Below are 249,672 nucleotides of genomic sequence, written 5' to 3' on the forward strand. Positions count from 1 at the left end.
GGCGGAGGAACCTTGCGCTCTGCCTGCAGCGGCTGCCGGACGAAGGTAGGACGCGGCCGCTGCCCAGGCCGGTGACCACCGGCGCGGCGCGAGGCAAGGAGGGCGGGCCGAGCGCCAAGCTGGCCGGGGGCGGAGGGGCGCCGGCTGAGGGTCTCCGCGGGAGGCGAAGGGCAGGCGGCCGCGTTCGAGGCGCCGAGCTTGCGGGGTCACCGCAGGACACGAGGTGCGGAGCGGAGCCCGGCCGGGGAAACCTGCGGGGCCGCTCCGCAGGGCGCGCGGAGGTGGGACCCGGGGCAGGGCGGCCGCTTGAGACTGGAGCGCAGACTCTGAACCCTCGAGGGCGCAGCCCCGGACCCACTCGCGAGTCCGGTTTCCGGAGCGAGCCCTGACTGGCGCGGCCACCACGTGCCTTCCTGCGCCCGGCGAGTTTGCCGGGGTCGGAATGTGCGGGTGCTCTCGGCGGGGGACACTTCGGATCCCATCGCTGCAGTCGCCGGGACCCAACTTTCCTTCACACCCCCGGCAGGACCCCCGCGCCGACCCCATGGTCTGCAGTTCGTCAAAGTTGCAAAGAGGCGAGAGGCTGGAAAGGGTGCGGGGGTTGGGGGTAGATCTGGCCTCACTGACCCGAACCCCGGCCCCGGCCTGGCCCTGCCGCAGCGCTGCGGCGCAGCCCCCTCCGCCAGGGCGCCTCCGGGGCTGCTCCAACCCTGTACCTGTTGTCGGAACCGCGGTGGTGGAGCGAGGAGGAAGGACTCGCGCCCAAGCCCTGGCACTGCTGAGGAAAGTTCGGATTCGGTGCTAGTTAGGAATTGCTAGTACTGTGAGTCAGGGTTAGAGTGAGGTGGGAACGGCAGCCGCCCACCCTCTGCTCACTTAGGGGGGCATAATGGCGGATCTGCTGGCACCCTGGAGCGCATCTGCTCCCGTGTTTAACCTTCACAGCCACCCCCTCAGGAGGGCGCTGTCATTCTTTCCACTTTCCAGGTGAGGACACTGAGCCTCAGAGGGACGAAGCCTCCTGCCCAAGGTCACAGGGCCAGTAGGTGGTGAAGCTGGGATATGAACCTAGGTCTTTGTTACCAACAAGATTTTGGTGGTGTCCGATACGCCCCTCCCCCCAAATCGCTTTCTGTCTGCCCCCTAAGTTGGGCCCTGCTCAGTTCATAGGAAAGGATCCATTTCCAGCCCAGGTCAGAAGCTCCTGTGTGGGGTCTGGGGGAGGGGAAGAGGAGGGTGACAGCAATGTCATGTTCACAGAGTTAAGTCAGGTCTGTAACCTCTACTCCACGTGGCCCTAGGTTCAGAGGACTTGAAAGCAGAGCCGGTGGAGTCTTGTTTAGACCCTCCTCAGGCCTTAGCTGGTGCCCGCAAGACCCTGGCAGGCTGCTACCTCTGCCCAGCAAAGGGGCAGACCTTCCTCTCCTCCTCCAACCTGAGTCAGTACTGATGGGACAGCTGTAGGGCACAGAGGGTTCCCGGGTTTCCTTCCCTGGGGCTGAGGGAAGAGGAAGATGGAAAAGGCTACCTTGCAAAGCCAGATGCCCATGACCAATGTTTAGTCTGAGCTTGGCCCTTCAGAAAACCACAGGCATGGTCTGTGATCTTGGACAAGTCATTCTTTCTCTCTGTATCTGTAAGGGGAGAGCCTAACACTTGTCCTGTGGGGTTCCTAGGGGGATGAAACGAGGTCTTGGGCCTGGCCTTGCTCATAGCCCAGAGTAGGCTCTGAAGTGGGAGCTGTGATGTCCTGGGACAGAGGATGTTCCTTTTTTGCTCCTGGTTCACACTCCCCACCCCCACCACATGTGTATATGTTGTGTGGGGGGGCATGGGTGAGGCGTGTGGGTGGTATGTGTGTGTGAGGGAGGTGGGTGTCATGTTTGAGATGCATTCGGGTATCCATGAGGCTCACATAGGACATGTGAGAGGCATGTGGGTCTTGGGATATCTACAATCATTTTGCCTGTTACTGACCACATCTTATGAGAGGAGGCTACTTCTCCCTTCGTCAGTGCCAGAAGGTACCCAGCATTTGAGTTTTCCTTGGAAAATCTTAATGAGATTGATCCTTGAGCTCAGCACTAAATCAAAGGGTGGCTGGTGCACCCACCCGCGCTGGCAGGAAATTACTATTTTAAAAAGACAAAATCCCTGGCTTTCTCTGGGCCACAGGAACACTGGTTCCTGTGGGCTGGATCTCAAATGAGAAGCTTTGATATGTGTGTCCAGCTTGATAAGAGGCTCATGGTGGGAGGTCAGTAAAGCCTAAGTGTGACAGAGAGAGAGAGACTCAGAGACAGGGATACGGACTTGGTATCCTCAGCGAAGAGTCAGCGGGAGGGACATTTCAGATAAAAGCCGCTTACCTGCTTATTCTGTGGTATCATTTAAGGCCCTGGGTAAAGAAGACCAGACTCCTATCCTGGACTTAGGCCTCTCCACTTGCCAGCTTTGTGACCTTAGGCATACTACTTAATTCTTCTGGGCTTCAGTCCTCCCCACCCCCATCCAGTCCATAAAGTGGGAAGCATAACCTTGCAGGGAGGTCTTAAGGAATCAGTGTTAACAGATTTTAGTATAAAGCCTAGTACATAGTAGATACTCAAGAAACGGGAATCCTGCTGTTCCTTTCTTGATCTTTACATCTGCTTTAACTTTATATTTGAGGAAATGAGCTGGTGCATTGGTCATTGGAGTAACTCTGGACTCAGGGTGGATTTCTGGGTTATGAGCAGCCACCTTCAGGATCTCCCAAGCTAGGGTTGGGGGATCCAATCGGGTATGTGGCTTCTTGAATCCACCATCCGGCCTTCCCCAAGGAGGCTGACCCCAAGTGTGGTTTTGCTCCCCATTGTGCTCCCTGCACACTTGCACAGCACACGTGTCCAGATCACTCTGCAGTTTTTGGAACCTGAAGTAGTCATGTCCATTGAAGAGTGACTCAGGCAGCCAGTGGGATTGGGGAACTCTGATTCTAGCTTCATGATGTTTCTGAGTTCGTGTGTGTGTACATGTGCAACTTGTGTTCTAATGACATTCCACCTTGATGTTTGTGGTCCTGTAGACAGTGACACATTTTTTCCCTCTCTTCACTGCAGTAAATGCTTCCAGAGGACTCCCCCGCACCCCCCCCCCAATTCCCAGGCTCTTGCTGGTTCCTGTGTGGGATCCAAAAAATGAAATCCAGTCCTCAGCTTTGAGTTGCCCCCAGTCCCTCAGATAGCAGAAGTTCAAGGTGCCCAGTGCTTGAAGAATGTGAAGTCAAAGGCACCGACAATTCTGAGTGGGCAGGCTGCTCAGAGGAGGGGGCTGTGGCAGCACGGGGCAGGTCAGCTCTCCACTGGCAGATCCTTCCCGTGGTGTGGCCTGATTAATTTTCCTCCTTATGCCAGTCCTTTCTGCTCTCTAATGGACTCTTGGAATGTGAGCCAGGAGGGTTAATAGAAGTCATTTCGTCTTATTAGAGAGATGGGGAAATACAGGAGCAGTGAGGAGGAAATCACTTTTTATTCATTCAACAAATATTTATTGGGCCCTGTTCTGGGGCCTGGGGATATGGCCATGAACAAGACAAAGACAGTGCTGTAACAGACTACACATTCTAGGGAGGGGAGTCAGAGGACAAGAAAATATAAATAGGAATGGGACAGTTCTAGAGTCTCAGGTGAGATGAGGGTTACAGAAGAGCAAAGGGTAGTGTTGTGGAGAGTCCTGGGGAGGGGACTTCTCTAGATAGGGTAGCCAAGGGTGGTCAGGGAAAGCCTCTCTGAAAGGTGACTTTTGAGCTGAGACTAAGAGGAGGAAGGTGCAGGCATGCCAAGAGCAGAAGGCAGAACTAGTACTAGTACTAGTACTACTAGTACTAGTACTAGAACTAGAGGGAACGGCAAATACCAGGAAAAGCCCTGGTCTGTAGGACGTCGTACAGAGAGGACCAATCTGACCCGTTGGAGGAAGAGCAAAGAGCGAGGGAGAGGGAGAGTGATGAGCAGTGAGGCTAGGGGCAGATCATGAAAGGCCTGATCTCTGTAGGGGAAGGAGTGTAGATTTTATTCTGTGTTGGGAACCTTTGGAATTCTTGACCAAGGACTTGGGCTGGCTCTGAAGAAGAGCAAGGTTTTGACTGATGGAGATGGCAGTGGGGAGAGGCACGCCAGGCAGAGGAATGGCACGAGTAAAGGAGCGGAGGTGGGAAAGCTGTAGGGGCTGAGGCTGCCAGACAGGCAGGGACCAAAGGCATTGAATGCCGTTCTGGGGAGCTGTCTAGGGTTCTGACAGGCACATCCGGTGTCCCTGCAATTATGGACTTGTGCGTGCGTGTGTGTGTGTGTGTGTGTGTGTGTGTGTGTGTGTCTGTGGTACCCAGCTAGCTAATGTGTCCCTGTGCCGGTTACCTAGGAGACAACGGAAAGACGATGGGGCAGGATCTGATTGGCTACTCACTCCCGCTGCTCCTCTCTCTGTCAGAACTGCAGGCAGAGGTTACAAATGGTCCATGCGGGCATGCCAAGTGCTGGAAGGGGAGCTTGTGAATGTTTGTTGCCCTGAGTACTATGTGTGTGTGTGCACGCGTGCGTGTGTGTGTGTGTGTTTGTTTGCCAGTGCATTTGTGTGCCCGTCTTGAACAAAGCGGCGGCATCTGGAGCTAATGGACTTCCTGCTGTGAAACATCTGCTCATTGCCTTAAATCAGGTAGTGAGGGCCCGGATAAATTTAAGAAGAACCAGCCAGACTTGGGAAAGTCTCTTTTGTTTGGTTTTAATAACTGCAATGTCAACCTTGGAGCCGATTGCCAACGTTTCCCTGTATCTCTAAAAATGCAAATAAAGCTTTGAGTGGCGGAAGTTCTGTCCCTTGACATGGGCTGTGATGTCGGTTGGCAGAATTGCCTCCCCCACCCCAGTCCAGAAGGTTGGTAGAAGACTGTAGGTCTGTTTTTCCCTCGCCTTTCCTTCTTTAGAGCAATAATGCCCTCCTTTTCTTCTACTCTGTGGGTAAAGAGACAAGGAATCGACACTTTAATTTTGCTTAGGAAGGGGACAACAAGGAAAACCCACCAAAGTGTTTCCTTTGCAGTTGACTTTCTAAAGCAGCAGCCCAGGTTGGCTTGGGAAAAAAAACAAAATACGGCAGTAACAACAACAACAACAACCAGCTTCAGGATTGTGGAAGCTTGAGCATTCTTATTCTTTCTCCCCCAACTCTGGCCTCTCATTGTGCGGGACTTGGCCGATGAGGCAGCTGGTGAAGAAGGAAATGAGGATTTCCCTGCTCCTACCCTTGGTTTCTCTGTCCTGTGCTCAGGTTTTAATGTTTCATGTATGAAGCAAATTGCCTTCCTATTGGAGACAAATCAAACCATGTCTTCCATTCATTGTCTCTATTTCCTCTGTCTCTCTCACCACTGGTCAGAGGTATTTTATCTGAAACGTGTATTGGGGGTAGTTGCCATTTGTTTATACATTTCTCATGTGCTCCATTGCTTACAGGAGGGGTCTTACACTTACATGCCCAAAGGGGCAAGGCAAGTAACCCGAAGGATGAGTGAAGAAGGCCCCAGGGCCTTTGCCCTTGCTGTTCCTTCTGCTGGATCTTGCCTGTGCACGACTCACTCACTTCATTTAGATCTATGCAATGGTCTCCTCCTCAGAGAGGCCTTCCCTGACCCTCCCATCTGAAATGGCAGTTTTTTAGCCCCATAACTTTCTTTTCCTTTCTAGCATTTTGCACTGCCTGATCTTATGTTCTATCCTTGTGTGTTGCCCTTCTCTCTCACTACTATGCAAGTGCCATGAGGGCTGTGGCTGTGTCTTTCTTATTCTCCATTTTATCCCCAGTAACCAGTACATTGCCTAACACATAGTAGTTGCTCAGTAAATATTTATGGATGAAGGGAGTGAAATGAGTCTGGGGAACAGAGAATGTAGACTTTATAGGCGCTCTGGCTCAGCATCCCAGATCTGATTTTTCTAGAGAAGCTAAAAACCCAGAGTTTTACATGCTACCTCCCAACTCCAGAATGTTAAACACTGATCCAAACAAAGATCCCAAGGGTCAAGCAGTGTTTCTTTTGGAGTTGGAAGCCTCTGGTATTCAAGGCCTTTTGCCATCTGGTTCTAATAACCTTTCTTCCCTCCTTAGTCATTTGCTCAGGGTGCCACTCTGCCTGGGGTGCCTCTCCTCCACCCTCCCCTCCATCTGGCAAAATATTGTTTCCTTTTGTTCCAACCCCAGGCCAGGCCAAGGGCCAGCTTCCTCTTGTCTCCCTCCCCTCAACATAGCAGAATTAGGATCTCCCACCATGTTTCTGTCCTGGCCCCTTCCCTTCTAGAGCACAACTATGTCCACTCATCTGTCTCCTCTGCTACACACAGAACTCCAAGGGCAAGAGCCTTGTCTAGGCCATCTGTCGGTCAGCAACACCCAGCTTATGGGCCAGTATACAGTAGGTGCCCACTAAGTGAGTGGTGCATGAAATAGAGAAAGGAAGGGGAAGGAAGAACACAACTTTCTGAGCATCTCCTGTGAACGGGCTCTGGGCTGACCGTGTTCACAGCCTTCACTCACAGTGGCCTAGTGGCGAGGATGTTGGGGCTCAGAGGGCTGTGACTTGGCCTGAGATCTTGGTGTGCACAGGGTTCCCCGTGGAGTGGAACAGCATCTCCCTGCCTACTGGGCAGTCCCCACTTCATTCCATTCTTTTTTTCTTAAAGATTTTATTTATTTATTCGAGGGAGAGAGAAAGGCTGAGCTGGGTGTCTGTGACATGGACCCCAGGACCCCAAGATCACGACCTGAGCTGAAGGCAGATGCTTAGCTGACTGAGCCACCCAGGAGTCCTCATTCTATTCTCTAAACAAACCTCTATGCTTTGCCCTTCTGAGCTTCACTTTTCTTCTCTATCAAATGGGAGTATTACCTTTCTCCAGGAGAGCTGTCATGAGGCTCCAGAGATGACAGATGGGGAAGGGCTTTGCCAGCTGTGCAGTAGGGTGTGCTTGTGGGACGGCGACGGGCATGGTGGGGGCAGTGCCTCATTACTCACTGAGCAGGACCATGCCTCGCCGGTGTGTTCAAGCATTCTGAGGAAATATTTATACTTTTCATTCATTCCTTCATCCTTCAATTTCATTATTAAGCCCCATACTACATGCTAGCTACTTCTCTTATACCCTTTCAGTTTATATTCCTGGAAACCTGATCTGCATGTAGGTCTTGTTATCTCCATCTCACATTTGGGAACCTGAGGCACAGAGGTTAAGTCACTTGCCCAAGGATGCACTCCTAGGAAGTGGCAAAGCAGGATTTTTTACCCCAGGAGTGCCTTTCTCCCAAACTAGGGTTCCTTCTGTGACGCCTGGCTGCTTCTTTTGGAATTCTGATTCCAGGAGTCATAGGCAATGGGGCACTCAGGGAAGGGGTGTGGAATTCTGCCTGGGGTTGGGGAATTGGTGATAACCTGTGACCTGAGTTTAAAAGAGCAAGTGTGAGTGGCCAGGAAGAGAAGGGCACTTAAGGCCAAGACATCAGTGTGTGCAAAAGCGCAGAGTCGGGAAGAACCTGGTATGGACACAGTTGTACAGTGTGGCTGGCATGTCGGCTGCATGCTCTGTGTGTGGGGGGGGGGGGGGGGGGGGGGGGGATGGGCACGATTCAGGCTGCAGACACATTGTGAGGGGAGAGATGGCCACACCCTGGTCACACATGGGTCTTGCTTGACGTGACAGTGGCATAAAGAAATTGGTTGTCTTTAAATTTTGAGTGTCTGTGTGTGGGGTGGTGTTGGGGGGGTGGGATTTGATATTAAAAAAATGAATAGATCTGCAGCTTTCTTCAGAGGATCTGGTAACCCTGGACTTGTATTTTTGCTATCGCCTGCAGGCTGGGGGTATGTTTGTGGCTCTCCCTGTTTAGCCACTGATGCCTTCACTCACTTGCTCAACCTTAGTGGTGTTTGTGTTTACGACCTTGAACTCAGCCCCTACAGGAGTCTGAACTTCGTCCTCTTTAGGAAGCTGAAGTGTTTTTAAGCAGGAGCGGGGCGTGTTCTGTAAGCTACTTCTGGTTGTTAGGGTATGGAAGGCAAGGTGAGGCAGGGAGACCCCCAAAGTGACCAGATTAGGAGGGTCTGCTCCATACTGTGGGGTACCTTATTCACACTGTCTCCACTCCCCCTAACAATCCTGCAAGGTTGGGTTATCAGCCTTATCAGAGGACCTTGAAACTATAAAAGTAGATACTATGAAAGAAAGGATTGAAAAATTGAACTACATAAAAATGTAGAAGTTATATATGACCAAAGGCACTGTTCCTAAGATTCCAAGCCAAGCCACAGTCAGGAGGGAAAGTATTTACAGCATACATCACAGGTAAAGATTAATGTTGAGTGTATATATCAGGATCTCCTGCAAGTCAGTAAGAAAAGATAACACAGTCTAGGAGGAATGTCATGGATTCAAGCAGGAAGTTACTAGAAGATACACAAATGGCCAGAAAGTGAATGGAAAGATAGCCAACCTCGACATTTTAGGGGATTATTCTGTTAGCATGAGGAAAATCCTCAGAGAAACAACAGCACAGTATCCATTTTAAGAGGGAGTTAAAAAATCCATAGCGTCTAGTGTTGGTGAGATCACGGGGGACGGAGAAACTGACCTTCAGGAAGGGGAGGCGAATAGGAGGACAGTTTGACAAATTATCTAGCAATTTGAAAAGCACTTACCCCCTTTGACCCAGCTATTCCTTTTCTAAGTGTGATGAGTATTTTCTAGTCTAGAGAAACAAATCTAGCACAGATGCATAAAGCATCATGGACAGGGACATTTTGCTGTGGTGGTCATGGAGGGAAAAGGAAATAAAACCAACTGTCCATCAGGGGCAGACTGGCATGAGGACTCAGGGTCACGTGGCTCAGATGAAAAACTTATGACCACATCAGTGGTCTTTCTCAAACCTCTGCTCCCATTTGCTGAGCCCCCACCCCTTCGGCCAAAGGGAACTCGGTCACCTGTTCCTAGCACTTTGCCTACATACCCTTTTCCTTCTTTATGCACAAATAGCGGCATACCATCACATACTTCTGCACCTTGCTCTTTTATCATGAGATCTGCTGTCCCTAACGAGGAGGGATTAAAACATTCGTAATTATTTTTTTTAGATTTTATTTATTTATTTGACACAGAGAGAGATCACAAGTAGGCAGAGAGGCGGGCAGAGAGAGGGGGAAGCAGGCTCCCTGCAGAGCAGAGCCTGATGTGGGGCTTGAACCCAGGATCCCAGGATCATGACCTGAGCCGAAGGCAGAGGCTTTAACTCACTGAGCCATCCAGGCGCCCCCAAAACATTTGTACTTTTTGAAGAGGAACTTAAGGCCCCAAGACCCCGGGGTTGAGAAACAAACGGTTCTCAGCACCCGGTGCCACCCAGCTCTCCAAAATGGCTGTTCAGATTTGTACTGCCCTTTGGGATTCGTGTAATTTTGCAAAAGAGGAAAACAAAATTTGAGGTGGGTTGGCATTCTCAAGGTCCCAGGGCTAGATGGTGGCTTTCGTTTGGCCTGTGGCCTGCTGCTCCACAGAGGGGAGACTGCAAGCCCAGAGCAGAGGGACATATGTGGCAGAATGGATGTGGCAGTGGACAGATGTGGAAGCCTGGGCCTCAATGGCACTCAGAGTTTGCTGGCTGGGGTTCTGCCTGGCCTGGGGGGTTATGCTGGTGCCCTTCCCTGAGCTAGGGAGCTGGCAGGGGTGGATTGTAGGGGGATGAGTATGAGAGATCTGCTGAGAGGTGTCTGTGCTGGAGACCCCTGGATGGATAGCCCTGGGAGCTGGCAGCCCAGCTGGGGAACCCATATAGGGGTGCTCTTCAAACAACCATTTTTCAACTGTATGAACAAAATGCTTCCCCTCTCTAGTCCAGCAAGGATAATTTATCCTAGGGTGAAAGATGTATTCTCCCAGGAAGCTTCGCTGTCAGAGACCGGGGGCCTCAAATTTACTGCTTGCCTTTTGTGCTGATGGAACTGGGCCTTAAGGTTTATGTGTGGGGGTTCATGGGCAGCTGGCTGTGGTTGGCAGGAGTCCTAGGGGACAAGCAGGGTGGGGACAGCTGTATTTTATAGTGAGGCTTGGCCCTGGGAGGGTATAAATCACTGTGGCCTCCCAGCCTCCTGGGAGAGGCTGCCTCCCTCACGTGGGTGGGAAGGGGCTCTAGGGGCTAATGCCTAAGGACAGCAGAGAGAAGCCTCCCTGAGCAGCCAGTTGGTCCAGCTCCCTCAGATTCTAGGTGGGGAGACTGTCCAGAGAGAGGGAGAGTGCAGAGTCCCACAGGAGGTCAGGGTTCCTCAGACCCGAGGGGTCAGACTCTGGTTTGAGTGGTTTTCCTTTGACTGTTTTGTTTCTTGAGGAGTTAAACCAGCCTGAACCACAGACGTCCCTCAGAAACTCTTGACTAAGTGCTGGCGGTTTGTGGACACTATATGCTAACAGAGACCTCAAGGGTCTCTGCCATCCAGGGGCTCAGCTGGTGGTCTCCAGAGTGGGCTGGGGGTTCCTCACCCAGGACGGTCTCTTGGGGAAAGAGATGGAAAAAATTAATAAGAGCTTCAGTTTACATTTGTTTTCTAACACATTTTAGTTTTTTTCTAGTTTTGTCTGTGTTTATAATGTGAGTGATACATAGACATGGTAACACATGGGTAAGTCATAAATAATGTGTATTTTATTGCAGAAGAATGCACAGGCATTTTGATACACATAGGATACGAGATCAAAAGGATTTGAGGACTAGTCTCTGCCCACCTGTTAAGCTAAAGTAGTTGGAAGGACCCTGGGACCCTGGGTTGGGATCTCCCTTACTTGGAGGGCAGAAGGCAGCATTTACTGAGCATCTACTAAGTGCTGGGCACAGGTGCACCCTTTTCTATCGAGGCTTGGGTTCTACAACAACAATGGGGTAGTTGATGCCATCTTACAGTCTGGGAGACCTAGGCCCAGAGAGAAGAGCTTTGCCCCACTCAGTGCCTGAGCTAGCACTCATTTCTTAGCCCTCCTGTTGACCAGTTTCAGGGTTCATCCTTCTTCTGTCTCCAGTTAAAAGAGATAACACTTATAAAATGTTCACTGGGTGTTTGAACTAGTTTAAATAATTAAACACAGCAATATCAGTTAAAAAACAATTTTGCAAAGCCCCTCCTTCTCCATACAGCACTAATATGTACACATTTCTCTAGCTTCTTGCTATCATTAAAAAGAGTATCTTTTCTTTTTTAAGGTTTTATTTTATTTATTTGAGAGAGAAAGAGAGCTAGCACAAGCAGGGGGAGGGGCAGAGGGAGAGGGAGAGGGACTCTCGAGTACATTCCATATCCAGCGTAGAGCCTGATAGGGGGCTAGATCTCACTGCCCCGAAGTCATGACCTGAGCTGAAATCAAGAGTCAGACACCTAACCTACTGAGCCACCCAGGCACACACCGAGAGTATCCTTTTAGAGTAAGTTATTTTCTCTCTGATTAAATATGCAATTATTTTTAAATGTAAGCTATTTTGGAAAGAAAAACCAAGAAGAAAATGAAAATCATCCTCCATCGGCCCGCTGTCCAGGGATAACTTGGGTGTATTTCCTTCCAGTCTTTTTTCCCACTATTTTTGTTGAGATCATCTGACATACACCATTTTATGGTTGTTTGTTTGGTTGGTTTTTGCTTTGCTTAGTTTTATAGGATCAGTTGCAGGATGTCCCCTGGGATGTCTGTACCAGGCAGTTTATTTACCTGCTCCCCATGGCTGGGTAGCCAGGTTGTTTCTACTGTTGTATCAGTGAGGCTGCGGTAAGACTCCGCTTTCCTGTGGTTGTCATCAGCCTTGATGTAATTCTGCGTGGGCTTTTCCCCCCTGCAGATGTTGTTTCTTACACTTGTCATTTTTAATGGCTGTGTAGTCTCCTGGAGGGTTGCTGTTCCTTCCGTTCCAGGCCATTTCTCCCTTTCCGTATCCCACCAGGCTTCCCCACTCCCTCTGGGAATCCACCTCCTCCCGTAACCCCTCTCCCCCAGCACTTTCCATGGAGGAAACCAACTTCTGGTGGGGAGGGGAGGGCTGTCATCCTCTTGCCCAAACCACAGGCACTTGCTGCCTCCCTCCTGCCCTTATCTTGGCCCTGGCATTCAGACCCCGTGTAGTGTGATTCCTTCCTTTCTCCTTTCATTCTGTGGTTGTTTAACTATGACCTACCATGTGCCAGCCAGTGTTCTGAGTGTCGGGATACAGTAGTAAATAAGACAGGTTTTGTCCTAATGGAACAGGGGAGAAAGCTGTGAACTTGTAGAGAAATAAATAAGAGATAAATCAGAGTCCCTGGGGAAAAGAGCTACCCCTGTGACAAGAAGAGGGACTGAGATGAAAGAGGGTGATGGGTGGTCACGGAGGGCCTTCTGGAGGAGATAACCTGTGTTGGGACCAGTTAAGGGAGGAGCTGGGAGAGGAAGATTCCAGGTGGAAGGAACAGTGAGGGCAAAGGCCTTGGGCACGCTCTGCATGTTTGAGGGCTGGAGGCCAGTGTGGCGGCATTGCAGGGGGAGAGCGGGAGAGTGGAATGGGGTGAGGCCAGCAGTCCTGGCACGTGGAGGGGAGATGTTTGGATTTCTTGAGAGTCATGGGAAGCCTTTGCAGTGCCTGGCACACAGTAGGTGCCTGGTTGAACTAGCTGCTCTGACTGCTGCTCCCCCTTATGAAGAAAGTCAAAAGGTGAGATTTGCTTGTTCTAGAATGCCCCGGAGCTGCTGCCTGGCAACCTGTCTCCTTTCTGGGGCTCCCACCTGTTCCCTCTGACAGCAGCCCTAGGACAGGCTGAGTCCACACATCACCAGTTCCCCCCACCACACTCGGCTCCAGATTTGGGGTTTTGATGGGCCCGTGTTTGCTCTGAACTATCCTTCTGTGTGACGTGGGCTGATTCTGCCTCCTGGGGCTATTTGGAGGTTTTGCTGGCATCTAGTAGGGGCTTACTAGTCAGCTCTGAAGATAGAAAATCAGCTTAAAAAATAGTATTTTATCTAGAAATCTCTATGACGTTTGTATGGGGGTGTGTGCGAGCACCCTGCAGCGGCTCTGGCCCCATAGGCTCCCTGGAGGGAGGTGGCCAGTGGCCCCTCAGGGAAAATCAAAAGCAATTGTGTCGGATTCTGCACTTAATTTAATGAAAAGTCCCTGCAGGGAGGCAGAGGCAGTGAGGCAGGGCGTGTGGGCTTGGGCAGGAGCGATTCCGGGAGATTTATGAGGCTTCATAAAAGATTCAGATCTAGGCTGAGCTTGGGAGATGCAGGGCTCAGTGCTCTGGGCTCTGTCTCCGTGACGTGGGAGACGGATGGTCTGAGGCTCATGAGGGCCATGACTGCTGTGCTGTGACCCTGGGCAACAACCCCTCTCTGGGCTTTGTAGCACCATTTGGCATTCTGGGTTCCTTCCTCCCCAGGGTCCCTGACCCTAGCCCACTGCCTACCTCCCACCAGACCTGCATTTTACAAGCCTTTCCACACCTGTCAGATCCTCTTCCTCACAGCCTGCACCCTTCCCTGCCCAGTGGTTTTTCCATTTTGCGGAGGAGAAGGCCAAGGCTCTGAGAGTTCCTTGGTGTTCCCAGAGTCACATGGCAGACTGGGGCAGGGGTAGGGTCTGTCTGAGCCCCTCAGCAGGGGAGTCGGAGCTTCCATGGTGGGCACGAAGGCCCCTCAGGTTGGGTGGCAATTTGATCTTCCACACAGCCCTGTGTTTTACTTTCTGTTTATCCTATTGTGTTTTACTTTCCCATCTGACAGAGAAGGGTCAGGAAAGTGAAGGGACCAGTGTGAGTCCTGGGGCAACTGTCTCCAGAGCCGGGAACGTAGTCATCTCCTGCTCTGGCCTTTCTCCCCTGCACACTGTGGAACTCTTTGGAGCTCCCTGGCTTGAGCTCAGCCTCTCCACTCACTTGCTCTGTAACCCTAGGCAAGTGACCTAATGTCTCTGAGTTTCCTTGTCTTCATCTATAAAACGAGGATGAAAATATGCCCACCTCCCAGGCTTGCTGGGATCAGGGGGTGTGTGGAGATCAGCTATTGGGAAATGGCCTACAGTAGTACCCTGTGTCCATTTTCTCAGAAAAATTGTAATTCCAGGGCGGCTCCAACCCTGGAGAAAATCATTCTGAGAAAGGAGCCCATTTTTTGCCAGGACCAGGGCTTTGCTGGTATGGCCCCTCCCAAGGTGGCAGAGGAGGGAAGAAACTTAGCGTAGGCTGGTGGTTGCAGATGGCAGGGTGCTAATTTATTTACCTCTCCTTAATAAATATGCACGACATATAAATAAAATATTGCCCTTGTACTGTTCCACCTGGATCCAGGCAGGCAGTGACAGTCGGCTATGTAGCTCTGAAGCAGGCTGTGTGTGTGTGTGTGGAGTCTGGTGAGCAGGTTCATGAGCTGACGATTCCTTCTTGAACCTAATTTCTTGTCCCAGATCCAGCAACACTGAGTTCCCTGTTCTGGAGGTGCTGGGCTTCCCCCTTTAGACCTACCAGCCAGGCCCTAGGATCTTTGTCTTCCCTTGAAGCCAGGCAAGACTGGACTGAACTGGACTGTCCCAGGAGGTATTGAGCTCCCCATCAAGGCTGCTGTCAAAAGGGTTCCTGCTCAAAAAAAAAAAAAGAAAAGAAAAGGGTTCCTGCTCTGCAGGAGTGTTTGGACTTGGGGACTCTCAGGACATCTCTGAAGATGGGCTGACCATGGTGGGGGGCCATGGTGGGGGGCCTCGTGTTTTCCGGTTTGTGCGCTGGCAACTTGGCAAGGGTCCCAGCCTCCACACCATCCCTTCCGCAGTCCGTTCTCCCCAGCGCCTCTGACCTGGCTCATCTGGTTCTAAGACAGAATTCCGATTCATGGAACTACCACACCCCCCAAGCTGCAGGAAAACCTAGAGTGGGGCAGGAGGGCAGGGCCAGCCTTCCGTGCAGTGAGAAGCACCAGGTTCCACTCCTGCTCTGCCACGTTTTTGAAGCCCGTGGCCAAGTTACCTCACTTCTTTGAGTCTTATCTGTGAAATGGAAAAGTGTTGATGTTTACTTGTTGGGGTTATTGTGAGGCTCATTCATTCATTCATTTGATAAATGTTTACTGAGCCACTGCTAGGTGACAGGCACTGCCTTGGGCCCTGGGGATATGGTGGTGAACAAGACAGACTGGTACATTGTCCTGACAGATGTTATATTCTATGTGCGGTTCAGCAAAGCACCATGCCAGCAGGTAGATGTGCGCTCTAACACAGTCCATTGGAAGAAAATCAGTGACGCAGAGTCGGGTCACAGAGATGGTGGAGATGCTTTCTCAGTTGCAGTGCTCAGGGAAGCCTTCTCTAGGGAGGTGACATTTGAGCATGCACTTGAATGAAAAGAAGGAGGCAGTTCTGCAAAGAACTGCACAGGCAGAGGGGATGGCACACACAATGGCCCTGAGGTGCCGACAAGTCTGGCATGTTCCAGGAAGGCCAGGACAGCAGGAGGAGTGAGATGAAGCAAGTGACGCATCTGGCACAGGTCTTGGTGTATGGCAAATCCTTGTTGGCTCTGTCATCCTCCTTCCCACTTCCTTCTTGCTTCTTTGCTGTCGCCGGCTTGCGCTTGAATACTCCATGTAATCTAGAAGTGAGGGTCAGAGATTCCTAGAGCATCCAAGCCGGAAAAACTTCATGACCTGTCCAAAGATCTCTTTTAGACCCATCCCAGATAAACCTAAGTCCCACGAGTACCCTATGGTCTCTGTGTCCAACCTGTAGCCAGATTTAGCATATATGTCCTATCAGCAAAGGGTTTATATCCTAAATATATAAAGAGCTCCTATAAATCAATAAAAAAAAAACCCAGACAACCCAATAGCAAATTGAACAAGAGACTTGAATAGGTGATTTACAAAGGAGATCTCAATGACCAGTAAACATGTGAAAAGGTACTCAACAGCATTTCACAAAGGGAAATGGAAGTTAAAACCACAGGAAGATACCCACCAGAAGGGCTGACATTAAAAAGACTGACAATACTGAGTGTTCGTGTGGAGGTGGAATAGCAGGACTTTCATGCACTGAGAGTGGGAGTGTAAATGTCACTTTACTAAAGATTCCCTGGAGGGACAAGGAGCAGCTTACATGACACCCCATAGAGCAACATGACGTCACATTCACCCGACCATCCTTTCTTCTCTCTTCCAGCCTGTGCCCTGGCAGCCCTGGTGCTCAGTCCCTTCTCCCACTCTTTCTCCCTCCCTTTCACAGCCTTTCCTCTGTTGCCCTGCTCATCAACTTTGCTTCTAAGCTTGCACACGAGTGTCCAAAACAGAAGCTAGGTTCAAGCTTGCTGCAGGAGGTGGTACCAGGTTTTAAAGTTCAGAAACCCAATCCCAACAGGCCCAAGCCAGGGAGAAACCTTAAATACTCACATCAACTTCAAGGAGGGTTGAATCCAGGGACTCAAAGGATGACCTCACGGCTTGATCTTTCCATTCCTTGCCTCTCTTTCTCTGTTCTGCTGGCTTTGCTCCAGATACTGTCATTTTACATTCCTTTTTTTTTTTTTTAAGATTTTATTTATTTATTTGTCAGAGAGAGAGAGAGCACAAGCAGGCAGAGTGTCAGGCGAGGAAGAGAGAGAAGCAGGCTCCCTGCTGAGCAAAGAACCCAATGCATGACTCGATCCCAGCACCTTGGAATCGACCTGAGCTGAAGGCAGCCACTTAACTGACTGAGCCACCCAGGTATCCCATCATTTTACATTCTGATGGGGGAAAGAATGCACAGAGAACTCCAACTAAAGTCCAGGGGCTGTGTCCCATTGAACAGTATTGGGTCATGTATTCTATTCCTTAGCGAGTCACTGTGGCTTAGAGAATGGACTGCTCTGATTGACTAAACCTGGCTATACCCACCTCAGAAGCAAGGTCAGCCCCATGAAGTATATGGACCGAGGGTGGAGGAGGGCTTCTCCCCACCCAGAGCAAAATCGAGGAGTTGTTACCGGAAGAAGGACACCTGGATTTTAGATGGGTAGAAAAACTGATGTCCACAATGGACACCTCCATTCACTTGGATGAGGAAAGTGGATTCAGAGTTTATCAGTCAGGGTTCTCTAGAGAAACAGAATCAGTAGGAGTTCTATATCTTTATGTATCTATCTAGTGAAGGAGATTTTATTTTAAAGAATTGGTTCATGTGATTGTTGAACTGGCAGACAGGAATCTGTAGTGCAGCTTAGGTAGGCCAGAAACTCAAGTAGGGTTTCCATTCTGAAGTCTTGAGGCAGAATTCTCTTTCTTCTTGGGGGAACCTGTCTTTGCTCTTAAGACCTTCAACTGATCAGATGAGGCCCACCCACAACATGGAGAATAATCTGTTTCACCCAAAGTCAACTGATGGTTAGTGTTAATCATATCTACAAAAATACCTTCACAGCAACTTCTAGAGTGGTATTTGACAAAACAACTGGGTCCCATAGTCTAACCAACTTGGCACATAAAATGAATAGTCACAGAGCAACGAAAGTGTGTATTTAAGTATTATAGGATAATGTAAAAGTGTGTTTGTCCCCTTCCCAGCTAAGGCTAGGAGAACCACTCAGGGAAGGACAAGAGAGGCCACATGGCCTCAGCACTGGGAGAGGGGAGGAGAACCTCTGGGGCTACCAGGACCTCGATGTGGTTTTCACTCACTATCATAGAGTGTTGGCTCAGCATCTGCTCTAGGAGCTGGACCTCAGGGGTGGCCAGAACAAGCCTCTGTCCTGCAAGGTCTTCAGGCTGTTGAGTTTGGCACTGGTCTCCCCATCAGTGGGATTCTGGAGAAGTCCACATTTGATGAGGGCCGATTGCATGCCTGGTGTTCAGCCCAGAGCTGGGAGTTTTGCTGACTTTGAATGAGAGGAATAATCTGAAAGCTGAGACTCTGGAAGGGAAACCATTCCTTTGCCCCAGGTTGCATAGTGGGTTACGGAAGGGGGGAGGCTGAGTTCCAGTCCTGGTCAGCCTGGCTCCAGAGCCATGATATTCTTACGTTTGTGGAGGAAGGAATCCCAATGGAAGGTGCATTGCTGGGCTCTTGTTTTTGGTACCACCCATAGAAATAACCACAATTTTGGTAGCACCCATAGAAATAACCACTTGTAAAGTACTCTCCAGTCTGATAGAGTTCCTGCATGTCTATTGCTGTGTGAGATCTCATCCCAGACCAGCTCTGGGAAGTTTGCAGCACCCCACCCCAGCCCAAAAAACTATCAAGGTGTAACTTATGCACAATAAAGTGCGTGCATTTTCAGTGTAGAGTCTGATCTGGTTTTGACAGAGATATATACCTGTGTAACCACTGCTACAATCCATGTATCATTAGAACATTCCCATCACCCCCCAGAGTTCTCCTGTGCCCTTCTCAAATAGTTCCTGCCACCCTCTGTTCCTGCCAGACCCAGGCAACTACTCATCTGCTTTTTGTCCATTTTTCTTAGATTTGTCTTTTTTGGAGTTTCATATAAATGGACTCCTGCAGCATTTAGTTTTTGTCTCTGCCAAGTTCAGCACATTCAGTGTGTTTTAAGATTGATCTAGGCTGTTGCATGTGTCAGCACCTTGTTCTTTTTCCTGCTGAGTGTATCCAGGGAGTGGGTACAGCTCAGTGTCTTTATCTGGTCTCTTGTTCCTGGACATTTGGGTGGATTCTAGTTTGGGGCCCCTGTGAGTAAAGCTGCTGTGAACACCCACATACAAGTGTTTACATGAACACATTTCCATTTCTCTGGGATAATTCCCCAGGAGCGGGACACTGCGTTTGCATGCTAAATATATGCTCAACATTTTGTAAGAAGTAGGCCCATTTTATGGATAAGGAAAATAAATCGAGATTAAGGGAAAGTAGCTGGCCTGGGTCACCTAATACAAAAAACAATCCAGTCCGGAGCTCTTTTACTTCACTTTTGACTCACCTAATAAGGAAGAATGGAAAAAACCTCATTCGTTCATAAAATGTTATCACTACCTACAAATACACCATTTCACTTCATCCTCACAACAGTCCTGTGAGACGAATCACAATATTCTCCCCATTTCTCCAGTGAAAGACTGAGGCTCAAGGAGTTAACTGGATTTGTCCAAGGTCACCAGTATGCAGTGGTGTAGCTGAATCTCAAACCCAGTCATTTGTGCCCTGTGTCTTTGCTCTGCACCAGCTAAAGATGAAGAAAACAAAAAGTCAGGCTCTCCAACCCAAGGCCGAGGCGGATATTACTAATTGATTGCCGCGCTCTCTCCTGCTGACTCAGCCTCAGAGGCTTTTTTAACACCTAGCCTCATGCAAGCAACCACTCGTGATGCACTAGAGACAGCAGGCAAGAGAAGAGCAGTCAACACCAGCACAGGGTCCAGCTCACCCTGCAGCAGGGCCGCTCACCAGCCTGAAGGTGCGCCTGAAGAGGGGGAGGGATCCCCCAAGCTCAGATCCTCTTCACCCCACAGGTCCAGGGGTGAGGATCGGGCCTTTGCTCTGTTGCAAGTAGTTAGCGCTGAGAGCCAGAGTGCCATCCTTAGCCTTAGCCAGCCCAGTGGCGTGGGGACCACAGATGCCATTGGGACACAGGGACCTGTTAGGTGCTTCTCACGTGGAACCCCAGCCTCACATGCACCCTTGCAAGTGGCTGTTTTCCCCCAGTTCTCAGATGAGGAAGCTGAGATCTGATGTGGACAAACTGACAGAGCTAGAACTTGAACCCAGCCTGCCCGGCCCCAGTCCCCACGCTCCCTCTGCTGCGTCGGCTGTTCTCCTTTCACTGGGATTTTCCTGGCTCTAGGCTGAGGGCTGGAACTGGTCTGACTGGGGCTTGGGATAGTGGTAGCTGGTCAGTATCTGTCCAGAGGCCCTGTCTCCCAGGACACAATCTGAGTGACTTTTTTTTTTCTTATTTTGGTAAACCTTTCCTGAGTAATGGAATGAGCAAACCCCCAGCTGAATGTCAAGAAGGGAAGGGGCTTCTGGGCCAGGAGGTGGGAACATTTAGACTTCCACTGGAGAGGAGGCAGGGCCCACCAGTTTGGACATTGATCTTTGACTCCTGAGTGGTTGGGAGTTCATGGGGCTCCTTCCTCCCCACCCATATGTCTCTTTGTCTCTGTTTCTGTGTTTTCCTATCTCTCCCTGTCAGTCTGTCTCTGTATCTCGCTAACTTATTTTTTTAAGATTTTATTTATTTATTTGAGAGACAGTGAGAGAGCATGAGAGGGGAGAAGGTCAGAGGGAGAAGCAGAGTCCCTGTGGAGCTGGGAGCCCGATGTGGGACTCCATCCCAGGAATCCGGGATCATGACCTGAGCTGAAGGCAGTCGCTCAACCAACTGAGCCACCAGGCGCCCTGGATCTCGCTATCTTTAGTAGTCTTTTATTTTTCTGCTCACAAACATGTTTCAATTTTTCATGGATTTCCTAAGAAAGAAACACAAACCATTTGTCTCTGATCCAATCTGTCATGAGCATCGCTGGTAGAAATAATCAACACAAAATAAAACTGACATTGGATAAAACTGTGCACAGTAAGAATAGTTATTGACCTAAAAATTGACAGGAGAAGCAAATCTCCATGCCGACAGGAAGCTCTGCAAGAATCTGACCCAAGAGAATTGGGGTTGACAGGAGTCCGGGCTGGAATGGGACATCCCTGGTGGAGGTTGTCCCCAGTTGGTAGTATGTGCGGTGTGCAAAGAAAGTGATTGATCAGTGAACTCTTCATTACACATTTTAATTAGGAAGGACTTGATCGCAATGAAATCGACCTCAATAAAGCAAAAATGGGAACGAAACAACGTGGAAGTGATTTGGCAGTCCTTTGCAGGGAAGTCATTCGTGGTTTAAGTGGGGGTCTTTGGGCACATGCCAGAAAGTGCTTTCTCCCGTTCATCAAAGTCAGTAGAGCTCTTGTGCTTATATTGGAGATGTCCTTGCCATCAACTGGGGAGTCCAAATGGACCTCACAGAATATTGTGGTGCTTGAGCTGCTCAGTAAAAGCTGAGTAACTGAGGGGGTGCTTGAGCTGCTCAGTAAAAGCTGAGTAACTTGAGGGGGTGCTTTTTTTTGGTAGTCCTGTATTGCTCGACTCCTCACCCAGGCCAGACAGCATCTTTAAAAGACCTATCTGATGATACAACTTCCCCCTACCAATTGGTCCTCCAGGACCAATTCATCATCCTCCTGGGTGGCCTGACGCTGCTGGCCCTCCGCTTCTTCCCTCTCGGGTCTCCCCTGTGCTGTTTGGGCTCCAGCCACACTGGCCTCCTTTCCTTCCTTGGGGGAAAACAAGCTGAATGAGAGGCAGTGTAGTGCGGTGGGTTCACATCCCATCTCTGCTACTTAGGAGCTGTGTGACCTTGTACAGGTTACTTAACCTCTCTAAAGCTTGGTTTCTTCATCTGTAAAATGGGAATAATAGCACCCGTGTCATCTGAGGATAAACTGAGTTAGTGCTGGAAAACCTGCTGTGTGGGAGCCCTCAGGGCTGTTCAGTCTTTTTCCTGCCTCAGGACCCTTGCCCATGCTGCTCTTTTAACCTTGGCTGGTTAACTCCCACTCATCCTGCAGACCTCGTCCCAAGCATTTTTCCTTCAGGGAAGCCTCTCAGAGCTCCCTGTTATATAGATCAGGGGTTGCTGGGGGGTAGCACCCTCCCTCCCATGATGACCTGTGGGTTCAAGATACTGTGCCAGCCTGTCCTGGCCATGACATCCACACAGCTCCCTGTCTTTTATGGCTTGTCACATACAGGGTGGTCCTGATGGCTCCCCAGTCCCGTTTCCCCCGCCTGGGCTGTGGGGAGACAGAACAGTCTTAGCAGATGCCTGAGCAGGTGCCAGCTGGCTCCCTGATGACAGACCCTTAATTGCTTCCTCAGATTCTTTTCGTTTTCCTTAAGGGGCTGTCGGCCTGGCCTGACATCCAGGGTGGGCACAGTGAGCCGCCCTCCCTGCTACGATGGGAATTCAGGGACCCAGGAACTCCAACTCCCCCTCCCTCCCAGTTTCCCTTGAGATGCAGGACCTGCGTCAGTTGGGGGCTGGCTGTCTGGGCTCCTTAGTCCAACGTGTACTAAGCTCCTGTGGCCCCAGAGCCTTAGAAATCAGAATCTCCTGGGAATGGATATGGGGGCATGTTTAAGATGCTCATTCCAAGACCTCAACCGAGGCTGGAGGTTCAGCATTGCTGGGAGTGACAGAGACCCCCTTTCCCCCCCTTTTATTTAAAATCATTAAATATACATGTGGGTATAACCTGGAGGTGTACTATAATGAATGATGAAAAGCGAACACCCTTTAGCCCCCCTGGTTAAGAAATAGAATGTTCCCCTTGGGTTCATCTCAAATTGTGTCCTCCTCCCTCCTCTACTGAGAGGGACCATCTTGACTACTTGATCCTTCTCTTTGTTGTCTTTATGGTGATACCACCTTGTATCTATCACTACACAATGAAGTTGGTTTTCATCTGTTCTTGAACTTAATGTAAATGAACTCTTATAGTGTTCATTTTTTCTGTCCAGCTTTTGTCACTCAGTGTCAAGTTTCTGAGTCCCATCCATTGTGTTGTGTGTAGTGACGGTTTATCCTTTTCCACTGCTGTGTGGTATTCCATTTCAGGAATATGCCACCATCTTTATTCATCTCTTCTATTGTGGATGGACTACCAGGTTGTTTCCAATTTTGACTCTTAGGGGGAATGCTGCTGTGGATATTTTGGAACGTGTCTTTTGGTAACCATGTGTACCTGTTCCTGTTGGGTACATACCTTCAAATGCAGTTGCTGGGCCATAGCACAGACATGTGTTTTTTTGCTAAGATTTTTTTTTTAAAGATTTTATTTATTTATTTGACAGACAGAGATCACAAGTAGGCAGAGAGGTAGGCAGAGCGAGAGGAGGAAGCAGGCTCCCTGCCGAACAGAGGCTCGATCCCAGGACCCTGGGATCATGACCTGAGAAGGCAGAGGCTTTAACCCACTCAGCCACCCAGGTGCCCCCCACCCTTTTAAAAGATTTTTTTTTTAAGATTTTATTTATTTATTTGACAGAGAGAAATCACAAGTAGATGGAGAGGCAGGTAGAGAGAGAGAGAGGGAAGCAGGCCCCCTGCCAAGCAGAGAGCCTGATGCGGGACTCGATCCCAGGACCCTGAGATCATGACCCGAGCCCAAGGCAGCAGCTTAACCCACCAAGCCACCCAGGCGCCCCTAAAAGATTTTTTTAAAAAGAGAAAGAGATCACAAGTAGGCAGAAAAGCAAGCAGAGAAAGTGGAGGAAGCAGGCTCCCCACTGAGCAAAGAGTTTGACCCTGGGCACTTGGGTGGCTTAGTTGTTAGGCGTCTGCCTTTGGCTCAAGTCGTGATTCTAGGGTCCTGGGGTCAAGCCCTGCATTGGGCTCCCTGCTCAGCGGGAAGCCTGCTTCTCCCTCTCCCACTCCCGCTGCTTGTGTTCCCTCTTTTGTTGTCCCACTGGCTGTCAAATAAATAAAATCTTAAGAAAAAAAAATCCAGACCCTGAGGCCCTGCCAGGTCATTCTGAATCAGCATCCTCCCAGCACTGGGGTGCAAATACCTGGTGGTTTGAACAAGCTCAGTGCCCCCTGGTGTCTCCTATTTGGAGCTTCAGCACCACCCTCCTCCTCACCAACTCTGTTGACCTGAGGTTCTCTGTCAGGCACTGAGCCCCTTTCTTCTGGCTGGCCACTGTGGTTTCTGTCCACCTGCTGATCTTGTCTACTGCTCCTGGTGCTCTGGGAGTTGGAGGTGGGAGGTAGGTAGGAGGCATTGAAGGCAGCTTCACCCCTGCATGGACTGCAGCTCTGAGAGCCCTGGTTCCCATGGCAACCTCCTTAGACTCATCCTTAGTGTTAGCTTTGCCCCTTCTCTGGGCCAGCTTTAGGGAGGGGAAATCCAGCAGGCACCCCTGAAGAGTAATGAATGACACCAGAGTTTTCAAACTACAGATGTCTGGCCATGTGAGTGAGAAAGGTGGGTAAGGGATAACACACACACACACACACACACACACACACACACACACACACACCTACCCACCCACCCACACCCACCCACCCACCCCCACACCCACACCCAGTCAGACCATCGAAGCCAGCAGTTCTCAACTGGGGGTGATTTCGCCCCCTAGAGGCAAATGGGGACACTTCTGGTTGTCACCACTGGGGAGGGGACCTACTGGCATCTAGTGGCAGAGTACAGGGGTGCTGTCAAATATCCCCCGTAGCAAAGTATTTTCCAAAGTCCAGAATGTCAGTAGTGCTGGAGGCCGAGAAACCGTCTGCTAAAAAAAAGTGACTTCCGCTTCCGCACACATAAAAATGTAGTGTCCTTTTGGAAGCTCAGCTTTTACATCCCAGCTTTTTTTTTTGTTTTGTTTTTTGTTTTTTAAAGATTTTATTTATTTACTGGACAGACAGAGGTCACAGTAGGCAAAGAGGCAGGCAGAGAGAGAGAGGAAGGGGAGCAGGCTCCCCGCTGAGCAGAGAGCCCGACGTGGGGCTTGATCTCAGGACCCTGAGATCGAGCAGAGAGCCCGACGTGGGGCTCGATCTCAGGACCCTGAGATTATGACCTGAGCTGAAGGCAGAGGCTTTTTTAATCCACTGAGCCACCCAGGTGCGTTCCAGCTTTATTTTACATTGACCTGCATATTGGGCCAGGTACAGCTTCCAGTCACCAGTTAGCTCCTCTAAAGCAGGGCTTCTCAGACTTTCTGGTGCGAGGCCAGTATTCTCTGTTTAGTTTCAGTCTCTTGTTGGAGACAGATACGTGTGGGAACTACACTGGCAATATTGCAAAATGAAATAAAATGACAGAGGCATGAAAAACAGAAGCCATGGGCTGGACGCTTGGATGCTGTAGCAAAGTAAAATTGCTGTACCCATTGCTAACCGTTTATTCTGAGTCTGAGTTTGCTGTCCATTGAAAAATGGCTCCAGAAAGGCACAGGTCCACAGGTTGCCACGTTGTGTAGCTCTGCTCTTCATATGGCTGAGGCTGTAATTGCCTCACACTCCCTAATCCAGGCCCCAAGCAGCTCAGGACCCCCACCCCCGCAATGTCAGCATTTCTTTGTACCCCAGGGGTGGCCCCCATACCCTCTGACTTTTTCAGCCAGCCCCCCCCCTCGCTGCCATCACATGCTCCCTGCAGGGGACGTCTGCTCCCTGTGGGGACATCTGGAGCCACCTGTTAGGCTGGGCTGATTTTGCTCCCCAAACATGTAGAGGAAGAGCCTGCCACCTGGGAGGCAGTGCTCTGGAGAGGGAGGCCCTAACGTAAAGGCTAGAGCAGCAAGAGGTCAGGCTTTGCTGTCAGACAGTCCTGGGCTCAGCTTTCAGCTCTGCCGCTTACCGGCTATGGACCTTGTGCAGGTCACTTCTCTGGGACTGAGGGTCATTTCCTTAATACTGTCTTCTTCCAACCTCACAGGGTAGTTGTGAGGATCTGGAGGGACTATGCATGTAAAGGTTGCATCTTGGAGCCAGATTCTAGGAAGGAACTTCACACATGGAGGAGGAGGAAGGGGGAGAGGAAGCCCCCTAGGCCTTGCCGGAGTATGGCTGGGTATGAAAATGATGAAGTATTTCCACATTGATCTGGGAACAGCTGCTTCCCCAAGCCCTCCTCCCTCAGGGTGTCTCAAGGCCTCTCCCCCAAGACCGCTGGTTCTTCCCTGATCATGCAAACAGACGGTGAATGCGTGGCCCCACAGGGTCCTGTCTGTCCTTACCAGCCACCACCATCACCCTGCCCAGACGGTGAATGCGTGGCCCCACAGGGTCCTGTCTGTCCTTACCAGCCACCACCATCACCCTGCCTGGGTCCCCTGTGTCTCTGGGAGTTTGGTGGCTCAGGAAACATCCCCTCCCTCCTAGGCCTCAGTCTTCCTTGTGTAAAATGGGTGGAGTGCAGTTTGGACCAGGAGTTCTCTCTGGCACAGGATGATGCCAAGAATCCGAACTTCGCCTATGTCATTTAGTCAATCTCCTCATTTCAGAAAAGGCGTTCATCTTTTTCTTCTCCAGAAGTCATAATCCTGGGCAAGCAGGCATGACACGGTCATGGCTGTCACTCCTGAGTTAGTGGCAGGGGATGGGCCTGAGTCACTCTAAAGGATGGAAGAAGGTGTGAGGCAAAGCTCCAAAGGAGGCAGCAGTGGGGACAGCCAGCGGTGGGATGAAGAGGCTCTTTTGTGTCCCCTCCCTGGGATCCTGAGGGCCTCTTTGCTGTCTGAGCACTTCCCATGTGTTTCCCCCACAGCAGCCCCATTTAGTAGGTGAGGCGCTGAGGCACAGAGAGGCTTAGTGATAGGCTGCAGGTCCCACAGCTAGTGAAGGCAGAGTTGGGATGGGAACCCAGGTCCTCTGATTGTACCCTGCCTCTCGGGAGGTGTTTCAGGAGTACTCCCCAGATGTCCCGTGCTGTGCTCCCCTTGTCCTTCACAAACAGACCTGGGGAGCTGGAGATTTATCCCAGGCTGCCTCTTTTCTTACTCACCTGTCTGATCTCCCCCCTCTCTCCCTCCCTCCCGCATAAATGTCCCTCTGATCCTCTTCCCAACTATGCTTTGCAGTGGACCTGGGAGCTAGTGATGATATAGGGATGCTTCTCTTCTGATCTCAGACCTGGGACCTCTTGCTGTGTGAGTCAACCATGGGCCCTGAGAAGAATCGTCAGTCATGATGGAAAAAGCACAGGCTTTGGAGCCAGAGGGCTGAGTTATAATCCCAGCTCTGACACTTCCTCACCGTACGACGCTGGGCAAGGGACTTAACCTCTCTGAGCCTTGGTTTACTTTCCTGTAAAGAGGATGTATGTCTCCTGGCTCAAGGATTATGTGTGTTTGTAATGAGTTAGCTGTTTTCTTTAAAAATACTGTGTTCTTAAAAAGTAAAAAAAAAAAAAAAATTTAATTTTAAAAATTAAAAAATAAAACAAACATACCTTGGGTTCCCCACATCTCACCGCCCCCCCAACCCCATCCCAAGCCCCAGCGTCTCTTCCCTGTCTGGTTGCAGTGGCCTCCTTACTGGTTTCCCTGCCTCCGTCCTCACCACCCAGCATCTATTCTTCCCCAGCAGCCAGAGGGCTCCTGTTAAAACCTGAGTCGGATCATAGTCCTCTGTTCGACATCCTCCCATAGTTCCCACCTCCCTCAGAGGGAAAGCCCAGGTCCTCACTGCACGCAGTCTGGTCCTCTGTCCTCTGCCTCTGTAAACCCCTTGACATTCTCTGAGACATCTACTCACTCAGCTCCAGCCACAATGGCTTCCTTGATCATCTCCAAATAGGCTAGGCATATTCCTGCCTCAGGGCCTTTGCTTTGGCTGCATCTTCTGCCTGGCTTGGAGCTTTGCAGGGCTGGATCCCCCAGTTCTTCCATTTGTCTAAAGACTTGCTCAAAGAAGTCTCCCCCACACACAATTCTCCCAGCCCACTTTATTTTTCTTCATTGTGCTTTATTTCAATGTATATTCTGTTGCATATTCTGTTTATTGTCTGTTTCTGCTAGTAGAATGTAAGTGTTACACGTTTTATTCTCTTCTGGAGCACAAAAGCTGCTCAGAAACTATTTGGTCGGGGAGTGAATGAATAATGGGGTATAGTTGAATGTGTGGGGTCTGGAAATAAATGGTACCAGACTGTCACTGCTCTCATCATTATTATATTTCTCTCAGTGCCTCTGCTGCCCAAGCCCCAGGCAGACTCTGGTTTGGGGACAAGAAGATCCCCTTCCCCTGACAAGCATAGTGACCCCACTCTGACCCCAAGTTTTCCTTTTTTCTGGAGTGGCATCAGCCTGAAACTCTTGGTGTCTCTCAATCCCTGGATGCCACGTGACACAGCAGCCCAGAGGCCTGCAGTGTCCCCAGGGAAGGTGGTGGCACTTAATAAACTCGTTTAATCTAGCCATGATGGATGGTTGGCCTTACTCCACGGGAGCACACGTGGTGGCCAGGACTTCAGATGACTTGTGGTCAGGAATCCTTATGGGGGCCTGCCGCCTTCTTCCCTGTAAATATTTTGTCAGGGTCCCGGAACAGATCAAAAGCGTACTTGGAACCAAAGGTCCTGGGTTCTAATCCCAGCCCTGTCTCGTTGCTGCGTGACTTTGAGCACATATCTGCCCCACGTGGAGGGGGCATCAAGAGGAATGAATCTCCCATCCTAAAGTGTGCAGCTGGCCTCAGGCGGGCCCAACAGCCAGCAAAGAGCAGGAGAATGCCTCACTGAACAAATCATTGTCGAGCACCTGCTCTGTGCTGGGACCGAGCCCACAATGGAGGTGGTCTCTGGTGTGGGAGAGAAAGGCAATAAATAAATACAAGGGAAAGAGGTTTGTCACATGAGAAATGCTAAGGCAAAAACAAACAAACAAATAAATAAATAAACAAAACAGGGAGGGGTGCTGAGGACTGGGGTCTGTACCTTTCCCTAGTCACAGAGAAGGAACTTTCTGGGGCCTCTTTTTTAAGGACACTAATCCCATTCATGGGGGCTCCACCCTTCTGACCTAATCACTGCCCAGAGGCCCCATCTCCTAATACCATCTCCTTGGGCCTTAGATTTTCAACACAGGAATTTTGGGAGGACCCAAACATTCCATCTATAGTCACTGCTGATAGCCAGCCATGTGCCCCCAGGTCCCCTCCTTTCTCTCCCTCTGCTTGAAGTCTGGCTTTGGAGCAGGAACTGCCTGGCATGATAAGGTTTGTGCTGGTGATGAGGTCAGGTGCGGGGGCTAGTTCCCCATCGTGTGTACACCCAGTCTTCTCTTCGCCAGGATGGGGGACATAGACCTGCTGACCTCTGGGGACATCACTCCCTCCCCGGGCCTCATACCTACCTGCTCTCTCTCCCAGGGCACTGCTATGATATCATCCTCTTATAGCCCAGGATATGAGGCCCAGAGCAGCTAAGCGTTACATGGCCCCTTCTGTGTGGGGGCCGTGACCTTGAAGTTGTTCCTTCCCCACTGTGGGCCTCAGTTTCCTCACATGCCAAATGGAGACAAGAGCCCCTCGTGTGGCACTGTGTATCCCCAAGGATGGACCCAATCTTTGCCCCCTTCCTTTGATTCTTGCCTCAGTTTCCCAGGTGTGTGTTTCACTGGCTGGTGCCAAGGAAAGAGAGTGGATGTTATACCAGCTCCCACATCTGACCCGGATGAACCTTAGCAACCCCCTGATATGCCAGGAGGATGCCGCCACAGAGGGAGAGCCGAGGGTCAGGGAGGGGTCCCGCCCCATCTGCCTCTAAGTCCAGGCACCTTGGCTGTTCGGCCCGCAGGGACAGCCACGCGGTAGGAAACAAGGTGGAGGGGCCCACAGGCCAGCATTGCCAGAAGCTTGCTGGAGCTCGGCCGTGGGCGGTGCTGTGCCCCCAGTGCTCATTTCGCCACATTTGCTGTATTTAATCACACCCACCCACAGGCTCGCGCGGAGACCGTAGCAGAGGCGTCTGTGTTTAGAAAGAACAGCAGAGTGGTTTGGAGGGTGGGCTTGGGGCCAGCCTGCCTGGGTTCAGGCTCTGAGCTGTGTGACCTTGGCCCTTTGTCCCACTCCATGCGCCTTGGTCTTCTCGGTCATAACATGAGGCTGATCACAGTCCCCACCTCGTGGGGTGACAGAGGGGGTTATTGTTGCAAAAGCTGGAACAGTGTCTACCACAGAGTAATACTTAATAAATGCTAGTTATTTTTATCCCCATTTTTCAGACAGGAAACTGTAATCTGAAAGCAAACACCCAGCACATAATTAGAAGATAGGTCTTGTGCACACAGAGCCCTCCCAGGCCTCAGATTTGCATTATAGCATGAAGCTGGCTCATCCACCAGGTGTACCCCCTTTCTGGACACACAAGCGCCGGGGCCAAGCAGTGCAGGATTAGAACCCAGTGCTGTTGGACTCTAAACCTCCCCACCAGGCCATCCTCTCCCTAGGACTTCGTGGGCAGGTGTGGGGAGTGAGGCCCAGGAATCAGGATGGGAAGGGGTAGCTGGTGCTGGCACAGCCTGACACAAGGACCCCCTATAGGGCCAAGATGGCGGCATTTCTGTAACCTCTGCCCGAGTGCCCCACGGCTTAATCTGTAGCCTTGTTAATGGTGCCTGCCCAAGCATTTGCTCCTAATTATTGTGCTGTGAAGGCAGAGCCAGGAATATTAACAGGCAAGCCACCTGTTTCCTGGCAGGTGGCCCTGTTTGTGCACCTGTCAGCCAGCCGCCCTGGCCCATGCCGAAAATGCTTGGTGGCGTTTTATGTCTTGGCTCGGGGATGTCTCAGAACTCTCAGACAGATGAACCACTTCCCCTGGCAAGCTTTGAGCCTCCTGTGGGGTTGCATTCTGGCTCTTGGCCTTGGAGGGGGGTCTGGTGAAAGTGAGGGGGTCTGGAGAAGAGAAGGGGAGCTGGGCTCTGTTGGAAATCTTTCCTCTGCCACTTGGAGAGGCTGTGTGACGCTGGAGCAGTCACTTTGCCTCTCTGAACGTCAGTGCCCCATCTGTTGCAGAGCAGCAAGGAAGCAGTGATTCCCCACCCTCATACCCGCAAAGCTTCTGATTCAGCCGTAGTTGTTTTAAGCTCCCCAGGGGATATCACCTGTGGTAGGGTAAGGCTTGATGCTCTGCACCTGAGCTAGGCAGCCGGTAAAGGCTGTTTCCCTCTTGTGACACAAGCCCAGCCCTTACCAGTTTGTGGGACATTCTCCTCTCTGTTGTCTCCACAGAGCAGCCTGATGATTGTCCGAGTTCTTAATCATTATCCTCATTTTACCAATGGGAAAATGAGGCCCAGAGTGGGGAAGGGACACACAGAGAGCAGGGGCCAGCATCTCAGCTAGCCTAGGCTTTCTCGATCCCAAGGCTCTTGCTCCTGACCAAAGAAAAGTCTGTCTGCCATTCTGCCAACATTTAACCTTGGCAGAGGAAGGGGGCTGGACCTTTAGGAGGAACTGGGTTCTGCCTGTGTCATCACTGCTTATTATCCCCCACCCCCCACCCTGGTCCAGTGGCCATTGTTGCTCCTGGGCCTCCAGTAGTGGTTTCCTCCCTGTCTCCCCGCCTCTCCCCTCCCCCGCCAGCAGCCAGAGTACTGTGCTAAATCACAGTTAGACGTCCTCCCCCTCTGCTCCAAATGCTGCATTGGCTCCCACCTCCCTCAGAGGAAAGCCAGAGACCTTAGGAGACCCTTCATTCTACCCCCTCTCCCACCCCTCACACCCCTCCCCTTACTCCAGGCCTGTTCTGCCCTCTCTGTCCTGGAGCAGTCCCTCCATGGCTCCCTCCTTTTCAGACTTTTTTCAAATGCCACCTTCTCAATGAGCCCTTTTATGCCCCCCCATTTATTTTTATTTGATTTGAAATAATTGACAATTTTACTTCATTTGTAAATGGCACGTATAACACAGGAATACTCCTGGGGCATTTTTAAGGCACAATCTCAGTCTTTTTTTGTTCCAACGGTATCTTCAGCAGATAGACTTTTCCCTAAATAAAATTACAAGAACAGGATCAAGCCAGCAGAATTAAGCAGGATTGGCCCCTATCAGTTGATACTCCATCCTTGCGCACTTTCCCCCCGTCGGCTCCCAAACGTCTTGTCAAACTTGCTATTCAGATCAGGGTCCAGCTAAGCTCCCCGGATTGTATTTGGTTGATGGATTTCTTAATTCTCCCTTAATCTGTAGCAACCACATCCACGCCCCACCACCTACTTTGTTGTTGTTGTTGTTATTGTTCTTGTAGTTGTTTTGTTTTTACCCTAATTACTTGTTAAGGAAACCGGGTTGTTTGTCTTGTAGAAAGGCCTCGTGGTGTCATTTCATACGTTCTTCTGTCCCCTGTACTCGCTTGTCAGCTGGTATTTGAGTCTAAAGCTGGATTTAATTCAGGTCTAATTTTGTAGGCAGGAATATGTCACGGATGGTTTTGTGGGCTTCCTTCCACATCCTATCAGGAGGCACATAATGCCAGAATGTTCCACTTTTGGTGATGCTAAGATTGGTCCAGGGGTTCAAGGGCTGTCTGTTTGGCTTTCTGTAATAGGATCTCTTTCAGCCTTCCACTGATGGTCAGTGCTACATCCTTTATCTCCTTCGGATTGCAAAGAGGCAGTTTTCTAATTCTCTTACTTCTTCTACACTTATTTGCTGTGGTTTTTCTGCAAAGAATGACTTTTCCTTAGTAGGTTCCCCCCTATACTCTTCATACAAGAGGACAGAATAAATGCTTCATTTTTTACCTTCATCTTTTGTGTTATAGAATAAGGATCTGGTGCCATCAATACCTCCAAAGGGGCAGATTGTTTTTTCCTTCTGAGAATCATGAGCACTTGGATTTTTACAGTTTTGCAGTCGTTATTTTTTCCGATGCTCAAAGTGACCCAGAGTTGACCAGTGGGAGCCCCTCAAGCTGGTTTCTGTGTCCTGTCAACCTTTCCCCATCAGTTTAAGCATTTCCTTACTTTCCTGGTGGTTCAAAGATGTTCCAGGATCATCTTGTCACTTTTCCTGCCCCAGTCCTGAATCAGCTGCTTCTCTGAGGAGTCCTGGGGGCCCTTTTAGTGGGACAAGGTGTTTAGAGACTACAGTCTGGGCTCTAGGGAGACCACCCCTTTATGATCAGCAGCATCTCCTCTCTACTCGGATACTCCCCCCCTTCTCTATTTATTTCTAGCATGTTTCAGCTCTAACATGTTGCAGCATTTACCTAATTATTACATTGGTCATTTCTTCTCTGCCTCCCTCACTAGAATATCCTTGATTTTGTTCATGGCTGTACCTCTCGGCCTGACACACGGAAGGTGCTTAATAGATGTCCATTGAATGAGTGAACGTGTGGATAGATGGCCCTCATCCTCTCCCTCCCCTAGCCTGGAGAAGTGATGAAGAGGGGTCTCCCCCACCACACACACCCCGTCCCCTGCATGCAGGACCTGGGGGCCTCTGTCTTACTTAGATCCGCAGAGCTGGGTGGCAGAAATGTCACCACTTGGCCCACAGGGTAGAAAGGGCCGGCCCTGAGAAGATTAAAGGCATGTCTGATGAGATGCTAATTTGTTTCTGGAAGCAGGGAGGGGTGGTAGCAACCCCAGCTTCTGGGGCTTTGTGAGGCTGAGGCAGGAATGGGTAAAGCAGAATCTGAGGACTAGAGGCTGATCTCCATCCCTCTGTGATGGGTGTCCTTCTCTTAGCCCATCCTTGGGTTTTGTCAGCTCATTTTTGAGAGGAGTCCAATGACCCTGTGTTTGAATCCCAACCTGGCTGGCTCAGCGGCAGCCATAGGAGGAACCTCTCTGGGCCTTGGGAATGAGGAAGCAAGATGGCACCTGTAGGGTGAGCACAGCAGGGGTTCTGGAGTATAACCCAGGGTGGGGCTAGAAGACAACAGAGACTTGCCCAGGGCCACAGTGTAGTCTAGGGCTGGGCTGGACCTGAACTCAGGCCTCCTGGCTCTTCCTCTGGGCTGAGCTGCTGTTCACCCCGGTCACATTTCCTTTAAGAGGTTCTGTGCTCTCCCACCCTCTCCCTGGGGCTGCCATTTTTGTAAAAGGAGCCCTGTGAAAATCTGGGGACCACGGAAGGGCGGCACGTGGCAGGCTGTGGCCAAGATAACAGACGAGCGGTATGTGCCTGGAAACCAGAACCCCACATCTCCATTCCTGTCTGCTGACTCTGTTGTCTGGCCGGGCCTGCCAGGCAGATCGCTCAGGGGCATCTAGGAATTCATCATCCAGCTGTGGCCTCTTTTGTCTGAGGTGCAGGGCCCAGAGGCTTCCGCAGAAGGCCACCTGGGGAGTGTGTCCATCTGTGTTCTGTTCATCATTCATTAATTCATTCATTGTGCACTTGCTGAAGCTCTGGTTTGTGCTGAAATCTGGGGCTCTGAGATGAGGAAGGCACTGGATGAGCCAGAACTCTTCGGGGTCCAAGTTACCAAAAATCCAACCCAAACTGGCTTAAGCACAGAAAGGAATTTATTGGCTAAAGCAGCTGGAAAGGAATGTTACCGACTTCAGGTGTGGTGGGTTCCAGGTGCCAGGAGGACCTGCTCATCAGGGCCCTTGATGAGGAGAGCCTCAATCCTCCCTCTCCTCTTTCTCCACCACGAGTGGCTCCAGATTGACACCGTTTCTCTGCATTTCTGCCCTCCCTCCCCCAGAGGAAGGAGTTTCCCCGAGTCTCAGAATAGCCTCTCATTGGATTGACTTGGGTCATGTGCTCATCCCTGAGCCAGTCACTGTGGGCGACGTGGGAGGCTTCTCTCAGCAAGCTCTGGGTCAAGGACTCGTCCTGGAGCTGGGGGGCAAGTTCTACCCAGACTGAGCACGGGAGGGGAGCAGCTCCCCAGGGATAACAGGAGGGAAGAGGAACAGAATGTCGAACAACAACCCCCTCCAGGGATCTGTGCAGAGGCCAGCTGTCAGAGAGCTCACCACCTGGAGAAGTTGGCCTGCACTGGGGAAGGAGGTACATATTGAGCACCTACTGCATACAGATGCTCTGACATGTGGGATCGTCTGTCTCCCTGCAGCCCCGTGAGGTGCAGAATGGGGAAAGAGACTCGGGGAGAAGCAGCATCTTCGGTTAGGAGCTCTTAGAGCCCAGGGATCATGTCCTCCAGGCATCCAGCCCAGTGCCAGGGAGCTGCTCAACAGGACCTGGGTCTTCTGGGCCCCATGGAGCCACCTTCCAAATTAGCTCCGAGGAGCTGGGCCTGCATGACTTCTCGGTGTCTCCTGTGCCTCTAGGCGGGGGCGACCCATTACGCCTCGAACTTGGGGAGAGAGCAGTAAACCTCCTCCTTTCCACAGTCCTCCCTCTAGAGCCCCCACCACGCGCAGGGGCCTACTCATTGGGACTCTGGGGTTGTGCCCATCTCCCTTGATTCCTTTGAAGGATCAGTTCTTTCCCGGGACACCTGGGCAGCTCAGTGGGCCTGCTCATTCGCCTGAGGCACCAAGGTCTGCCTGAATTCCACTAAACCAAAGTTGGAGACCCCCTGCCCCTCCCAACAGCCCTCTTAATAATAGCACCTACTGAGAGCCTGGTACTGTGCCAGGAGCTTTATCTTTGTGTTCGCCCATTTCATCCTCACGATGTGTAAGGTACGCGTCATAATTATCTCCATTTTATAGGTAAGGAAACTGAGGCTCAGAAAGGTTAAGTGACCTACCCAGTTATGCAGCCTGAAAGTGGGGGAGCTGGGATTTGAACCCGGGTGGGCTGGTTCCACAGTGCATGGCCTTCAGCACTCCCGTGACTGTGCTCTGTGGCATTTGCTGCCCTCAGGCCCTCTGTCTGTGCCAGGTGTCATGGATAGCCCCCATCGCCCTTTGAGGCTCCCTTTCTTCATTTGACCTAGGACAGTCCTGGGGGAGAGTGAAGCGAATTACTGTGTCCATTTCACTGCTGAGGAAACCAAAGGAAACTTCCCAAAGGCCACACGGTGGGGAGTGTCCGAGCTGGGTTCCATCCCCAGGTGTGTGTGTGTGTGTGTGACCCAAGTCTCAAGGCTCCAGCTGTGGGCCCTTCAGCCTGTGAGGGGGCTTTGGGGTGAGCAGAGTGGGACCTCTAGCTGGGCCGACCCACCTCTTTTTTTTTTTTTTCGACCCACCTCTTTATCCATGTGTGAATCTGGCCTGAGACATCCTCCCCTGTGGGGCCTGTGACATTTGCTAAGCATCCTTCAGGAGATACTGGGGACTGGAACCCCTCCCGGGCCAGGCCACTGGATCTCTCCCCACCCTGGGGCCCAGTGCCACCTCTCTGTACATCCTTATTTATTGCTATCCTTTCCTCGTGTCCATCTCAACTGGTCCCGGAGACTGCTGGGGCCATTTGCCTTCTCACCAAAGGCAGGGATGCAGGCGGGAAGCAGCCTTGTTCTTGGCTAGAGTTCTTGCTCTGGGCTCAGACCATGTGGGCTCCTGCCCTAGCTCCGCTGCTCAACAGTGTGCATGACTCCGGCCTGAGACCTCACTCCCTGGGCTGAGCTGGCAGGGGGCTCCACACAGAGCCTGGCACACAGCAGGGGCTTAACAAGAGATTTGTTATGGCCTGGAGGTAGAGGTGGCGTAGTCTGGTGTCTGGTCTCAGACCCTGCTTTGCCCCTTGCCTGCTGGGTGAGCCCAGGGCTATCTTGTACCTCTCTCAGCCTCAGTTTCCTCATCTGGAAAATGCAGACGACCCTAGGAGCACCCTGGTGCACTGTGATGTTCGTGGAAAGCACTGGATTCCTGACTTCCTTGTCTGACTTCAGCCAGGCCATCTCCTCCATGGATTTCCCATCTGTACTGGGGACTCCATGCAGAATTATTACAATATTAATAGCCGCTACTTATTATTTATTAAGCACCTACTGTGTGCCAGACTCAACTAAGTGCTCTTTGCACAGGATTTCATAAGGTCCCACCAGATCAGAGACGGACTGTTAGCCCCATTAGATGAGCAAACAGGCTTCGTGGGGCACATGGAGTCAGGATTCAAACTCGGGTGTGCCCATCTCCAAAAACTTGCGTTCTGTGAGGCTTCCCCTCACTCTCTGTTTGGTAGATTGGCACTTTTCTGTCCAGTAAGAGGAAGGGATGCCAGATGCATTTACAGTTCTCGCTGAATGCCTGGAGCACTCACCAGTCCTCCTGCCCTCTCCACGCAGTCAGCTGGGTGGATTTTCTCCTTATCCCATGTTTCCAACAAGAGTCCCTGGTGATTAAAGGAGTGAAGAGGCAGGGCCTCGGTCTCATCATTGTACACTGATGACCCCAGTAAATGTCTGTGCTGACTGTAGGGAAGACCGGAGAAGTGGACCCTGTCCTTGTTTCTGGGAGCTCCAGGTTTCAGGAGCGATGGACAACCTCCAGGGGGTCTGAAAAGCATTATCAAGACCCAGCAGGCTAGGGCTTCCAGCGAGGAGGGATCTCTGAAGGCAGAGCAGACATTCCCAGGCAGAGAATTCCAATGGAGCCAAGCCAGACAGGACAAGTGTCCCAGGTGGAGGGCCTTGCAAATGCAAAGGCGTGGGGGCATCAAATAGCACAGCCTGGGGAGGGCAGGATCGGGTATTGGCAGATTTGGGTGGAAGAAGGGGTGGACGGGGTGAGCGCTGGGAAGGAAGAGGCTGTGGCGGGTTGGGGGGGGTGCTGGGGAGTGGGGGGCGGTGGCGAGTGCCCCAGGAAGGTTTGTCGCAGTGTTTGGAACATCCTGGTGCTTCACTCCCCAGGCTGGGGCTGTGGTTGGAGGAAAGAACTTGCTGCCACAGATGCCACCGCCGATGCCACCGCTGCTGGCTCTGGGGAGGATTATCTATTTTAACAACTCAGGAGGGTGGAGGCTGGGAGCGCCCAGCTTCTGCCAGTTAGCACAGGCAGCTCACAAGCGAGCGCACAGAGGAGCGCGCAGAGGAGCGCTGGGCTCCCGGAGAGCAGCCCGCTTGGGCGGGTCACGTCCCTGGCCCTGGGCCCCAAGGGCCTGAGGGGGCAATGCTGGCTGTGTCGCTCAAGTGGCGGCTGGGCGTGGTGAGGCGGCGTCCCAAAGGTACGGGGGTGGGTGGGGCACGGAGCAGCCCTGCTGCCTGCCCAGGGGCTGGGTGGCTAGATCTGGATCTGGTTGGGAGGCAGAGGCTGGGCACCCCCCACCTGGGGATCTGGGGCTTCCTGCCCTGCCCTGTCTCTGCCTCCTGCCCCATCTCTTCTGGTGCCGTTTGGGTTTTGCTTCAGTTCTAGGGCTCTTACTGAATCTGTATGTGTGTCTGGCCTCTCTCTGCCACCTTCCACATCTCTCAATCTCTCTCTGCTTTGTGCTCTCTGCCCCCCACCATCTCTTTGTCTCCCTGAGTCTCTCTAACTCTCTGTCCATCTTTTTTTTTTCCCCCCAATCGTTCATCTAATTTAATGGACTCTTGTTTTCTGATTGTGCCCTCTGTCTCTCCATCTTTCTCTCTGCCTCTGTCTCTTTCTCCGTCTCTCTTTGTTTGGTTCTCTCTCTCATATCTGGTTCTCTCTGCCCCAACCTGTTTTTCCCTGTCTTTCTCTCCCGCTCTGTGTTGCTCTTGTCTGTCCCTCTCCCTCTTTGTCTCTGTCATGGTCCCTCTCTGCATCTGAGTGTCCCCTTCTCTCTTTGCCTTCCTGTGCCACAGTACCCTTCGTCGCCCCTCTCACATGGCATGTCCCTAATAGCCTCTCCTTTCCCCTCCGTTTGGGCCGTGAAGTTGTCCTGGTCAAGCTGGGCTGGCAGGGGTGCTCTGTGTATGCGTTTAGGGCCAACTGGCTGTGTGCAGGCATTCAGGATAGGAGGGTCATGGATAAAGGCAGGACATGACCCTGGGTGAGATGGAGTGTAGGCGGAGCCCCTTTGTATTCAAGATCCCACCCTGCACAGGCAGCCCTGGGAGGAGACTAAGGCTGGGGGAAAGGCTGGGGTGGGAGTCAGGGCAGGAGGAGCATCGAGCTGGGAATCAAGCTGCCCAGGCTGGAAGACCCTGTGTTTCATCGATGGGTTCCGTGGGCGGCCATTTCTCCATCTACAACAGGGAGGGGAGGTGGGAGATGGTGGGTTCACACTTCTATGCTGCAGCCTAGAGCTAAGAATAATCATGCTGTTCATATGAACAACAGTGACTGACTTTAATTCAGCGCCACTGTGTGCCAGGCAGTACGTTCACTTATTAAGTCCTTGCGGCAACTCTGCAAAGTTGGTGATTGTGCAGATGGGGAAACAGGTACAGGGAGGTTAAGTAACTTTCCCAAGGCTACACACACAGGTGACACACAGAGGCTCTCTCGAGCCGGCTCTCATAACTGCCATGAGCATTTTCTAGACTCAGGAACCTGCATAAGGAGGAGCTGCCCCAGGAATGGTCAAGGGGTAGCAGCATCCTTGGGGGCCACAGAAGCCCGTTAGGCTCCGCCCTGGTGGTCTGACACCCTAGAGGTCTTCGAAAGCCCCTTCCACACAATGGAGCAATTGAAACTTCGGGAGTATCAGGAACAGAGTTTGTCTTGGGGCTTCCCAGGGACTCCGGTGTTGGGATCACCTCCAGGGGACAAGCCCCTCCCGCTTTGAGGCTATTGTCCTCTTGAGGTCCACAGACCCTGAGAACCTGGTGGGATCCTCCCAGGCTGGAGGGATAGACAGATACATCAAGGGCTGCTCCAGATCTGAGCTTCCCCAGGATTATTATTTAGCCAACTGAATTCTGTGGCTCAGGTTCTGTGCCTTTGGAGAGGAACTATTGTATTGTCTCCAGCAGACCTGGATTCACATCCTACCCCGGCTCTTACTTCCTGTGTGGCCCACTCAGGACCTCCGTTTCCTCATCTGTATGCGTCACTGACCCCAGGGTGGTGGTGTCTGGGACCAGCGAACCTCTAACAAAACAGAGGGGAGTATACCCTGATGGGGGGGCACACCGTGCCTGGCGTGTGCCCGGCTCCTGTCTGGCATCTCCACTTCCTTATGGGGTAAAGGGGAGGGGCTCTGTTGGCGGCACAGGGAACTTGTTTGTCCTTGCAGTGAGGCTTTGCATCCATTTGTGAAAATATAAAAGCTTAAGGGAGAAGGATTTAAGAGATTGGGGGAAGGGGAGGTGTTTCTTCAGTCTTCATTTCCAAAATAGTGTTGTGTTGTGTTTTGTTTTTTTAAGATTTATTTATTTATTTCAGAGAGAGAGAGAGAGAGAGCACAAAAGCAGTGGGGAGAGACAGAGGGAGAGGGAGAGGGCGAAAGAGTCTCTAGCAGACTCCATCCTGAGTGCAGAGCCTGACATAGGGCTCAATCCCAGAACCCTGAGATCATGACTGAGCCGAAACCAAGAGTCTGACACTCAACCGACTGAGCCACCCAGGTGCCCCAAATATTGTTTTGGATGTCTGAGGACATAGCTTCCCATTTCCAGCCCATATTTTCAGCCCATATTTTCTAACAGGCCTTTCTGTTTCCCATTTTTTTCTGGGTAAGACCCTTATGTTCCTTTCCCTGTGATTGCTTAAGAGGGGGTCCCTGGGCCATCTGGCCAGATGAGACCCCTCCTGGGTCCCTCCAACTGGGATTTGAGGTTTTACTCAAACTTGGGAGCTGTACTCCCCACCCGGGCTGGGGTTGGGAGAAGGAGGTGTTCAGTCCTGACTCAGCTTCCCTGATTTCAGTCAGAGAGGAGGGGAAATAGCTACTGTGGATACGTGGATAGGAGCACACCCATGCATGGTCTTAGACACTCCCAATAGTGTCAGTGTGCCCACATCTGGACCATGAGGAAACTGAGGCCTGGGAAGGGTAGGGGCCTGTAGTGCTGGCCTGACTCTGATGTGCGTGTGCTGGACTTCAGTGCCCACAGAGAACACAGATATTCCTAGGCCATTGTGCCCTCCTTCCTAGCCTGGGCAGAATGACAGCCCCCACCCAGGAGAATTCTGGGAGATCAGATCAGCGAGATTTCCTTTGGGGCTCTGCTTGGGCCTCTGGGAGCATAAAATGGGCTGTTCAATTTCAAAGAATGAGGGATTTAATTTGATGTGTGTTGATGTGAGGGAGGCAGGATATACAGAGCACAGGCCTTGGGGCCAACTGCCAGGTATAAATCTAACTGCAGCTGGGACAAGTGCCTTCATCTTTCTGAGCCTCACTTTTCTCGTCTGTAAAATGGAGTTTATATTAGAACCTTCCTTGCTGGATGGCTGCAAGGACAACTGAGATGAAACTTTCAAAGTGCTAAGTGTTAGGGACCCAGAAGGGGATTACTTGCGGTTTCTGACCCAGGGGGCTTGTGAGGAGGGGGAAATGATATGTAGATGATGTCAGCACTTCCGGTGGTGGGGGTGTGGTTGGGTCCACTTGGTACGTGGAGAAGAAAACAATGCTTGTGCTTGAGGGAGGTCAAGGAAATCTCCCAGAAGGTTTTTGTTTTTGTTTTTGTTTTCTTTTGACAGAAAGAGATCACAAGGAGGCAGAGAGGCAGGCAGAGAAAGGGGGGGAAGCAGGCTCCCTGCTCAGCAGGGAACCCAATGCGGGGCTCCACCCCAGGACCCTGAGATCATGACCTGAGCAGAAGGCAGAGGCTTAACCCACTGAGCCACCCAGGTGCCCTCCAGAGTGGGGTTTTTTTTTTTTTTTTTTTTAAAGATTTTATTTATTTATTTGACACAGAGAGATTACAAGTAGGCAGAGAGAGAGAGGAGGAAGCAGGCTCCCTGCTGAGCAGAGAGCCCGATGTGGGACTCGATCCCAGGACCCTGAGATCATGACCCGAGCCGAAGGCAGCGGCTTAACTCACTGAGCCACCCAGAGTGGGGGTTTTTGAGGATGAGTAGGAGTTGGCTAGGCAAAGGGACTAGCTTGTACAATACCTCGAAACTTCAAAGATCTGCCTCAGGGAACTGAGAGCTTTAGTCAGTGTGAAAAGTATAAGGAGAGAAGAGAGGCAGGGCGGAGGAGGCAGGAGACTGTGGAGCTCAGACTCTGTCCTGAGGTCAGTGGGAGCCATGGGAGGTCCCTGAGCAGGAGAGAGGGGAGGACAGCTTTGAGTGTTAGCACAGGCTCTGGCTACTGTGCAGACTGCAAGGGAGGATGCAGGGAGGAGGCTGGGGTAGGGTCCAGGTGAGAGGCAAGGGGCTAGGGCTACAGAGGGCAGAATCAATGGATGTTGAGGCAGCAGAATATCCTTTGCCATTCTCTCATTCAGCAGATATCTATTAGCACCTGTAATGGGCTGGGTACTATTCTAGGCCCTGGGGTGACTGTAGGGAACAAAACTAACCAAGTCCCTGCCCTTGTGGAGCTAACATTCTAAGAGTGATAGCAGGGGAACAAGATAAATGTATGACAGTGATGCATGCTGTGGGGAAAAATAAAGCAGAAAGAGGGGATGGGGTGTGTGGATAGTAGCGTGCAGTTTTAAGTGGGGTATTCAGGGAAGGCCACACTGAGAAAGTGACATTAGAGCAAAGTCCTTATGGAATGAGGGAGACCATGTGGCTACCCAGTGGAAGAATGTGGCTGGCAGAAGCCACAGCCAGTGCAAAGGTCCTGAGGTATGAACATGTTGGGTGTTCATACCCAGGTGGGCAAAGCTAGAGCAGAAGGGCTGAAGGGGGAGGATGGAGGAGATGCACTCAGCGAAGTTCTGGGCAAGGCTGTGTCATCTGGCCTCCCAGGCCAGTGGATGTATTAGAGGAAAAATGGGCAATTTTAGGGATAATAAGGTTATCCCAAGGTTAAGGATAGTAGTCTGCTGACTAGAGGGCACCTCCTGGACAAAGGGCGGGGCTGTGCCATGCCCTCCTGAGCTTTGACTGCCTGTGCCCTCTCCATGGTGCACATCTGTGATTAATTATTTACCCCTTCCTTCCCCTCTGTGATGAGGCTCTCTAGCTTGCCTCCACATCTGGCTCCGGGCATTTCTCACAGCGCAGCAGCTGCACTGGGGTCTCACATCTGACTCCTGGAAATCAGCCCCCACCCCCCAGTGCCTGAATAGCAACCGGCTCCTAGGCCTCTGGCATTCTCCGTTTCTGGGTGGGAGAGGGCACCAGAGGTTCAGATCAACTACGCTGTCTCAGAGACCATGGGGTTTCTTTTTTTATCAGGAAGATAAGGGATAAACTTCTGGACCTGTTCTTTGTTCCCCAAGCATTTATTGAGCACTTACTGTACGCCATGCCACCTATTTCACATATGCTTTCTTATCCTCACAACAGCCCTGTGAGTAGTGAACTAGGTTGCCCCATTTTGCAGGTGAGGAAACTGAGGCCCAAAGAAGTGACTTTCCAAGGTTGCTTCGCTAGGAAGGAAATGGAATATGTGGCCTCCCGCCCCCTGCCTCCCCTTGTAGTCTGACTTCCAATCCCGTTTCTGGAGCATTTCTAAGTGGTCAGTTCTCTGGTGGCCCTGCTGGCATCAGGGGACCCTTCTGTTGCATGCCCAGCATGTGGCTGCTGGTCTGTCTTCCCCAGGCTCCCTCAGGGTTTCTCCACCCTCCCTCTGCTCCCCTCCCTCAAGACAGCCCTGCAGAGACAGCAGTGGAGCCCCCAAATTGCCTCTCCCAGCTGAGCAGACCCCTTTCTCAGGGTGTCACCAACTCTGTCCATGGGTCCCTCTCACAGGGCAGAGCCCAGAGTTGAGCCAAGGGTCTGGGGAAGTCTGAGTTGGCAGAATAGCTGGGCCCCTCCCTGACTCTGGGCAGTGGACAGTCCCGATGGCACATTCGCCTTGCCGTGTCACCCATCCGCCGGAACTAGTGCTGATCTTGTCAGCTAACGTCCCAGCATTGTCTCCGTTTGTCAGCTTGAATGTTCGGTCCAGCAGGACCATCTGCCTGTCTTAATTGCCTGGATAATTGTGAAAGCTGTGGGCCCTGCCTTCTTCCCTGAGGAAATGGCCCGATGGAGCAGAATGAACGTCCATTAGACAGGAGACTGAGGCCGCCCCCACTTTCTGTGTTCCTTGAGTGGGTGGCTGCTCCTTCTGGCCTCAGTTTCCCTTCTGCGCCCCCCACTGTGCTCCCCAGCAGCTGGAAGCCTCCCCTCATTCACCCATTTGCTCTCCTTGGGCTGACTTTCTCTCTGTAGCCCCCGCATTTTGCTGTCTTGGCCGAGGTGACGGTGACTCATAAGCAGATGTGTGGGCAGGTGGGCGGGCCGGGGAGGGGGCACATTCTCGGCAACCTCTCATTGCCACACAGCTGGGGCAGCTAAGGGTCCCTGGGGGTGACCTTGGGGAAGGTCCCTGCCTCTCTCTGTGGCTTGGTGCCCTGTTTGCAGAATGGATCTGTCAAGGAGGGTTTTTGGAAAAGGCTGAGGATCATTTAGAGCCTCAGTCAGAGACAAGGTGAGGGGCCGCAGATTAGTTGAGGTTGGAGCTGAATGGCCCCCCAGAGACCACAGGTCTGACTCTGGCTCCAGCCCACACGTGTACCCCTATTTTATATCAGAGAAGGTTGAGGCCCCTTTTGCTCAAGGTCACCCAACCAGTCGGAGGTAGAGTCAGGACTTGAACCCAGGGCTCCACTAAGGGTCCCATGGCATTGCTTACTGCAGGAGGAGGTGTTAACAGGCTGGAAGGGGACAGTCTAGAATGTTCCTCACCACTCTGGCGTCAGGCTTATCTGTAGGCAGATGGGCAAAGAAGAGGATAGGATGTCTGGTGAGTTGACATAACTGGGACTGAGAGGCGCCCAAAGATGTTGGGGACCAGATGAGGCATCAGCCAGCCAAAGGATCAGGGAAGGCTTCCTGGGGGAAGAGATAGTGGGGACTTGCTGGATTTGGCCAGGCAGGCAAGGGATGAGGGAGGGGTGTTCCTGTGGGACCATGAGGAGGTGGAAATGGCTCCAGAGTACCTGGTGCTGGGGATTGGGGTAGAGGAGGTGACACTGGAGAGGGGGGTAGCCAGTTCCGGACACGGGTTGGCAACTTCCCAATGGTTCTTCCCAAACAGTGCTGAGGGGCTGTGGGACATGGGAGGCCTCAGCTGGCAGGCAGCAGGCACTGGCCCAGAAATCTCAGGGTCAAATCTCATCCTCAAACAAGTGTCCTCTGCCAGGTCCCATCCCCAACCCTGCAGCCCCCCACCCCCACCCCACAGCTTCAGCTGTGGGAGACCCGCCCCCTGGCTTTCTTGGTATACCTCATGGGCTGTGCGGGACCCTTGGGTGGACCTTCCCAAATTACCACCCTTCCTGAGGTTCCACATCCGCCCCTGACTCTTGGGATTCTCCTCTAGTATTCAGGTCTCCCAGGAGGGCACGGAAGAGAATGAAGCTCTCACACAAAGCCCTTTTGAGAACATGTGTCTGTCTACTGGACTGTGATTAAGGCTTTGGAGCCAGACCCCTGAGTTCCTCTTTCTCTTGCCCCTCTGGACTCCAGTTTTCCTATCTGTAAAAAGACATGATTATCCCAGCCTCATGGGCCTGGTCTGGATACCCTGGAGGTGAAAGCATGCTGAAATCCACTGGGATTAAAGACACATGTGTGAGCATGGCCCCAGACTCCTGAGGTGCCTAGCCCCCCACCCCTTCTTCCAGCCATACTTCCAGGAGAGGCCCTCGGAATGAGAGGGGAACTGGCAGGACCCATGGTGGAGGCCACGTCCAGACTCTGGGCTCTTCTCCTGGGGCTCAGAGGCCATCACCTGGGTCCAGACATGGCATCTAACTCTAGGCAGGGCAGTCCTGGGGCAGGGGGTCCTGGGGCCCTGGGGCCCTGGGGTGGTGAGCTCCCCATTTGTGGAGGTATACTAGCCATGTCCGAAAGCAGCAAGGTTTTCTATGTTTGATTGAAGTGTTAGAGGGGATAAATTATGGGTTTCTTTCCAACATAGCAACCTAGAGATTATGTATATCTATTATCATTCATTTCCCATTCATTCATCCTCACATCTACTGTCTACAAGGCCGCCCCTGGATATAGGGTTGAAATCAATGAGCAAGATAGTCAAGGGTCCCCTGTTTAGTGGAAAAGAACAGGTGAGCAAATGCATTAACGGAAAGACAGGAAAGAGGTGTGGTCAGGGTGGGCTTCTTGGTAGAGACAGCATTTAGCTTGGGCTCTACGGATTTTTATCCGTAGATGGGGCAGGGTGGGGGAGAGTTCCAGAAGGAGGGAAAAGGACCCAAGGAGGGGTGCCTGTGTAGCTCAGTTGGTTAAGAGTCTGCCTTCGGCTCAGATCTTGGGGTCCTGAGTTCGAGTCCTGCATTGGCCTCCCTGCTCAGGGAGGAGCCTACTTCTCCCTCTGCCTGCTACTCCCCTTTCTTGTGCTCACGCTCTCTCTCCCTCTCTCTGACAAACCAATAAATAAAATCTTTAAAAAAAGAAAAAAAAAAAGGCCCAAGGAGGGAACACCTGATTCTGAAATCTGACCCTTGGCCAAGTTTCTTCTCCGCTCCAGACTGTCAGTTTCTCCTTGTGAAATGGGGAGCAGCAGGACTTGAAAGATCCAGGAGACACTAAACATCAAGTCCTAGGGACCCAGCAGGCACACGTGAGCCCTTTCTCTTTCTCTGGGACATATGTATTTGGACAAAGGTAATTCCTGACCTAGAGGCTAGAAGGTGGGGCTCCAGGCATAGTGTTTGCCCCAAGGCTGAACCTGGAACCCAAGGCCTGTCTCCTGTTCCACTGAGTCCCTTGAGGGCACAGCTTGAGGACTGTGCCTATCCTTCCCAAAACCTCATCCACTGCCAGCTGCACTGGGGCGTCGTTGTAATCAGGCTCCACTGTGCAGAGGCTCCAGCTGCCGCTCTTGACTGCTTGGTCCTGGGTGGCTGCCCTCTGTGTCCATCCCCTGAAGCATCTCGTTGAAGGGAGCTCAGGAGAGCCCACTCTAATCTCATGTCATGCACATGGTGGCCACAGTGCCAGAATTGCCCCCTTCTGTGCATTTCCTCCTCCAGAACAGGTCCTGACTCCTCCTCTGAGCAGCCCTGACTCTTTGGCCCCCTTTGTTGTGTTTGGGCTTACAGCAGATCCTCTTTGGGTATGGTTCCTTCTGCAATAGATGCTGATGTTCTGACATCATATGTGATGTTCTTGGCATGGAGGAGGTCCTGGGTAAGCAGTTGCTGGGCATTGAACCTGGTCTCTGGACACTCAGCCCAGGGTTCTCTCCCGGGGCAGGATAGGGAGGGGCTGCTGCCAGTGGGGGCACTGACATCCTGAGATTGGAATGCATAGTGCTGCTCTTTCCCAGGGCTGAGCCCTGACAACTTGCCCATTTATTTTCATGTTTTGCTCTTTTCGTTTGAAAGGCAGTGAGAAGGCAGGTGGGCAGAGCCTGAGCAGCAGACCCCCCCCCCGCCCCCTGCACACACCCCGGAGAAGCATGGCTAAGGGTTGACTGAGGTTTGCTGGGGCCCTTGCCCCCATGGAGGGACTCTCTTAGCACCCACTCAAGTTAATTTTCTAGAGCACTTATCCCTCTCTCCCTCTAATCTCTTCCATAGTTCCCCAGTGTCCTCAGGAGAGAGTTCCAACTGCTTAACGTGCCACTTGAGGTACCTGTTAAATTTTTTGTTTTTACGCGAGTCCAGCACCTACTCTGGCTCTGTTTTATCCAGTTTTTTTTTTCTCCTTCGTGTCCTGTCCCCATGCCCAATCACTCTGTGAGACAGGTTTTTACACACGTGTACACCCTCACAGTGCTTTCTGTGAGAAAAAGCTACAGAGATGAAGTGACAGGTTTCCCTCTCCCTCCCCACTTCTCCCCTTCCTCCTTCTTCCTCCCCCTTTTCCGCCTTCCTTCCTTTCTTTAACTGGACGGTTCACTTCCTAAATCCATCTTCTGTGTTCCTAACTGCTGTGTCATACTCTGCGGGGAGTGGCTGCCATGTGTTACCTGTCCCCTCCCGCCGGATGGAGACAGGGCAGCTTCACCAACAACATTCCCCTTCCCGTTCCTGTGAGCAGTGGCGGAGATGGGGTACTCTTGAATAACCACCAGGAGTGAAGGTGCTGGGTGACTGCATTCACCCACGCCTCATCTCTCTGTGGCTGCCTCAGCAGCTGCCTCTCATCCCTTTCCAGTCATAAGATTCCCAGAGACTCCCGAGGAGCAGCAGCTTGGCCCTCCCCCTCCCCCCATAGACCTTTTGTCCTTTCTGAATCTGCAGGTTTCTGAGAGGGCTTCTGAGTGTGCCTTTCTCAGGGGGTGTTAGTGTGGATGGTATTAGGAGGACCTGGGTTCAAATCGCAGTTCAATCCTCACCCCCTGTGTGGCTAAGAGCAAGTGGTTTCACCTCTCTGGGCTCTTGTTTTTTCATCTCTGAAATGGGGTTATTGTGGGATGAAATGAGGGAATAAGTATAAAATGTTGAACGTCAGGCCCAGGACACAGGCATTCTTCGCCTGGTTCTAAAGAACAGTCAGCTGAGGTTCCTCTCACATCCTAAAGCCTTCCTCCTTGGTCAGAGCACACAGCCTATCACCTGAGTCTCTTTGGATGGCATGCCCCTGTGCCCTCCAGGGCTGGAGGGGGGAAGGCTGCCATGGAGGGCTCTGGGAACTGGTAGGTGTCTGGGACCACAGCCCACTGACGTGGCACAGCCCGCCCTGAAGTCAGGTGAGGGACAATGGGGCGTGTGTGGAACAGCTTCACCAGAGAGGAGGCTGCAGCCAAACAGCACCCTAAGAGGGGGTCAGCTAGTGCCTCCCCTGTGGGTGCTGGAATCACAGACCGGGTCTCAGTTTCCTGATCTGTAAAATGGGGACCCACCTTGTGGAAATGTTTACCAACCAGGCAGGGGCAGCCATTGTCCTGGCCTGGCCTCTGGGGTGGTGTGAGGAGAGAAGGAGGAAGAAGCAATGGAACAGCAGTAACAAGTTCCTCTGTCTTGCCTTTAGATCACCATCTCTGCCTCCTTCCTACCCAGACTTCATTTCCGGCTGTCAGTCAGGAGCAGAGGGGCAGTGGTGGGGTGGGCAGCGGGCTCGCACAGCTCTCCTGGGCTTATGGTGGACTCAGCCCCTGGGTCTGAGAGAAAAGGTGGAGGCTGAGGTCCAGGACCCCCCTCTGCTTGGGTGGGGGCCCCCAGACACAGCCCCACCTGGATCTTGGTTTTCCTGTCTGTGTGGCGTGGGGTCAGTTCAGTTCCAGTTGCAGCCATCCCTGCCGCTGGGTAGGGTGGGGGGGGGTAGCAGGGATGTCAGGAGTCCTGTGGTGTGCCCTGTCAGGACAGCCTGGCACACCAGAACATGATGCCTATGGAGCTCCATTAAGAGACACCAAGAAGGGCCCCACAGGCCGGGCGCTGCGTAGGGAGGAAGTCACAGTCTGCAAAGCCCTTCCAGCAAAGTCAACAGTCTATGAAGGCCTTCCAAGTCTCTGCCCCTCATTCCTCATGGGTGGGAAGCAGAGGCTCGTGCAGAAGTGACTTGCCCAGAGTCACATAGTTCAAAGGGGGCCGAGCTGGGATTTGAACGCTAGTGCCCCTGACCTATGCATTCAGCCACCGTAAAGGTCTGCTTTCTGGTCTGTTTTACAGTTTTGGTTTTGGAGTCTTGACAGGAAGGTGGATGGAGAAGTGCTTTCTGACTTACGAGTATATAGTCTTCCCAACTCTAGGGTGCTTTTAATTATCCCATTGTACAGCGAGGAAGCTGAGGTCCAGAGAGGGCTGGACACATGCCGCCGGTCACACAGCAGTCCGTCCTCCAGATGTCTCAAAACCTGAAGATGTGCGGGTGTCAGGGCCTCTGCTGATCATGGAGGGTGTACCCGCCAGGCTGGCCTCCAGCCACCTTGCACACCCAGCAATCCGTCCCCCTCTTCCTCTGCTTCCCTGAAGTTTGGCAGTGTGCACTGGATGAGAGGGTCGTCTTTGGAGCAGGACCAAGCAGCTTCGCCTGCTCTCAGCTCCCAGAAGGGACCCTTGCAGCTCATTGCCAGGCCTTCCTCCCTTCTCCCTCAGGGGGTGCTGCAGTCTGTGGTCCTTACAGAGCCTTCTTAGGCTCTGGCTCTACAACCGTCCATTCCAGGACTCTTTCTTGTAGCCTGCAGGATGAAAACCAAACTCCAGACAGAGTACTTCTCCAACTTCTGTGTGTCCCCTGGGGAGCTTGTTCAAATGCAGATTCTGATTCTGTGGGCCTGGGTGGGGCTTGAGAGTCTGCAAGCTGAGGAGCTCCTGTGAGGCTACTGCTTGTCTGCTACTCCTCCAAGGAGTGAGACCTTACTAGACCCTTGGTGACCTGACTTTGTGTCCCACCTGGTGTCCTCACTGCTCACACAAGACGGCGTGCCTGAGTGCGCACCAACCACACGGTTTCCCTTCTTTGACTCATTCCTTCTCATTCTTCAAAGTCATGCTCAAAATCCCTCCACAGTGGACCCCTGACAGAGCTAACTGCTCCCCTTCGGCACTTCCAGACCCCTTTAAAGCCCCTGAAATCCTGAGAGGCACACAGCAGCGCCCTCTAAAAGAGACGCCTTAGGTGTGAACCTGGCTCCATCCCTGGGTGACCTTGGGCAAGTCGCTTAACCTTTGTACCTGATGTTTATTTAAACCCTGCCTTGTTCCAAAATGGACCAACAGTTGCTTCCAAATCTACTCTTGGATAAAAATCAAGTGAAAATGTGCTCCATGGGGGTGACAGGGATGCAGGGCAGGGGAAGACCCTGTTTCCCATGTGTCTCCTGGTCTCTTGGTCCCCAGGGCCTGGCACGGCAGGCATTCAGAGAAACACTGCCTGGAAGCTCTCCCATAACCCACAGCGTGACCTTTCCAGGAGCTTCTCATTCGCAAGAGTAAATTCCAAAGGAGCAGGAAGAGACAGATTATCTTAATCGCTCATTGAAATGCATCTGTAGGGCGAGCAAATATTTTCTTAGAAGAGGGGATGGTGTCGCTCTCAAGTCTTGTGCCTTGTGCAGCCGCCCACCCTGAGGGGGCTGTAAATATGGGGTGGAGGGCTGTGTGGCACTAAAGCCCTTAGGGGAAAAGGGTGAGGGTCTATTAAGAGCAGTTTACAGGCTGAGAATGGCCATGTCCCTTCCTGCGCAGTATGGAGCTGGGATTACCCCAGAGTGGCCCTTTGTGTCCTGCTGATACACAGGGTCCTCACTGAACGCCTTGTCCTGACTATTTCTGGGTACTATAGACCACGCGGAGAGCCTGTGCCTTCTTCCCTGCCTGCCCCCATTCTCCCAGCAAATTCCTCCCCATTCAGGGCTCCTTTCTCTGATTTAGTATTCACCACCCCTTCCGTGGCTGAGACCTTGACCTCACTGCTGGCCCAACAACTCTGCCTGGAACATGGAGCCTGCCCCCCCCCCCGGGACATACGTGAAGTCACCCAAAGAAGCAGGTGCCCTTTGGAAGTGGGCAATGGGAGGGGACCTTGAGGAAGCACCCAGTCCCTAACCACAGTGCTGTACATTTCCATTCGCTATAGGACACAGAACAAACTTGAGCCCCATTTGTTCCCACATAGCCATGGGGGCTAGGACGTCATCTCTTGCTCTTTGCTGCATCCAGCAGGAGGAGAAATGTCGTCAGACCTACAGGCTGTTGACCCTGTGTCGCTCTTAGCCCCCCTTTGTCCCAGCACCTATGTGGTGCCCAGCCCTTAGCTGGTGCCCACACACATTAGTGGGATGGGGAGCATGAGCAGCTGGAGGCGGGGCCCTGTGTGTCCATCGGGGTTGTCAGGGTCAGTCCTGAGCTGGTGTGGTGGAATCTAGGAGTGTGCAGGACTGAGGCCCAGCTGGGGCTGGAGTTGTGGACAGCTGCCCCTGCCGGTCAAGCCCAAGGCAGGCGGATTCTCTGCCCAGCTCACTCCGTGTTCCCCAAAGGCTGGGGGGTGGGGGTGTTCCACGTGGGAGGCTGCTAGGCTTATCCTCCCCACACCACGTCTGCCAGAAAAGGAAACTGAGGACCGGAAGAGGTAGTTGGAATGTCCGTGAAAGAGTACCAGGGGACTCTGAGCGCAGGGGTTTCTAACCTGAGACCTGCAGACACTCTGGCATATGGTTGCCCTTTATCTGGCCCAGGTTCTGGCATTCCGTGCAAGATTCTACTGGAATCTGCTACAAAAAAGTTTGGAAGGCACTGTTCCTCTTTTCTAGATGGGAAAACTGAGGCCTGGGAGAGCAGTCATTTATCAAAGTCCCAGGGCCAGTTCAGAACTAGCCACCCCCCCCGCCCCCCGGGGTCTGTCTAACTAGGGCCCTAGTGGGAGGACCCTGGTATGCCCTCTCCAGAGCTCCCCACCCAGACTCAGACTGTGGGCATAGCAGGGGTGGTGTGGGGGTGGGGTGTGGGAGGATTCCAACAGCCAGCCAGCCAGTGGCTGTGTCTCCTTTAAGCAGAGAGCCGCTCGCTGCTGTGGATGGACTGGTGCCCAGCCAGTGGGAGCTGTGAGCTTCTCTCCCACAGCCCCTCCCTGGGGGAGGGGGAGGAAGGGTGAGGGAGGGCTGAGCAGCGTGGCTCCCGAGGGGAGGGAGTTGGTGGGCAGCGGAGGAGACAATAGCGGACATGCTGTGTGGGCTCAGCCGGGAGACCCCTGGAGAGGCTGGTAAGTCTTGGGGACCAACAGGCAGAGTGATGGGGCTGAGCCCTCTGGAGCTCCCTGGGAGGAGACTGGGACTGCCACTCCCCAGAGACCCTGGAGAGAGTGCAAGGCAGGGACCCCTGGACCCCAGAGCGGGGGCAGCCCACCCAGGACTCTGTCTGACCCTGACTGCCATCCTGAGATTGGGGTCTGAGCTCACCAGGCTGTCCGCTGTCCACATGGCACGGGCAGCAGGTAGGTCTGGAGTTGTAGAGGGCAGCGCTTAGCCCCTCAGAGGTGCCTCAGGGAGGCATGTCCTGCCCTGGCATGGGCATGAGCTAGGGGGAGTGAGCTCCCTGCCCAGTGATGTGAGAGCAAAGGCCGAGCTCAGGGTGGTGTGGAGGGCGTTCCTGGAGCAGGCGGGAAGCTGGACCTGCTGGCGGCTGGCCGAAGCCCTGGCCCCGGGGTCTGGTTGGTGAGCCCTGGGACTCTGGGAGTACCGTGGGGCAGGTGTCATACAGCAGCCACATTTCTAGGTGGGGCCAGGATTGGCCCCATGGGAGGGGCTCTGGAGCAAACACCATTGCTCCATCCTTCTGTCTGGCTGCCTGTCTCTCCAGCCTCACCCGGCTGGGCTGCCTTCTTCCCCTGACCACCCCCTCCCCCAGCTTGTCAAGAGCCAGGAGCAGGTCATCCTTTCCTGTCAGTCCCTTCCCACACTTAACATACTTTTGATGGTACCCCCTTGAAATAGTTCCAAGGGCAAGGGCTGAGGTCCTAACGGAGAGATGAGGAAATAGTCTCAGGGTGGGGGAGGTGGCCCACCCAAGGCCCCACAGCTACCAGTGAAATGGCCAAGCCAGGACTGGCACCCAGATGACTTTTATAACCCAGATCCCTCTGCTCAGTGAACTTAGTCTCCCACCCCTAACCCAATGCAAGGAACAGAGACAGGATCACGCCCAGGTCTCCAGATAATAAAAAATAATAGTACCTGACAGCTCTTGAGATCTGACTTTGTGCCAGGCACTGTTCTAAGCTCTTTCTGTGTGTTTTCTCATTTAATTTTCACAAGATTGTGAGTTTGGTACTACTCTTCTCTCCATTTCATAGCTGGGGAAACTGAGGCATGGAGGTATTAAGTGACTTGTCCAAGGCCACACGGCCAGAAGTAGCAAAGCTGGAATTTGACCTCACCTATTCTGTCTCTGCTCCCTCCCAGGGACTACACTATAAACGGAGGCATTGCCTTCCTGGCCTGGGTATATCTGTCCTCCTGACCTAAGGCTCAGGTGAGTGGGATGGTCTTGTCCTGCAGTGGTCAGAGCCACAGGTCAGTAGTGCCCTGGAGACTTCCCATGGAAGACTACCGGGGAGGCATCTTCCCCTACCTCATGGGCTTATGGCCTCCACCTGGGCTTAGACCTCAGCATTGACTGCCTGGACCTTTGCGCCTGTCTCTTCCTCAGCCTTCTAGCCTCTATCCCACCTCTCCGTGCTGTCGTGGGAGGGAGTTTGCTAAAATTCAAATCTGATCACAACTCCTTATCCTGGTGTTTAAGGCCCTTCTTGATCTCCCTGGCTTTTTCTCTTTCTGTTGACTTAACTGACCCCCACCCTCACCACTGCCATCCTTACCCTCACCTCTTCTCCACAGAACTTCATAATTACCACATGAACTTCATGATTACCTGCCACGGCTGATGTCAGCACTGAGACTTTCTTTTTTTTTCTTCAGAAAGGTCCAAAGATGGAGCTTAAGCACAGTGGGATCCAGTTACTCAGTTAACATCGTTAGGACTCTGGGTCTCTGCTTCTTTTTAGGGAGGTACACAGAGGTCCCTATAACCTTTGAGTTTAAGGTCAACCAGGTCAGTCATCTCTAAGAAAAGAGAACCTGTTTCTAATAGTTCCAGCAAACCTCCCAGGGCCACCTTTTGTTGGCCCAACTTAGATCAAATGCTCCCTCCTGACCAATCTCTGGTCTGACTGACCTCTGACTGAGGCCTCTGACTGACCAGCTAGGCCTGGTCATGTGGTCTCCCCAGGAGCAGGGGGGACAGGGTATCCAACAAGTAGCTACTCCATATACCCCCCACATTTCGCAGGGCAGGCTGAGGCCCTGAGAAATCAGGCCATAATGCAGAGCTCTTCAGTGAGAGCCATGCTTAGGGTTGGGGTCTGTGGAACACACTGCTCAGTGCCCTTTCTCTGCCCCTGATGGACTCCTGCCTGCATATGTCCAGTCTTGCTTCTGGGAGCCTTGGTTCACCATACATCAACCCTAAGCCCCTGTGGAAAGGGATGTGCCCAGACTTGGGTGCACAGTAGGCCTAAATACAGATTTTGGCAGGAAGTTGTACCCCCCACGCCCTCAGTGTTCATTCTCTCACTCCCTGCCACAAAGTGGTCTTTGTTCCCAGGGCCTACTGGGCCTCAGTGAGCCCTGGCCACCCAGTGGGGCCTGGAAAGGCTCAGGCAGGATGTGTGTGTGTGTGTGTGTGTGTCATGGGGATAAGGGAGAGTAGTCCTTCTGCTGTGGCCTGGGCCGCGCATCCTCTGAGGGACTCTGACGATAACCATCTGGATGGTCAGGGGGGCCTGACCTCCTACTGCACAGGAGGGCCTGTGGCCATGGGGGGACCCCAGGCCCTTGACCGCAGAGGCCACAATGTAGAACCAGGAGGTCCAGCTTTGCATCTTGGCTCTGGCTCTTCCTGATTCCGTGACCTTGAACAACTCATTTCACCTCTTCAATCCCCATTCTCCTCTGTAAGTAGGAATTGAATTCCAGATTATTTACTGAGTACTTACCGTACGCCATACTTTCCATGCTGGACATGGTAGTGACAGACAGACATAACCCAGCCTTCCGGACCTGATATCCTAGTGGGCAGAGGCAGATAGTAAATGAGATCATGACTTTTTTTTTAAGTGGGGTCTGTTACATGGTGTTGAGTGCATGAAAAAGGTAAAGCAGGGAAGGAAGGTATGAGAGAAGACCTACCTTCCTGAGAAGGTGATATTTCCACAAATTCCTGAAGGATGTGACAGGGGTAGTTTGTGGAAGAATCTTCTGGGCAGAGGGAATAGCCAGTGCAAAGGCCCTGGGGTGGGCACAAGTTTGGTGTGGGCAACAGTGGGAAGACCAGGAAACTGGAGTGGAGCTGGTGAAGGGGAGAGTATTAGGAGGTAAAGTCAGGGAGGATGAGGGACTGTCAGTTGTGGTGAGAATTTTTTTTTTTTTAAAGATTTTGTTTATTTATTTGACAGAGGGAGAGAGATCACAAGTAGGCAGAGAAGCAGGCAGAGAGAGAGGAGGAAGCAGGCTCCCTGCTGAGCAGAGAGCCGGACGTGGGGCTCCATCCCAGGACCATGGGATCATGACCTGAGCTGAAGGCAGAGGCTTAACCCTCTGAGCCACCCAGGTGCCCCGTGGTGAGAAATTTTGCTTTTACTCTTCACAGAGTGAATTGAATCTTTTTACAGCCCCATGCAACCACAGTCAAGAAATTAAACAGTTCCACTGGTAGCCCAGGTTTAAGGTCATGCTACTTAATATTGCTGGTTCCAGGGTGAGGTGGGAGAGCCTAGGCCCAGAAGAGGCAGACGGAGGCCTGACTTGAGGCTGCACCCTCATCCCACGTGTTATCGGGGCCACTTCGGGCTCTAGAACCCCCTACGGGTCCCTTAGCCTTGTGTTTAGAGGGAGAAGACACAGTCGAGGAGTAAGGCTGTGGCCTGCTGGGAGGCCAGGAAGTTCTGGATTCCAGTCCTTCCTCTGCAGTTCACCAGCTGAGTGCCCTCTCTGGGCTTTAGTCTCTGCATTTGTAAACGAGGAAGTCCCGAAGCCTCCCTCCCCATGCTTTCAGCAGAGTTAAATGAGTTAGCACATGCAGAGTGTGGGCCTGGCACTCCTTTTCCGTGTTCTTTTTTTCCCAATCCTTGGCAGCAAGTGAATTGGGCATCTACTTTTAAAATCTCTTGGTATGTTTCCTGCTTCCCTTATAAACATGCATTGAATAGAAAGAGGGGTCATCCTGTTGCCAAGTTGATCTTTCCCTGCTACTCTGTCTGTGGGAGGCTGGCCTCTGGGGAGACTTGTCAGCTGTCGGGAGTCGGGATCGGGGTGTCACTCTGAGGTCAACCTGTACCCCATATATGCTCTGGTCCAGCCTGCGATGGCCAGAGGGGCATCCTTCTGTGGGCAGTGCCCAAAGGGGCTGGGCTGCTGCCTGGAGCAGAGGTGACTGCAGAACCATAGGCATTATCCGAGTCTCCCCAGGACTGTCATGGGGTGGGAGGAGGAGGCCAGAGGGGGCCCGTGGCTCTGCCACTTAGGAGCTGTGTGGCGCTGGAAGTTCCCTTGACTTCTCTGTGTCTCAGTTTCCTCCTCTGTAACATGGGGATGATAATGGCACCCACCACATAGGAGTCTTGTGAGGATAAAGTGGTAATCGTTTTAAAGGCCACAGAACATGGCTTGGGTTCAAATCTTGACCTTGCTCTTTACCATTGGAAGTTGGTTAACCTCTGTGCCTCAGTTTCCCCACACCATTGCAGAAGATAGGATGAAACGAGACAATGCTTATGAAGCACCCAGGACAACTCACAGGGCTTAATCGGAAAGAGTTGCCATTATTAATCGACGAAAACCTTTTTAACAGGGTCAGTGACAGGGGCAGGGAGACTACTACCAAGTTTCATGGCTTCTGTGTAAACTCCATCATCTCGCTGCTCACACTGCCCCTGGAGGTGAGCCCTCGCAATGCACAGAGGAGAAGCCTGAGGCTCAGAGAGAGGTGACTTGTCCCGGTTTCCTAGCCAGCAGGCAATGTTTAGAATCAGAATCTGAAGTTGGCCTAAGGCCAAAGTCCATCCTTCCTTTTGCAGCACTGCCTGCCCAGGTGGCAGCAGCCAAGCTGGAACTGGCAGAGCCCTCGGGGGTGTGCTGGAACGGCGAGCAGCCGCTGCCCGTGGGGGCAGCCATGGGCCACTGGGACAGTTAAGGTTGGACCCAGGAGTCCCCTTCTCCTCCTCAGGGGAGATGGGGCTGGGCTGGACCTGCTGGTGGCTGGTCCTCATTTCCTCTTCTGCTCAGGCTGAGCCCCTGGGTCTTGTTTTCTCAGTAAACGAGAAATGTGCTGAATGCTGCCTCCTGGAGGTCCGGAGAACCAGGCTCAGTCATGGCTGAGTCTGTGGCACTGCCTTCCGGTGCCCCTTTCTTGCTGAGGCTGGATCCTGGCAAAGGCATCCTGGCCAGGGGCTGACTTCCTTTTCCCTTTGTCAAAGCTCAATAGCTCCCTGGGGCCCCAGAGAAACGGGGATAATGAAGGCAAATTAGCAAAGCTTTCAAGAGAAATAAAATAAGAAAGAAAGGCACCCAACCACCCCTGGCTGTAGTGCGAGGCGCGGGACCAGGTGTACTTAAGCTCTGTTCTTAAGCACTGCCTCGCTCCCTTCTGCTCTCCCGATGGGGCCAGCCCGCATCCGGGCGGGACAGGCTGGCATTGCTGTGGAAATGCATTTCCCTCGGAAGCGAGTTCTTATAGGACGAATTGACTGAAGGCAAAAGCTCGTAATTGCCCATTGCTGGAAGGAGGAGACGGGGAAAAAAGAAACACGCGGATAAAAATATCTCTGTTTTTATGCACGTTTCCAGCTGAAAATTGGTGGGAAAGATGTTTTTGAAAAGCCTTCATCTCTAAGCATGTAATTACCAAGTCCCAGAACAAAAAAGAGAGCGGGAGAGAGCGAGCAGGTTCTGTGAGGGAGGAGGACTGGGGTCTGAACCCCCATGGGGTTTTCTATAAATAATATAATTCCTTCACATTCTCAAGCCTGGGCTGGCTGGAGCCAGCAATGGGTGGGGGGATACACTTCCATTTTATAGATAGAGAAATAGAGACTTAAGTCATACAGCTGATTGGAAATTCTGACTCTGCCTTGATTCTTGGTTTGAATGCTGCCTTAGTTTCCTCACACCATGGGATGCTTGTGAAAGTGGAGCAGTGTTGCTGAACAGGCATCAACATAAATATTGTGGCGTTCCTCCTGAGTGCCTTCCTGAATATAGAAGGGGGTCTTAGATATCCAGGAGCCTCTTAACTAGCAATTAGCTGTCCAGAGGGGCCTTAGTCTCCCAAGAGAGATCATCAGAGCCACAGACTAAAATGCATGTCCCTTCCCCAGAGAGCAGTCTCTCAAGTTCCCATATATTGCCCACCAACTCTGTCTGCACACACTTATATGAATTCTGGTTTGCAGCCCATAGTCATGCCTGCCTGATAGCCAGGATGAGAGATGCTCACAGCTGGCTCCCTCAAAGCCAGCAAAAAATTGTAGAAAGGAGGGAGTTGGGGTCACTCAGTTAAGATGAACAGACCGGACACCTCTGTCCCAAGGGAGTCACTGCAGCCCAACTTGGTACCGTGCACTTCAGTGGAGCAAAATCTGAATATTGGGGTGTAGAAAGGGAGGAGAGGCTGTCTGGAAGACAAATGTGGAGGACACTTCAGAGACACCCCAGAACATGGGCCCTCACTTTCAGAGCCAACATCTTGCAGCCTTTGGGGAACCACATTTGGGGATCCCACCGTTCCTCACTCTAGGTTTCTAGATTTTTTTGTTTTTAGTATCTGGGCTCAAAACACCACATTTAACCCACTGTTGTTTCATGCTCCATTCTTTGGGATCCTACTGCTCTGAATTTGGTGAACTTGACCCTCTGCTTTCTTGTCCTCTTCTTAGGAGCTAATCTTCCCAATCCCCCATCCCCAGACTCAAATCTGGAGCCAGCAAGCTTATCTCTGGTCTTCCCAGGACAGCCCAAGAGAGAGGGATTTTCCAGTGGCAGAATCTCATTTGCAGGGGATAAGACAGATTTTTAATTCCAGAATTGCCTGCATGAAATACCAGAGACCTTCGCTGTCACATAGTTGATAGAACCCAGTCTTTTTAATTTTATTAGCTCAGAAACATCTTGTTGAATCTAAATGAAGTGCAAATTAGGGAACCGTAATGGGAGGCATTATACTTAATGACGTGTTGCCTGAATTGGTGGTGGCTGGTGTGAATAATGGGCCTGGGGAGCGAGGTGGGGGTGGGGGCTAGTGAGGGAAGCTGCTGGGGGCCCAACTCCGGAGGCCCTGGAAATGATTCTGGGCTTAACTGCTGTCTGATTTGTTATTTACTACCTTCTGGCAAGCAAAGGGAGCCTAGGCTTGGTCTGTAGATGCAGAGTGCTGGGGAGCTGGGTGGTTTCTCAGCCGTTAGAGCTGCAGGTGTGAAGGGTCTCACTTTCTTGAGATCCTGGCTGGGCCATGACCCTGACCTCGTGCTGAACCTGTCCCAGTCCCAGCCTGAGCCCCACACAGACTCTAGAGCAGTGATTTTCAATGGGGGTTCAGGTGGGCTAATATTGTTTCCTTACAGGACGTTTGGCGATGTCTGGAGTTATTATTGGTTGTCATGATGGGGTGGGGTGCTATTGGCATCTAGCAATTAGAGGGCAGGGATGCTGCTGACCATTGTACGATGCAGAAGAGAGCCCCCCCCCCCCACCACATGGAATTATCTAGCAAAAAAAAGATGTTAGTAGTGCAGACATTGAGCAACGTGCTGTAGTTTGAACCCTGTCCCTGATTCCGACTGAGCCCTGACCCTGAACTCAAGCTGAGCCCTGACCTTGATCCAGACTGACCCCCACTGAACCCTAATGTCAGATTAGGGATGGGATGGGATGGGATACTCAGCTTCTGCCCCTTGCCAGGACTGATTCTTCTCTATAACCATGCTTCCTGAGTTAGGTCTCGCCATGGCCAGAGGCTTAGGGAAAAGGAGTGGCCTTCCACAGCTGGTGAATCACTGAGCCAGGGTCTGCCCTCAGGCAGGGCTGAACCCTGAGCCCAGCCTTAATACCTGGCCAAGCCAGGGTGGAGCTGCAGGGATGACGGCAGCTGGAGAGCTCTTCCTCCAGAGTGGAGGGTTGGCGGGAGGGCATGTGCAGTCTCAAGTGAGGCCCAAGGAATCTGTGGAAGCCCAAGGGGCATACCTGGTGCTGGGAGGGGTGGTCCCCTGGGGCAGCACGGGAGAGCCTGCCAGCTTGATGGGTTGTCAACTTGTCTTTGCCCAGCTCAATCTGGTGCTGAGAAAGGACCTGGAGAAGGAGTGTGAAAAAAATAACCTGGTCCAGGGAGCCTGCAACATGGGGTGGCATGGGCAAGGAGCCTGGGGTTAGGTCCTGGCTTTTTGCAGAAGCTGCCTTGGCTAAGGACTTTGGCCCTCTGTGTTGCAAGTTTTCTCCTCTGTCAAGTGGAAGTGATGATAGCATCTGCCTCCCACCAGGGCTGCTGTGACAAGTGCACGAGATAGAAGGGGATAGTGTGGATGGTTGGTGCATGACGCATTTAGCCCCCTTCCCCTCACCTATCAGGACATAGAAGAGAACCAGAGTATGAACAAGGCCTAAGACAAGGGGGTGCTGAGGGTTAGCATGGGCTCTGGGATTCTCCCGGAGCAGGTAACCTGAAACCTTCCAGCTTCAAACTCCTTTGAGATGCATAGATGAATTCACAGGAAATGAAGAGGACTAGCAGCAGAGGAGATAAGCATGGTCTGTATAACGACTTCTAATTTTGTACTGGGTGTCTGGCCAGTGCAAAAAGGCAAATAACATAAATAAAAAAGTATGAAGCTTAGAAAGTAAGAAATAAAATTGTCACTTTTCACAGATGACAGAAAAATCCTAAAGACCCTACAGATAAACTACTAGAATTAATATGGGGATTTTAAAGGTCAGAATACAACATCAACTGTATTATTATATGCCAGCAACAAATGATTAGAAAATTAAATTTGAAAAGTGATCCAATTTACAATAACATTAAAAAACACTAAAGATATCTAGGAATATATTTAAAGAAAGATGTACAAGATTTTTGCCCATGAGTGTATATAACATTCTTGGTAGAGATTAAAGAAGACAAAAATAAATCAAAGACTAGACCATGTTCATTGATTGGAAGACCCAGTATTATAAAGATGTCACTTGTCCACAGATTAATCTATAAATTCTATACATTCCTAATCAAAAACAAAGAGAAAACTGAAAAACAGTAGGATGAGTGCTGGCTGATGCTGAGACTTTTGGGGTGGTAGCAGGAATGAGGGTGTTAGCTGGTCTGCTAACCAAGGGCTTGGGTTTTGATAGCTTAAGGATACAGGAGATGATGCCCTCATCCCTTCCCTAGTTGGAATTCACACCCCAGCAGAAAGCCAAGACCTTTTCACCCTCAGTGAAAGTGGGGATTTAGAAAAAATCCACACATCTACCAAAGAGATAGCATGTCTGTCTCAACTAGGTCTTGGGTGGTCTCCTTTGAGAATTCGTGATCTGAGATGTGCCCCTTGTTTCTGTTGGGGGTTGCATTTCACAGTACATCCCTGATTCCAGAATCCTTGAGCCAGGGTGTGGGTAATGATGCCTTGGCAGGCACTGAGGGGAAGGAATTGCAAATTCTCTCTGGACCCTGGAGGGACTGGCTTGCAACCAGGCTTAATAAGAGTCCCGCAGATAAATCCCCACCAAAGATGAGCTCACAGTCCAACAATTACCAAACTCAGGAAGAAATAGTTCCCTGGGAGGGAGAGTCATCAAATGTCCCAAATAGCAGAAACAGCTCTTAAGGGTCTGAGAAATAGAATACTGAATAACAGATGAACACTGAAAAGATTTAAAATTATTAGAGACCTGTAAGACACAACGGAAAAAGACAGGACAACATATGAAAGCAGAATGAGGATATAAGCAAAAGGACCAAACAAAGCTTTCCAAAACCAAAAATGTACTTGTTGAAATTAAAAACTCATTGGAATTAGGAAAATTTGAATATGGAGTGGGTATTAAATTAATAATTAAGGAATCATTTTAATTTTATAAGGTGTGATAATGGTATTTTTGCTGGATAAGAAATATGTTCCTATTTTTTTAATGCATACTGAAATATTTAGAGGGGTAATTTCCTCATTTCTGGGGTTTGTTTTAAAATATTTCAATATAGAGGGAAGCCTGGGAGGCTCAGTGGGTCAAGCGACCAACTCTTGGTTTCTGCTCAGGTCATGATCTCAGGGTCATGAGATGGAGCCCTGCCTTGGGCTCTGTACTTACCCTAGAGTCTGCTTGAGATTCTCTCTCCTTCTCTGTCTGCCCCTCCCCTCTGCTCTCACACACACACACACACACACACACACACACTCTCTCTCTCTCACAAATAAATAAATAACCTTTAAAAAATAATAAATGTGGGGCACCTGGGTGGCTCAGTCATTAAGCAACTGCCTTCAGGTCAGGTCATGATCCCATAGTCCTGGGATCAAGCCCTGCATCAGACTCCCTGCTCTGCAAGAAGCCTGCTTCTCCCTCTCCCACTCCCCCTGCTTGGGTTCCCTCTCTCACTGTGTCTCTGTCAAGTGAATAAATAAAATCTTAAAAAAAAAAAAATTACCCTAACTAATGTTGCCAAATGTTGGCGAGAGTGTGAAACAGCCGGACCCGCTTGGTAGTTTTTAACAAAGTTAACCTCATTCTTACCATATGTCCCAGAATTCCACTCCTGGATATTTACCCAGGTGGGATGGAATGTGATGTTCAAATCAAAACTTGTATGTAGATATTTATTAACGCTTCCTGAGAGATCACCCCAAACTGGAAAGAGTGGAAATGTCTTTCAGCCGGTGTATGGCTAACCACACAGTACATCTTCCCTGCTATCGAGCACCAGTCAGCAATAAAAAGCAACAGACTACTGATCCATGAAAAAACATGTGTGAATCTCAAATGATGCTAAATAAAAGACACTAGACTCCGAAGCCCACACACTGTAGGATTCTATTTATATGGCATTCTAGGGAAGCCAGAATTATATATAGAGAAAACAGACCAGTGATAGTTGGGAGGTGAGGGGTGCAGGGGGAGGGTGCAGGGACTGGCTATAGAGGGGCAGCAACAGAGAATTTGGGGGGTGATGGAAATGTTCTAAATCCTGATTGCGGTGGTGGTCAAGACACATTTCCCAAAACCCAGAGAAAAGCATGCCACAAAGAATTAATTTGGATGTCTATAATAAATAGATGAAAATATAAATTGGGGTAATGCACTAAAACACACACCCAACCCATGCAGACTGCTGAACTCCACCGTCCGAGTTTCTAATTTACTCTGTGGTAGGTGGGGCCCGAGAATTTGCATTTCTGATGAGTGCCCAGGTGATACTGGTAGGGCTGGGCTAGGGACCCTCCTTTGAGAACCTCTGCGTTGTACTAGTCTATTTTCCTAGTGTTTGAAATCTATGAAGAACTTCTCCAAGCATTAAAAAGGCAGATGTTACTATAGATGAGACATCCCTGAGAGATACTAAAGTAGGAAATGTGATGGAGAGAGGTGATGGGTCATGGGAGAGAAAAACGCAGTCCCAAGGAATTTCCTTTAAGCATTTCCTAAGAGAGAGGGGAAGAAAACAACACTTGAAAAATAACAGGGGAGTGTTTTCTAGAATTAAAGGAGACAGACTTAACTCTGGCTGCCTAGAGTGTCTGACACTATGAATTGCAGACCCTCATGTGCGGTCCTCACGAAGACGTGTTAATTGGGTCCATTCAAGATTGAGTTTGCTCATGGTTGGCACTGTCTCTCCTGTGTGGAGGTGCCCGCGTGTGAGTGAGCTGCCAGTCCCAGCGGGTGTGCAAGCCCAGTCCTGGGTGGTGGAGTCTGCAGACCCACAATCTAATCCAAATCGCCCAGCTCCCCAGTCGTGTGCCTGGGGGCCTGCGTTGTCCTGCTGGGATCCTGAGCTCCTGTATCTGTATGGTGGAATAATCTTGTCCATAATTAATGTTTTGGGGATGGTTAACCACGGAACGACTGGGAAGCTCCCTGTATAGCATTGCTGTTCAGAAGGTTGTTCAGCCCAAGGGCAGAGATGGAGCCTCTGGGTTGGGGGGCACCATGAGGATGCCCCAGCAGAGACTTGGTGAGAGCAGAGAGCTAGTGGCAGGAAGGAACCCCCTCTTCCAGGCCACATCCATGAAGCAGAAGATTCCCAAGGCTGAAAGCGTTCTCCTGCACGGAAATGAAAGTGCAACTCGGGGCTTTTTCTCTTTCTTGCTTGTAGACGACGGGCCTTACTCCAAAGGAGGCAAGGATGCAGGAGGGACCGATGTGGCCCTGGCGTGCCGCAGACAGAGCATTCCAGGTAATGAGCCTCCTCCCTTTGTCCTGGAGGCATGGAGAGCTCAGAGTCAGGATCAGATGGCATTGGCTCTGCTGCTTACTCACTCTATGACCTTAGACCAGTCCCTCAACCTCTCTGATCCTTGATGTAAAAAGGAGATGATACCCAGAATTTTGTGGTCAGATGCCCCGTTTACCAAGTGTCGGTCTCACTTTTACTGGAGCTGGGGGTCTGGAATTGCCCTGTGCTGACTGCTCACCCCCTCATCTGTTGACAGAGGAGTTCCGTGGGGTCACCATGGTGGAGCTGATCAAGAAGGAAGGCAGTACACTGGGCCTGACCATCTCAGGTGGCACCGACAAGGATGGGAAGCCCAGGGTCTCCAACCTGAGACCCGGGGGGCTCGCTGCCAGGTGAGGACGGGGCTTGGCAGGGTAGTAGGAAGGGGCTAGAGGCCAGTGGAAAATGTACCAGAGTTACAGGCAAAGCGATCAGGCAGGTTTTTCTAGGAGCAGCCAAATGCTTCTCAGAGCAAAGCTTCCAAGGCAGGCTGTAATTCTAGACCCAGTTACTTCTCTTCTCTTTATAAGACCAGTGCTCTAACCCCTGAGCCATGGAGCCACTTCTCTTCTCTTTACACAAGGGGCTTATTCGGCCACAGAATCCCACTCTTACCAGGCCCTCTGGGCCTTTGCACATGCAGTTACCTTCTTGGAAGGCCTGTTCCTCACTGGCAGACTCCTGCTCACCCCTTGGTACTGCTTCTGGGAGGCCCCCCATCCCAGGGCAAGACAGCTGCCCTGATCTGCTCCATGGCCCTGGGTGCCACCTGTGGATACCTTGCTCTGGATTTTCCTGTCCTCTTACCTGTGTCGCTCCCTTGGATCATGAGCTCCATAGACCTAGGGCTTGGCCTTTCTGGGCCTGTCTGGGCCTCGTACAGAGCAGATGCTGGTAAGTGTCCAGTGGAACAGAATGTATTAGCCGTCAGAACCCAGGGTGAGTGCTTAAGAACTAGCAAAGAGGGAGATGATTCGGCCACTCTGCAGGCTCCTCAGGGTTGGTCAGAACCTTCCTCAGGAGGGCTGATTCCCACCAGCAGGGGACAATGCCAGGGCTGGGTATCAGACAGGTCTAGGTTAGAATTTGCGCTCTCTTACTAACGTGCTGTGTGACCCTGGACAAGGTCTGACCTCTTTGAGCCACAGCTTCAGATCATAAGGGATTCAGAGATCGTAAGGATTCAACAAAAGAGGGGCTGTGAGTGCTGGCACCTGTCACCATGCATGTGCTCTTGCCTCCTTGCTCCCAGGAGTGATCTGCTGAACGTGGGTGACTATATTCGGTCAGTGAATGGGATCCATCTGACCAGGCTCCGCCATGATGAGATCATCACCCTGCTCAAGAATGTGGGCGAGCGCGTGGTGCTGGAGGTGGAGTATGAGCTGCCCCCGCCCGGTGGGTGCCCTTGGACGGGGAACTTTCTCCACTGCCTCAGTCGTGGGTAGACACAGCTATCTCCCCACCAGCACCTGGGTGGTGGGGACCAAGCCAGCTAAGGACCTGAGTGGGTGGGACCTGAAGATTGGCCACAGACATCTAAGTCACATCTTGGGACTTTGCCTACCACTGCAGTATGCTGTCACCAGGAGGTGACAGGGCCCTGTTTATAAACCAGTGTCATTTTGTGTATTTAGTGTTCAGATGCTTTTCCTTAAAGGGGAAAGGTTTGGGGAATGTTGGCTAAAAAGATTGTTCCCTGTCCTACTGCACTCTCCATCCTACCAGCCTGCAGAGTACGGTGGCCGAGGGTTTAGCCTACCTCTGAATTTTCAAAGTTGGTCGAAAGTCTTAAGATTTGAATAATTAGAATTCAACCCTGGCCTGAGCCCATAGCCATGGATTCAAGTGTGAGTTCGGCAGAACTCTTGCAGTCTTACTTGTCCTACCTGTAAATGGGCAGAGGTGGGGGGGAGTTTACCCTCCCTGTAAAGCTCTCCTGAAATGAGTTTTGGGGATGTCTTTGGCTTGGCCATGTGACTGAGGGACTCAAAGGAGCCTTCCTTTTCTCTCCAGCCCCTGAGAACAGCCCAGGGATCATCACAAAGACCGTGGACGTCTCCCTGTACAAGGAGGGCAGTAGCTTTGGCTTTGTCCTCAGAGGTCAGTCTAAGAGTCACACTTGGGGGTCAAGGGGTGGGAAGGAGGCTAATGTTGATTCCATACGTGTTCTGTTTTGCTTTAGTAAGGTTATAGATTCAGATATATAGTACATGGATAGATAGATTAATAGATAGATGGTTTCTCACTTTAAAGAACCGAGGACCATTAAGTCAAATGTTAAATGGAAAAATTGTCAAACAATGATATGTGCATGATTGCTGGGAGTGAGATTGAGAACAAAGTTTGGAGCTGCCTTGAAACCAGGGCAGAGAGGGGAATAAGATGAGGTCATAGGAAGAGAAGCAAATAATTTAAGAGGGAGAGAGGATTTTGGTCATGTCACTACTTTCTGTCCTCCCCTGTGGGGATTTATAGTTGGAATCTTGAAAGAGGGCCTGTGAATTGCAAGGACAGGCCCTCAAACAGGTTTAATGAAGGGTGCCGGCTTAGGGGCTGAGTCTGGGCCTCTAGGTATTGAGGTAGGCAGATGACTGCCACCTCCTGTTGAATTCTGTCCAGGGGGTGCCCATGAAGACCTACACAAGACCCGTCCACTCGTTCTGACCTACGTCCGGCCCGGCGGCCCCGCTGACAGGTGAGCCTAAGCCGGAGGGAGCCTTTTCTTGCCCTGGCTATGCCCAGATCCCCCATGAAGAAGGCAGACTAGAAGCCATTGTGCCCATTCTCCAGATGAGCAAACTGAGGCCCAGAGAGACGCTGCCCCCTGCTGCAGAGTCACCCGGGATTGTTGGTGGAGCCAGGACTCCATCCCAAATGACAGAGACCAAGCTCTTTCCTTCCTGGTGTGCTACTGTCTCAGGGGTGGGGAGGGAAGCCTTGGCATTATGGTGTTCTTCCCTTTCCTGGCTTTTCATTTCCCCCATCTGTGGAATGGGGCTGGTACTACAGCTCCTGGGAGTTGCCTTGAGAGATTTTGGGGCACCTTGAGCAGCACCACTATGGCCTCTGTCATGCACCCTCTGGGTTGTGGCCATGTCATCCTGCCCGTGGTGCAGCCCAGAAGGGCCAGGCGGGCGGGGCCAGGAGGAGAGAACGTGGGAGAAGAACATGCCCAGTTTCCAGCACCCGACCCCCTGACCTCCCCAGTGGGAGATTCTTGGCCATTTTAAGAGAAGCCTGGAACAGCCTTGTCAGAAGTCTAAACCCGTTCTTGGGATGGGGCCTTGTGACGAGCTATTCATAGTACCTCCCAGAATAGCTTTGGCCACCTGTTGGGACAAGCATTCCAGGGTGGGGATTTGACCCAAACCGAGGTGAACCCCAACTTGGGCCCTTCTCCTGGGGGCCCCTGCCAAATTCGTTCCTAGGCGCATTTGTCCCCAGGCTAGAACCGCTGCTGAGAAACCAGAGTGGGGGCAGGGAGAAGGGACCTGAAGATGGGTACCTCGAAGCCTCCAGGCTGCCCCACCCCTGATGCTGTGGGGCCCTGGCAGGGCCAGTGTCCCTTCTGGGCCCTGGCAATCTCCTGTATCCCTGGGGCATCCCTGCACAGGGGTTGAGCCGGGGCTCTGGACGTATTAAGCACCAAGCAGGGTGGAACATGTCAGAGCTGGTCCCAGCTCTCTTTACCTCCCAGCTTCATGGGTGCAGCTGCTCCCTTAGAGCCTCCCCCATGCGTTCCCCCACTGTGCCGTCGCTTCCTCCTTCACCCGCTGCCTGGCCCCCGAGACCCCTCCTTTCCCAGCAGCCTCTCGGCTTGTTGGCGCTCGTACGGAGCTGGGCTGGCTGACCGGGCCCTTCCCTGCAGGGAGGGCTCCTTGAAGGTGGGGGACAGGCTGCTCAGCGTTGATGGGATCCCGCTGCACGGGGCCAGCCATGCTTCTGCCCTTGCCACACTGCGGCAATGCAGCCACGAGGCGCTCTTCCAGGTGGAGTATGATGTGGTCATCCCAGGTGAGTCCGGGGCCTGAGGACTTGGCTGGGGCAGGACGAGACCCAGGGGCTGAGGGGACTCAGGCATAGATCCTCCAAACAGCAAAGGCGGTGTGACCTTGGGCCAGTCACCCAGCCTCTCTGCACCTCTCTGGGCAATAAACGCTATGTGCCAGGCATTGTTGGAGGCCCCAGGGATTCAGGTGAGAGCGACACAGATGAGGTCTCAGTTCTCGCGGAGCTCATAGGGAGGGAGAGGGACAATAAACAGAATAAATCAAATACAGAGGGTGTCTGATGGCAGTAAGTTCTGTTGGAACAAAAAAATCAGGGAGGGATGGGAAAGGCTGTGGAAGAGAGAGGAGCTTGTGGCCCGACCAGGCTGGTTGCCGAGGAAGCATAGAAGGGTCACATTCAGGAAATATGAAAGTTGAATGGGTCTGATTTGCTGACGTTTGGACCCGGTGGCAGGGGTTGGGGTTAGGGGGCAGGTGAGAGCAAAAGGAGCTAGGATTTGCTTTCAAGCCACTGGGTGGGTTCCTGGGGGTGTCCTTTCTGAGTGCAGAAAAGTGGTTGTGAACACACAGCTTGGGGCCGGTGAACCGCAGGCCCTACATAACTGTGAGCACCTTAGTTAGTGTTGTCCGGCAGAGCCCTGGGGTCAAGAGTCCCTCAGAGCCGAATCCCTGTCCTGCCTCGGCTGCTGAGGGCTTGTGTGAACTTGGACAAGGCCTTTGCCTCCACATGCGTCCGTTTTCTGATCTGTGAAATGGATGCAGTAATCCCTACCCAGCAGTGAGGATTATACCGAGACTGCAGAGTAAGGCTGGGAAGGCAGGTGCTCAGTATTTGCATTTCAAACTCTTCTTTCCTTCCCGGTGCCAGATACTGTGGCCAATGCTTCGGGGCCCTTGATAGTGGAGATAACCAAGACGCCTGGGTCAGCCCTGGGGATCTCGCTTACCACTGGCTCCCACCGGAACAAGCCAGTCATCACCATTGACCGCATCAAGCCGGCCAGCGTGGTGGACAGGTGAGGCACATACTGGGGGCTGCCACCATAGGGGGCTGGGATGCAGGGGGAGAGACCGTGGTCCAGAGCGCCCTTGGGCCGGACCAGCCTCCCCCTTCCCTCTCCCGCCTGGCCAGGAGTGGGGCCCTGCATGCCGGAGACCACATCCTGTCCATCGACGGCACCAGCACGGAACACTGCTCGCTGCTTGAGGCCACCAAGCTCCTGGCCAGTGTGGTGGAGAGAGTGCGGCTGGAGATCCTGCCTGCACCCCAAAGTCGGCGGCCCCTGAAGCCCTCAGAGGCAGGTGGGTCCCTGTGGAGGGTCTCCAGACCCAAACCTGACAGCTGATGGGGAAGGGTGCATGAGGTCCCAGATGCCTGGGCAGGCTACAATGTACTGAAGCAAATGTCCATTCCTGTTGGGAAGCTCAGGTGGTCAAGGGCAGCAGCTGAGTGAGGGGGGAGAGGGGCAGAGGAACACCCTGAATGTTTGAGTTGACAGTCCACTGGCTTGGGTGGCCCTAAGCAAGTTCCATCACTCTTGCCTAAGTTAATAGGAGTATAAGGGCTAGCCTAAGGGAGAGGACGGTCCTTCTGTGCTCTGTGCTGCTCAGATCTTAAATCTGGGGCTCAACACTGGGGTCCTCGGCAGGCCCAGAGGAGATAGCTAGTGAGTCAGGAGGGTCTAGAGTTCCCCCCCAACTTTTGAGGAGTTGGGTCTCCAGACTGGAGCAGGGAGCTGGGGGCTAGGCACTCAAGGGCAGAGGAAGTGGGTGGTCTAAGAGATCAAAGGGCTGAGCCGAACCCGGGGCAGGATGGTCACAAGGAGGCAGCTTTGCACTCAGAGCCTGGAAGTGCCTCCACCATTCCAAACCTTGGGCTTTGGGTACCAGTGCCAGCACTGCTCCAGCGGAACAGGTGCTTTATATCTCTGAGCCTCAGTTGTCTCATCTGTAGGTGGGAGTGCAGGCTTAGGAGGGGTCAAACAAGGTAGAGGGGCACAACCCAGTACTGTGGTCTGGGGGGTCAGGCTGTGAATTCCAGGCCTGACACAGTGTATGGGCAAGGATGGAGTCAGCCCACCCCATCCCTCGCAAGCCTAATTGATCATCTGGGAGAGAAAGAAATCCCGCAAATAAAATGTGGGGAGATAGGCGGTGGGGAGGGTCCATTTCTGTGGCTCTGTGCAGACACATCTCTGCCAGGGTCTGCAAAGGCCCTGTGAAGCCACAGTGAGAGCCACTACTGGAGGCTTTGGGGCTTGAACCAGAGTGACTCATTCCCACTCCATTTACAATATACCTGCTGTGGCCTGGGCTCAGCACTGGGGCTTCCTGTGGGTCATCTTTTTTCCTCCTGTGACAAGTCTGTGAGGGCGGTAGTGCTGTTATCCCACTTTACAAAGGCGGCTGATGCTCAGAGAACCACAGGGCACAGGGCTGCTGACATCTCTCCTGGCCCTCATTAACTGGGCCTCGGCTACATGCCAGGCACTGCTGGAGGCACATCCTAGTCTTAACTCATTCAGATCCTTCCCATTATCGGGGGCGGGGAGGAGGGAAGGCGGGGGGGGGGGGCAGCCACTCTCTTAGTCCCATTATACAGATCATGACTATGAGGCACAGAGTTGCCAAAGTGACTTATCTCAGGGACCTGGCTGCTGGCCCGAGGGTTGGCCACGCCCCTGTGTGAGGATTGGAGACGCTGCACAGGGGGCGGAGTCAATTGGATACCCTGCACCAGGCTGGACCACAGCCCCCTCCAAGCCCTGAAGTGGAAGGAAGAGCTAAGAAAGACAGGACCTGGGGAGTCTGGGAGGAGGTGTTTCACAGCAGGTGGCTTGGAGGATCAGGTGGGGCAGGTGGGAGAGGCATGATCTCTGGGGTCCCCTGGGAAGTGGATGGAGAAGGAGCACGGAGACTTCATCTGGGGGGAAGCTGTGTGAAAGTTTGGAGAGGAGGAAGCCAGAGTAGCCTGTCTGAAGCATAGGTCTGAGCCAAACTTGGCCAACCCCACAGGGGCCCTGGGGCACATGTTGTCCCTGAGAGCCCAGCAGGGGGCAGAAATGGCCCAGCCCAGTGCCCACGGCTGCTCGGTCCCTGGCCCCTGTGGCCAAGACTGCCCAGGCCACAGCACCGCAGGAGATCCTGAAAGTGCGGGGGCCTGATGCCGTCTGCCAGCTGCACTGCTCAAAGCTGATGGGCCAGGTCTTGGGCTGGGACTGCTTTCCCTCCCATCCCTGCTGTTGCTTGGCTGGATGCTGAGCACGGTGACTGGCACATAGTGGGCATCCGGGACATGCGAGCAGCATCTGAATGCCTGGCTTGGCTTGGCTTGGGGGGAACTCAGGCTGTCTGGTCCTGCTTATCCTCACTTCATCTTGCAGATGGGAGTGTGGCTCCAGGGGGGCATGGTGAGTCCAGACTCAGTCTCTAATGCCTGTACCTCTCTCTCCTCTTCCTTGGGCCACAGTGAAGGTGCAGAGGAGTGAGCAGCCACACCGCTGGGACCCCTGCGTGTTCTCCTGTCACAGCCCCCGGCCCGGCCACTGCAGGACGCCCACCTGGGCCACACCTGCTGGCCAGGACCAGAGCCGATGTAATGTGCCCACCTCACTGGGGCTTGTGCATGTTTCATAGGGGAGGAAACCAAGACTCTGAGAAATTAGGAGGTCTGCCTGGCATCACGTAGCATATTAGTGATGAGATGGCCCCCTATCCCTGGCAGCTGGGTTTCACCCAGCTGTGAAAACCCTGTAGTCTTTGAGGCCCAGAGTGGGCGAGACCTGCCTGAGGTCACATAAGCAGTGTTTGAGGTGAAAGGGGAAAGGTGTCCCAGTGTCTCTCCGTGATGGGGTGGTTGCCTGGCACCTACTGTGTGGCAGGGCGGAGGGCCCTTCCAGGGTTCACAGGGATGTGCTCTCATCTCCTCAGCCTTGTCCTCGACTCCCTTTTCCTCGCCGACCATGAATCATGCCTTTCCCTGCACCAACCCCAGCACTCTTCCCCGTGGATCCCACCCCATGAGCCCTCGGACCACAATGGGAAGGAGGAGGCAGCGAAGAAGGGAACACAAGAGCTCGTGTAAGTAAGCCATGGTCTCCTCCCTCCACTTTGGGCTGCCTGTATAGCTGAGAGCTTTGCCAAACGATGGGGATATTTGGGATAGGGTCCCAGGTGTGTGTGTAGAGTCATTAAAAAGCATGAGTGGCCCACCAGGCTGCCATGGATGCTGTGCAGGTTGTACACAACACAAGGATGCACCTGAGGGATGTCAGTCACTTTGTATATTTTAGTTTTGTATTTTGATTTTAGAAAATTCCCAGATGGTGATGGCAGAGTGTCTCAAGGAAAGGATACCTTTTCAGATGTGCATAAAGCTCTCACAGTAACTCCATTTCATTTTCTTTTATTCCGTGATTCATTCATTCAAGGAGAAAGTCTGAGTGTGGTGTGGTTGTATCTATACCGCCCCTCTGACATTTTTTAATTTTCCCTAAGACAAAGACGTGTCGGCCTGAGACTAGCCATCCAGGATGTAATAGTTTGTAATAATTTTCATTTTTATTATATGTGTGTGTGTATACACATACACACATATGTATACACACAAACATATATTTCTACTTCCCTTTTGTATATATAAGGCATTTCTCTTTATTTACAATCACTATGTATACAGTTACCTTTTGAAATGAAGGTATTTAAGTATTTTAAAAAGTGAATAAATGGAAGACAAATAATAGTGAATGATAATGCAGGAGACCTGTGGAGGTAGCAAAAATCACAAAAATGCCAAGATTTTTGAAGTCTTTCCTGGGAAAAGTCCTTCCTTCGCTGATGTAGAAAGTTTATCCAGCCTCATGCCAGGTGAGCTGCGGAGACCCCCAGGAAGGATGAAAGGCCAAACTGGGCCATTTGGAAGCGAGCCAAAAGAAGGAAAAGAGGAGTATAAATCACCTGGCATCTGAAATATGGTTTTGAGCTTCCTGGAAGCCAGGGTGGAAAGGGAAACAGATTTCAGACTCAGATGAGAGGTAAAATATGCCTTTACTAACCACTTTTGTCAACCACCAAAGCTGGGAGTGTATAGGTGAAAAGATTCAGAAATGCTGTTCATAGGCAGGGGCATAGCGAGGCTGGGGGCTCTTGGGACCACTTATCTGTCCTTTTCCTAGGATAAATGAGTAATAAAATGTTATCATTATTATTATTGATGATAATTATTTAATTAAACAATCTGAACACCTCCTATGTACCAGGCACCATTCTTATTATTAGGGATGTAACAGTGAAAATATAATAAATACAAATATAATAATACAACATATGCAACAACCTATAGTATATTACACATATTGTAATGTGTAATATAAAGTATAACAAAATAGTAATAAAGATATAATAGTATAATATAATTAGAAGTAGAATTAATATGATAAATTATATTTAATAAATGATATCTAATGTCCATGTTAATAATACAAATGTATTTCATATACAGAATGTAAAACAATATACATTAAGTAACATAATATATCAAATAGAAAGTTTTCATACAACCCAGCAATTCCATATCTAGGTATATGCCCAGAAATGAAGACATATGTCATGTTCAACCAAAAACTTACACATGAATATTCATAGCAGCATTATTCATTTTCACCAAAAGGTGCAAACAACCCAGATGTCCATTAAGAGATGAATGCATAAACAAAATGTGGTGTATTCATTACAATGGGATATTATTGGGCCATAAAAAAAGCACGAATTCCAGATACATGCTACAATATGGATAAACCTTGAAAACATGCTTCATGAAAGAAGCCAGACACAAAAGGCCACAGATGATAGGATTCCATTTACGTGGAATGTCCAGAAGAGGCGAATCTATACAGGAGCAAATAGGTTAGTGGTTGCTTAGGGCTGGGAGAGATGGGAGGATTTGGGCCAGTAACCGACAGGGTTTCTTTTTGAGGTGATGCAAGTGTTCTCCAAATGTGCTGGTGGTGGCACAACATTGTTCATATACTTTAAAAAAAAAAACACTGAAGTGTACACTTTAAAATGGTGAATACTAGGCTGGGTGAATTATATCTCGATAAAGCTGTCTTCAAAATTAACGTACCATGGGCTGTGGTATTAGGAGAGCGTTACAATGAAGCTAACAGCACGAGCCAGTGCACCCCTCAGAAACTCTGTTTTACGACGTGGCAGTCCCAGGAGCTGGTGTCCTTCCTTCATCCTTGTCACGGGCCTGCTGGGTGGGACTGGCCCAGGGCAGAGCGTGCGTCAGGATACACTGTGACTCTGCTGGCCGAGGGAGACAGGGCCCGCACTCACTCGCCCCTCTGACTCCAGGTCCTTAAGCCTGGGCATGGGTTGGTGCTGGCAGGAGGCGCTCTCTCAGCAGTCTCAGGTGGGACTGCCCATCTGAGAGCCATGCCCGCCTGTCCCACAGTGTCACTGGCCTCCAGTACAGTAGGGCCTGGGGGACAGATCGTGCACACGGAGACCACGGAGGTCGTGCTCTGCGGAGACCCCCTCAGCGGCTTTGGCCTCCAGCTCCAGGGAGGCATCTTCGCCACCGAGACCCTGTCATCCCCTCCCCTTGTGCGCTTCATCGAGCCTGACAGCCCTGCAGAGAGGTGAGCCAGCGGCCCTTGCCCCGCTGGGCCTGCCACCCTCCGATTCAGGAGGCTCACAGACAGCCAGGGCAACTGAGTCCCATGGCAAGCCTGGCTTCACGGGGGTCCTCCACTTAATCATCCCACCCATTCCATCACCAGCCCCACTTTATAGCTGAGGAAACCGAGGTGCTGAGACGCTGATTCATTTGCCCAGGGTCACACAACTCGTGAGTGACCCAGGACTTGAACCCCTGTCTGTCTCTAGTCAGGATCCCCTATATACGTATCTCATAAGGCACATGTCCTCCCCCTTGGACAGACAACTGAGGCCCACCGATTTCACTCTCTTAGCCAGAGTCATCAGGTAGATTGCCTGGGGCTCTATAATGGGACCTCAGCGGAGCTGTGAGTCAGACCCCAGCCCCGCCCCCACATGGCATTCCCGTGCCCCAGGATTGGCAGTGATGGTAACAGAGTGGCTTCTCTCTGTGGGGCTGCCCGGGGTTCAGGTGTGGGCTGCTGCAGGTGGGGGATCGGGTCCTGTCCATCAACGGTATTGCCACCGAGGACGGGACAATGGAGGAAGCCAACCAGCTGCTGCGGAACGCGGCGCTGGCCCACAAGGTCGTGTTGGAGGTCGAGTTTGATGTGGCAGGTGAGTGAGGGCCCCTACCTTCCTCCTCACGCTTTGGGATCCTGTGCGCCCTCCTCCCTTTATCCTGCTCCTGCCTGGGGATGTCCATGCTCTTCCAGCCCCATCCCTCTCTGACCTGGTGACCTTCTCCAAGAGCATTTGTGGCATGTGCCTGAACACCAGTGGTGGCAGGGAAGAAGGGGAGGCAGGAATCCCACATGCCAGCCTGAGGGCTGGTGAGGGATTTTTGTGCCAAAACACGACCTGAGGGAGGGCAGAGAGGAGCTGAAAATATTCCATGTCCCTTGGCAGGCCTTAGGCAAAGAACCCCAAACACACTCAGGTTAGAACTCTGGTCTTGTGATATGGACATTTTGTGACTTTGGAGAGGACTCTCTTGCCCCCCCCCCCCTCAGTTTATCCAACTGTGAAACTGAGACTAGTCCTACTAGTCACTACAGTGAATATTGTTTGGGTTAGATGAGCTCAATCATGTAAAAACACCCTGCCTGGTACATGGTAGGTGCTCAGTAAATTGTTGGGGATGTGAACTGGGTTGGGTTTCACTCTGGGGAAACCCCTGGCTGGCATTCCTGGGGTCTAAGCGCCAGCCCCAAATCTGCTCTGATCGGATAGGTTGTCTGAGACAAAGGTCAGCTCACCATGCCTCAGTTCCCTCCACTGTCAGGTGGAAGAAGCAGGATGGGGTTGGGGCAGTGACTTTGCAGTCTCTCCCAGCTGGCCTAGAATGGGTGGGAAGCTGGGACTCCCTGCACCTCCTTCCTTGGGTCTCACACACATCCACATGTGTTTGCACGCAGAGTCCGTCATCCCGAGCAGTGGCACCTTCCACGTGAAGCTGCCCAAGAGGCGTGGTGTGGAGCTGGGCATCACCATTGGCTGTGAGTCCCTCCCCACCATTCAGTCCCTGCCCCAAGTGAGCCGTCTGCTGGGGGAAATTGCACATCTCCAGCTCAGAGGAGAAGGGGATGCTCCTGGTGGGAAGGCTGGCTTGAGTTCCCTCTGCCTGCAGTGTTCCACTCTGTGTTCTCAGGTGACACCCCCTAGTTGCTGGAAGCCTCAGTTTCCTATTCTGCACAATGGGAGTCTCCTGACCAGCTGGGACTTCTGGTGGGATTAAGTGGTTTATAAGGCACCAACCATGTGGGTCAGGTCTGTGAAATGATCCTCGGTCCCCACCATGGGCTTGACAGAGAGCAGCTATCTAAAAGGGCTGCTGCTGCAGCTCCTTCCTACCCCAAACTCCACTCGATGGAGATGGGAGTTTAAACTCTGGATAGGGCTGCCAGATACAGTTGCACAGGTTGTACATGACACAAGGGTACCCATTTGAGGTGGGCTTAACAATTTTATTACATTATTTCCTCAATGGATAATTAGAAGGGATGTGCTTGTCTCATCTGCAAAGATGCCACATGGTGGAGGCTTAAGTGGGTAGAAGAATAAATGAAACAAGATGGGATTGGGAGGGAGACAAACCATAAGTGACTCTTAATCTCACAACAAACTGAGGGTTGCCGGGGGGAGGGGGTTTGGGAGAAGGGGGTGGGATTATGGACATTGGGGAGGGTATGTGATTTGGTGAGTGCTGTGAAGTGTGTAAACCTGGTGATTCACAGACCTGTACCCCTGGGGATAAAAATATATGTTTATAAAAAATAAAAAATTAAAAAAAAAAAAATAAAAGCTATTTACATATTCTGGGGGAAAAAAAATAAATAAATAAATACAATCTTTAAAACTAAAAAAAAAAAAAAAAAGATGCCACATGGGCTAGAAGGGGCTCCTACCATCTGTTCACTAATGGGAAAATTAGCCCAGATGGATTTTTTTTTTTTTTTCTCAAGAAAACGTAGTTACTCATGTAAGAACCCATTGTCTTAGGTCACATTCCCCCAGAAAGAGCTTCTTAAAGAGTTTCATTCAGAGGGGTTATCAAGAAGGGCTCTTGGAATCAGCACCTGTGTGAGGTGAGGGATGGGGATTGGGCGGACGGAGATGGTGGTTGTAATGCCACCAGTCCCATGGAGAGCTCTAGGGCCAGGAAGGCTTTGGAGGTTGTCCTGAATGAGGCTGGGAGCCAGGCCTTTGCACCACCGTGTGGACCAGGCCACACCCAGGAGCTGTACAACCTTGGCTGAGGCCGCTCTCGGCCAAAGGCAATACCCGGAGAGGGAGCCCTGTGGGAGCCGTTCAACCAGCAATTCCTGCCGCTGGGAGAAGGGAAGACTCAACTGTGGATGGGTCACCCAGTTCTGGGGCCCACCCTGTGCTAGGTGGGAGTGCCAGCCACACATTGCCCCTAAAGGGGCTTACAGTTTGCTGGGAGATGGCCTGAACAGAAGGGAAAAGGGCTGATGTGGAACCAGCAGCTTCTATGTGGCGGGATCCACGTTAGGTTTTGCCTCTCTGGTTTAATCTCATGACATCTCCATGAGTTCTTTGGCATCATCCCCGTTTGTGGAGGGGGAACTGAGGCAGAAAGGGGGCTGATTAGCTCACGGTCACCAGGCAGGAAGCAGTGGGACATGGCACATGGTTTAGTATTCGGGCCCCAACTCCTGGGCCCTCCCAACTCCACTCCTCAAGGCTGAGGCCATCAAAGGTTGGATTCATGGCTTCTTTTACCCCCTGCCACTCCCCCGTCCCAGCGACCAGCAGGAAGCGAGGAGAGCCCCTGATCATCTCTGACATCAAGAAGGGCAGTGTGGCACACAGGTAGGAATGGCCCTGGGTACAGGGTAAGGGGAACAGTCCAGGGGAAGTGCCACGTGCCAGGCTCTTTGCGTCTCCCACTCCTGTTCCAACAGGACCGGCACCCTTGAGCCGGGTGACAAGCTGCTGGCCATCGACAACATCCGCTTGGACAACTGCCCCATGGAGGATGCTGTGCAAATCTTGCGGCAGTGCGAGGACCTGGTGAAACTGAAGATCCGGAAGGACGAGGACAACTCTGGTATGGCCACCACCTGGCCCTGCCACCTCTCTCGGTCCCTACACCAGAGCAGTGGGCTCCAGCTTTCAGTTCGGGGCTCCCTCTGGCCGAGGAGGTGGTTGCCAGGCTGCTGGGGGAGACTCCTTGAATGAGCAGATGCAAGGAGGGAGCCCCGCACCAACATCTCAGGGTCCCTGGGGCAGCCTGGACCCTCTGCAGCCAGCACAAAGCCTAGCAGAGGAGGCCCACAGGGGGGCAGCAGTGAGCCAAGGGGGTGGGTGGGGCAGGGATGGGGAGGGAGTGTGGGGGCCATGTGTGAGTGAAGAAGTAAAGGCTGTCGACTCTGACACCTCTGAGATCAGACAGTTGACAGGAGTGAGTGGCCTGGACAGGGGTAAGAAAAAAATGATGCAGTCTGGGCAGGCAGTAGGGAGGGATGAGGCTGTGGCCCCTGGAGAGCCAGTCCGTTATTCAGAGGTTCAGCTGCCAACTCCTGCCCTGGGAAGGATGGTCTTTTGTGGGCAGATTCTTCTTCTTCATCATCTTTTTTTAAAGAAAAGCCAAAGTCTGGTTTCTTCTTATTCTCATGATTATTATTTTGTGTCCGGGGTGAAGTCTATAGTTTAGAATGTTGGCTTCATGATCCTTTTCTTCTTTTTTCCATGGGGTTTGGGTGCAAGAAAACATCTGTGGAGGCAGAGGTGGCCTCAGGGTCCCTGGGCAGTGCCATCTGAAGTCATGGCACAAGTAGATAGATGAGTGAATGGATGAATTTGAGGGACTAATTTCACCAGGGCACTGGGGGCTGGGGGCGTCGAGCTCCAGTGTCCTGCCCCGCTGCACCCCACCTGATGGGTGCCGCCTTTGCAGATGAGCAAGAGACCACAGGTGCCATCAGCTACACAGTGGAGCTGAAACGCTACGGGGGTCCCCTGGGCATCACCATCTCGGGCACAGAGGAGCCTTTTGACCCCATTGTCATCTCAGGCCTCACCAAACGTGGTCTAGCTGAGAGGTGAGCTGGGGTCCTGTGGGATACATGCGGACCGTCACAGGGCAGGGGTTGGACTCTGGGAACAACCGAAGTGGATTCTGACGTCAGTTCCAAAGTCGAAGTCCTGGGTGGCATCAGGCCTGTCCCTTCTCTCTCTGAGCCTCAGTTCCACAGAGGCAGACCAGCCCCCCTCTGGCAGACCTGCCTCCCAATCTGGAGATTCAGCATTTCTGGAAAGTCAGCATGGTGAGCCTTTTTAGAGCCCCTGCTGTGTGCCTTCAGTCCTGGCACAGCCTGGAGCTTTTCTGGAGGCATTAGGGGCCTCCCTGCTGTCCTCTCCTCTGGGGAAGCTGTGAGAAGAGGGTGTCGCAGGCTGTCCAGACTGGGGGTAGCAGGTGAATCTGGGCCCCAGAGGTGGAACAGGGCCCCACAGGGATTATAGGGAGGCCAGACCTGGGGTGGGGAGACAGGCTGGGCCCCTGGAGAAGGACAGAAGGCTGGCTGCAGCAAGAGGATTGAGCAGGGCAGGGAGTGGGGAGGAACACTGAGCATCGGTGGAGGGCTCCCTGTTCCTCGAACGCCCCCTGCTGGTCCACTGCAGCGACCAGTGTGGTTGGTTCCTATCTCAAGTGCACTCATCCACTCCACCTTGCCTGGGTACTTCCCATGTGCCAACCGGTTCTGGGTCCCCAGGACGCGACAGACAGTCTCTCCTCGCCGGGCTGATCTAGCTCAGTGCTGACCAATTGCAATGTAATGCGATCCCCACATTTCAGTATAAACTTTCTGGTGGCCATATTAGAAAAATAAAAGGAAACAAATAAAATGAATCCTAAATACATATTTATTTCAACACGTGTAGTCAATATATAAATTATTAATGAGAGTTCTATATTCTTTTTTTTTTCATGTTTTGTCTTCAGAACCCATTGTGTATTTTATATAGTCAAGTCATCTCAGTTTGGGCTAGCCACGTTTCGGGACCCAGTAGCCACATGGGACAGACAGCTCTGACCTCCCTCACTCAGCCCACCATCGCCCCCAACTTACGCTCCCGGGCTCCTGGGGATCTGGGTGGGCAAAGCCAGGCACAGTTCCAGAACCTAAATTTAGAGTCAGGCAAATCATCCCCTCCCTCCCAAATTCTAGACTTAATTTTTTTTTAATTTTTTATTTTTTAGAGAGGGAGAGAGTGGGGAGAGGGGCAGAGGGAGAGAAAGAATCTTAAGCAGGCTGCCCAGCATGGAGCCCAATGCGGGGCTCAATCTCACAACCCTGAGATCATGAGCTGAGTTGAAATCGATAATCGAATGCTTTGCTGGCTGAGCCACCCCTACATCCCCCAAATTCTAGACTTTGTACCTCTATGAATGCTACCCTAGATGACACTTGCTTTTTGTTACAGCTGGGTTTAACTGAGGTCCATCAGGCTTGTGCCTGGGGGTTCCTGAGTTCCCCGAAGCCTTGAATGTCTCTCATTCTCTGTCCTGTGCCCCCCTCCCCAGGACTGGCGCTATCCACGTTGGGGATCGTATCCTGGCCATCAACAGTGTTAGCCTCAAGGGCCGGCCTCTTAGTGAGGCCATCCATCTCCTGCAGGTGGCTGGCGAGACTGTCACCCTGAAGATCAAGAAGCAGCTAGACCGTGAGCCTCCCCCTCCTGCCCCTGGGGCCATTGACCCTTTTAGGAAGGGAAATCTCTCTGTACCAGGTTCATGTGCCCAACCTCATGGCATCCTCACCAGATCCTATGGAGCTGGGAAGACACCTGGGACAGCTGAGGAGACCAGACTCAGAGAGGGGAGGGGTGGTCCCAAGGTCACAGCTTGTGTAGGGCAGAGTCTGGGTCTGAACCACCCTCTCCATCACTGCCTGCCTCTCAAGGCTGCTTGTTCTGCCTTAGGGTTGTAGTGTGTACATTCCTCAGTTTCCCCTGAATTTGAGCCCTGTGCCTTGGCAGGGAGGCCACCAGCTGCAGTGGAAGGAGCCTGAGATTTTGGGCCTGCCTTCTAATCTGGGCTTCACTGTTGTTCACCATGTGACCTTGGGTGTGTTGTGCAGACCCAGAGCCTCAGAGGTTCCCCAGGGCCAAGTGCAGAGAACTCAGCCTCAGTTTTCCTATCTGTGAAATGGGTTTGCCCATTAGAGTGCCCCTTCCCTTCTATCAGATTGCTCAGCAGTAGGCTCGGGGCTGGGGGTAGGGGGGCTCGGTGCCTGTGAGACAAACCAGACAGAAATGGGGAAACTGAAGCTCACGGAGTGTCTCTGTGTCTCTGAGGTCAGAGGCCAGTGGTGGTGACACCCCCTTTTTGTCCTAGGGCCCCTCCCACGACGCAAGTCAGGCAGCCTCAGCGAGGCCAGTGATGCAGATGAGGATCCACCCGAGGCACTCAAAGGAGGCCTGCTGGCAGCCCGGTTCTCACCCGCTGTCCCCAGCGTGGACAGCGCTGTGGAGTCCTGGGACAGCTCGGCCACAGAGGGTGGATTTGGGGGCCCAGGTAATGCCTTGGGGCCCCAGGACCAGTGACATGCTCTCTCTGGACACCCCAGCTGCCACACATTGGCAGGGGCTGTTCTCTCTGCCTCATTCTCTCTCCTCCTCTCCCTGCTTCATCCTTCAGGGCCACTTCCAGAAGGCAGACCCCACCCCCACCAAGACCCCATTGGCCATTCTCAGGGCCCCTCACTGCTCAGAGCATGGAACTCAGGCCTTTGCACATCTTTTGATTGATACCCATAGCCCCGTGGAGTTCCCCACCTTGAGGTTAAGGACCAAGTTGGCCTTACTTTCGTCTTTCTCATTCCTAGCCCCAGTGCTCTGTACACAGCAGGTGCCCAAGCAATATTTATTGCACCCAGTTGAAGATGGGAAGCTTGAAAGCCCCTTCCCACCCTGTCCCATAAGACCAGCCTTAAGATGGACACATCCAGGCTGCCCTGTGAGGCCATAAGCCCCTCCCCCATGCATGTGGAGACCCATGGGTGGCCTTAAGGTTTGGGGGGCATTTGACCCCAGCAGCTGGCCTTCTGGCCTCTCTAAGGCTCAGCTCAGAGAACTAGTGGAGCAAGGCCTCTAAGTGGCCTTGGGTGGCTCCCAGCACTGGGCCTCACTGGTAGTATATTTGCCTTCCCTGGGTCTCTGCTTCCCCATGTCTTGTCCTTGATCAGCATCTCTTAGCTTACTTCTGGGGCAGGGTCTTGAGAGCTCCCAAAGGCAGGCAGAGAGGAATGGTTTAAATAGTGAACCTCCTCCCCAGGCAGGAGGCAGCCAGGCTAAGCCCAGTGGAGCCGGGACAGGGACTTACTTGGAACCCTGGCCATTAACTCTTCTGCTGGGTAATCAGGAGTTCCAGGGGATTCTGGGGGTAGGGACTAGGTGGCAAGGCACTCAGGGGACTCTGGGTAGTCACGTCAGGCAAGAGTGGGCAAAGACCTATCCAGGGTCATCCAGCACAGCTGGAAAAGGGACGGGAAGGAAGGTAAGTTACAGACATCTCCCTCTCCACCTGGCAGGCTCCTACACTCCACAGACAGTGGCTCGGGGCATGACCCCCCAGGAGTGGCGGCCCAGCCGGCTAAGAAGCAGCCCCCCACCCACTGAACCCCGGAGGACGAGCTATACCCCGGCCCCCACGGATGAGAGCTTCCCCGAGGAGGAGGAAGAGGACTGGGAGCCACCAACTAGGTCTGTGGTGGGAAGGCCATGAGGGATGAGGCAGTCATGGTCTCCTGGCTCAGTTGGGTTGACGGTCCCTTTGCCACAGTGGTGGGGACAGCAGAGAGTCTTGTCTGGCTCCCGAGGAGGGGCACCTCTCAGGAGAGCAGAGGGGACATCAGGCAGTGTTGCCTTGGCCAGGCTGAGATGGGGATGAGGGTGCCCTAGGGAGAGGGCACAGCAGTGGCAAAGGCATGGAAGGTGTTTGCCTTTCCAGAGTCTGGTGATCTCCTATTCTCAGATGAGCAGCTCAGAACTTGAACCCGACCCTTTAGACTTAGCCCAGATGGCTTGATGGCCTCCTGCAAAGGCCCTTGGGTTCCAAACACTCGCCCTGGCCATGGATGTGGTTTGGTAGCATTGGCTTTGAAGGACACCGCATGACCCCCAGAGGTGACTCCTGCCAAGAGCAGGCCCTATGGAGAAACGTTGTTTCTCATCCAGCCCCAGCCACCTGTCCTGTGCCTGTGCTTTGGATCGGGTACTTCCTTCAGCCTCTAGTGCCTTTCCCTTTCTCTTCCTGGCCAAGGCCTCTGCAGCCTTGGAAACCCAGCTTATGTTCCCCTGCCTGCAGGAGGCTCCCTTCACTTTCCCAAGCACAAGGCATCCCTCCCTCCATTGGCCCCCAACCGCTCCTGTGAGCCTCCTCCTGGCACTGGCTGCCTTGTGTGCACCTGGTTAATGACCTGGCTGTTGTCCCTTCTGGGTAGGGCTCCTAGCTGGGTGCCTGGCCCCCAGTGGGTATGGCTGCACACCTTGTGACCGAATTGCCAGCATCTTGAAAACGGGAGAACAGGGGCTACACCTTATTCACCGCTGTAGCCCTGGGCCCTGCAGAACCCTGGCCCAGGGAATGTTTGTGGGATTGGTTTGAATGGAGAGAATAGCCTTCAGCCTTTGTCTTCTCATTTTTAAAATGGGAAGGACGGGAGGCAACCATGGCACCTCATCCTCCCTGAGTCCCCTTAGGAGAGAAAAGCTCACGGGCCTTAATAAGAAAGTGCTTTGCAGACCCATCCTTTATAAGTGGCTGGGACTTTGTAAGTGGCAAGTGGCTTTGTGAACTAGGAAGCATGCCAGTGTGACTTGTTACCATTCTAACAAGCCTCGATTTTAGAGCTGATGATGGGCTTGTAACAGTGGAGGCCGTGGGGTGGCCTGGACCCTTCCCCAAGCCCAGATACACCATCCTCTCCATCCATCTGTGTCCTCGCTGGTTCCAGCTCTGTCCCTGTCACTGTGCTATAATGCCGTGTGTCTGGGTGGGGCCAGGGCCCGTCCTCTGGGGCTACACCATGGATCTCCTCTCTGTCTGTCTGTCTGTCTGTCCGTCCGTCTGTCTCTCTTCCCAGGCGTCCTGTGTCACCGCTCTCCACCCCGTCTCATCTGCCCCTGTTCTAACTGGCCACCGACAGTCCTGGTCGCCCCTAACTGCGTCTTCTTCCCCCAATCCCGTGTCACCAACCACTGCCCTGGGGCCCCAGCACTGCCACCGAGGACGCCTGCCCGCCTGCCTGCCCGCCCGCCCGCCCGCCCGCCCACCCTAAGGCCCTTCGAGCCCAACGCTGGGCCCCGGGGCCCCGAAGACTCCTCAGGCCCCAACCCGCCTGCTCGCCCACCTGCCCACCGGGAGTTGACCCTCTCTGGTTCCTACGTTACAGCCCAGCCCCCGGCCCTGCCCGTGAGGAGGGCTTCTGGCGCATGTTTGGGGAAGCGCTCGAAGACCTGGAGTCATGTGGTCAGTCAGAGCTGCTGAGGGAACTGGAGGTAGGGCCACCCACCCCGCAGACGTTCCTGGGGAACCCCCGTGCATGGACACTACTGATGCGCATGCCTTTGGAAACAAGCATGTTGATGGGATCCTGCCCGTGCGTGGTGTGCACCACACACTCACTTGGCGCCCTCCGTGTACAGGTGTCTTTACACACATGCAGGCTGTGCATGGACACATACAGAGGTGTGATGGAGAGCACTGGCATGGCGCATGGAGGTGTGTGCACATGCAGACGCGTGTGCAGCAGGGGCATGCGTGTGTGCGTGCATGTGAGCATGCTCGTGTATGCACAGATGCGGAGGGTATTTTCACAGCAGATGTGTGTGAGCGCACGTTTGGATGCCGAGGGGCGGTTTTCGAGTCTGTGTGCAGGTACGGCCTGGAGATGTGGTGGTGGGCATGCCCTGTGGGAGCACGTGGATGTCAGCGTCAGGGACAGCATAGGGGATGAGGGCTTGGGGGAACTGAGAAGTGAATACAGCTTTGTGCGGGGTCAGCACGGCCCATGGTGGAACAGGCTGCCCGGGAAGGTCTAGGAAGGATCCCGCTGGGTCATTTCAGAAACTCCTTCATGCTCTGAGAACATTAATTTAAACTTTCACTTTATCTGTACTTTTGCCCCTTTAATCGTTGATTTTTTTCCTCCATTGGTCTTACAAATCACTATGCTCCTCGAAGAACTGATTTTGGGCTTTGTTAATTCTCTCATGAGTTTCGTAGTTTTCTGTCTTACTCATTTCTGTGTTTAGCTTCTTCTTCATTTGTGTTTACTATGTTTTCTACCATTGTGCATCCTAAGCTATGATTTTACCCACAGACACTGCTTTGGCTGGATTCCACAAATTTTGATTGTGATGCTTTTATGGATCATTCAATTCCAAATATTTCAAAAAAATTTTATTATGATTTTAGTTAAGCCCTTGAATGACACAGAAGTGGAGTGTTTTGTTTTTTATTTTTTATTTTATTTATTTTTTAAAAAAGATTTTATTTATTTATTTAACAGACAGATCACAAGTAGGCAGAGAGGCAGGCAGAGAGAGGAAGGGAAGCAGGCTCCCCGCTGATCAGAAAGCCCCATGCGGGGCTTGATCCCAGGACCCTAGGACCACGACCCGAGCCCAAAGGCAGAAGCTTTAACCCACTGAGCCACCCAGGCACCCCGAGTTTTGTTTTTTAAATCCAAATTTTAAAACCAATTCATACTGGGTTTTAGTTCATATGTACTATGGCCAGAGAATGTGTTCCATATTCTTTGAATTCTTTGGCATTTGTTGAGACTTATTTGTGGCCCAGTATGTGATCAGTTTTAGTAAACATTTCATGTATGCCTACAAAACAATGCAAATTCCCTTTTGTTGGGTGTAGGGTTTTCTGTAGATCAAGATTGTTCATAGACTTGTTCAAATCAGCATTCTTATGAAATGTTATATGGTTTATTTATCTTTTTTTATTGTTGTTGTTGATGGTATTATAAAATTATCATGAGTGGAGATTCAGCAAGTTCTTGACATTTTGTCATTTTTGTTTTCTGTCCTTTGAGGCTATATTGCTAGTTTCATATAAATTAATGCTTGCTGGAACTTTTTGGTGAATTTTTCTCTTTATTATTCATCAGTATCTCTATCCCTATGTACTTTCCACTTTAAATTCCATTTTCCCCCATAACAATATGGTTCCACCAGATTTATTTTATTAATGTTTCCTGTCTTTTTTCCAATTTGTTTTCAAAATTACTGTTACTAAGTATGTACATTTATCATTTTAAACATATCTATTTCATGCTGTATGTAGCTGATTTTTCCCCCAATCCAAGAACCTTTCTTTTTTTAAAGGTTAGTTCATTTATATTTATTATGATTACTAATATAATTAAACTTAATTCCAGCATCCAATTAATTCTTTCTATGTATCCCACTTTCTCTGTATTTCTAATCTACTATTTTTCCTTTTCTAGCATTGATAAATTTCTTATTCCTCTTTACTCTCTCCACCACCAAAACAGTCATTTTTATAATTTTTATTCTTTTAGTGATTATCCTTAATTCATTTATTTTAATAATCAATTTTTAAATTTAAAATATTTTATTATTACAGAAGCCATATATGTGGATGGTGCAAAATTAGATAAATGAGATAAAATCAAAACTAAAATAAGCAAAATAAAATATAAGAACACAATGTTCCCACCACACATAGATCGTGACTGTTAATGCTTCAGTGAGAGTCTGTGTATTTTTAGAATAGTGAAACCATGATGTACACACTACAGCTACTCCATTTCTTTCCATACAGAGAAATAACTATCTAATATGTTTTCATCTCTTTTAATACCAAGGTCATATGTAGATTTTCACAGTTGACCCCAAATTTCCCTTTATACCTGGTCTGGCTAAACCAGCGCCCAGTCCATGCTTGGCACCTTGTTATTATGCCTTTTCAGTCTCTCTTAATTTTAGTCCAGCACCTTCTTAATGATGCTAATTTGAAAATTTTGTTTATTAAGATAAAATTCACATAACTTAAAATTTACCATGTTAAAGTGTAAATTGAATATTAAAAGTAAAAAGAATGAATTAAGAAGAATCATGAATACCGGCTATTCACGATGTTGCATTTACACAACCAGAACATTTCTGACATCCCCAAAAGAAACCCCACATGTCCCAGCCACTGTCTGCTTTTTGTCTCTATGGATTTGCCTGTTCTGGATATTTCTTATAAATGAGGTCATGCAGTATGTGGCCTTTCATGTCTGACTTTTTTCATTTAGCTTGATGTTGTAGAACGTATAAGTTCTTCATGCTTTTTATGGCCAAATAATATTCCATTCTATGGACAGACTAACTTTTTGGAAAGATCAGGTGCATTTGACTTTTTCTAGCGAAGTCGAGTCAATGCCTTTGTGCCCTCTCCTTAACGAGACAGGGCCTGTAGAATGCTCTAAACTCTAAACTCTCTCCTCTTGTCTCCCTGCTTGTTTATAAATTGCTCACCTAGTTCATGTGGGGTTCTAGTCAGTACTCATTCCGGTTGAAGGCAATTAACTTCTTTGCTCACTGTTGCTTCTTGCATTCTTCTTGCTTCTGAGTTCATCCTTTAAGATCTTTAAATGAGACTCTTGGAGTGGTAAACTCTTTGCGGTTTCATATGTGATTTTATCTTATTTATTTTTGTGATGAGCAAGATAGCAGAGTGGTTAAGATCCTTGACTTTGAAACCAGATTCTGATTTCAAATCATAATATCTCTTAGCCTGGGTTTTCTTACCTATACAATGGACCCCCGCCCCCCTGCTACCGCCGCCAAAATGGTATTTGCCTGTCTGGTAGTATCGTAGAGAACAAAATGGGTTCTGTGTGTATAGTGAGTAGAACTGAGCTCAGAAGAGAGTAAGCATTACTCATTTAGGGCCAACAATTAGTATTCTGATTGTGGGTGTGATCGAGGATCCCCTCCCCCGCCCATGCTCAGACCAAGAGCCCAGGAGACCATAGACCCTGTCTATGCTGTGCACCGCTGGGACTTTGAAGGCCGACACAGAGTAGTTGTCCACAGATTCTGACTGCAAACAGCAGGCAAACAGGCATCGCCATGAAGGACTGTGTATCCGCAGGCATCCATCATGACGGGCACGGTGCAGAGTGTGGCCCTCGAGGGCAGACCCAGCCACCAGCCCTGGCGGAGGGGCCAGGAGGTACAAGCGTCCCCTGAAGAGATGCAGGAGCTGTTGCTGCCGACACCCTTAGAGATGCACAAGGTGGGCGCTGGGGCTGGGCACGGGGTGTACATATATACACCACTTCCTTAAAGGAGAAGCCGGCCTCCCTTGCCATCTGTAGGTTACTACATAGAAAAATGGAGAAGAAACCTCTCCACCGGTAGCCCTTAGAAGGCTCAGAGCTTCTTGGTAAATTTGAAAGATGAGCAAGTGTTAGAGGGGTGGAAACCTGTCAATACCCCACGGAGACATTCTCCTGAGGGAAGGGAGAGGACTGAAGAAGAACTGAGAAGGAACCCCTTCCCCAGGTTCCCCACTGTGACTGGTGCCGGGAACCGAAGGGTGTGTGCCATGGAGAACGGCAGGGAGCGCAGCTGGGCTGGGGGCTTGGTGTGGGTTCCACACCAAGGGATTTGGGCTGCTGTGGGGAGCTGGGGTAAAGGTCAGATCTCCAGGGAATTCCTCTTCCTTCTGCTCCCAGGTGACCCTACACAAGGACCCCTTGCGGAATGACTTTGGTTTTAGCGTCTCTGATGGCCTCCTGGAGAAGGGTGTCTATGTCCACACTGTGCGCCCTGATGGGCCAGCCCAACGTGGTGGCCTCCGGCCCTTTGACAGGGTCCTTCAGGTAATGCTGGGCTGAGGGCACCATAGATAGTGTGACCTTTCCTTGCCTCCAGTGGAAGGAGCCCCACTTCTACCCTGGCTGAGTGGCCTTAGGCAGGTCACCTTTTCTCCCTGAGCCCCAGCTTCCTCCTACGTGAAGGGAATGACAACACTCCTATAGTCAGGTCAGGCTCTGTTACGCTGCAATAACAGCCAGCCCCGAATCTTAGTGTCTTAACACACAAACATTTATTTGTCCACTGGGGGCCGGCATGGGCTTGCTCCACCAGGCTGGTGGGGGACTCTGCCCTCTGGCAAATGCCTTCCACCACCTGACATGGTAATGGAGACTGGAAAATCACCCGTGGGTTTTTTTCCTGCCTTCACCTAGAAGCATCACCCACCACTCCCTTTCACAGCCTATTGGCCAGAACCGGTCACATGGCCCCACTAATGGCAAGGGAGCCTGGGAAATGCACGTGAGCAGAAGGAAAGCTCTGGAACTGCACTGGTCCCACCACCCGGCGGTGTTTTTCCTATGCTCCAGCTGCTTTTGTTCCCCTGGTGTGATTTCTGCTGTGTTGGTGCTACATTTACCGAATATGGTTCCTTTATGGTGGCAGAGGCTTTCCGACTTGGATTTATTTTGAAAGGAAGCGTTTCGTGTCATTAGGAATGAAAAACCAGCACTCCTTGCTTGACATAGAAGGTCACTGTGAAATAAAAAGTCAAAGAAGCAAAGCAACGTCACCAGTTCTAGGCAGGAAGCTGAGTGTGTGTTCTGCTCTTCCATGTTGAAAAAGGGAGAGGAGTGGTGTTAGAGGAGTAGGAAGGATGTCCTGGCGCCCCCTTTGGGGTTTCCCTTTGATAAAACCTAACCAGAGGGATTGAGAGAGTGCTCAATGAAGGAGGACTTCTCTCTGTGTGTTCTAGATGGACCCTGTATCTGGGCTGGGCCCAGGCCCACCCTTGAGGACACCTCATGATTCCTACCTACTTCAGCCTGGGCTCCGCTGATGCCCATCTGTCCCCTTGGCTGTGTTCCCCACAGGTCAACCACGTTCGCACGCGGGACTTTGACTGCTGCCTGGCTGTGCCGCTCCTGGCGGAGGCAGGCGACGTCCTAGCACTGGTCATCAGCCGCAACCCTCTGGCACAGAGCAGCCAAGCCCCACGAGCACCGGGCCCCAGCAGCCCCCGGATGCTCTGAAGTCAGCACGTGGTCTGGACACCCCAGGGGCTGCTGGAGTAGATCCTGGCCGCCAGACCTGTAACTGGGCTGGAGACCTGGCCGCTCACTCATCCATCTGTTCATCTGGCAGGCTCTGAGCCACGGACGGAATCTGTCTCTCTTCTCCGGTTCTGTGGTCCCTGCCCCAGTTGGAGTGACATCTAGGTCTTTCTCCATGTTGGGACTCCCAGAATGCCCAGAGGAGCCCCACTCAGTAGGAGTTGAAAAAGGCTGCTCAGCTGGGAGAAGAGGAGCCTAGGAGCTAGGGAGCCCAGCTCATTGGGAGTGTTTTCTCCCAGCAGAGCTGTATAGTTGCAGAGGAGGAGTGAGCTCCCTGTCACAGAGGTGAGCAAGTTGGAACTTGATAGCCCCGGTGCAATCACGGACTGAGGTGTGAGGCGTCTGGGCAATGGGTCCACACATGCTCAGGTAGTTAGTTGCCCCACAGGAGGAGCATTTAGGGTGTGGCTGGGGGGGGCAATTTTTCTGGACAGCCTCCCACCAAGAGGGATGCCACTCAGGGTGGGAGCCTAGCCCCTTCCCTTCTCCAGAATTCTGGTGTTTGGGGTTTGCTGGCTTCCCCACTTAAGAGGCTCTTGAGCTGGGGTGACTGAATTCCAGGAATCATCAGCTTATTGATTCTGAAAGTGAGTGATTCATTTCCACCTCTCTGGTCTGAAGCCTCCAGGATTTGAGACCTGCAGTTCTTCGCCCTTTGGGCCAGCTTGGTGTCAGGCTTTGGGCTCTCAGCCCCTCCTGCTTTTGTTGGAGGTGTAGGCACAGATCTATATAAATATACCCCTCTCAGGCCAGGCCCCTCGCGATCTGAGGGAGTCATCTGGGACAAAAGACCTAGGAGTTTTTATTCACCTGCCATTTCAGTGGAGATGGGAAGACCATAGAGGTATCACATGGAAGATGACATATGTCCTCTCCAATCTTCAATCCCATGAAGGAGGAGAGACGCAGAGAGGGAGGCCCAGAGGCAAAGGTAGGCAGGTAGGAGAGAGGTGAGCCATTCTCACGCCCAAAGGTGACAGTGTCCAAAGGGGCCATTTAAGAAAGTTTATTCCCACTTGAAATCTGGAACACCAGCATTCCTTAAAGTCATTGTCCTCCTTTTCCACAGACCAGAAACCTTTTTGATTTTGAGAAGGGCAGAGGCCTGCACCTGGTGGTCTGGGCTGCAGCCCCAGAGATGGAAGTGGGCAGTCTGGATCCCCAGGTCAGGTCTGGGGATTTGCTTTGCTCTGAATGGGGGTCTCAGGAAAATGGGGCATCAACTCCCATCTGCATCCTCCATGCTGTGGAGTCAAGAGGCTTGTTCTTTTTGCTCTGGGTTGCAGCTTGCTCGCTCTGTGACCCCTCCCCCTTGGTATGACCCTCTCTGGACAATCTAGGGGAGGATAGTCTCTGAGCAGGTACGGGCCTCCCTGTCACGGCCGGAACCATGCCCACAGGGCACCCTGCCCACTCTCTGCCCAAGGGCCTGCATTCCCTTGTCTTCTCCCTCCACTTCCCCGCTCCCTGCCTTCCCTGGGGAGCCTTCCATGCCAGGGCTGGACTGCCCATTGCCTCTGCTATTGTGGATTCCTGTGTAAACACCCGCCCTGGGGTGAAAGGGCACTGCCTTCCCCCCCAGCATAGGGGCACCGAGCAAAAGCCAAGGGCCCTCAGCTTGGGGGCCACAGAGACATGGGGCTCTGTGAGCTTGGGCAAGTTGCCCAGCCTCTCTGGGCCTCTGGCAAGGGATGGGGCTGGACAGTCCACACTCCCAGGGCCTCTCAGCTCAGGAGAACTGCGTTCGACTGCGGGTGAGGGAAGCAGTAGCCCCCTCCCCCGACTGGTGGCCCCCTGCCTCCTCGGGCTGAGGCCTCTGCCATCCCCCCTGATGTATGCAACCAGGCCACCAGTGGCCCCTGGCGTGGCCAGCCTTCTCATATGCAATATTTCCTCTGGCTTCTCATGGGGATCATTGATCCCAGACTTGACATTCCCCGATGCCCGTCCCCGTTGAGCATCCTGCCTGCCTATGCATTTTGGGTACAGCTCCTGTGACCTTCCCCTTCCACCCCCAAAAGCTGTATTTTTCTCTGGCTGAGATTAGAGCATATTCCTTGTAAAGTATTTTTCTACATGGGGTTTTCTTAGGGCTCTCGGGAAGCACATGCCAAGGGGCTGCATTGCCAAGGCCATTTGGGGTCTGGGGCCCGTGTATAAATCTGTTCTGCAGGGGCTGCAGGGACTTAGGAGCTGGGGGTGGGTGAGGTGCTGTTGGAATGGTTTTTTTTTTTAATAAAATTATTTAAATGCAACTAGACTGTGGTGTCTGTTTTTGTTTGTTTTGTTTTTTTAAAATCATAGGCTGGCCATAGTCAGCTTTGGTTTAGAGGTGATGACATCTTCCCTGCTTTTAATTCATTCATCCATTCTGTAGGTCTCCTTGGGCTCTGCATCATTCCAGCCCCTGGGAAAACGAAAACAACATGAACACGGCAGATGAGGCCCTGTCCACATGGGGCTTAGATTTTAATGGCAGACAGTGAACGAGGCAGCAAATTGTAAAGGATTATTTCAGGAGGTAGAGAGTGCAGTGAAGAAAAAAACAACCCAAAAAACCCAGTCATGGGCATAGAGAAGAGGGTGGGGGTTGGCGAGAGCTGTAGCTCAGGGGTCAGGAAGGACTTTTCTGAGTGATATTTGGGGTGAGACCTTAAAGACAGGAGTCTCCTGTGGAGACCAGGAAGAACTGTCCCAGGCAGAGGGCACAGCCACGTGCAAGGGCTCTGAGGTGGGAATGAACTTGGTGGGTTCCAGAAGAGAAAGGGGACCCAGAAGCAGAGTGGGGAGACCAGGTGGGAGGTGTGCAGGGCCCAATGGGAAGGGTTTGGGTGGGGACTGTGGGTTTTATTCTGTGCAGGGCGAAGCCAAGGAGGCAAGTGGGTGGCAGGTCTGCTATACGCAGCCCCTTTGGCTTGGGTATGGCCCTGTCTTCATAGGACAGCTGGGGCATGATAAACCCTGAGGTCACGGCCAGGCCTCATCCGGGAACCACAGCTGTGTGTGGACTGAGGAAGAGCTTCTTCCCATCAACTATGCAGGATGAAGTGAGCGCCCCATCTCCAGAGGTGTGCTAGGTTAGCTGAACCACACTGAGTGCAATGATGCCTTTGGGCTAGGGAAGCCAAAATCGAGTTGCACACAGGGCACGGCTCCTCCTCCTAGAGCTGGGCGATAGCTTCAGGCCCTTTCAAAACAGGAGGGAGGTGTGGTCAGGTGGTTCCCTGGAGAGACGGTCTGGCCCTACACACCAGCTGCATGCAGGCATGTTCCTGCATGCTTTTTTGAGAATACTCTGGACCCTCCGCCTTTGGAGGTGGCTCTGTTATCATCCCAATGTTCCAGGTGATGAGAGTAGGCACAGAGGTTAAGTAACTTGCCGTGAGTCACAGGGAGTCAAGGATGGAGCTACAGTTTGACAAAATTTTTAAGGCCAAGGCACATCAGGAGGAGGAAGGTGGACAGAGTCCATCAGAAAGGCCAACAGCCAGCAAAAGAGCTGGGGGAGGGGTATATTATTCTAACACCATCTATAAATAATGAGTTACTGGGAGATCTTTTTTTTGGTCATTCAGGAAGTTGGGGAAAGGACCCAGCAGGCTTCCCTGAAAGTGCCCACACTCATCAGTAAAATCACCTGCCCTCTGACCCCCCTGAGGCTGAGCCCTAGTCTGTAACAATGGGCTGGGTACATGATTCCCAAAGCAGAGGACATCTGAGCCAACCACTTATTTTCTGGGGTCCTGAGTGTCCTCCCTCCTGACAGCCTCATCAAAAGGAATGCACACGTGTTGGATTTTAAAAAGGAAATGTTTATTTTCATGTTATAAGGTGATTAAAAACTCCTCTAAAAAAAAGCAAAGATGAATTTAAAATATCGATATACATATTTATCTAAAAAGCAAAAGAGGAAAAAGGAAAGCCCTGCAAAATACAGGGATTCATATCATAAAACATTTATACACAAAAGCTTGTATACTGCAAGACTGAATTACACATCAAGGATCTTATTCAGATACAAATGTTCCTCCTCAGAAGAGTCTCGTTGGTTGTTTTTTTTTTATTTTTTTTTACAAAAGTTTAAAATATCTTAAAAATATTTTGAAGTTTTAAAAAAAAGTCCTGATGAGCCAGACGTATTTCTGGAAGGAGGCAAGACCCACGTTCTCAGCTTTCTCTTGTGCTAAATACAGAGTCACAGTTGCTAGGGATTCGAAAATTAATTGGGGGTGGGGAGGAGGAGAAAGAAAGAAATGGAGCCAACATCTCAGTTTGAAGCCGGATATATAATAAGATGCTCCATCCCTCGGGGAACTGTCAGAACATGTCTGTAGTGACACCCACAGAAGAACAATGAAGCACAGCTTCCTATTAAAACAAGAGCATTCTGAGGGCCAGGCATTAACAGGGTACTGGGGGTGAGGGAAATGTGGTTCTCTGGTTTCCAGGGTGTTCCCGCCCCTCTCTGAGTTTGGTATTTGGGATGTGGTTTGGTTCATGCTTGTTGAATTTGTGCACAGTGCTATTTACAGGATCCACATGGACAGCCCAGCCTGGGGCTGCCTGACACTGGGTCTCAGGGGCAGATGCAACCTCATGGGACCTCGGTGGTTCTCTCGGATCCTTCCTGGCCTGTGTCTGAGGCTTGGGGGAAGGGAGGCACCTCTGCCTTAAGCACTGGCTGCCCAGAGCATTGCCCCATTCAGAAGAGCAGTGTTGGGGAGATGCTGGTTGGGCTCTGGACCTCTGTGTGGTGGCAGCTGGGAAACACAGATCACCCCGTGCTAGGCTGAGGTTGGCTAACTCCCCTCGTGCTTCAGCACCTTCTCTGAGGGGGGTGCACTGGGCATCTGGAGTGAGAATGAGGGCACAGAGGTCCAGAGGGGACTGTGTATCGCCCAGAAATCCTCCAGGACCACTTCTTGCTGCCTGGGAATGTCATGCATGGCCTCAGGCTCAATCTTGCCTAAGGGATTCTGCCTCCTGTACACCCACTGGGTGGCTTCACTGGGTCTCCGTTTCCTCACATGCAATCGGGATCTCAATTCCTAGCTTCAAGGGCTGTTGGGTGCAGAGCCAGGGTGAAAGGGTGCTGCCTCTCCTGCTGGATGGCGGGCGGCCACCTCTCCCACAGAGCCACAGTGGGAGGTCTGGGTGGCCCGAGGATGGTGAGAGGGTGGGGGGTGCTGCTCTCCTCGTCCCTGAATGCTGGGGGACAGAGCTCTTTCCTTTTTCATAAAGGCTCGTCTTTGGTCTTCAGGGAGAACACTGGGGAGCTGCACTCACCACTCGCCACACCTCCCCCTCCTTGGAGAACCTGCCACTGGAACTGACTGCAGACAGTCTGGTTCTAGTCCCTACTCACTGTGCCTTGTCTCTTGCTCACTCTGGGCCTCATTTCCCCCATTTTACAAGGGTGCCAACTGGGGTGACACTGCTCACGCAGGGCGGTCCACTGGAGGGACCGACACGGCCCCTGCCAGGCTCAATGAACCACCTCCCTGGGTGAGATTTATCCAGAGCCCCTTCCCCATTCCTGCATCCTCAAAAAGGCCTTTAACCATCTCCCTTGCATCGCCTTCTCAGAGCAGGCCAAGACTGCGCTACATGGGGGCACCGGTATTTCTGACCCATCCCAAGGCAGAGAGTGGGCGGAACACCTGTTCTCCAGAGACAGGAGGACCAGAGTCATGAGCTCCAATGACAAGTTTCCTTTATGTGGAGACATATAAAAGTCACGCATCATTACACCTTGTACTCACAGAGCCAAGTTCTGCAGATACACAAGGGCTAGGGGAGTAGACAAGAGGGGCCAATTGGAGACAGGTGCACTGGGAGATTGTCAAGGAACGGGCTTGGGGAAAGTGGCTGACCTTCCTTCCAGGCGGGGCCTGGGGACTTGGTCTGTATGTATCTTTGGTCTAGAATTTGGTCTTCGAATCTTGGAAGAGGCCTTTCTCAGGCCATTTCCAGAATGTTGCAATTTGCTTACCAACCCAAAATACTGGAGCTTTTCACCGGAGGAGAGATGTTGTAGCCTGAAATGACCACAAATGCCTGGGCAGCCAGAGCTTGCCAAGCCCCCCAGATCCCCACACATCACCTGTCCCCAATCGTCGACAGTGGTTAGTTTACTAAGTTCCATGAGACAAAGGAAAAAAGGTCACATTGCTACTCAGTAAAATTAGGAAACAACAACAAAAATCAAATCAGACACAGCGGCAACCATAAATACATAGAAAAACAGGAACACAGAATTGTTAACAGTTTGGAATAGAACTGGGTGTTGTTTGGCAGAGTATATGCTTTGGAAACAGTGAAATGTGAATGCTTGCCAAAGAGAAAAGGTTCAGGACTTCCTCTGCCCGTTGGGACGGGGGACACTGGAGGCTCCTCCCCTCCCGAATCTGGGGAGAGGGTTCCGGGAGTCAGAGAACCCAAACCTGAGCTGGACTTCACTCCCCACACTCCACGAGGCAGTCACCGTAGTTTGTGCGTGACAATGTTTCGGTTTAAGTTTAGACTCTGAACTTGAAAGTGACAGTTCAAATGGCACAGTTTAGGTCCAAATGGGGGCTTCAGGGGAGACATGTCCGTCTCAGCATTTTAAAGGTGCAGTACCTCCTCTCCTGGTTCAGAGAGGGATGCCACTCTCAATAGGGCTCTTGGTCAAACCAGATCTGGGGTGCCGGCCCCCCGAACAATCCCGTCTTTCTAGAAAATGCTCCCTCACCTCCTCTCCTCGCTGCCCCAGAGTGCGCTTCTAACACGGGCTACTGCAGGAGTCATGATGTGAAGAGCTGTGCCATCTCCCAAGTCAACACCAAGGGCCGCTCTTGTGCCTGAATGCGGAGGAGGGTTTGGGAGCACTTTGCCCGGATCCAAGATTCAGGGAGTCTCCAAAAGCACTCTTGGCACTCCCAGCTAGGAGATGGGGCAGCCCTGGGCGGGCTGCTTGTCAGGAGTCTCCCAGCCTCTGGGAGATGAGGACAGAGCTGAGGGGGGAGAGATGAGGAAAGAAAAGCAGCCCTCCCTGACACCAGGCCTCTCTGAATGCCTGGGTCCACACCCTTTGGTCCACTGGCTCACCCCTCGTCCCTCACCGAATACATCATGCTTCTCTCCTACACGCAGCTGCGAAAGGTGTCAGCTGGGGAACGGCCAGAACCTGAAAGAACCCCATTAAAATGCAACAGACCCATCAGTGTGAGGTCTGGAGCCCCGAGACCGCTGGCTCCCGCTGGGCTGGTCTTAGACCTCTACCAGGATGCTCTGGGCAGCAGCCGAGCGGTCAGCCTCCTGAAGGCTCCTGAATGTCCGGGTGTCAGCCTCACCAGCCCTCTTGGGGGCTCTGGCCGCTCCCCATTGGACAAATGGTCCTGACACTCCCTCTGACAGTCCTTCTGAGTATCCACTCTCGATCTCAAAGTATTAGGTGGGATTTTGCTCCTGGTGCAGCAGTTTCTAGAGAATCTGACTCTCTGTATGGCCCCATCTGTCTGCTTTAAGTCAGTTCCTTCATCTGAGGGGTTGATTCATTATTTTAGCATCTCTCTTCTTCGCTAAGACAAACGTAATGAAGCATCTTCTTGTGGCCCTTCTTCCTCTAGCCCCTCTGGGTCTGGCCAGCTCAAGGGGCCTCCCCCTCCCCAGCTGTATGCTTCTATTTGAACCAGCTCAGGAAGTTACTACACCTTTAAAAATGGGGCTACTGTCCAGGAAAATTCCACCCTGTGTTTCTGGGGGCAGAACTTTCTGCCAGCTACGCAAGCACCGAAGAATTGCTTTTGAAAACGAGATCTATTGCTGGCAAGAAGATCAATTCAAGTGGTAAAAGAGTGTGACAATCTCTAAATGTATATATAATTATATGTTAAAAAAAAATACAAAGAAAAATTTACCAAGTTCCCATAAAATACATCTAATTCAGTATGAAAGCTCTGCCTCGCCCCGGACATCTGCCGGTGGGTTTTCTTTTTGTACAAAATATCTCCAAATCAAAACAAAAATACGCACACGCACAATACCACACCCACACCCACACCCATATGCACACACGCGCGCGCACACATACACACACACAGAGTAACATTTTCTGTGACAATTAAAAAAAACAATCCTAGTGCAAATAGAAAGCTCTGTAAACCTGGTCCTATGAGAATCTAATGTTAGTAAACAGCAGGGAAGCAGCCCGGCCGCCCAATAGCTCACATCATGGTCTCTACTATGATGTGGGTGGGCTTCATGAGAGCGCCATTCACGGCCAGGCGGGAGCTGTAGGGCGTAGCCCCCTCGCGCTCCACGGCCCAGCGGTTGGGTTCCCTTGGGGTCAGCAGGTACTTGAGTCTCTGGAGAAGGAAGGAGACAGAAGCAGAGAGGAAAGTCAGGCAGCCGGCTTCCCCTCTCTGCCCCCTCCCACCTCGGAGTCCCACCTGTGGGTTGTTTGGCCTTGGACAAACTAGTAGACAAACCCTCTCTGGACCCCCCACAACATCCACCGGCAAATGAAGGAGTTGAGCTAAGGTGCTTCTAAGGTCCCTCCGGGCCTTGAATCAGGGCAGAATCCTGTCAGCAGTTTCCTTGGCCAACCCCCTGCTTGCACACCTCAGGGACAGGGACCTCACACCTCCCAGCTCTGACTTCTTTCTCCCATGAAGTTGAAATATGCCTCCTTGTAATTCCCATCCCCCGACTTCTCTGACTTGCAAGGCAGCCCGAGTTTTTGCCATTCGTAGGCCAGAGGCTGGATAGCTGTTTCGAGCCTCATATGGCTCCCACCTTCCCCAAGGAGAAACTCTAAACTCCTTGGCCGCCTGCCAACTGCATTTCCGGCCTTCTTTCACTCGGGTTCCCCCCGCTGCCACCCCCGTGGGTACCCGGTTCTCCCTACTGGGAGCTGGGAGACCACTGCCCATGTCAGAGCTGCATCTTCTGACAAAGAGGCAGGAGCCAGAGATCAGACTGTGTGACAATCATCCCATCATTTCTGGGCATGGTGAGTTTTGTCCTCCTCGGCTCATTGCCTGATCATGGACTCAGGGAGGCCAAGACCTTCCCAGGATACTCAGGAAGCCAACAGTGGAATCGGGACTGGAACTCAGAACTCCTGACTCCCAGCTCCTCTCCTGGCAAGTGTCCATTCAGAGACTTTCAGCTGGAAGCAGTTGTGAAGAAGGAGCCGCCTTACTTCCTACTAGGCATTTACATTCCATTTAAGTATATTACCATTTTTTAAGCTGCTTATTAAAAGCTACTGTTATCTACTTGGAAAATCCAGATTGCCATCTGCTCTTAAAAACTTGGAAGATCTGGAAAGCCCAGGGTCACATATTCCCTCTTCCTAACAACAGGCCACAGTGGAGGCCTGGCTGTCTGCCGCAGCTCTGGAATCACCTTCTCCAGGTCCCTCCCAGCCCTGCCTGAGGGCTTCCCTCGCCTGGGTTCCCTGACTGGAAGTCGGGGAACTGGCCTGGAGGTCGCCCAGAAAAAGGGCAAAGGGTGGAAAGGGCAGCCAGAGAGCCGGTTCGGCTTCCTTCCATCACACCGCCTCTCTGCACAGGTGCATGCCCAGAAGACGGGACAAGAAGCAGATGGACCTGGAGTCATCCCAGGACAGAGCTCTGGGTTTGCACCCCCAGCCCAGAGAGACGCTCATGGCGGGAAGCACAGATGGGAGACAGGTCGAGTGGCCCATCGCAAACAGATTGACGGTGGCTCCTATGCCTTTAGGGCAGGGGGCTAGGGTTGTCCACCTGGTTTGTAGGTGCAAGTTTGGGTGGCGGCCTCACCCTCACCCTCCTCCTTCCCCTGCACAAACCCCACTCTCATCAAACCTCTAAACTTGGGATGGGACACTATTTTAAAACTAGGCTTTGAAGGGACACAAGTAAGCGTCAGGTGTCCCCCCTCATCACCCCACGGTTGAAATAATGCGACTGCTGTGGGCACTGATCAATCAGAACAGACATCCAAGACCCTCTGCTGTGCCCCATCACCTCTTTAGTTTCTGGGTAGTAGGGACATTCTGGAAATTCCCACCGAGTGGAGGGCTCAGGGCCATCCCCCAGACCCAGTAGTTCAGGATTTTAACAAATCACAGGGCCTACCAGTATTCTGGCTGAACACTGTGGTCCTTTCCTGTGTCCTCTGAGAAATTACAACGGGTGGATGCTGCAGGAACCCCCCAAGGGCCCCAGAGCTATCCTGGCTCAGACAGATCCCAGCTTCATGGCCTGTTTTCCTCCCAGGCACACCCCCGCCTACTTCCTCTGTCTAGGGCCAGCAGCTCGCAGTCTGCCCGGGCCACCCCTCTCCCCCCACCACCACCACCTCCAGGCCATTCCCCTGCCCACAAGGAAACTGGCCCAGCCCAAGGGGAGCCAGGGCCCCAGGACATCCTGGCTCCAGATTTTTAAGAGAATAACAATAAAAACAGCCCAGAGCAAAACAGTGTAGTCCTGGAGCTGGCCCAAACCCAAAGGTTAAGGGAGATTCTAAGAAAAGGATTTCTTGGAAAGAGCCCCAGCTTTTGCCATAGGCTGGAATCTGCAGTATTGTTGGGAGACACTTCTGAGGGGTTGGTGGTAACGAGGGGAACTTGGGGTGGGAGATTGGCAGGCACAGGGACCTGGGGGCCTGAGGCTCCATCTCTGGCAGCAGACAGGGCCACAGATGGGGGGAAGGGGACACCAGCATGAGTTGGCTTCAGGGTAAGAGAAGGCCTCTGGGTGGAGGTTCCTTCCTGGCTCCTTGTCTCCTACCATGGCTTTAGTGACATGGCCCCAGGATGAAGCCTGAGCTCCAAGCCTGGCACGCAAACCCATGGTCACCTGTCCAGCGCCATCGCCCACCCCCACCCCCAGAACACGTCACTGCGGCCCAAGGCTGTTACGTGGCATCGCGGCCTTCCACATCTCATTCTCTGCCTGGCAAATTCCTCCTCCTGCCCACAGCCCTGCTCTGAACATCACTGCAGATGTGAACTGCAGATGTGAACTGCTCTTTGGCCCGTCCCAACAATCGCAATCACTCCGTGGGGCAGGCAAGGGGTGCAGGACCCAGAGAGGGCAGCAATGTGCCCAAGGTCACACAGCAAACCGACAGCCAACAGCCATTAGCTGGCTTTCACCCTCCCAACCGCCCTGCCCTCCCACACCTCCCACATCCGGCCTCGGCCCTTGGGGCTCACCACAAGAAATGGCCCTTCCGTCTGGCAGAGGCGGATGACCATGACCAAGGGGACACACATCATGGAGGACAGAGCCAGACTCCAGCCTAGCCCGATGGCCCAGGTGGGGTACACATAGACTTTGTTGTAGGTCAGGGGGATGTACTTGACAAGGGAGAAGATGAAACATCCCTGTGGAGAGAGAGCACAGTCAGGAGGGATCCGGGGGCAGGGAGCGTCGGGAACCAGGGCAGGCTCCACCAGAGGGTCCTCACACCCTTCTCTACTCTGCTGAGGACCCTCCCCCAACCCCCACCCAGGGCAAATCTGATCGAGTTGCTTCCCTGCTCAGGACCCTTCTGGGACTTCCCAGTGCCTTCAGGATGCTGTCCAAACTCCTCAGCCTGGCCAGCAACATCAGCCAAGAGCCGTGTCCCTTCACCCCTTACCTACCCACTGCCCCTTCCTCCCGTATCCATACTCCAACTGCCCTGAAATCCTTCCAGCTCCTTAAGCCAGGGCCTTAGAACAGGCTGTTCTCGGACTAGATCCCTTCACCCGTCCCCCTCAATTCCTAATTTAGCTCTCGTGGTCCTGCCTTACTTGCCAAGGCCCTGCCCAGAAGTAGTCAGGTGCCCACTCTCTCCCTTCCCAGGAAGGATGTGGTTATTACCTCTTCAGCACACACTCCCCCACCCAACTGAGTCAGTCGTCTTCTCTTACACCTGGGGCAGCTCTAGGCGCTCAATAAATGCTAGCTGCATGGCTCTGAGTCTTTCCTTCCCTCCCCTGCCACCACCCACCACCCACCCATGTCCATCCCTGACCTCCAGACCTAGCCTCCTAGGACCAGGTGGGGATCTGGGCCTTGCCTAGTTGGGTGTCGAGCCCCAAGCCCATGCCAAAGGCCGATGGCTCTCAGCATCCATGAATGGTGGGGTAGAGTGAGCTCTGAGCCCAAAAGCCAAATCCACATTTCCCTGACAAGAGCACATAAGGCTGGCTGGGAAGGCCCAGGACTTCTGCTTCTAGTCAGAATTCCAGCATCTCCGTGCATAACCCAGGGTTGTCTTAGAGTTATCCACAGTGTAAACACGACTTGAATCTTTACTAGTATCTATTATCTATGGGTTAGATACTAGTATCTATTATCTATGGGTTATCGGGAAAACAATCTAGAGAAATCAGAATTAGCGAGGCGGGAAGGGAGAGCATTAGACTGCAGATGTCTTCCACTAGGCCTCTACTGTATGCCTGGCCCTGTTGTTCCTGTCCCTAAGGGTAAGGTGTAGGTTAGACAAGGAACAGGGTCAGAAAAGCCTGCTCTAGGCTCTCCCAGCACCAGGAAGCTTGGTGCCTGCCCATTCATATTCCTCTTTCCACCAGGGTGACCTTATCCTACCACCTGGGGATGCAGGCTACCTCTGATCTATCCAACTCCTTGGGGAGGAAAAGAGAAGAAACTGATGGTCAGAGTGGTTGAGAGGAGTTTCTCACAAATCAGTGTCAAGTGAGGATAAGAACACGGGCTTTGGGGGCGCCTGGGTGGCTCAGTGGGTTAAAGCCTTTGCCTTCGGCCCAGGTCATGATCCCAGGGACCTGGGATCGAGCCCCACGTCTGGCTCTCTGCTTGGCCGGGAGCCTGCTTCCTCCTCTCTCTCTGTCTGCCTCTCTGCCTACTTGTGATTGCTATCTATCAAATGAATAAATAAAATCTTAAAAAAAAAAAAAGAAGAACACGGGCTTTGAACTCAACTCATCTATATCAGTAACTCGCCCATTGTGGTTCCTGGCTGCTATGGTTTCCTGAATTTCGTGGGGAAGATACACACCTCGGATAAGAAGACCACAGCAGCCACTCACCTCCCACTGCAGAGTCCTTGCTTTATGACGTGGTAAACCGGGGCCCTGAGAAGTAAGGGACTTGCTTAAGGTCCACACGGTGAGTTAAGGGCAGTGTGGATTTATTCTGGCCTGGGAGTGGGGTCACTGAGAGGAGGATCCATTCACCTCTCAGCACCTAGTTCCTAAATGCAAGGACCATTTCTGCCATTTGCACTCCCCACGGTATGAGCCAAGAATGGCATGGGAGATGTCTTCCCCTGAGGTTTGCTCCAAAGCTCATGACTAGTTTCAAATAATGACTGGGAAGTAGAGGGCTTCTCTTTGGCCAGAGCCTGAGTGGGAGTTTGAAGCGGGGTGCCTGCATAAGCTCTAAGCTACATTCCAAGACGGCGGGCAACAGAACCCTGGTGGGAAGAGGAACACGGCATATCACTGCCTTTGGGCCCGGGGCCAGTACAAAGCTTCCTTGTTCTTGGGATAGTCCACAGCATCTCTCGGATGGAACTTCCTCTGACCCCCACCCCACTGTGGAAATACCCCATTTTCAACATCTATGACCTGTCCCCATTTGATACCCCCAAAGGCCCCTCGACTTAATCAGTGACCCAAACTGCGCTCACGGAGTTCTAGAAGGGCTTGGGCAAAGGTTATGTGCTCTCTTGTGGACCCCCTGAATTTCTCAACACGAGCCCATACACCTTCCTCCTTCAGAATGCCTCGCCTTTGCATGTGCTGGTTCCTCTGCCAGGAATGCCCTTCCTTTCTTCTCTTCCTCACCAAGTCTTACTTATCCTTCAAAACTCATCTCAGCGTAGCTTTTGGGAACAGCCTGCGGCCCCACCTCTCCCAGGCAGAGGCATCGCTGGGCTTGTTCTAGGCCAGCACTTAGCAGGTGCTGAGATGGGTTAGCAGGTGAGAACAGCAAGCCCCAAGGAGAAAAGGCTAGCACCCACAGCCGGGCAGGGCAGAACTCACAACACAGAGAACTGGAGTGACCACGGCCCAGCTGTACTTCATCCAGGGACCAGGCCGATAGCCAATCATATCCTCAATACCGTCATAAAGGTTATCGCTGCCTAGGAGAGACAGAGGTAGACAAATGATGACACCAAGTCCAATACTAGCATCTGAATTGCACAGCAAGGGCTCAAGGGCCACTGAGGGGAGGGGGGGTGTCCCTGGGGTCTGCTCTAGGTCCCTGCTACTCGATGCCATGAAGACCCAAGAGTGGCAGACAGACGTTTATCTAAAATTATCTGAAATTCAAATGTAACCAGGCATCCTCTATTTTTCTGGCAAACCTAGACAAACCCCAAATCCTGGTGTGGCCAATTCAAGGTCTCAAGAGGGTTGAAGTGGACCACGCCTGGATCCCAGAGCAGTAAATCATAGGGAGACCCTTGCTAAGCCAAATTCTGTGCTTGTCAAAACATACAGTCACAGCCTGCATCTCCGGCATGGGGAGAATACATATGCGGCTACAATGGTTTTATTTCTGCAGGAAAGGGGCAGCCTGGAGGGGGAAAGGTCCAGACAGGGCCTTCCTGTTCAACTCCAAATGAATTCCCCTGAGAAGTCTCTGTTTTGGCAGCTTCTAAATACAGAGACCCAAAGCAGAGACTTGAGAAAGGATACACAGCAATCTGTACTCACCATATATCCAGGCAATAACAAAACATTCAAAGAATGCAACCCACAGAAGGCATACACCACTAGCTGCATAGTAGTCAAAGAGTTGAAACACATACATGCCACCCTGGAAGAAAACAACCAGAGAACGTTGTTTTGCTACTTGGTATCCAACTCTCTTAATATATAGAGAGCTTTGGCATATCATTAAGAAATAAAAAACCCAAGAGAAAAATGGGCACAGACCACAATGACCAGATACATATGTACGAAGATGCTCAACTTCATGTTTGACAAGTTTAATTAAAAACACATACTCAGGGGTGCCCGGCTGACTCAGTGGGTTAAGCCTCTGCCTTCAGCTAAGGTCATGATCTCAGGGCCCCACATCAGGCTCTCTGCTCAGCAGGGAGCCTGCTTCTCCCTCTGCCTGCCTCTCTGCCTACCTGAGATCTCTCTCTGTGCCAAATAAATAAATAAAATCTTAAAAAAAAAAAAAGAAAAGAAAAGAAAATTATTTATTTAAACACACACACACACACACACTTAAAGGCACTTTCAGAAAAAAAAAAAAAATTTGTATTTCAGGTAGGAAAAAGTGGTGATGTGAAACCCAAATTGAGTTATGGTGCAAATGCAGTGATGTGCTGGAGACTGGGGGGAGATTGGTAGGGAAGGGTGTATGGGCCAGCCGGCTAGGCCAGGCCTTCATGCTTCTGTTATTCAGCACAAGAATCTTTCTGGCCTGCCTCTTCTTAGGGGATCCACTATTGCCTTGGACACTCCCTGCCTCCTTTCATGCAGCTTCTTTTTTCCCATTTGGATGGATCCTCCTCGTGGCCCGGGCCCACCCTCTGCACAGAGCACCCTCCCAGTCACCCAGATAGGCCCGGGCACTGCCCGAAGTTTTTTACCAGGTCTGCATTTACCTCCCCTAATGTCTCCACCTCCCTCCAGGCCTGAGAAGGGCCACTGCACGGTCATGGATGAAAAAAGCTGCTATTAAAATAGATTTCAGCTCAAGTATCCCTCCCCCAGGCCTCCTGGGTGGGAGGGAGGGACAGAGGGCAGGGCGTGGGCATGGTGTTGCCATGGAAACAAGAGAAAGAGCTAGGGAGTTTGGGTCAATTGCTAGATCCTGAGCTGCCTCCTGCTGCCCACAAAGTAGGCCAAGGTACACCCCCCCAACCCCGCTCCTGCCAGCAGAGTGGGATCCCTGAGCAGGGTGGGGCCAGGAGATCCTCTGCCCCTGGGGCTCATACCCAGCCACTGCCTCTACTGACAGGCTTCAGCCCAGCCCTGACCTGGTCTTTGAAGTGCATGTAGGTCGCCAAGAGCCCCACAATGAGGAGGTCCCCTGTGCCAGTGAGAAAGCCACCTACCTCCGTCACCATCGCCAGCCCCAGCAAGTAGCTGATGCTGCACACGAAGGCGATGAAGATTTCCCGACGGAAACCCTTCCTTAGGAAGGATGGGTAAAGATCGACCAAGGACGTGACCTGTCCTTCGACTTCAACAAACTGCAGAAGAGAAGACAGTGGTTGAGCCCCGGGTGCCCAGCACCTTTCCTGTGCTCAGCAGAGTCCCCAGCACACACAGAGTAGCCTGGAGGTTGGGGGGTCAAGTCCAAACGTAGTAACCTGATCTGGTGGGCTCTGCCTGGGGAGTCCCGCCTGCTGGTCCCACCTTCCCCAACATTCACACAGTGGTTTTAGCTCCACGGGGACTACGGTCCATTGAAGAATCCCAGTGCCCACCTGTGCGAGCCAAGTGCTCACTGTGCCCCCCGCCAGGAACCCAACCCTGCGTTCCCAAAGGGGAAGCAGCCCATTTGAAGGGGACTTTCCTTGGGTATGTGCTAGGATGTTCTGAATCTCTCTAGATCTTTCCATCTTTGCGACTAAAACTGTAACCTGGAGACTGATCTGTACCATTACACGGAAAGCTGTCTGTTTTAAACAGCAACATGAAATGGTCCTGCAGTCCCTTATCGCCATGGGTCTGACCGATGCCTGGTGGATGGGTTCCGGGCTTCTACGGCTGCTGACCTGGGCAAGTACTCTTCCTTTCCCTCTATCTTTGGGGAAGCTTCAGGGCTGAAGGGTGCACAGAAACACTTTACGTTTTGGTGACTAGAACCGAAACTCCCTGCCAACCAACATACCCTCCCAGGCCTGTCCCTTGGATTTCTTTAAAAGCTGCAAGCTAAAACCTTGACCCTTCTGTTCTTTCATCTGCGCGAGGCATCTGGGAAGGAAGGATGTTTCCCCAGCATTCCTACAAGAAAAATCCAACCACTTAACTCCTCTGGGATGTATCACAGGAGGATCAAGGACTACAAACAGGGAGCAAATCCCTTTCATGGCTGAAAGGGTCTGGAAAAAGGATTCTTTGTTGCCAGGAATTCAGGGAAAAGATGAGCAAGAGGCTCTTGAAAGGGGCCCAAAGAGAAGTGGCTGATGGTTTGACCTCTGTGATTGATGTGTCAGCCAACGGGGTTTTGACTCTATATTGCCACCAAATTACAGCGAGCCAGCTCCAAGATCCATCTTCAAAAGGAGTCTCGAAACAAAGGTTCCTTCCTTTTTGAGTTGGGGAAATTAAAGACCGGAAGGTGCAGTGTCAACTGTGAGTCAGGGTCAAGACCAGCAGAAGCCCCTCATTTCCAAGTTCCCTGCCTTTCTGGAGAAGGCCGTGCCCAACCCTCAGCCCTGCTCTGCCGGTTTCTTCAGACCTCCCTCACTTAACAGTCATGGGACCCCGATTTCTCCAAGCATCAGTCGTCTCCCCTGTATAATCGGGGGAATCTTGCCTACTCAGCAGGGATGTTGAGAAAGATCTGAAATCACGAGAGGAAAAACTGCCAATTGCATGATTGCTGTGAACCCAAGTCAGGGGCTGAGTGAGCTCCGGGGAAGATGGACCAGCTTTCTCCTCCCCCGCTGTGCTGGTTGCTCTCTTGTGCAAACGTCTGCCTCCAGGCTCACAACAACCCTCCTCCATCTCACGGAGAAAGAACACAACGCACAAAGAACACAACGCACGGTGGATGCTAAGCCCAAGAGGGCTCCCCCAAGATGCTAGGCATCTGGGAGGGTGTTTCCTTCACGTGCAAGGGTCCCACTCCATCAGCAAGAGGCCCCTACCTGAGGGCGCCTGGGGATCTCTGCACTTCCATGGAGGAAGCTATTCTGGGGGATCTCCAAGGAAGGCCGGTGGCACGGGAGTGAATGAGACCAGGGAAGCCCAATGGGCAAGCCCATTCCTTAAACCAGCTCTGTGTGGCTTTGACCAAACTCTTCTTTCCTCAGACTTGGTTTTCTGGGCTCAACAGGGCAACAGCTGTGTCCAGCGACAGGACAGAGCTTTGGCTCGGGAAGGCGTTCTGAGTGGAAAACGTCCCAGCCACCCCCCACCGTGGCTGGCTTTGAGAGCTGGCCTCGATGCCCCGAGCTTGCTGGCCACCATGAGGCCTAACTGAGAGGTGCAGATCCCCAGCCAGGCTCCCCCTGCTTCCCAAGGAGAAAACCTAATGAATAAACTGCCTCTCACACTCAGGAAGCAGCTCCCACAGACCAAGAGGCCCACTGGGGGCCCATGGAGATGTCATGCTTTGTCACTTATTAACCTCTGTTTTTGCTTTTTGTTTTCTCGCTAAGAGCTTTGGAAGAAGTTACAAAAGCCATTTGCTTGGGGCCTCTGAAGGCCAAACTCATTAACGAGCGATGATTAATGGAGTCCTCCCGCTGTTCATACAGCTCAGGCCTACCACCAGCTGCACAAGTATTTTGTTTTCAGGCTCCCGAATGTTTCCACTCTGTTCTCTCTGCTAATCCTGAGTCCCCTTCCTGCCAAATCCTTCACTCTGTTCTTGACCTTGCTGGCAGACTGCCTCCTCTCCTCAGTCTGACCTTCTAAGATGGTCCTCCTACCTGGTTCTGAGTCCACAGGGACCCATCCCTGGGCCCTGGTGCAGAGGCTGCTGCCCAGGGGTGGGCAGTCACGCCCTCTCCTGAACTGGCAGCGGGCCTCACCTCTCACGTGGTCCCAGCTAACCAGTGATTTCCCAGGCAGTGGCCAGAGACCCAGACCACCCAGGAGACTAAAAAAGGCCTGCTTTTCAGATGCTGGCCCACCGCTTGCAGGGTTCCGGTCTGGGCATACTACCGGCCTGCCCTGCACATCCTAACTCCCCCGTCCTGGAGCCATGCCTGTGCTCTGAACTGTCCTCTTGAGACAACCCCAAGGAGAACACACGTATCTCCACAGGAAGGTATCCAGGAGTTCACTGTCTGTGCCTCACACTTCATACAAGGCAGTGGAGATACAATCACGTCTATTTACCAGATGAGAAACCAAGTCTCAGAGAGGGGAGGAAAGGTGCCCAATGCCACACAGCAGCATGGAGGTTTATGACTGTGACTCCAAAGCCAGACTTGGCCTCTCGCTGGCTCTCCCTGACATTCCCCCGAGGCCTGAGCCCCAGACGGATGGAATGGAGGAGATAAGACATGCAGGGAACAGACACATGTGGGGTAGTTGGTATAGATGGATTCCTCCCGTGGGAGGGTAGAAGCTGGGTGGCCAGAGGAGAGTGTGGGTCTGAGCGAGGCTCCCCAGTATTTAGTTGTTCACTAAGCCCTGGAGGATCACGGTTTCCCCACGTGGGGAACAACTCGTGGGCTCCAGGCCTCACCGAACAGTAGGTGCTCTGGCTGCACTGGGAGAACCAGGGATGGCCTGGGCCCTAACTATTGTCCCTGCCCCGGACTGCCTGTCTGCAGCGTCACTCACGGCCCCCCGTGGGACCCTCCGTGGGAACACATTATCACCATGCGGTCTTGTCCTTCTCCTTCCCATCCAGGGCTTCATTTTAACCACACCCTTCAAGTGTCCGTTTCCTCCTGGCTGGGGTCGGACACTCGAGCTCTAGGCCAGAGGTCCTCCTCCTGCTGCCCTGAAGCTCTTCCCCGGCAGCCCCTCCAGCCCCCGCAACCGTGGTCCTAGAGGAAGCCTCGTGGGCTTCAGCTGGTTTAAGTCTGATGTGAGGGCTGGAAGGGGAAGGGGCTTTCCCAGAACACCGGTCCCCATGGGCCAGCCCTCCACAGGGCGTCCCCTCGACCCGTACCCACCTGGCTATCCAGTCCAAGCAAGAGAAGCATAATAAAAAAGAGAATGGACCAAAACGTGGGCAGCGGCATCATGGTCACAGCTTTGGGGTATGCAATGAAGGCCAGGCCAGGACCTAGAGGGAAGAGAAAATGGGAGGGGCAGAGGGGGAGGAACATCAGTGACCGGGCCACCCTGGTGCCAGAGCTCACACAAAGACACTCGGGATTGAGGCGATGTCCCAAACCCCAAATGCAGGGAGGAGCCGGGTCTGAATTCTGCCTGGGAGGGGAAGAGCCCAGGCCTGCCTCTCTTTCAGATGGGGTGCACTGGGGCTCAGGTGGGGCCCCGTTTTATCATCTGTCTCCTAGGCAGCAGCACCAATGGCTTCAAAGAATCTGGCAGACACTAGTCATTTGCAGGCGAGAAATGGGACTGAGCCTGGAACTCAGTCTACTGGCTTGAAAAAGGAGCCCCGCCATCCCCCACCCCACCAGAGCAACCACACCAACATTTGCTAGAAGGAAGCCAAGGGGGAAAGACCTGGTTATCTGAACTACTGAAGCCCCCGTTTGTAAAGAGACGGTTTCGACTTCTGAGTTAATGGATAAAACACTGTAGAAGAGCCAAAATCTCCTCAGGGGTGCATGTGAGCACTCCACCTGAGCAGAGCCAAGGCCCAAAACTGAAGGGAGGTGTGCTTGGGGCCAGGTCCCGGGCTCAGGAGACCCTCCGCCACCTCCTCTTTACATCACCACGTGCCCCTGCAGGGCCCTCAGTTTACCCACCTGGGAAGTGAGGGACAGGACCCCAGAAATGCCTCCCCAAGGTGCCTTCTTGTGCTCAGATTCTCAGATGCTAAGACCACTACCCTAGGAAAGGGCTTCTGGTTTCTAAAGAGGGGCCTCTGGCAGATCTGAAGGCAGGGTGTGGGAGACAGGAGCCCCGGCAGCTCAGGGGGCACCTTTCTGACTGGAAACATTCCAGAGTCATAGGGAAAGGTCTCCTCCTGTCTCCAGTGGGCCTGAGGGGAGAAGCCAAGGGGAGGGACCACAACTGAGGCCTGCAGGCGCAAAAGACAGTAGGAAGCAGCAAAAGAAAGGAGGCCTAAAAGGGCCTGGGCTGAAAAAATAAAGTAAAATCCACAACTTTAAAAAAAAAAATAAATAAATAAAAGCAATAATAATTTTAAGAAGTCAAGAAACGTGAAGACAAAAAAGGCCTGGAGGGCGGGATATTTAGAGCAGACATCAGAAACCCAAGGACTGGTTTAAGAATGGAAACAACAAAAACAAAAACAAAAACTTGAAAATAAACTGGACCCAGAGACCACACCGTCGGGCGTCAACCACAACTGTGGCAGCAGGGGCTAGCCCTCCCTACCGGCCAGAGTCTAGCCGACTCCGGAAAACCCGACCATGACCTGGCATCCGCAGGCTGCGGCCGTAGAAAATCCCGTGAGAAGTGAGGGAAGGGGCGCCAGTACCAACCCCAAAGCCCCAGTTGGCAGGAGCCGCATGGGTACCTCGGGGGCCCCTACAGGGCAGCTCTGGCCCACCGGCAGGCTTCAGTGTGTGGGGATTCTTGTCCAGCCGACTGCGAGACAGATGTAAAATGGGGCCCCCCCACCCACCCCCTTGCCGCCCGCCTGGGCCTGGTGGAGGTTTTCTCAACGCGCTCGTTTCTGTATTTCAGTTTTGCCTTTGTCAAGCCAGCCTCTGGGAGAGGGTCTGAGCATCTTTCTCTAAAAGCGCACGGTGAACTATAGAGAGAGAAGTCCATTGAAGGAACGCAGCCGCTCCGAGCACCAACGCATGCCTCTCGGCGAGCAGAGAACGCGCCCCTGCCCGCGCCGCGTGCACTTTGTTCGGCTAAATAAGGATCTGGTTCAAATGCACTTCACTCAATATGGTGCTCGTTAAAAAGCTTATTAGAGAAAATAATCACCCTTGATGTGTCAGCTGCTCAGACATCACCGTGGGGAATAAACGACAAGGTCTTTGAAGTGGACAGGAGGAAGCAAACCACTTAGGGCGATGATGTAGACATATACAAAAATACCTAGTTGTCCACAGAAAAAGATCTATTTTATATATCGAGAGAGAGATATAAATATCCCACCACCAGATTCACTCCATGCTCCTGGCAATTGCAACTGGTTGGTCGGCCCTCGACTGGAAAAAGCCATGCAAAGGAGCTGCAAATTGTCTCCCCCTCATCACTGGAACGGCCACACTCCCAAGTAGGTGTGGATCTTTCTAGAATTACTCTTGTGTCCTCAGTCTCCGGCCTGCTTCTTGGGGGCTCCTGGGGTTGGAAAGCTGCTGTCTGGGACTGGGGGCAACGGAGAGATGTGTGGGGCTGAGCTGGGGACTTGCCCCCCTTGTCCTGCAACACTGGGGTACGTGTAAGGATGGCAGAGAAGGTCAGAGGAGCTCAGATGCTTTCTCACATAGGTGAAGACCAGAGCTGTCATGGGCATCCAGGGTTGGTGGGGAGGCAGGAGGTGGGGGCAGTCCTCAAGGCACAGAGGCCTGATCCTCACCAGCCCAAGCAAGCCTCCTGCTCTCAAGCCATGGGTCTCCTCAACTGCACAGCGTGTAGATGTCTAAATGCACAAGGCTGAGGTATCCCTGAGCCCCAGTGCTAGGGTTCTATGGCTGAAGGAGAAGGACACCGCCCAGTTTCCCATGAGGGTAAGGGCAATGCCAAGGCAAGGGCTCCAGCTGTGCCTGACTCTGGTCCACACTGGTCCCTGGAGTTAGGACATTAGTCTCTTCTCTGGGCCTGAGAGAAGCCTCTACCCCAGACCCTCACTTGCTTCCGTGTAGTCCCAGAGAGGTCCTGAGAAATCGGAAGGTCAGGTGCAGCACAGAGCGTGTACAAAATAACCAAAACCTTCCAGGCAGCTGATGATCACGCGCCAAATGAATGGGCAGGATAGGAGTGAGGTGGAAAAGGGTCAAGGGTAGACTGTGGGGATCCTGGGAGCCTATGGTTCTTAATCCCATATCCAAACCACTGCACTTTATAGCTGCGGTTCTAGGACTTAGAATATCCAGGGGCAAGTCCTAGAATACTGTGGTACTGAGGCTCTACGATTCTAGCAACTGAAGACCTCTCCATTTTCAGGTTCCAGACCCACCCTGTTGGAGCTCCAGGATCCCAGCCTAGGATCCCAGGCTCGGCAGAGTCCATAATTCTAAGATTCTTTCCTCTACTTCCGGAAGGAGCACCCCACCAACAGATCCCACACCCTGAGGGGGTGACACTGTCCCCCCAACCTATGCCCAACTTGGATCTGTCACCGTCCCAGAGGGTGGCCAGCAGGCCCACTGTCTCTCCCTCTCCCGCTGTCTACGGTGGTGCCTGACACAGGGCAGACTCTGCCAGTAACATCGTGGAATGAATGAACGGGTTTGCTAGAGGGAGTGTGCTGGGAGCAAAGTGCAAAATACAGAAACCAAAGCTGAGAAGGTGGTGATGGAATGCCGGCTGGTGGCTGGCTTGGGCCTGAGTTAGGAAAGTGGTTTCTGCTGCTGAAACCAGGAGTTTGCTGGGGAAGGAGAGGGAGGGAAGACCACACAAAAGTAGCTAAATATTCCCCAACTTACCCAACCCCCTCGTTTCTGCTAACCCTTGAGCCGAATTGCAACACAAGTGCTTAAAATTTAGCTTAAAATAACTCTTTGATACTTGGGGGACATCTTGGTGGGGGGGGTCCGTTTCGGAAACCAGGCTCGTCCCCCCCCCAAGCCCCCTGGGGTCTGGCTTCATGCCTGCAGTACTCGGCTTACACACTAGGTGGCAGTGCCCACCACCACTGCCACCAATACCACCATACCTGACTCAGCCACATCAGCAATGTCCACCCCTTGCTCTTGTGCCATGAAGCCCAGGATGGAAAAAATTGCGAAGCCAGACACAAAACTGGTACCACTGTTCAGGCATCCCAGCAGCATACAGTCCCTAAGTTACACATATGTCAGGGAGCAAGTTAATTCACAACACAAGGAAGCCACGCTCCCTACTTCTTCTCTTTTTTTCTTTAAACATCATTATTTCTAAGGTCCACCAGGCCCGCTGGCGTGACACTTGCCTGTACGAGTTGTACTTGTACTTGTTGTAGCTCCCCAGAGAGGTCATGGCTCCCAGGCAGATGGCATAGGAGAAGAATATTTGGGTCCCAGCATCAATCCATACCTGTGAGGGTTTGGGTGGGGGTGGCCAAGAAGAGAGAGAAGGGGCTGTTAGAGCCAGCTTCCTGGAGGAGACGGTACAGGTTCCCGGCCACCTGAAGGACTGCACCTCAAAATGTGCAGATTCTTGACTGCAGTCAAAGCATTTATGCTAGAATGTAAGGTGTCTTTCAAGGCAATATTGAGCTGCAAGGAAGCCCAGAAGTCGAAGAAAAACCCAGTCACTCAGCATCAGGACTACGAGGAAGGGCTTTTGGAGCAGATGGACAGGAATTCCAACTATGAAATGAATGCAAGCAAGAGGGCTCCCGCCTGGAGCCTCAGTTTTCACATCCATAAAATGGGCTCTGCTGCACTACTACACAGGTTCTAAGAATAAAGATTAAGCCCAGTGCAAATACATGCTAAGACTGTTAAGTCAAGGCTGCTATTATTACTGTAATTCCTATCGTCTGGGAACCCACAAGTTGGAGCGGGGAGGAACTCCTTAATGGATTATGCAGGCGAAGCCGCTCTCCAGAACCTTCATCCAGCAGCTCTTGATGGCCACAAAGCTGCCTTCCCAACTGTCCTCTGATGTTGGCCAACCCATCCCCTGCCCGCCCCTATTCTGCCCAGGGCAAGAGGGCAGTGGGAAGTGAGCCAAAGCAGCACAGGACCTCAAAGGCCACCTGAAGGCTGAGGATCCTGGTGGCAAAAGGCCCTCAAATGGGCCAATCAGACATCCCAGGGCTTTCTCCAACCCCCTGTGGTCACGCAGCTGAGCGCCAAGAGGTGGACACTCAGTATCTGCCCCTAGACCCTGAGCTCAGCACCAACTCTGAATTCCAACCTCAGCCAAGGAAGCCAGCAGCGCTCGTGGGCCAACTCTCCCCACAATGCCGCCCTCTAGGCCACTGAGGGCAGAGGCCAGGGCCAAGGAAGAGACGAGCTCATCAAAAGACCCTCCCCAACCCTGCCCCTTTCCCTGGCACAGGGCTGGAAGGAGACCATACTTGGCCGGCCTCAGCAGTTCTCCACATGAAAAGATACACACACAGCTGGAAAGGCCTGCGAGCATGGTGGACAACATGCCACAGCACAGCCGGAAAAGTACTGGGGGCTGATGGCCCAACTCGAACTGCGCCCCCAAGACTGGAAGAAACTGCGCGTCAGCTTAGCTTTCCCACACCCTGCCCGGCCCTGGGTGGGAGGACAGGCTGCCCTGCGGTACCTGTGGGTCCTCGAGACGGCTGATGTCAGGGTACAGATAGAACTTGATGCCTGCGCCTGCACCGGGGAGCGTCAGTCCACGGACCAGCAGCACCAGGAGCATAGCGAACGGGAAAGTGGCTGTGAAGTAGACAACCTGTGGGGGTGGGCGGGAGAGAGTAATTCAGGTGTGCCCGTGGCATCAACCACTGCTGTCGAATTCAAGCATCCTCTCCGAGGCCAGGGGTCTGGAACCAAAGCTTGCTGTTTGATCCTGTGTGTGCTGCTTAGCCTCTCTGGGCCTCAGCTGCCTCCCCTGGAACTTGTGTATAATACCAGTCACCTACCTCATAGATGTACTGAGAATCAGTGAAAACAATACTGAGTATCTAAGCCTTGGAAGTATGAGTGGTGGCCAAAACAGACTCTCTGCCCTCATGCAATAGACATGAAGAAAGAATTTTCTTAATGCAAATTAAGAAAAAAAATGCAGGGTCGCCTGGGTGGCTCAGTTGGTTAAACAGCTGCTTTCAGCTCAGGCATGACCTGATCCCAGCATCCTGGGATCAAGTCCCACATCGGGCTCCTTGCTTGGCAGGGAGCCTGCTTCTCCCTCTGCCTGCCACTCTGTCTGTCTGTGCTTGCTCTCGCTCCTCTCTCTCTGACAAATAAATAAAATCTTAAAAAAAGAAAAAAATGCAAAATAAAACTGTCTAGTCTATGTAAAAGGCTTAGCCCAGTGGTCAGCCTGTGCCAGGATGTATCAGCTAACATTAGAACTGTCAGTAGGACTCTTTGAGTGAAGAACCAGTTAGGGGAGGGTTCAAACCCCAGTTCTGTCCCCTTGCTTGCTGTGTGACCTTGGGCATGATGCTTCACCTCTCTGGGCCAGTTCCCTTATGTGTAAATGGAGACTACAGTAATAGAAGACCTCCATCCAGAGGTGAGGCAAGGGTTCAGGGAGCTGTCTGTACCACCACCTGGCATGTAGATGCTCAAGAAATGGGGCTTATTGTCGACAGTGACTTTGCAAGCAGCACAGGGAACTTCTGGGAGGAAATGAAGCTCTAATGCCCGTTGGCCAGGAAACCTGGAAGGCCCCCCGACTTCTTTGGAGCCGCAAGAGGCCCCACAGCCTTCCCCAGATAACACAGCACATCCCAGGCTGCCCAAGGTCAACTGGAGATGGACACCAGAGATGGACACCAAGGTCAACTGGAGATGGACACCAGAGATGCCTGGACTGTTCCATGGCCAAGGTACCACCCTACTTCCTCTCCTCCACCTGGTCTCCAAACACCCTATGCCCTCAGTTCTCTTGGATGGATCCTTCCCTATTTGTTCCTTCAACGGAGGCGTTTCCAGGCAGGGTTCACGCTTGGGAGGGACTCAAAGATGCGTGGCTCTGAACTGACGGTGAGATCCTGGTGTTTCCAGCAGGGTGCCAGCAGAGCAAGGGCTCCCCGGGCACAAGGACCCTTGATGCTCGCTCCGCCCTGCCCCACAAACTGGCGTGCCAGCCACTGTGTTGACAGAGGAGGGACGGGGAGCTCAGCAGGGCTTGAAGACTCGCCTGGGTCATGCCCAGAGCACAGGAGCCGCAGCCAGAGCCCGTGGAGGTGGACCACCTCACTCTGAGCAAAGGCATGAGGCATTTGACTTCACCGATGCAGCACATACAGTAAGTTCCTGTTGACCAACTGAAATGCTAAGACTGGGTCGCAGAGACCCTGACTCCCTCAGGGTCTTAGGGGACCAGGGGACTAGAAAGGGATGACTACACAGCAAGTGTACCCATTTTGTAGGTGAGGAAACTGACACCCAGAGAGCGGGTGAACATGTCAATGGTGTGGGGAGCTGGGGGCGGAGCTGGGTTACTGCAGGGCACTTCTGGGGCCCACATAAGTACCAGACACCTATGGAGGGTGACCGAGCCTTGAACCCCACCTATCTGGCACAGGAATCCTTGATGGAGCACAATTCTTGGGACAGCCGACATCCCTGTGAGTAGAAACAACCACAAAGGGCCTTTGGAAGAGGGCAGGAGGAAAGCTCTCATGGCCTGCCTGGCTCAGCTGCCCTTGGCCAGCCACCACCAAGCAGCATTTACCGAGTGCTTACTGTATGCCTGGCACTATTCTAGGTGTAGTAGTTACTTTGTTGTACTTAGTTGGTCCCATCCTAACCCTTTGAGGCAAGTTTCATTAAGAACCTCATCTTGAAGGTGAGGACACCAAAGCCCCGAGTGTCCACTGCTTGCCCTCAGGTCACACAGCACTAAAGTGCCCCAGAGCCTGCTGCCCGCAGACAACTGTGGCAGAGCAGGAAAACCCCTTTCATGTCTGGTGCTTTATTCCACTCAACCTTCCCAATGACCAGAGGAAGCCTGGACTCCCCAAGGGCACAGGTTGGAATTCAAGCTCTGTGACTGGCTTGCTGTGAGACCTTGAGCAAGCTACTGTCTCTCTGGGCCTCATTTCCCCCCCTGTGAAGTAGGAGGCTCAGACCAGATGAGGTCTGACGTTCCATCCAGCTCTGCCACTCCAGGGGGAGAGAGAGTGTCAGGGAAGACCCGCTAGGGGTGCCCCAGGCTGGGGTTTGGATCCCACCTCTGCCACCTCCCAGCTGGCGGTTTGGCTTCAGCTCCCATCTGTCTGAGGAGGAAAATAAAGGTGCTACCTTCACCTGCCAGCCTCAAGACACCTTAGCAGGGAGGATTCTCCTGCCGCTCCCATTAGGCTAAAGGGCGGGCCCTACGTCTACCTCTGCTGCTCCTCCCCCATCCCTGACGACTTTTCTCCATCTGGGCCTCAGTTTCCCCAGCCCCCCAATCTTCTCCTGAGGCAGAGAACCCTCCCAACTTCCCAAGGGCAAGGTGGCAGGCGTGGAGGGTGGGAACAGGTCAGGAAGCCACAGAAAGGGTGAAAGAAAGAAAAATCAGCATGCCCCCCCACAAGCTGCTCCTCCCTTCCTGCAGACAGGCCCCCCACCGGTTCCCACCTCTGGGCCTTGCTGCAAACCACACCCAGAGGCCCACAAACAATTAACTGCTGACAGCAGGCTGTCCCCAGAGGGCGGCCACTTCAAAGCCAGCCAGGCCCCACTGGGCTGGGCAACAGGGCTCTGGCCAGAGGGCTTTGTGTCAGGGACACAGGAAACCACCCGGGATGGGGGTGGCTTCCCTTGTTTTCATGTATCAAATCTGTTTAACAAGCACTTAAGGAGCACTTGCTGTGTGCCAGGTATAGGCTATGAGCTTTAGGTGTAGTAACTCATTTAACTGCATTTTCCATGGAGAAAACAGGCCCCCAGAGGTGACATCAGGGGCCCTGGGGTCACAGAGCGAATAGGTGGTCGAGGTGGGATATGTCTTCGGCCAGCTGGCTTCGGAGTCCTGTGTCTTTGGTGTGTGTGTGTGTGTTACCGCAGTCCATCCCCTGATCCAGGACAGGACAGCCCCTCCTGCTCACATAGCCTTGCCTAGTCACACCACCTCATCCGCCTCTTTGGAAAGACACCCTTGTTTTTCAAACTCTGCTGCTCTGAGGACAAGCCCCTGAGAGCCATTCTCAACTTTTCCGTGACTCCCCCGGGATCCTCCTGGGAGAGGCTGGTGCCAGCCGCCGCCAGTGGGCCTCTGGTGGTGGCCCAGCAGGCCTTGCCACGGGACGTGGTATTTTTCCATTCTTACTGGCAAGCCTCTGTGGTTCCTCTGAGCCCATGACCCAAAAGCCCTGTGGCCCAACTTCCCTGGAAACTTGCAAGGACAATTCTTCCTCGTTCCCCTCAGGATGGCCCAGAAGGCAGGAGGGAGACGAGTTAGTCTCCCGCTGCCCTGAACTTCCTTTTGGGGATAAAGGCCTGGGCAGTAGGGGTCACTTATCCCAGAGATGGAGGCTCCTAGAGGTGGGGCCACGTATCTGTGCCCAGCATCTAGGCAGGGCCCAAGGGTCTTCATGGCTGCCCTGTGTGTGTCAGAGGGGGAATCACCAACTCCTTTCACATAAGGGGAAACCAAAGCTTAGAGAAGGAAGGGTACATTCCTAAACTCATGCAGCTGGTGGGAGCAAAACTGAGATCCCAAACCAGGTCCGACTCTGACTGGCCACCCCTACCCCGGGTTTGTTTTCACATATGGGGCAGAAGAGTTGGGGGCGCAGCCTCAGGGCACGTCTGTGGTCACATCAGCGAGGGTACTCCCCTTTGGGTCCCCAGCACTTAACTTCCCATGTGATGGTCTGGACTTGGCACCATCCTGGCTTCATGCCCTACCGTCTGGCTAGATGAGGGAGAGGGCAGGCAGCAAGGGATGATTAGGAGGGGAAAGAATGCAGGATGCAGGACACCCAGGTGGGGAGTTGGGTCTGCCTGGGTTCAAATCCCAGCCTGGCCACGGACACCTCTGGATGTGAGGCTGATGGAACCAGCGGTGATCGACAGCCCCAAGAACGGGGCATGGCGCGCATGCGCAACATAGCCTTTGCCGCCATTCTCGCTCTTTGTTGAATGAATGAAGCCCTGGCATATTCAGACCCTTGGAATGATAACAATTACAAAAAAAGGGAACCGAGGCTCAGAAAGGCCAAGTGACTTGAATTTGGGTCCTGAGCTGTCCAGACTCTTCCTCCATTCACCCCCCGCTGGACCAGCATCAGCCACTGAAGCGGGGCCAGGGCCAGGGCCAGGATGAGGTCTGTCCTGCTGCCCGTGGACCCAGCCCCCACGGCGGCCGTGAACCTGGTCTGCGGCCAGGGCTGAAAGCCATGGCTGGCAGCGGGCGGCAGGCGGGCAGGCAGGCCGGCCATGGAGCTCAAGGAAGTCCACAGAGCCTTACTGTGTTTGTCTTGGCTTCTCTGGGCTGGCCCGTGCTCTGCTATTGTTCTGGGAGCCATGCCTGCCCCTCAGGGGCCTGGAGCGTGAGGAGGAGATTGTCTCCAGGGGCGGGGTTGGGTAGGGGGACCTCTGTCAAGTCACGTCTTCAACTGGCCACAGTTGCAGCCCAGTACCCTCTACATTTTCATTTGATTCTAAACTCCTGCCCCACCCCCTCGCACCACTGTATCTTAAAGGTTGCCCGCTCTTTCTCGGAAACCACAGCTTCCTCCATCAGACTGGGGGCTCCCCCATAGGTCTGGGTCTGATATACCTCAGGGCCTTTGCATTGGCTGTTCTCCCTGGAATATTTTCTCCTCCAGATAGCCACATGGCTTACCCTTTACTTCCTTCAACTCTGTGTCCCAAAGTTACCCTCCTTGGTGAGCCTGCCTGGTCACCCCATTTAAAAGTGCATCCCAGGGCACTTGGGTGGCTCAGTGGGTTAAGCCTCTGCCTTCGGCTCAGGTCATGATCTCAGGGTCCTCGGATCGAGTCCCACATCCGGCTCTCTGCTTGGCAGGGAGCCTGCTTCCTCCTCCCTCTCTCTCTGCCTGTCTCTCTGCCTATTTGTGATCTCTCTCTGTCAAATAAATAAGTAAAATCTTTAAAAAAATTTTTAAAAAAAGCGTATCCCAGAACTTTCTGTTCTCCCTCACCACGTTACTCTTCAGTCCCCACTGACTCCCATGTATTTTACACATTCACCTTGTCGCAACCAACAAATCTCTCAGCTCCCGGATCACAGAGACTTCTGTCTGTCTGTGGACACCCAGCGTATCCCCTGGCTCTATTCCTACAACAGTACCTGACAGGAAGTAGAGGCTCAAAATGTATGAGTACATCAGGAAACGATCATGTCTCCAGCACGGCTGGGGATAAGTGCTCCATAGAAACTTCCAGAAAAACTCACCTCCATGTGGGGAAATAGGAGAGCACAGTGAAGACACGATGGGTGTTTACAACACTGTTTGTGCCAAGCACTGGTGTTGGGGGCACCACATACCTTATTAGAGTCTTCACCTCCACCCATTCTGCACAAGAGAAAGCCAGGGCTTTGAGGGGAGGGAGTGCCCTTGAATAAGCCACTTCACCTCTCCCAGATCAGCTCCCTCCTCATTTGAACAAAGGTGGTAAGGAAATGCTTTGCACATAAGATGGAGGAGGAGTGAAGGGGGTAAAGGGGTGAAGGAGCACCCCAAGGCGCCTGTGGGGATTGCTCGAGGGGCGCTGTTCCTGCCTGAACCAGTGCAATAACGTCACCCTGACCTGATTCCTTTCCAGACTGGGTTTTAGGGCCCTGCTCCAGAATTGTCCCCATTCTGCTTCTGCTCTCCTGGGAACCCAGATCTTGCCCTTAAGTAAATGCTGGGATCTGTTCTGATCTACAACTTCACTTCAAGGGGCTCTTCATCTGGGGAGAGCACGGTCCTTAATGTAAATTCCAGGGCAGCAAAAAGGCCCCTTCTCCGGGAGATGTCACCCCCTGCCCACCACAGTACCTCAAATGCCACCTTAACTTACTCTTTAGACCTTTGGGGGCTTCTAGACCTTAAAGGGATGTTCCCCTGTCAAGATGCAAGTGATAGGAGGGAAATGATAGGTGGGGTTCATATAAAGGCAGGTAAGCCAACTCCTTCTCTGGCCTAGAGCCCCACTGCAGTGATCCCCCCAGAACCCTCCGCACTGCCTTGTCATCACAGTGACCATGACCACGATACTGGCTAGCGTCCTGGTTATCGGGTAACTGTTCAGCTCTAACTTGCCAGTCTTTTAGTTACAGGCTGTCCTTTTCATTATTGGAAATATACCAGTTACACTTACAACCTCAACTGTAAGCTAACATTTTAATAATCAGCTACCACCCGGGTTAATAGCTAACGTTCTGGTCTTCATGTAACCTATTAAATCAGCTGCAAATGTTTCAGCAATGGCTAACGGTCTGGTTAACAACTAACATCTTGGTTTTGAGCAAGTAACTTAATCAGCAGTGAGAAGTTTTCCTTAATTACTGTCATCTTCATTTCCAGCCGAAGTGTTAGTTGTACGATAATTTGGTTAACCAGACTTTGCAACCAAACTCCAACTCTGTGCTTCTCAAACCTCCACGTGCATTTGGATTATCTGGGGATACCGTTCGGACGTGGGTTTTGATTCTCCAAGTGTGGGGCAAGCCCATGGGTCTGCATTTCTAACAAGTCTGTGGGGGATGCTGAAGCTGCCAGTCAGGGCACACTTTGCAAAGCAAGGGTCTGTGTTTGGGGTGAACTGCTGGTAATTAACAATAAACTCACCTTGCTACCTGCTAACTTATCAACACCCCTGTTTGTTATTTGCTAAATCTGCACTGGCAACACCTGGATATGGGAACCAGGAGTGTAGGGAGCTTACGCAGACCCCAGAGAGCCCACCATCTGACTTTCAGGAATTCTGTGAACTAGTTAAACTACCGGGAATGTGAAATCAGACATGGTGGGAGTATATACACCAGGATGTGGGCAAATGCCACAGATCAGGGCCTTACTTTCTTTCAGAGGACTGCTTTAGCAACATACTTGGGCTCTTTGGGCTGGGCTGGTTTCAAGCAGGAGGGTCTGGGGGGTGGGGAGACTCTCTGCTGAGGCAGGGGAGGGATGGACGCACAACTCACCTTCCCTGTGGACTTGACGCCCTTCCAGATGCAGAAGAAGCAGACCAGCCAGACCAGGAGGAGGCAGAGAGCAAGGTCCCACTTTAAGGAGCCAGGGTCGTCGATTCCAGAAGACAAGCTCAGCACGTTGCGCCTTCAAGCAAACAGAGCCACAAGTCAGGTTGCGCCCAGGGACACAGAGAGCTGAGGCCAGGGCTCCCAACAGGCTAGGGTTGAAACCCTGGCTTGGGTGTGTTTCCACAAGCCCCCTCGCCTTTCCAAGCCCTGGAATCCCCAGGGGTCTCTGAAACGGCAATCACCCAGGTCACAGGGGTATGAAGAAGTCAACAAAGGGGACAAATTGAGAGTCCTATGTCAGGTGAACCTGGGTTCAACCCAGTCGGACCTCGGGCAAGTTAAGCACATCTCTATGCCTCAGTTTCCTCATCTGTTAAATGCGTACTAATTCCCATGTGATCGATTCTCAGCAGACCCTTCTTCAGTGTCCACTGTGGGCCAAACACCGGGTTCAAACTTAGCGCTACCATGTGAAAGTCTATGACTTTGGGTTAGTTACCCGACTTCCTGGACCTGAATCTCCTTGTTTGTGAAATGGGGATAACTACCCGACTCTCTGTCCCACCCCTCTTTTGTTATTATTCACCCCTGTTTCATATCTGAATATCCATGAAAATGTAAGCCTCAAGAGGGCAAAGTGTTTGTTCTGTATGTGGCTGCAGAGCACCTACCCACCTCTTTACAGGGATCGCTGTTAAGAGAAAACCCACACGAAGTACCAACGACAAGGTCTGGGATGCAGCCAGCATTGGGTAACCCTTAGCACTCACTCCCGTCCTGGCCTCGAGATGCCCAGATCAGCATCTAGCACCTGAGCAGTGAGGCTCCTCGCCCCAACTCTGCAGGGTTATGAAGGTCTTGAGAAGAGGCAGGGAGACAGTGAGAAGGCTCGCTGGCCTGGCCCAGCATCACACAGCAGAGGCTGGGTCTGTGGAGTCCGAGAACCTCACTGACCTGCAGAAGATGTGTGAGAGCACCTACTCACACACGTCCCTGAGGGGCTGATGCCATCTGAAGTCGGGGTGGGGTTGCACTGGGTGCTAATAGCCAGAAGCCGCAAAACTCGGTGCCAAGACACTGTCCCCATTGTCCCAGAGCGGATACTGCAGCAGTGACTAAGGACAGAGGCATCCAGCCTCAGGGACATCAGGGTGCCCCGTTCCCCTGGCTCCCCAGGCTGCTGAACATGGGAGACAGGGAGCTTGTGCTCCCTGTGTATGAAAAGCCGGGATTCCTTCTAACCAAAGTCAGCTCCTGGTTTGGAGGCCACACACCAGCAAGAGAGGCAGAGAGGGGGCGTGACTTTGTACGCCCTGTAAAACACAGATAACAGCTCCTGCCCCCAGGCCACTGCCTAGGAATGCATTCCAGACCATTCCCTAGCTTCCAGCCAGTTGTGGTCAGGGCTCTGGATGTCAGAAGGTCTGCTGGGCGAGGATACTTCATTGTTTTGCCTTTCCCCACTCCACCCCAGCCCCACCCCGTAGAGAAGCTTCAACATAAGGACCTCGAATAAATCCAAGATCCCCATCTCAAGTGGCATCCAAAGCGAGGCCATTTCTTTGGGCCACTGTTGTGCTCTCAGCACCTAGAACAGTGCACAGCACACAGTAGGGTCTCAAAAGATACCTGCTGAGTGAATGAACCAAGGACTCAACTGAGGATACCAGCAAGTTCACACAGCACTCAGAACCAAGTCATGAAGTATTTCCGTTCACCTCAAAAAGGGCCAGTATTCCTGTCCTTGTTTTTGGTGAGAACCCGGACATTAAGGAGCTCCCCTTGGACACCTCTGATGGTGTGTGCTCAGAAGGTCCACAAGGCCTTTCCAACTTATCATCTGATCCAAGGACTAGAGCTCATATGCCCCATGTTACAGATGGGGAAAACCGAGGCAAGAAAGCTTCAACTGCCCACAGACACGCAGCCAGCGGGTGGCAAGGCTGCCACCCTACACCCAAGCCTGTCAGACTCCGAAAGCCTGTGCTCTGCAGACTGCCCCACACTGCTCCTCCAATAAGCAGACAGAATAACACTGAAACCTTAAAAAGAATCTGCCCAGGCCCCTGCTATGGGCCAGGGTCCCCTGAAGCCTCAAGCCAGGGGGCATCCCCTGAGGCAGGCTGTCAGCCAACCGCATCCCGGCTGGGGCCCTGCCAAGCACGTGGATCTGGCGGCTGCAGCTGCTTTAGAACAAAAAGCCCTTCCCTGCGCAGTCTACCGAGCTCAGCGCCTTCAATGAAGGCCCAGGGCATGCTGGGCAGCGGCCCAAGGCTTCCTTGTGAATGGGCAGCGTCAGGGAGAGTACTTTGCACCTCCACACCTTTGGGCCCGCTGCAATGCCAGCTACACGGTCCTCATGCTGCCAGGGAAGCCTTTCCCGCTGCTCTGCACACAACTGACTGGAGTCCCCGTCTGTCTCCCCAGCCGTCCCCTCACACCAGATGTCACCTTCAGGTGAAAACGTCTGGCCTGCCTACCAGTCTTCAGAGAGCCTGAGAACAAGGATCTCACAGACAGGCACACAGTAGATGCTCAGCTCATGCTGAGAAGGTCCCCAGCCTTTTCTTGTCTCCTCTGGGCAAGTCAGCTGAGAAGCTTGAAACCCCAGAGCCTGAGCTCCTCCCTTCCCTGTGTGACCACACCAAGCAAGGTCGGTTCACGGACACTCTTTCTAAAGCTCCTCCTACCCCTGTGCAGGGTAAACCAGTGGTGCCTATGACAGATGGCAGGCTGGCTCTGGGCAGCCGACCAGCTCCGGAAGCTGGGAAACCAAGTCTCCAAGGCCGGTGGTCATCTTCTTGTAGGAGTTCATGATGCCTCTTGGTGGCACCATAAGGAATGTTCTCTTTGACCCAGCCATACTCCATGCCCGAGCCTCTCTCCCATAATTACTCTTGCACCTGTGGCCAACGACAGGGACCACCCCAAGCTATTCAATACAGCACTGTCTATAGGAGCAACAGATTGGAAACCACCCAAGTGGCCATCAGTAGGGGCTCAGCAGCACAGAGAAGACACAAGGTGAACTCCAATGCCGCAGGGCCTGTGAGACAGTGGGAAAGCTCCCAGTGAGCAGATAAGAAACGATATATCCTGCAGATAAAGTGAAGAAAGCAAGGTGAACGGGGCTTATGGCATGTGCCCTATTGTGTTAAAAAGGGAAGGGGGTGGATGTACATTTGTGCTTGAATGCGCACAGACTATTTTTGGCAGGACACACTAGACGCTGCTGCTCATGGGGCGGGGGACCTGGTGGTGGGACGCGGGGGAGGGGAATGCACTTGGCCTTGGGTATCGTTTTTTTGTACTTGAATGTTTTTCTCTTTGGATGTTTGATGTTTTTAGATGAATGATTCAATGTTTTTAATAGCACCTTTATAAAAATTATTTAAAAGTCTTGAAAATGTTTGTAATGGGCCATACAGACGTTCTAGGAATGGAATGAATGTGTCTCATCAGTCAGGGGTTGTCAAAATAGAGCCCAATGTGGGCTTGGGGCCAAAATGACGGACATCCTTTCCAAAGATAGCTCTGGGTAGCCGTGGAGGTTGGAGAGTGTGGGGGCCATCCAAATCCTTTTTTGAAAGGACCCCGCATGAAAGACCCTCCACAGGTCCCTGCTGGTGGGACTCCCAGGGCCTCAGCCACAGAGTGGCGGAGAGGGATCTGCTGGGCCTTCCCGTGGTGGTGAGAGGGCTCAATAAACTGTAGAGTGTTGTGCCCCAGAGAACAGCCATAGTGCACTGCCCCTCAGCGGTCTCTTAACCACCCCAGGAGATGGCATGGTACCCCAAATTCAGCCACATGTCCCCAGCACTGCCACCATTCCTCTATGGACCCTTCTGCTTCCCAGAGCTTTTTCAGTGGCCTTCCCACTTGTCTTCCTGCCTCCACGGTCACCCTCCCCCCAAGTCTGTTCTCATCAAGAGAGAATCTGTCCAGACCCAAGTCAGGTGGACACCACTCCACCATTCCACATCCTCCCATGGCTCCTACCTACCTGGCTAAGAGGCCCTCCTAACCTGCCCTATCCCTTCTGGCCTCCTTGAATAAGGTGACCAAATACTCTTACCATTCAGACCTATTAATGACACTGGGACCACAGGTTATCAACGGGACAAGTTCATGGGTGCTGGTCCCATCTCCAACCTCATCCCCCATATGGCCCCTTTAGCCACAGTGTCTTCTAAAGAGACTGAGCACATTCCTGCCTCAGGACCTTTGAAAAGTTTGTCAGTCACTTGTTATATGACATGACGACCACCTCCCTGCGTCATTTCAGGTCCCTGTTCAAATGTTACTTCGCCAGGACAGCCTTTCCTGGCCATCATTATAGTCACTCTCCTTCCCCTGCCCTGGCTTTGCTTTTCATTATTGATCACTGCTTTTCTATTACAATTTTATTGGGGCCATCCATTTAATGTCCATTGGTCTTACTAGAATGCCATCTCCTTTGGAGGCTGGGCCCGTGTCTGATCACTGCTGGATCCAGAACAGTGGCTGGCGCAGAGGAGTTGTTCAACAGACATTAACGGAGTAAATGAATCATACCCATTTGGTTGATGGGGAAACTGAGGCCAGAGAGGTTCAGGAATTCACCTGAAATGACCCAGACTAAAAACAAAAACAAAAACAAAAAAAAAAAACAACCCTGGGCCTGAATCCCTTTTTCTGATGCCACCCTGGGGACCAGCCACCCGTGTGCCTGGTCCTATGCTGCCCTTCACGAGGGCCCCCAGCATCCCAGGCTTCCTGACACTGCTCATCCAGAGGGAGGAGACCCAGAGGTGAGCTGCATTCTTGTCCAAGAATAGTAATGATTCATTCCAGGGTGGGATCCAAAAGAGTCGCCTGGACGTCTGTTGTGAGTCGGCCGCCCCGCTGCCGTCCAGCCAGCACTCAGAGATGTAAATACGTCCTCCTAGTGGGCCAAATCGTTTCCTTTTGACTGCCGGCCAGCCATTTATTGGCCCTGGCTCTTCCCTGGAGACTGGCGGAGGCAACAATTATAAAAGAGCCCGTCCGCCCTGAGCATGGGGCCACACAAGGCTTTCTCCACCGCCTCCTCCTTCCGACAGCTGCAGGGGAAGATTGGCTGAGCATGGCTTGTTTGCAAATATGACTCATTTCTTTGATTCTAATAAAGTCTAATGATACGTGCTGAGCTCCCGGGGGGGCTTGGGAGGAACCAGGGAGGAAGGCATGGCTCCGGCCTGATGGAGGGCATGGGGCCAGATTTGGCCCCGCCTGCTTTCCAGGGCTGGGGTGAAGCAGGGCCCTTAGGATAGAGTGAGGACCCCAGAGGAGGGACCAGCAGGATGAGGTTAACCAGGGGCACAAGCTCTGTTTTCCATCAGATCAACTCTGAGTCGAATTATAAAGCCAGTGTGAAATGACTATCTCCGGGGGCCTGGTGGCTTTCACAGGGCTCTGGAAGAGGTCATCTCACTGGCTCCTGCTGACAATGGTGCTTTAGCATTACAGATGGGGTGGGTGTTGGGGGGGGGGGGGACCATGCCAAGAGGGGACCCCCTGTGACCTGAGAGTAGGTCGCACACACATGGCACAGTGTTACCTGTGACCGTGGACCTGTGGCTGGTGGGGACACAGACCCCAATGTCAGAGATGAGGGCTGGCAGCCCTCTTCCATCTAGCTGCTTGTGTAACCTTGGGCAAGTCACTTAACTTCTCTGGCCCTCAGTGTCATACCCAATAAGCCATGACTGGAGGCCCTATCCTTAGCATGTCACTCTTTAACTTGTGCCAGACTGTGACCTCAAGGTTCAGAGAGGAGGTGACTGCCCTGAGGCCATGCAGTGGGGACTTGTGGGGGCCAGAGGCAGTGTCCCTGCTCTAAGGGAACTGGACATCACCCATACTCTCTCTCAGCTAGTAAAATGAGAGAGGGGGAGGGCAGCTGGCAGGGATGATCAGCAAATTCCTTCCCTGTCCACTGGGCCATAAGGAAGTCTCAGCTTTCATAGCACCTTGCTATTCTGATTCCCAAGGAGTTCCCAAACACCCGTCGGCCATTGGTCCACCTTAAGGACTTACACGTCTGCTACAGGTGAGAAGTGGACAGAAACAATGGCTGGGGCTGGGCTCTGGCTTGAGGGATGTAGAGAGTTTTGCAAGTATCCTCACTGCTCTGCTGCCTAACCTGGTACTAGTCAATGACACCTCAATAATGTCCTGGCAAGCCTCTCCTAATGGAAACCCCAGAGCTAGGCACTAGAGGGTCAGTGGCTACTCTGGGGGGAAATCCTGTAAGCTGTTTCACCTCAAAGGGAACCCAGACCCATTGATGGTTGAACCCTCTGAGGCCCTGTATATTGCTGGTGCTTAATGTATGTCCTATTCTCTCTCCCACTAGTGTGTTCCTTGAGCAGTAGCAAGAAAGCAGATTGTCATGTCACTCACCTTCCTGTCTACCTTCCATGGCTCCCCCTCTGGAGAACAAAGCTCAAACTTACCAGGATAACATTCAAGGCCTCAAACCTTCTCCTGGCCCCATGTGTCTTATCCTCTGGCCAGACTCATGACTTACGGTCCCCAAACACTTGCATGTGTTCAGAATGCCATACCTCTGTGTGGGCTGTTCTTCCTCCCACAATGTCTTTTTGCTCTCCTTTTCAGCCTAGTGAGCTCCTATTAATGCCTCAAAGCCCAGCTCCTATGGCCCTTCCATTTGCAGATGAGGAAACTAGGCCACAGAGGGTAGTTAACTTGCTGCACCAGGCTACACAGCCATGTGGATGTGGACACAGAATTCATAAGAAGAATCAGCATCCAGTGAGCACTCACTGAATCCCCACTGGCTGAGTGAGATCATAGTATGGGGAAAGCCACAAGAGGGTTCTGAGCTGAAAAATGCCATGTTTGGATTCAGCTGCAAGGGCAAGGCAGGGGAGAAGAGTCCAGTGCTGGGGCCTGGGGGAGTGATGCTGGGGAGGGGGGCTGTAGTGTAAGTGGGGAGAGGAGTCAAACTTTGGGTGTACTTGAAAGGGAGAGCCCAGAGCATCTGGGAACTGGATGTGAGATTTGAGGTGGGCAGGAGTTTGGGAGGATTCCCATGTACTTCCCTACTTGAAGGGCCCCTGGAAAGATGAAATGCCAATGAGAAGCATCAGTCCCAGGCACAACGCTCATGGGAGCTGGTTATTCCATGTTAGTTCTCTTTCCTTCTCCCTTTTTCATGTCTAAGAGAAGGGAAGGTTCTGGAAGGCCAGGGACCAGGCCCTTCTCACCTGCAGCACCTGGCCCAGGGCTGCCCCACATTGAAGACCCTGGCCCACTCACTGGCCTCAGCCTCTGCTCATGCAGGTGACGCGCCTGGTCTCCTCAACTAAGCCTGCATTCCAGGCTCCTACTCTGTGGACCCTGGTCTTCCTCAGGGTTCCAAAAAGATGGCAAGTTATTTGTGGATGTTCAGGTGGGCTTACAAAACTTGGCTAAGACCCAAAGGTTGGAGTAGGAGGCAGGCAGGCGGCCAGCATTCTGTGGGCTGAGAAGCCCATCTGGATCCTGTGGGCCCTGGGAAGCTGCCTGTAGGCCCAGGATGTTTTCAAAGATAAATCCTGTCTTCAGGGCATTCAGGCCAGGAATGGTAGCCTGGGAGCTCAGAATGGGGATTCTGGAAGGCAGGAGCTGGAGGATCCCCAGGAGGGCTGAATGTAGGGGACAGGTAGGCGAGAAGGCAGGGAGAAAAACCGGATCGCCTGAGATCTCGTGGTTCATGGGAACCCCTTCCCTAGAGCCCTCAGGCCTGTGAGACCAGAGATGAGCCAGGACAGCCCCATTTGCAATGGCGGGGGTGGAGCGGGTGGGCAAGGGCATTTCCAAGGGGCCACTCCTTAGTCTCTCTGAAGGTCAGGTGACCTGAATTAAATGTCCCTAGAGGGCAGTTGGATCCACTATGAGGGCACTTAACAGTAACAATGGCCCACATTTCTCAAGCAGCTTCTCAGGGTTGCTCAGTCTCGTTCAGGTAGGGCAGCACCACAAGGCCAGGCGGGCAGTGTGAAGATCTCCCCAAGCACAGGTGAGGTCACCAGGGCCCAGAGGGGCAACAGCGCCCGGTGAAGTTAGAAGTGAGGGCCCAAGGTTTCAAGCCCAGGCAAGCCCACCCAGGCCCGAGGCAGTAAGGCCTCAGGAAGGACCCAAGTGGCTGGTTGGGTGCCGTGTCCTGGGCAGGGTGGGCCGAGGGTGATCAGGCCGTGCCAGGAACAGCCTAGGACAGACAGGGCTGTGGTTTCAGGACCCATTCAAGTGAGAAGAATGAGGTGCCCACACTTCTTTGTCTGTAAACTCAGCTCGCCAGAGGGTGTGGCACGGAGAGGGTAATGAATGTTCTTGTACGTGCTCTTTGTCTGCGGGTGGAAAATATGTACACACCAAGAACAAGCCCCTGTTCAAGCAGACCCAGGGACTTGTGAGCATTGACCTCAGGCTCAATGACAGGGACAGAAACCCCCTAGATTGAACCCCCACCTGACCCTTGCTTGCCTACAATTTCCCGGCCCTGGGCCCTCAAGCATGGCTAGGACCAGGGGGCAGGCCACCCCCTCTCCCGTGGGTCCATTTCCGGGCTGGGTTCTTGGAGGTGGGGAAGAACCTCGGGAGCTGCAAAGCTGACCCAAAGGACGATGAGGGGACCACTCCCTCCCATCCTTAATACTGTTTCCTGCCCCTGGCTCTCGACCTCATCACTGGGATCATCGGGGCCATACCCAGGTGCTGAACCCCAAGTTCAGCTCATGACGAGCAAGGAAAAGTAACGCACAAATGCTTTTCGATTGGCCTCTACGCACTATGTTCGATGGACTCCTCCGTATGTCAGCTAAGAGTTACCCAAACATCAGGTTTCCACATTCCGCCTTCCTGATGTCTGTCCTACATCTATACTGACATCATCATGGTCAACTGTAGAAAGACCTATAGTTCTCCATTCCTCTCCTAAGAGACAGAGCCTCTCCCCCCAACCTCCTAAATCTGGGTTAGTCTGTGGCTTTCTTTGGCTGATGAGACATGAGCGAAAATGATGCTAACAAAGGTTTGAAAAAAACTCTTTACTGCACAGAGGCTCCCCCATTTGTGGTGTGTGGAATGCTGAGCCGTCTGTGAACAAGCCAGGCTAGCCTGCTGGGTGATGGGCCCCATGGACCAGTTTGCCCCTGGCCCTCCAGCCAACAGCCAGCTAATCCCCAGAAGAGCTATCCTGATGTCCTACAGCTGTCTGACCCACACAGGAGCCCCACAAAGAAGGAAAGAACTGCTTAGTGGAGCTCAGCCTAAACTGCCAATCAGCAGAACCAGGAACCAAATAAATGGTCGTTGTTGAAAGCCAAGTTTGGGGGCTACTGTTACACAGCAAAAGCTAACTGATACGTATTTTTCATTCTATTGACTCACCTTTTCACTTGAGTAACTACGTCAGCTTCGTATACCCATTTTTCCTCTGGGCAATAGGTTTGATGGGTTAACTGTATTTTTTCTAAAATACACTAAGAAAACTCTATCATATGCAGCAACAGAAGTACATATACCTGCATACAGGTGTAGAAATGATTCATTCCCCTCATCAGTTAACAGTTAAAGAAACTGAGGCTTAGAAAGGGGCAGTGACTTGCTAAAGGTCAAACAGCCAGTAAAATGGCAGCACTGGGATTTGGTTCCAGGCCTGTCTGAGACCAAAGGCATGGATTTATCTCCAGATCCGCACCCTCCTTCCCCCACCCCACCACCCATGCCAAGATAGTGACAAACACATTCCTGGGGAGAAGCTGAGGGAGTGGGCTATCTTCTCTGCCCCCCCCCCCCACATCCTCCCCTCTGCCTTCCACGAGGCTGGCCTTACTCCCAGAACTCGGTGACAGGCGAGGTGAAGTTGCTGGCGCTCAGCGTGACCCACAGGCTCTTGTTCTTGCGCATAGTGTCTTCCATACACTGGGGTGTGTTCCAGCTGTGGTTGCAGTGTGCCCAGGGCAGCTCTGACTGGAAGGACTGGAACAAGTAGTAAGTGGCCCAGGCCAGGATGATGACATAGTAGATGTTCAGGAGGGACACAATCACAATGGAGGCATAGCCGATGCCTGTGGGTATGGGCAAGCAAAAGGAGCATCAGGAGGGAGGCCAGACCCACTGTGGCCATATAGACAAACCCAGTATCCCTAGGCCTGGGGCTAGAAGGGGCCAGAGGGCCAGAAGGACGAGCAAGTATTGGTAGATGAATGGATGACTGGATGGATGGATGGATGGATGGATGGATGGATGGATGGGTGAAAAAATGGATGGTCTGTTAAGCTGGGTGAGTGGAAGGATGTATAGAGGAAGAGGAGCTCAATGACTGGATGGTCAGGTGCACAGATGAGTAGATGGATGGTTTTTGGTTGGTTGGTTGGTTGGAGAGACAGCCAAATGGATGGATGCTGGATGGATGGATGGATATCCAATTTGTTGATGGATGTATGGATGGTGGTTGGTTGAAAGGTTAGGTAGATGAATGTATGGATGAATGAGTAGATGGGTATAGCTGGAAAGACGGATGGCTGGTCTATCCATTGACTAATGGGAAAAGTGTACTGGATGGATGGATGGATTTATACAGATGAATGAATGAACAAACCACACATCCTCCCATCCTTGCCAATTATAAGCATAATAGTGATTATTTTATGGGTGCATACTAGATATCAGGCACAGGACTAAATGTTGTAATAATAAAGCTACCAATTCGTTTGGAGCTTACAGCATGTATGAAGCTACTTTTATGTAGCTCTGTCATTCTGTCTTCATAGCAACCCTATGAAGTAATAAGCACACAAGGGGAGTAAGTGGGACTTGAAACCATCCAGACTCCTGATTATGAGCCCTTCTCTTCTACACTACACGGCTGAGCAGCTGCAAGCTCATCAAACCAACAGAGAGGTGGAACAGCCAAGACAGACTGAGCAGCTCCTGTGGGCAGCTGCATCACGGAAATAAAAAAGTGGACTTGCATGAAGCTCCAATGTACCAAAGAGCAGGTGCTCAATAAAAATGTGCTGGATGAACACCAGGCCCCAAGTGACCTCTGTCCCATACTCACCAGAGAACAAGGGGCAGATCTTTTCCCAGCAGGTGATGCCGCCTTCAGAGGTGTACTGGCCTATGATTACCTCTAGGAAAAACACAGGCAAGCCGCCGCCAAACAGGAAAATAAAATATGGTATAAGAAATGCACCTGCAGAGAGAGCAGAGTGGGGTGAAGGTCAGGTTGTGTCTATTACGGGGGCCACTCCCAAGCCCTCCTGGCCAATGAGATCCAAGAGAATGAGCGAGGGACAGGAGGGATGGAGGCCAAAGTCTTGGACCCGCTGGAAAATTCTCCAGGCCTTGCCCATCTGTCTAGCTGACATCACCCTTCCAGTGGGCCTTCTCAACCTCCCTCAGATGCACCAGGTGATTTTTAAGCCTCTGAGCCTTTGCTTCTGCTGTTCCAACTACCTGCCTGCCTTCCCCGCATCCATCCATCTCAAATACGGCTTCCTCATTGAAGCCTTCACCTGTCCTTCCCAGGCCCGCCCAGGGCAGGAAGAGAAGAACTAGTGAGGAAGGGTGCAGTGATGAGAAGCACGAGGGGGGCATCTCCAGCTTAGGGTGGGAGCCAGGGGGAGGAGTGAGGGCCAAGAACTGGAGTGAGTGCCCTACCTAATGTCTGCTAATGGTTTTGGCGGGTCCATAAACCCTTTGAAACTGTGGGCAACTTGGGTCTATGGCTATGTGCTTTGTTCTGGGGAGCTTTGGGACTCATCAGAGTCCCAAAGGTGCCTGAGACCTACGAAAGGTTAAGAAATCAGGCTCTATGGGGTGCCTGAGTCATTAAGTGTCTGCCTTTGGCTCAGGTCATGATCCCGGGGTCTCGGATCAAGCCCTGTATTGGGCTCCCGGCTTGGCGGGAGGCCAGCTTCTCCCTCTCCCTCTCCCCTTCCGCTTGCTTGTGTTCCCTCTCTCGCTATGTCTCTAATAAATAAAAAACATCTTTTAAGATTAAAAAAAGGAAAGAAAGAAATCAGGCTCTAAGGCAGAATTTCCCAAAAACTGGTTCTCCTAACTTGGGCTGCTGCAGCACGCCACCTGCGGCCGTTCGACCCTCTGACTGCGGCCATCATGAGCACTGAGCCATTCTTCCCTACCCAGGTCTCTTGGAGCCCTCTCCTGCACCAGGGAGAAGGTCTCGCCCAGTCACGTACTGCTGGACTCTGACGCCTCCAAAAGGAAGAAGATTCTAGATCACAACCCTCAGCAGGCATAAAAAGCAACAAAACAAAACCCAAACCCAAACTGGCCAACTCACCAAACACCCAGACAGAGTCCTTACGTTTTTTAACAATCATCTTCAAAGGTGGTCAAAAAGAGACAAACTTCAAGGTGTAAGTTCTGGGGACATGACGTACAGCATGGCGACCATAGCTCATAGTGCTGTTACTACGTATCTGAAAGCTGCTATGGGCGTAAACCTCAAGCTCTCATCACAAGAAAAAAATGTCAGAAGTATGTGAGGTGATGGGTGTAACTAATAACTATGGTGATCATTTAGCAATATACATTGTCTATCTACCCGTTACACTGTACACCTTCAACTAGCGTGTGTTACACGTCAATTATATCTCAGTCCAAGGGGAGAAAATTTTAAATTAAAAAGAACTAAAAATATCTCGACTGTATTTTTTTTTTCCCCTGGGTATCTTTCTATCATGGCAAATGATACTGGTTTTCCATTTACCGAGTTGGTGGGGCGGGGGCTGGGGGAACAAAGCTTACTTTTGAAGCACCTTCAGATTAAGTTAGAAAAAGCCCAAGCAAAGGCACATGGATCTGGGGCAATCTGTGGAAACATGGTCCTGGCCTCACTGCCTCTTGTCCGAGGGGATCAACCAGCTGGTCAGGGAGAATCAGGGACCTAACCAAGGTTGCACAGTAAGACCTTGAGGAGAATGTCACCTGGTTCTCAATCGTGCTCACATCTGGCCTCTTAGGTGGTGTGGGATAGGGTGGGCACGCAGAGGTCCAGGTGGGGGCCTGGGAAAGCGGGGCACGGAGAGGCCCCTGTGGTCTGGCCCCTCCGTCTCCTCGATGGCCGCTCTCTGCCCAGTCCAGCCTTACCTCCACCATTTTTGTAGCAGAGGTACGGGAAACGCCAGACGTTGCCCAAGCCGACGAAGCCGCCAGCCACGGAGAGCACAAAGTCGATCTTGCTGGACCACTTCTCCCTCTGAGGCGGCTTCCCCTCAGCCTCATCTTCTGGCCGCGTGCCTGGGCTCTTCCCCGGGGAAGGCTTCAGGATGTCTTTGTGAAAGTCTTTCAGACACTGCAGCTTCTCCTTGGTGGCCATGTCCTCCTCGCTTTCTGTGGGGGACAGAACAGAGGCCAACGTGCACTCAGTAAGGGACGGCCTGCTCATCTCTGGTGCATCTCTTCACCCGCCCACGGGCTGGTGGGCTCTGACCAGCCCAGGCCTGTGGCAAGGGTCCTGGTCCTGTCTGTCCACTGCTCTGATAACAACGTGATTCAGACCCCTCTGGGTGACCAGGGACCTCAAGAGTCAGAATTGACAGGTTCCATTCCCCAGGCACCTGCTCAATAGAAGCACAGGGACCCAATGCTGGTCATCTCCAAATGTCACACCTTATTCTCACACCTTATTCCACACCTGAAGGCAGAGAAGTGTGACACCTCCCCCACTCCCCGAACCCTGGCATCTTCTCTACGAAGTATGACACACTCCGGGCAATTCTAAGGTAACTTCCCCAAAACAGCCTGCCTGAATTTTCTAGCAATGAGCAGATACTGTCTCTGCATCTCACATTTGCCTAGAAAATGATGGCTCCCATTTCACTCCAGACTCAGCACAGTGCCTGGCCACGGGAGGCACTGGTTCTGAGCTTCTAAAGAATGGATAAACATAAAATGAGTAAGGGATGGGGTTTCAGGCTGGAATGGGAACCATATTTGAAAAGGAGGCTTCCATCAAAGTATGGAAAATGGGTATTTCTGAAATATATTTGCAATTCATTAACCAGTGACATCTCCACATTTATGGGAAAATGCAGGTCAATCTGTCTGTCCATCCCTCTCTACCCATTCTCTGGAGCTTGCTCTAACTCCTATACCATCCAGGCACCCTTGCCCTCTAACTCCCTATTGGGTTCAGCCCCCAAGAGCTGTTCAGGCCCTTAGCCCACCCCTGAGCACGGTGAGTCCCAGCCCTGGGGAAAAGGCTGCCTTTGGGGCTTTACCCCCACATGGCAGAGGGCCATGGGAGACAGCTGAACTGTGGGAGCCACAGCTAGTGGGCCTACCCACCTCTCTCTGAGCCTCAGCTTCTTCATCTGCGGAATAAAAAGCCTGCAAACAAAGGTGACCAACTCATAGCCAAACAGCCTGGGGTCCCACTTGTCTTCATAACCCACACTAGAGGCCGACACTGATGTAACAGAGCAAAGTGGAAATTCCTAGGTTGTCTCAAAACATGTGAAGGGCATTGGGACACCCTACCTAGGTTCACACTCCTTACAAGAAACCATCATCTGGACCCATCACCCAGGCACACCCGGGCCAGCTTACCACCCAGCTCACAGGACAACTCCAGTGGGGATCTGAGTCTGCCTTATCAAAGGCTTAGCACCACCCAATCATGTCTTGTTTGAATCCTTGCTTCTTTGCTAACAGTCTCCCAGGCCCGACAAGAACAGAGGCTCTGTGGGACTAGGACCTGTCTTATCTACTGCTGCGCCCAGAACCTGAGGCACAGGAGGAAAACCAATGTTGGGGGGGGGGGGGGGGTGGTGCCCAGCGTGGGGTCCACAAGCAGCAGCGGCTAAGCACAAACTCCAATGCGCCAGCCTCCGCGCCCTGCCCTGCGGAGGTGGCGGTTGGGGCAGGGCGCAGCGGGGGCTGCCTGCAGACCTGGGGTGTGCAGAGGGAGGATGGGCTGGCCTGGCCCCAGCAGCCGGGCCCATGGGGGCCTTGCTCGGAGGAGCAGACGCACAAAAGCTCAACAGAATCCCCATTTCCCCCACGCCTCCTTCCTCTCCGTGGCTCGGGGTGGGGGACCCCGATTGTTTTGCTATCTGGCCATGAGCAGACCAAGAAAAGGCTTCCTGGAGCCGCCGGGTGCTCGCTGAGCCCTTCCTCTGTCTCCTGGAGCTCAGACTGGCGGCGGCATCCGCATAGCCTTTCTTTGCCCTGCTCCCTCGAGGCGACGTGGGGGTTCGGCCAGGCGTAGGGCTACTGTAAAAATAGCCCCAGCGGCCAGCATTGTTCCAGCATTAATCTGTGCAGCCCCCGATGGTTATCTGAGCGGCCCATTGTGGGCCGGCTGGATGGGAGCATAATTGGAGGATGTGGGACTCAAGTCCCTCCTGATGAAGATGTTTTTCAGGGAATGACCCCTGAACCTCCTCACCAAGAGGGTCGGTTCCGCTCTTTCAGGCTCCCCTTGGATCTTGGGGCTACAAGGCACTTCACAAGGTCAGCCAGGAGGAGGGGGGAAGTGGCCGGCTTCTGCTCACACAGGCAGCTGGGAATGGCGAAAATCCTTCCCCGATAGGACACGAGGAGCTGGGGTCTGCGTCCCTGAGGCTACCCTGAAAGCCCTCAGCCTGACTGGCGCTCAGAAAACCCTGCAGAAGCCCGGGTATGGGGCTAGCAAGTTCCCTAAGACCCTCTGCTCTGGGCTCTGGTTTCCCATGAGGAGACACCTCCAGCCCCCTCTCCACTCGGGACCCCATCTTCCCAATGTCTGTGGCTGAGCCAGGACGGGATGTGGGACAGGACTCAAATGGGGCAGAACTGGGGCCTGTCGCATGTCTGGCATTATGGGGGTGTCACATGCAGATGTGCATCCAGGGATGGGTCCTTCTGTCACATCACCGGTCTCATCCATCTCTGCCACAAATTCACCCCCCCAACGTCTTCGGGGAACACACAGCTGGCAACAGCCCTGCCTCTGGCTCCTTCCTTACCCAAGACTCACTCATGCCTTGATGAGGCCAGATCCAGGCGCAGGCATCCCACCTCCCTCTCAAGGAGAACTTACTCCAAGCCTTTCTGGGGTGTCTACCCAGCCTCATGCCGGTGTAAGCCCACTGCAGAAAGCCTCTTGGCTTCTGTCTCTTGCCTCCTGTACATTCCCAGCATCCACCTGTGTCTCTCTGTCGCCAGGGGAACCATCAAGGGGTCCCTGACGGCTCTTGCCTGGGTATCCATAGCAGCCTCCTCCTAGTCTCCCCACTGCTACACCGTTACCACCCGCCCCCCACCTACCCCCCACCAACACTGTTCTCAGCACAGCAGCTGAGGGCAATATCTAGAGCATAATCAGACCAGAATGCACTCCCCCCCCCCCAACCTTCCACCACTCTGGAAGGAAACACAAACTCCTCAATGCAACCTAGCCCCCAATCTCCCCATTCTCCCTTCTCCTTGGGACACCGGCTCCACAGAACTGCTTCCGTTCATCCCACACCTTAGGCTCCCTACACAGTGCTCTAGGCCCTCCAGTGGCAGCCTGACCCCTGTAGAAATAAGAGTGTGAGCCCTGGGCTAGAAGCTGACAGCCACTTCCTGGCTAGGTGTCCTCAAGCAAGTTACCCAACCTCTCTGGTCCTTAGTGTCCCCGTCTATAAATTGGGCATAATCATGCCCATCTCATGGGACTGAATGGGGGCCTGGAATGTATGGAAAGTACTTAGAACAGCATCTGGCAAGCAACAAGCACTCTTTAAATGGTAGCTGCTGTTACTGTGAAGTGTGTAAACCTGGTGATTCACAGACCTGTACCCTTGGGGCTTATAATACATTATATGTTTATTAAAAAACTTTAAAAAAACGGTAGCTGCTATATTGCTGTTGTTATTGCTGTAATTACTGGGGCCCACCTTGACCTTGGGGTGCATGAGGCCTCAGTTCTACTCAGGGTGAGATCAGCAAGGCCCAGGAAGGCCAGCGACAGTCCTGAGGTCATACAGCTGGTAGTGACAGTAACGGTCATGTGCCTGAACCTTCAGCTCTGTCACCTACCTCTCTGCCAGCGCGTCCCCATCTCAGACGCCACCTTCCCTGGAGTAATTCCACCCATCTCCATGAACTGACGAAGAAGCCCCCCGAATCCCCCGTCACCCCACCCCCCTATGCAGTAAGTGCTTAGGAACAAGACCCCCCTTCCCCCACGGCGTTCCAGCAGCCCGCTGCCTTGTCGGCCACCGCCAAGGGCTGTTTTCCTTGGCGCCAGTCCCAGGGCTATTTTGTAGCGACCGTGATACATAATTCCCCATTTTAAGAGCTTCCTCTTTGGTTATTACAGCGAGAAGCGATTAGAATCGGCATTAGAATCCGCTCTGACACAGAGGCTCCAGGATAAAGGCTCCCTCCTTGCCCAGCTGAAATTCTCTCCTTGTCTCTCTGCTCCAGGGGTCACGGCCAGAACTGGCTGTGCCTGAGGACCAACCTGCAGGTCACCTGGTCAGCTCTAGCACGTCTGGGCACAGATCTCACCTGGTGCCTGCGATGTGAGCCAACACCACCGTGGATCTATCGGATGTTCCTTTGCTCTGCCCCGATCTACAACCACCAGATTTTTTGGTTATTGACTTTGTGCGGAGCTGTCAATAGTCTTCTATTTACTCCTCAAGCAGCCTTCTTGTGGAAAGGATTTTTTTTTGGTACTGTTTCACCCATGAAGGAAGTTGATGCTCAGGCAGAGAAGTGGGAGGCCTGCCTGAGGCTAGGGACCCAGGAAGGCTGAAGTCAGAACCACCCAGCATGATCTGCCCAATGCCTGGGGCACAGAGCAAAGTTTAGAAAAGGAGGAGCCCTCTGCACTATTTGCAGTTGGGGATGCTAAGGCCAGAGGGAAAAGGACGCAGAGGTGGAGGGTAGAGCCAGAGACTGGGCACCCTGCCCACATCCCACGCCTTCCCAAGCCCTCAGGCCCCAGGTGCCCACACCACCACAGCCAGTTGCATTCTGAACCAAGCTGTAGACCCTGCTGTGGCTGTCTTCCCCTCAGTCCCAGACCAGGGTGGTGGGGGGGGGGGGGGCGGTTAGCCAAGCCCTTGCGTCTTTTTTCCTGGAGGAGCTGCCCAAGAAGCTGGGAACTTCTCACCCTCCCCTGCAGAACTCAAACCTTCTTGAGTAAAAACAATCGGTTTCCCACAAGGCTCTCTCTGGAAAAGAATGAGGATTTCAATCTCTCATGGTCACTGACTTACCCACTCAGGACCTTCTACAAGGTTTTCAAAAGAAGGCGGCAGGTACTCTGCTATTTCCTCTTTAGAATACCTGCCATCCCATTAAGTGCCCAGCACACAGTCAGCCTCTGAGATCCACCTCTGGGCCTCCCTAGCCAGCATTTCTCCATAAAACTCTGGGGGTTAGGCAAGTGGCTCCTAGAATCCCCAGGGGAGATCTGTAGGATCCAGCCACTTTACTGCTGGGGAAACCACAGGCCCCGCCAGCCCTGTCCTGTTGGGTTCTCTATGCAATCAAGCATTCCAGAGCAGGTCTTTATCCTCGCCTTTCCTCGTTTCTCTGTCCACTCCAGAGCTAGAGGCCTGGGCTCACTGAGGCCACGACCCAGCCATGTGACCCAGAGCAAGTAACCACCTCTCTGGGCCTCACTGGTTAAAACTCACCTCATAGGGATTAAACAGGGGGCTGCCTATAAAACGTCCCGCACAGGGCCTGATACATACGAAGTGATTAATAAATATTAATAAATAATAAATATTGAAGAAAACAGCTGACCACATGGGAATTTTATAATACTGTGTGGCAGACATCATATCCTCAGTGTTTTGAAAAGGAAGAAAAAGACAAGCTATATCGGTTAAGCGACGACTACAGGCACGTTTATTTAGCACTGGGCTAAGTGCTTTGCAAGCATTTTCTCAGTTAACCACCTCTCTGGGGGCCATTACCATCCCTGTACTACTGACAAGGCCTGGAGAGGTGAAGTCACTTGGCCAGAATCACACAGCAAGTGCAAGTCCTGTGAAGTTTCAAATGGCTCCCAGGTTTGTTTCAGCCTCAATCCCGCGTTCTCAAGCACTCGGCTGGTTTGGATTTAGCATGCTGACAGAGTGACATCAGGCCTGGTCACTAAGAGTGAAGCTTTTAACTCAGCTTCAAGCTGCTGGACTGGACACATCAGAAAAGAAGGTGATGGTGGACAGGGAAGTGAGGAGCCATGAGACACAGAGGGGACAGGACCCGGGGCCTTAGGGACGACTGGGTAGGCTGAGGAAGTGGCATCAATCGATAGCCGGGACGCAGGGCGCTCTGGACCAGAGGCTTCCTTCAGCAGCCAAGGAGAGCCTCCAGACTTCTGATAGATCCAAAGGGGCTCCTTCCAGTCCTGTGTCCATAGACTCCAGGCAAGGGACAGGCTCAGTGAGTAGGAGGGCTGGGATCAATTAGTAACGTCTGCCGAAGGCTCCTTAGGTACTATCCTGGCCCTAGGAAGGGCTCATTTAGAACTGAATACAAGAATAAGTATGTAAGCGCCAAAAAACTCAACCAACCAACCAAAAACACAAGGCATGGGTAAGAGCGGTATTTTAGCCTGTGCCGAGGGAGCTATTTTTGAAGAGAAAGTAGAAATGAATCCAAAAAAGGCTTTCTGTCTTTTTCATAAAAAGGTACACCTTCAAAAGATTTAATCACTGGCTTGAATCGTGGGGTCTGTAACCTTCTGTTTTGTTTATCTGTTTGTATCTCGGGATCACTCATGTCTGAAAATCTCAACGGCCCTACAGGCTTGGCAGGTGAAAGACAGGTACAGCGGGGAGGCCTTGGGGAAGAGTAGGGTCTGTGGCAAATAGGAGCTTAGGTTCCAGCCACCGGTGGCTCTCCTCAGCTCCCATTGCCTTACCTAAGTTTTCTAACACACTGCATGGCCCAGACACAAATGGTGTGCCTTCTTTGGTCACACCATCACCCCAGGTCACCCAAGGTGGCCACAGCAAAGGGCAGGGCAGGCTTGCCTGGAGATGCTGACCAGCCCAGCCTCACGGGCCTAAGAGCTCGCCCCAGTGAGGTCATCCAGGAAGCCTGGCATTGTTTTGTCCGGAACAAAGCCAAACAATGAGCAACCACATTCTGGTCCTAGTGAAAGTGAAATCTGTTTGGGGAATTGTTTTTAGCATGTCATCTCTGGGGACAGAGCTTGTGAGCTACCTGGGGTTCATCATCTGTGGGTAAGGCCTTCCCCTTCCCTCATCTAACTGCAAAGCCCCCACCTCACAAAAACTCAGGTCTATCCTCAGAGACCTCTCATGTAACACCTTACCTGTCACATGATCGGCCCTGAACCCCGTCTAAGTGTCTACTTCTCCCCAAGCCTCACAGAGCCCCCCTTTCCATAGGTCAAGATGCTTAAGTGTATAGAAGGGGAAGGTCTGGCCCAGGTCACATAGCCACGAGGCCATAGGTCAGGATTTGCACCCAGATCCTGCCTCCATGCCCCCGGAAGGAATGTAACCTCTGGACAGGGACCTACCAGAACGAGTCCTACTCCTCAGTCTGCGGTTTACAGAGGAAAAGGTGGGGGAAAGTGAAGAGGTTTTGCATAGAACTGGCCTCTGGGACAAACTGGTGGCGGGCAGGATGTGGGCCCAATGTGCTGCCACTTTATCCTCTTCTCACAAAAACATTTACAGGTAAAAGGTCTTGGGGACTGGGTCCAAATATTTCTCTTATCTCCTTGGAGCTGGCAGGCACTGACCCAAAGCCCAGAGAACCACAGGCAGTCAACAGATGAAACAAAAAAAAGAGGACATGCAAATAGCATGGGGGCGGGGAGGAAGAAAGCACCAGGCTGGGCTGCGGAAGGGGCAGAGCAGAGAGGACAGGAGAGCGGGGTGTGGCCCCCGGGGGTGAAGGTGAGCAGGGCACCCACCATGCGTACCATAGAGGAGACCCGGGCACTGGCCAAGCAGGACACTGAGTCAGGGGAAAGGGCAATGGACTAGGGGTCAAAAGGCTATGCCTAGTTCTGGTTCCACTGGGTCACGTGGGCCTAGTACTGCCCCTTAGCATGTCGGATGTCCAGGGTTGAAAACAGAGCAAGGGTAGCTCTGGCAAGCAGGGACTACTTACCGATGAGGTGCCAGGAACCGGTCTAGGAACCGGGGGCATGGAGGTGAGCCCCCACGAGCTGATGTTCTAGAAGGGGAGGTAAATATTTACGAGACAGGACCAGCATGCAGAAGACAACGAAGGATGAGATGTAGGTGACAGGGACCCAGGAGTCAGTGAGGCCCCTCTGAGGAGGTAAGGTTTCATGGAGGAGGCAGGCCTGGCCCTGGGGCAGCAATTCATTTATTCTTCTCAGCAGCCTGAATGAAGGAATAAGGTCCAGAGAAGGGAAGTCCTTTGCCCAAAGTCACACAGCTGGGATCTGAGCCCAGGCAAGGGGCTTCAGGGTCCGTGCTCTCAACCACACTGGAACTGAGGTCTGTCTGGCAACCATCTGGGGGAATGCCGTTCTCAGAGCAGGGAATAGTGTGTACCAAAAGGGCCACAATGGACACGGTAAAGGACCGGGGAGAGGCGGCCAGCGTGGGACATAGAGCAAAATGAAACAGGGCATGGAGTGACGCATAGAGGAGGCCAGGTCTGGAGGCCAGGATTAAAAGCTGGGTTTAGCCAGAGGCTAGTGGGAGCCCCTGGAGAGTTCTGTGCTCAGTAAGGACTCCACCATGTGGCTACAGCCCCTGATTTTTCCTGACTGGCCAACTTCTCCCTTCAACCCTGGAAGGGGATTTAAGGACCCATGCTTGGCTCTTCCCTGTAAGCTGCTGCTCATGGGGACTCGTTAGTGGGGGGACTGAGGAAACTGAGTCCTTACTCCCAACACCCCAGAGCCACCCAGCTCCCCCGTCATGAGCTGACTACCTGTAGGACTGGCTGAATCAAGAGGGAAAAGCCAAGGATGGTGGCGGGACCTCCTTCCCCTTGGCTAAGGGCCACAACACTGGTGCCACAAAGGAAAAAAATACCCTCGTGCACTGAGTCGGGCCCCTCATCTCTCCATGGGGGAAGCCCATGGGTTTGGAAAGAACAACAGGGTGAGCGCGTCTGCTACTACAGGATGTCAGGGGTTCACTCACCTCGGGGAGTGGGTAGGAAAGGCCCCAACCATCCCGTGGTAACCACACACTTACTACCCTGGTGGCCCAGGGCCACCGCAGGGGGATCTGAGGTCACCTTCCCACCCCCAAGGTACTAACGTCCAGAGACAGAGGGGAGGGGCTTGTTCTGTCCAAGTAACACAGAAATTATTCTACAAGTTCAGGAGGAGAACAGGAATTATACATCTGGTCAAGGGCGAAGGAGAGGAGCATTATGGAGCAGGGCCCTGACACTCTCCAGGCTGGGCCTCACCGCCTGGCTGGATCTGGACTCCGGGAGGACGCCAGAGTTCAGGAACAGACCGGCCTCATGGATTCTGTTTGAGCAGGCTCAGGAACCAAGTGCTGCGTGGTAGATTTCCAGCGTGTGCCGCCACACCAAAAGCTTCACAAAAGGAGAGGAAGTTAAGGAGAGCGGGCAGGGCCGCCATGATGGCTAACGGGGACGCTCAGGGGCCTGTGTTCGTGCACGGGGCAGTGAGTCAGCAGGCAACGGTCTCCTGGCACTGACTCACCAGCCACAGCCTGTCACTCTCCTCCCGTCTGTGTCCCCATCACCCCAGCCCTCAGCCTGGTTTGGCCGGAAGTGGGGGTGGGGTAGGGTCTATCATGGTCCTGGGGCAGGCTCTGTAGAACCCAGGATTATTTCTGGAGGTCACAAAAAAAGACATGAGAAAAAAAAAAAAAAGAAAAGCTCAGTTTCCATTTCCTCAGACTTCCCCTTTTAAGCTGTTAAGAACCCTAAAGCCGCCCTCCTCTCACTGGAGGTGAAAAGCAAACAGGGCAGCCCCTCCCTGGCTCTATAGAAAGTGGAGAAAGATAGGCCCTCAGTGACAAGGCCAGAGAAGGGCACGCCTGTGGCCCAACACCCACTCAGAGTCAGTCACCTCCAACTCTGTCACCAGGGTTCTGCCGGAAGTCACATCTCCATAGAAACAGCCAAAGCACTCTTTGCTAAACGGCCTAGAGAAGACGCCTCTCTCAGCCTCAGTGTTACCGCCTGTACGATGGGCATAATCTCCCATCTACAGTGTGTGCAGGCTCCTTGCTCATTAAATGTATATAAAAAACAAGGTCCCTATTATGGTTCCTCTTTTAAACATGTCTCTACTCAATGAGGAAGGACCTTCTTCCTTCCTGGCTGCACTCATACCTCACATCCACCTCATACCTCATACCTCCACCACCCAAAGCCCACCTGAGATCCCCAGGGGCTAGGGAACCACACCCCCCCAGGCTTTCTCATGCCTCCATGCCTTGGCTCATTCTGTTCCCCTAGCCTGGCACACTGTTCCCCAAGTAATGCATAGGCAATCCTCAAGCGATTCCCCAGGATAATGGCCCTGAGGATGCCCCCGTGCCTTCCTTGGGCTCTGTGGTTCACATCACCTCTGTCCCCAGGCTCACCAGCCCATCTTGTAATTGTTTGCTTACTGTCACCCAGGGCCAGCTTCCTGACACCTGGTAGAAGGCCCAGCACTATCAATATTTGTCAGACCTTCAGGGCTCACAACCTTGGCACACTCAACATAGGAGTAAATATGTAATACCTCAGAGCTGCGAAGGTTCCTCAGCTCGGTGGAGAGCGCACAGGACAGCAGCAGCACTAAGGACTGGGCAGGGCTGCCAATAGAATTAAGCGTGAGCCAGACAGAGAGGAGATGTGTCCCCCGCATCTGAGCACAGTTCCCCTGAAACAGTCAAGTCTGTACAAAGCTTTGCCCTTTCTTTTTTTTATTTGACACAGAGAGAGAGAGATCACAAGTAGGCAGAGAGGCAGGCAGAGAGAGTGTAGGGGGGGAAGCAGGCTCTCCGCCGAGCAGAGAGCCTGATGCAAACTCGATCTCAGGACCCTGAGATCATGACCTGAGCTGAAGGTAGAGGCTTAACCCACTGAGCCACCCAGGCGTCCTGCTTTGCCCTCTTTTGATAGAGGAGTTCTCAATCTTCAGGAAATCACTTTTCATGAAACAACATGTTCCCCAAGCATGTTCCCAAACTGACTTTGAAGTGAATTCTCCTTGGTTTCCTAAAGGTTTGCCAAATCCTATTGGCAGGCTCCTTGTGGATCCACTGGAGACTTCTTGTGGATCCCACACAAAAACCGCAAGGTGCAAAAATAGGGGCCTTAGGATACTGGCAGGTGCACATGCAAGCCCACTTTCCAGATAAGCAAACCGAGGCCCCGGACCCATAGCCAATGAACAAGAGCCACCAGCCTCTTTCAGAGCTGGGCCATTGGAGCTGAAGAAAACTCATTTCAGAGGGAAAAGCAAGGTTGGAAGGAGATGAGGGAGGGCAGGGAGGCTCCCAGCATCCCCGACCAGCGGAACACAGTGGGTGCCAGAGGCTGAAGGCAAAGCTGAAGGCAAACCCAACCTGGCTGGACCCGTCGGGTTGGCGGATAGTGGTGTGGCCGCAGGGGCAACACCCAGGCTACAAGACAGTGCCTAACAGCAGCTACTGCCCGGCTAGATGAAAATTCAGCATTAAAATCCGTATCGGGGGTGGGGTGGGCTCAAGGGAAGGACATTTCTACATGGTGCAGACCATCTCCCAGGACAACCCTCAGACGGCCTCCACTTCCCTCCACCTCCCACTGTAATTCCACCTGTGGCCCGATTATGTTTGCAATGAGCATGGTGCCTCCCTATGGCCAGACACCCATGCAGCGACACAAAATGAGGCCACCTCAACTACTGGGAATTCCCCAGAGGCGTGCCCCCTAGCTCAGCCAAGCTTCTTTTTAGCTCATCCCACTGCCTACCATGTCACCTTCCCCTCAAGAATTATCGGTGGCTCCCAGCTGCTTGGAGAATCATCTATTTCCTCACCTGGAATCCAAAGCTCCTGATCCTTTGACACTGTCACTGGCCCCAATCTCTGCCACCTTACCTATCCCTCCGGTCCTGCCCCAGTCTTGGGACCTCCTTGTTTTTTCTCACTAGCCCATTCAGTACTGTGCTTTGTGGGTTCCCTTATATTTAGGAGGATCCCACCCACCTTTAAGACCTGGCCCAAGTGTCACCCCTCCACGAAACCATTCCCGCCCGTCCCATTTTTTCCCCCTTGCCGCCTCTAGCTTTGTCACCTCACCATTCACTGGGGGCTGGGCTCTTGCTCAGACTTCAACCATGGACAAAGGTCAAAGTTCTCCTTGGGAAAGCTCAGTTTCTTCATATGTAAAGTGGTCCCCATAACCTGTGAAAGACTTCCTTGCCGAAGTCTCTGGGCTGAGCTGCTGGATAAACCCAGCTGCCTGAACATCGCCATTGCCCGTGACTCTGGCTGAAAATCCAGATACCTGGACCTGCCCCAGACCTCCTGACTCTGAATCTTCAAGGTCATTCCTCATTAAGCCCTAGAATCAGGTGAGGCTGGGAGAGTGGTGCTATTGAACTGGGAGATGATTAGTAACATGTACAACAAAACCAACCAGTGAAGGAGACTCTCACTGCCTGATGGTAAGACACGCAAACAGGCAATGGCTGTGTGCACACACTGTCTGCGTAGCCCCTGCCAGGACTGGGAACAGCTGGGGCTGGGCCGGCTGGGGTTCATTTCTGCCAGCCCCAAGTCTGAGTCCCAGGACGACCCCAGAACCATGTGCCCAGATTTGACAATCCGCCAGAGGTTCCCCTATTCCCTTTCACCACTGCACCTTTACAGTAGCCCATTTTACAGGTAAGAAAACCGAGGCTCAGAGAGGAAACAGGACCTGGCCAAAGTCACCCAGTGAGCAAGTGACAGAATCTGAACCAGGGACAAGGCAATGCTTCCTCTATGCTGGCTGAAATTAAAAAGAATTTGAGAAATCAAGGTTGGGGCTGGCAGATGGATGACCTGTGACTTCTGGGGCAGGGAGCTGAGTGGGGTATGTGATCCTGGGGGGACAAGCATCAGAGACTCCCCACTCCACTCAGGGGGCAAACCCAGCAAAGCAGACCTTGGGCAGCATGTCCAAAGAGACACGAAGTACTGGGCAAATTGCCTGGAACTTGGGGGCCCCTAGCTGTTACCCCAGCACAGTGGAAGTCCTTTTTTCCCTGAAGAGGCAACAGGTGGGGCCTTCTGAAACGGAGAAGCAGGCACCTGTCGCTGAAGTGTCAGCTCCCCAAACCCAAGGACAATAGCAGGAAGGACCCAGGAGGCCCAGGTGAGGCCCCAACTCTGCCAGTGACCACTGCTTGACCAAGGCAGCACCAGGCCTTCCCTGGGCCGTGGTTTCAACCAGCTGACCGGCAGACCTTAACAGCACACACCTACAGGATCCCATAACCATCCCTCCCACATACATGTGCACATAGGTGTACATGTGCACACACATGTCTCTCTACAAAGGCTACCTCTCCAGCAGAAGAAAACGCACACCACAGATACACCTGTCTGTGACTTAGTTTCCTCAAATACAGAATGAGGACAGAAGTAGCACCTACTTCTTAGGGTTGCTGAGGGGTGCATGAGCTAACAGACTACTTAGTACCTGAACAAAGTGTGAGCTATCAACATGAGGATCCTGAGACCAGTGACAGCTTGGGTGCCCTACTGGGCACCTTCCAGATCCCCTCTAGAACCAGAACCATTTGACCACTGTTCGAATGCCGGTCAGCTGGTTCTGAGACATGGGACAGCCCCCACCACCCCAAACACTCCTGCCTCTTCCCAGCTGCCCCTTCCCTTCTATCCAGCCTCCTCTTCCATGGTGGGGTACCCTCCCAGAATACCTGCTGACTATGGGACTATGTAGGTCCTATGGGCTGGTGGCGCCCTGGGGGATCTGGGCACGGATGTGGGCCTTCCTATCTCCTCCCCTGGCTTGCCTCAGCGTGGGGTCAGGAGAAGAGCTCAGGCAGCTGCCCCCAGTCGGAGAGCTAGACCAAGGCCTGCAGCCCCAGACCACCTGTCCATGCCCCATGGCCGTGGTGCTGGCCAAGCAGGAGAGGCGGAAGTTACAAGGCCTGGGGCCTGGTTCGTGCCAAGTTCGTGCCACAAACACTGCTGGGAAGTGCGCTGCAGAGCGTCACCATGGGGGGGGTGCCGACAGGCCACTTGGAGCAGAGTGGCCCAGCAGCCTCCCAGCTTCCTTGCATGGCTGTGAAAATGACCTCTGGGAGGAGCAGCAGCCTGGTGGTATCCCCCAGATTGGCTGCAGCTACGGAAATCAGATTCTGGGACCCCTCAACTCGCAGCAGCCTCAAAACCACAAAGGTCCTAGTTGGAGGTCCCTGGGTGCCTGAGACCCCTCAACTGGCCATCATTAACGAATGACAAATCAGCTCCAAACCCCCAAAGCCCAGAGTTTAGAGATAAGCAGGCTGAGGCTTGAAAAGAGGAGGGAGGGGGCTTTCCAGGAAGACCCGAGTTGGGCCCTGCTGTGGGGCTCTGGGCAGCCTACTGTGCCTGTTTCCCCATCCCTAAACTGTGGCTGATAACGGCACCACCCCCTCAGGGCGCAGGGGTGATTACACAAGCTGATGCATGTAAACCACCCAGTACTGGGCCAGGCGCACAGATGGGTCATGCTAAGATGTCTCGCGTGAAGGCAAACACGGTTCATGAGGGAGCCACTCTCAGGGAACTGCCAGCTAGCAGAAAGGCAAGACAAAAGCAATTATGGTAAAAGGTCTGCCAGCCCGAGGATGGACTAGACCCATATTAAACCCCAATTTCTTCTGTGGATGTGTACGAATTCAGAAAATTAGACACCGTGATCGGGATCTCATGGGCCCGTTTTACAGGTGGGAAAATTGAGGCCTAGGTGTCAAAGCTTTGGTCCCCAGTGTTTCAACTCAGGTTCTAGGCCTCCAGTTTCCCTGCCTGCTCCTACTGTTTTGGATGCCTAGGGCCAGCTCAACTCCTTATTGATTTGGGGAGCTCCTTCCCAGGCCCACGCCACACAGAGGTCTTTGACCCCAAGGGAATGCCCTGCCTGTTTACCCGGCAACCTACCTCGGGTCAGCTCAGGGGCTGAGAGGCTCTACCAAGCCAGGATTTGGTCGGAGGCAGTGAGTAAACAGAAGACCCCACTGGTGGTCTGGGGTGGGCGGCTTGGGTGAACAGTTCTTGGCAAGGGGAGCCATGGCCCACTCCAAGCTGGACGCCCTCGGGAAAGACCTTGTTCCCACCAGGCCTCCAGCTAGACCACTCAGATTGGAGCAGTGAAGGGCTCTCACATTTGCCCTCTGCTCCCTCTCTCCTGAGTGGACTCCCTGGACACTGTTTCCTAGGTAACTGAAGCTGTTGGGGACCTCCCAAGCTTGAAATCACAGAAAGACAACCCAGTTAAGGTTCTGTAAGGGGATGGAGGCTCTGTGAGCAGATGGGACACAGGTGGACATGCAAACATGACTTACCCCAGGCACTGGGAAACTGGGGACATCGGAAGCCCTAGAGAGTATAAAAGATGCCCAGCACGTTGGTTATGGGCCTCAGAATATCTGCTCACGAGGTCACAATGTCCCTTCCAACACAGCCCACGTGCCCAGAGATGGAGTACTCCAGAAAAACGCCAGCAATAAGGAGGGTCCTTTAGCAGAACTAAAGCGAGGGGAGGTTCTTTGGTCATAGAACTTACTGTCTCTATACATCATTGCCTGGGAGACCCTGTGCTTTCACAGCTTGGTGCATTCTTACAGGCCATTTCAGGCCCCCAGAATGCACATCCTTGCTCCTCTCCATTCTCAAATGACACCTCCCCCAGGAAGCCTTCCCTGACCATCCCCCATCCATCTCCCCAAAGAACAAGTTGCTCATTCCTCAGCTGTAGTCCTAGTTTCTTCCTCCTACGCCCAGGGGATGCTCCAGGGCAGAGGGTGGGCCTCCTCCCTAGAGACAGCGAATGAGAAGGACCCTAGTGTACCATCGTCATAGCAACCTTCTGTTCCAATTCCAACTGTTCTTACATCCTGGAAACAAAAATAGTTACAGCTAACATTATGTGCCTGGCACTCTGTTGGGCATTTGATAATATTCTAGCTGGTAGTAATTTTTTAATCATGCTAAATATTTTTCTTACTGCATTTTAAACCACTTTTCACTGATTCTACCTGATTGCTTTTCTCCTATTATCAATCCAAAAGTAATGAGACTTCATGACATTTTTCAGAGACTCTCACGGAACAAAAAAGCACTCTAAATGTGAGCATGGCAGAGTCAGTTCTGGAGAGCTCCCTGGTTTGAGCGACTCTGTGTGCCCAGCTCAGTGCCTGACACTTGGGTGCCGAATATTTACCCAGTCCTTACCAACTCTCCTGTGAGATGAAGAATCTTACCCCGTATGAGGCTCAGAGGGGTTGAGTGACTTGACCGAAGGTGCACAGCCAGGAAGAGGCAGGGTTCCAGAACCGTGGGTCCTCAACCACTGGGCTCTGGGACATCTCTTGGCTCTGGCCTTTGACACCAGGAAGTCCCCCTCTTCACTTGACTTAACACAGGAGGAAACTGAGGCCAGCAGTAGGGTATCATTTTGCACGTTAACCAGATAGGATCGGAATCCAGGTCTCTTGAGCAGGCCCAGATCACAGGTCCCACGCCAGCCTAGACTTCACAACAGCTGGACAAAAAAATCCACCTCTGGGAGGCAGCTTTGTACAAGGACCTTCCTATTTCATTTTGTATACCTGCAGGGATTACTAAATACTGGCCTCTCAGGCTAGAAAGAATGTTAACCATTTCAATTCAGGCTACCTAGAGCAATTAAGAAGCTAATAACGAATTCGAATTTGTGAAGGGAAGAAACTGAGCCCTGGGCACATTCCCCGCCCAGACCTCCTCTGAGCTCCTCTCAGCCTGACCCTCCTGCATTGTCCCATCCTCAGGGGCAGCCCGGGGACTTAATCAGCTTATTCACCCTCTAGACAGCCCAGCAGATCAGAAAAGTCTCCTTTTACTCCTTGGGGACAAGGATACCTGAGATTCAGGCCACAACTATAAATAGTCAAGAAATCCGTCCTTTTAAACTGACTCATCTATTTATTTGGTCAGTTGGTTCCCGCTGACCCCCCTATGGTAGAATTCTACATAATTCCTCCCCAGCGTGATCAGTGGAGAGGAGGGGCCCTCCTGTCCTCTCCAGCCTTGTTGTCTGAATTCCACACCCCCTGTGAGACACTGTTCCCCAAATCCCCTTTGCTGAGTTCCACTTTTGCCTCTGCTGCGTCACGTTAAAAGGTTTCAGCTGGAGCCTGACTCTGTTACTTGTCCGTGGCAAGCAGTGACCTCAGGAATGTCACTTCCCCTTGGGGCCTCAGTTGCATCATCTGTAAAATGGGCCACCCCAAATTACACAAGGGAAGGTAGGAGGAAGTGCCTCAGTACAGGCGTGGATCTGCTCTCAGGAGAAACAGGGCACCCGTGGACAGCCTCCTTTCATTTCACGCAGTTAATCAACGACAACAATGACTGGGGGCAGGAACAAGCACCCGGGGCTCTTCAGTCCCAAAGGGAAATGTCAAATGAACAGTTCCTGTATCCAGGGTTCCGTGACACACAAGTGGCCCGGTCTGCTGGCACTGCCACCCCCTCCCAAGGCATTTCACATGCTCCTCAAACCACGTGAGTCATCAAAACTAGGTTAGACATCTCATTAGAGTGGGTTTCCTCCCAGGACCTCTGGCAGCGCCTGCAAAGCTCCTGCAAGCCTGTTGGGGTGAGGGCTGGGCTGGGCTGTTTCTCCTCCTGAGCAGAAGCCAGTTGTCAAGACAACCAAACAACAGTCACTACCTTTAAGGGGGCACCTGCAGCACTCACTAAGGACTTCGGGTTCCAGACTAGCTCCTCGAAGTGAATCAAGACCCCAGCACTCACCAGGGCGTTTGGGGTCACCAGCCAAGACCTCCCACCCACCTCCTCTCCTCCCCCCTGCTCCCCGCAGAGCGAGACACTATAGCCCAGCTGCACTACACTCTCTGCCTTCCCTTTTCTGGGGTGCTTCCCTCTACCCGTAAATGCCCTCCCCTGCTTGGGTCTGCCTGGCAGGCTTTTGTCCTTCAAGGCCTCTGAGAACATTCTGTGAACTCTATGTGCCCAAAGCTCCTTCAAGCGACCCCACCAATGCACAGCTACTCTGTCCCCTCACTGGCCAGACAGAGAAAGGCTCAACTCTGGGTCCCTAGGGCGTGGCCTGGAGTCTGGGCCACAGGAAAAGTCCTCAAGTCTCTGCTGACTGAATGAACAGACTTTCAATTCTCGGTTTTCAGATGCTTACAGGTTTTCCCCAAACTTCCCCAGGCATCAGAGTTTCTTGCCTGGGCCTTCCCCCACTCAGCAGGGCTGGAAGGGGTTTGAAAATACAGATGATTCTCAAATGAAACATAAAAGCCAGAGGGAAAACAAAAGGTCTGCCCTCCCCACCCCCACGACCTTACGGAGGTGGGAGTGTCTGTCTATGAGAAGACAGATGTGAACACAATCTGTTGTGGTCATCACTCCACGAGGTACTACAACAAACCATCACGCCACACATCTTAAGCTCACACAGTGATGTATGACCATCGTTTCTCATTAAGACAGGAAAAAAAAAGGCTCACACTAAACTGTAGTATAACTTGTACATTCACCTATGTCTCCCTCACTAGGCAGTACGATTCTTAAAAATTGACACTGTGTCCTTTCTATCACCAGCACCTGTCATCATGTTTACGAATGTAAAATAAAATTAATTTCTTTTAAAAAGGTGGGGGTGGCCCTTCTCCCCCTCAGCCACGAAGCTTTGAGGCCTGGCCACAGGGGACCCAGCTGACCCCAGGCAAGGCCAGAGACTTGGACAGGAATCGGTTGCCTCGAAGCAGCTCCTGCCCCCAGGGAACCTTCCAGAGCAGGGGCTGTTCTAGTTAATTTCTTTTAGGCTGAAGAGTTTACTCGATATCTGGACTTTTTAATGTGACTAAATCACCCCAAATATGTAAGCAACAGGACAAAAAGGGAGGTTATGGTAGGAGTGGAGGCTTACGGTGTCTTAAGGTGATGTGTGACCTTGGGCATGTCAATGCACGTCTCTGAGCCTCAGAATGCTCCTCAGGATGAAGGATGGAGAGGACAGGATGGTGGAGGCAGACAGGCTCATGAGGAGAAGCGCTCATGTTCCCAGACTGCTTCCCTCCTCTACCCTGAGACAAGCCCTGACTTCCTGGTTGTTCACATCAATTGCACTTGGGGGTGTGGGTCGGGGGGGGGGTCTGGTTCCATTTTGCAACCGAATAATGGTTTGTGCCATCTTTCCCTTCCTGCCTCGTTCCTCACTCTACTCTATCTCCACTGCTCAGCAGTGGGCCTCTATACAGCAGGCACTCTGCAAGTACTCACGACCTGAGGGAATGGACACATTGAATGCTGAGTAAATGCCTCAATTCATTCAGCTGTGAGCTCCTCCCAGGACAGAAGTCTGGAGGGAATAATCCAAAAAGAGCAGCAGGGCCCCACGGAGCAGCCCCTCCACCCCATGGAAGGATGACAGGGTGGGGAGCCTGGGCCTAGAAGCCCATCTGTCTCCTGGTCTGCGTGGCCGCAGCAGTGTCACAGGGCACCTTCCTGAGCCTGGCTTCTTCAACCATGAGGCAGAGAACATCACAACTTTGTCTGCCCCAGGCCCAGCACACGGCAGAGATGAGGACAGGACCCTCAAGTTCTCGGGCATCACAGGTGCTCAATAGACATCTCCAGGTCAAAATCATACCTCGTACTAAGTCAACTAGGCTGACCCTTCTGGTTACCTGGAGAACACAGATGCCCAAGGAGACAACACCTCCAGGACTCCTATCGAGGAGGACCTGGGCTGGGAAAGGCGCTGCTGCAACAGGTTCACGGGGACCCGCCACAACCTCAAGTGGCCTGTGGGCACGGCCTCCGAGGCAGCTGGGTAAGTGACATGGAGGAGGTAAGCTTGTCGCAGATACGCATACCTGCGAAGGACATCCTTAAAACTCAAAACATGACTCAGTTTATCTGAAATTCTAATTGAACTAGAATGCTCTGTATTTCACCTAGCAACCTTATTCAGAGCGTCTGGAAGGATCCTTGCTATACACACACAAGGACAAAGTATGTAGCCAGCACAAAGTATGACATCCATGCCATGAGAGGCATCAAGTAGCTCTGGCCTCCTGGTCTGAAAACTTCAACTTGAGTACAAATTAAAGATTCTGGGACTTTGGGGTCACACTCTCCCACCAGCATGCTCTAAGCTGCTTGCCCTGTAGCTGCACAGATCTTTTGAGGTCCTCTGAGCTCCTCCGTTTCCAATTTTTGCAGAGCAGATGTCCACTCCCAAGGCCGTCCTGAAGTCCTCACCTCATCCCGTCCCGGATTGCTGCCTTCACCCATCCTGCTTCCCTGACAGACACTGCTCATCGATCGTGGCATCCTTCCCATAGATCATGAGTCCCTATCAAAACATGGTCTGTCTCTTTCTGGGCCTGACCTCGTCCAATCTCAGAAGCCAAGCAGGGACGGGCCTATTTAGTACTTAGATGGGAGGCCTCTAACTTAATAACTTAATGGGTCAGAGAAAGCTCTCAGGTCAGGGACACAGTGGGGGCAGGCAGGAGTCCCAGAGAAGGCTGGGAAGCAACCAGACAGAAGGCCAGAGCACCACTCAACCTGAAAACAGAAATGAGAACCATGTCCCCCTCACTGAGGCAGGACAGAGGGAGGGAGGCATGCACCCTTCACAACCTGGCAACCCTGATGGGACCCACAGAGCAAAAGTTCAGGGGTGATGACAGGAACAAGGATGGGGGAATCTGGGGATGCAAGGCAATGCGGGATTGGGGTCAGGCTGGGGATGAGGGTCAGAGGGGCCAGTGACTGGAAAGTGCCTCCGCTACTCCTAGGGATGAAGGCCATAGGTTGAGGGGTGAGACTCCATTATGGGAAGACGTGTCCAAGTATACAGCCCCACAGAGACACCCAACCCAGAGAGGGAGGACCATCACTGTAGGCAGACCTGAGATTCATGTCCAAAGCTGAGACCCCAGAAAATCCCCTGGGGAAATGATTCCAGACCCTTGTTCTATGCGCGAGGAAAATGAGGGCCCAGAAAAGGGAAATGACTCATCCAAGGTCCCCCAGCAAGTTGGTGGGAAGTGGGTAGATAAAGCCAGTGCTGCTGGTGGTGCTGGGGGCAGCTGGGTCTGAATACTGACCCAGGGCACCCTCCCTGGGACAGCCAATCCCTCCAAACCCAGAGGTATCTCTAGCCTTAGGACCCAGGAGGCTCCTGTTTTGGGGAACGTGGGTTTCTGGACTTAATACTATCTGCTGGCTGAGAAGAGACTTCCCTTAAACCCCTCTCAGGTTTCACCTGGGCAGGCAGCTCTCGTCTTTGAAATGCCCTGCCGGTTTCTGGAAACAGCAACAACAACAACAACAACAACAACAACAAACTTCGATATGGTGATTTAGAATCAATGTAACTACGTATGTGGTCTTTGTCCCAGTTGCTGGCAGAGCTCCTGAAACTCTCACAAATTTCCTAGGTGATGAGAAGGGTGCCTGGGTGGCTCAGATGGTCAAGCGCCTGCCTTTGGCTCAGGTCACGATCCTGGAGTCCTGGGATGGAGCCCTATTCTCCCTCTTCCTTCCCCCAAATCCTGCTAGAGCCTGCACTCTTCGGTGTGATCTTTAAAAAAAAAAAAAAAATTCCTAAGTGGTGAGAGTGAGAAAGGTGTCTTTTGTTATGTTAACGATGACTTTTAGAAGGCACCTAAGGCTAGGGGCTAGTTGCTAGGAGAAGCAACCCTGTGATTAGAAGGTTGGAACGTGCAGTCCCACCCCCTGACCTTCATGGAAAGGAGGGGGGCTGGAGATGGAGTTCAATCACCAAAGGCCAATGACTTCATCAATGGTGCTCAAGTAATGAAGCCTCCGTAAAAATTTAAAGGAGAGCTTCCAGACTGGGGAACACAAGGAGATTTGAAGAGAGTAGCACCTGGAGAGGGCAGAGAAGCCCCACGCCCCTTCCCCACACTCCTTGCCCTGTATATCTCTTCCTTGTGGTGGTACTGAGTTACGGCCTTTACTAACAGACCACTGATCTAGTCAATAAAACGTTTCTCTGAGTTCTGCGAGCTGCTCTAGGAAATGAATCAAACCCAAGGAGAAGGTCGTGTGAACTTCTGATTTCTAGCCAGTGGGCCGAAAAGCACACGTGGCAATCTGAAACTTACAACAGGTAGTGGGAGTTGGGGTCAGCCTTGGAGGGCTGAATCATTAACCCGCAGATCCAGGTAAAGTGTCAGAAGTGAGTTAAAAGGTAGGACATCCAGCTATTGTCCCACCAGCGGGACAATCGCATGGTGGTGTGTGTGTCGGGGGTGGGGTGGGGGACACCCATTAGTATTGTAACCTCTCTCCTTGGGGGGTGGGGGGAAAAGCAAACCCATGTGCCCACTGTTGGGGCTAAGAGCCAAGACAGGAAAATAAACCAAAGAAATCTTCTCTCCACCGAAGGCCCAAGCTTTCCCACCTAGGTGAGGCCAGAAGAGGCAGCTCCCACTAGCCCTGGTCGTCCAGAAGTCCCAGTGTCCAGCAGCTGCTGTGTGGAACGGACGATAAGCCAAAGGTGTGGACTAAAGCCCGGGCTCCCTGTCCTGACACATAGCTGACCTCGAGCTGGCCGCTGACCTCGTGAGCCTCAAATTTCTCACCTGTTACACAGGGACAGTAATAACTATGCTACAAAATATTGCAAGTATTAAGATGGAAAACCTCTCTTGAGAACTGCAAAGGGCTGCACATGCTAGTACTGTCTCTTTGTTCAGACCACCCTAACAGAGCTGTTAAAAGTAATCCTAACAGCAGCAGTAAGAACAGCTATCACAGCCACCAGGTACTGGTACGGGCAACGTGCTGGCCACTGTGTGAGGAAATTTTGTAGACCTTATTTCCTGATCCTCAACCAGAGAGGAGAGATTCTACCTAATGTCTATTTTTACAGAGAATTTGAGGGCCCAGAGAGGTTAAGTCACCTGCCTGGGTCACACAGCAAGGTAGAGGCCAAACACCACTGACACCCAGACTCATTGGACAGCTGAGTTGGTCTTAACAACATCTCTCCTCTCTCTAAAGGGTCTATCTAGATGATCAACCTCCAAGAACGGTCCAGTATTCCTAACACATTTTGTTTATTGACTTTTTAGTTTCTTCCCCAAAAGAGGAAGGTTGGCAGACTGGCTACTGCTTCTCTGGCATGGGTTGTTTTAAATCTGCTGTTCCCTGAAGCCCTGAAGGCAGGGGCTCCCCAGGGAAGTGGCCAGCTCCACTCCCTCTTGTGGCCTACGGGCTGTCACCGAAGATCAGCAGAGGCTTCAATTAGGGCAATTTCTGAGGGTCAGTGATTTGGCAACAGGCGCCCAGCACCTTCAAAATGCACACTCCCTCCAGGCTAGCAATTCCAATTTTCTCAACCAGACCGATGCATAAAGATACCCCAAGATAGTCACTGCATTTGGTTTTGCAACATGAGAAAGTTCTGGAGATTGGCTGCATGACAATGTGAATATACTTAACACTCTTATACTACAGACCTAAAAATGGTCGAGATGGTTAATTTTGTGTTATGTGTATTTTACCACAATTAAAAACAGAAAGGAAATAAGAATGTTCACAGCACAGTGGTTTACATGAAAGAAACTACCAGTGGCCAATCTCTCATCACTAGGGATTAATTAAATAAATGATGGTCTACCCAAACAAATCAAAACTAATTAAGAACGGGAGTGGGGGGTGGGGGGGTGGGGGCGGAGGCTCAGCAAACTTCAGCTCCTGAACCAAATCTGGCAGGTTGTTTTTGTAAATGAAGTTTTTTTAATGGCATGAAACAACAGCCACTCATTTGCATTTTGTCTGTGGCCGCATTCTGGCTATAATAGTAGAGGTAAGACTGAGATCAGTGGAGGCAAAACCATAGGCCCCTAAGCCCAAAATACATCCTATCCAGGCCTTTAAAAAAGAATCTGCTGACCCTGACTTATAAGATGTAAGACCCAGAAAAAACACTAAGAAACATGTTGGGGGGTGGCGTGGGAAGTTGGCCCCCAACATGGCCACACTGTGAGTTCAACTTTATTTTTATTTAATTTTTTAGAAGTTTTTTGGATATATATTTGAGGGACAGAGAGAGAGAGAACAAGCAGAGGGGAGAAACAGAGGCAGAGAGAGAAGCAGACTCCCTCCTGAGCAGGGAGCCTGATGCAGGGCTTGGTCCCAAGACCCTGAGATCCTGACCTGAGCGGAGGGCGGACACTTAACCACCTGAGCCCTTCCAGGCAAGCGCCCCTCAACTTTAAAAGGAAATGTGTATTTACCCACGTGTTTATAAATTCACTGTGAGATGGTTATGTCTGCATTGCAGGAACAGAGATGAATTTTATTTTCTTCTTTTGACTTTTCTGTGCTCTCCAAATTTTCTGTATTAAAAATACATTACTTCCCAACACTACAAGAAATGAGAATCTGTGGCCCAACAAAAACGTTAGCTAAGGCTACAGTGACAATCACATGTGGGTATAAATGTATCAGATCTCAATGTTTTTTTAACACCTTAAACTTACAAAATGTTGTAGGTCAAATAGATCTCAGTTTTTTAAAATGCATCACTTTTATGATCAGGGCAGACCAACAGTAAATACCATTTTCTCACTGCCTTGGCCCCTCCAGGGAGCGAGCAAAGAGGGTGATGCTTGCGGAGGGGTCACAGATCCGTCGTATGAACGCCCCCCTCCCCTGCTGGAGTTTACAAGCCTGGGTCCAGGAGGGGGCGGGGCTTAGAAGCCACGTGGGCATTCTTGTAACAAGCCCAGAGAGGCTCCCCTCCAGCTAAAAGGACCACAGCCACCAAAGGGTGGATGTGATCTTCAGGTGAGGTGAGTAAGGTGGGTTGCTCTAGGGGATCCCAGCCAGGGAGGTGAAATTAGAACATGTACTTGGGTGCTGGGTACAGATTTTGTTAGGCCTGTTAAACGCTTCAAAACTCCATCACGACAGAGACCATTACCCCTGATCCCATACTCGCTGTCTAAGACTCCTGGGTGCTCTCACTGCTCCATCTTACAGGTGGGAAAGCTGAGGCTTGGAGGAGTTCAGGGACTCTCCTCTTCAGGTCACAGAGTTGGCAAAGGATGGAGACAGGATTTGAATCCAGGACTGACTCTCCAGTTCCACGGACTTTCCACAACATGGGTTGTCCCCACCAGGAATTCGTCTTTTGGCTGATTCCTTAGTAACTCAGAGACGGCTAACAACCGAGCAACATCCTTGTCTCAGCTACCTTCCAGCTGTGCACGCCCTGGGAGGGGCTAGAGTGACTGATTGCCATCCCTTTTTTCAGATAGGAACCTGGAGGCCTCAGTGAGGATGGCCACACAGCGACATGCCTGGTAGAGCTCCAGCTTCAGAGGGGACAGCTTGGGTTCCCTAAAGACCACCCCCTCCAAATCCTGCTGCCTGCCATACCGAATGGCCACGGTGCCCTTTCAGAAAGAGTTAGCCACGAGGGCCATGTGGAGGAGGCATCACACAGGCCTGAGAGCAAACCCACTTCTCAGCCTCCAGGGATCTCCTGTGAAGTGCGGATGGATCAGCAGACCTCAGAGAAGAGGAACAGTGGCTGGCTTCTATCTGGGCATAGCCTCTAAAGCTGCCCGCCCCAATGGGGGCTGGGCACCTTGCAAAAGACTTTATCTGGAAGTAGAACCTACACTCCAGCTTCATAGTAGCCAGCATCTGGCTTCCTGGACTGCTCAGGCTACTCATTAACAAGTACAAGGCCTTGGGAATAGGCCTGCCCAGGAGTCTGCTCCCAGTCTGGGGGGAAGGGAGAGCAGTACTGGCTGGTATGCACACCAGGGTCAGAACAGGGGCGGGTTCAAATCCTTCCTTGCTGTGACTTTGGTGGGGGTGGGGGGGAGAGAGTCAATTCACCTCTTTGTGCCTCAGTTTCCCCATCTGTACAATGGAGATAATGTCAGTGTCTAACTCCTAGGACTACTCTGAGGACATAGGTCTGTGAAGTACCTAGCAGTATCTGATACACAATAGGTGCCCAATATATGTACCTGCCGTTTTTACAAGAAGAACCAGCACCCATCCTAAGATTGTTGTGGGCGAAAATGAGCCACTACACAGTAAATCTCTCTGACAGAGAATCAAGGGTGCTGCTAGAGAGTTTAGTTAAGTGTTTGGGATTATTCTTAGTGACATTTGTGACCAGTATGGCAATGCCTCTGGAGCCTGACATGGACGAGAACTCCATGTCTCCTTAGCAGCTAGCAGGGGAGGTGTCCTGAGCCACCACTGATACACCTGCCTCATGTCATAGCATAAAGAACAGGAGGTCCCCACAGGGTCACGGGGCCTGGAGAGGAGGGATGCTTGATTTTAGGGATGGGGTCAGGTCCACCATGGGTTGCAATGGGCCAGGGTCTTCATGGCCTTTCTTCTAGTCCTGGCTTGTTAGGTGACCCCCCCAATCAACCGAACTCTTGAGTTTGGACCAGGAGGAGCTTGGTCAGGGCACTACCTTCCCTCCTGAGAGAAACTTCTGCCCAAGAAGCTATGGTTTTCCCATTCCAGAGCAGAGTCTATGGTGGGTCATGGAATCAACTCAACGGGTCAGAACTATCATTTTTATAAAAGAGAATAGAACAGAGCCCTAAAGATGCTGAAAATGTGAGTTATCATTTTGTGGGATTGGTTTCACTTTCAAGCATGTGTGTATGGGTAAGCACGGGTGGCATCCTGTCGTAAAATCTATTTCTTACCAAAGCCATAACGAAAGGAATTCCAAAAACCCCGCTAGTAAGGATGTTTTAGATCAAGGTGAAGAAGTCATCTGCAGAAAAGTCAGGTTCCCGCCCCCATTAAACCCCTTTTAAAAACACTGTGATCCTGAACCTGGAGGGCAGGGGGCAGGGAGCTTCTGTAAATATGAGACAAATCAGCAAAACGTCATTTAGGTCTGTAGATTAGGTAACAGAATTGTGTCAATGTTAAACGTTCTGGGGTTGATAACTGCATGTGCTTATATAAGAGAATGAAGGGCCTTGGCTCTTACGAAACACATACGAAGGATTAGGAGGGTAAAGGGGCACTGCCTATAATTTACTCACCAATGAGTCAACAGAAAAAAAGGAGTTTTAATGGGGTATTTTTATAACGTACACAGAGAAATGAAGCAAATGTAGCAAATGTTAACAAGGGGAAGGAAAATCTCAGTGAAAGTTACATAGGAGTTCACTGTAGCCTCCTTTCTACTCTTCCAAAGGTTTTCAGTTTTTTAAAAAGAAAAAGTTTAGGAGCGCCTGGGTAGCTCAGCTGATTGAGTCACCCACTCTTGGTGCTGATCCCTTGGGTGGTGGGAGTGGGATCAGCCGGCAGGGAGGGGCTCTGCATTCAGCAGGGAGTCTGCTTCAAGTTTTTCTCCCTGTCCCACCCCTCCTGCACGCGCGTGCGCCTGTGCGAGGGCTCTCTCCATCACTGTTCAGTGGCAGAGCCAGGATGGGGTCTGGGCTAGACTCCGACATCAGTGCTCAGCATCAGTAGGGCTGTCTCCCTGGCACAGGCAGGCAGAGGGGGCCAACTTGGGCCATGAATCCACCACCCAGAGGTGACCTGTGGATGAGGTCCTGGAGCCCTGGGGGTTCTGCTTCCTCTTCAAGCCTGGAGGGAACACTGGGGCCTGAGGACCCCACACGGTGAGACACCAACACCATGGAGAGGTCAAATGTCACTTACTTTTGGAGGCTCCTCAGCAAGGGCTGTTGGTCTGGACCTAAAACAACGAGAGGAAGCAAAGAAGGAAAGACAAGATCTGGTCAGCTTGGGACTGTATGCAGGACCCAGAGTCATTTTCAAGTGCGACTGCACACCGGGAGGGGCCAAGTCAACACTGGGGTGTCCCCGCATCCCTGCACACATACATGCTCACATGCACAACTGCAGATACTGCGCACACACACTCACACACCCAGATCCTCAAACTGTCAGCAGTTAAGAACTAGTGGCAGCAACCGTTAAGCCCCTGCCCCGCCCTGTCCTGCCCCAGAAGCGTGCACTCCCGGGAACCCCAGAGAAGCCTAGCCATGGGCCCAGGACTGTGAAAGACTATTCCCTGTGAGCACAAGGATACACGATAGCCAGACAGAGGGGCTGATGGAGGACCTGAGGGCCCCAGATTCTTGGAAAAGATGATAACTCATTGACTGGTTAAAGGCTCCAAGATCACCATGCCAAAGGAAATCTGTTGAACTCTGCTGAGCCAAGCAGTCCCCAAATGTGAATGACCCCAGAAGCCTTGTTTTTTCTGTTGTTGTTGCTTTTTTTTTTTTTTTTTAAATAGAACACCTCCTGTTCTTTGCACTCAGTTTGGGAAAAAAATGTGAGTTGGGGAAGATCCCAGCTGCTTCAACCTCCACCAGCAGAGCTGTGCTGGAAGGCTCCCCTGGTTTCCTAGAATATAAAAATTCAGAAAACCAGGAAATGGCTTCTTATCAACTAAGATCACACATTTCAATGAACAGGTATATGGATCAGCAGAGCAGGGAAGGCCATTATCCCCTGGTGGGAGGGCAGAAAGATGCCTGAAGGTACACAAGTCTTTCCTTAATGTACCTGAGACCCTGCCCTCCCTTGGAGCCCCTTCCTCAGACTCAGAAACATGGCCCTAGCAGTCTGCAGAGCTCCTGGTCCCCCAAATCAGACAGCCTCTTTGCAATGGCAGCGCCCCCACATTCAACGGTCTCACCTAGATGCCCAGCGTTCAAGGCACCGTAGGGTAGGAATATTCAGTCAGTAATTCAGTAAGGGGCACCTGGCTGCCTGTCAGGAGAGCAGGCAGCTATTGGTCTTGCAGTTCTAAGTCCGAGCCCCATGTTGGGGGGACAGATTACTTAAAAATAAAATATATATATATTTTTTAAAATTTCTTGAGCACCTTCTATGTGCCAGGCACTGTTTTAGGCCCTGGGAACCCAGCAATGAACAAGACAGCTGAGGGCCCTGCTTTCACGGAGCCCAGAACCCCATGGTAAAGGCCAACATGTAACACGGACGTCATAGAGGCTTCGTTTTCTGGGGGAACACATGGCGCTGTGAAGGCAGGTGTGGATTAGTAATGTCCACAACAGGTGTGGGTGCCAGGGGACCGTGTAACTTGCTATCCCTGACTACATCAAGGGAAGAGGGACAAAGGGAAAAGATGAAGGTAGCATGTCTAATGCACATTTATAAGCAAAATGTTGAAGGACCCAGGAAAAGGAGGGTAATTATATCTGGTGCGAGACCTTAGCAGTTGCATGAGGGCGACCCAGCTCAAAGAGGAGGGTAAGAACGGCACTAAGTCCCCGTGTGTACGACCTGCTGGCACCCATCCTCCTTCTTCTGGGAGGAGCCTCATATTCCCAGCCTCCTATCCAGCTGGACACCCATTCACACCCACTCTCAGCCCATGGGGTTCTGGGTGGGCATGCGAGCTTGGCCTAGCCAATCAGAGGGGCTGTGACCTTTGGTGCAAGGACAAGCACCTGGCCAAGCATGGGCATTGAGAGTGATTAACATGGGCTCATTCTAAGAATACTGGGAAAAAAGAACGCTCATTCTAGGCTGAGATGGCTATGCTGGGTGGGGATGCATCCTATGCAGCTGAAAGTACCCCGAGGAGAATAAAACCAACACAGGAGTCCAGGAATGGACAGAAAGATAAAGTCCTGATGACATATCTCAGCACTTGTATCTAACCATGCCTGAAGTATGACCCTGGGGCTTTTCAATTAAGAGTCAGTAAATGTTCTTTTTCTTTTTTCTTTCCTTCCTTCCTTCCCTTCCTTCCTTCCTCTCTCCCTCCCTTCTTTTTTTAGTTTGAACCAACTTCTACCACTTGCAGCTCTAAGAATCCAGACCTATGCTCTACCTCAGATATGCTGTGTTAACTTCATGCATGCCCCATTAACTGATATTCAGGCCACCAGAAAAGTGGAGCATAGATGAAATGACACCTGAGGTCCCCCTGCAGCCCAGGAACCCTCGGCCTAAAGCAAAGGTTAGGAATGACCCTCCTGGGCCCCTGGGCACCTGGGAGCAGATGGAAAAATCAGCCCTTCTCAAAGATAAGCCTGGAGGGCTTCTTAAAACTTGCGGAGTCCCACCCCCAGGGTCTGAGTCAGCAGGTCTGGGGTGGGGCTCCTGATTCTACATTCTAACAAGCTCCTAGGTGATTACCGGACCTCACATCCCGTGACCACATTTCCAGAGCCTAGACTCTAAATCTGTTCTGCTCTTTCCAGTTGCTTGGTGCAGATGCCCTGTGTAAAAACAAAGTCCTAGCCAAGCAGAAGATCTCAGCAACCTCAGTCCTCAATGAGATCCGGGCTGCAAGAATGTGCCAGCATTTAAAGAACTCCCGTACTAGGTCCCAGCTTCTACCCATCCCACTGCCGATGCCTCCAGGCAGCCCTCTGCCCTGGGATTCTGTGTAAGAGTGAGAAGGAGCCTTCCTGGGTTCCAGCAGATCCACAATTATGTTCTAGGAGCTCTGAGCATCCCTCAATGGCTCCCCACACCAGGCAGCAATGCCAGTACCCAGTAAGTCCCACTTTAGACTTGATCCTGACATGGCCTCGGGCTGCCCTGCTGTCAGCTCAGCAGGGCTGGCCCTGGACTCTCCCTGACTTACATCCGACTTGACTGCCCTAAAATGTTCCTGTGGCTTTTGGACCGTGGATACTGTTCAGCAGAAAACGGCTTCCCCAAGCATCCTTTCCAAAGTGGTGCTGGCCCAGAGGGCCCGGGCTCAGCGGCCTCTCAGGTGTGTGGCCTTAGGCAAGTTACCCGCAGTCTCTGGGGTTTCAACTTTTCACATGCAACATGGGAATATTGGTATCTCTTGGGATGGGTGGGGAGAATATCTAGACCAGGCACCTGGCCTGGTTTAGGGAAGGGCCATAGGCGTCCAAGAGCTGGGATGGACTTCCTTTATTCAAAGTGTGGTCCCCAGACCAGCAGCCTTGACAACTACCTGGGAAAGTACAGAATCTCCGGGCTCCGTTCCGTCGTCCCACATAGAAAGGGGCATCTTAACAAGCTCTCTCAGCATATTTATGGCTTTCAAGTCTGAAGAGCACAGGTACATGTCTTTATCACTGCTATTGTCCCCATACCCCAGCACTAAGCCAAGGTATAGCAACCACCCCCAGGCTGGGGGATCCACAAGTAGGGGTCAGAGGCAATGAAATGTGGGAAAGGGCAGAAAGCTTCTCCCGTGCCTCTGAGCCCTCCAACTACGGAGGACCCCTCCGAGATCCCGCAGTGAGACTTAGAGAATAGGTACTGATCCCCGGAATTCATTCTCGGGCTCAGCCAAGGAAACAAGATACACTGAAAACATCCCAGGTCTCAGATTTGGGGCTTCTTTCTGGCAGAGTATGCCTGCCACTGAGCTTCTTGGCCCAAGGCTGGTGATGTTTAGCATTCAAGGGGGCAAACTACCCTCTCTGCCCGGAGCCCACTACCCAGAACTCACAGCAGAGGCTGGCGGTGGAGGGGCTGCCCAGGAAGGTGTGGGTCTCAGCCTGACGTGGGGGTGCACTGAGACCTACATGGAGCACTGTGGGAGCCGCCTGGACTTCCCCAGCTCCAGCCTGTGACTCCACCCCTTACCCAGGAAAGCAAAAGGGTCCCCCCTGGAGGGCTAGAAACAGAGAGCCCTCTGCTACACCTCCAGCTGCCAGCCCTGGTGAATGAACGGAGCAGAATGCCTCCACCTGCCCAGGAGCCACTGGCAACACAACACATTTCTATGCCTCCGGAGCCCCACAGAAGAAACAGCTGGTGGGGGGACTGGTGTGGGGAGCACTGGGGCATGCCAGAGAGTCCGAGGGGGGCTGCCAGGTGGTTATGTCCAGATGTTCAGAGACACCAGACAATGACCAGAAGCAGATGCAAAAAAAAGAAAAAAAGAAAAAGAAAGAAAAGAAAAAGAAAAACCACACTGAAAAACACTGGCTTGAATTAGAAAATTCTAGAACTCTGGTCTATATGGGCAACACAAAACATGTCTGTGGTCCAGAACTGCCCCGGAAGACCATTTTGCAGCAACTGGTATTCTTTTTTCAAACCTGGAACTTGATCCTACACTGAAACCCTGGTGCCCCAGGCTGCTGGGATAATTCATTCTCAACTATTTTATGATCAGCTCCATGAGGGTATGGCCAGGATTTGGTCTTGTCTGGTTCACCTGCCATATCCCCAGGCCCTAGAACCAATACATATGGATGGAGATATGGGTGAACGTAATTTCCAAGCCCGTACCCATTCGGATGTTTAAACTACAGGCTCTTATTTCAGGGTAAGAGGAGATCAGAGAGCCTTTGCGTTCTGAGCACCTACTGTGTGCCAGGCTGGACACTGAAGCATCTATCTCTCCTGATGTGAACTCAGGTGAACAAATAAAAGGCAAGACCACAAAGACCTAACTGTGTGCTACAGAGGCTCTGAGCAAGGTGGGGTGATGGACATAATACTTCGTCTCATCTGCTCCTTTCTGAGTCCTTACTATGTGCCAGGCACAGTTAAGGGGCTGAAGGACAGCTTCATGAAGCAGGTAACTTCAAGCCGACCTGAAGAGGGGGAATAAGAAGAGAAGGGAGAGGGGTGCCTGGCTGGCTCAGTCAGTAGAGCATGAGCCTCTTGATCTCAGGGTCTTGAGTTTGAGCCCCATGGTGGCATGGAGCCTACTTTAAAAAAAATAATAGTAATTGAAGAAAATAAAAAGAAGAAAGAGGAGAAGGAAGGGCCTTGTGGCATGAGCACGGGCAGAACCAAGGGAGCCCGAGGCTCGGTTTTGGAGCAGAAACCAGCCAAATCACGAGGAGGTGGGGAGAAGTGGTAGCAGATGAGGATGAACACTGGCCACAGGCCAAATCCTGCAGGGCTTCTCATGTCAGGCCAAGGAGTGTGAACCTGATTTCACAAAGCACTAGGGTGCCACTGAAGACCTCTGAGCACTAGAGTAACATGCACACAGACTGTACGGAGAGGGACCTAGAAGGCATAGAGGCTGGCAAGGAGCCTATTGTCTCAAGCTGTAGGGATATTACCCCTAGAGAGGAGAAACCAAGTGCCATCTGGTGAAAGCATGAATGTCCTTGAAATCATGGCCTGGGTCTTCCCTGAGATCTCAGCAGCCATCACCTCCAGGTGCCAATTGGCTATGGGGCAAGAGGGCAGAGCCCTCAGGACCGCCCACTTCCGGTGCTCTTCACCCACCAAGCATGACTTTGCTGAAATCCACTTCACCCCTCCACCCTGCACCCGGCAACAGGCAGGCAACCTGGCTTGGGTTAAACACTTTCTGCTGGAAAGGGGATGGTGGGACCTGGCAGCAAGTGATTAGCATTTCTACTGTGTGCAAAGAAGAGCAGTGGGGGAAGGGCAGGTCTCTCCAAATGTCCACCCTAGGAACCCCTCAGAAATGTGGTCCAAGCTTCTGCTTAATGGGGAGGACCCAAGTGAGCAAAACCAGAAGAACTCAACTCTCCTGCCCTCCAGCGCTCTTACAAATTGCCTGGGTGTTATCCCACACCATGGCCACGAGCCAGAGCTGCCCACAGGAGCCAGGAGGTCCAGCTGCCCAAGACCCCCCCCACCCCAGTGTCTGCAGGTGTCTCCCGGGCAGTCCAGTCCTAAGGAATCTCACTCCACCTTCCCATTAGCTGTGTTAAAATTAGGATGTGAATTGTGAACGTGGTCATCAGGAGTTGAGGCACAAGTAAAAACACTGCCTCTGATTTACCGGTTTAACAGAATCTCTGACTGGAGGCAAGTTTGGGAACAATGGCCCTTTTGATAGCTTATCAGCCTAGCTTGGACCTCAGTCTCCAGGTCCATAAAGTGGATGGCGGTGAGCCTTCTCTCGCAGGTCCTGAAGTCTCCATACTCCCTGGCCAGAGGACCACTCTTCCTCAGACCTTCCCCACTTCTCCCTGCCCGGACCACTGCCTGCCCTTAGCTAAGACGCCTGGAATTGTTCATGAACCTCTTCCTGATATAGCTCTTCTTCCTTCCCCTGAGACTGAGCCACCTGAGCACGGCGGCTGTCTTCTTACTTATCCTTGCCCTCCTGGCCTTGGCCTCCTGCCTGACACCCCGGAGGTGCTCAGCGTGCCCCTGCTGTGCTGCCAGGGGATAAAGACAGGTTCTATCTAGTTCCCCTTCCCATTCAAACCCAGCCATGTGAGCAGCAGCAAGTCACTTTTGTGAGACTGGGCGAACTCATCCAGAAGATGGGCATAAGAACCCTGAAGTCAGGCACAGGCCTTAAATGCAGTAAGGAGATTAGGCATCTATGGTGCTCGATGAGCACCACTTCCCTCCCAACTCAGAATGCCCGGCAGCCCTGGCCTGTTTCTTTGCCCACCTTCAGGGAAGTTCAAAGTCACAGGGCAGGGGCGGCGGGGGTGGGGGGGGGGTGCTTTGCATTCACTGGGCTGGCAGCGCTTGCTGTGATTTAACACGGGCCGGAATGGGTCAGTGACTCCCAAATGCAGACCAGCCATTCAGGGTGGCCTAGCAGATTTATTTGTACGTTCCGACAAGCAGCAGTTCCACAATGGCCCGTTGTTTGAAGACTGAGTGACAAAGCAAGAACACTATGATGCCATTTTTGATAACACCAAAACAAAACTACAGCTAGCTTGCTCAACACATCTTGAACAGCCCTAGATCAACAAGGAAATCAAAACTGAAATGAAAACTGATCTAGCAAGTAATAAAAAAGGATCATCTATGTTCCTGTAGACAGCTGAGGTACACGGTTAAAGCTGTATGCAGAGGAAAATGTATAATCTTACGGGCCTTTACTGTTATTAGAGAAAAAGACAGAATGAAGATTAGAGTGTACTTTTTTTTAATCATCTCTGAGGATCACTTTTAGTTTAAACAGTTTTGTATTGCTTGAGGTGTATTATTATTATTATTATTTTTTAAAGATTTTGGGGCACCCGGGGGACTTAGTCATTAAGCATCTGCCTTCAGCTCAGGTCATGACCTCAGGGTCCAGGGATAGAGCCCTGCATTGGGCTCCTAGCTTGGTGGGGAGTCAGCTTCTCCCTCTCCCTCTGCCCCTTCTTGTATTCCCTCTCTCGCTGTCTCTGTCAAATAGATATATAAAATCTTTTTAAAAAGAAAAAAAGATTTTATTTATTTATTTGAGAAAGAGAGAGGAAGCAATCATGAGCCAGGGAGAGGGAGAGGGAGAAGTAGGCTCCCCCGCTAAGCTGGGAGCCCAATGCAGGGTTCGATCCCAGTACCCTGGGATCATGATCTGAGCCAAAGGCAGATGCTTAACCACCTGAGCCACCCAGGTGCCCCGAGGCGTATATTTATATAACTAAAAGAATTCTTTGACAAACTCTCATGAAGTTAACATCTGTGGACCCTAGGACCCAGCAGTCCCACTCCTAGAAAAATGGACAATATAAGCTCACTGAAAGACTTGTACAGGAATGCTCAGAGCAGGTTTATTCATAATCACTGCAAACTGGAACCACCCCAATAGCCATCAATAGGTGAATCCATACAATGGAATACTATTTAGCAATAAAAGGAATCACCTCATGATAAATTCCATGATAAAATCCATAGCACAGATGGATCTCAAAAACATAAACAGAAAAGAAGCCAGACACTAAAGAGCTATCCACCACACAAGTCCATTTACATGAAGTTCTAGGCTTGCCAAAACTAATTTAGGGTGACAAAAATCAGAAACTCGTCACCTCCAGGAGGGGAACTAACCTCACAGCTGGAAATATTCTCTATCTTGATCTGGGCAGCAGTTACACAAGTGTATATATATTTGTCAAAATTCATCAAACTGTAACAGAATCTTTGCATTTCATGATATGTAAATTGTATCACAATTTAAAAAAATTCTTTTAATTAAAAAGAAAGACAAAATTTAAAAATACAGATTCCCAGGTTCCACCCCGTAGGGACTGAGTCCGTGTGTCCATGCTAGACCTGGAAATTTTAATTTGGAAAAAAAAATAATAATAACAACTCGAGTCATTCTTTGCCTGGCCCCCTACACTCCCCTTCCCTTTTATTGTTTTGGGTGATTTGTTGTTTGTACATTGATTTTTACAAGGGAGTTGGTTGACTCACAGAGCTTCAGAAACAGCACAGCAATTTCCATTCTCTCTGCCCTTTCTCTCAGCCACCCATAACCCCTGTGCCTTAGCTCAGGTTTTCCAAATGAAGCCTCTGACTAGGTAAGGTGGGAGGGGAAACCCCAAAGCCCTGTCCAGGGCAGACATAATTCACCCTAAAGACTCCTGGGCTTCATGCTCCCAGGGAGGTCAAAGCCAGTAAGTTAATGGCCTGTGTACCTATTAAACAGCATGTCCAGGCCTTCACCCTGTGTTTACAAAAAGAGCTCAGGGCAAGATTCACTGGCACGGAAAATGCTTTGTGCCCTGACCAGCGGTGGCCTGGCCACCCTCGGTTTCCTGGACCCTAGCCTAGTTCCCCACTCATCATCAGGGGGTCTCCTGGGCTCCTGGGTTTAACTAGCTTTTCCACTGCTGTCCCCAAACACAGTCTGGTGCCATTCTATCCTTGCTGCCCTCAGAATCAAGTTCAAGCCCATTTACCCAATGCTCAGACCCTCCCACCCCCGGGTCCCCGTTTTCTTGGGCAGGAACCCTGCAAGGCCTATTCTACAAAAACACCTGGCTATTTCATGCCACTGTTCCTTTGCACCTGCTATGGCTCCTGCCCAAAACGCCAGCCCATACTGTTCCTCCACCCATCCACTCACAGAAGATGCCAGCTCTGACATCACCTCTTTTAAGAGGCTGAAGTGCCCTGTGCCTATGACCTTGCCATCAGTACATACCTGGTCACTTGAGTCCTCATAGCATGCCTATGGCATGGTCATTGTCCTATCTCGCTCTGGGCTTTGAGCACCTGGAAAGCCAATATTCTACCCCAAATCCAGGGCCAGGCCAGAGCTGACCTTAGCAAGATTTATTAAACAGCGGAGCACCTGGGTGGCTCAGTGGGTTAAAGCCTCTGCCTTCGGCTCAGGTCATAAGCCCAGGGTCCTGGGATGGAGCCCCGCATCAGGCTCCTTGCTGAGCAGAGAGCCTGCTTCGTTCTCTCTGACTGCCTCTCTGCCTACTTGTAATCTGTCAAATAAATAAATAAAATTTAAAAAAAAAGATTTATTAAACAGCTAGTGAGGGACATTTAAGAAGAGCTCTCTTTCACACTCGAAGGTCCCCCTGGGCATTTCCACAGCCACAACTCCTCTCCAGAGCCCATACATTCAAACACACACTTGGGCCAAGATAAGCTGACCATTGCAGAGGACAGAAGACCCAAAGAATCTGACTCTCGCTTCTGACTTTCTGCAGAGGTGAGTCGATCAGCCTGCACTGCCAGGGTGCCCCTGGACTTCCAAGGCCAGCCCTCTATTCCTGCCCCTCTAAGCTGCATTCTGCTTCTTATAATTAATTTGTCAGCTCTTTCCTATACACACGAATGCGTTTAATGACTCACAAGTGTCTTATCATTTCAGGACCTTTGGAAAGACTCTCAGAGAAGTTCAGCTCCCAAGTCCTCTGACAGGTTGACAGGCAAACAAGATGGGAGTTAGAAAATACCGTCATCAGTGTCCAAAGCCTCCTGTGGACTGACACTTGTGTAGGAAGAGTGGAAGAACTCCCCCAGAAAGCACTCGGAAGGGAGCATGAATAACGAGGGACAGAATCACGGGGTGAGGTGAGTGGATCCCACGCACTCTCTCTCCAATCCTGAGGACTGGGGCATCTTTTGTCTCTTGTTTTCCCCCGGTCTCAACGGCAGTTGTCCAAGTTCAACTCCTCAGCACACCAGTGATTAAAGCTCCTTGGGGCCAAAACTCACAGCTGGCCGAGGAAAGACCTTTGAGGCCCACTTCATCCACAGTACGATCAAGGCACAGCCCCCTGGGCAGCTCTCAGTTTGTGCATCTCTAAAATGGGCACTTCCACCAGGCCTCCTGACTCTGAAGCAGATGTGACCCGATCACTGCAGGACAAGAGGAAAGAACTGGGCAGAAGACATCTACTGCCACTGCACTATGAGCCAGCACAAGGGTATCCCCGAAAGACAAAAGCTCAAGAGTGCACCTTGGCCCTGCCATATACCAGTGACCTGAGACCTCGTGACACCCTCTAATCGGCAGCTACGAAGCCGAGGCCGGCTTTACAGCTTACCGCAGGCTTATTCATCCTCATCTCCCTCAATCCCCTCAAGGACACAGCGAGGCCGGCACTGGCGTCCTTGCTGCCCAGACAGCCAAGCTGAGGTTCAAAGAGGCCAAGAGAATCACCCAAGGTCACCTACTGATGAAGGCACAGTAATTGAGGCACAGTAACTGAACAGAGCTCCCTGGGGACTGAGAGGCTCCTGCCTCTCAGTGCCTATTTATCCCATAACCAGTCTACTCCACCCATTTTATAGATGAGGAAACTGAGGCAAAAAAAAAAAAAAAAAAGGCTGCACAAGGTCAAGTAGGTAGAGCCTGAGCCAGGCCTAAGACCTCTAGTCACTCTGCCGATCCCACCCTATGGTGGTTCTTAGCCAGGGCCCGGGCATCCCTCTAGTCTCCCCAACACCATCCTGATGCAATTCCTTCCCCCACCCACCCCCGCACCTTCTCATGCCCACCCCACACTCCCAGGATGACTCCCTGGTCGAGAGTGAGGTAGGCGGTTGCTAAGCACTCACCCGCTCTTTCTCACAAAAATAAACTCCTTCTGGCTGGGAGACTCTGGATGAGATCCCCTCCCTTCTAGCCAAGAAAAAATTAAAAAGAAATTTAAAAAAGATCTCCTCCATGACATTTATTTAAACGCCAGCAGTGCTAAAGCGTGGGCCAATTTACCGAAGTCCAAATTCGTGGAGCCACGCGAAGCCAGCCACGCGCCACTAAACCTCAGCCCTAAGACCCCCATTCAAGTGTCTGGGCAGTTACTGAGCTGATTTATTTCTCCAGGCAGGAAATGGGGGCCCAGGCTGACTCCCAAGCTGTGGGGCTGGTCCTAGGGGACGCCAGGATCTGGCAGGGGCCACGCAGTGACCAAAATAGCCAGGCTGGTGGCCCTGCCCAGCACACACCTCCCTATGGACGCCGGGGCAGGGGGTGGCCCACAGGTCTCCCCTCCAGTTTAGGCTAAAGCTTTGGGGCTATCGCAGAAGGTTCCTAAGATTCTCTACTTGGCTTCCCTGATGGGAGGGGGAACGAGAGAACCTCTTGTTTAAAAGAGGAACCCTCAGAAGGAAGGAGAAAAAGCCAGAGAAGGATGTGTCCTGCCGTCCCTGCCTGCTGCCCATTTGGCCCCCAGCTGGCCCTCGGGGCCTCCTTCCTGCCACTCAAGACGGCTGGACATTGGCACTGCCACCTGCACGCCACACACGGGCAGCACCCTTGGAGCCATGCCCCCCCATCACCTCATCCGAATCAGTGCCGGCCCTGGAGAATCAGCTCTGGCTGTTCGGCCCTCTAGGCACTGGGGACACTCCCTCAGGTATGCCGAGGACACACAAGCGCCTGCAACCAGGGGCCCGGAGACACAGCCACAATCAGGGACACACACGTGCACAGCCAGGTACTGGGTGACAGAGTCACATACAAACAGGTTCACACCAGACACACACCGGGACAGACATCCTAAGACACACGGTCACAGCCACACTCAGGTATCACAGACACGCCAGAATACACAGACACGCACAACCCAAGAAGGCACAGAACAGCAGGCATACACTGGGACACACGAGTGCATATTGCTGGAGAAATGAAGGAACAGCCACGCTCGGAAACACACAGACACACATGGACATGGAGATACATACAGACACCCAGTGAGACAGAGACATCGGCACCAGCGCGCGCGCGCGCACACACACACACACACACACACACACCTGCCGCCTGCACGAAAAGCCCAAGCCCTTTCGCTGGGGAAACAATAACAGCCCCGCCAGCGGGTCTGAGAGGGCGACCCTCCGTCCGTCCTTCGGTGGCGAGAGGGACGCCGGAGTGGGGGTCAATCGGCAGTGAGGTCGGGGCTGGCTGGAGCGCGGGGAGAGAGAGGGGGCTCCGCGCGCCCAGCTCCCTGTCCCTCGGGTACCTGGGGCGGCCGCGGCGCTGCGCTCGGCTGCACTCGGTTCCACCGGCCGGGGGCTGCCCTCCTGCTCGGAATCCGGCCCGCGGGGTCCGCGCTCCTCGCTCCTTCTCCGCGTGGCTGGGTGTCTGGGCTCGCGGTCCTCGGGGCTCGGAGCTGGCAGGCGAGCGGGGCTGCGGCCAGGGCCCGGAGCTCGGCGCTGGCGGCGGCGCGGAGGAAGCGGTAATTTATAAGCGGCTTCTTCCTGACCTCGCGTGTCTGTTGTCTGAGCAGGCAGCTCTCAGCATCACCCATCCTGCTGGGTGGAAAAATACCAGCTTGGCCGGGCCGGGGGCGGGGCCGGGGCGGGGCCGGACGCCCAGCCCCGCCCCCCATGCGGACACACACATACACACACGCGCGCACACATACACTCGCACACACCGCACACGCACGCGCGCACGGGCTCGGACAAAGAGCCCGGGCTCGCCGAGCGCGCGCGCACACACCCTCGTGCCGCGCGGCCAACACTCGGCCCACTGCTTTTCCCCCATTAGAGCGCACTTTTCGAGGAAACCCTTTCCCTGCAAACGCTGGTGCCAAGTGATACAGCCGGTCCTCAGCCTCCTCCTGACTCGGGATGAAGAGCAGGGGAGCCCCCGGCCTCGATTCACCCCCTCCCCTAACAGCAGCCGCCAGCCCCCACCACTCGCCCATCCACCTGGCTCATGGGAGGGGCCTGCGGCTCCGCGAGTGGTCAGGGCCAAACTGCTCCGCCGCTTCCTCTCGGGCGATCATCCAGGTTCCCCGGAAGCTCGGTTTGCTCCTCTGAAAAATGGGCACAGTAACCCCGCCCCCGCTGCCTTCCCGGAGGAACTAAGGGTGACCTGAGACTGTGATGTGAAGCGGTCAACAGCCCCCACCCCCCACCCCCGATTCTTGGCTTTGCTCCTGCTGGGTTACTCAGGCTCTCTGTGCCTCAGTTTCCTCATTTGTAAAATGGAAATAAATGTAATAGAACCTATCTCCTCTGGTTGTTCTGAAGATCCCAGGTTAACAGTGTAAAAAGCTCAGAACAGCACCCAGCACTTAAGAAGAGCCAAGTGTCACTAGCGTGCCTATTTTTAAATGAAAATGGGGAATGTGCCATTATTCTTGTTATTTGCATGAGCGGCTCCTCTGAATCCATTTTCCACACTCATGCCCTGTCTGGGCAGGAGGAAGAGTGCTTTGTGACCTCTGGCAACGCTTGTCCCCTCTCTGAAAACTCTCCAGTTTCTCCTCTCACTCCCTCCCTCTCTGCACCTGGAAGCCTGTGTGGAGAACACATGCCTCCTTCCACCGTTTAGACTGAAAGTCAAGGAAGAAATACGGGCTCCACAGAGAGCCATCCCGCACATTGTACCTGGCCCAGTCTGGATCCACTGCCTGAAGGAGATTCCTAACAGCCCCAGAGGGAGCACTAGGGATGCTAAGGAGTGGAGAGGTAACACTTATTCTCTGCGTGGTTTCCTCATTGAGGCCCCCTGCTGTCCACCTCCATCTTGACCTTCCAGCAGGCTACCTCACCCCTAGCTGCAGCTGAGCCAGATGTCGGCCCCTCGTGCCTTCCTCCAGGGCGTCCCCCTGCCCTTCTCCACTGTCCTCTGCTGCCCCTTCCTCTAGGAAGCACCCAGCCACCCCAGGTGACATCCATCTCTAGGCTGCTCAATTCGGTCCTTCGAGTTCATGGTGACTGCTCCTCTTTTATGGGTGAGAAAAGCAAAGCTGGAGAGAAGCAAACTTGTTCTCACATTTCTCTCCCTTCCTTCCTGATAAGACTGAGGCTCTTCCATGAGCTGGAGGAGCAGATGGCAAGCAACAACTCCCCCAGCCTCCCTGCGTGTGTCACTGCACGCAGTGCAAAGTGGCAGGTCGTAATGCAGTTAAGTGACTCTGGAGAGGCAGCTTTGCCTAAGCCAAGGGGTTGAGGGGAAGGGAGGGAAAAGCAGAGGAAGCCACTGTGCCAAAGCTTGTTGGCAAGAGTGGCTAGGCCCTAGGCAGAGGTGATATGGGCCAGCTGAGGGTCACAGAGAGTGAGCAAAGGCAGTAGACGCCACAGGAGCAGTGAGGGGGAGTGGCCCATCCAGGGCAGCAATCTGGAAAGGCCCATTGCAGATTGTGCCGGCATGGGATGTGCAGATGAGGCTCATCAAGCCCTGTGTCTTCCTCCTCTAGAGTGTAAGTTCTGTGAGGGGTGGGGCCTTGTCCTTGGTGCCCCCATTGAGTCTTGGGTTTCATCAGAGGGCCTGGAACACAGTAGACACTCAAGAAATGTTTATCACACTTATTCTATTTAGCAGACCCCTAGAGAGAGAGAACTTAGTTGCATGCCAGGCACGGCCCAAGGCCCTTGTGTATTTCAACTCACTGACTCCTTACAGCAACCCTAGGAGGGTTGTACTATTAATGTCCCCCATTTACAGAAGGGAAAACTGAGCCACAGAGAAATTAAATAACTTGTCCAAAGTCCTTCAGCGGGTGAGTCATAGAGCTAGAATTTAAACCCAAGCCAAGAAGGAGAACAAGCAGGGGAAAGGGGAAGGAAGAGGGGAAGGGGAAGAGAAGCCAGAAAGGGCTCCAACCTCAACCCCAAGGAAAGCTGGCTGGTCCAAGAGGTGGAGAAGGGCTGGGGGACGGGGGACCTGGGGCAGTATAGGGTGGACTGGAGAGAGCTGCCTGTGGAGGTCAGAGACCCCCCCCCCCAGTCTGCATTTCCCCCTCTGCTGCTGCCCAGTTGTGTGACTTGGGCCTGTGTGTCCACTCTCTGGGGGTCAGCTTCCCTATAACCGACATGCAACAGTGAGTCTTGCTTTGCTAAGCCATCATGAGGAATGGTCTCAAACTTCGGGGCCCTTCACTGAACCCAGATGTGCTTTTTTTGGCTTTAAAATATTTTTTAAACATTTTAATATTCATGAAGTAAACCTTGGAAGCTTTCACGATTTAGAAATCTGAAGGTCTGGGGGCGCCTGGGTGGCTCAGTGGGTTAGAGCCTCTGCCTTTAGTTCTAGTCGTGATCCCGGGGTTCTGGGATCAAGCCCCACATCAGACTCTCTGCTCAGCAGGGAGCCTGCTTCCTCCTCTCTCTCTCTCTGCTTGCCTCTCTGCCTGCTTGTGATCTCTGTCTATCAAATAAATAAATAAAATCTTTAAAAGAAATCTGAAGGTCTGGCTGGGAGATTCCCCATTTAGATAATGGCAAGATGGAGCCCCCTTGGGCCCTTTATCTACCTGTCCACCATCCCTTGGAGCTGAGGGACATCAGCCAGGCCCTCACATGGGGATATGAGACCCCCAGGGTGCCAGAGTCCCCACCTGGATCGTTCTTTCATTTAGGCCACACACCCGGGGTGTACTTCGTGCGCTGGTCCTGCCCCTGTAGCTGGCAGCTCTGGGAAGAGATTGTGAGCACCAAGTAGCGGAAAGTGCTGGCGGCCAGAAGGGAACTTCAAGGAAACCCGGGCAGAGATTTCCTTCAGAAGCCACACATTAGCCTGAAATCCCGTTGGGACTAACTCCTGCCATTTCAAGAATGAAAATCGATGGCCGGAAAGAGATCACGGAGGGCATGTGAGGAAAGACAGCCAAGTTTCAGGCTGCATTCCACCGTCCTTAACTTAAAGGCAGTGAATGTGATTTTGAGAAGTTCCTGATAATGCTGTTTTTTCAGCCACTGGCAATAATAAAATAAAATCGATCCAGGACTTTGGACAAAAACCTTTAGTCCCTTGCCAGAGAATCATTTGTTTCATCTATCAGGCGACCAACAAGAGTTGTCGAGATGCTTGCTGCAAGTCAGGCCAGCCCAGGGCAGCCCCTCCACACCCAGCCCTGTCGAAGGTCATCCGCTCAGCATTTCAGAATGTCATTCCCTAGAGAGACAAAGGACCACGATGGGACTGTTGAGCAGTCCCCTTCCTGGGCACCTTCTAGGCACACCCATTTGCCTACACTGCTGAATGCGTACATATGGACCCGTGTACCATGGAGGCTTTATCAGAGCATTCAAACCTTCAGGAATCTGCTTCCCCCCTACCTATCCTCTTCTTGCCCATTTGCACTCCCCAGTTTCATCTCTCACGGGCTGTGTGACCTAGATTGAATCATGGTGGGGAAATCTCTCTGTGCCTCAGTTTCGTAATTTGTTAAGCTAGGCTAACCCTCATCTCTATGTCCTAGAGGGTTGTGAGAATGAAGTGGAGAAGATTCATATGAACCGCTGAGCCTGGTGCCTGACACTGGGATAACCAGAATGCTCACAGACTTTCCCCCCTGTGTGTGCTCCGAGCATTCCCACCTTCCAGCCTTCCTCCATGCTGTTCCCTTCCCCAGAGCACTTTGCTCGTTGCCCTCCTGCATGCCGGGCTTCAGCCACACTTGGAGCCCTGAACCGGTAGCACCCATAATAAGCCAGGCATCCCCAACAGCACCGAGCACAGGGCCTAGAGCACGGAAGATCCCAGGAAATGCTTGCCAGATGTGGCCTGTAGGTGGCAAGCCTCCAAGGACTCACTTCCTCCTCTCCCTTGACAGGAAAGGCAAATCTGTTCCCAGGGACAAGGGACTTGTGAGGGCAGGGCACAGCCATTCAGGGTAGGGGGTCCCACGTGCCTGTTTATTCAGTCACCAATGCAATGCTTCGGCTCCACCCCAAGCCAGGTTACCGTGGTCTCCCCTCTGGGAACTGCAAGGGCCTCCTTCCTGCCTTCCTGGCTTCCTCTCCTGCCCACCCCCACCCCCTGCCGCCCCTGACCCCGGCCCATCTCCATGCAGGGGCCAGAGGGATGCTGGATCTGTCCTCCATGGCTGGTGGGGGAGTGGAATGGCCCAGCTGCCACCAGGAAAAACAGTTCAGCGATTTCTTATAAGGTTAAAATCCACTTCGCCTACAGCCACCAGTTCTATGCCTAGGCATTGACCGAAGAGAAATGAAAACTTACGTCTGTACCAAGATTTGGGGAAGATTGTGAATGGCAGCACTATTCATAATTAACAACAACAACAAAAAGGAAACAGTCTTGGTTGCATAACACCCACAGGAGAATGGAAAAACAGACACACAGATGAAGGACTCCTGAGATGTGTAAAACCATAGGGGGTTCTCGAAAACTCCAGCCCTGGTGAGAGAACCTCACAGACCACATGGATGACTCCTCAGGCCAAGTGTGTCTCTAGTCTTGGACAAGGGCGCTGGGATTACCCCTGGGGGTGAGGGAGGGGCTGGCCAGATGGCTTTATCCTGAGCCCTGGTGTGAACGCACACCCCAGAGCTGTGTCTTTTTGCCAGGTGCATTCCACTCAATGCAGTGTATACCTCAGTAAAAAAAATCAGAAGAAAGATCCTCAGACTCACTCCCTTCTCTTTCCTCCTTCAAACCACTCGACACTCCACAACCCCCACCAAGCTGACACCAAGCCCACACTCCTCACAGCCTCTGAGACCTGCCCATCCCAACTCCCCACACTCCTCCCCACCCCCACTGCCCGCTCTCACCACCCTGGTTTCCCAGGCTTTTCCTCAAACCTAAGCTCCTTCTGCTGCTGGGCCTTGGCTTTGCCTGCCCCACGCCTCCCAGAATACTTTCCCCTCAAACCTTCCCAGGGCTGCCTCCTTCCCATTCTTCAGGCCTTAACGTCAGTGTCTCTTCCCTCAAGACCTTCCCTGACCACTGGGCCTCATACAGCCACCGGCGCCTCCCTCCGGGCATGATGCCGTGGCCTGGTTTTATTTCCATCATAAGCTGTGAATGTACCTTGATCATTTCTATGTTGGCTTGTTTAGCTCTGTTTCCACATCGAGGCTGCCCACTTCACACAGGCAGGGCTGTCGGCCAGGTCCATTGCCATATTCCCAGGACCCAGAGTGAAGCCTGGCCTGCAGTAGGTGCCCAAGAAACGTCTGCTGAACGAATGAATGGAGCTGTAGCTATCTACAGTTGTTGGACACATCCACAGAAGGGATCACCCCCTCCTACGCACGCGCACACACACACACACACACGCGCGCGCACACACACACACACACACACACACACGCATGCACCCTGCAAAACGAACCGTTTGTGTAGCTGGGGCTAATGGGGCCAGCCCACGAAACTGAATTTAGTTCCACCCACAGGAGCTCCCTTCCCTCCCCTTTCGCCCTGGAGACACCTGGATCCAAGTCCTAGGACATCCTTAATGGTTCTACAACCCCCCAGAGGCCTTCACTTTTGAGTGCCTCAGTCTCTCCATCTATAGTTGGAAAGGTTAGCCGAGGTGACCTTGCCTGGCCCTCCTCCAGCGGCAAAGTGCTTGGAGTCACCTGGGTCTGTCGTTCACATGCAGACTGATTCCACAGCACAGCACAGCACCGGCTGGGGTGGGGCCCAAGATCCTGAATGTCTGACTTGCTCCAGGCAAATGCCCCCAGGCCACTGACAACATCTTGAGTCCTGAGAGTGTGGAGGAGAGGGTCTCAAAGTGGGGCCAGCAGGCCAGTAGCAGCAGCACCTGGGAACTAGTGAGAAAGGCACAGTCCTAGGCTAGGCCCAGATGTCCTGATTCAGGAACTCCCGGCTGGAGGCCCAGCAATCACGGTCCTTAAGCCCTTCAGAGGCTTCCGATTTGCTGCTGTGGGGAGCACTCGCCCTTAAACTTGGGGATGCTGGTTATGGTCACCCAGAAAGCTTACAAAACCCTGCTGTCTGAGCCCCATCCTTAGAAACCCTAATGTAACTGGGCATGAAGCTTTTAAAAAAATTAACTTCTCCAGGCACTGTGAATGGTTCATCAGAGATGAGAATCCTTGACCTAGTGGGTGTGGGGGCCTCTGGGGGCATCACCATCTCCCAGACATACCCAGGCAGGCCTAATTCCTCTGCATTCCTGCCCGGGCCTCTCACTGGCTGCCTTCTTATATTTGGTTATTTTTCCCTCCCTCCCCAAACACAACAATTCAAAATATTCCCAGCTCCCAGACAATAAACAAAGCCAGAGAGGCGAGCTCCCTGACTGTTTTGTTCCCACTTATGGCCTGATCCAAGGCTGGCCTGATTGGGCCCTCGGGACTGGTCATCTGAGCCAGCCAGGGTGGGCCCCAGCTCACAGGCCACCCCAGCTCCACTCCTGGAATCCCAGAATCCCTCAGTTCTGAGTGGCCCTAGGCGCCCTCTGAGGCTCCCCAGGGAAGTGGAGGCTCAGAAAGGGTGAGTGACTGGTCCCAGGGCACACAGCAGTGCCGAGAAGACCTCTCTCATCTCTTGCAGTCTTGGCAGGGGGAGGGAATGAGCATTTTCTAAGCTCCTAAGCTCACAAGCACTGTCTTCTTGACTCTTCCCAGTAACCTGGGCAGAGGGAACCCATTTCACAGATGAGGAAACTGACGCTCAGAGATGATAAGCCACTGACTCCAGGCCACACAGCAGAGCTGGGATTCGAATCTGACCATATCAGACTCTAAGTTTTGAGCCCTGCTCCTTCTCATAGGCCCGAGCAGGCAATGGAAGTTAGTTAAGAGAAGAGGGAGAGGCAAAGGGAGAAGGAAGAAAATGATCTCAGGGTCAGAACAATGGTGAAGGAGATACCTGATTTGGGAGATATGCCCCATGACCTCAGTTGCTTAGCATGTGACCATATGTGACAGGATGTGGGACAGCTACCTGCATGGACCCTGATTTTCAGTATAGGTGATCCAATGGCGCAAGAAGAGAAAAATCTGATTTATATTTATCTGTTGGGTTAACCCTTGGTGTGAGCCAATGTTTATCCAGGTCCAGGCACTCGAAGCATACCCTTCACTTGGTTATAACTTCTATGGGATTAGAACACATAGGCTGTGTCTATGTGCTTGGCCTTCAGAGTTTCCTGCCCCACTCTGCTCCATGTGCTCAACTCTTAGCCACCCAGACACGACCTGGGGTGGCTGGGTGGAAACAAGAAGTCATTTCCTAGAAAAGCACATAGGGATGCAGCACAAATCCAGACTTGGCCACCGATGCTGTGTGACCTTAGGCAAGTTACTGAGCCTTCCTGGGCTCTGTGGCCGCAAACATAAACGGAAGATGTCAGAATTCTTTATCCTTAGAGGTGTCTCAGAATGTGACATTTTCAGGTAACAGGCAGGTTTTCTTTTTTCAATTCTCCTTTTTCTCTCTCTGATAAATCAAGAAGTCTCAGTGAGGTAGGCACCTGTGTGTCTTCAACACCCTTTGCCACTTTCTCATGTCCTTTTTCCACAAAGGCATCCCCAGATCAGAGTCACCATTGCCTGGTTTTCATTGTCTTTATTTTTAAGGCGCCTTCTATTTATGGAAAGGACTGTGGCCTTCCATTTATAGCAGTGATGGGAGATTTACTTTTGAGCAAAACGTATGCACGTTGTTTAAAAATGAGCCCTTTCGAAGGGAAAGAAATTAAACGAGGAATGACTTACAGGGCGTCTCAATTTCCTAGGGTTGCCTTCACAAAGTACCACACTCTGCTGGCTTAAAACAGCAGAAGCCTGCTCTGTCACAGTTCTGGAGGCCAGAGGTTCAAGATAAAGGTGTCAGCAGGGTCCTGCTCCCTCTGAGGCTCTGGGTAGATAGTATCTGTCCTTCCCTGCCCCTTTCTAGCTTCTGGTGGTTTCCACCAATCGCGGGTTTGTGTCTGCATCATTCCAATCTCTATCTCTGCTGTCACAAAGCCTTCTCCCTGCGTGTCCCTGATTTCCCATGGCCATTACCCTGTGTCCTAAATTTCTTCCGCTGCTGCGGCTTCTTCTTTTACTTAAAAAACATTCATTGTAGTTGGAGCACCTGGGTGACTCAGTTGGTTAAGTGTCTGATTCTTGATTTTGGCTCAGGTCATGATCACAGGGTTGTGAGATCGAGCCTCACATCAGGCCCCAGTGCTATGCTCTGCACATGGGGTCTGCTTAGGATTCTCTCTCTCTCTCTCTTCCCCCACTAGAACTCTGTACCCATTAAACAATAATTGCCCCTTCCCCACTCCCAACCAGCCTCTGGCAACCACCCTTCCACTCCTAGACTACTCTGAGACTCAGTTTCTCTTTTGCGTAATAAAAGAGAGGGTCCATGGCTAGCTGTGAGGTTGCTTCTGTATATGCAGCCCTGCTTGCATATCTGTGCTTGGTTTATTATAAGATGTAAAAGAAAATGGGGCTGGAGAAAGGAAGGAGATAGCTGCACAGGGATTTCATACCGGACCTGCTGTCCACAGGCCTCAGCAGTTCTGTCATGGATCTGCCCACTTCCTTCCCATCAAGTTGGCCTTGCGCGCTGTCTCCGGTTATAGGTCCACTGGGAGCATTCATAGTTCCCTGTCGGCGACAGCAAGGCTTTTCATATAGTAGCATAATGTCTCAGTGAGACGTCCATGGGAGAACTCTGTTTAGGGTCCTGGTTACACCTTCTGCATTTCTCTCCCATACCATCACAATCCTGGCCGCAAACTTCTTATGTTTTGCCATCAAAACTTAAAACTTAGGACTTAAATCTTCACTCTGCGGGACCCCATGTCCTTGGGGACCAGTCACCAAGAACCTAAATTCCCTCTTTTTTAAAAATACCAGTCATATTGGATTAGGGCCACCCTAATGACCTCATCTTGCCTTGGTTACATCTGCACAGACCCTATTTCTAAATAAAGTCACATTCACAGGTTCTGGGAGGTGGGACTTGAAATGTATCCCTTTGGTGGGGAACGGGGGGTGCAGTTCAACCCCTACCTAACAGGTGAGATGTGGCCAAAGAAACACTTGTACAGGGATAGCTAAGGGACAAAGTTTTGGGGAACTCCATCCAGGCCAGAAGAGCACAGAAAAGAGAGTCGGGGATTGGGATCCTGCCCCAGCCTTGCCCTCATGACAGGAACTCCCTGGGCTACCTTGCTGTCCCCCTCTCTGAGCCTTGATTCCCTGGAGTTTTTGAGCTGAGTCCCACAGAGTCCCAAGGGAATGTGGAGAGACTTGGGGGAGGTTGAGGGAGGACAGGACTCCAGACCCCCCAGTGTTACCAGCTCTTTGCTCCATCCATTACTGGGACAGTGGGAAAATATTTTGTTTGACAAAAAGGTACCGAAATAACTTACAAAATAAAAACATTTGAAAACCGCTGTGTTGATGGGTCTGAGCAGCTCCTTGCACCCACTCTGATTTTAACTTTATCCCCTCCCTGGGCTGAGAAGGGAAGAACAGTTGCTGCTCGCTTTCCTCTGGGAATAGAGCGTCCATATGCTCAGATTTCAGCCTCAGGAAAGACCCTGGTCTGGAAGCTCCCCTCAGAACCCCACCAGAAAGGAAGCAGAGGAGACAGCTCAGCCTTGGGGCCCTTCCCTCATAGGCTCCAGCCGCCTTAGGCACCTTGCAGTTCCCATGGTTTGGTTGGTTGCTAAGGGTCCCCCTGTCATGGGTTGGAGGTAGGGGGCATCTGTGCATCCTAGTCCCTCTGCTGGGGAAGTTCTTCCTCCCTTTCCTCTGTCTGCTCTGCTCAAGCTTGGTCCCACCCTTAGGGGAGTCTCCCCTGATCTTCCTAAACCAATAAAGCCCCACTCTCCCCACCATGCTGTTTTACAATCTCTAAGATACATTTCATCCCTGGCTTGGCATCAGACTCACCTTGGCAACTTTTAAAAAAAATACTCATTCTGGGGGCGCCTGGTTGTGGGCTGAGCGTCCAACTCTTGGTTTTTGCTCAGGTTGTGATGTCAGGGTTGTGAGATCAAGCCCTGCATTGGGATCCAAGCTCATCGCAGAGTCTGCCTAAAATTCTTTCTCCCTTTCCCTCTGCCCCTCCTTCCCCCAAGATAAATAAATACATCTTTTAAAAAAAAAAAAAAGAAAAGAAAAGAAAAGAAAAGGTACCCATTCTGGTGCACCTGGCTGGCTCAGTTGTTGGAGCATGCAACTCAGGATCTTAGGATTGTGTATATGATCCCCACACTGGGTGTAGATATTACTTAAAAAAAAAAATTAAAAAAAATATATATGCCCGTTCCCTGGAGCCTACCTCCGGTGCTTCTGATTCCTTTGGTCTGGCGTGAGGCCAAGAACCTGCATTTTAACCAGCTCATTGTAATATGTGGCTGTGGTTGAGAATCGCAACTAATAATTATAACCATCCAAATAATCCTTAATTCCCATAGCCAGCAACTTTTTGAAAAACAAAAATCAGAAAATGAATTTGGTGGCTACCTGGTAACTTTGTTTCGCCCGTATACCCCTCACAGGCATAGGCTTCCCAGTAGAATTGGCAATTGGGTGGGCTAGAGCGGCGGCTCCCGTGAGTCCGGGCTGATAGGTACTATGTGGATTAGGTGCTGTGTTGTTCTCGTAGCCCCCATCACATTTGCACTCCAGGATTTGTGGACGGGACCGCAGACGCGAGACCATAATTGAAGATGGCTGCCCTCTCCAGACAATGTCACATTTATCCGGTCTGGAGAGAAGTCCTTTACATGCTTGTTTTCTCCAATCCGCATCATGTCCCTGTGAGGAAAGCATACTCTTCAATCCTGTTTTACAGAGGAGGAAACTGAGGCTCAGCAAGGGAGTGCAGTAACCTACCCAAGGTCTCAAAACCAACCTGGCACATGGGAAGGATGGCTTTCCGTCCAGGCTGGCTCAGGAGCCCCAGCCCTATGACAACCACGGAAAACATTATTGAGGGTGTGAGTGTGTGGTACCCCTGTGTCCTGACAGCGTGGGCAAGGACTGTGGTCAGCCATCAGAGCCCCGGGTGGGCCGGGTGTCCCCGCAGGACAGGCTGGTGAAGCTAGAGCCAGGCAGCCTGGTGGTGGGTGGTGGGGGCCCCTGGGCTCATCTCCCTCAGAGGCCTGCCCTTGGAACAGTGCCCTGCTACTTTGGCCAGGCTTCAAGCCTGAGGGATGGATTTAGTGTCCTTAATCCTCCTCTTGAGTCAAGCCCCTGCTTGTCACCGGTCAGCCTGGGACCCCTCAAAGTAGCCTCTTTGGTGAGGCCCCCCTCTCTGTGCTCCGAGGTGCACAGGCCTGGACTGGTGGGAGGGGACGCTGGACCTGCAGTCCAGCCATCCCTTTTGTAAAACAGACATCATCCATGTGATAGCTTGGGAAAATGGCCATGACACTTTACAGCAATCCTCATAAGAGGTGGAGTCTGTTTCTGCTGCCCTTGCTTTGAGGCCAGCCCGGGGACTTGCTTGGGCTAATCAAATATGGCGGAAGTGACCCTGTGCAAGCTGTAAGCCTGGGCCTGAAGAGTCCTTGCAGGTTTTGTTTTTGTTGTCATGTGCAAAAGTCAGGGTGGCCCACCGGGGGACAAGACACCATGAGGACTCATGAGGGAGCCCTGCCGAGCCAGAAGAACCTCTTGGTGAGGGAAATCCAAATCTCCAACCCACAGAACTGTGAGCCAAATATGTCATGATTGTTTAAGCCCCTTAGTTTGGGGATGTTTGTTATACAGCTGAGGCTAACTAACACCTTCCGCTGCAACCATCTCTGGGCTGGTGAGTAAATAAGATTACACTCTGGACAGTGGCTGCCATGGAGATAATGCCTTGTAAATGCCCCTCAGCACAGCACTGGGAGCCAGTACAAAGGCTCTGTGTAGGACACCCCCAGCACTCTTAATGCAAGCTGTGTGACCTTGGGCAAGTAACCTCATCTCTCTGGGCTTTGGGATCTTCACCTGGACCATGGAGCTCTGATTGCTGCCTTCACACCTGGCTGTTCAGTGAGAAAGAGCAGCGAGATCCTGTGGAGAGGGACCTTGGTAGACAGCAGTGGGGGTGTGAGAGGCTCCCCTCAGCTGGCAGATCTCCCAGGGAACTGTGAGTTTCATCTTTTCTGTTTTCATAAAACACACCTGACTAGGTGGACACCTATTTTTTTACGGAAGGGAAAACCAAAATTGGGGAAAGGGTTGCATGTGGGAGTGAGGGTAGGAAGGAAGAGAAGGGGAGGGGGGAAGAGGAAGGATGACAGTGCCAGCCCTGACCCTTTGCTCTTTTACCCCATCAATTCACTGGATCTTCACGGTAGTTCAATGAAGCTCTGCTCATCCTCACTTTGCCAACAGAGAAATGGAGTGATCTCCCTACTTGTGACAGAACCTGGGGAGAAGAAGCAAGATTGGAATCCTAATCCTGGCAGGCTGACTCCATAGAGGGCTGGGAAGGGGGTGTCCATCCAGGTAGACAGAGCCCAAGGTCAGGAGCCCCCAGCCTTGGGTTGGGGCCCAGCACCGCCACAGACTTGTGTGTGGGTCTTTCCTCTTTGGGCCTTAGGTGCCCCATCTGCACAGAAAAGGGCTAAGTCCTGCTCTCTTGGGTCACCGAGAAGCTGCTCTCTCCTGCTTCTTCCTGCCCTTCACTGGGGCTTAAATATCCCACCTGGTCAGCCGTAAGTCAGTCACTGCCAGAAGGCCCAGGGTACTCAAGGAGACTCTCACCTAAAAAGGGGAGCCCAAGGCCCTGTCCCTGACTTGGGCTCTGCCCCTCTGCCCCACCTCTGACAGAACCCTCCTCTGCCACCACTTGAGTCCCTGGGGAAAAGCCAATTTACATGTCACTCCTGCTAAAGAATCTTTGGTGGCTCCCTATTGTCTTCCAAGCAATCAAGCCCCTCAGCCCAGCCTTCAGAGGCTCCTAATGCTTTCTTTCCAGCTCAGCTCCCTTCCACCTCCCATAAATTCATCTGACTGGCCATAGGTAAGGAGACTTTTCCTTTTGGATTTTCCCACTGTGTGTCTGTGTAAATAGTCCTTCTGGGGGGCCACATTCCTGTCCCCCAGGCAGAGCTAACGGCTCCTCCTTACCTAGGGAGCAGAGCTCTTTAAACCATCTGGCCATCATGGGTTTTGTGTGATTACTCCTGAGCTCCTTGAACCAGGGGGCTAGCCGTCTCTGTACCTGAGCCTCCTACAACCTCCCCAGCCTTAAGGGGAGCATCCCAAGGCAGCAGGAACCCTCAGTCCAAGAAGTGACAGCAGATGAAAGTCGGAGGAAGCCCCATGTCCTAATGGGGGGACATCAGGCAGTGGAGACTCAAGATCTAGGCCCCTTAGGCCTCCACATCTGAACAAATTTGAGAGGCAGTGAGTCTTCCCTCTCCCACACGAATAGCCCAGAAGACATCAGCTGGGAGGCTTTTGAAACCCAGCATGCCCAGAGTTGTTGTCCATTCTGCTATAGCGAGCTGCCTCCCTGTGTCCATCCCAGTGATGCCCAGAATCATTTCTGTCCACAGTAGAGGAGAACCTCTGCTCACCACAGACCTCCCTGGGGCTCCTCAGGAGGACTCTTAGTGCTTCTTCCCAGTGTGAGGGTTCCTGGAGACCAAAACTGTGCCCACATCTCGGCTGTGCCCTGGGCATGGCTGGAGGTGCCTGGTGTTGGGCCTGTTCTTTTGGCCTCTCTGAGGCTCTGCTCCCTCTGCCCAGCCTGCGGCACCGTCAGAGGAAAGTGGGAATCTGAGGGAGGTGGGGGTCCGAGGGATAGAGCCAGTGCTGGGGCCAAGGCAGGGACGGGGAATGTAGGCGTGGCCTTGGGAATAGGCTGGACATGAGATAGAGTCATCTGAGGTAGGCCACTGTGGGTCCCGGGAGCCCTTGAGCCAGGCTGGCCTGACATGTGAGGCTTTAGGTCAGGAAGACATAGGGCGGCTGGGGCCCAGGCCCTCGATTTCCAGGACACTGTGGCCAGAGCCTTCCCTAGCTGTTTGTCGTGGACAAGGCTCTTCAAAAATGCCATCCTCCCAGGGGGCTGCGGGAATTTGGTATGATGTGAAGTAAGTGTGGTTCTCAGCATGAGGCCACTACCCAGGGAGTGTTCTGACACAGCAGTAAATGGCAGTACCCCAAAAGGCAGGAGGGAAGGGGGGCCCCTTATGAACAGGTGGGATGTGATTTCCTTGCCTCTCCAGGTCTTTCTCAGTTCACTCTGCAATGCTCCCTAGAACCTTCAGTGGCTCCCACCTGCCTGTAGGTCAAAGAACAGGCCCTCCTTTGACCTTCCAGGTGACCTTGAAATCTGGACAGCCTCTCTTTGCATTGCTCTCCTCCATTCTCACGGCCCAAGTGTATCGTATACCCCACCCCTCCTGGCCCTATGCTCACACATTTCCCCTCACTCCTGACGCTCTGTCTAGCCTTGGTGGAAATCCCCTGCACTCTCCGGACACCACCGAGGGCTTCACTCTCCTTGAAGCCTTGCTGTACTTCCCGGTATGATGGAACTGCTCCCTTCCTGGAGCTCTATGACATTTTGCCCATGCTGCCCTTGTAGCCTCTCCACTTAGGATTTGGTGTTGGACCAGCCAGGGCTGGGTACGTCCTGCCTCTCTAATCCAGTATTTGCCCACTAAAAGAAGGTACAGATAACGAGCCTTCTCATCTCCAAGTTCCAGAAACAGGCAAAGGACCTTCTCTGGCATTGTCTCCCCAATGGGCATTGGCCTTCCCCCCGGCCGAGAGAACTCTGCTTTTGGGGGACGGAATAACATGCTCCTACCTCCACCGCCCCCAGGGGACAAAATGGAGTGGAATATGCAACCCCAGCCATCCCATTTTGCATAGTCTGTGACAGGCCTGGAGTGGCCATGGAACCAGGTTCTGGTCAATGAGGCATAGGAGAAAGGCTACTAGGGGCTTTATGAGAAGGTTTTCCTTCTGGAGAAAAGAAAGGGACATGCCATTGTTCAGCGAGGCAGCTATTGGCTCGTTCTCCCAGCTCCGGGAGCTGGATAGCATGTCCACCATCCGGGTCCCCGAGGGAAGGTATCACTGACACGCTGAGGACGGCCTTGCATAAAGTCACAAAGTGCTGTGGTTTCCCGGGATGGCACTGTGCTCCTGAGTCCCCTGGGAGCAGAGCTGAGAGCTGAGTGACAAGAGCCAGTCGTGTGGCAGTCTAGGGAAAGGGTGCTCCAGGCAGAGGGACTAGTGAGGGCAATGACTGCAGGCAGGAGGGAGCTTGGTGTGCTCAGGTCCCAAGGGAGGAAGCTCTGTGTGTGTGTGTGTGTGTGCGCGCGTGCGCGCCTGTGTGAGCACATATGCTTGTAGGGAGCAGGGAGTGTGCAGAAGATGAGATCGGGGTGGCAGGGTCTGGGTGACATAGAACCTCACAGAACTTTATTTTTTATTTTTATCTTGCTTCTGTTTTTTAAATTTAATTTTTTATTTAAATTCTAGTTAGTTAACAGAGAGTGTATGATTAGTTTCAGGGATAGAAATTAGTGATTCATCAGTTACATAGAACACCCAGTGCTCCTTCCATCACGTACTCACCTTAATGCCCATCACCCAGTGACCCCAGCCCCCCACCCCCCTCCCCTCCACCAACCCTCAGTTTGTGTCCTGTAGTTAAGAGCCTCTTATGGTTTGCCTCCCTCTCTGTTTTTATCTTACTTTATTTTCCCTCCCCTTCCCCTATGTTTCGTTTCTTAAATTCCACAGATGAGTGAAATCATATGGTATTTGTGTTTCTCTGAGTGACTTATTTCGTTTAGCATAATGCACTCTAATTCCATCCACGTTGACGCAAATGGCAAGAATTCATCTCCCAGAACTCTAGATTTTATTCATTGTACCCCCAACTTTCTATTATAAAAATGTCCTAAAACATAGAACAATTAGAAGAATATAGTCCATCCCAGTTCAGCCGCTGTGCATATTTTGTCATATTTGCCTTCTTCTCTTTCTTAAGATTTTTTCTGTTTATTTATTAAAGATTTTTATTTTTTGAAAGTGAGAGAGAAATAGAAGAATGGTGGCAGGGGGAGGAGCAGAGGGCAGAAGGAGAGGTAGATTTCCCACTGAGCAGAGAGCCTGACATGGGGCTCCATCCCAGGACCCTGGGATCATGACCTGAGCCGAAGGCAGATGCTTAGCCCACTGAGCCACCCAGATGCCCCAAATTTTATTTATTTATTTGAGAAAGAGAACATGAGCAGGGGGAGGAGGAGCAGAAGGAAAGGGAGAAGCAGATTCCCCTGGTGAGCAGGAAGCACTACACGGGACTAGATCCCAGAGTCCTGAGATCACGACCTGAGTGGAAGGCAGACGCTTAACCTGCTAAGCCACCCAGGCGGCCCTCCCCTGACACTGACTTTTTAAAAAGTTTATTCATTTGATTAGTTTATTAAATGGAGGCATTTCACGCCCACAGTGAACAAGTCTTAAGTCTGCAGCTTGGTGAATATGAGCATATATAATCACACCCAGAATATACAGAATATTTCCAGCTCTTTCCAGGGGACCCCTGTCCCTGCCTGAGGCAAGAACAGTTCTAGCTGCCATCACTGCAGATCGGTTAAGGAGGTCTTAGAACTTGCTGTGGATGGAACCCTAGAGGCCATTCTTTCAGGTAAGCCTTCTGTCACCAGCTTGACGTCTGAGAGAGTCCCTGCGTTGCTGTGGATGAACCGCACATTCAGTTGTCCCTTTGAGGGGTGTTTGGGGTATATTGGTTACAGTGGACAAGATATAGGTTTGCATGAAGACTCTGGGACCGTTGTGGTGACTGCTGGTTTGTGTGGTATGGCTAACCCGTACTTCTCTCCCCTGATAGGACGTGAACTCAAACACCTTGGAGAAGTCGAGGCAAGACTTCACAGGCGGAGCTGTGAAGCTCCAAAGGCCCAAATTTTGGGTAGTCTCACTGTCCATGATTTTGGAGTGGTCACGTGGTGACCCCAGATCCTTCCATTATTAAAGTAAGTTTCAGTTTTTATGGCGGGGTCAGTGCAGGGTTTTGAGCAGGAAAGTGACAGATGATGGGATTTACTGTTTGTCAAGACCACGTTGAGTTCCATCCGGAGAACAGCCCACAGGGGGTCAAGGGCAGCATTGGGGCAGCCAGGGAGGGGGCCCTTGAAGTGGTCCAGGTGAGTGGTGGAGGTGGCGAGAAGTGGGTTCTGAGGAGAATCGTACTGGCCTTAGCACCTATAGGTGGAGGCACTTGATCAAGGTTAGTTGCCTACGCTGAGCTTCGAGAAGCCAGAAAGCATGGCTGGTTCACTTCTGAGTGCCCGGCCTGGGACCTGGCAGAGAGAGTGTCCCAGTCATACCTGGGCGTGCCTGAACTCAGAGAGGCTCAGACTTTTGGGGTTTGATGCTGCAACAAAAACAAAAAACAGAACAAGAGTCTGATCTGGTTTCCCAGCAGTCCCTGCGGCAGCTTCTGATTAATCACACGCTCACTCTCCGCGAACACTGCGAATCACCAGGGAAGCCCTTCTGCTTTTGGGGAGCACCGTTCACATTGCCCCAGAGTGACCATGTTGAGAACAGCAAGATCTGCCTCCAAAGGACAGAAAGTTACCAGCCTGGAGCCTAGGTCAGTGAGGTCTCTCTTCCTCCCCAAGGCTTGGGTCTGGGGGTGAGGGTCAGGCCCCTGCACCTGCTGCAAGCTGTCTGGCAGCAACCCAGAGGCAGCTCCCCCCTGAAATTCCACTTACTCCAAGGAATGTGGTGGGGGCCTCGGCTATCTGTATCGTTATCCATCACTGTGTAACAAATCGCCCCAAAGAACAATAGATGTTGGTTACATCTCATGTTTTCTGTGACTCCGGAATCCCATGTGACTCCGGAATCCCAGAGAGGCTTTGCTGGATGCTTCTCATCAGGAGTCTAGCCCGGGGCAGATGCTTGGCTTTCGAGGTGGCCCCCTCGCAAGGCTGGCTAGTCAGTGCTGGCTGTTGGTGGGAAACCATGGTCCTTCTGCACAGGCTGCTGCCTCCGTGGTGGCGGGCTTTCCTCAGAGGAAGTGGTCCCAGAGCAGGGTGGAAGCTGTAATACTGTATGACTTAACCTCGGAAGTCACACGCCATCGTTTCTGCAATATCCTATCGGTTACACAGGTCAGCCCTGTTTGGCATGAGTTAGGGGTACGATGCAAGGGTGTGCTTACCGGGAAAGAGAATCACCGGGGCCCATTTGGAGGCACACAGGCAGTGAACAGGGAAGAATACCACCGACCTGGGGGTTACTTGCCCACACGCTAGTCATTATGGGACACAGGATGCCTGACCTCGGCTGTGTGGCAGGGAGGGGGCCCGGGGGTGGGGTGGGGGCAGTAAGCAGGCCCCGTCACAGGTAAGCAGAGAAAGAACTCCATCCATGCAATAGGTCGTTTGGGGAGCTCCAAAACCCTGTGGGCCACAGATGGATGAACAAAGTCACTGAATCCTGGGGGAGCCTCCTTAGCAAGGGTATCACACATCACCCAGAGCCTCAAATGATACATGGCCAAACATGCCAGGGGCACTGAGGTGGAGGACAACAGTTCCTAGAAGGAGAAAAATAGTTCCTTGGCCTGGAAGCAATCACGGAGGGCCATAAGGAGGTGGCATTTGAGCTGGTTTTGATGGCCAAGAGAAGAAGAAGGTGAGGGATAGTGTCCACCCAAGATTAGGTCCGATATGGGACTCAGGCCCATGACAGAGACCTCCTGAGATAATCCTTCCACATTTACTTGACACAAAGCAATTGATCACACACTATATTGTGTGCCACAGCCTATGCTGGCCATGGGATTCAGCGGTGGATGAAATAGACCTTGTGGTGCTTAAAACTATGGTCCTGTTTCAAGGAGGGTCTAGAGATGACCTTTTTGATTGATACTAAGGACAAAGTTACCTCCATCCCAGCCAAACAATGTCCATGTGACATCTGATTACAGTGGGCACCATTGTGTCCCCATTTGACAGACGAGAAAACCAAGGCTCACAGCTGGAAGCACTGGCCATGGTCACAGAGCCAAACCTAATCCCAGGCCTTGTAAGTGGGTGCTGGGAGACCGGACAGACACAATGCACCAGCCTTCAACGTGGCTCTCTAGAATGCTCTGGACTTCTGGAGCTGGCATCTCTTTCCCACTGGGAGGAGACCCCCCTTCCAGCCTAGGGCTTTACGACAGTAAGAGGAGGTCGGTACTGAGTTGTGTGTCTCAGTCTCTATGCTCAAATTCAACCATATGACCGATTAGTGAGGCCCGTGAGTTACATGGGGAGGGATTTTCAGGGATTGCTGGGGAGCGAAGTGTCTCTGGGCCTGACCTCCTGCCTGGAGGGAGCTTCAGAGGCCCCGAACTGCTGATGCACTAGTATGGGGTTGGGGTGCCCTAGCTTAGGGGCCTTGAGCCCCAGAGCCCTCACACAGCTTCTCCCCTCTTTTGTGCCCCCCCCCCACATTAGTGGTCAAGGCCCTTTATCTCTGGAGGAGAACCTGAGTGAGCCAGGCATGTGCTGAGCACTTCGTGGACATTAGCGCCCCGAGTCCTCATAGCCCTGTATAACAGAGGGGTTCCCCATTTTGCAGATGAGGCAACTGAGTTCAGTGAGATCAAGTCAGTTGCCCAAAGGCAGATGCAACCCCAGGGCAAGACTATGAAAATACCTCTTCAAGTCAGATCTGCGCCTCCTGGGCCACCGTATGGGTCTTGTCCACCTTGATCACCCTCACGGACAAGGCACAGATGGGACATACGATGAGCAGAAACACGACACCTTAACACAACTGTACCCTGGATAAGTTCAACGCTGAATACTTCCTCTTAGAACTTGCCTTTCCTCCCTCTGAAGTGGGTTTCTGAGGTTCACCAAGCTGGTATGAGTAGCTCCTGCTCACTCATGTTTCCCTGCTGTACAGTACTCCCAGAAAAGGCTTCAGCTCAAACTTACGTTGCTAATATTACTTTCACCAGTGCAGGTGGGTGTGATTTGGGTTCCCATACTACATACAGATGGAAGACAGATGGACAGACTCCCAGAGGTTAAAGAGCTCATGTGGGATTAGCCACCTCCTAAGTGGCAAAAAAAAAACCAACAAAAAACAAAAAACCCCTATTGAGCACTGAAGGCGGTGGCTCCCGAGCTCCTTTATCTCTGGTGTGAGCAGAGAGGGAAAGAGACCATGCAGCTGGGCTAGCCCCCGGGCTGTCTCAGCTCTCACGGGTGGCCCAGAGAGGGACCCTGAAATGGCACTGAGTGGGAAGGTGGTCCAGTGGGGACAAACCACTCCAGCCCCAAATCCATCGGTGGCCTCTCTCCACTGCATGGGTAGCGTGGAAACACCACGCACAAGTCACAGGGCAGACTGTGGTTCCGTGAGGCAGCTCCTGGCCGTGAGACAAGCAATGCTGAATAAGAGGGCCAGACTCGTCTCTAGACCTCAGTTTTCTTATCTGGAATTCGGAGGTAACCATTATACCTGCTCAGAGGCAGGACTGACTACTGTTCCAGAGCATCTGAGATTTAATTCTGGTTTTGTTTGGATTCATTCATTCATTCATTCATTCATTTGGCAAGCACGTGCTGGATACATGCCATGCCAAGGTCTGAATGGGGCCCTAAGGATCCCACAGTGATGAAGTATGAAGAATCGGGGTGAAACAGAGGACGTGGCAGCAGCTGTGGCAGGTGAGGTCTAATGACCGATGGGAAGTGGGCTTTGTGAGGTGCTGGGAATCTCACTTGGCTACAGGGAGGTAAGTCGTGTCTTCCCTCCCTGGTCAGAGCAGAGCACAACCCCCAGATGGAGGCCAGCTGACCCAGGGCCACTAGGGAGCATCCTGGAGTCCCGAGCAGGGGCTGGGTAGGCTTTGGGATGTGGGTGTGGACGCAATCAGTGGGTCAGCTCGTGCCCCAGACAGGCAGGCATGTCCTCCCCAAGGACAAGGGCTTGAGGAAGCCATCCCCTCCCCTCCCCCTGTGTCCTCCACCCTTCTCTTCTCACCTCCTCCCTCCCCTTCCCAGGGGAGAGGCAGCTGCTTCCCTCAGAGTTTCCACACCGCCCCTGCCTGCCTACCCACCAGGGATCCTCGGCCCTGGGCACTGGCACAGGCCCCCGCCCATCCTGCCAGGGGCGGCTCCTTCCCCCAGGCACGTCTTCACTCAGGCACGAGGCACTGGCTTGACACAGCTGTGAACCCTGCAGGAAGAGCCAATTCAGGTCACCCTCAGAGAGAGCTCAGGGCAGGCCCCGCTGGGAAATCTTATCTCGGTGTTGCCAAGTACCAAGGGCCCTGTTGGTCCCTCCCTTCCCTACCCCCAGTGGTTTCTCTGTCTCAGTCTTCATCTTTCTCTGCCTCCCATGGCCCCCACTGCCTTTGGAGAGACCTGCTGTGAGTGGATTCTGGCCGAACAAGGGTCCCACTCTATATGGAGATATGGTGGGGTGATTCAGGAGCTGGGAAGGTGGGTCAGACGGCCTGGGTCTGATCTTGGCACTGCCACTCTCAGGCTGTGTGACCCCGAGGCAGGCCGTGTGCCCTGTCAGAGCCCTGATGTGGGATTCAATTGGCGGGAGGGTGGCGCGGAGGAGCAAGGCTTGTAGAGGGGCTGGCGCTGAGGTCTGGAAAGAGGAGGTGAGTGAGTCCTAGCCCATGGCTGGGGGGCTCACACCCATGACTTCAAGGCAAATGCTGAAAGCCAGAGAAGAGAGAGCCAGGGGGATTGTGTGCTGAGTTTGATCTGGCTGGTCAGTGCTTGAGGGAGCTGCAAAGACAGGGAGCCAGAGAGGTATGGGAACAAAGAGAGAGGAGAGAGAGAGAGAGAGAGACAGACAGACAGACAAGGAATGAGAAAGAAGGAATCAGCCAGAGAACCAGAGAGAGAGGAAGGAGGGAGGGACAAGGAGAAAGGATGATAGCCTTTGGGTGAGGAACCTTCCTGGAAGGAGAAGTCTTCCTGGAAGGAGAGGCATTTGAGCTGAGCCTGGAGGGTGCCTGCAAAAGAGTTAGACTTGGGGGCCTGGAGAGGGCCAGTGAGAGGTTGCTCCAGCCAAGAATACAGAGGTGAGGAGTCCCATCAGCTGGTGTCCCTCAGTGTCAGCAAGCAGGCCACTTCAGGAGGGCTCTGGCATCTGGGCCCACTAATTCATTCCCCAAGAGCTCAGGCTGCTTTTCCTTTTCTCTCTGTCTCTACTGGTGGGGGTAGGGGAGGGCATTTTGCTCTTAGATAGCTGGGCTGAGATTTTTGCCAAAATTTCCCACATTTGAATCATGTCAGAGCTGGAAGGGATCTGGGGTAAAATAATTTCCCAGGGAAATTATTTTCCTAGGGAAACCGAGGCACAGGGAAAGTCAGGGACTTGCCTGGGATCCCCCAGCAATGGTGGGTGAGGGTCTAGACCTCCCATCCTCTGGATGGCATTGTTAGCAAGATCACAACATCAGCTGGTCAGAACTTCTTAAGCTCTTTCTCCGGAGTGAATGCAACAGAATCAGTCAGAGAAACAAGAGGCTAAAGCCAGGGTTGAAATCCCGGAACCAGGCCCCAGCCTCCGAGGACTGGAGGCATCACTGAGGCAGAGACAGAGGTGGAGAAACTGAGGCACGCAGGTGCCATCTGCCCCCCCCCCCCAGCCACCTCATCCTGGATGCCCCATGACATTCAGTTGCCCCGAAACTTCCAAGGAGCTCATTCTTCACCAAGTAGTGTTCTCGGCCCTCAGCCACGGGCCCCTCCTGCGAGCCTGGGGTTTTACTGCCGCTTCAAGCTTCTGCTGCTATTCTGAGGGTTTAGTTGTGGGAGCTGCAGAGAAAGTAGGGTCCTGGACACTGGGAGCTCCAAGGATGGCCTGCACGGAGTCCGTGGAGGTGGACAGCACTCCTTACCCCCTTCCACCTGCTAAGCCATCTTGGGCAAGACTCAAGGGCCTTAGGGCGCCTGGGTGGCTCAGTTAGTGAAGTGTCCGCCTTCCGCTCAGGTCATGATCCCAAGCTCCTGGGTTCAAGTCCCGCATCGGGCTCCCTGCTTGGCAGGGAGTCTGCTTCTCCCTCTGCCTGCTGCTCCCCCTACTTGTGCTCTCGCTCTCGCTCTCTCTCTGTCTCTCTGACAAATAAAATAAATAAATAAATAAAATCTTTTTAAAAAGAAAAACTCAAAGGCTTCAGTGATCCCGGCTATTGGACAAGGTGGTTTCTGAGATGTTTCCAGCTGGATGGTCTTTGTGTTTGGGATACTTGAATGTCTGGGTGGCAAAAAGCCATTGATGTGTGCCTCATTTATCTGGGAGATGAAAAGAGAGAGAGAGTGACCCACATGGAGAACCGGTACCACACAGGCAGAGAGAGAGAACAAAAAAGAGAGAGGTGTTGTGGGGGGCGGGGGGAGAAGCAGCTACAGCCGGAGACAGAAGGGCAGAGAACAGAGAAGGCAAACAGAGACATGGGGGTGGGGTGAGAAGAATCAGAGTGAGGGGGTGGGGAGCACAAGGGAAGCCAGCCCAGCCTGCCCCTCCCTGATAGCTGGGACAAGGTCCCTAACCCAGGGGCAGCTGGAGGCAGCAGCTGAAGCGGCCTGGGCCTGCCAGGCCCTCTTCCCTGCCCACCACATCCGGCTTGGGCCTGGCAGGGCCCCCAAAGAAGGGGAAGGGGAAGGGATAGGCAATGTCAGCTGTGAACCAGCCCATTTCCCCCAAATCTGTCTGAGAAGTGAGAATTCAGCATATGCCCCCTGCTGTGTGTCAGACAGAGTCACCCACTCACGGCTCTTGCCGGCCTCTCTTCCTGTCCACATTCTCTGTCCTTGGTGGACTGCTCACTGTCCCACAGCCACGTCCCACCCCTGGACCAAGGCAAGGAATGTTTCCATTGCCTAGAAAGGTTTGAACCCCTGTTCTTCTTCTCACATAAGCTGCCATCACGGTTAATTTTATGTGTCAGCTTGGCTGGGTCACAGTGCCCCAGTATATGGCCAGATATTAGTCTAGATGTTTCTGTGAGAGGGTTTTGGGATGAGATTAACATTTGAAAAGGTGGACTTTGAGTAGATTGTCCCCCAAATGGGGGTGGGTCTTATTTAATCAGTTGAAGGCCTGAATAGAACAAAAAAGTAACCTCTCAAAGCAGATGCTTTTCAGACTTGAACCACAGCATCAGCTCTTCATCAGCAGGATCCAGACCCTGGGTCTCCAGGCTGCTGGCCCACTCTGCAGATTTTGGACTTGCCAGCTTCCATAATCACAAAAGACAATTCCTTAAACTAAATCTCTTTTATATGTACTTTCTATTGGTTCTGCTTCTCTGGAGAGCCCGGACCAGTACTGATGTCCTTCAAAGGGTACCTCCTTCTTTGACTCCTAGGTGGAGTCCTCCACTTTCTCTGGTCTATTACAGCCCTTCACGCTGCCTCAGTTACATAGCATTTGTCACATCATGTCCCACTAAATTATAAGTTGGTCTCCCTTACTGGGGAGTAAGTTCTAGACATTAGGGATGGGGGACAATTGACCTGAGTCTTCAGCACAGTCCAGCACAGAGCCTAGCATGGGAAAGATGCTGGCTGACTGGATAGATGGAAAGGTGGATGGATGGATGGATGGATGGATGCAGGATTGAAGAAAGGTAGGAAAGTGAGAAGGGTAAGGGAAGGAAGGGAGAGTAGATGAGTGCATGGATAGATGGGCATATGGATAGAAAGTAGAGTGATGGCTAGGTGGATGGATATTTGGGTGGAGATGGGTGGATGGGTGGGTGGGGGTGTGTGAATGGATGGAGGGGTGGGTGGGTATGGATGGATGAGGGGGGTGTGTGCCGATGGGTAAAAGGATGGATGGGTGGGTAGGTAGATGGATGAATGAAGCAAAGCCCCTTTCATCGAGGAGACTCCAGGTAGGTTAGGAGAGTTACCTCATTCCCTGCTTAGGCAGAAAGGCTTAGAGGTCCCAAAGTGGAGCCCATAGATTCCTAGGGAGAGCGATCTTCCTTTAGACAGTGGCAGCCCCATTCAACCCTCCCTGCAGAGGCTCTGCTATGTACCTGGCTGGCCTTGTGCCAGGCACAGAATAGGACAGTGGGTGTGCATTTTGGAACAATCCAGCCTGGGACTCAGTTCTGTTATGCCCTAGCCACTGGACTTGGACAAATCACTTTCCCTCTCTGGGTCTCAGTTTCCTTATTTGAAATGGGTATATGTAGATATCACATCACTAAGTGGTTAGTACATCTAACCAGATGTACCAGACTGCCCCATTCTATCATTTGTTGGGATGTGACCTTGGGCTGGTCACTTCACCATCCCATGACTTAATTTCTGCTATGTAAAATGGAGAGAGAGAGAGAGAGAGAGAGAGACACTCTGGCTTTGTTTTACAGATTACATGAATGAATAGATATGAAACGCTTGGACCAGGGCTTGACACAGAGTCATTGCTCTTAAATGACAGTCGTCACCCACGTCAGGGTGCAGCTGGAAAGAGAAAATGAAATCATGCTGGTGAAATGTTTGGCTGGGTGCCTGGAGCATCAGAACCACTTGATAAATTGTGTTATCCTTAATCTCCAGCTGGAGAAACTGAGGCTCTAGGAAGAAAGGTGACTTAGCCAAGATCAGGCAGCACATCAGAGGTGGAAACCATGATTCAGGGGCAGGCCTGGCTGACCTGGGGCCCCTAGCTCTGTCCAGGAAGGTGGCGAGTCCAAGGCCTTGAAGTATAAGTAAGAATTCAGCAGGTGACAGGACAGGGCTGGCCCAAGAGGCCTCTGGGCCGGAGGCCCAGCTGGGAAAGCACGAGGCATATGTGGGGAATCAGACGTCATGGGGCCTGGCCCTGGCTCCGGTGGGGGCAGAGGGTGAGTGGCCGGGAGAGGTGAGGACAGTGAGGTGCAGTGAGAGGGCAGGAGCGGGGTGGGGGGAGCAGGTCAGATGTAGGGTCCGGAAGTTACGGGGACAGGTGGGGGCCGTGGAGATGGTTGGGTGAGGAGCGCCGGCCACCCTGCCAAGGGAGCTGTGTGCGGAGACGATGCGTTAGGGTCAATTTTTCCGTGTGTGCTAAGAGCAAAGACAGTGCCAGAAACCACCCCACAGAAGGCAGGATTTCCTCCCCGTTTCGGACTCACATAGATGCATGAGACCAGTGAACACAGTGAGAGGCTGAGTGTGTCTGCCAGGCACATGGCAAATGAGGTTACCCGGATAACCTCACGAGGAGGCGATGGTTACCCATGTGGTCGGTGCAGGTGTGGAGTGCCCTTCCTCAGCCCCCCGGCAGTCGGTAACAGGGTCTGACTGGTCTCTGCGCAGCCCACCTGTCAGGGGGCAGGTCGTGCCCTTGGTCCCCACACCGTGGTATGTTCACAGTGCTGGGGAAGCTGAGCGGACGAAGAATGGGAAGGGCCTTCTGGGTGAGGGTCCCAGCTCAGGAACAGGCTGAGAGGTGAGTAAGTGCAGTAGAGGGCATGGGCCTGGGGCCCCGCAGCGGGTGTCTAAGGCAGCCAAAGCACGGCAACAACGCGTGAGAGAGTGGCAGCTCCGTTTCTCATCACCGCTTACAAGGTCAGAGCAGTGTTGTGCCCATTGAGTGGGTGAGAGGTAGGTCTCACTGCCCATTTCACAGATGAGAAAACTGAGGCAGAGGTCCGTGGCTGAGGGAATCTGGGGCTTTTGGAGTCAGGCTGGTGGGGAGGACCGTTGGGAGGAGGGCGCAGGGCCTGAGAAGCTCTCCAAGTAACAGGACAAAGCCTGGGAAATCTGATCGCATGTTTACCAGCCTAGGGATTAAAGGTGACGCTGCTGCCAGGGGGCTTACCAGGGAGGCAGGTAACAGCAGGCAGAGCAAGCAGAGCGGGTGGCCTGGGCCAGTGCTTCCCAGGCCATGATTTCTGCAAGTCACCAGCTTTACCCAACACATTCGCTCTGTGTCAACTCCCTTGGTAAAATGTTTTCTGCGGCAGAAGGTAACCTGACTGCCCTAGGCCCAGCTCTAATAAGCACTTTGCACGCATCAACCCTCAGAACAGCTCTCAGGCCAGACAGGGGTCCCGGGGCTGTCCTTGTGCTGTACAGGCGAGGGGGCAGAGGCGAGAACTGTCTGGGAGCATGTGGCAATGAACACGCAGAGCTGGGATTTGAACCGGGACCCCCTGGCCCCACACTCCCTGGGCTTGAACTCCTAGCTGCTACTTGACACCGTTGCTTAGGTCAGCAGATTTAAAAAGAAAAAACTCTGTCACATGTGAGAAATGGCTGCTATAAACAGAAGGTGCCAGAAAGACAACTACGATACAAGACAGACTGTGATTTTATCCTTTTCTCTAGATGCTGATACGTTGGGAGATTTCCAGGCCAGAGACTTGCCTCTGGTCTGCTACAGGACAGAGTACCAAGTGGCTGAGAGGCATCCAGGACACCCAGCGCTGCTCCGAGTTCCAGGGGACCAAAGACATTAGCAAAGGGAAGAGCTCCCTCTCCTTAGAGCCATGCAAGGCTCTCTGTCTGTAACTCTGTCCATCCCTGAGATGATGCTGAGCGTCCCCTTGTAACAGGTGACAGAACGGAGGCTCTGAGGTGTTGGTCACTTTCTGCGGTTGCCCAGCCAGGGTGGGAGAGGCAGGGGCTACCCAGCCTGCCTGGATTTCTCCTCGGCCTCTTGCAGACACTTTGCTGGAACCAGCTGGTTCCACAGGCCACTGCAGGGCTCTTAACCCTCGCTTAGCACAGGAGGCTGGACGGGTGCGGAGCTAGCCTGACGACAGGAAGCTGAGCCCGGGAGGCAGCGTGGGTTGGGGGGAGCCCATGACTGGTGGGGAGCACACGGAAACTCACTCAGCACAGAGCCTTCAGTACCACACCCATGCTGTCTCCAGGACTGCAGGGGACCAGGCTTTGGCGTGGGCCTGCGTGAGAGGCAGTAAGAATTGGCTTCTTTGGGCAGATAAGGAAACAGAGACTCAGTGTGGGAGTCTGCCCAGATGGCACAAGGCAGAGCCAGGGTTTCGATCTGGATCCTTGGGCCTCCTCATTTTCGGCCCATTTCTCAGCACCGTCCACCCCATAAGGTGGTGTCAAAGATCCCTTCCTTCTGAGGTGGGAGCCTTAGGCGGCCTCCGCTCATTCATCCACCATTCGTCAAGGGTTCCCCAACCCTGCTGTGGCCAGTCCTCTGCGAGGACCCAGGTTGTGGCAATGGGCCAGCCACGGCCCCCACCTACCAAGATAGCTGTCTGTGAGGGAGATGGACCCCAAACCTGACCAGCTTGTGGAAGGGAGAAGCATGGGCCCTGAGGAGGCCCAGGAAGGCAGCTAACTGAGCCTGAGTCAAGGAAGGCTTCCTGGAGGAAGAGAAACCCAACCTGAGACTAGAAGGTGGAGGAGGAGCAGGCCTGGTACTGAGGCTTGGGCCTTGCCGGGCACTGAGAGAGAGCATGGTTCAGACCAGTGGGAGGTAGGAAGCACATGCATGGGGTGGCAGAAACCCAATGACGAGACCCTGTCCTCCTCCTTGGAAAACAAGCACCCCTCTGAGACTGGGAGGCCCAGGTATCCCAAGCCTCCCTCTAACTCTGATATCAAGGCCTTACCAAGTGCCTGGCCCTGGGCTGGGCCTACAGTAGGTGCCCAAAAAAAGTCTAGTCACAGAGTTGCCAAGCCAGGAGGGCTGTCATGTATGAATCTAGAAGGGGCACTAGACTTGCCCAAGGTCATACAGCAAGGCCGTTGCTGACATGGGCTTTTTACCTAGCTCCCTCCTCCTTCCCTTCTCTTCTTCGTGACCCTCTAGCTGAGTACCACCTCAGGGAGGCTGGCTGCACTTTTTCTCCACAGACTGACTGGGTGCCTGCCCAGAGCCATATGAACCTTGAAGAGTCAGGAATGAGTAATAATAATAATGATAATGATAATGATAATAATAGTAATAATAATAATAATAATAATGTGTTAATGTTTCATGTGCATGGCCGCTCACCACACTCACAAAATTCTTATCAGGTAGATACTATTACTATCTCCTTTTTACATAGAAAGAGTCCCAGAGAGGGAAAGTAACTAGCCCAAGGCTGCACAGCAGGTAAGTGACAGAGCAGTAGCCCAGTTCAGGCTCTGGAGGCCCCTATGAAATCCTGAGCCTCTTTGTCCTCCTAAGTCATCACAGCCTCTTAGAGACCCCACTGTCCATCGGGACAGACAGACATATCGACTTTCTAATTATGTGGAAGATGCCCCAGCAGAAGGAGTGTGGCCCAGGTGACAGGGAACGACCCCATTGCCAGGCACCAATGATGCCATGTCCTCAGCTCTACTCTTTACATAATAACTTTTGACTCTGAACTTGTATGTGCGTCAGAGGGGAGAAGAAACTGAGGACCTTGGCCTCACTTAGCCCTCAGCCCCTGGGCTGGGCTGGGCCAGACCCCAGTCAGCGCCTGGCTCCTGACACTGGAGCATGCACCCCTTCGTGCCATCCTGCCTGGCCTGAGGGTTGGCAGGAGGCATTCTCAGCCTCCAGGTGTGCTTTGCCCACACCTGCCTCTACCAACCTGTTGGAACATAGAGTCCTGGCAGGGCCAGGAAGCCCAGGCATGGGAGTGAGGCCTGAGTGGGGTGGGGAAGGGTGTCTCTGGTGGGGACCTGAGGCTGGCACGGGGATCAATGACAGCCGTGTTTGGGTTCTGATGCTAAATTTCCTAACAAGAGAGTTCCGGGGCCAGTCTCTGGACCTCCCGGAGCCTCCATTTCCTCATCTGTGAAATGGGGATACTAACACCAACACCCCAGTTTCTGATGTGGACCTTAAAATGAGAGAATTTGAAAAAGCAACTACCATATGTCAGTTACAACCTCAGTAAAGCTGAATATAATAATAATAAATTAATTTCGGAAAAGGCAACTAGCCCGTGGGAGATACCCACAAATAATGGTTTCCATCCCTGTGTGAGCCAAGACTGCCTTCCAACCTCACTGGGTCTTCGACTCTGATTGGTGGGAGTGATAGCCTGTAGGTTTGGGCTGAGGAGGAGTCTGAAGATCAGTCTGGGATCGAGGGGGAAAAGGTTACAGTTAATGAGGCCTGTCAGGAATCCAGGAGTGAACAGGTATGTGTACCATGGCTTTGCCGCTCTCTCCTCCTCTCCCCTCCCCCCTCCTCTCCATCTTGTCTTCTCTCTCTCTCTGGCTTTCTTTTTTCTTTAAGAATTTTAATGTATTTATTTGACAGAGAGAGCACAAGCAAGCAGAGTAGTAGGTAGAAGGAGAGGGGGAAGCAGGTTCCCCGCAGAGCAAGGAGACTGATGCGGGGCTTGATCCCAGGACCCTGGGAACATGACCTGAGCCAAAGGCAGATGCTTAACCAACTGAGCCACCCAGGCACCCCTCTCTCTCTCTACGATTTCTAATGACTTCACTTTCCCAGCATACCCAGAACCCAATCCCCTCTTACCATACCCACTGGTACCATGTGGTTGAGCTACCAGAATCTCTCTTGCTTCCCCTCTTGCCCTTCGGCCTCTTCTCACAGGACCAGAGGGATCCAGTTCAAACCTAGTCAACTCTTGCCTTCCTCTGCTCAACAGTCCCACCATTCCCATGGGGAAAAGGCCGAAGTCCTCTCAGTAGCCCACACAGCCTGGACAGTCTGTGCCCCATTATGCCGGAGACTCCCTCCCCTCCTCTGCGCTCCCACTGCACTGGCCTCCTGGTTATTCCTCCCAGGTATAGGAACCCCTGCCTCAGGACCTTTGCACTTACTTCCCCTGGCCTGGAATACTCTTCCCCATATACACATGAATCCATCTCACTTCTTTGGCCTCTACTCAAAGGTCCTCTTATTAGTACAGCCTTTCCCCTATTTAAGATAGCAGTGCTCGTCCCTACCCCAACACACTCAGTCCCTTTCCTGCTTTAGTTTTCTTTTCAACAATTACCACTTCTTAACATTTTTGCATATTTTCTTTGTTTTTGTTATTATTTATTCCCTGTCTAGCTCTGCCTCTGGGCTCAAGCTCTGTACTCCAGAAATCTCTGTATCCCTGATTCCAGGGCCCTCGTGCATTCTGTTCCCTCTACATGGAAGACCATATCTCCCCATTCTCTGGCTAATTCTTCATCTTGCAGGTGTCTACTTAGACACCCCCTGTTTCTGGAACCATCCAGATTGTGAGCCCTCAAGTGCGGGGGCCGCACCCATTGTGTGTGTCATTGTGCCCACTCTACTGCCTGGGGCACAGCATACCATGGGTACTGGATAAGTCCTCAGTGAAAGGTTTGCTCACTCTTGGAAGCAGAAGAGCTCATGCTTTCTGATCCTGAAACCCTTTGTTTTTCCACACTCCTGCTCTGGTCTTGGCACTGGGGCTGCATTACTGACACTGAGCACTGACCACACAGCTGGTTCCGGTTCCGATGCGAAGCACTTTTGTGTTGTTAGTCCCTAACAGCCCGGTAAGACTAGCGGCTCAGGGGCTGCTGTTAAGGAGTGGTTCGGAGAGGTGAGAGGACATGCTCTGAGTAACATAGCTTTGCCTTTCCTGGGCAAGGAGACAACAGATGTCAATGCTGGAGGCCTAGGAGACCCACATGGGCAACCAAACGCCTGAGGGTGAGTGGGGGTTCTCCATAGAAAACAGCCACAATCTGGGTCAGGGACCAAACCATGGGGTCCTGAAGAATTCCACAGTCTGGAAATCTGGATGCTTTGGGTTCAACCGGGAGGAGGAAAAAAGAGGCGAGGCCCATGGTGAGAAAGAAGATAGGACATCTGGGCTCGTCCCGCCCCTGCCGGCACCCTACCCTGCCAAGCCTGTAATTCCCTTCTGTAAGCTCTGCATGGAATGTGTGCACACCCAAACCCACTGGAGGAGCAACCCAGAACCCAGGCCCCTTCCGTGTTCCGAAGGGTAGATGCCAGGCGGACCCTTTTCTCCTGATAACCTCAGAGGACGCAATCCTTAGCTGGCCTGGTGTAGTTGCGGCATCATTGCAAAGTTTCCCATCTTTCCTGCCTCTTTGCAGTCACTTGTGGCCCACGTCCTGCTGTCAGCTTTTAAGATCACTAATGTTTTCCAACTCAAAACCTGCTACATTGCAAATGTTCCCCCACACGTCCTCCATTTTGCAGACAGGCCTAACAGCCAAGTTTCCCCAACAGAGCCAGGCCACACCATCCACCAAGGCATTAGTTGTAAGACAGTGAGGGTCCCAGACATTTGTCCCCACACAGAGGGTCCCCAGTTGCTGTGCTTATGTGGTTGTGACATTTACCTTCCCCCCTGTGCCATTTTGTATTTTCCAAGAATGGCCACCACCAGCTCCCCATTGCACAGTCTCGTCTTGTGATGGGACTTATGGACCCTCCTCACTTGGACAGGTGAGGGCCACATATTCTCTCCCCTTAAGTCTGGGTGGGCCTGTGATAAAGACAGTGATGCCGTGTGACTTCAAGGCCATAAGGGCAGTATATCCTCTCTCTGGTTTGCTGGGGACACTCGCACTTGGAATTCAACCACTATGCTGTGAGGAAGCCCAGGTGATCTGTGGAGGCCCATAAAGGAAAGATTTGAGGCCCCAGCCTCCTGAGCTGAAGGATGGACAGGAGTTGGTCAGCGGAGGAGAGAGGGAATAGGGATTCCAGGAGACAGAAGAAACAGCATATACAAAGGCTCAGGGGCAAGAGAAAGCTTGACACATTTGGGCAGCTCCAAGAGGTGTGGGATGCATGGAACACATAGCAGAGGCCAGGGACCATGGAGAGGTCGGGTCACAAGAAGCCTCTAGAGGCTGGCTGAGATGGAAGGACTGGGGAACCATGGAAAATTGTAACCAGATGATCACAGGGTTTTAAAATGATTTATGTGGCTTCAGCTGGGTCGAGAAAGCACTCGTGGGCCTGAGGCTCGAGGCAGGGTGGGAATAAGAACTAGGGTAGTGGCAGTGGGGAATGGAACAAGAAAGCCATAGCAGTCTTGTGAGGGCTGGTGGCTCCTGGTGGGTTTCTCAGGACTCAGGTTCATTCTATTCATTATTATAGCCAGTGCAGAGAGAAGGTGGGCAGTGTATCCGGAGGAGCTGGCCAGCCTCTGATCCAGACAATGACCGCCAGGGATCCATCTCCAGCAGCAGGACAATGACACAGCCTCACAGCTGTGGGCCACATAGGCTAGGAATCCCCAGGACCATTGCGGACCTGTGGGACTCCGGGTTTGCTATCCCTCTCTTATTACAATCAAGCTAGTAACAGTTGTCTTTATTGAGCGCTTCCTGCATGCCGGCCACTGGCTAACAACGTTACATTACTATCTCATTGAATCCTGGTCATCTTTGTCTGAGTATGAGGTAAGTGCCCATTTTACAGATGATGAAACTGAGATGCAGAGAAGTTAAGCAACCAGCCCATGGCCACTCAGTTCAAAAGTGGCAGAACCAGGATTAGAACTTAAATTCTTCGAGGGGCTGTGGACTGCATTTCATTGGGACGTCAAAATGAATGGGCTCCAGTCAAAGTCTGGAGAAACCAAATTGCTGAGATTTCCTTTGAAGCGATGATCCCATGCTAATAAAGGACTAAAAGATGAGAAAGCTGTGCCCAAGCTGAACCATGAGAGTGGACAGATGCCCAGGCCAGATCAGGGGACCACATGCTAAGCCTCCAGCCCAGGTGAGAGTGGGGGGTCAGTAGGGGCTCCGAGAACAAATTCTGCCCCAAGACATGCTTCCTTCTTGCTGACTCTTGGCAGAGTTGCAGCTTTCTGGAAGTTCTAGACCTGTGTCTGGATGGGGTCTGGTCTTTAATGATGAAATTGTCACTGGCAGGCTGGGTCGAGCTGTCTCACCAAGGCACAGGGGGTCATCCCGTCTTTGCTGGGGGAGGGATTAGAGCCACGCGGATTGTGTATCTTCTCCCCCCACCTTTTTAAAGATTTTATTTGTTTATTTGAGAGAGAGGGAGGAGAACTCAAGTGGGGGAAACAGGGAGAGGGAGAAGCAGACTCCCCACTGAGCAGGGATCCTGATGTGGGACTCGATCCCAGGACTCTGGGATCATGACCCGAGCCGAAGGCAGACACTTAACTGACTGAACCACTCATGTGCCCTGTAGATTTTGCATCTTGTGTTGGATGCGTTTCCCCTGGTCATGCTCCTCTGTCCCCTGGACCTCTCCTGCCAACCTGGCTACCTGGTGGATCTCCTGGAGAGCTTTCTAAAACCAGCTGTCCAGGCCGTACCCCACAGCCAGCATTTGCAAAGCTCCCCAGCTGATGCCAGTGTGTAGCCAGTGCTGAGAACCAGTGCTGAAAGCACTGCCTTCGGAGTCAGACACTCACTCTCAGGTTCAATTCCTACCACTGCGCTAGCTGGGCAACCTTTCTGAGCCTCGATCTCCTCCTGTGCCCACTGGGAATGATACTCTTGTCATGGACTAAAGGGATTAAGTCATAATTGGAGCAAATGATCCGGTATTTAGAGCACAAACAACAGCACACAACAAAGCTGTCGTGCTTGCAGCAATATCAGCCTTGCAGAGTGGAAGGGAGCACTTGGATCTGGAATTCAAAAGGAGCACATTGAAGAGAGCTTTCGGAGCTCAAACCCATTAAGGCAGAAACCCATTAAGCCGGAGTTCCCTCTGAGCATGACCTGTACCTCCCTTCTCCGCGGAAACCTGGGAACCGAGCACCATTACTGTTGCTATGGGGGGCTTGCTCCATGTCTGCGTGTGATCTCTGTTTGGAAAAACAACAGATCCCTCTGCGTTTAGCTCCCTGATGTTTCTGTAGGCTGGGGCTGTAGCTATGAGGCTATGACGATTCATGAGAAGCCCCTCTCCCCTGCAGCACAGGGAAGAGGTGGGGGGTGAGAGAGCCAGCACACTCACCCGTGTCAAGCCCACAGCCTGTGTCAGGTGCTTCACGGACAAGCTTAGGAAACAAGTGTGTGCCTGGCTCTCAACACTGGCCTCATTCTGTTGTAAGCATGTTACATGCATTTCCTCTTTTGATCCTCCAGATAACCCTAGGAGGTCAGCACTGTTATTCTCCGGTAGGGGAAACCGAGGCAGTCAAGTAATTTGTTCAAGCTCACACAGCTGGTAAGTGGCGGAGGCAAATAGGGCGGCTGACATCATGGAGCATGCTTTCCAGGGCCCGGCTGTGCTGGTGTGTGACTTAATGTGTTCTTTAGGCTGCACAGTGAGGTTGATTGCCCTCAATGTATGGGAGGGGAAACTAAGGCTCAGAGGGCCAAAGGCAGAATGGGGATCTGGCTTCAAAACCTGTATTTGACCATTTGTGCTTTTGGAGTGTAAGCACTGAGACATTCCTTCATCTACTTACTCGTGCCTTCATTCATCTCTCTCTAATCAGCCACAGTAGGCATTTACTGAGTACTTGCTCTATACCTGGTCTTGTTCTGGATGCTAAGGAGGCAGAGATGAGACAGGTCCCTAAGGCCTTTCCTGGTGGTGGGGCAGATGAACAAGCAACCTCCCTAGGATCTGAACCAGAGAGAGAGGATTCTGTCTGTAGCAGTGTGAGAGGGCAGACTGAGGAGGTGGTTTTTAGCTGGGTATCAAGGGATGAATAGGAGTTCACCAGGAAACGTGAACTAGCGAGAGAAAACAGCAAGTACAAAGTCATGGCCATATTGAAGTGCATGCTCTTCATGCTGTTGGGCAACAGTTTGGTGTCACTAAGGTGGTAGAGTGCAGGGGAGTCAATGGTGCATTGCTTGGGAGAAAGTTGCTCTGTTGTTCAGGTGAGTAATGATGGGGGCCTAAATTAGGACGGGGCTGGAGAGGGAAGGGCAAATTTAAGTTGGTTGAAAGCAAGGAGGCTGACCCCTGAACTTCTCAAAATGGACCCCACCAAAGAGTAGAAGGGGAGAAACAGACCATGCAGGAGAATGGGGCTCACTTCAGGGGTGGTGGGAGCCAGGGCCTTGGAGGGAACGGGGGTACAGATGTGCCCCCTCTGGCCAGGGCCCTGGCTGGAGATGTGAATCACCTCCGAAATCCCAGGCACAGGTGGTAAAGGAGGCTGCTTGAGAGACAAACCATGCTGGACTTGGAGTCTACAGTGCTCCATCACTCCCTGGACAAGTGACCTTGGGCAAGTCTCTTTTTTCTAAGCCTCCGTGTTCTGTTCTGTAAAACCAGGGCCCTAATACACATGTCTGCCAGTCTCATGACCAGCTGATGGCACCATGCTGCCGATCTCATCTTTTGGAGGGGCCCTCACCTGGCTTGGTTTGGGCCCTCACTCTACTTTCCTCCCTGATTTCCTGGATGCTGCACTCCCACCTGTGTAATCCACCCCCGGGGCCCCCCGCCCAAGGGTGCTCTCAGGGACACATTTCTGACCTTGGCACTCCCTGCTTAACTTCTATGGCTCCTTGAGGCTGTAAGATAAAACACAGGTCCTCAGTGCTCTGGGCCTTCAGCAAGCCAGCCCACGCCTGCCCGGTCTCATCACCCACACCTCCTCGCTGGCCAGGAGCCTCTTACTTTAGCTACAGAGCTCACGTGCCTTCTCCAAGGAAGCTGCACCCTTGCAGCCTCGTCACACCTCTGGGCTGCAGCACATGCTGTTCCCCTGCATGGAATGCTTATTCTCACTGTGTCTGGTGAAACTCCAATGACCGAAGTTAGCATCTATGGAGATGAGATCTGAGGGGAGGGAATAGTGGCATCTGGAAGGACAGGTAAAGGACAGGCAGTTGGAAATTGCCAGCACCTTTTGCCCCAAGTAGCCAAACCCCATCCGAGCTGGCAGCCAAACCCCAGGGCCCTGGGGGTGGGCATGAGGCCACCAGGAGGAGGAGAAGTGACCAGGCAGGACCCACAGTACAGTTTCCCAAGCTGCCAGGAATCTGGAATGTGCAGTCCCATCTTGTCTGTGGTTGGGGGAAATATTTAGCTGAAAACAAACACTCTCATTCCTGATTAAGGGCAACATCAAGGATCCTCTGACCCACATGAGAGGGCCTGGGCTGGGGGGTTGAGCCCGGACACACCCCTTCTCCAGGAGACCCACCTGGACTGTGCTACGAGATGCCTGGTCAGTCGCTGCCCTTCTCTGTGCTACTGAGTGCCTCCAGCTCAGCGAGGAGACTGAACCCACAGAGAGGGCTCCATAAGCTAAGGACTTTTTTTTTCAGCTTCTACTCGGGTGCTGTTTTCAAGGAGGGAAACCCTCTGAAAGCCAACAGATCCCTCGGGCAGGCCTTGCTCCTTCCAAGAGCTTCATTTGATGACATCCTTCAATTGCCGAACACCAGGGATGGCTTTCCCCAGGAGAAGCAGGGGCTCCTGAGAACCTGATATGCAGATGCAGAGGGACCCACCCAGAAATGCCTTCTCCTGCTTCTCTGTCCATGCCTGGCCTAGATAGCTTCTTGGGTGGGATGCTGACTTCCTGGTCGAGGAGCCCATAGTTGAACTGGACTGCCCCACCCCCACCCCACACCCACCGCCCTGGGTCTTGTGCCCCCAGACTTCTCTGCTTCTTCACCCTGCAGACAGCCCTGTAGAGGCTTGGGTTCCACAACCAGCTCCCTGCTACTACCCTGCTCCTGCGCTGTTGGTCCCATTGTTCCTCCTCTTTTCCTGGCTATCCTGATGGCTTTCCACCCAGGGCCAAAGGCATCTTGTGCCTTGGCACCCAGGCTGAGCAGAATTGGGAAGCTTGGGAAAGTGCTGGAGGAGGAGAGGTGCAGGAAAGCAGGAAATAAACGTGTTTAAGGAAGCAATTTTGAACGCAATAGATGTGGGTTCAAATCCCAACTACACCACTTTCTGGCTGTGTTGCTTTGTACAAATGTCTAAAATCACTTGAGCTTCAGTTTATTCATCTGTCAGATGGGACCAATGAAAGCATGTAGCTCATGGGGCCGTGTGAGATTAAATAAGAGAACTTTCTGTGGCTGTGTGTGCGGCTCTTTGCCACCCCGCCTCAGCTTCCTCCTCCAGCCCTGCCCTTGAGCAAGCGCTCAGTCTGATGGGATGACCCCTTCCTCTCATCATGCCGTGTTCTTTCCAGCCACCATGCCTTTGCATTTGCTGTTTCCTCTGCCTGGTATGCCACTCCTCTTCTAAGCCTGACCAGCTGTAACTCCTCCTTAAAGGAAGCCTTCCAGAGCTCTGCTCCTCGGAATGAGTCTCCCCTTCCCCTGGTTGTCCACAGTTCCACAGTGGAGAGGCTTTAAGGCAACACAACAGGGTTCTGGGGCTTGATGGTCCCCATCACATAACTCTGAAAAGAGCTTTTGCTCCCTGAGCCTCACTTTGCCTCATCTGAGAAATGGGGAGAGGAACTAAGTTCTTGCTCTGTGCTCTTTCACGTCCTGTGACCACAGAGCTGACCCTGGTGTGCAGGTGCAGCTTTGCAGTGTGTGCATTTCCTGGAAAAGAAAAACAATTTGGGCCTCACCCTTGGGGCCCAAGCAGTGGGGTTACGTAAGTTCTGAAACTTATTTTTCCCTATAATTATGACAAACTCCTGGAGCCTTCGGCGAATGGACCCTGGCCCCGGCCCTTGCTTCTGCGCTTGTTGGGACATATACCAGAATTAATTTAATTGCCATCTTGGGCCTCCTTCCAGGTGGGCCCTGCCAGGGCCCCTCCCTCTGGATTTCTTTAAGTCTCCTATCAACATCACCGGCTCAGGGCTGCTGCTTTCCCTCGGAGTCAGCTGGTGGAGCCACAGGAGGAACGGGCGCCTGCCCCAGCCCCGCGTGACGGATTTTGTTTACCCTCTTCTTCCCACAGATTCCTTCCTTAATAACCCTGGAGCCAGGAGGCTCCTTGGCAGGGATGGGGGAGACAGGGTCTGGGCGGGGACATTGAGACAGCTCCCCTCGTGGCATGGGGAGTACCAGGATAGTGCCTGCTAGAAAGAAGCTAGGTTTCTAAGGAATAGAAGAAACATTCAGTTGGCTCCTGAGGGGTCCACATTTTGGGAGAGAGCTAAGTTGTTCTGGAAGCTGCATTCACTCTTTGATGTCATTAGAAATCCATCGAGGAGCTTCTTTCTAAACACTGATGTAGGCTGAGTCCTGATCACGGTTTCAGACAGACTTGTTGTGCCAATCATAGCTTGGTTATAAACATAGCCTCAGATACAAACTGAGCCCTGATCTGGATATAACTTGGGCCTTGATCCTGGTCACAGATTGAGCTCTGGCTCTGGCCCTGGTTCCACACTGAACCCCAGTCCTAGCTATAATAGGCCTAAGGCCTGAATTTTTCCCTCCGATAAGGCCTATTTTGTTCATAATTTTTCCATTGATCCTCATCACAGACTGAAGCCTGACCCTAGTCATGGCCTGGGCCCTCACCCTAAAAATAGACTGTGTCCTGACCTTTAGGGATGAGCCCTGTTTCTGATCATAACCTGGGCCTTGACTTTGGTCATAGAAGGACTTGGGTTTGAGGTCGCAGACTGAGCCCTAGTTCTGGCCATAGAATTAGGCCTGACCTTGGTCTTACACAGAGCTCTGATGTCAACTTTAGACTAATCCTTAATCATGGTTCATGGAATGAACTGAGCCCTGATCACAACTGTACACTCAAACCTGATCTTTTTCCTCATCTGATCCCAAACATTAACCCAGCTGAAGCCTAATGCAGGTTATAGACTATCTTCAGCTCTGATCATGATCCCTAGATGACCTCTAATCTCAGTTCCTAAATGAACCCCAACTCTGGTCAAAAACTGAGCCTTGTTCCTGGTTAAAGACTGAGCACTAACTTCATCCCTGGATGACACATTATTCTAGATTCAGCTGAGCCTTTTCCCTGGTTACACAATGAGCTTTAAGCCCAGCCCCAGACTGAGCCCCAATCCTGGATGCTGCCAGACCATACACCAAGTCCTCAGATTCAGGTGTCTCAAGCTGCCCCCTTTGAAGTGTGAACCTACCCTCTAGAAAGGAACCAAGATAGCCCATCTATGCTCCTTCCTCAGTCAAGAAATGTCCTTGAAGGAATGGATCATGGAACTAGCTTTGAGAGGCAAGGGACAGAGGGAGGCAGAAACAATAACTGCCAAAGCAGAAACAGAGGTGAGCAGGTGGCTCTGCCAGAGAAATAAGAAGGGAAAGAGAGAACACATGGTGCTGGGGGCAGGGAAGCAGACTGCTCCAGGCCTCCTGTCTAAGGTCAGAGGCTAGGAGCCTTTAAGGAATCCTCTTGACAATCATCCACCCACCCACACACACATCCATCCATGCATGCATCCATCCATCCATCCATCCATCCATTCACCCATCCATCCACCCACCCATCTGTCCACCCATCCATGTATGTATTTATCCATCCAACCATCCATCCATCCACTCACTCAGTAAGTGGAGTGAGTGCTTGCAGAGCGCTACCAGCGAGCCTGACATTCATCCATTCCACCTTACATTCAACAGGCATATATCATGTGCACTAGAGCCCACATTCTGTTGGTGGCGGGTGAAGGGCTTCTCAGTGGATGTCTCTAGAGATAAACTGCCCCCCCTCCTCCCACCACCACTCCTCTTATGAGTTCTTATGGCATTGGGAAATGAATCTGAGAGTCAGGCAGAGGTGGCAAGTCACTTTCCCTCTCAGAGCTCAGATGGGCACTTGTGTAGAGTGAAGGAGATGACTGTTGAGAACTTACCTATATACCACTCAGAATGGCTAGCTAGTATCAAAAGGACAAGAAATAAGCATTGGTGGGGATGTAGAGAGAAAGGAACGCTTGTGCACTGCTGGTGGGAAGAAAAATTGGTGAAGTCACTGTGGGAAACAGTATGGAGGTGCCTCAAATTTTAAAAATAGAAATGCCCTACAATCCAGTAATTCCACTACTGGGTATTTACCCAAAGAAAATGAAAACTCTAATTGAAAAAGACATATGCACCCCAAAGTTCATTGCAGCATCATTTACAACAGTCAAGGTATGGAAGAAGCCCAAGTGTCTGCAGATAGATGAATGGATAAACATGATGTGAGATATACATATACATATGTTATATGTTATAGAACATATATATGTTATATATATAATATGTATATATATATATATATCTCATAGCGTGTATATATATATATATATATATAATTTCTAAATATACACATAGGAATATTACTCAGCCATAAAAAAGAATGAGCTCTTGCCATTTACAACAACATATATGGACCCAGAGGGTATTATGCTAAGTGAAATAAGAGAAAGACAAATACCATGTGATTTCATTTATATGTGGAATCTAGAAGAACAATAAACAAGCAAGAAAATGGAAACAGACTCATAAATACAGAGAACAAACTGGTGGTTGCCAGGGGTGGGGGAAATAGGTGAAGGATATTAAGAAGTACGAACTTGGGGCACCTGGGTGATTCAGTGGGTTAAAGCCTCTGCCTTCGGCTCGGGTCATGGTCTCAGGGTCCTGGGATCGAGCCCCGCAGCGGGCTTTCTGCTCAGCGGGGGGCCTGCTTCCCCCTCTCTCTCTTTTTTTTTTTTTCCCCCTCTCTTTCTGCCTGCCTCTCTGCCTACTTGTGCTCTGTCTGTGTCAAATAAATAAATAAAATCTTAAAAAAAAAAAAAAAAGAAGTACGAACTTCCAGTTTAAAACAAATAAGTCACAGAGATGAAAAATACAACATTGGGAGTATTGTCAATAATATTGCAATAATGAATGGTGACAGATGGTGACACACGGTGGTGAGTTTTGTGTAACATATAGAATTGTTGAATTGCTATGTTGTGCACCTGAAATTAATATAATGTTGTATGTCAACCATACTACAAAATAAAAACAAACCCTCTCCATCCCACTGCTGCAAATGAGGATAAGTATACAGTTGGCACTTAATAAATGCTGTCCCTTCCTTGACTGCTGTGTTGTTGGGAGTATGCAGTCACTAATATCACACATAAAATAACGGTGCAGAGCCTCAGGGCCACGTCCTGTGCTGTGTGTGGCGCCACAGGGCTGGATGAAGTGGGCACCCTGCCCTCAAGGATCTCCCAGTCCCAAAGGGGAGGTTGGCTAATCCTGCCCAGTGTAAGGGACTAGGTAGACATTCCATAACATCTAAGGAGGAAGGCAGATTACCTTATCCATTCTGGGGGATGGATACAGACACCCCCATTCATTCCCCAGGAAGATCCAAGGGGGATCAGAGGGGGGGCCTCTGGGAGGGGGGCCAGAAGAGACCCCTGATTTGGTCTAATGAGAGAGACAAACAAATCCATACATTCTTGGGGAGGACACACCCTGAATCCCAAGGCAGCAGAAATGTAGTGTTACCACAGTGACTCAGAGAACAGAATGGGGACATGAGAACCTGCGCATCCTCTATCATTTGACTATTTGTAGAGCAACTACTATATGCCTGGACTCGTGCTGGGTGCTAGATAAATAGGGGAGCCAACAGCCTTTGAGGATACCAAGGTACTTTGGAAATAGTGATGCGGGAGGCTAGGCTTCTTTTTGCGGTCCGGAGTTTGGAGGAGGGGGCAAATCCTTGATACCTCCTTAGGGGGCTACAGATGTCAGCGAACCAGAGCCCCAGAATTCCCCAGTTAAGCCTTTTCTTCCCACGATGCTCCCCAGGGCAGGACACCTTATAGTCATCTGCTATGTCACCTTGTACCACATTGCCTGTCTCTTGCCATTGAAACACCAGACACTTAGAAGTTTGTCTTAATGATCTATGGATGCATTAAAACTGTCCCTAAACTTAGAAACTTAAAATAGCAACCACTTACTAGCCCCGCCATCTGATCTGGGTGCAGCTGGACACTTCTGCGGCTTTGTTTGGGCTCACTCAGGCAGCTGTAGACACCTTGGGGCCAGAGGGTAAAAGATGTCATCCCTTAGGTCTGGCGGTGGGACTGGTGGCTGAGTCACAGGTCTCCAACAGGCTAACCTGAGCTTCTCCATTGGATCCGGCATTTCCCAGCGCAAGTCTTCATGGGCCTTGGGCATCCCTCTTTCCAAACATCTGTGGACATCCCATTTGCTGCTGTTCCACTGACCAAGGCAAGTCACCAGGCTGAGCCGGGAGTCTGCGGGGGAGGGGGCTATACCAGGGCAAAAATACAGGAAGGTGTGATCTGTGGGGAAACAATGCTATGTCAACCTACCACCAGCACTCCATGCACTGGTCTGTGTCTTATCTCTGCACCTTCCTCTAGGCTGTCCCCTTAGCTTGCAAAGCCCTACTTTGGTGAACTCCTACTTAGGCAAATTATGTAGCTTCTCTGGGCTTTGGCCTTCCTGTAAATTGGGCTCATGAGAGGGACGAAATTCAAGGGTATTTTGAGTTTCAAATAAGTGCATCTGTGAAAAGCACTTAGAACAGTTCCTAGCACAGAGCATGGCCTCAAGAAATGCCTGCCCTTATGATCATTAGGATGATTCTTAGTACGACTCCTCCCAGTGGTGGTCTTCAAAGACCTGCTCAGGGAATGTCCTCCTCCCTGAAGCCCACTGAGACTCTGCTGGAGAGAGTCCCCAGGCCTTCCTGGTCCACCGTCTCCATCCACGGGGCCTCTGTAATCCACGTCCAGTCATCTGCAGTCAGAGAGTCAGGACCATCCTGGGTGGCCCCATTTGACAGAAGTGGAAACTGAGGCCTCCAAACGATGTGGTGATTTGTTGGGGTCCCATGGTAAGTAGGTACGTGAGCTGAGAGCTGATGACAGGTCTGACTCTAGCTCTTGTGTTTGTCCCCCTCCCTGTCCAGCCTCCCTGTAACTGTGGCTGTCATGGGGGCGCTCACTGGGAAGGCCGGAGCTGGCTCGGCCTTCGGGGACAAGAAAGGTCTACACATAGTTGAAAGCAGGAGGTTCAGTGAGCAGCCCATAAGCAGCCCAGGGCCAGCTGCCCAGAAGACATGACATGAAGTAAGGAAAAGGAGGCCTGAGAGGAATGCCCAAGGTCACAGCCTTCTCCAGGGCGGCCACGTCTCCATGGGTCTCAGGGATGTGACCACCCTCCCCCACAACAACCAGGATGCATCCCCTGGGCTTCCAGTTACTAAACCTCTTCCTCCCCAGCTGCACCCCCCACCCCCACTTCATGCTCTTTCTCAAATAAATAAATAAATAAATAAAATCTTCAAATAAAGAAAACAACTGCCTCATGGGGTTTGCAAACCAGTGTGTCCTTTGACCATTATTGCACATTAATCTGGCATGTAGTAAGTATTGCTCTGGACTGGAGAAGCTTTTTTTCCTTCAATATTGAAAATCATGGTAAAATACACATAACATATAAGGTGCCGTCTTAGCCATTTTTAAGGGTACAGTTTGGTGGTATTAAACACATTCATCATGTTGTTTGCAGCTGTCTCCACCATCCGTCTCCATAATTCTTTCCCTCTTGCCAAACTGAAACTCCGCACCCCCTAGATGCTAAGTCCTTACTCCCCCCCCCCCCCCCCCGCCCCCCCACCCCCCCCCCCCCGCCAACCACAATTCTGTTTCCTGTTCCTACTGGGGAGGATTTTTAAAAATCCCAGAATCTTTTGGAGAAGGGAAGGGAGCACCTCCATGATCACTTAATACTTCAGGCACCTTGGGGACTTTAAGTTAGCATTTTTTGCATTTACGGAAGGCTTGCTAGGAATGGAGCCGAGTGCCAGGGTGTCCCAGCCCTGAAGAGTTACCATATAATCAATCCAGCTATCTCCCAACCTTGCTCTTCTTTTTCTTTTCCTTTAATTTTATTTTATAGAGCTGTAACTTATATACATTAAAATGTATATAACCCTGGATTAGCTTACTAGAGCTGCTATAACAAATACCATAGATTAGGGGGGCTTCAGCTCCTGAAATTTATTTTCTCACTGTTCTGGAGGCTGGCAAGTTCAAAGACCAAGGTGTTTGCAGGGTTGGTTTCTTCTCAGGCCTATGTCCTTCTCCTTGTGTCCTCCTGTGGTCATCCATCCCTCCCATCCATGCCTCTGGGTCCCAATCTCCTCTTTTCATAAAGACGCAGTCCTGTTAGATCAGGGCACACCCATTCGACCTCATTTTAACTTCTCTCCCTCTGCGGCTTTATTGAGTTATAACTGACGAATAAAACTGTAGAAGTTGAAGGTATACAACATAATGATTTGATATATGTATATGTTGTGCAATGATCACCACAATAAAATCAGTCAACACATCCATCACCTCGCATACTTACCTCTTTTTTGTGGTGAGAACATTTAAGATCTACCGTCTCAGCAAATTTCAGGTACACGATACAGGATTGTTAATTACAGTCACCACGCTCTACGTTGGATCCTCAGCCGGACTCATGTTACGATGGAAAGTTTGTGACCTCGACTAACATTTCCCCTTTCCCTGACCTTCTGGCCCCCCACAACCCCTCTTCGACTCTCCAGTGCTGTGAGTCTGACTTCTTAAAACAGCACAGGTAAGTGAGATCATATGGTATTTGCCTTTCTCTGATTTATTTCACTTAACATCATGCCCTCCAGGTCCATCCACAGTGTGGCAGAGGGCAGGATTTCCTTTTTTATGGCTCAATAATATTCCACTGTATTTATGCACAGTGGACATTTTTTGGTCCATTCATCCACTGAAGGAAACGTAGATTGTTTTGTGCCTCAAATCTAAGGAAACTTTGACTGTTTTTGTGCTATTGTGAATAATGCTACAGTGAGCCCTAGAACGCAGATGTCTCTTGGAGATAGTGATTTCATTTCCTTTGGATATATACCCAGAAGTGGGGTTGCTGGCTCATATGATAATTCTATTTTTAACTTTTTGAGGGACTGCCATACCATTTTCCATAGAGGCTGCACCAATCTGCATTCCCACCTATGGTGCACAATGGTTCCCTTTTCTATACATCCTTGCCAAAACTTGTTTCTTTTTTTGTTTGTTTGTTTTGTTTTGTTTTTGATACTAGCCATTCTAACAGGTGTGAGGTAATATCCCATTGTGGTAGTAATTTGCTTTTCCCTGATGATTAGGGAAGATGAGCAACTTATCATGTCCCCGTGGGCCATCTGTATGTCTTCTTTGGAAGAATGTCGATACAGAACTCATTTTAACTTAATCACCTTTCCCCCCCTTCTTTTTAATATTTTATTTACTTGTCAGAGAGAAAGAGAGAGTACAAGCAGGGGGAGCATCAGGCAGAGGGAGAAGCAGGCTCCCTGCTGAGCAAGTAGCCCAATGTAGGACTTGAACCCAGGACCTTAGGATCATGACCTGAGCCAAAGTCAGATGCTTAATGGACTGAACCACCCAGGCATCTCTTAATCACTTCTTTAAAGTCCCTACCTCCAGACAGAGTCACATTCTAAGAGGCTGAGGTTTAGGACTGCAACATATGAATTCAGTCGGGTGGAGACATAGTACATAACCCTTTCACATCTATGCTCTGCTGAGTTTTGACAAAGGTATACACCAGAGGAGCAAATGGCACAATCAAGATGCAAGTCATCACTTCAAAAACATTACCCTCTTGTCTCTTTGTGGACCATTCCTACCTCTACCCCTCATGTCACTATCAATTCGATTAGTCCTTTCTAGACTTCCACATAAATGGAATAACTCAGTGTGTACTATTTGGGGTCTAGCCTCCCCCGCTCAACAAAATGATTTCAGGGTTCTTCCATGTTGTGCCCATGAGCCGTTTGTTCCCTTTTGTTGTCAGTAGTGATCCTTGTGAGGGACGTTTAGGTGGTTTCCAGGTTGGGGGTTAATAAGATAAAAGTTCTAGAAACATTTGGGCCTAGGTCTTTGTGTGGCCACCTGTTTCCATTTCTCTTAGGTATCCCTACCAAGGGGCTGGATCACTGGGTTGAATGGTGAGCAGATGTTTACCCTTCAAATGTTCTCCACAGTGATTGTGCCATTTCACAACCCCACCAGCTGTGCGTGAGAGTTCTGAGGGCTCCATCTCCTCATCAACCCTTGATGTGGCCAGTCTTTCTGACTCTAGCTCCAAAGGCTATGTGTGCTGGGATGGCATTGTGGCTCAACTCACATTTCCCCATTGCCTAGTAATGTTGAGCATCTTTTCCATGTGCTTATTGGCTACCATATTTCTTTCCTTTTGCCAAGTGGGTTGTCATTTTTTTTTTCACTGTGGAAAAGAGACGTAACATAAAATTTGCCATTTTAGGTGTTTCGTTCAGGGTCATTAAGTACATTCCCAGTGTTGTGCAGCAATCCCCACTATCTGTCTCCAGAACATTTTCGTCTTCCCAAACTGAAACTCTGTCCCTACTGAACGCTAACCGCCCATTCCCCTCCTCCAACCCCTGGCAGCCACCATCCTACTTTCTGTGCATATGAATTTGACTACCTTAGTGTTTGTCCTTTTGTGACTGGCTTATTTCACTGAGCACAATGTCCTTGAGGTTACATGTTGTAGCAGGGTCACAATTCCCTTCCTTCCTATGGTTGAAGAATACTCCATGGGACGGCTAGACCACATTGTGTTTCGCCAGGCATCCATCAATGTCGGGTTTTAACTCTTGTGAATCATGCTGAGATGAATATTGGTGTACAACTATCTCTTAGAGTTTCTGCCTCAATAATTGGGCAGTCATTCATGACTGAGTTATGAAAACCTGACCTTTTTTTTAAAAAGTTTTTATTTATTTATTTATTTATTTATTTATTTTAGAGAGCAAGTGCGAGAAGGGGGAGGAGCAGAGGGAGAAGCAGACTCCCCGCTGAGCAGGGAGCCCGATGCGGGACTCGATCCTGGGAAATGACCCAAGCTGAAGGCTGTCCCTTAACCAACTGCGCCACCCAGGCTCCCCAAAAACCTGTCTTTTTCATTAACATCTGAGCTTCAACCTTAGTTATGGTTGACAGCTCAGTGTTTCAGCCAACATCTTGGTTATCAACTAACACTCAAGTTATTCACCAGCCCTGACTTTTAGCCAAGATCTTAAAACATGGGCTCACACCTTAGGGATGAGCTAACTTCTTGTTTTGTAGCTAATGTCTTAATTAGCAAACTTACGTCTTTACTTTCAGCAAAACACCTTACCTCTCAGTTAACACTTTGCTTATCACCTACCATCCTCTTGTTCGGCTAATGCTTTAGTGGACATTAATACCCTTGTTACTTCAACCAGGATAAGACCCTGCTGAACTGAGAAAGGAAAGTGGGGGGCTTAAGACGGAAATGTGAAGATGTTAAAGGCTCCACCTCTATGTAAATGAGGGAGGTCCTCTGAGGACCTTCCTTACCTCACTTGATTGTATATTGGGGTGGAGAATGAGCCTCATCTTGTTCTCTTGACACCACCAGTGGGCACTGAGCCCCTCAATGGGCCCGCCCCTTGTTCTGTACATGTTTAATGACTAAGGTATAGGAATGTTCTCAGCTTAGTTGCCCTTCCCAGCTTTGCTGGGGCAGGAGAGGCCAGTAGAGCTTTGAGCAACATGAGCCTTGATATCTCCTTCCAGCAAATGGGTGGCTCTAGGCCAAGCATGTGCAAGGTTATGTCTCCGCAGTGAAAAAAATAACTCAAGGATGAGCAGGTTTGATTTATGGGGACTGGCCGTTGGGGGGAAAAAGATAAGTGTGAGCCCAGGTTTGGAGGAAGGGAGAAGCAGAAGTGGCTGAGCTGTCAAAGGGAGCCAGGGTGCTGGGGTCCTGGGCTCAGCTCAGACGCGGCCTGGAGTTGTGGAGCCAGTAGTAGCGTTCCCTTGGTGGCTCCCCAGCATCCATGACATCAAGTCCCCCAGTCTTGTTCACACCTCCTCGTCCCCTCCTACTCTCCCACAATTCCCTGTACCCTGTGATGCAATCATGCCTGGGCCGTCCTGTTCCCAGCCACTAGAGGCTTTGACAGTTCACTGTGCCCTTGCAGTCTGTACCTGAAGCCCAGTACCGCCTGCAGCCTTTGTGCACATGTCCTCACCTCTGGGGATCCTTTCTCAGGGATAAGTCCATCTTGGGATTTTTTTTTTTTTTTTTTTTTTGGAAGAGTCTTATTGGGAGCTGAGGCACTGTGGCTAAAAATAAAGTTCTGATTCAGAGCCTGGCACTTCATTAAAGTTTTTTGAGTGAATGAATGAGTGAGTGAGTGAATCAAGTGAGTAAAAGGATAAATGAATGAATGAAGGAATGAGTAGGCGAGTACCCTCACTCTCATATCTTGCTGACATATCACATGCTATCCGGAAACACCTGGAATCTAGTCCTCTGGTCCAAAAAGTGTGGCTGGCCCTTCTCTGCCTTCTGTCCTGTATCTCCAGGGGATCTGGGATCTGCTCCTTGCTTAGGCCACCATCCTGAGGCTGTATCTGAGTCAGATCTAGGTGCCCTACCCTAGCCGAGTGGAGTGTTGGGGGATAACACCTTGTACCCTGACATTCTTTGGCACATGAGCATTAGAAAAGCATCATCCTCTGCTGGGCCCAGGCTAGCCGGGCTCTGAGGGAGGCTCTGAGGGCCCATCCCCAATCTTGCATGACTTCCACGTCAGCCTCGTACTCCTGAGCTGGATGTGTGTGACCCCAGGTGGGTCCCAGGATTTCTCTAGGCTCACATCTGTTGCACTCATTCATTTGCATGACCTGACCCACCCTGAGCTTCCTGATCTTGTCTCCCACTCTGACCCCATTGACCTCAGCCACATCCAGCTAGTTCTAACCTCAGGGCCTTTGCACTGGCTGTTTCTTCTACCTGGAATGTACTTCCCCCAGATTTTTGTTATTCCCTTTCTTTCAGTCTCAGCCTAAATGTCACTTTCTCAAAGAGGCCTTTCCTGAGCATCCCAGGAGGCATGAGGTCAGCCCAGTCCTGCTGTACATTTAAACCCTGAGTGGTATCAGGGCCTGGGAGGGGACGTCTCTTCTATTGGACCCAGAGTTTCACATCCTAAATATGCAGGGAACATACGTCATTGGCCTACAGGATTCCAGATCCTCTCTCTGCTGTGGGCTACTGGTTAAACTTCATTATAATATGATCTGCTATTTATTAATGCCCCTACAGGTATAGTATCAAAGGCTGATTTTCCAGTTGGGGAAACGGCTCAGAAAGGGAAGTGGCCTGCCCAACTCCACACAGCAGCATCAACGGATGGAGACTTCAAATTCACGTCTAAGTCCACACCCTTGGCTTCCCCTCCTGGCTCTGTCTCTGCCCCCATGACTTCCCTAACATCTGCTTCTCTCTCTGTAAAACAAATCCCAGACCCCAGGAAGCAAAGCGTGGGGTGGGAGAAAATGGGCAGAGCCTTGTACCTGGGAGGATGCTGCGTCACCTGGACCAGGGTCTACTTGGATCACTGGACTCTCAATTGTGTTCCATTCTGGGTCTGGGCCCCCATCCTGCTATGGGTGAGTAGGGTCTTGCTTTGGTACAGGTAGAGAGAAGTAGGGTAACTAACTCATCCCATTTGTCTGGGACAGTCCCAGCCCGGACCCTGGAAGCCATGAATTCTGGAAACCTTAGTCCTGGACTCCTTGGGCCTGTTGGTCCCTCTCAAGTGAAGGGAGAGCAAAGCAGGTGGGAGGCCCAGCCCCAGCAAAGGCTGGAAGGTGGAAATGAAAGTGTGTGAGTGGCAGATCTGGCTACTTGGCTTGTGGAAGCCCTTCTGGGTCTGGGGAGCAGAGAGGAGTGGGAAGAAAGAGGAGGGATTGGGTTCTAGGGACCTCGAATGCCAAGCACAAGACAAGGGCATCAGGAAGTATTGTGACTTTTTGGAAAATGCCCCTTAGAGGAAGGAGAGTTTGGGAGAGGCAAACTGAGCGCCTGGAACTCTCTCTAGCCTCAGCAACAAGCCCTGGAAGGAGGGGGGAGGAGGCTGACCCTCTTGCCCCGCCAGCCTCCAGGCGCTGCCGCCTGACACAGTGGGTCCTTTCTTCAAGAACAAGAATTCGGTAACAAAACACCACAAAACACCGAACAACACCCCCGTGACAGCCTCTGCCTGAGGGGCTTTGCAAGGGGTGGGCAGACGGATAAGCATACCCCAGACAGCCGCTGCTCTGGGAGGTTCTGTAACTGGAAATATCCACCCTGTCCCAAAGCCAGGAGCCAGGGGTCTGCTCCTCCCCGGTGGGGGCGGCACATGCCTGTGGTTTGGGGTGTTGGGGGCCAAATCCAGCTGGATTCTTGGCCATGAGCCCCAGAAGCCAACGCAGCCGCCCAAGGATGGAGGGAGAAGGCCGACAGCCCAACTGCCGACAGGACGCCCCACAGCTCCATGGCTCTCGCACTCCCCTCCACGACCCATTCCACAGAGGGGGAAATGGAGGGCCAGGGAGGGCACAGGCTCTTTACCCAAGGTCATCTTGTAGGCAGCTGACCTTGTCTGAAGCCTGTGATGTCCCTGGGGCCCTCCCTCCGGGCTGCTGAGAACACACAACAGCGGTTAACTGTCACCCATACCCCTGCACCTCTCTTTTAGAGCTGCTTGTAGGAGTAGGGTTTCATGAAGACAGGTTATGGGGTTGAAGCAATGTCGGAAAACCCTTCCTTGAGTATGCTGGTTCTCAAGGCGGGGTCCCAGGACCACTAGCAGCAGCTTCTGGAACCTGTTAGAAATGCCCCTTCCTGGCCCCTCCTCAGACCTACAGAATCAGATGCTCTGGGGGTGGGTCACAAGCCCCCAGGATCCTAGGCTCCAGCAGGGCTAAGAACCCCTGCTTCTGTCCAGGGTGAGAGAGGACACTGAGGCCCCAGTTGTCCCCTTGCTCAAGGCAAAGCATCTTCTAGCTTCAAGCTTCCCTCCTCCAGCATCCCAGTGGTGAAGTCAATGGCCTTTTTTGTCTTGAAGGTACCAGAAGCTCCTTGAGGGCAGAAGCAGCATCTGATTGTCTTGTTCTTCCCAGGGCCTTACCATGGTGCTGGGCAGTTCTGAAACACCATTTAGTCAATTAACTCATTTAAGAAGTTCTCTGTTATACTCTTGATATACTGACTACCTCGCACTTCCACCAGGATCTGGCAAGTCGCTCCCCACTTCCTTTTGGGTGCCAGTCAGCTGTGTCCTGGCATGGACATGGGGACGGGCTAGCCCACAGTCTCTCCCCAAACCGGGACATCACTCAGAACTGAATGGGACCCAGTAAACTCAGAGATCTTGGATTCCCCACCTACTTCCCTCACCTGGTGTTCATACCCCTTCTATTGACTTGCTCCCCAACCCCAGCATCTCTGCCTGTCTAGGGTGCCACTCTGTTCAGAGGGCAAACCCTTCAAACTGAGATTAGACTCTGCCCCTGCCAGGCTCCTGGAATGATCACTTACTCTCCTCTGCCCATCTCTCTCCACGCTCCCTCTTCCGATGGCCAGCCAGATCTCCAGGGTTCTCATTCTAGGAGTGGGGTTTCAAACTCAGAGCTAAATCTGGACCCTAGATCGGATGAGAAAAGCTCCGTGGCCGCCATGAGATTCAGAGGGGGCTGCATGCTCCTTGGGGCCCGAGTCATCCATCAGCGTACCATAATCCCATAGCATGGGGCTCGGCTGCCACATGACATTTAAGCACCTCATTCTAACATGTGCCAGAGAAACAGATTAGGCTGTGTGGGACCCAGCCCTGGGGCAGCTGCTGAAGGGCTCTGCTCTCCCTCCTCCTTCATGTCCTTCGGGTCTGGACAATCGTACCAGCCTCCACCAGGCTCCCTGCCCCCAGGCTTAACCCTCTCCAATCCGCCTGCCCTCGGCACAGCTGTGACCCTAGCATGCCCCTGCTAGATTCCCCTGGGAGGACTCTGCCCTCTCCAGGACACAGCCTGAATCCTTAGCTTAACCTTCAAGGCTCTTGACAGTTTGACCCCAACTTGACATTGTGCATCTTTTCCCACCAGCCCTTCACCTGCCTTCTGACCCAGGGTGTAACATTCTCCCAGACACACCAGGCTCCTGAGGCTCCCGGGCAGCCACCTCGCGGGTCTCCAGGGCCTGGGGTACACACTTCCCATTCCACCTCCCCCTGGCCACTCAATCAGCTGGTCACTCATTTCATACTACTGAGCGCCTTCTGGATGATAGGCGCTATGGACTCTGGGGACAAACAGCTAAAACCTGTCTCCTGCTCTCCTAAGCCTCCATCTGGGAGGAGAATGGATGCAGGGGTGGGGTTACCTAGACCAGCGCTGAGTGTGTATGAGTGAATTGGGGAAGGAAGGGAGGGAAGAGCATTCCAGGCAGAGAGAGAGCAGCCCCTGCAGAGGCCAGGAAGCAGGAGGGAGCAGCACAGGCCGCCATGATGGGTACTTGCCCAGTGCAGTTGCTCGGAAGAGCCCCGTACTTGGATTTTAAAGCTCCCAGTTGCTGCCTTGAGATTCATCACAATTTTTTATCTTTGAATCTGTGTTGCTGAAGTGCAACATGGAGTGTGTACTGGGGGACTTGGAGGCTCGGCGGGCATGCGGGCATGTGGTCCCACCTCCTGCCACCCCTCTAGGACACTCAAGGTCCTGCCAGGACCCCACCCCCTGGCTCCCCAGACCCCATCCCACTGATGTGTCTTCTGCCAGGGGCTTGGGTACTGGCAGAGGGAGAGTGAGGGTCCCACACCCACGGCATCTCAGTGAAGGGCAGAGCAATAGGTCTTCTGGCCCCAGGCTGACAACAGCAGAAGGCACATGGTGGGTACCTAGTGCAGAAGGATACTGCCCCAACAGCGAAGGTACAGTACCCTGTGGGTTGCCTGTCACAGTGGGTTGCGGTGGCAGGCCCAGGAAGGTGAGATGTCTGGTTTGGTCTGCCGCCCCTGTCTGGGTTCAGGCACAGTGGGAAGGGCAAGCTGGAAGTCTGTGGGCATGTGAATGCTGGGTTGTGGGGCAACGCCAGGTGCAGGTGTGGGTTCCCCATGAGCGTTTCTGCACTCAAGGGGGTGTGACACTAAGTAGCCCCATGAGAAAGAGACGGATAGAAAGAATAGAGAAAAAGAAAGATTATGGAAGAATGGAAGAAGTTTTTCTCTTAGTCCCTTTAATGATACTTTGTTCCTGCCTTTTGAATGGGAACTAGGGGGCCTCTGAATTATGCAACCAGCCCAGGAACAGAGCATGTGTGAGGAACTCAGGGCAGGCGGTCTGGCTGGACAGAGGGACACTGACAGGGAGCAAACCACTGTGCACCAGGCACAGGCTAGAGGGGCTTAGGAAACCAACCCCTCCCTGCCTGGAATGCTCAGAGAAATTAAACCCTACTTCACAGGTGGGGGAAACAGGGCGCAGAGAGAAGGGAGTGCTCTGAGACCCCACCCAAGCTGTAGCCCAGATCATAGGGCACGGGGTGTCCTCAAACCCTTGAACCCAGGGTGCTCATTGTGTTTCAGTCAGTGGAGGAGTGGCAGGCAGGAGGGGGTGGCAGGAATTACTCGGGGTCTGGAGCCTTCCAAGTCCCTGGGGCTACTGGCCCCACCCACCCGTACCCTGGTCCCAAGCACCCAAGCAGCCATTCTGAGCCTGCCCATCTGATAAAGGCTCATCTTACATCACATCTCTTCAGGCCCCCAGCAGCGGATGGAGTGAGGGAGCAAGGGAGCCAATGCTTAGCCAACAGCAGGGGTGAGTTTCAGAACAACAACAGAGGAAGGGAGGGTGCTGGAGGGGGAGATTTGTTTCCCCCGCTGACTTTCTGACTTTCCTACCCTCTACTGCAAAGCCTCTGGCTTCTCATGGCCATGTTTTTCTGGTGTGGAGAGACCAACATGTGGGTCTTTTGGGCAGACATTCAACCTACCCCCATGAAGGCTTTAGGATCAAACACAGGAGGCCCAGTTCAATGTGAATTTCAGAAAAACAATTCTATATTTTAAGGATAAGTATAGCCCAACGATTACATGAGGACATACTTATACAAAACAAGTGTGTGACGTTTATCTGAAATTCAAACTTAATTGGGTATCCTTTATTTTTATTTGCTAAATCTGGCAACCATACTCCTGCTCAGTCTGCATGCTTCCCCTCTAGACAGTAACACCGAAACGAACTTAAGTGCTCTCACAGTTGAATCACATTTCCCCATCTGTGACCCAAGGCCCAGAGAGCAGAAGGCTTTGTTTGAGGTCACATAGACAGAGTGTCTGTCCCGGTTGCTTTGATGGCACCTGGCATTTTCATAGGCTCCTTGGGCTACCTGGTAGGTGAGAATGTTGCTGCTTCCATTTTGCAGAGAAGGAAACTGAGGCCCAGGGAGAGGCAGGGGCTTCTTGGGACTCATGGGAAGTCTAATCCTAGTCTGATGCAAGGCTTAAGTCTGACCCTAACGCAAGGCTCCAGCCTGGGCAGCCGCCGCCCTCCTCCCCAGTTTGGGGGCTAAGGATGTGGGGATCAGGGAGATAGATTTGGGTTTAAGCCTCATCACCTCCCCTCCCTGGCTGGGTGAACTTGGCCGGGTGCTTTCTTTCCCCAAACCTCAGACTTCTCATTTGTTAAGCGGGAATAATGATAGGGCCACTTCATAGTGATGATGGATGGAGGAAATCCATGAAGCCCATTGCCCACTTGGACCCTTGGCAGCTGGCTTCCAGCTCTGTCCCCAGCCTCTCTCTACCTACGTGCATTGGCCCCTTCCCCCTGGGCTGGCTCCAGAGGCCTTTCCTGGCTTTAAGGCTGTGAGGTTGCTTAGAGGCCTGGAGGGAGCGCCCCCTGCCCCGGGTCAGAGTAGATGCAAGGTGGGCACAGAGAGAACCGGGGTTTCCCAGGCTCCACAGAATCTATCTCATCTCTCATCCTTACCACATCTTCTGTGCATTCCGCCCCTGCCATCGCCCTGCCTAAGGCCCCTGGCCAAGCTGTCCCCTCTGCTTGTGACATCCTTTGTCTACCATTACCTGAAAGTCTTCCCCCAGATGGTCCACATCTAGCAGAACTACAAAGACAGTTGTGATGATGGCCGGCGTGTGCCTGGTCCTTAGTCGGGACAAGGCACTTTCCAGGCACTTAACATATGTGGAGTCATTTCGTTTTAACTGTATCCTTGAAACATAGATGTTATTTTCATCCCCACTCTACAGATAGGGTCATATAACTGGTGAGTGGCAGAGTCAGAACTTGAACCCTGGCAGTGCAGCTGGGGTCTGGGCACCCAAGTCATGGCCATGCTGCTTCTCTCGCACCATGAGGTCTCCAGCCCATAACATATGCTCAGTATCTAGTAGGTACTCAATAAACAGTCATCAAATACATGGCGAGATGTATATTGGATCCCCCATTTCTCTTTCTGGGTCTCTTTCGCTGACAGCATGTTTACTCCCAGAGGTCAGGAACTGGATTTTATTTGTCTCATGACCATCCCAGAACCTTATACACAGTAGGTGCTCAATAAATGCTTGATGAATAAACAAAAAAATGACGGAGCCAAAAAAAATGGTTCGGGGCCTAGAAAGACAAACAACAAGGACGATGGCCAAGAATTTTTCCTGCAAATGAGACCACAGGGAGCAAAGCCCGGACACCGAATTCAATCCGATGACCCTTTGTTATGCACTCAAAACATTTGGCAGGACAGGGTGGCAAGGGGCATGTTGCCCAACTCAAGAAGCAGGCTATGGGGAGTGAAGGCAGTAACAAGCTTGCAGAAAGCCCTCTGGAGGGTGTCCTGTCCAGCATGTTTCATGATCAGACACTAATTTTTAGTTGTTTTTTTTTTTAAAGATTTTATTTATTTGACAGACAGAGGTCACAAGTAGGCAGAGAAGCAGGCAGAGACAGAGAGAGGAGGAAGCAGGCTCCCTGCCGAGCAGAGAGCCTGATGTGGGGCTCGATCCCAGGACCCTGGGACCATGACCTGAGCGGAAGGCAGAGGCTTTAACCCACTGAGCCACCCAGGCGCCCCACTTTTTAGTTTTTTTAAAAAACAGCTTTACTGAGATAGAATCCTGTGCCATAAAATTCATCCATTTAAAATGTGCAATTCAGTGCTTTTTAGCATAGCTCCAGAATTGTGCAACTATTACTGCTATCTAATTTTAGCATATTTTCATCATGCCAAAAGAAACCTTGCATCCCTTAGCACTCACTCCCCATCCCTACCTCCCCACCGTCAGCTCTAGGCGATCATGAATCTACTTCCTCTGATTGAACTTGTCTGCATTTTCCATACAAGTGGACTCCTGCCATCTGTGGCCTTTTGTGACTGGCTTCTTTCACTTCTCATCATCTGTTCAAGGTCCACTGATGCTATGACATGGGTCAGGACCATATTTCTTTTTATTGCCAAGTAATATTCCATTGTGTGTCTACACTGAATTTCGTTTTTTCATTAATCAATAGATATATGGTTTTGTGACTAACTTTTAGCTCTTAGGAATAATGTTCCTATAAATACCGCTATATGGACTTAGGTCTTCACTTCTCAAGTACACACCTAGGAATGAATTGCTGAAACATGATAACTCTGTCGCTAACAATCTGCTGCCTCTTAATTTGGGGTAAATATGAACAATATCTTTTTTTAACAATTTAAAAACACATTCCAACACCTAAGCACTCTTGTAACTTCCACAAAGCTAAGCCCCAAAGAGGGGATTCTTGAGGGGATCGGGCATACCAGCGAGTCATGTGAGTTCAAAATCCCAGCATTGTCACCTGCTCTGTGACTCTGCCTGACTGTGTCCTCTCTGGAACTCAATGTCCTTGGCTGTGACCGCGAGATTTCCATATGTAGTTTGAAGGGACTGTGTGAGAAGCAAACGGCATAACACGTCCAGACCCCGTCGCATACGAGATCGTGGATGTCATTTAGTGCAGCAGACACGTGTTTCTTTGTGCCTGACACCTGACACTTTCATTTTATAGATGGGAAGACTGAGGGTGGGGAAGGACTAGGATTTTCCCTGAATTAGGGCAGTGAGGACAAGCACAGGCACCCCGTCTGCCCTTCAGTTACCTTTTAAGCAAAGGAGAGGTCAGGTCACAGCACCCCTAAGTTATGCTGAAGGTTTTCACCTTGACCCCTTCCCCTCCTGCCAGCTGCAACGATGAGCTGTGTCTGGGGAGGGGTCTTTCCCTCTCTGGGCCTCAGTTTCATCCTCGGTAAAATGGTGCTTCCCTCGTAGGGTGTCTGGGAGGCTAGAGTGAGGTAATAGACATAGGATTAAGCTCTGAATCCTGGTGGATATAGAGTGCTCAGCCGTTGCTTCCAGCTCTTAGGAGAGATGCAGGGGCTGCGTGGGGGAAAAGAGTAAAATAAAATGAGAACCGTGAAACATGATCGTTTGCAAGAATTATCATTCCAGGTGCGCCCATCACACTGGCTGTGATAAGGACAGACAGAAGCAGGTTGGTGAGGAAGTGGAGCATCTGAGACTCTCCCACACGGCCGGTGGGAGTGTAAAATGGTGCAGGCATTTGGAAACTTTGGCAGAACTACCAAAGCTGAGCGTACACATATGGGACCTGGCAATTCCACTGCGAGCTATTTACCCAACAGAGATACACACTACGATCGCCGGAAACCTTGTTCAAGAATGTGTGGCCCCATTTGCTGGAAAGGCTCCACGCGTCCCGAACAGGAGAACAGGCAAATGCTCTGTAGTGGTTTCATGTGAGGGAAGAACACACAGCAAAGAGAACAGATGAACTGGCGTGAACTCTTCACCAACCTGCATACATCTTGCAGGCGTGCTCTTGAGCAAAAGAAGCCAGACCTGAGGGGGTATGCAGCACGCAATCCCATTGGTATAAAGTTCAAACAGCTGAGGCGATTCTATGGTGTGAGAAGTCAGGAAGGTGGCCCTTCTTTTGGGGGGTTAGGGGCACGTGGGAGCTTTGGTGACACAGCCCTTGGAGGCTGCTGCTTCCTGATCTGGGGGACATGGGTGGGTTCGGGTTGTGAGGATTCATAACCCTCTCGGGGGCGTCCTTTCTGCCCTTTTCTGTATGAATGACTTCCTCTGAACAAGCGTCCTGAAAACTGGAAGCATACACACTTTGCTAGAACACACACAAAGGGGCAGGCATTGCGCACGGGCGGATGGTGGCTTCTGCCGCAGAGGGTGACAAGTGGGGGTTGAGAGAAGATAAGGAAACAGGCATTGCACAGGACGATGGCAGAGGGGCACTGGTGCCCAAAGGCAAATATGTTTCATTTGAGGCACTAGGTCCTAGAAGGACCGACAATTACCACCTCAGAGAGAGAGAGAGAGAGAGAGACGGAATGATTCCGTGTCCAGGCCACACTTCCTTGACCGATGTCTCCTTCTGGAGCTCAGGGGCATTTCTGTGCACTGCAGAGCCTGCAGTGTTTAGACCATAAACCGAGTCACAATCATAACGACAACGGCAACCGAGACGCCACCATCTCCACAATGCTTCCCTGGGTCAGGCATGACACTAACCCTTTGTACATCGGTTGGTTCGTTTGTTTGTTTGGGCCAAAGGCTGTGCAAAGGTGGGCATGTTACTCCAAAAAAGAAAAAAAAAAAAGCCTCCAATTTATCACTGCCAATGGGGACAATGACAGTCCTCGACACGCCCCACAGGACCGCCTGGGTGCTCAGTGGGTGAGCATTGCAGGACGGGCACTGCTGTTATTAGTGGAACTGTCACTTTGTTATCACTCCTGTTACACACATGGAGAAACTGAGGCTTGGAGAGAGGAGCTGCTCCCGGCCCAAGGCCACATCGAAGGGGTAGCACCAGGGCTGAGGCAGGTTTGTCTGAACCAGGCGGCCAGGCCTTGTTCTTGGGACTGCAGGGAGGACCCCAGCTCCCGAACCTCCCTCCCGCCGCAGGGGGTGACATGGCTCAGACCAAGCCATGGTTGATCCCCAGGCCCCTCTGAGGCTCCAGGCAACGGACCTCCTCAGACCAAGCCATGGTTGATCCCCAGGCCCCTCTGAGGCTCCAGGCAACGGACCTCCTCAGACCAAGGCCCCTCTGAGGCTCCAGGCAACGGACCTCCTCCTGCCACGTGCTTGAAGCCCTTTCCTCTAAGCTCTGGGGCAGGGTCATGGTCAGGATTCAGTCCTTGGCGAGGGGCAGGCTCTGCTCTGTCCACGCTCGTCATCCGGTGACGCAGGCCACCCCGGGCTTGCCAGAGAGTCTACCCAACTCACAGTGTCCCTCTGGCCTCAGTATCCCCTTCTGTAAAATGAGCTTGAGTGGTGAAAGACACTGGCCTCTCACAGTCCCTTTGCTTTCCTCTTATGTCCTAAGAATTGCCTTGGGAGCTTAATTCTGAACTCAGCCAACAGTGGGACCCAATCTGGCCCCTGGTCTGCTTTCTGGGGACTGGATTGGACATTTTGTTTTCACAGAAGAGGACCCTCACAGAGCTGGCTCTTCCATTTCTTCTCACAGGAAGCATTTCCTGGCCCCTCCTGCGAGCAACTGCAAAGAGGTATCAGACGGGCTCCACCAGCCAGCGCCAGGGAGCAGAGAGATGGACGGGCTGCCGCCCACAGACAGACAAATGGACCTACTGCATGCCAGCCCTGGGCTCGGCTCCTCTGTGTTCCCTTCCGGTCCTACCGCAGCCAGCAAAAATCCGTCCCCACCGCAGGGTGGGCTGGGGATGAGCCTTGTGAATCCAGAAAAGGGGATGTAACTCGAGATTGGGTCATTGCCACGGGAGGCCACTCCGCCTGCTGACCAAGCTGGGCTCTGTGTTCACAGGAAGTGGGGCCACAGTTAATGCCAGTAGAAGGAACATCAGGTTTTCGCTAACAAGCCAGAAGGAGAACAAGTTAGTTGCTGGTGATGTGTGTGAGCCTGTTAGGGAATGCAGGAAGAAAATTCGTCCTCATGAAGGTGATCGTTTCTTTCATTTTAGACCTTTTAGGTTAAAATCAGCTGCTCAGCCCTTGGTCCCAGACACTGGGGCCAGCCTGTGGGGGTGCGAACCCTGGGCTGCCTCCAGCGTCAGGATTTGGAAGGCTCACCTCACTCTCCTCCTTGCCTCCCCTGGAAAGGAGCGGCAACAGCAGCACTCACCTCCTCTGGTCATGGGAGGTCCAGTGAGAAGATGCAGGTGAGGGGCTCCGTGTGGAGTCTGCATCCTGGCAATGACTGTTATTAATTTAGGTCAAATGGTCTCCACGCCTGAATGAGCACACAGTCCCTACAGAGGAGTATTTACTTACAAGTATAGATGTGTTACTGAACTAGCCTATTAGGGACACTAGAGAGCACATACTCAAATGGAATTTTTAAAAAAGATCATGAGTAGACACAGGCATTCCCATCTTTGCTCACTCAGTGACTGCTGTTCAGCACCTCCCCCTGCCGGGCCCAGAGCTTACCCTCCACCCAAGAGATAGCTGAGTGGGGACTGGGCCAGGGGCCGATGTCTCAGGTGCCCCGTCCCGTGGGCTCCACCACTTCCTCATGAACCCTCTAGGAAGGAAGGCATTGGGTCTCCCACGGTGTATGGATCAGGGAGAGGGACACAAGGTGGACATTTGGATTTTCTTTAACCGGTAAGCAGGCCTCTGGGTACTGCTCCAAGCACTTCACAAATACTAACTTACTCCACCCTCAATAAGGAGAGTTTCTGTATTAACTTTATTTTAGCAGATGGGGAAACTGAGGCCCGGAGGGGTTTAGTAATTTGCCCAATGTCACACAGCTGAGAAGGAACAAAGCCAGGCTTTGAACCAGTACGTCTCCAGGGCCCACGGTCTTTCTCATGCTCATCGTGACCATCCTCACCTCTGGCTTCCCAGAACGGGGAGTATTCCCAGACGAGGCCCAGAGGAGCCAGTGAACCTCATACCCTGGGCTTCCCCCATGGGCCGGCTGCAACAAACATTCTAACAAAAATATAACGCTCATCCCCGTTTATAGATTCGGAGACTGAGGTCCGGCAAGATGAAATGAGCAGCCCAGGCCCCCTAGCTGAGACGTGGGGCAAATGGGATTCAGACTCATTGTCAGACTACCAAGCAGGGCTCTCCAGCACCAGCTGAGTTGCCTCCAGAAAGCGCTATTTGGAGAAGAGCACTGGAAAGGGAGTCCTGAGGCCTCAGCTCTAGTATGCCATTAGTTCGCTGTGTTATCTCCGGCGAGCCCCCAGGGAGGGTCTCAGTTCCCCCTGGGCAACATGTGGAGGGAGGGGTTGAGCTCAGGAATCTCTTAGCCTTTCCGCCCCAGTGGTTCCCAGTGTGTGGTGAGGGCAGGCACTGCCAAAGTCCAGCAGGGAGAAGCTATTTGGGTTTGAGGATCCATAAAGTCCAGGAGGACTTCCAGAAGGAGGTGAGACTTTAACCTACCTTGAAAGGGGCCCCCATGGCCACGCCTGGCACAGGCTGAGTTGTCAGCCCATTTTACAGAGCATTTTACTGACCTGAGGTTATGCAGTGAGCAAAGGGTGGTCCCTGAATTCGAAACCAGAGCTGTCAGAGCCCTGCTGTCCAACACAGAAGACTGGAAGAGAGGAGGCAGTCCCCACCTCAGGAACTCTAAGAGATGGAACTAAGATATGAACACCAACATTTAGGACCCAAGACGGGGTGTACCTGGCAAACAGTAGATGCTCAATACCTGTGTAGGGGAAGAAAAGGAAGGGAGGAGGCCCCACAGGAGTCTCCAGCCTGGCAGGCCTCAGGCTTCCTACCAAGCAGGCAGGCCCAGCTGGGCCACTGTGGGACAGGAACCTCCAACATTTGGGGGCTGTCCCAGATGCGCACTGCACATAGCGCACATATTGGACTAATTAGAGCAATGTTTTCCGCTTTGCTGGCTGCCAGGCACTCCTGGGTGCCCAGCCCTGGCTCAGGGGAGGTCACTGCTTTCCAAAGGCAAGGGCAGGGCAGGACTGGGCCCTATGGGGCTTCCAGAATTTGGGGCTCACCCCTCTGGGGTGGCTGATGTGTTCTGAGACAGTCCCACTGTGCCCCCGCTGGTCCCTACTTCGACAGCATAAGCCACCAGCTGGGGGGTCAAAGCGGGCTATGAAACATGGACATTTCCCCTCACACTGCACAGAATGCAAAGAGCACCTCCATCCAGACCCCATCCCACAGCATCCTTGACTTCCTCAGTTTGCATACCACCCCCACCCTGAGAAGAGGGACTAGTCACTTCTCAAGGTGGTCTTGGTGCTGCCTTCCAGGACAGCAGAATGAGTCTGAGTTGGTTGTTTCAGAACATGGGGGGCTGGGCCACTAGCTGACTCATATAGTCCAGGCTCAAGACTCAGACAGACCTGGGCTCAGACTTAACCTCTACTCCCTCTGTTTTCTGATTTGTAAAGTGGGTTGGTGGCGGGGCGCGGGGGGGTGGTGGGGGTGGCGGCGCTGTGGAAGGGGAGAGTTATATTGGGAAGGCTGGCTGTGAGAATTAAAAAGGTTAGCTGCAGAGGCACCTGGGTAGCTCAGTTGGTTAAGCATCCGACTCTGACTTTTGGCTGGGATTGTGATCTCAGGGTCATGGTGTCGAGATCCGCATTAGGCTCTCAGCTTAACGTGGAGTCTGCTTCTCCTTTTCCCTCTGCCCCTGCTCCCAGCTTGTGCTCAAAAGAAGGAAGGAAGGAAGGGGGAAAGAAAGAAGGAAAGAAAGGGAGGAAGGAAGGAAAGGAAGAAAGAAAGAGAAAGAAAGAAATCAAAAAGAAAAAAAAAGTTGGCTTCATATGCAAAGCACCTAGGTCGGTCCCAGGCACAGAGTAATCACTGTGTAAGTGTTCGCTCTCATTGCTACTGCTATTACTAGAAGTGTCGTTGTCATTCTGAGTTAACCATTTACCCCTATTTCTTAACTTATGAAAACCTGAGGTAGTCACTCTATTTGGCTCACAGGGCTGCTACAAGGATCATATGTGCTAACCTCTACACGTGTAGATTCCCACACAGTACTGGGCAGATCGCTGGCACATTATATCATGACCCCAGGACCTGGGATCGGAAGAACTGAGTTCAAGCCTCCTTATTTGTTGCTGGGTGACCCTGGGCAACTCCCTTAACCTCACTGGGATACGCCAGGTGCTCCATAAACGTGATCCCTTCCCTACCTTCTTAGGCATGTTCCCCTGCCCAGCCCACTGCCCACAGGGTGGCCCCTGGAGGTCACTGAGCCTGCAGAGAGGTCACGTGATCCCCTGGGATGAGCCATCCCCCTCCCCCGTCTCCCACAGGAAAGCCCACAGGTGCAGTATCTCAGATTCAGAGAGGAAGTCCCCTGAGTGTTGAGAGGAGGGCATTTAAATTAAATCCCAGGGCTGTCAGAGGGCAGATGGGAACATCACAGGGCCTGAGGGAGGCCTGGATACCCTGGTACCTTCCTGCATCTCAGCCCCCCATCGCCTACCTGCTTACTTGGCCCCTGCTTACTCCCTTCTATCTGCCAGGAAGGCACCCCAGTCCCTACCCGTCCACTCCTTCCTTTGGGCCTTGCAACTCCTGGCAGGACCGGCCGCCAGTGCATCAGAGCATCGACCAACTTCTTTTACACATAGGAGCGTGCTGACTTCTCCCTAATGGTGGGAACGGGGGTGTCCATCCCTTGTCTCCAGGGAGACTTCCCAAGACCATAGGGTTGGGGTTCTGACCCTGTGCCCAGTGCTCATCGGCCCCTAAGTCGTTTCTTCTCTGCCACATTTTGCTCTCACCTCTACCTCTATCCAGGAAAGAACATTAGAACATTGAACTGTCAGGCTGCAGTAACCCACTGGAATAGTTGGTAGCTGCAAACAGCCAACTGGGCCCTGTCAGGCCACCTGGCCCATGCCCCTGCCTTGCACAATGTATCTTTATGGATGATTTAGCCTTATCTCCTCAGTCCTCTCTCCCCAAGGTCTGGGCCAAGATGATGCTCTGTTTACCCCCAGGGCAGGGGTCCTGCACACAGTAGGTGCTTCACACAAAAGCTACTAATATGCCAGGCCCCACACGGGGGCGGGATGGGTCGTGCGGCATGGAACAGACTCTGACCCCGTGGTAGGGGAGGTCGCTAGCAACACGGACACAAATGATGTCAGATGATTCCAGATGGTGGAGTGCAAAGAAGGACATCCCCAGGGGGCCTTGAGGGAGGGCACCACAGGGAGTGGTTTGCTATTTAGATAAAGAGTCAGGGAGGTCTTTGTGCAAGGTGAGATTTATGCCAGACCTGGAGGCTAAGAACGAACCAGCCACAGAAAATCAGAGGAAAGGGAGATAATGAAGGGGAAAGGCATTGCACAGGACACTGAGACTGAGCTTGGAGAGTATGCGGCAAAGACAGGAGTTTGCACTGTCCATGGGGATGGCAGATACAGACTGAAAGGCTCAAGCAAGGGAAGCACACCATCTGATTTATATTCGGAAAGAATCCATCTGGCTGCTGAGTGGAGAACAAGTTACAGGAGGACTACAGTGATGAAGAAGGGAATGATTTCTTCCAGTAGCTTGAAATGAATAAGGTTTAACTTAACGGCAGATTGGAACAGTATCTCATTACCCTTGTTCCTTTGAGACAGTGGGCTTCTGGAAATCTGAGCTTTCTGAATAATAAATTCAGAAGAGAAAATGGTGAGCTCCCACCAATAAAGAATGGCAATCTATAGAGCACATCAGCACTTACGCCATGGAGAGTTGAGGTCACTCTCCAAAGTTCCAGTAAGTTCCAATAGCTATAAATTAAGTGGAATTGAATTGTAATGAACTCTATCTATTAGAATACTTAGGGTTTGGCACACACATGTACTTGGTACAATATAGTGTTTTAAACAAATCTGAAACAGTTGCTGACATTTCAAGATCAGATTTCATGTAAAAATCTGGATTTCTGGCTTCTTTGGAATATTCCAGAACTCTGGCAGCCCTGGGTTCTGCATTCCCTCCCAACCATAGTCAGGGGGCAGAGCCAAGGCCACGTCTTTCAGAGAGGATGCACGTGTTCTAGTTTGCTGTAGTCCCCACCTCCCTTGCTGTGCCCCCCATCCAATCACTGGCTACTTAAGTGGCCTCCAAGGCATCTGAGTTTGAGTCTTATCCTCCTTTACAAACATTTAAAAGTCTAATAATTCCAAAGTTTGGTGAGGATGTGGAGCAGCTGGAATTTTTATACTTTGTGGTGACAGTGTAACTTACCAAGAGTTGTGTTGGGTCACTTTGGAGACTATCCGGTAATTTCTAGTGAAGTTGGAATCATTTGTAAATTGAAGACATGCATTTACCATAACCCAGGATCTCCTTCCCTGTGTTTATACCCTAGACAATACATGTGCCCATGTGTACCAGAGATAACCCCATGTCCATAGACAGGGGAATGATAAACCAATTGTACTGTAGCACCACACCAGAATACTATATGGCAATGATAACGACTGAGCTGCAGGTTCATACACCAGGAATGAAGTTCGGAGATGCAATGTAAGTGAAAAAAGCAAGTGTCAGAAGAATAGAGATGGAACAATCCCTTTTATATGGTGTCCCCAAGCAGACCTGCTAAACAATAACCCATTTAAGGAACTGGGTAGAGGCATTATAATTAAGAGGAAAAGCAGAGGAATAGTGAACACAAAATTCCAGCTAGTGCTTACCTCTGAGAAAGGGAGGAAAATGTGAAGATTCCAAGAGAGTGGTGATGCTCTCTCTCTCTCTCTCTCTTTTTTTTTTAAAAAGATTTTATTTATTTATCTGACAGAGAGAGACACCGTGATACAGGGAACACAAGCAGGGGGAATAGGAGAGGGAGAAGCAGGCTTCCCACAGAGCAAGGAGCCCAATGTGGGGCTTGATCCCACGGCCCCCGGACCAAGACCTGAGCTAAATGCAGACCTTAACGACTGAGCCACCCAAGTGCCCAGGTGGTGTTCTACCTCTTGAGCTGGGTAACAGAACTGCCCAGTTTGCTACGTTATTATTATTTAAATTTATTATGGATGATATGAGTTATCCCAATTTTTTTATTTTAATAGATATATTAAAATATATCATACATGTGCCTGGGTGGCTCAGTTGGTTGAGCATCTAACTCTTGATTTCAGCTGGGGTTGTGATCTTATCGGACTCCATACTCAGCAGGGAATCTGCCTGCATTCTTTCTCTGTTGTCCTCTGCCCCTCCCTCGCCCCCCACGATTTCTCTCTTAAAAAAAAAAAGGAAAGAAAGAAAGAAAACGAAATAGCCAGGTTTTTTTTTTTTTTTAAGATCTATTTTGCTGAAGCAAAATATCATCACCAGAGAATAAATTGCAGCCATCTTAAGTGCTCGTTTTGATGTGTTTTTACACTTGAACCCACCATCATAATTTTCACCTGAGCAAGACACAGAACATTTCCAGCACCTGCGGAAACTTCCCTTCTAACCACTTGGGATCACCCCTTGCTGCCCTGGTGTCCTTCACCATAGGCTAGCTCTGCCCATCCTGGGGTTTCACATAAAAGGATTTGTGCAAGACGCATTCTTTGGGGTTTGGCTCCTTCCCCTCCCCTGGCGATGTTTGGGATTCATCCACGTTGCCCGTGGCCGTGGGTTGTTGCTGCTGGGTAGTATTCCATCGTGTGGCTGTTCCTCAGTTTATTTATCCACTTCCCTGGTGATAGACTTTGGTTTGTTTCTGTCTTGGGTAACAAGAACAGAGTTGCTGGGAGCACCTTCACCCAAGTCTCTGTGCAGGCCCGTGTTTTCATTTCTCCGGGTAAATAGCTAGCGGCAGAATGATTGAGTCATGCCACAGACGTGTGCTTCGTTTTAGGCAACTCGAAAAACTCCCTACCTGCCCAGCTTTATCGGAAACTGCCCGACAGTTTTTGTGGAGGATCTGTCCATCCTGTATTTCCTCCAGCAGAGCGGGAGAGCTGTAGTGACCCCCACCTCGACACACCGCGGTGCTCAGGGTCGTAAGCTTTACAAAAAACTCTCAGCCAGGAGATTCTCAGCCATGCTGGTATCTGGTTTTAAGGGGAACTCAGATAATTTGTAGATCCTTGGGGTCTAGCCCCGTTTTCCTTACTGGCCGTTTGTACAGCTCCTTTTGTAGTATCTGTTCAAGTCTTCTGTTTTTTTACAGCTGGGCTGTGCATTTGGTTACTGTTGATTGATAGCTATTTATATGTTCTGGGAATAAGTTCTTTGTCAGACCACATACACATGCACGCAGGCACATACACACACTGACTATTTTTTCCGGTCTTTGTCTTGTCTATTAGTTTTGTTAATGGTGTCTTTTAATGAGCAGAAAATCTCAATGTGGATGAGATCCAATTTTTTTTTCTTTTTCTTTTTGGTTTAGGTTAATGCTTTGCTTCCCTAGTGTAGCAAAGATATTCGTCTCTGTGTCCTCTGGAATTTTGGTTCTGCTTTTTACATTTAAGTCTATGATCCATTTCAGATTGATTCATTTTTTACATGTACAAAGCTGTACCTATTTAATGTATACAATTCAACAAGTTAGGGGTTAAGAATACGCCCATGAAACCATCACCATCAGCAAGGCCTTAGATGTATCCATAACCCCCTGAAGTTTCTTCTTCCTCCTATAATTCTTATTATTTGCAAACTGATTTTTGTATATGGAGTGAGGTAGCAGTTGAGATTTTTTTCCCCCTGATATCCTATTTTTTCCATTGGTTGAAAGCATAATTTCTTTCCCCATTGAGTTGACTTAATGCCTTGGTTTATTATTTTAAAATTATCACTCTCTGAACTGTTATGATTCTCTTTTGTATATGTGTGTGTGTGTGTGTTGTATATATATATTTCAGATCTATCTCACTGCCTCAGAGAGCAATATTGTGCTTGGTGCTTGGGAGAATGTAGTGAGCTGACAACTCCTTCCCACCACCGTTGAACTGACAATCTAGCCGTGAGACTGGGGCTTCTGAATGAAGATAAGGGAGATGTGGTTTCTTCTATTTGGAAAGACCTAAGTGGAGGAGGAATGGATTGAAACCAATTGCCCAAATGCAGACTGGGGGACACCTGCCAGAGAACATATTCGTGTGAACAAGATCTGCTGGTCTCAGTGGGCCACAGGCTCCATCCAGGTCAACAAGGTAACTTAAGATCCCCTTCACTGCCTTCATGGTGTATATATAGTTTCTACTGTGTACAGAAGACAGGAAGAAACTGTGGGGATTTGATAGGGGTCCTTCTCCCATATGTCTCATAACCTCTCCTCCACCCCGTCCTGTTGGGGGTCTTTTGCCTATCTCTGGGAGAGGGACAGAGCAGACAGGAAAAAATGTGGAGGGGGCTGCATAGCAGGGAGAGGGCTGGGGGTCCTGTCCAATGAAGGGCAGGATACAGGTAGGTCTGAGGCCCAAAGTGTAGAGTTGGGATGCTTTTATCTCTTAGGTAGGCACAGGGAGTCAGACCCCAGCCCTCAGCAAGAAAGTGTGGATTGTCCAATAGGATTCCCAGGGAGAGGGGCTTGCCCTGAATCTTGACAAGCCCCTTTCCATTGTCATATGTCATTCAAAGAGACTTCCATCTCTCCACACCAAGCTCCTCTGACATTGGACACCTTTGCCCTTGAGCTCTGTGGCCTCTGGTCAAAGCACTGAGATGAGGACTCAGCCTTTCCAGGCCATTCACTGGAAGCACGCTTGGTTCCCTTTCAGGCCTCAGAGCTCCGCAGAAGGGCCCAAGGAAGCTCTGTGGAATGTGCCACCAGCCCCCTGGCTCTGCCTGGAATTTCACGGGGACATTTTGCAGTCACTATACTTAGCACCGGGGCCGTGGCTTCTGGGTAGACCCAGGCATGCCAGGGGCTGAGAATGAATCACAGAGTGAGTCGGCAGGAAAAAATTCAATGGGCTGGGCTCTGGGGACTCATCTCACCCTGGGTGGGGGACAGGGTCCTGAGTGGCAGTCCCTGGGACCTCTGGGATTCCTGTGGTCTGTTGTGTTCTGTTCCCCTTCATCCAGAGATGCAGTTTCTTTCCCTCCCACCGCCCCCCCCCAACCCCTCCACAAGGGTCTGTGCTCTTTTTGGTCAAAGTCTTTTACTTATTGAAGGCCTACTATGTGCCAAGTACCTTGCTACACCCTGAAGATATTGTGGAGGATTTGACAGAAATAGTTTTGCCCTCTGGAATTCAGATTCTTCCAAGGCAGACAGATGGGTTCAGACAGAGGGGGCTGTGGGTGACGAAAAATGAGCCACAACCTGGGGAAAATCAAGGGGGACTTCCCAGAGGAGGAAGCATCTAAACAGAAACCAGGAGGTGGCTGAGAAGCTTAGCTGGGGAGAGGGAAGAAATGTGCACCTGTTTCAGCAGGCAGTTATGCCAGGCTGTAGGGATTTGGGGAGAACAAGGAGCAGCTCTCTCTGATCCCCAACCTAACTGCTTCCCATGACACCATGACGCCATTTCAACTCTTTGTCATACATGAGAAAGAAAACACTCTTGAGGGTTGGACAGGCTTGGTCTGGAATCTCAGTTTTCCACTGTCTGACAGTGTGACCCCAGGCAAGCCAGCCCATCTCTCCCAGCCTCAGTTTCCTTTTCTATAAAATGGGGATAATAATAGGTTCTCTTTTCTAGGGTCACGGTGAGCAATAATGGCATGTTTGTGGATGTGCCACCGTGCCTGACACACAGTAGATGCCTGATAAAGAGAGATATTCCAATTCAACCTCTAGTTACTATCTCCCATTGGTAAGTGACTGAGGATCCTGCAAACAGAGCAAGCCCTTCTCAGCAACCCCAGCCCAGCGCCTGGTCCAGGAAGGTGGCGGTAGGTGCCTAGCGTGGACAGGAAGCTTTGTCCTCCACATAGCCCCTGGCCTGCTGTTGAGGAGGGCTGGGTTGCCTAAATGCCTGGCTTGGAGCTACTGTCCACCCACCCAGGCCTGCCCAGCTCCCAGGGGACACAGAGAGGGTCAGCCTGTCTTCTGTGGCTAGCAGCTGTCGTGGAAGGACCCAAGTGCTGCCCTTGGTTTCTCTCTGTGACGTGGATGTGGCCCTGGTGGCTGCCAGCCCTCAGATGGACAGGAACAGCTTTCTGTCGCCCTTGCCCTGGGGACTGGCATGCACCACTGACCCACATCTGCCAACCAGTCCCATGAGCTTAAGCGGGCCTGCGACAGGGTCAGAGACCCTTTGCTTGTTCCATCTGATGGCCCCAGCAGCATCTCCAGGCTGGGGGCTGGGGGTGTTGGATCCCACCCAGCACCTGATGTCCTCCTGGGCAGCTGGTCTCAGGAGCCTCTGCCTATGACGCCATTCCCCTGGGGCCATTACATTTTTATTTTTAGGATTTACCGAGCACCTCCTATATGACCAGAGTTATCTCAGAATCATCTTACCCTCACAACCCAGGAGGTCAGGATTATCCCCTCAGTCTACAGACAGAGAGCTCATACACAGAGAAGCAAGGCGGCTGTCCCAAGGTCACACAGTCAGGAAGGGGCAGGCTGGGCAACGGAATCTGGTCTGCTGACTCTGAAGTTCACTGAAGCCAGGAGAGGGCTCCGATTAGCATAGTGTCCCCACCCGCCATAGATGAGGACACTAAACTGCAGTGGGAGACAGTTGTCACCAGCCAGGGAGAGGTAGAGTACACATTGGAATCCAATAAACTGAGTCCAAAGGCTACATAAAGCCAGGCAGCCATAGGGGTCTGGCTGGGACAATGGGCCAGATGGTGGACCCCGTTACAACTCTGCCCTGGCCCAGCACCATGCAGCACATGCCATGAAGGACTAGAAACATGGTGGAATGGCTGAAAGCGGGAAGGGATAAGTGGGGATGACCAGGTCCGTCCCCTCTGCTAGGTGACCAGAGCACACACTGATAGGTTAAGCTGCCCAGAGCCTTTCTTACTGTCATGTTACATGGAATTCCTCCCACTCCTGTACTGGCTGTGGTTGATTGGTCTAGGGGTTGGCACCAACTGGACCAGTCACAGTCTGCCCTCCTTGGCCCAGTGATTGGCCCAGGCATAAGCAATCTACACAGGGCCAATGAGTCCTCATCTAGGAATGTTTTTTCTGAACTTGGGACTTAGAATGTTGAGTTCAGATACTGTAAAATGCAAAACTCAGGGGCCAGGGGCAGTTATGCTTCCACTTATGCAGCCCCAGTGAAAGTCACAGCAATCGTCTCCAATAGGACAGCTTTTGCTTGCAAGTCAAAATGAATCTGACCATCAATGGCTTAATAAATAAACTTACATTTCTCTTATATGATAAGAAATTTAGAGTAAGGTGATCATGGGCATCGGTTCAGTCACTCAATGATGTCAGAACCAGAACTTAGTGATTTTCTAGCCTTTTCCTCATGGCTATGAAATGGTTGCTGCTGCTCCAGCCATCATATCTGCACTCATGAAAGGATGAAGGGGAGAAGGACTAGGCCAACTGTGTTTAATGCCTTTTATAGAAGAAGAAGAAGAAGAAGAAGAAGAAGAAGAAGAAGAAGAAGAAGAAGAAGAAGAAGAAT

General features: G+C 52.0%; 2 protein-coding genes across 5 annotated transcripts; one reads left to right on the forward strand and one right to left on the reverse strand.

Moving 5' to 3' along the window:
* Positions 1 to 51,987: 51,987 nt before the first annotated feature.
* Positions 51,988 to 92,965, forward strand: GRIP2 (glutamate receptor interacting protein 2). 2 transcript variants are annotated; one of them, XM_059390393.1, is made up of 24 exons: positions 51,988 to 52,081; positions 64,228 to 64,308; positions 64,565 to 64,700; positions 65,600 to 65,745; positions 66,364 to 66,450; positions 66,970 to 67,045; positions 68,219 to 68,364; positions 69,229 to 69,376; positions 69,493 to 69,662; positions 71,830 to 71,955; positions 72,291 to 72,440; positions 74,818 to 75,004; positions 75,496 to 75,641; positions 76,442 to 76,522; positions 78,293 to 78,359; positions 78,452 to 78,597; positions 79,447 to 79,591; positions 81,076 to 81,215; positions 81,889 to 82,068; positions 83,084 to 83,255; positions 84,947 to 85,052; positions 88,675 to 88,818; positions 89,261 to 89,407; positions 90,437 to 92,965. In XM_059390393.1, the coding sequence occupies exons 1-24, from the start codon at positions 52,042 to 52,044 to the stop codon at positions 90,593 to 90,595; spliced, it is 3,126 nt and encodes a 1,041-aa protein (XP_059246376.1). In that variant the 5' UTR covers positions 51,988 to 52,041; the 3' UTR covers positions 90,596 to 92,965. The 2 variants fall into 2 exon arrangements, with proteins under 2 accessions (XP_059246376.1, XP_059246377.1); XM_059390394.1 differs by lacking the exons at positions 84,947 to 85,052; positions 88,675 to 88,818; positions 89,261 to 89,407; positions 90,437 to 92,965 and adding an exon at positions 84,638 to 84,940.
* Positions 92,966 to 94,467: 1,502 nt separating this feature from the next.
* On the reverse strand, positions 94,468 to 177,013 carry SLC6A6 (solute carrier family 6 member 6). Of its 3 annotated transcripts, XM_059390395.1 has the most exons (15): positions 176,740 to 176,830; positions 164,300 to 164,336; positions 136,542 to 136,784; positions 134,485 to 134,619; positions 133,255 to 133,489; positions 123,339 to 123,471; positions 115,839 to 115,973; positions 114,526 to 114,629; positions 114,271 to 114,395; positions 110,450 to 110,562; positions 106,700 to 106,837; positions 105,342 to 105,444; positions 104,664 to 104,764; positions 101,865 to 102,035; positions 94,468 to 99,024 (listed from the first exon to the last, which is right to left on the reverse strand). In XM_059390395.1, the coding sequence occupies exons 3-15, from the start codon at positions 136,768 to 136,770 to the stop codon at positions 98,884 to 98,886; spliced, it is 1,863 nt and encodes a 620-aa protein (XP_059246378.1). In that variant the 5' UTR covers positions 136,771 to 136,784; positions 164,300 to 164,336; positions 176,740 to 176,830; the 3' UTR covers positions 94,468 to 98,883. The 3 variants fall into 3 exon arrangements, with proteins under 3 accessions (XP_059246378.1, XP_059246379.1, XP_059246380.1); XM_059390396.1 differs by lacking the exon at positions 164,300 to 164,336 and having other exon boundaries at positions 176,740 to 177,013; XM_059390397.1 differs by lacking the exons at positions 94,468 to 99,024; positions 101,865 to 102,035; positions 104,664 to 104,764; ... (5 more) ...; positions 115,839 to 115,973; positions 123,339 to 123,471 and having other exon boundaries at positions 133,251 to 133,489.
* Between the last annotated feature and the right edge of the window lie 72,659 nt (positions 177,014 to 249,672).

Source organism: Mustela nigripes, chromosome 2, assembly GCF_022355385.1.
Source record: "Mustela nigripes isolate SB6536 chromosome 2, MUSNIG.SB6536, whole genome shotgun sequence".
Classification (NCBI taxonomy): Eukaryota; Metazoa; Chordata; class Mammalia; order Carnivora; family Mustelidae; genus Mustela; species Mustela nigripes.

What these genes read in the sequence shown, in the direction of transcription:
- GRIP2 (XM_059390393.1), top strand. Translation starts at nt 52,042, where the DNA reads ATGCTGTGTGGGCTCAGCCGGGAGACCCCTGGAGAGGCTG. An exon ending in AAGGGCAGTGTGGCACACAG is followed by an intron (nt 78,360 to 78,451) that starts GTAGGAATGGCC and finishes CTGTTCCAACAG; the next exon opens with GACCGGCACCCTTGAGCCGG. An exon ending in CACCCTTAGAGATGCACAAG is followed by an intron (nt 88,819 to 89,260) that starts GTGGGCGCTGGG and finishes TTCTGCTCCCAG; the next exon opens with GTGACCCTACACAAGGACCC.
- SLC6A6 (XM_059390396.1), bottom strand. Translation starts at nt 136,770, where the DNA reads ATGGCCACCAAGGAGAAGCTGCAGTGTCTGAAAGACTTTCACAAAGAC. An exon ending in GCCGTCTCGAGGACCCACAG is followed by an intron (nt 114,630 to 115,838) that starts GTACCGCAGGGC and finishes AAACCCTCACAG; the next exon opens with GTATGGATTGATGCTGGGAC. An exon ending in TGTTATTGCCTGGATATATG is followed by an intron (nt 104,765 to 105,341) that starts GTGAGTACAGAT and finishes TGTCTCTCCTAG; the next exon opens with GCAGCGATAACCTTTATGAC.